We start from the raw sequence: 243,601 nt of genomic DNA, 5'->3' as shown, positions 1-243,601 counted from the left end.
CCTTTTTTAATTGGGTTGTCTTTTTGTTGTTGAGTTGTAGGAGTTTTTTTTTTTTTAATTGAGGTAAAATTGACATACATTATATTAGTTTCAGGAGTACTACATAAAGTTTCAATATTTGTATTCATTGCAAATTGATCACCATGATAAATCTTAACATCCGTCACCATACCCACTTACAGATTTTTTTTCTTGTGATGAGAACTTTTAAGATTTACGCTCTTAGCAAGTTCAAATATGCAATACAGTATTATTAACTATAACCACCATACTGTACATTACATCCCCATGACTTATTTATTTTATAACTGGATGTTTGTACATTTAAAAACATCTAGAATGAATTTTTATTTTTTTCTTCCAACTTTATTGAGATATAATTGACATACAGCACTGTGTAAGTTTAAGGTGTACATCGTAATGATCTGACTTACACACATCATGGAATGGTTGTCACAGTAATGTTAGTGAACATCCATCATCTCATATAGATACAAAATTAAAGAAATAGAAAACATTTTTTCCTTGTAATGAGAACTCTTAGGATTTACTCTCTTATCAACTTTCATATATAACATGCAACAGTGTTAATCCTATTTATTATGTTGTACATTCCACCCCAGTACTTATTCATCCTATAATTGGAAGTTTGTACCTTTTGACTGCCTTCATCCAATTCCCCTCCCCTCCCCCCACCTCTTGTAACCACAAATCTGATGTTTTTTTCTATGAGTTTGTTTGAAGTGTAATTGACCTACAACACTATGTTAATTCCTGGTTCACAACGTATAGATCCTATATTTCCATACATTTAAAAATGATCACCTCGGGGCTTCCCTGGTGGCACAGTGGTTGGAGGTCCGCCTGCTGATGCTTTTTTTTTTTTTTTTTTGCGGTACGCGGGCCTCTCTCACTGTCGTGGCCTCTCCTGTTGCGGAGCACAGGCTCCGGACACGCAGGCTCAGCGGCCATGGCTCACGGGCACAGCCGCTCCGCGGCATGTGGGATCTTCCCAGACCGGGGCACAAACCCGTGTCCCCTGCATCGGCAGGCGGACTCTCAACCACTGCGCCACCAGGGAAGCCCGCAACTGATTTTTGTGTGTCGATTTTATATCCTGTAACTTTATTCAATTCGTTTATTAGTTCTAACAGTATTTTGTATAATCTTTAGGGTCTTGACATACAAAATCATGTCGTGTGCAAACATAGGTAATTTTACCTTCCTTTTCAATTCAGATGACTTTTATTTCTTTTTCTTGCCTAATTTCTCTGGCTAGAACTTCTAATAATATGTTGAGTAGAAGTGTTGAAAGCACACATCTTGGTATTGTTCTTGATTTTAGAGACAGAGCTCTTCTTTTTCAATGTAGACATTTACAGCTATAAATTTCCCTCTGAGCACTGTTTTCACTGAACACCTTAAATGTTGGTATATTGTGTTTTCATTTTCATTCATCTCAAGGTATTGTCTTACTCCCTTTGTGATTTATTCTTTGACCCATTGGTTGCTTAAGAGTATATGTTGTTGAATTTTCACATATTTGTGAGTTCTTCAGCTTTCCTTCTGTTATCCATTTCTAGTTTCAATCCATCATGATTGAAAAGAATATTCTGAATGATTTCAACCTTTTAAAATTTATTAAGACTTGTTTGGCAGCCTAACGTATGATCTGTGCAGGAGAATGTTCCATGAGCACTTGAGAATAATGTGTATTCTGCTGCTGTTGTGTGGTGTTCTGTTTATGTCAGGTCTAACTGGTTTATAATGTTGTTCAAGTTCTCTATTTCCTTATTGTTCTTCAGTCTGGTTGTCCTATCCATTACTGAATGTGGGTATTGAAGTATCCAGCTATTATTGTAGTATTGTCCATTTCTCCCTTCAGTTCTGTCCATCTTGATTTATTTAATCTTTTGTCAATATATAATGACCTTCTTTGTCTCTTGTAATCTTTTTTTAAAATTTATTTTTATTTATTTATTATTTTTGGCAGCGTTGGGTCTTCGTTGCAGTGTGCGGGCTTTCTCTAGTTGCAGTGAGCAGGGGCTACCCTTCATTGTGGTGTGTGGGCTTCTCATTGCGGTAGCTTCTCTTGTTGCGGAGCACGGGCTCTAGGCATGCGGGCTTCAGTAGTTGTGGCTTGCAGGCTCTAGAGTGCAGGCTCAGTAGTTGTGGCACACGGGCTTAGTTGCTCCATGGCATGTGGGATCTTCCCGGACCAGGGCTCAAACCCATGTCCTCTGCATTGGCAGGCGGATTCATAACCACTGCGCCACCAGGGAAGCCCTCGTGTAATCTTTTTTAATTGAAATTCTGTTTGTCTGACAATAATATAGTGACCTCAGCTCTTTTGTTTATTATTTGCAAAGAATACCTTTTTCCATTCTTTTATCAATACTGTCAAGCTCTTTGTGTTTTTATACCTAATGTGAACCTCTGGTAGACCTCATAAAGATAAGGTCCTGTATTTTTATCCATTCTGCCAGTCTCTGTCTTTTAATACGAGAGTTTAGTCCATTTATTTTATTATTTTTTTTTTTTTTGGCCATGTCACACTGCTTAGTTCCCCACCCAGGGATTGAACCTGGGCCCTCAGCAGTGAAATCTCTGAGTCCTATCCAGTGGACCACCAGGGAATTCCCTAATGTAATTAGTAGTAAAGAAGGATTTATTTTATTTATCAATTTTAGACAATATTTATTTCTTATTCTGGCAGTGAGGAATTAGCTCTTCTGTGATACTGTAACCCCCACTTTTCTCCTTTCATCCTCACAATATATTTTTCCACTGTGTATAGTTAAATCAATAGTTAGTGTTTACATTATTGACCAAGTAAGTAAACTTTGTTCACTCAAGCTGTAAATTATTATTACATTTTCTTTTTCTTACAAGTTTATTTTATCTGGAGTTAATAATTATTTCTTTCTTCAATTTTTTTAGTTTTCTAAGTACCTAGAGCTGTTCTCTTCCAAAGGTTCCAAACACATAGCAATAATTTTTCCAAATATTCAACCCATAACTGATCAATTCCATCTTTTTCTTGGAGACGTAATCCCACAGACCTCTGTCTTTCTGCTCCACTTTGGACTGGTTGCTCACTAAACCTGGTACACAAATGTTGTCCTGGAACTTCCTTTTGCCAGTCAAGAAAGATTATTTTTGTCATTTAGCTATTTGTTTTCTGTGTGTCTTTTGTGTTTTTTGTTCTTCAATCTCCCCATTACTGCCTCTTTTTTAAAAAATTTAGTTGATTTTTTTGGTAGCATACCACTTTAACTCCCTTCCCCTTTCCTTTTCTGTATATTTTTATTTTCTTAGTAATTACCTTGGGAATCACAATTAACATCTTAAATTTATAACAATTATAAAATAAATATAACACATAAACAATTTCAATTAAGTAACAATTTTAAAAAATTATTGGACTTCCCTGGTGGCCCAGTGGTCAAGACTCTGTGCTTCCACTGCAGGGGGAATGGGTTCATGCCCTGATTGGGGAACTTCCACATACCGTGCAGCACGGCCAAAAAGAAAGAAAAAAATATTTTAAAATTATAATATAAAATACTGTGAATTATACTAACTTATTTTCAATATTAAATTATATTACATCTCCATCCTTCCTCTTCTGGCCTCCATGATTTATGAGGAGAAATCAGCTATTCATCTTATCGAGAATCTCTTGTACATACTGAGTCACTTCTCTCTGGCTGATTAAAACAATTTTTTTTGTCTTTGGGTTTCCACAATTTGAACATAATGGATCTCCTCTGGATAATGATTAGACGGGGTGGGCATGTGACCCAGTCTGCCATGAGGCAGGAAGGGAGGCTGCTGTGTGTCTGGTTGTCTCCTCACTCCTAAGAAGGGGACTCACCAGGGGAGACCATCCTTTCTGCCTTTGAATAGTGTGGCGCCATGTATAGTCTGGAACTGCTGCAGCCACCTCCCTACCTGCCTGAGCATGATGCCAATGCACAGAATAGGCTACAAGGGCAGAGAAGGGGAGCAGAAGCTGTACTTGTGGGATTCTTGTCAGGTGAGAAAGAGTCCATACTGTTTATACCAGTTTGGTTTGGCAGGACCACCACTTCGTGCCTAGGATGTAGCAATTAAGGAGGCGCTTGCTGTCAGATGCTGATGCTGCACTGTGTGACCCCGAGAGTGAGTGTTTCCTTAAATGTTTCATCCTAAGTGCCTCACTCATCTCTTCCTGGTCCTGACCCTATGTGATTCAAAGTTTTCTGAACCTACAGCTGAAAGGTTCTAACTGACAAGCAGAGGACACTGAAATGTAAGGAATGGACAGGTAAGAGGAACCCAGAAAAGGAGATGAATAACAGCTGCTCTGTTTGGGCCAGCGTGCTGTTATATCATAATGGTGCCAGCGGCCAGCCCAGCCTTCAGCCTAATACTAAAATTGCCCTCCAAATTTTCAGTCATAGCCATCTTATTGTCATGATTTTCTACAGTATGTTACTGCATCTGACCTGAACAATATATGCTTCTTTGAATTTATTAAAATGTTTTATGGTCCAGTGTAGGATACTTTTTATATTTTATGTAGGTGTAGAACTCAGTATGTGTTTTTATGCCTTATTATTCTGCTGTTCAACTCATCTTTATTCTTATTTTTGTTTATTTTATACATCACAGTCTGATAGTGGTGTGTAATATATTTTACTATAACTGTGTTTCTATTAGTTGTATTGTATTTCTAAAGACCGTTTCCTGGTTTGTGTTGCTGTATAATTTGGTGCTTGGTTTCACAATGACTTTTTATTCTGTGTATTTTTTGCACATCTTTTCTAATAACATTACATATTCAGAGTTTGTCCTTTGATCTGATCTGAGATTTTCATATTTTTATATAGGAATTTTAGCTATTTATGTGTTTCTTATTTATTTACATTTCCCTTATTTGCTACACTTAGTTTCACTTTCCATCGTCTAATTTTCTTGTATTTTGATGTTGTTTTTTAATGATTCCTTGCCATTTCTTTTTTATTTACAACGTGAAGAAAGTGTCTAGCATACTTCTGGTTACATACTCTTGATTTTTGCTGTATGAATTACCTTCTTCCTTTTATCTCTTGTAATAATTTATAAGGTAGACATACAGCATTTTACACTGAAAAAATATCTGAAATTATATATATATTTTTTGATGTGGACCATTTTTAAAGTCTTTATTGAATTTGTTACAGTATTGCTTCTGTTTTATGTTTTGGTTTTTTGGCCGTGAGGCATATGGGATCTTAGCTCCTCGACCAGGGATCGAACCCGCACCCCCTGCCTTGGAAGGTGAAGTCTTAACCACTGGACCGGCAGGGAAGTTCTATAATTTTTTAAAATAACCTTTTTCCTCATTTTATGTAAAACAAAGACTTAGTACCTTGCTCTTTCTACCCTCTTTCTTCCTATCTGATTGCATTAATCTGAGGTTAAAACCCCCTATTTTATTTTATTTTAATTTTTATTTTATTTATTTTTTTTCTTTTGCGGTACGCGGGCCTCTCACTGCTGTGGCCTCTCCCGTTGCGGAGCACAGGGTCTGGACGCACAGGCTCAGCGGCCATGGCTCACGGGCCCAGCCGCTCCGCGGCATGTGGGATCTTCCCGGACCGGGGCACGAACCCGCGCCCCCTGCATCGGCAGGCGGACTCTCAACAACTGTGCCACCAGGGAAGCCCAAACCCCCTATTTTAAAAAATCGCTCTTTCTCAATTTTTTTCCTTTTGCATTTTGTTTGTTACTATAGCAACAACAATTATTTCAACTTATCAGCATCGGTCTCTACTGAGTGTTTTTATTCAGTTATCTCTCTATCTTTAGCTAGTTTCAAGGCTCATTGCCAGTTCTTTTCTCTTGTTTCATCATTCATGAGTTTCTGATTCATGTCCCGGTGATTTATGGTATGACTCTGAGCAATTTTTGCAAAATAGGGAGTTAGTTGGGTCGTGTATTAGTCACAAACTCTTGTGGTTTCAAGTGACAGAATCCAAATTCAAATTGATTTCAGTTAAAAAAAAAGAGAATACATTGTCTCATGAACCTGTAAAGTCCAGGCTCAACTGAATACAGCCTCGAACTCTGTCATCAGGAAACTGTCTCCATCTCTGGACCCTGCTTTCCCCATCTCAGCTTCATTCTCCGAGGGCAGTTCTCACATGGTGGCATGTCTGGCCCCAGACTCGTACTCCCTGCCCTGGCACCCAGGCAGAAGGAGAGCACTCCTTTCCCAATTGTTTCTGCAGAAGTCTGGGCTGAGGGATTTCCCTGGCGGTCCAGTGGGTAAGACTCCACGCTCCCAATGCAGGGGGCCCGGGTTTGATCCCTAATCAGGGAACTAGATCCCGCATGCCGCAACTAAGAGCCTGCATGCTGCAACTAAGAGTCAGCATGCCACAACTAAAGTTCCCGCACATGGCAGCAAAGATCCCGCCTGCCACAACTAAGACCCGGCGCAGTCAAATAAATAAATATATATTTTTAAAAGTCTGGGCTTCCCTGGTGGCGCAGTGGTTAAGAATCCGCCTGCCAGTGCAGGGGACATGGGTTCGAGTCCTGATCCGGGAAGATCCCACATGCCGCGGAACAACTAAGCCCGTGCGCCACAACTACTGAGCCTGTGCTCTAGAGCCCGTGAGCCACAACTACTGAGCCCGCATGTTGCAACTACTGAAGCCCATGAGCCCGTGCTCCGCAACAAGAGGAGCCACCACAATGAGAAGCCTGTGCACCGCAATGCAGAGCACCCCCAGCTTGCTGCAACTAGAGAAAGCCTGCGTGCAGCAACAGAGACCCAACACAGCCATAAATAAATAAATAAATAAATAAATAAAAGTCTGGGCTGAGTGTCAATGGCCTGGATCAGGTCTCATACCTATCCTTTAAACCAACGTCTACGACTCTGATTGTGGAGCCCTGGATCACATTCTTACTCTTGACTTGGGGGTGGGGCCAGCCCTGCAAACCACATAAGGGTGTAAAAGGGACAGTTCACCAAAAAAAAACCCGGATTGTTGCTACCAGAAGGAGAAGGGGTCAATGCTGGGTAGGCAAAAAATAACAGATATCCATTGTTTTCTAAGATTCTAGATCTGTGAACTGTCACCACTCTAGAGAGACAATAAGGAAGACATCCAGGTGGCCAGCTGGCCATCTAAGCAGGGTCTTAGGCTTAGATAGTGGTTTAGCATGGTCTCACAGTGTTCCAGTGCCTCGTTCTCAGGTTCTCAGGTCTGTGCTTCTGGAAATCTGTCGTTGTCAGTCTAGCTAGATGATTGTCCCCTATGGGCCTGTCTCACGCCAGCCTGACTCAGCAGAGACAGATGTATATCTAAATCCCATCTTAGAGGGAACAGTAATTGCCAAAGGACCTAAACAGGGCTGTCTCCTGGTCAGTGCATTTTCCCTGTCAAAAACCACAAATGAAGCCAAACTCTAATCATAAGGTAGCTTAGTGACCACAGAACCAATCAAGAGAAGTTCTCTGGAGAAAGGTTATTGGCCAGATGCATCATGCCATGATAATATGGTGACTTTAAATGTCCATAAACACTGGAAGAATGAAGAGAGGACATATTACAAGGCTGAAAGGTAGGAAAGAACTGAGAGCTGCCTGGTCCGGCTGGAGCACAGGGGAGGGCAGGTGAGGACGGCAGGTAATGTTGTGTGTCAATTATACCTCAACTTAAAAAAAGCGAATAAAACAGTGCTTTTCAAAGTTTAATATCCATATGAACCACTGGGGAATCTTATTAAAATACAGACCCTGAATCAGTGGTCTGGGGTGGGGCCTGAGATGCTGCCTTCCAAACAAACCCCCACATGATGCTGATGCTGCTGGTCTGGAGACCACACTTTGAGCAGCAACAATTTCCAAAATATTAAGAAATAGAATTTATAGGTGTTTGTGAGGGTTGGATGGGAAGAGGGGTTGGGAGCAAGGAAAAATGCATTGTTAAGGACCATCCCCAAACTTCCAGCTTGAGTATCTGGGTGGTGATGCAATCCACGAGTACAAGACGAGGAACAGGTTTGCGTGGGGTCGATAATAATGAGATAACATTTATTGGGTATATATTATGTGCCAGGTTCTTTACATATGCTGTCTTATTTATTCTGTACAATAGGGAGGTAGGTGCTATTATGATTTTCTTTTTTTTTTTTTGCTGTACGCGGGCCTCTCACTGTTGTGGCCTCTCCCGTTGCGGAGCACAGGCTCCAGATGCGCAGGCTCAGTGGCCATGGCTCACGGGCCCAGCCGCTCCATGGCATGTGGGATCTTCCCGGACCGGGGCACCAACCCATGTCCCCTGCATCGGCAGGCGGGCTCTCAACCACTGCGCCACCAGGGAAGCCCCCCTATTGTGATCTTTAAGAGTGAGGAAACTGAGGCCAAGGTCATACAGGTAGTAAGTGGAAGAGCCAAGATTCAAACTCTTTCTGGTAGTCTGAGGGCAGAACTCCTGCAGTTAACCATTGGCAGTTTGGAAATGTGAAGTTGAAGCCCCTGTAGGATGTCACAAGATGTCCGGGTGGACAAGCTGACCACATATTCTGACAGTTAAAGACCTGGGAGGAAGTGAGGCATCAGTGGGAATTAAACCATGTGAGAACGGCGACAACCAACCCTCTCAGAGTGCTGCCAATCTTGTTCCATTTTCCTTTGGCATTTAATTATTACAGAGGAGGACTCTGAAGAAAACCACCTTTTAGCTTCTTAAATAAATAATCTTTCTTTTTTTTTTTTCTGATTGGATACTGTGTTCTTTATCCCTGAAATTTAAGAACTTTTCCAGGTTATGTCTTGAAGTTGGTTTCTGCTTATTAATTTTTCTGGATTCAGAGAACTCACTCAATTTTCCACTTCTACCTCAGATCTTTTTAGACCTAAGGCAAGTTTTCTTTTACTATAATTTAAGTTATTGTCTCTAATTGATTTGCTCTGTCTTCTTTGGGGGGTGCCTATAGTTTGACTCTCCGTGGTATTCTCCTGTACATTTTTTTCTCTCTTAAAGAATTTCATCACTGACTTTTTCTTCTATACTGCTGATTTGCTCTTCTACATTGTTAAGTCTGCTTTTTAGTGCTCCAACCATTGCTTTTACTTTGGCTATCATGGTTTTAATTTCATGGAACTCTCCATTTATCTTGGCCTGTTCTTTAAAAGATGCAATGTCCTCTTTTAGTTGAGAGTAAGAATTAGGTGTTTTCTGGAACTGGGCTCTGCTTCATGGACTAAATATATTGCAAAGGAGTAATTTTTGGCTCTAGCACTTTATTTTTCTCATATGCCACATATTTCTCTCCCCAGAGGGTTAAATTTTTTTTTTTTCCTTATTCACCTTTGATATTGTCTAGTTGATCTTTGTTGTTGATGCCTGGACGTCCAGGCTTACAAGATCACAATGTTGGACAATCAGGATGCAGGGTTCCCCACCCAGAGATGGCCCGGGTGTCGGTTCAGAAGCAGTGGTTAGATCATCTTCTGTCTCATTGTTAGCTATTCTTGGCATTCACTTGCTTCAAGATTCCGACTTTTATTTTTCAACCTCTGGTGTCTGTGACTATTTCTGAGGCTCAGGGTGTTTGTCTCATATTCTCTAGATCTTGATGCTTTGGACTTCAGTGTTTCTATCTTTGCGTTTCTATTTCAGTATGTCCTATGTCTGAGACGCTGTCCATCTGTACCAATCTGAGTCTCAGTCTCTGAATCTCAATGTTTTTTTCACTGTCTCAGCCCCGTACTCCCGAACCCCTTACTGATCTTTATATTTCATCATAGCACTTGTCACAACTCGAGTCTCCCTCCCTCCCTTCCTCGCGACCCATCCATCCATCGATCCACATCTCCTTCTGCTGGAATGTAACTCGTGGCAGAGTGGACGCACAGGATCAGGGTAACTTGTTGAACGAGCCTCTGTCTGATCAGCGGGTCCCGTCCTGGCCTCTCGTCTCGGCCTCCACCTCTAGGTTTCACACTTTCTCAGGATGCAAATGTCTTTCTCGGTCTCGGTCACCCTTCCAGTTTCTGTCCGTGTGGGCCGCGGACTCGCACAGGCATGGCCAGGGCGCGCGGCAAGGTATGGTGGAGGTTCCTTTCCTAGGCCTCGCAGGCCCACTGGCTCAGCCTCCGCGTCCCCCGCGCCTAGGGGTCCGCCTCCCGCGAGTGCACGTGACCGCGTCCCGCAGAGCCGCCGCAGTGCCCCGCCCCGAGCGCGCGGCTTCCGCCGGCTGCGCAGCCCCGCCCCCGTGCGCGGGGAGCCAATCCGCGCGCACGTCTCCCGGCCCCGCCCGACGCCCTCATCGGCGCGCGCCCCTCCCTTCGCCTGCCGGCCCGCCCGTTAGTCAGTCAGGCAGGCAGTCGGTCCGAGCGGCTGGCTGCTCCTCGGCTCTCCCGAGCGGCGGCCTCCCTCTTTCCTCCCGGCCAGCGGCGGCGGCGGCTGCAGCGGCGGCGGCGCGGTCCCCCGGGAGGCGCGGCGTGGGCCAAGCGGCGGCCGCGGAGCGTCGAGCCCAGCGCGGCGGCTGCGGCGGCCCGGCAGCCAACATGGCGGCGGCGGCGGCGGGCGCGGGCCCCGAGATGGTCCGCGGGCAGGTGTTCGACGTGGGGCCGCGCTACACGAATCTCTCTTACATCGGCGAGGGCGCCTACGGCATGGTGTGGTGAGTGTCCGCGCCCCGCAGCTCGGCCGCCCCTGTCTGGGCCTGGCGGACGCAGCCGCGGTCTCGCCCGGGCTTTGGCCCGGCCCCGGCCCCCGACCTCGGCCTCCACCTGGGCTGCGCCGTCGTCCGCGAGCTGGGGGCCTCGGGCCGGGCCGGGCCGTCGGGCCTGGGCGTTGCTCCTCGCTGGGCCCGAGGGGCGGAGGCTGGGGCCGGGACCCCGGGACCGGCAGCGAGGCGCCCCCGCCCCCAGTGTGCGCACAGCGCGGCCTCGAATTCCTTCGGATGCTCGTCGCGGCGTGTGTGCACAGCTCCGAAATAATCATATGATTTTCCTCCCCTCGCTTGCGTTTTCCGCGAACGGCTTTCGTTAAGTGCCTTCCGTGGTGCCAGGCGGGCTCTCCTGCGCAGGCTTTCTAAAAGGCGTTAGTGGCACCAGTGTTCGTTGTGGAATATTTCAATCTTGAAGTCTTCAAAGGGTTTTTAATACCGTACTGCTAGCGTTTCAGGAAGGATAAGCCAGTATTGCTCTTTTGGTTTATTAAGGAGTCATTTGGAGTTGGGCCTAATTTGACTTGTTTTTCTCTTGCTCCGCGTGGGCTCTCTTACCAGCATAAAGGCATCCAGACGTTTTAGCACAATTACTGTGAACTTTCTCTGTTAATGCTTTAGTGGTCAGTATGTGTGTAGCTCTAATGGAGTTCTTGCAGAATCACATTCAGGCTCTCTCGTCTCGATCCAGCTCACCGAAGCGTTTGTGGAATCGGGGTGACAGTCTTGTTTTTCATTAGAACCACCTAGCTGTGGTGTTTTGTGCTGGTGAAGACCTGTGCAAGTGTAGACTCCCTTACACCGAAATTTTCTCGTGAGTGTGTCTTTTCTGTTGAACGAAGGAAGCGAACTAATATTTATTGAACACTTCGTGGCAGGTACTGTGCTAGGTCCATTATCTCATTTGAACAAACAGCTGCAGGGAGGGGAACGCGGTGATGTCTTTCAGATGAGAAAGTATTTCGAGGTGAAACCAGTTCCTAAGGTCATACAACTAAAGAGGCATACTTGAGATTGTGGACTGAGATCCTGTTTCAGTTGCTGCAGTTCTTTTCATTACACCCCACTTTCCTTAAATAGTGTTATTAATCATATTAGAATTTTAGGATGTTTTACTCTTAGCATTTCTATTTCAGAAATGTATTCAAATTTGAATGATCATAATTTTAGAAATACCATAGAGGGCATGTTTTGCCAAGTGTTAGTTAAAATTATTTTTTAAAAAAAGATTTTAATTGAATCTTGAATATTTTCATACTCTTTAGGAGCAAAATGTTTCACAGTGCACAACTGTGAAAATTAACATGAACTCAGAGGCTTAGGAGCCAAAAGAGAAATTAAATTAGGTCAGGCCTAAAAGAAATAAGGTCCTAGAATGTAACGGAGAGAAAGAACTGCCCGCAGCATCACTTCTGTTGCACCTGCTGGTAAGTATCCCAGTAAACATGTCTCTTTATGAGAGGTTCAGAATTGCCCATCACGTCCTTCAGTCCTTTAAAATATGTACTAAAAAAAACTAGTTTTATGACATTTCAGTTGCAAGTTTTTTTTAATTTCTTTTTAATCTGAAGCTGATTTAGATAATTTTCTGGTAATTTTCTGTCACTGCTGTAGGCTTATTTGACCTTCTCAGTCTCTGTCAGGTGAAATATCAAGTCCTCTTACTATGATGTTCTTTTCTTAAGTAAGATCCAAGTACAAATATTATTGGAATTAGAATCTGGGTCCAAATTATAGCTTTTTATCTTCAGGTTGATGATATTTATTTAATATAAGAATTTAATCTACGTCGTATGCTATTAGCATTTAGTAAATGTTGGTTAACAATGTTGAGTTTATGGAGGATTTCTTGATTGAAATGTTAATATTTGAATAGTGACATTTTTAAAAAATTAATGCTTCCAGAAGGATTTAAGGATTTTCAGGAAAAGAGGTTTTTCTTTTTTAATTTCCTGAATCAATTCATTAGGAATTTGCCTTTTTCTTGCAGAGTCCTTTCCTAATCATCAAGTGGAGGATATAAAGATGAAAAGTGGGGTTTGAATTGGGTCTTTAGGAGTGAGTGTGATTTTGATAGAAAGATAATAGGTGAAAGTGACAGTTTGAGCTGTGGAATCTAATCCTGGAAAAGTATTTAGGTGACAAACTTGTAGAGGACTCTAAAGGCAAAACTGAATTTGTTTGTATATTTGTGCAGTGGAGATGCATGAATGTTTTTGAAAAGAGGCAGGCACATGGTCAGTTTTGGAATTTGGTGGGACGATAGACCAACACTGGTGGAAATGACAGGAAAAAAAACAGGTGGGGAATCACCTAGGCTGTTGTAACCTTCTAGAGGTGAAGTAATATAGTGGGCATGGAAAATAGCAGATGGAGATGAGAGCCCTTATAAAGATAGAATCAGTAACAGGGGCTCTTGTCAGAAGAGTGATGGACTTCTAATCATGGCAAGTGTGGGATGAAGCAGAGGATGATGAGTGAGGTCTTAATGGGTAAGAGGTGAGAGAGGTGGGATTTGGATTTGAGAGGGATTTCCAGGCTTGATGATATGGCATGGACATGGCTGTTAATTCCAAGGCTTCTAGCGTGGGAGCCTGGGAGGATGGTGGTGCTGTTATAAGAGAAGGAATACCATATAGGCAGAGGAGGTTTGCTGAGGAGAAATAGTGAGTTCTGGTTTGGACTTGTTAAGTTTGTGATGCCTTTAGGCCATTTAAACTATATCCAGAAGGCATCTTGAAAATAAGAGGGAAGTAAAATCTGGAGATGAAAATTTGTGTAAGTGATAGTCTTGGGTGGAGGAGCACAGATTCTTTTTTTTTAATTAATTAATTTTTGGCTGTGTTGGGTCTTCGTTGCTGCGTGCAGGCTTTCTGTAGTTGCAGCGAGCTGGGGCTACTGTTCGTTGCGGGGCACGGACTTCTCATTGCAGTGGCTTCTCTTGTTGCGGAGCACGGGCTCTAGGCACACTGGCTTGAGTAGTTGCGGTGCATGGGCTTAGTTGCTCTGTGGCATGTGGGATCTTCCCAGACCAGGGTTCAAACCCGTGTCCCCTGCATTGGCAGGCGGATTCTTAACCACTGTGCCACTAGGGAAGTCCAGAGGACAGATTCGTACTTGAGGTCATTGGTTAGGTGAAATTGCATGCATATGTTCTGTATGTTTACCTTTTTAGTGACACAATCCACAGCATTCATTAGATTTTCAAAGGGTCCATTATCCCAGAAAGGTTAAGAACCAGTGAGACAGAAGAGAAAGACCAAAGAGGTAGCTCTGGCAAACAAGTGCTTTTAATAGATGAGCAGAGGAAGAGGAAGCTCTGGACTGGTGAGATGTATAAGAATCAGGAAAAAAAAATAGTATGAAAGAGGAGAAATTGAAGCTCTTTGCTTGGTCATCTAATTAAGATAAGTATTTTGGATAAGTTCAGTTTGAAACACTTTCTAAAATGTGACTGAGAGGTCTTGGGGTCATCTCCATAGAGACACTAATTAAAGCCTTGAGAGTGGACAAGATGAGAAAAATGTGAGAGCTGAGCCAAAGGAATGCCTGACTTCAGGTGTCAATAGAGGGCAAGTTACAGAAGAGGACGGAGGAAATGTGGTTGGAGACCAGTGAACCAGAGTTCACACTATCAAAGGAGCCAAGGGAGGTCGTGGTCATTAGGGATTGGTTTAAATACTGTAGAGAGCACCGTGCAGCTGGAAGAGCAGCTGTTAGATTTGTTAACTTTCAACTCTTCTAACAGATGGGCTCTCTTCTCTTCTCTGCCATCCTGTGTGTGGTTGAGTTTGCTCCTCACCATGCCTTCTCAGAAGACTTCAGGATCAAGCGATTCTTGGCCAAGAAACAAAAGCAGAATCATCCCATTCACCAATGGATTCCAGTGAAAACTGGTAACAAAATCAGATACAACTCCAAGAGAAGACATTGGAGAAGAACCAAGCTGGGTCTATAAGGAGCCTTGCATATGAGGTGGCACACATATTTATGCTGCATCTTACCATGTCACTCTGAGAACATCACTACTGTCTGAACAGCTGGATGTGTTTTATTGCGAAAATGATTTTTCTCTTTGTGTGTTTGTGCACTAGTGCTTTGGCTCAGTAATAAATATGTGAGACCTTAAAAAAACCCAAAAAACCAGATGGTTCCTACTAAAATTTCATTGTGATCACATTCCTGATGGTATAATATCCTGTCCTGTGAAGTTTTTTTGTCGTTATGGCAGACTAATAGAACTTTTGTTACGTTTTGTTTTTTAAACATACATACATTAATTAATTAACATACATTAATTAATCCTCACACTGTCAAGGTGGTTACTTTAAGTAAGTGGGAATTTGAGACACAGAAGGGTTAACTTGCCCATGGACACCCAGCTTGCAAGTGATAGAGTATCCTAATCTGGTTCCTGAGTGATACTCAACCAAAGACCCAAGTTGAGAAAATACATGTTTTCAGTAACAGAAAATATCTGTTGTCTGCTTTTTGCTTGTGTCATGTTTTATTTTTTTTTTAATTAAAAAATTTTTTTATATTTATTTTTTGGCTGCCTTGGGTCTTCGTTGCTGCACGCAGGGGCTACTCTTTGTTGCAGTGTGCGGGCTTCTCATTACAGTGGCTTCTCTTGTTGCGGAGCACGGGCCCTAGGCGTGTGGGCTTCAGTAGTTGTGGCTCACGGGCTCTCTAGAGTGCATACTTAGTAGTTGTGGAGCACGGGCTTAGTTGCTCTGCAGCATGTGGGATCTTCCTGGACTAGGGCTCGAATCCATGTCCACTGCATTGACAGGCGGATTCTTAACCACTGTGCCACCAGGGAAGCCCTGTGTCACGTTTTAGCTTTTTTTTTTTGTTTTTTTTTTTACATTTTAGCCTTTTAAAGAACCTTTCAGGGCTTCCCTGGTGGCACAGTGGTTGAGAGTCCGCCTGCCGATGCAGGGGACACGGGTTCGTGCCCCGGTCCGGGAGGATCCCACATGCCACGGAGCGGCTGGGCCCGTGAGCCATGGCCGATGGGCCTGCGCGTCTGGAGCCTGTGCTCCGCAATGGGAGAGGCCACAGCAGTGAGAGACCCACGTACCGCCAAAAAACCAAAAACCTTTCATACGAGGTTATTCACTCAGAAAACTTTAACTGAGCACTTGTTATATGCTAGGATGCACATCGTCTCAGCCTTTTAGTACCCCTTAGTCCAGATAGTGGGATGGAGTTGGGCAGTAATGCAAAGAATGTACCAGTGTCATACAGAAGGGACGTGTGCAGTATTGTGAGGAAAAAAGAAGGCCTGAATGACGGGGCTGTCTTTGTATGGCTTCACAAATTTTTGAGCTGGATGTTGATATGTGACTGGAAGTTTGCCTTGAGAAGTGCATTCTAGGTAGAGGAAGACGTACATGCAAAGGCACAGAAGTATGAAAACAGCACATCAGGTCAGGAAAACCAGGAGTTGTTTGGGAAGCTAGGGGTATGGGTTGAGTGCCTTCGGAAGAAAGCTGGAGTTGAGACAGTTGGGATGGGCCTGGCCAGATTCTGAAGGACATTGTTTACTGAGTTTAGACTTGATTTTTTAGGTGAAAGTCATTAGAGGATGCCCTTTTTCTGCCAGTTCCTCATCACATTTTGTGTTCCCTTCCTTGTCTCTCTTATGCTCTCTACCTGCTTGTGCTTATTTTCTCTTCTTTCTTCTTATCTAGGGGTATTCAGTGGGTGTGATTTTTACCCCCTCTCCAGTGGCATTTTGAAATGTATGTGGGTTAGGTTTTGTTTTTTGGTTGTTAAATTGATTGGGGAGTGTTATTGGCCTTCGGTGTGTGTATGGTCAAGGCAGATGTGCTGAACAACCTGCAGCTCACGGTGTAGTCCTGCACTGGAGGACCATCCTGCTAAGAGGCCAGCAGTATTTCCCTCCAACCCATCCCCAAGAAACACTGGGCCCTGTTCAAGTCCAGTTTTCCTCTAAGGTTCGTCTCCTCTGTAAACTTGTGCTTATTACTCTCTGCTGTAGTGCTCCCTCCTGCCCTCCCTGGAGCTCTGCTGGGGGTATTTGTACCACCTGTTTGAAAGGCAGGGCCAGCAGTAGTATATATCATCTATAAAGGCTCGAGACCTGGAAATGCATCTGGATTCAGATTCATAGTTTTGCTTGTTAACTGTTAATTTAACTTTTAATAAAAATGTCTCTTCTATGCTTTTTGGAGCTCAAAGATGTGAGGAGACCAGCTTAGATGAGCAGCAGAATATCCAGAGTTTCTGAACGGTTTTGAGTGCAGGTAAAACTCAAACAAAATTAAATTTATATTAATAACAGCCTGGTGGTTAGCTCTAAATGATAGGCCATTCCCATGAATTTAATGGGAATGCTCTCAATTCTCAAGTATTTATAAAAAGAGTCTCATGAAAAGCATCCAAGTTGAGTTTTCCCAGGAATCATCTATAATTTATTCCTCATCTCACATTAACATATCTACTAAATAAAAAACAACTGATTCCCCAACAAACATCTAGAGCTACCTCACCATTATGCATCCAGCCTGTTCCACCTGCCCACCTGCCTAACCCTGAAATGCTTTTTCTCCCCGTTTGCTTCTCTTGGGGCTCCCATACATTGGAAAGTCAACAGGATAGACATTCTCCAAGATTTCTCTCAGATGCTGAGTCTTAGGGCAGGCTCTGGGTTCTGAACCCATCCACAGCTAGTAGGAGCTGGGAAGTGGAGTGTATGTATGGGTGGGGTCTGCATGGGATATGCCATGACCAACTGACTAACATTAGTTGATCTTGAGCAACTTCCTCTCCCTTTTTTAAAATTAATTAATTTATGGCTTCGTTGGGTCTTTGTTGCCGTGCACGCAAGCTTTCTCTAGTTGTGGTGAGCGGGAGCTACTCTTCGTTGTGGTGTGTGGGCTTCTCATTCTGGTGGCTTCTCTTGTTGCGGAGCACGGGCTCTAGGAGCACAGTCTTCAGTAGTTGTGGCGCGCAGGCTCAGTAGTTGTGGCTCGTGGTCTCTAGAGCGCAGGCATAGTAGTTATGACGCAAAGGCTTAGTTGCTCCGCGATATGTGGGATCTTCCTGGACCAGGGATCCAACCTGTGTCCCTTGCATTGGCAGGTGGATTCTTTTTTTTTTTTTTTTTTTTTTTTTTGCGGTATGCAGGCCTCTCACTGCTGTGGCCTCTCCCGTTGCAGAGAACAGGCTCCGGACGCACAGGCTCAGTGGCCATGGCTCACGGGCCCAGCCGCTCCACGGCATGTAGGATCTTCCCGGACCGGGGCACAAACCCGTGTCCTCTGCATCGGCAGGCGGACTCTCAACCACTGCGCCACCAGGGAAGCCCCTGGCAGGTGGATTCTTAACCACTACACCACCAGGGAAGTCTCCTCTCCCATTCTTTGATTTAACAGAGCATCTCCTGTGCCTACCCTGGTCCATGTTCCTGCCCTCCCTCAGGAATGTTGCAGTGCATTGTTGGAGACAGACTGATAAGGAAATAAATTACTGTGTCGTGTGGTAAAAACACTGTTCTGAGATCATTCTGGACAGAGCAACTAACTCCACTTGGGCTTCCCAGTTACTAATTAAATCAACAAATAGTGTATGTGTACACCAGGCACGCACTAGTTGTTTCACTACATTGGTAAACGAAACATCTAGCCCTCATGGTCTATGGGTGCCTAGCTGAATGGGAGTGGCTTGAAGAGAGGATTAGAAAGGTTTGGTCAGGCCTTGGCTTTAGGTTCCTTCTAAGGAGTTTCCTTTTGGGAATTCCCTGGCAGTCCAGTGGTTAGGACTCCACGCTTCCATTATAGGGGACATGGGTTCAATCCCTGGTCAGGGAACTAAGATCCCACAACCCGCATGGTGTGGCCTAAATAGATAAATAAATAGTTTCCTTTTACTTCTTTTTTTTTATAGTACTTATCATAGACATGTCTAAGATACTTTTTTCAGTTTATTGATAAATCATTTAGGCCCAGAATTAAAGCCTTGAGGAAAATTATTTTCTGTACTATAAAGTTAAAGAACTTTCTAATACTGTTGTTCCAGAGTAATAGTTTACCTCGAGTGATTAGGTTATTCACGTGTGTTTGGCTAAGAGAGAGTTTTTAACTGAGTGGCTGGAAGGAATGTTCTTTGTTTTTCTTTTTTTAAAAATAAATTTATTTATTTTTGGCTGCATTGGGTCTTCATTGCTCCACGTGGGCTTACTCTAGTTGTGGTGAACTGGGGCTACTCTTTGTTGTGGTGCGTTGGCTTTTCGTTGCGGTGGCTTCTCTTGTTGCGGAGCACGGGCTCTAGGCACGCGGGCTTCAGTAGTTGTGGCACGTGGGCTCAGTAGTTGTTGCTCGCGGGCTCTAGGGCACAGGCTCAGTAGCTGTGGCGCATGGGCTTAGTTGCTCTGTGGCATGTGGGATCTTACTGGACCAGGTCTCGAACCCGTGTCCCCTGCATTGGCAGGCGGATTCTTAACCACTGCGCCACCAGCGAAGTCCTTAGACCAAATGTTAATGTTGCCACATTGTCATTGGGAATATTGGGAACACTGTCATTGGGGAATGTATAGTGAAAAATGTAGAGTTTCAGAGATAGGGAAATTCTTAAATAGAACTGATTAAAAGTAATTCTGGGGAAAAAGTAAGTACAGTCTTATTTATAGAACAAATAGTTTTAGCTGCATAGCTAAGGAAAATAAGCAAAACCATTACATTTCTCCAATTAATACCTAAATTGCCACTGATCACAGGTCAGGCTTGCTAAGTAGAGAGTAAAACCTATAGAATGTACCTTGGTCACAAGGATTTATCTTGAGTCAGTAGCTAAGTTCAGGGTACTGTTACTTATTGCTTCAGTAGATATGTAAAAATGTTTAGTTTGGGGCTTATTTGAGATTTCCTTCCATTTTCAGTGTATCAGTGCTGAACCCATCCTCAAACTTGTATTTCCCTCATTACATCATCTTTCTGTTTCATGGTTGAAACAGATACTTTTTTTTTTTTTTAAAGGATCAATATAATCCTTTCCCATGAGTTAATTTTTACCTCAGGACTATATAGACATATAAAAATATTTGATGTTATGTTTCAGACCAGTGAGAAACCATTTGATAGTAATCCATTATCTATTACCATTTCCAGGTATGTTCATTGAGCCATTCTACCTGTTGTGTGTTTTGCTGTTTTCAAGCATCCTTTCATGACAACTCTTATCCCTTAATTCAAGTGATGGTAAAAGTGGTATTCCCTTAAGAGTGTTGTAAATTATTTCTTTAGTCCAAAGAGCTGGAAAGAAAAGACTTTTTTTTTTTTTTTTTTTTGCGGTATGCGGGCCTCTCACTGTTGTGGCCTCTCCTGTTGCAGAGCTCCGGACATGCAGGCTCAGCAGCCATGGCTCACGGGCCTAGCCGCTCCACGGCATGTGGGATCTTCCTAGACCAGGGCACGAACCCGTGTCCCCTGCATTGGCAGGCGGACTCTCAACCACTGCGCCACCAGGGAAGCCCGAAAAGACATTTTTGATTCTTTGTCCACTCTGACATAACTGTTGGAAAGAGCCATTTGTTTCCTGCCACAGAGAAAGTATAAGACAGAAATTAGTCATAAGAGGGCTAAAGTTTTATAGAAACTTTAGGAATGCTTCTGGATACCCCAGCAGGCAGAATGTAGCATTCAAGAACTGGTAGATGTTTATCTAGCATCCTAGAATGTAGTGCTTAACTATAAAAATGTAAATTGGAAAATATTTTGGCCTTATGTGGTTTTTGGCTTTAGCAGGAAAGCCTCTAGTGTTTCTCTATTAAGATGCTGGCATTAGGCTGAGGTATATTTTATTTATTATATTTACAGAAATATCCATCACTTCTATTTTGGTTTTTTTTAACATAAATAAGTGAATTTTCTCAAATGTTTTTTCTGCCTTAATGGAGGTGATCATATGGTTTTTCTCTCTTTAGCATTGAGGATCATACTAATGGATTTCCTTATATTGAATCTTCCTTGCGTTCTTAGAGTAAATCCTAGTTGGTTATGTTGTATTTTTCTTTTCAATTTTATTTTATTTATATTTTATACAGCAGGTTCTTATTAGTTGTGTATTTTATACATATCAGTGTATATATGTCAATTCCAGTCTCCCAATTCATCCCACAACCACCACCACCCCCTCACCACTTTCCCCCTTGGTGTCTATATGTTTGCTCTCTACATCTGTGTCTCTGTTTCTGCCCTGCAAACTGGTTCATCTGTACCATTTTTCTAGGTTCCACATGTATGCGTTAATATACGATATGTGTTTTTCTCTTTCTGACTTACTTAACTCTGTATGACAGTCTCTAGATCCATCCACATCACTACAAATGACCCAATTTCGTCCCTTTTTATGGCTGAGTAATATTCCATTGTATATATATGCCACATCTTCTTTATCCATTCATCTGTCGATGGGCATTTAAGTTGTTTCCATCACATGGCTCTTGTAAATAGTGCTGCAATGAACATTGGGGTGCATGTTTTTGAACTAAGGTTTTTTTGAATTATGGTTTTCTCTGGGTATATGCCCAATAGTGGGATTGCTGGGTCATATGGTAATTCTATTTTTAGTTTTTTAAGGAACCTCTGTACTGTTCTCCATAGTGGCTGTATCAATTTACATTCCCACCAGCAGTGCTAGAGGGTTCCCTTTTTTCCATACCCTCTCCAGCATTTGTTGTTTGTAGATTTTCTGATGATGCCTATTCTAACTGGTGTGAGGTGATAACACCTCATTGTAGTTTTGATTTGCATTTCACTAATCAGTGATGTTGAGCAGCTTTTCATGTGCTTCTTGGCCATCTGTATGTCTTCTTTGGAGAAATGTCTATTTAGGTCTTCTGCCTTTTTTTTTTTTTTTTTTTTTTTTTTTGCGGTACGCGGGCCTCTCACTGTTGTGGCCTCTCTGGTTGCGGAGCACAGGCTCCGGACACGCAGGCTCAGCGGCCATGGCTCACGGGCCCAGCCGCTCCACGGCATGTGGGATCCTCCCAGACCGGGGCACAAACCCGTGTCCCCTGCATCGGCAGGCGGACTATCAACCACTGCACCACCAGGGAAGCCCCCTTCTGCCTATTTTGTGATTGGGTTGTTTGTTTTTTTAATATTGAGCTCCATGAACTGTTTATATATTTTGTAGATTAATCCTTTGTCCATTGATTGCTTGCAAATATTACCTCCCATTCTGAGCGTTGTCTTTTCGTCTTGTTTGTAGTTTCCTTTGCTTTGCAAAAGCTTTTAAGTTTCATTAGGTCCCATTTGTTTATTTTGGGTTTTATTTCCATCACTGTAGGAGGTGGATCCAAAACGATCTTGCTGCTGTGATTTATGTGAAAGAGTGTTCTTCCTATGTTTTCCCCTAAGAGTTTCATAGTGTCCGGTCTTAAATTTAGGTCTCTAATCCATTTTGAGTTTATTTTTGTGTATGGTGTTAGGGAGTGTTCTAATTTCATTCTTTTACATGTAGCTCTCCAGTTTTCCCTGCACCACTTATTGAAGAGACTACTTTTCTCCATTGCATATCCTTGCCTCCTTTGTCATAGATTAGTTGACCAGAGGTGTGTGGGTTTATCTCTGGGCTTTCTATCCTGTTCCATTGATCCATATTTCTGTTTTTGTCCAGTACCATACTGTCTTGATTACTGTAGCTTTGTAATATAGTCTGAAGTCAGGGTCCTCCAGGTCCGTTTTTTCCCCTCAAGACTGCTTTGGCTATTTGGGGTCTTTTGTGTTTGCCATACAAATTTTAAAGGCTTTCAGTTCTGTAAAAAATGCCACTGGTAATTTGATCAGGATTGCACTGAATCTGTAGATTGCTTTGAGTAGTATAGTCATCTTCACAATATTGATTCTTCCAATCCAAGAACATGGTATATCTCTCCATCTGTTTGTCATCTTTGATTTCTTTCAACAGTGTTTTATAGTTTTCTGAGTACAGGTCTTTTATTTCCGTGGGTAGGTTTATTCCTAGGTATTTTATTTGGTTTGTTGCAATGGTGAATGCAATTGTTTCCTTAATTTCTCTTTCTGATCTTTTGTTGTTAGTGTATAGGAATGCAAGAGATTTGTGTGCATTAGTTTTGTATTCGCCAACTTTACCAAATTCATTGATTAGCTCTAGTAGTTTTCTGGTGGCATCTTTAGGATCTTATGATGCTTTGTATTTGTGCAGTATCCGTTATAACTTCTCCTTTTTCATTTCTGATTTTATTGATTTGAGTCCTCTCTCTCTCTTTCCTGATGAGTCTGGCTAATGGTTTATTAATTTTATCTTCTCAAAGAACCAGCTTTTAGTTTTATTGATCTTTGCTATTGTTTTCTTCGTTTCTGTTCCATTTATTTCTGCTCTGATCGTTAAGATTTCTTTCCTTCTACTAATTTTGGGTTTTGTTTGTTCTCCTTTCTCTAATTCCTTTAGGTGTAAGGTTAGATTATTTTTTTGAGATTTTTCTTGTTTCTTGAGGTAGGCTTGTATTGCTGTAAATCTCCCTCTTAGAACTGCTTTTTCTGCATCCCATAGGTTTTGGATCGTTGTGTTTTCATTGTCATTTGTCTCTAGGTATTTTTTGATTTCCTCTTTGATTTCTTCAGTGATCTCTTGGGTATTTAGTAACGTATTGTTTAGCCTCCATGTGTTTGAGTTTTTTACCTTTTTCACCCTGTAATTGATTTCTAACCTTCCAGCATTGTGGTCGGAAAAGATGCTTGTTATGATTTCAGTTTTCTTAAATTTACCGAGGCCTGATTTGTGATCCAAGATATGATCTATCCTGGAGAATGTTCTGTGTGCACTTGAGAAGAAAATGTAATCTGTTTTTGGATGGAATGTCCTATAAATATCAATTAAATCTATCTGGTCTGTTGTGTCATTTGAAGCTTGTGTTTCCGTATTAATTTTCTGTCTGGATGATTTGTCCATTGGCGTAAGTGAGGTGTTAAAGTCCTGCATTATTACTGTGTTACTGTCAATTTTCTGTTTTATAGCTCTTAGCAGTTGCCTTATGTATTGAGGTGTTTCTGTGTTGGGTGCATATATATTTATAATTGTTATGTCTTCTTGGATTGACCCCTTGATCATTATGTCGTGTCCCTCCTTGTGTCTTGTAACATTCTTTATTTTAAAGTGTATTTTATCTGATATGAGTATTGCTACTCCAGCTTTCTTTTGATTTCCATTTGCATGGAATATCTTTTTCCATCCCCTCACTTTCAGTCTGTATGTGTCCCTAGGTCTGAAGTGGGTCTCTTGTAGACAGCATATATATGGGTCTTGTTTTTGTATCCATTCAGCAAGCCTGTGTCTTTTGGCTAGAACATTTAATCCATTCACGTTTAAGTTAATTATTGATTTGTATGTTCCTAATACCATTTTCTTAATTGTTATGGGTTTGTTTTTGTAGGGCCTTTTCTTCTCTTGTGTTTCCCACTTAGAGAAGTTCCTTTAGCTTTCGTTGTAGAGCTGGTTTGGTGGTGCTGAATTCTCTTAGCTTTTGCTTGACTGTAAAGCTTTTGATTTCTCCATCGAATGTGAATGAGATCCTTGCTGGATAGAGTAATCTTGGTTGTAGGTTCTTCCCTTTCATCACTTTATCATGCCACTCCCTTCTGGCTTGTAGAGTTTCTGCTGAGAAATCAGCTGTTAACCTATGGAAGTTCCCTTGTATGTTATTTGTCATTTTTCCCTTGTTGTTTTCAATGATTTTTCTTTGTCTTTAATTTTTGTCAGTTTGACTACTATGTGTCTCAGCATGATTCACCTTGGGTTTATCCCGCCTGGGACTCTCTGCGCTTCTTGGACTTGGGTGGCTATTTCCTTTCCCATGTTAGGGAAGTTTTCGACTGTAATCTCTTCAGATATTTTCTTGGGTCCTTTCTCTCTCTCTTCTCCTTCTGGGACCCCTATATTGCGAATGTTGTTCTGTTTACTGTTGTCCCAGAGGTCTCTTAAGGTGTCTTCATTTCTTTTCATTCGTTTTTTTCTTTATTCTGTTATTCTGTCTTCCAGGGCACTTATCTGTTCTTCTGCCTCAGTTATTCTGCTGTTGATTTCTTCTAGTGGTATTTTTCACTTCAGTTATTGTATTGTTCATCTCTGTTTGTTCTTTAATTTTTCTAGGTGTTTGTTCTTTAATTCTTCTAGGTCTTTGTTAAAAGTGTCTTGCAACTTCTTGATCTTTGCTTGCATTCTTTTTCCAAGGTACTGGATCATCTTCACTATCATTATTCTGAATTCTTTTTCTGGAAGGTTGCCTGTCTCCACTTCATTAAGTTGTTTTTCTGAGGTTTTATCTTGTTCCTTCATATGGTACAAAGTCCTCTGCCTTTTCATTTTGTCTGTCTTTCTGTGAATGTGGTTTTCCTTCCACAGGCTGCAGGATTGTAGTTCTTCTTGCTTCTGGGGTCTGCCCTCTGGTGGATGAGGCTATCTAAGAGGCTTGTGCAAGCTTCCTGATGGGAGGGACTGGTGGTGGGTAGAGCTGGGTGTTGCTCTGGTGGGCAGAGCTCAGTAAAACTTTAATCCACTTGTCTGCTGATGGGTGGGGCTGGGTTCCCTCCCTGTTGGTTGTTTGGCCTGAGGCGACCCAGCACTGGAGCCTAATGGCTCTTTGGTGGGGCTAATGGCGACTCTGGGAGGGCTCACACCAAGGAGCACTTCCCAGAACTTCTGCTGCCAGTGTCCTTGTCCCCACAGTGAGCCACAGCCATCCCCCGCCTCTGCAGGAGACCCTCCAACACTAGCAGGTAGGTCTGGTTCAGTCTCGTATGGTGTCACTGCTTCCCCTGGGTCCCGAAGCACACACTACTTTGTGTGTGCACTCCAAGAGTGGAGTCTCTGTTTCCCCCAGTCCTGTCAAAGTCCTGCAATCAAATCCCACTAGCCTTCAAAGTCTGATTCTCTAGGAATTCCGCCTCCCATTGACGGACCCGCAGGTTGGGAAGCCTGGACATGTGGCTCAGAACCTTCACTCCACTGGGTGGACTTCTGTGGTATAAGTGTTCTCCAGTTTGTGAGTCACCCACCCAGCAGTTACAGGATTTGATTTTATTGTGATTGCGCACCTCTTACTGTCTCATTGCGGCTTCTCCTTTGTCTCTGGATATGGGGTATCTTTTTTGGTGAATTCCAATGTCTTCCTGTCAGTGACTGTCCCGCAGCTAGTTGTGATTCTGGTGCTCGCAAGAGAGAGTGAGTGCACAGCCTTCTACTCCAACATTTTGAACCAATCCTGTATTCTTTTTTATATGTGCTGTTTAAAGAATAAGTTAAATATACGTAATCATTGTGCAAATTTGAAAATAGAACACTGTCAGGACCTTAGAAATGTCTTATCAAATCCGCTTCTAGAGTTGACCACTATCCTCAATTTTGGTGATAATTGTTCTTTTCTGCCTCTCCCCCTTTTTATTTTTTACTTATTAAGAATTTTTTTTTAATTTTTTACTTTTATTGAAGTATAATATACATACAGAAATGTGCACATATCATAAGATTACAGGTTGATAAATTTTCACAAACTAAGCACACCCATATAACTAACCAGTGTTCAGATAAACAGAACCCCAGCGCCTCAGAAGCTCCGCTTGGACTCCTTCCAGTTGCCATTCTCCAGGGGGAAGCTCTATCCTGATGTGTAACAGCATGGATTCATTTTGTTTTGTACTTCCCATGAATGGAGTCGTATAATATGTTTGTTCTCATTGGTAGCTGGCTTCTTTTATTCAGCATCATGTTTGTGTGGTTGTGGATTATTCATTCTCATTGCAGTATTGGTATTCCATGGTGTGACTATACCATAATTTATTTATCTGTCCTACTGTGAATATGCATTTGGGTTGTTTCCAGTTTTGGGGCATTATTATTAGCGCTACTATGACCATTTTAGTGCATGTGTTTTAGTGAACATGTGTGCAAATTTCTGTTGGGTGTATACCTAGGAGCAGAGTGGCTGCATCACAGGGTATGCATACATTCTACGTTAGTGGATGTTGCCAAGACATTTTCTGAAGTGGTTAAATTGTATTCATGCCCACTATCTGTGTATTAGAGTTCAGACTGCTCCGTATTCTGATCAACACATCATATTTTCTATCTTAGTTTTAGCCATTCTGGGGGGGCATGAAGTGGTATTTGTTGTGGGTTGGGTGTTGTTTGCATTTTCCTGATTATTTTAGCTCTGTTTTATATTAGCCTTTTGGCTATCTTGTGAAGTGTTTAGGTTGTTTGCATTTCTTTTCTATTGAGATTTTGGCCTTTTATTAAATAATAGGAGTTCTTTCTAGATACTGGACATGAGTCTTTTTTTAGGTTTATGTATTGCAAATACCTTCTCCACTTTGGGAGTTACCTTTTCATGCTCTTAAGGGAGTCTCTTTGATTCTGTGTCACAGATTTCAGTTCTCTGGTGAACGTCATCATTTTCTCAACTGCTTTCTGCTGGCTGGACTGGCAGGGTTCAGAAGGGCTGTTGGTGGGAGGAAGCTCCAGGGAAGCAGTAAGGAGCAGGCCTCTGGCCTGTATTGTGCCTGCATTGTGTCTGGTGCAGTTGTGCATGTTGTGAGATCACAGTTGGGAAGGTTAGAGGAGGTCTTTTCCCTTAGCTCAAGGGAAGGAAAGTAAGGGCACTAGAAGAACAGACATGACTGGAGAAACCATGGCAGACTGAGGGTATGTGACAGGTTTTTTTGCCAGGTGGCCTTAGCTTCTGAGTCAAGTAGGAGGTTAGGTCGGACATCTGCCAAGAGTGCATTGCCTGGAGGATCGAAGGCTTGGAAAGCATGGCGAAAGTTTGGGACAGCTCTCGTGTGCTTGAAAGTCAACCAGAGATGAAGCAAAGGACTGACCCAACTCCTTGAGAGTGAGGACTCTGTTCACTGCTGTCACCACAGTACCTAGTACACACATTGCACATAGTAGGTGCTCAGAAAATATTTGTCAAATCAGCCAGGTGGAATAGTACCAGTGATGGTATACTGAGGCTGAGCTAGCTAGCTGAGGCTGCTAGCTCTGTGCTGTCCTCACATTTCCATTTACTTCCCTATATTATTTGAATACCTGAATGAAAGAAGAAATAAAGTTCCTCGTGCCCCTTAGGCCTCTTTAAGAGCAGCAGGAACATATCTCTTTTATCAATTAGAAACTGCATTTAAAAATCTCATCTCTGGCACTAATAGCTGGGTGATTGACAGCATGTCATTTAACTTCTCAGAGTCTCATTTCACTCTTTGGTGAAACGGGGATCATGCCTTTTGAGTGCTGAAATGACTACATCAACTAAACCACTGTAATCCTGATCCATCTCAATATGGGTTTAGAAGATAAAGCATTGAAATGAATGATTGGGTGCAGGCTGAACACTGATGTAAGTAGGTAACTTGTGGAGCTTGTTTTGGGGTTTTAAAATTATTTTTTAATTGCAGTAAAATGCATACGACAGAATTTACCATCTTAACCATTTTTGAGTGTACAGTTCAGTAAAGTACATTCACTTTGCTGTATAACAGATCTGTAGAACTTTTTTATCTTGCAAAACTGAAACTACCCATTAACAGCTGTTCATTCTCCCCTCTCCTCAGCCCCTTTCAACAACCATTCTGCTTTCTCTGTGAATTTGACTACTCTAAGTACCTCATATAAGTGAGCATTAATGTCCTCAAGGTTCATTCATATTGTTGCAAATGGCAGGATTTTCTTTGTTATCCATTCATCCATTAATGAACAATTGAGTGGCTTTCACCTCTTGGCTGTTGTGAATAATGCTGCTATGAACGTAGATGTACAAATATCTCTAACACTCTGCTTTCAATTCTTTGGCTATATACCCAGAAGTGGAATGGTAATTCTGTATTTAATTTTTGGGAGAACTACCGTACTTTTTTTTTTTTAATTATTTATTTTTTGGCTGCACCAGGTTTTAGTTGTGGCATGTGGACTTCTTAGTTGTGGTGTGTAAACTCTTAATTGTAGCATGCATGCAAGATCTAGTTCCCCGAACAGGGATCAAACCTGGGTCCCCTGCATTGGGAGCATGGAGTCTTACCTACTGGACCACCAGGGAAGTGTCCCCTACCATACTGTTGTTTTTTTTTTGGAGGGGGGCTGCATTGGGTCTTTGTTGCTGCATGTGGGCTTCCTCTAGTTGTGGCGAGCGGGGGCTACTCTTCGTTGTGGTGCGCGTGCTTATTGAGGTGGCTTCCATTGTTGTGGAGCATGGGCTCTAGGTGCACAGGCTTCAGTAGTTGTGGTGCACAGGCTTAGTTGCTCCATGGCATGTGGAATCTTCCCGGGCCAGGGCTCGAACCTGTGTCCCCTGCATTGGCAGGTGGATTCTTAACCACTGAGCCACCAGGGAAGCCCTACCATTACTGTTTTTTAAAGCAGCTGTACCATTTTACATTCCCACCAACAGTGCACAGGGGTTCCAGTTTCTCCACATCCTCACCAGTACTGCTTTTCTGTTTTTTGATAGTTACCATCCTAATGTGTGTGAGGTGGAGAGTTTGTTTTGATGGGTCCTGTGCTCTGTGTGTTTGGTGTGCTGTCTGTCAGCACTAAATATGTGGAAGCTAAAGTGGGAGTGACTCTCAGCAAATATTGTGTTAAGCACTTGCTGGGATAAAAATATGAATAAAACACAACCCTTACCTCAGAGGAGCCTTTAGTAAATACAGTAGGGCGCTTACAACTTAGAAGTCTGTGTGTATATACACGTGTGTATGTATTTTCTCTTTGTTCCTAGACAATTATAAAAGTACTTCTTAAATCACATGGTCGTCTAGTATCACCATTGTTAATGAATTAATGATGCCAAACATTGAAAGTTAAAGAACATTTATTTATTTATAAATTTTGTTTATTTATTTATTTATGGCTATGCTTGGTCTTCATTGCTGCACACGGGCTTTCTCTAGTTGCAGCGAGCAGGGACTAGTCTTCGTTGCAGTGTGCGGGCTTCTCCTTGCACTGGCTTCTCTTGTGGAGCACGGGCTCTAGGCGCATGGGCTCAGTAGTTGTGGCTCTCGGGCTTAGTTGCTCCGTGGCACGTGGGATCTTCCTGGACCAGGGCTTGAACCCATGTTCCCTGCATTGGCTGGCAGATTCTTAACCATTGGACCACCAGGGAAGTCCCTTATTTTATTTTGTTGCCACACTGCGCAGCTTCTGGGATCTTAGTTCCCCAACCAGGGATTGAACCCAGGCCCTCTGCAGTGAAAGTACAGAGTCCCAACTACTGGACCACCAGGGAATTCCCTATTTATTTATTTTTTAAATTGAAGTTTAGTTGATTTACAATGTTTGTTAGTTTCAGGTGTAGACGAACATTTTATTTTTATTTCGTAGGTTTTCAGTGGAATTTTATAAGTCTTCAAGATGAGTTTTCCAATTAGACTAGACTTCATAAGTACTCTGATACCCATAATCCTGCAGGTGACTTTAGGAGACTCCTCCGTTTTCCTCAGCCCTGGGATGGGGCCTCCAGCGTCTGTCTGTTAGTTGTACTTATCTCAGGTGGCCTCCAAGATGAGGCTTACGGCCTCCCTGAGGGGAGAAGCTGGGCATTGCCCTCAAGTTCTCCATTATCCCTTAATGGAGCCAAGTGAGAGTCCCCAAAGGATAGTGTGTGCCGAGAAGGTGGGGAGAGCCCAGCCTGCTTCACCTGTGGGGAGTGGCCGGGGGGGGCGGCAGGGATGAGAGGTACTTTCTCTGTTAAGTGGTCTCAGAATTGTCTGCATAGAAAGCATTCTTCTTTGTTCCTGGAGTTAGTATGAATTGTATTTTTTTTAAATGGTTTTAATGCATATGATGAAACTACCTAATTGCTTTTATGGTGGTCGAGTTTTTTATGAGAGGCCTTAGTTGAAGAAAAGCACTAATTATGGGTTATTATTCCTAATAGCAGTAATAAATAGTACTTTATCTTTAAAAATATTTCATTGAAATATACATTTAGCCAGGTACACAAATCTTTAATTGTTCAGCCCAGTGAGTTTTCACAGACTGAACACACCTGGGTAATTAGTACCCAGATCAAGAAGCAGAAGTGATAGGCATTCCAGAAGCCTGCTGTGTTCTTCCTTTTAGTCACTACCCACCCCTTACCCACCAGAATAGCCATTATCCTGACTTCTAACATGTTTGCCTGGCTTTGTATTTTATATAAATGGAATCATAAAGTATGTATTCTTTTGTGTGTGGTTTGTTTCACTCAACAGTTGTGAGAATCATATTGTGTGTATTTGTGGTTTAAAATTACTTTTTAAAGTATCCTACTTAACAACCTAGGAAAGGACTTTACCCATGGCTTTGCCATGCTCTTGATGCTCCAGTTCTGGAAGGAAGATGTTTTTAGGTGGTCTTCACATTCTCTTCATTCCTTTTCTAGACCAAATGACACCTACAGAGTTTTCTGTAATCTTGTTTTTCCTCATTTCATTTGTTGTAGTACTAATCTATTGCTGTGTAATAAATGCCCTACAACTTCGTGACTTAAAACATCAATAAACATTTGTTTTCTCACACTTTCTGTGAGTTAGGAATTGAGTGGGCCTAGCTGGGCAGTTCTGGCTCAGGGCCTCATGAGGTTGCAGCCAAGATTTCAGCTGGGTCTGGGGTATCTATCTGCTTCCTAGCTCACCCAGCTGACACACTGGCGCTGGTTGGTTGTGGTGGGGAGATGGGGGGTTAGGGCTCAAGTTTCTCTCAGTGGAGCCCTCTGCATAGGCTGCTTGAGTATCCTCACTACATCGTGGCTGGCTGTGCTCTTCCCAGAGAGCACCTTTTTATGACCTAGCCTCAGAAGACATACAGCATCACTTCCACCCCATTTTACTTGTAAAGCAAGTCACTAAGTCTGGCCTATATTCCAGGGGGAGGAGAATTAGGCTTTTGGAGGTTAGGGAAGTCATCTGCTATATAGACTCATCTAGTGGAACTGTAGCTAACACAGCTATATTTGGCTTTTAAACTCTCTAAAATAGAATAGAGGTTTTAATGAGATAGTTGGAAACTTAATGTCCCCTACCTTGAGTGGATACCACGTAAGCTGATCGCTATAGTGTAAGGTGGAGCTCAATGTTAAGTGTTGCTATCTTCTGTAACCATTTTACTGCAGTGTCCATTTCACATAAATATCACCTGTTCTTAAAAATGTGCTAATAATTCTTAGGGTTTTGACTCTTTACTGTATGAATTTATACAACTAAGATTTAAAACTATAATACTTTTTTGTATAAAATACATAACATTTTAATACATTCTGACTAGATCTCCAAGGCTCAGCAGAGGTATAAAATGACACAGTTCAAGTAAATTATCAGGTATATCAGAAGTACAAATTTAAGGGGCTTAGTTGAAATATAGTGATCCTCAGAGGGCTGCTTGGTGACCCCTGTGCTCTGCCTCTGACAGGAGAGCTCTGCCTTGCCCTTTGCTGCAGCAAGTTCTCTGCAACTTCTGCCTCTCTTGTCTCATCTCCAAATAACGGTCTGTACCCCCTCACACTGGCAACCCCTGAGTTCTTACTTCAGCAGAGCCAAGAAGGGAGGGGCCACGACCACTGGAATTGGTTCTAAGGGTTGGAACTCATCCCTCGGTCAGATATGTACAGGTCCACAGTCCACTTATGAGTGGGATTAGTGCTGTTTATAAAAGAGACCCCACAGAGCTTCCTGGTCCCATCTACCATGTGAGGGTACAGTGGGAACTCTGCAAACCAGGAAGAGGACCCTCACCCAACCATGCTGGCACTCTGTTCTCAGACTTACAGCCTCCAGAACTGTGAGAAATAAATTTCTGTAGTTTATAAGCTACCCAGTCTGTGTCTTTTTGGTTTTTTTAGCAGCCCAAATGTAAGACAATCCCTGTGTTTTCTTTAAAGAATTTTGTAGTTTTAGCTCTCACATTTAGGTCTTTGATCCATTTAGAGTTACTTTTTGTATATGGTATGGGGTAAGGGTCCAACTTCATACTTTTGCATGTGGCTATCCAGTTGTCCCAGTGTCATTTGTTTTTTTTGTTTGTTTTTCGCGGTACGCGGGCCTCTCACCGCTGTGGCCTCTCCCGTTGCGGAGCACAGGCTCCGGACGCGCAGGCCCAGCGGCCATGGCTCATGGGCCCAGCCGCTCCACGGCATGTGGGATCCTCCCACACCGGGGCATGAACCCATGTCCCCTGCATCGGGAGGCGGACTCTCAACCACTGCGCCACCAGGGAAGCCCCAGTGTCATTTGTTGAAAAGACTGTCCTTTCCCCACTAAGTGGTCTTGGCACCCTTGTGGAGTATCAGTTTACCATAGACAAATAAGTTTATTTCCAGACTCTCCTCCATTCTGTTTGTTTATCCTTGTGCCAGTACCACACTGTCTTGATTACTTTCTTGATTACTTGCTTTGCAATAAGTTTTTTTTTTTTTTTTCTTTGTGGTACGCTGGCCTCTCACTGTTGTGCCCTCTCCCGTTGTGGAGCACAGGCTCCGGACGCGCAGGCTCGGCGGCCATGGCTCACAGGCCCAGCCGCTCCGCGGCATGTGGGATCCTCCCGGACCAGGGCACGAACCCGTGTTCCCTGTATCGGCAGGAGGACTCTCAACCATTGCGCCGCCAGGGAAGCCTTGCAATAAGTTTTTAAATTGGGCAGTGTGAGTCCTGTCACTTTGTCCTTCTTTTACAAGATTATTTTGGTTATTCTGGTTCCCTTGAGTTTCCGTATGAATTTTAGGATCAGCTTGTCAACTTCTACAAAGAAAAGGCTGGTATTGTGATAGAGATAGTGTTGAATCTTTAGATCAACTTTGGGTATACTGCCATCTTAACAATATTTTGTCTCCTGATCCATGAACATGGGATGTTTTTCCATCTATTTAATTCTTTCAGCAAAGTTTTATAATTTTAAGAGCATAAGTTTTACCTCTCTTTTGTTAGGTTTATTCCTAAGTATTTTGTTTTGATGGTATTGTGAATGGAAGTGTTTTCTTGATTTCATTTTTGTTTTTTTAAAAATAGATTTATTTATGTATTTATTTTTGGCTGCATTGGGTCTTCGTTGCTGTGTGCAGGATTTCTCTAGTTGCAGTGAGCGGGGGCTACTCTTCGTTGCAGTGCGCGGGCTTCTCATTGCGGTGGCCTCTCTTGTTGCGGAACACGGGCTCTAGGCGCGAGGGCTTCAGTAGTTGTGGTGCTCGGTCTCACTAGTCGTGGCTCGCGGGCTCTAGAGTGCAGGCTAACTGGTTGTGGCGTATGGGCTTAGTTGCTCCACGGCATGTGGGATATTCCCGGACCAGGGCTCGAACCCATGTCCCCTGCATTGGCAGGCGGATTCTTAACCACTGTGCCACCAGGGAAGTCCTTTTCACTATTTTTAAATGATGCAGCTGTAAACATTTTAGCACAAACAAGACCCCACCCCCACCCCCTCTGAGTAACTTTCTTAGAACCTATTCCCCGAAAATGATTGACCAGGTCAAAGATAGGACTTCTGCAGATTGCTCTCCAGAAATAGCATTTGAATTTGTGCTGTCCCTGTTAATCTTTTTTTCCCACCCACATCCCCCCCCACCCAGGCACCTGTCCCTGTTAATCTTTAAAAGTCCCTCTTTGCTCTGTGTCCCCCACCCCAGCCCCGGTTCCCTCTTGCTGTGACAACATGGTATTATTCTTTTATTTATATGTAATTGAATAGAAATGAGATAAACCTTTTAGGTGCCTTGTTTTTGGTTATTTGTGAGGCCAAACTTTTTTCTAAGTTTTACTCACTTATCTGATGTTTGAACTGTATTCAAGTTATGGAACCGTTTATGCACTAGAAGCTAAGCATTAATGTTCTGAAAGCCTTTAATTTTTTTTCTGAAAGCTTTAAAAATATTTGTATAATCAAATTCATCAACTAATTGTTTGCTGTGTTCTTTTATTGCTTCAGAATTGGTGAAATACATGAAGGCCTTTAACCTTTAATTTAGTCTTTTAAGCTGTGTGGAAATGATTGCAGAGAAGAATGCTGCATTTATATGCTTTATGTATTTTATTCCATATTAAGAGTATAATTTTAGCAGTATTAGACACCTTGTCTAATTTCACATGAGTTTTCATATTAAACTTAGAGGTATTTACCTGTGTCTTTCTGGAATCTGTTTGTTCCATTGGTCTAGTTTATTATTTTTAACTATAACCTGGTATTGTAAGGCTTTTTACTCTTGTTTTGCCCAGATGTCTGCTCTTTAACTTCTTAGCAGGGCTTCTACCTTGAATCCTTGTCAGTTTTCATACTCTGGTGGAGTGGGTTGGCCAAGATAAAAAGTATATATCATCAGGATGCCTTTTCTCTCCCTCTTCCCTACTCCCAGAACTCAGAGCCAGTTTTTCTCCTTGCTCTTGTGCCTGGTCTTGGTTGCTGGTAGCTCTCCAGAGTGAAGAGATTTTTCAGGTTGAACTCTGGGCCACGCTGTGCGGCTCTCGGGATAGGGATTGAACCCAGGCCCTAGTCAGTGAAAGCGCCAGTCCTAACCCCTGGACCGCCAGGGAATTCGTTGAACTCTTTAAGTGTTAGCCCCTGATATACCGATCTGAAAAAAGAATTTTTTTTTTTTTTTTAATGAGACCATGCTTTTTTTGAGGGGCGGTGATATCTAATTCAGAACGTTTTTATCACCCCAAAAGGAAACCCTGCACCTAGCAGTCACTCCCCATATTTTCCCCAGTAATCAGCCCCTGTGCAGAAAGCCTCCTGCCAACGTGGAGCTGGGGGAAGGGGTGCCCTTTTACATTCCGGCTTCTTTTCACATGCATTTTACATTTTACTATTTTGTTAAGTTGTCAAGATTTACTTTTCAGAGTCATTAGTTGCTATTTGGCATTGGCTCTGTAAAATGAACTTGGCGAATAACCATCTTCACTTATTTTACTTCTCATAGTTGGGCCCGGGTGTGCATCATTTTCTCATCTCTTTCTGCATTCTGAGATCTTCGTTTTTCCTCCTTTTGCCACTGGTTATTCTTCCTTTTTGAGCCTCTTCCTCTTGGATTTAACCCTGATTGGTAGGCACACTATTCTTTTATTCTTGCCAATGATATCTTTTTTGTTTTTAATTCAAAAAATATTATTTGATTATTTTCTCTCTGATTTTTATTTATTTATTTTCTAATTTTACTGTCTCTCTGATCTTAAACAGTTAATCTTAACTCTTTTTGTGGGCCTCTGTTATTGTAGCTTAATTCTTTTATTTTTATTTTTTGACCGTGGTGTGCGGCTTGCAGGGTCTTAGTTCCCTGATCAGGGATCAAATCTGTGCCCCCTGCAGTGGAAGCACAGAGTCCTAACCCCTGGACCGCCAGGAAAGTCCCTAATTCTTTTTTAATCTGTTTTCCAGCTCTGATGGTATCATCTGCACTCTCTTCCGTCTATTTAACTGATTTCTGTTATTGTTACCTTATAAATTATTATTTTTTAATTTACATTCTGCTTGACTTATTCTTTTTTTTTTAAATCCTGATTCTGCTATTTGCAGAATTCTATTTTTATTTTAAATTCTTTTGTAATATGTCACGGTTCTGCAGAATATATTCTGGTCTGTTTTTATTTAGCATTCCCCTTGTGTGTAACACTTTAAATGTGTTTATGAGTCCCATTCTGTCTTTATCTCCATTCTTAGAGTTGACTCTGCTAAGCCTGCTCCTTTTCTCCTGGACCTGTATTGTTTGTGCTTAGTGGCCACTCCCGCTCCTGGTTGCCCTTTAAAATTTGCTTGCTGTGTTCCTTCAGTTGAGTCTTATCTTTGTTCTTTGTTTATAACATGTTTATTTTGTTGAGTTTTGAAGGAGGCGGCATTCTGTACCACTTCTCACTTAGTGCTTCCCAAAGTTCTGTTGTGTAAGACTTTCTGGGCACATTTTTACATAATGGAAAGAACACAGAATTCAGAGGAAGGACCAAGTGTTAATCCTAGCCCTCGCATTGGGTAGCTTTGGCTAAGATATTTAGACTATATGGTAGGACTTAATTCTTTTAAAGTTTTATATAGTTGTTGTGTTCTTAAAAATTAGCATAATTTTTATATCTAATGGGAATATAAGGAAAATTAAAATAATACAGTGTACAGTGATGAACTGAAAATTGATATAATTATTAACTGATTTATTTTAAAATGATAATGAAATAATTAAAACATGAGATTGTTGGGCTTCCCTGGTGGTGCAGTGGTTAAGAGTCTGCCTGCCGATGCAGAGGACACGGGTTCGTGCCCCGGTCTGGGAGGATCCCACATGCCGCGGAGCGGCTGGGCCGGTGAGCCATGGCCGCTGAGCCTGTGCATCCGGAGCCTGTGCTCTGCAACGGGAGAGGCCACAACAGTGAGAGGCCCGCATACCGCCAAAAAAAAAAAAAAAGAGAGATTGTTGGGCTGGAACTCTGATAAAATTGTTGTCACGTAGGTGGCAGTGGTATTGTTTGCATTTGTATTGAATTTATGAAGTGAGTTCGCAGATACTTATTCTTCCAAATAAGCCTATATATGAAAGATAAGTATTCTTTCCATTTTATGGGGGAGATATTGAGGTTCAGCAAGGTTAAGAGAATTGCCCATGGTTACAAGCACAGAGTTGTGACAGTGCAAGAACTTGAATTCAGATTCAGGACTTCCAAGACCAGGGCTTTTGTAACTTGACCCAAAATAAAACTTGATTAGTTTTAAGGTTGTTTCTTCAGATACTTGACAGTCTGTCACATGGGTAGATTTTTCGGAGTACAGGCCCTAGTTTGAGCAGTTGTCCTGGAGATCAGCTGTCACTCTGAGTGTGCGGAGGATCAGTGTTGGGAGTTACCTGGGGGCAGCCACTGTCTCTGGCAGTGTTCCTCTCTGTCTGGATCTTTGATTGTGTCTGGCAACAGATATATTTATTGGTCGAGGGCAAAAGTGAAGAGATAATATGGGGAGAAAAGAAAAGAAACTGATTTCAGAAATAAGATTTCCACAGTAACTTGAGCAATGAAACATTTGAGAAATTCTTGGTTGTGCTGACCAGGATCCTATGGAATTCTTGTCGGTCTCTGTTGTAGTTTCTTAGGACAGGGCCGAAACTAAGCTCATCACACGAGATGAATTGTGCCAAAGCACAGCAGTAGAGGGCTGCCGCTCGCTCAGGCAAAACAGCGCCGTCTGTCTTGCTGTGGTAACTTTTATTAAAGCATTATCTAGATTTACACTTTAAGACTTGTTTTCTTAACATTTCAGAAGTGCCAAAGCAGCATCCTATGTTTTTATTAATTATACGAGCAATAATTGGCTTTCGTGAGCACCTGCTGTGCTTCCTCCTTGAGCGCAAAAACAGCACAAAGTTCCCACCATTATTTTGATTATACTGAAGTAGCACAAGGACATTTCCTTGCGTTCCCACCACTCTGATTATACTGAGGACATCTCATGGATCAGTGCCCAAAGCACTCAGTGCTTCTTTTGCAGGCCCCCGGTTTGCCGGGGCGGGGGGGGGGCGCTCGAAGCATTCAGAACTGTTCACAACTCTGGCTTATTCGCATGCCCCCCGGTTTGCTGGGGGTGGGCTTATGGGTCACATCTCCTTTCCATGTCCTCAGTTATCCCACTACAGTCTCTGAAGTCTTTGGGGATCCTTTGTGTACACTCTCAGATTATTGAAACACAGGGACTCAGGCCAGGACCTAAGGGAAGGAGGACTCAATTGAGGAATTGGGAAATTATCAAGAATCATGGCAGTGGCTCCATCATTCTCTCTTTTCACATTCTTCTCATTCTCTGTTCTCTTTTTAAAATCTTTGTTACACACATGCACACACAAATATACATATATGCATATAATTTTAACAAAAGGATGTAATTTTTTATTTTGAGATAATTTTAGACTTAGAAAAAAGGTGCAAAAATAGTCTAGAGAGTTCCCATGTAACCACCTTTTCCTAATGTGAACATGGTGTATGTCTGTAGGAATGTCATCAAAACCAAGAAATTAAAACTGGTACAATACTAGATGCAGACCTTATTCACAGTTCCCATTTTCCCCCAATGTCATTTTTTCCTCCAGGTTCTCATTTTGCATTTAATTGTTGTGTCTCCTTAGTCTCTTCCAACTGTGACATTTCTTCAGCCTTCCTCTGTCTTTCATAACCGTGACACTTTTAATGAGTATTGGATTGTTGTTTTTGTAAGTTTATTTATTGTATTTATTTATTTTTGGCTGTGTTGGGTCTTTGTTGCTGTGCGCGGGCTTTCTCTAGTTGTGGTGAGCGGGAGCTACTCTTGGTCGCGGTGTGCGGGCTTCTCATTGCGGTGGCTTCTCTTGTTGCAGAGTATGGGCTCTAGGCCTGTGGGCTTCAGTAGTTATGGCACGCAGACTTCAGTAGTTGTGGCGCTCAGGCTTAGTTGCTCCACGGCATGTAGGATCTTCCCGGACCAAGGCTTGAACCTGTGTCCCCTGCATTGGCAGGTGGATTCTTAACCACTGCATCACCAGGGAAGCCCTGGACTGTTATTTTTGTAGGCTGTCCCTCAGTTTGTGTTTATCTGATGGTTTTTCATGAATGGAATGAGATTATGCAGTTTTAACAGAAGTGATGTGCCTTTCTTGATACATCACATCAGAGAGTTGGTGTTGTGGAGATATTTTATCCTTAGGGATGTTAACTTTAATCACCTGGTTAAGATGGGGTCCATCTATTTACCCCTTTGTAATTAATAAATATCTTAGAGGATGTACTTTGAGACTAAGCAGATGCCCTGTTTCTTCTCAGATTTCTACTCACTAGATTAAGCATCCATCCATGGACCTTTTTCTGAAAAAATTATTGTGGTATTTACCTAATGACAGTTTTTCTATTTTCCTCATTCCATCTGATTGGAGTGCCTCTGTGAGAAAGAGCTGTTCCTTCTCCCCACTGATTTATTCACTTACTTATTTGTGTCAGTATGAACTCATGGGTATTTGTTATATTCTGTAGGTTTGTAATCCAGTATTGTCATTTTTTATTTCAAATTGTTGCAACTTCGACCTTTGTTTGCTCCTTCAGAGTGACTGCTTTCAACAAACCCCACCCTTGTTTACCTTTTTAAGGGCAAAGTGTGCTCGTTGCTACTGGGGTGTAGTTGCTTCTAAGTCTTCTTAGTGAACAGAGCTGGGAAAATAGATGTGTGTACACCAACCCACACATACACACATCTGTATTTCTCTGTCTGTGTATATGTTAAAAACTATGAGTTCATACTGATGTCCCTGATTCCAATCCAACACCATGTGGTTTATTTTAGCCTTTCCTCTTGCTTGTATTCTTTCCCCAGCCTGGCTCTCATTATCTTCCATTTTGTTTGCTTATTTGTTCAGTCCCATTCTGTTTATACATAAAGTAGATGCAGAATTGCTAACCCATATCCTTGTGAGAAACATGTTCACTAATTAGATTACAGGATTTGTGTTCAGCCCTTTCCTGCTTTAGCTTTACAGCAAGCAGTTAAAATACTGTTTTCTAAAGTTGCTTAGACTGGTTTCTAGTTCCTCATGCCCTTCAGTGTGGTTATGTCATTGATTTGTAATACAGTTAGGTTCATTTGTTACTGTTGGTGTTCCATTTGGGGTTCTTCCCGTATCCTCATTCTTGTTTCTTTAGTTTTTTGAATATGTGATATGACTGTGACTCTCGGAGTAAGAGCTACACACAAGGTATACTCAAGGAACAGTCCCTCCCTTCTCATCCCTACCACCCTGTTCCCATCCTCCCCTTCACCACTTTCCCACTCATCCCCTGTATACAGTCGATCTCTTTAGTTCTGGGTTTATCCTTTCTATATTTCTGCTATACAGATAAGCAGATACATTTATGTTTTTTTATAACTCTTCTTTCTTATATGAAGGGTAGCATAGTATAAATCTTTTATACTTTGCTTTTTTACTTAACATTGTATCTTGGAACCACTCCGTGTTAGTTTGTAGATCTTTTTCATTCCTTTTTTACAGCTGCATAGTACTCCACCATGTGAGTGTATCATAGTTCATTCAGCCTTTCTCCAGTGTATGAGTATTTAGGTTGCTGCTAGTATTTTGCGGTTACAAATAATGTTGCGGTGAATTACCTTGTGCTTATGTATTTTCATATCACTGGAGATGTATGTTTAGGGTAGAATCCTAGGAGCGGGATTGCTGAATCAAAAGATAGGTGCAGATGTTTGATTTTGGTAAGGACTGTCCTACCAACCTGTCCAGAAGGGTTTATAACCTGTCTTCCCACCAGCAGTGTTTGAGAGTTAATTGCGTATATTTTATGATGCATACATATGAATGATTATCAGATTTTGTTCAGGGTCTTCCTTTCCTTATCTACTTCCTCTTCTATCATGATGGGTTGGGGAAAGAAAAAAACAACTCCAACTGTAGAAGGTTTTTTATTGGAAAGAAGTAAAATTAGTTTTCCAGCTCTGACTGGAGATTTTTTTACTGGTATTTTAGAGTTATAATTGTATGTTACAGTTTTCTACTTTACCTAGTTTAGCATCTGTTGTGTAACATCTCACTGTCTGCTTAGTTGTGCGGGCAGTTCTTTTCAGTTTAGATAATAATGCTGTTTGCTTCCAGTTTAAACACTTTTCCGTCTTCCATAGGTCTGGGTGGGTGTTAATATTTCTGACATTGGGGCAGTTCGTGAGAAACTTGCATTTCTTGACTGACCTAAAGTTTCCATGATGGGGATGATCATCCGAGCCTTTCTTTCTCTGACTTGACTCATTGGGGTACAGTTTACAAAGGTGAGCAAGGGTGGCCTTACGAAGTAGGTCATCCTCTTTCGGACTGTAGCTCCCTTTCCTCCTGCTCCTCCCCTGTACCCCCACTTGAGATCCTCACCTTTATGGTTTCCTAATCTCCTAGTCCTGTCTGGCCTGGGTCTGGATCTGTCTGCTGACCTCTCCTCTCTTTTGACGACTCCACTCCCATTTTACGAGAACCCAACTGTTTATTTTGTCTGATCTTACAGGCTGATGGTATATGCTAAAGAAAATTACTGGATTGTCACGATCGACACTACTAAAAATCTCTGGATTCTCATTCCTGCTGGTCTCCAGCATATCTTGTTACTTGTCCCCATTCAGACCCTGATCTCACCTCCCTCCCCTCATGTTTGGTTTGCCTTTTCATCTCCTGCCTTCAGGTCTGCTCTCCCACACCTCATTTACAGGACATATTTGCCTCTTGTTTCAGAGGAGACAGGTTTTAGGTTTTGGCTTATCCTGATGAAGAAGATCTAAATAGCCAGAACCTTCAAAATGGATCGGCTCCCTTGGGAAGCAGAATGCTTTCTGTATCGTGGTCAGTACTATGATTTTTGTTTTTGTCCTCATTGTCTGCTGTCCTCAGCTTCTTTACAGTTGCCCCGTCAGAATCATGAGCCAAACCTTGGTTCATCACCAGCAAAAGGGCATAGCCAGTGGAGGACTACTGACCCTCGCATGGTGTAGTGGCTGAGAAACAGGGGTTTTGGAGGTCAGCACGCCTGGGATTAAATCCCAGTTCTGTTGGCTGCTGGTTGTGTAATCAGAGACAAGTTACTTGACTCCTCCCTTCTGCCATAGTTTCTTCACCTGTAAAGTAGGGGCTGTGCTTTACCGCCATAGGGTTGTGGTGAAGACAGCAAGTAAAGGTTTTTCTGAAGCTCTCAGCACTGTGCTGAGGGCTCAGTAAGTGGTGGTCATTATGGTTACTGAGGTCCTCTCTCAGTGTCTCACTCAACTTCAGGGCCAGAGGTGCGCAGAGCTGCCTGGGCGGCTACCCGGAATGCATAGCACTGGAGGAGACTCGATGCTCTTAGTCTTGGTTCAATACGTCTGGCTGTTCTAAGAGCTCACCGCGAGCCAGCCCGACCTGGACCGTCCTAGAATTCTTGGCCAGTGAAGGCAGAAGAGAATATCTGAGGAGGAAGGAAATGTAGGGGGATGATCCACAAGTGAGTAGTAGCCCATCTGCTTCATCAGGGTCTCTCTCATGACAAGTTCAGAGCATAGGTGAACTCCAAAGTTCATTTCTAAAGAGGAGTGCTTGGATTAGAGTACTGATTGGATCTGTTGCAGAGTACTAACTCTGACTTTGTGCTGCTCTAGTGTGCTTCAAATAACAGAGTTTATGGTTGTGGGGTTTTAGGATGATGATAGTCACGGTACTAAATTCTGATGGGGTATCTTAGATCTAGTAATAGAGACGCATTTTTCCTATTAATCGGAGAGAAATGTTTTTCATACTTTTTCCTTTAATAATTTGTGTACTTGAGCCCACCAAAAATTTGTAGAACCTTTACTGAGTATAAGGCACTACAAGTCTTCATCTTTCTATGGCTATATCTATGCATATATATGTATGTATGTACATTCAGTCATATAATTGGGTGTGGGTTTTTTTCCAGTCTCTTGTGTACATATAAAAAATTTTTAAAGAAGTTTTGCACTTATGTTTGGAAGAAGCCTGAACACAGAATAATGGTATCTTCTTTTTGTAACTTGGCCAACACTATCAGGGCAGACATACAGGGCATAGCCAAGCTAGGACTAAAACTCAGACCTCCTGATTTGAAGTCTAGTTTTTTTTTCTGATGTTACTTTCTTTTTATGGTTTCATTGGATAAATTAATAAAAAATAATAAAGTAATTAAAAATGACTTCCACTTTTTTGGGGATGGTCTAATATCTTTCAGGCTTTTCATCTGCTGTTTTTGCAATCTTCATAACCCCATAGGCTTTCTTCATTTTTGAGTCAAGCAAATGGTTGCTCAGAGGTGTTGGGTAGTTCAGTGATGTCTCAGCTAGTAAGGGAATGGGCCAGAATTGGAACTCACCTGACTCTTTGGCCCCTATTACTGAAGAGATTTAAAAATGCATATGTAGACAACCAAATTTGTTCAAGCTCTGGGCTGTATGGAGCACCTTTCCTAGAGAGGGTGCACATGTGTTCATGACATCAGATTTTAAGTTGCAATATCTGAAGTATTATTGGAGCACTCAGTCTTAAAATAATGTAAAATTATGATGGTTTTACAGCTAAAATGACTTTAGCTTTTATTTGCTCACTGAATGGTTCACACACTCTAAAGAAACCTTTGCACTGGCTTTCTTGGTTAGTAAATTATGAGAGAATCAGGCTAAAGGAACGAATACGTTTTCTTTTAAAGCAGTCATTTGTATTATCTACCTACTTACTTTTGGAACATTAATTTGGATCAGTCTAACTTACTTAGCATCTGAAGACAAGTTAATTTTTGTCTGTGAAACAAAGTACTGTGGTTTTGTGTTCAGATAATTAAAGTGCACCGAAATGGGTAGCTTAGAGAACAGCTTAATAGCTTTCTCTAAAAATAACCCATTAACAGTTGATAGCATTTTAGTTGCTTAACAACGTGTACAGTATGTGGTGCTAATGCATGAGGAGATAACTCCTTCATTAGACAAACTTTATTATCCACAAATATTATTGAGCCTCTGCTATGAAATGACTGTAATGACAGGGGGCTGGGGAGGATGGGGAGAAAGCCTGAATGTACCAGAAATGTTATATTTACGCCAAAGCCTCAGAAATGACTGTGGAAGCCTGGGCATTTATTCTAATGATGTTGCCATTGCTCAAAACCTGTTTGTAACACTTCCTATGAAATTGTCCTCAGTATGAGCATGTGAACCATGAGAGAAAATCAGCCCCACAGTTTTGTAGCATAGCTCAGTTTTTAAAAATCACCTTTTGAGGTATAATTTTTTTCTTTTTCTTTGCGCTACGCGGGCCTCTCGCTATTGTGGCCTCTCCCTTTGTGGAGCACAGGCTCCGGACGCGCAGGCTCAGCGGCCATGGCTCACGGGCCCAGCCGCTCCGCGGCATGTGGGATCTTCCCGGATCAGGGCACGAACCTGCGTCCCCTGCATCGGCAGGCAGACTCTCAACCACTGCGCCACCAGGGAAGCCCTGAGGTATAATTTATCTATAACAAAATGGACCTTTTCTTTGTGCAAAGTTCAGTTGAGTCTTGGCAAATATATACCCTGTGTAACCGCCACCACAGTGGAGATATGGAACATTACATAACCCCAGGAAGAAGTACCCTTGTGCCCTTTGCTGTCAGTCTTCAGCTCAGGCAACCATGGATCAGTTTTCTATCACTGTAGATCAGCCTCAGCTTACCTAGCGTTTCAGATAAATGGAATTTAGAAGTCTTTGCTCTTTTTTGCCTGGCTTTTTCACTTAGCATAGGGTTTTCCAGGTTCATCCTTGTTGTCGCGTGTAGTCATTTCCCTTTTGTTGCTCAGTGCTCTTCCATTGCACGGTGACACACAGTTTGTTTACTCTTTCCTTGTTGATGACTATTTGGGTTGTTCCAAGTTCGTGACTGTTATGAATAAAGCTCCTACAAACATTTGTATACAAGTCTCTATGGATGTATATTTTCTTTATTTTTTAATTGAAGTAATTTGACATACAATATTTTATTAGTTTCATGTGTACCACATAGTGGTTTGACATTTGTATACATTGTGAAATGATCACCACAATAAGCACAGTTACCATCTGTCACCATACAAAGTCAATACAGTATCATTGACTGTATTCCCTATGTTGTACTTTGCATCCCCGTGACTTAATTATTTTATACCTGTAAGTTTGTACCTCTTGACCCCCTTTACCTGTTTCCCCCCCATCCCTACCCCCTACCCCTCTGGCAACCACCTGGGTTTTGTTTTGTTTGTTTTGTTTTTTAGATTCCATGTATAAGTGACATCATGTGGTATTTGTCTTTCTCTGTCTGACTTATTTCACTTAGTGTAATGCCCTCAAAGTCCGTCCATGTTGTGGCAGATTTCTTTCATTTTTACAGCTGACTGGTATTCCATTGTACACGTATACTACGTCTTCCTTATCCATTCATCCATTAGTGGACACCTAGGTTGTGTACGTATCTTGGCTATTGTCATAGACATATATTTTCATTTCTCTTGAGTAAATAATTAGGAGTGGAACTGCTGGGTTGTATGGTGAGTGTGCATTTAATTTTTCAGAAACCACCAAGCCTTTTCATAGTGATTGTACCATTTTGTAGTTCCACCTGCAGGGTATGAGAATTCTAGCTTTTCTACAACCTCATCAGCACTTGGTATGGTCATTCTTTTTCATTTTAGCTATTCTAATGGGTATGTTATGTGGTTTTAATTTACATTTCCCTTATGACATCATTCATCTTTGTGTGTGTGTATTGTCACACAAAAAGTGTCTGTTCTTTTGCCTATTTAAAATTTTGGGTTGTTTGTCTTATTTTGAAGTTGTAAGAGTTCTTTATATACTCTAAATACAAGTCCTACATGTTGCAAATTTTTTCTCCCATATGCACAGCTCATTTTTGACCTTGACAGTATTATCTGGCCTGTTCACCCACCTTGCTCACTAGATCCCAGTCAGCACCTTTCCTTTTCAATCTCAGTAACTCCTCCTGTCTCCACTGTCGTCATCTTGTACATTCCAGAGGCTTTACCACTGCCCTTAGAGGTGTGCTGCTTTTTCTTTTTGTGAGTATTTTACTGATTTGAGAGTGCTGCTGGTTCACAGTGCCCTCGAGTCTGGGACGCCGAATGTTCTGCAGTGGGCGGCATGATTTCGTACAATGAACTGACTGGCTTAAAATGCCAGTTATGTGCTTGTTGCTTAGTCCAAGCCACTACCATCTCTTACTGGTGCTATTGCAGTGTTTCAAATGGTTTCTTTATTCACTCTTTCCTTTTTACAATTTATTCTTCATATCACAGCTGGAGAGAGCATTTACAAATATAAATTGGGTACTTTTAGTCCTTCCTTAAAGTGGAAGTGCACTTAAGATGAGTCTTAAACCCTTAGCACAACTTCCAGGTCACAGCCTCATCCTGAGCCATGTGCTCTTGGCTTGGTATGTGCCCGCCACCAGTAGCCTTCTTTGGGGTCCACAGATTCACCTGCCTAACCTCTCTCTGTTCAGTAGAACACTTGCCTTCTCAGCTACCCGTCACCTGGCTAATTCCAGCCTGTCCTTCAGGTCTCTGTTTTAAATGCCACTTCCTTAGAGAGGAAGAGCCTTCCCTGAGCCCCTAATTTAAACCAAGTTCTCTAGTTATCCATGATGATGTTAATTATAGCATTTGCATTTTTTCTTAGTATCTATCATAATTTATCTATTTTTAATATATGTCTCCTTACCCCACCCCCCCTTTTCTTCCTTTGGCCTTGCCACGCATCTTGTGGGATCTTAGTTCCCTGACGAGGAATTGAACCTGTGCCCCCTGCTGCACTAGACCACCAGGGAAGTCCCCTAATACATGTCTCTTTATATTTCCCCCATGTTGTATAAAGTTTATGAGAGTAAGGAATTTTCTGTTTTCGCTGTAGTATCCATAGCGCTTAACAATGTAGACGATTAATGAATACCTGATAAAATTGATTTTAACATTTGAATGGTTTTAAGTTTATTCATCGTGCCTCCTTCAAGATCCCAACTGACATTTTTTCTCTTGAGTACAAACTTCTATGTACTAGTTTTCTGTCTCTGCCATTTGCACTGAATCTGTAAATTGCCCTGATAATAAGAGTTCTTAATCTTTTTTGTGTCATGGATCTTTTAGGTAGTCAGTGAAACCTGTGGCTCCTTCTCGGATTAGTGGGTTGTTTTTTGGTTTGGTTTGTTTTTTTTAATCCAAAATAATGTTTATTGGGATCGTTTCCCATTCATCTTGATTCAGGGTGCTTTTAGTGCTGCTTCCAACTGAAGGAGCATCCTTCTGTAAGCCTTGCTTTTTCCTCCTGTAGGCTGGCAGAGGACATTAGAGCAGCCAACACACAAAACTACTGTTTGTGCCTGGCTAGAGATGGTGGTGGTTTTATAGCATCCTGGGCATTTCACATCCATGAAGTAGGAGGTGGGGCTCTGCAGCAGGTGCTTCTTGTTGTGTGTCCTATTCTGGCGAGGGATGCAGGAGATCCTTTATGAGAGGCATGTTCTACTGAGGAGGTCCTCACTGCCAGATCAGATTAGTGGTCTGAAATGAATAGAATAAATTATGTAAGGTTACCAAGGAAATCGGTTATGTTGAAGTACTGGTTTTTTTTAATATTAAGAAAATACATCTTTAATGTGTGTGCTTCTTTATTAATGCCTTAAATAGCAAGGTCAAGCAGCAGATGTGACAACTACTGTAATTTCAAAGTAGTGAGACATATAAATATTTTGAGAATTACAACTGTAGGCTTTTTACTGGTCTTAATATTTCTCTGTTTAGCCTCCTTCAGTCTCTGGAAATACCTGTATTTCTGATAGTGTCACTCTCGTGGCTGGAGAATTCTTTCTGTTATCAGAATAAAGTACAGATTTGGGAATTGTCTTTACTAAAGGAATTTAGAGCCTGAACCAAGATGGCGGAGTAGAAGGACGTGCTCTCACTCCCTCTTGTCAGAACACCAGAATCACAACTAGCTGCGGGACAGTCATCGACAGGAAGACACTGGAACTCACCAAAAAAGATACCCCGCATCGAAAGACAAAGAAGAAGCCACAGTGAGACGGTAGGAGGGGCACAATCACAGTAAAATCAAATCCCATAACTGCTGGGTGGATGACTCACAGACCAGAGAACACTTATACCACAGAAGTCCACCCACTGGAGTGAGGGTTCTGAGCCCCACGTCAGGCTTCCCAACCTGGGGATCTGGCAACGGGAGGAGGAATTCCTAGAGAATCAGACTTTGAAGGCTAGTGGGATTTGATTGCAGGACTTCGACAGGACTGGGGGAAACAGAGACTCCACTCTTGGAGGGCACACACAAAGTAGTGTGTGCATTGGGACCCAGGGGAAGGAGTGACCCAAGGGAAGACTGAACCAGACCTACCTGCTAGTGTTGGAGGGTCTCCTGCAGAGGTGGGGGGTGGCTGTGGCTCACTGTGGGGACAAGGACACTGACAGCAGAAGTTCTGGGAAGTACTTCTTGGCGTGAGCCCTCTCAGAGTCAGCCATTAGCCCCACCAACGAGGCCAGGTAGGCTCCAGTGTTGGGTTCCCTCAGGCCAAACAACCAACAGGGAGGGAACCCAGCCCCAACCAACCAATCAGCCAAGCAGATTAAAGTTTTACTGAGCTCTGCCTACCAGAGCAACAGTCAGCTCTACCCACCACCAGTCCCTCCCATCAGGAAACTTGCACAAGCCTCTTAGATAGCCTCATCCACCAGAAGGCAGACAGCAGAAGCAAGAAGAACTACAATCCTGCAGCCTGTAGAACAAAAACCACATTCACAGAAAGATAGACAAGATGAAAAGGCAGAAGACTATGTACTAGATGAAGGAACAAGATAAAACCCCAGAAAAACAACTAAATAAAGTGGAGACAGGCAACCTTTCAGAAAAAGAATTCAGAATAACGATAGTGAAGATGATCCAGGACCTGGGAAAAAGAATGGAGGCAAAGATTGAGAAGATGCAAGAAATGTTTAACAAAGACCTAGAAGAATTAAAGAACAAACAAACAGAGATGAACAATACAATAACTGAAATGAAAACTACACTAGAAGGAATCAATAGCAGAACAACTGAGGCGGAAGAACAGATAAGTGACCTGGAAGACAGAATGGTGGAATTCACTGCTGCGGAACAGGATAGAGAAAAAAGAATGAAAAGAAATGAAGACACAGCCTAAGAGACCTCTGGGACAACATTAAACACAACAACATTCGCATTATAGGGATCCCAGAAAGAGAAGAGCGAGAGAAAGGACCAGAGAAAATATTTGAGGAGATTATAGTCGAAAACTTCCCTAACATGGGAAAGGAAGTAGCCACCCAAGTCCAAGAAGCGCAGAGAGTCCCATACAGGATAAACCCAAGGAGAAACACGCCGAGACACATGGTAATCAAATTGGCAAAAATTAAAGACAAAGAAAAATTATTGAAAGCAGCAAGGGAAAAATGACAAATAACATACAAGGGAACGCCCATAAGATTAACAGCTGATTTCTCAGCAGAAACTCTACAAGCCAGAAGGGAGTGGCATGATATACTTAAAGTGATGAAAGGGAAGAACCTACAACCAAGATTACTCTACCCAGCAAGGATCTCATTCACATTCGATGGAGAAATCAAAAGCTTTAGAGACAAGCAAAAGCTAAGAGAACTCAGCACCACCAAACCAGCTCTACAACGAAAGCTAAAGGAACTTCTCTAAGTGGAAACCCCAGAGAAGAAAAGGCCCTACAAAAACAAACCCAAAACAACTTAGAAAATGGTCATAGGAACATACATATCGATAATTACCTTAAACATGAATGGATTAAATGCTCCAACCAAAAGACACAGGCTTGCTGAATGGATACAAAAACAAGACCCATCTATATGCTGTCTACAAGAGACCCACTTCAGACCTAGGGACACATACAGACTGAAAGTGAGGGGGTGGAAAAAGATATTCAATGCAAATGGAAATCAAAAGAAAGCTGTAGTAGCAATACTCAATATCAGATAAAATACACTTTAAAATAAAGAATGTTACAAGAGACAAGGAGGGACACTACATAATGATCAAGGGGTCAATCCAAGAAGATATAACAATTACAAATATATGTTTACCCAACATAGGAGGACCTCAATACATAAAGCAACTACTAACAGCTATAAAAGGAAATCGACAGTAACACAATTAATAGTGGGGGACTTTAACACCTCACTTACACCAATGGACAGATCATCCAGACACAAAAGAAATAAGGAAACACAAGCTTTAATTTAAATGACACAAGAGACCAGATAGATTTAATTGATAATTATAAGACATTCCATCCCAAAACAGCAGATTACACTTTCTTCTCAAGTGTGCACAGAACATTCTCCGGGATAGATCACATCTTGGTCACAAATCAAGCCTCAGTAAATTTAAGAAAATTGAAATCGTATCAAGCATCTTTTCTGACCACAACACTATGAGATTAGAAATGAATTACAGGGGAAAAAACATAAAAAACACAAACACATGGAGGCTAAACAATACGTTACTAAATAACCAAGAGATCACTGAAGAAATCAAAGAGGAAATCAAAAAATACCTAGAAGTCTTCCCTGGTGGCACAGTGGTTGAGAGTCCGCCTGACGATGCAGGGGACGCGGGTTCGTGCCCTGGTCTGGGAGGATCCCACGTGCCGCGGAGCGGCTGGACACGTGGGCCATGGCCGCTGAGCCTGCGCATCCAGAGTCTGTGCTCCGCAACAGGAGGGGCCACAGCGGTGAGAGGCCTGCGTACCGCAAAAAAAAACAACGAAAAACAAAAAAACCTAGAGACAAATGACAATGAAAACACAATGATCCAAAACGTATGGGATGCGGCAAAAGCAATCATAAGAGGGAAGTTTATAGCTATACAAGCCTACCTCAATAAACAAGAAAAATCTCAAATAAACAATCTAACCTTACACCTAAAGGAACTAGAGAAAGAAGAACAAACAAAACCCAAAGTTAGCAGAAGGAAAGAAATCATAAAGATCAGAGAAGAAATAAATGAAATAGAAACAAAGAAAACAATAGCAAAGATCAATAAAACTAAAAGCTGGTCCTTTGAGAAGATAAACAAAATTGATAAACCATTAGCCAGACTCATCAAGAAAAAGAGGGAGAGGACTCAAATCAATAAAATTAGAAATGAAAAAGGAGAAGTTACAACGGACACCGCAGAAATACAAAGCATCCTAAGAGACTACTACCAGCAACTCTATGCCAATAAAATGGACAACCTGGAAGAAATGGACAAATTCTTAGAAAGGTATAACCTTCCAAGACTGAACCAGGAAGAAATAGAAAATATGAACAGACCAATCACAAGTAATGAAATTGAAACCGTGATTAAAAATCTTCCAACAAATGAAAGTCCAGGACCAGATGGCTCCACAGGTGAATTCTATCAAATGTTTAGAGACGAGCTAACCCATCCTTCTCAAACTCTTCCAAAAAACTGCAGAGGAAGGAACACTCCCAAACTCATTCTGTGAAACCACCATCATCACCCTGATAACCAAAACCAGACAAAGATACTACAAAAAAAGAAAATTACAGACCAATATCACTGATGAATATAGATGCAAAAATCCTCAACAAAATACTAGCAAACAGAATCCAACAGCACATTAAAAGGATCATACACCATGATCAAGTGGGATTTATCCCAGGGATGCAAGGATTCTTCAGTATATGCAAATCAATCAATGTGATACACTACATGAACAAATTGAAGAAGAAAAACCATATAATCATCTCAATAGATGGAGAAAAAACTTCTGACAAAATTCAACACCAATTTATGCTAAAAAACCCTCCAGAAAGTGGGCATAGAGGGAACCTACCTCAACATAATAAAGGCCATATATGACAAACCCACAGCAAACATCATTCTCAGTGGTGAAAAACTGAAAGTATTTCCTCTAAGATCAGGAATGAGACAAGGATATCCACTCTCATCACTATTATTCAACATAGTTTTGGAAGTCCTAGCCATGGCAATCAGAGAAGAAAAATAAAAGGAATACAAATTGGAAAAGAAAAGTAAAACTGTCACTGTTTGCAGATGACATGATACTACGCATAGAGAATCCTAAAGATGCCACCAGAAAACTACTAGAGCTAATCAATGAATTTGGTAAAGTTGCAGGATACAAAATTAATGCACAGAAATCTCTTGTATTCCTATACACTAATGATGAAATATCTGAAAGAGAAATTAAGGAGACACTCCCAGTTACCATTGCAAAAAAAAGAATAAAATACTTAGGAATAAACCTACCTAGGGAGACAAAAGACCTGTGTGCAGAAAACTATAAGACACTGATGAAAGAAATTAAAGATGATACCAACAGATGGAGAGATATACCATGTTCTTGGGTTGGAAGAATCAATATTGTGAAGATGACTATACTACCCAAAGCTATCTACAGTCAATGCAATCCCTGTCAAATTACCCATGGCATTTTTTACGGAACTAGAACAAAAAATCTTAAAATTTGTATGGCGACACAAAAGACCTCGAATAGCCAAAACAGTCTTGAGGGAAAAAAACGGAGCTGGAGGAATCAGAGTCCCTGACTTCAGACTATACTACAAAGCTGCAGTCATCAAGACAATATGGTACTGGTACAAAAACAGAAACACAGATCAATGGAACAAGATAGAAAGCCTAGAAATAAACCCATGCACTTCTGGTCAACTAATCTATGACAAAGGAGGCAAGGATATACAATGGAGAAAAGACAGTCTCTTCAATAAGTGGTGCTGGCAAAACATGTATAAAAATGAAATCAGAACACTTCCTAACACCATACACAAAAATAAACTCAAAATGGATTCGAGACCTAAATGTAAGACGGGACACTGTAAAACTCTTGGAGGAAAACATAGAAAGAACACTCTTTGACATAAATCACAGCAAGATCTTTTTTGATCCACCTCCTAGAGTAATGGAAATAAAAACAAAAATAAACAAATGGGACCTAATGAAACTTCAGAGTTTTTTGCACGGCAAAGGAAACCATAAACAAGATGAAAAGACAACCCTCAGAATGGGAGAAAATATTTGCAAATGAATCAACGGACAGAGGATTAATCTCCAAAATATATAAACAGCTCATGCAGCTCAATATTAAGAAAACAAACAGCCCAATCCAAAAATGGGCAGAAGACCTAAATAGACATTTCTCCAAAATGTGGCCAAGAAGCACATGAAAAGCTGCTCAGCGTCACTAATTATCAGAGAAATGCAAATCAAAACTACAATGAGGGATCACCTCACACCAGTTAGAATGGGCATCATCAGAAAATCTACAAACAACAAATGCTGGAGAGGATGTGGAGAAAAGGGAACCCTCCTGCACTGTTGGTGAGAATGTAAATTGATACAGCCACTATGGAGAACAGTATGGAGGTTCCTTAAAAAACTAAAAATAGAATTACCATATGACCCAGCAATCCCACTACTGGGCATATACTCAGAGAAAACCATAATTCAAAAAGACACATGCACCCCAATGTTCATTGCAGCACTATTTACAATAGCCAGGTCATGGAAGCAACCTAAATGCCCATCGACAGACGAATGGATAAAGAAGATGTGGTACATATATACAGTGGAATATTACTCAGCTATAAAAAGGAACGAAGTTGGGTCATTTGTGGAGACGTGGATGGATCTAGAGACTGTCATACAGAGTGAAGTAAGTCAGAAGGAGAAAAACAAATATCGTATATTAACGCGTATATGTGGAACCTAGAAAAATGGTACAGGTGAACCGGTTTGCAGAGCAGAAATTGAGACACAGATGTAGAGAACAAACGTATGGACACCAAGGGGGGAAAGCTGCGGGGGTGGGGGTGGTGAGATGAATTGGGCGATTGGGATTGACATGTATACACTGATGTGTTGTATAAAATTGATGACTAATAACCTGCTGTATAAAAAAATAAATAAAATTTTAAAATTAAAAAAAAAAAAAGAATAAAGTACAGCTTTCTCAGCTTTCTTTGTGTGATGTTACCTTTTGCTTTTCGCCCAGATGAGCTCTAAACTCCAGCGGTACTGGACAACTTCGCACTTGTACCCAGCCTTCCATGCTTTAGTTCCTGTGGCTACTTCCTTCTGCAAGCCTTTCCTCATAGACTGCCTATTAAACCCTGCTGTGCTTTTTAACCCACCTTAAATAAATACCACCTTCTGAAAGAGGTTCACAGATATTAACATAGAGCAATGTCTGACACATAGTAAACACTCAGTAAGTTGTAGATATTATTAAATAAGAATTGTTCATAAGATTTCTTTTTATTATCACCACCCAACTATAAGTATCTTGAGTGATGTCCATATAAGAAACAAGACAGCACAATATATCAATAATTGTGAGTAAACATGATGTAAAGTGAAAATATGCCTCATATGTAATATACATCAAAAATAAAAGTCTTGACCTGGGGGAAACAAGACTTGAAAGTGCTGCATCAATCCTGTTAACTGTTGTTGCTGTTTGCACTGTAGTAAGTATGACTTTGAGAGGAGGAGGTGTGATCAGGAGTCGAGGGTGTGAAGAATTGGCAGTACAAGCCAGCCCTGTGGGCGGCTCCTCACACCCCACAGCCTTGGAGTGTGTGTGAGAATGCAGTAGCCGAATTGGAAGTGGGGCTGGTATGGGCACCACCAGCACTGGAGAGTAGTGACCATGCTGAGCACCCTGCCATCAGGGCCATGGACAGACCCAGATATACCTAGAAAAAAAGCAGGAAAGTTCAGGATGGCGGGGGAAGGTCAATTTTATGAGACACGATCAGAGAACTTCTAACAGTGAAAGGAACTATACCACAAAAGTAAAGCTATTCAGATGAATAAAGTCTTAGGAATAAAGGTTCTTTCCTAAACTCTAATAACTAAATAACTAGAAATCCTGAAATTTTGGAATAATGCTTTTTTAAAGAATAAAGGGTACAGCTTTCATGGAGCAATTTGGAGCAGGCCTTTTTTTTCCTTCACATGCAAGACTGCTGTCATTCCAGCTGGCAAACGTAGTAGATTTGAAATGGCTCCTCTGTTTCTCAGAGTCCATAATATATCAAATTATTTCTGTATGTCCAAGTGGGAATCCGAAAATAATTCTTTTATAATCTCAGCTTAATACCATAGGTATCTGAATGCAGCTTCTCTCAGCTAATACTTGGGCATCAGCATAAGTTTTCACTCTCTGTTGTAATGACAGTCTCAGCTACTAAGTGGTGCCTGTTGCTAAGTTGGAAACCAGTGTAGAGAGAGCACTTGTATGTTTCTTTTTTCCTTGAAATTTAGCACTTTTCTAGAAATATTTACTTTCCCTCGGATTTTGTACATGTGAAGTTGTTAGACTCCAATTAAATGTATGTTAATCTCCTTGACCTTGTCCCACAGCTCGCTGGTGCTCTGTTTCCCCCGATGTCTCCATTGCATTACATTTTGGCTAGATTCTACTGCTGTGTCTTCTAGGTCACCAGGTTTTTCTTCAGTGTATAATCTCTTGCTAATTTCAACCATTGTATTTTTTTCATCTCTAGAAGTTCATTTTGAGTCTTTCTTATACCTTCCACTTCTCTCTTTATATTGTGCTGTACGTTCACGAACATATGGAGTATATTTATACCAGTACACATGATTGTCTACTAATTCTATCATCTCTACTTCCTAGGTATGTTTTTTTATTGGCTTTTCTCTTCATTATAGATTGTATTTTCCTGCTTTTTTGTTTTATGGCTGTTGTTTTTACTGATTTACAGTATTTCAGATGTACAGCAAAGTGATTCATTATATTCAGTATTTATGTTTTTTTCAGATTCTTTTCCATTATAGGTTATTGCAAGGTATTGAATATAGTTCCTGGGGATTTTTTATTTTGGGGGGGGGTTTGGATGTTGATTGGATGCAAGACACTGGATTTTACATTGAGTGCTAGGGCTTTTTTTGGTATTTCTTTAAATACTTTGGGACTTTTTTTTCTGGGATGCAGTTAAGTTACTTGGAACACTTTGATCCCTTGAAAACTCTCTCTTAAGCATTTTAGCTCTCTTTTAAGCATTTAGTCCAGAATAGCCTTTAGTCACAGGCTAATTTAGCCCCAGTACTGAGTCAACACCTTTCTGAGGACTCAGTTTTTTGTCCTGGTGTGAGGAGGTCTTTACTGGAAAAGTGGTAGAAGAGGAACTGTTCCCAGCCTTGTTCCACATGGATTAGTCCATCTGCTCCTCTCTGGTGGCTCCTTCCCCAGCCTTGGAATTTGATCATGCACAAGCTCTGATCATTATCAGCTGGACACTCAGAGGGAACCCTCTGTGGATCTCCCCAACCTTCTCTGAAGTTCTCCTCTCCTGTACTCAGCCGCAGAAATTCTGAGTTGGACTCTCCAGATCTTGAATTCTGTCTCAACTCAGGGAGACTACCAGGCTCCATTTGGGTTTCCCTTCTGTTTACTGAAACCTGGAAACTCCAGGCAGTAAGCTGGGGCAGTCACAGGACTCAGCTTGCTGGCCTGTGTTGCCTGTTGCTGGGTGTCAGAAAACTGTTATTTCATAAATACTGTCTGGTTTTTTAAGTTAAGAAGCAAAAGCCTGTGAAGGTATTTAGAACTTTAGGAACTCATTTAAAAACTCAAGTTATTTCCTTCAAGCTGCCTTATCTTATATTACCCACCCCTCACTGGTTATTTTTTTCTCCCAACAGAATAGACAGAAATAGTAAGACAAAATACAATTTAAATTACGTTTTAAATCACTCATGGTCCCATCATCCTAGCTTGTTCTGTATATTGCCTCTTCTAGATAAATATTTTTAAGCTGCAGTCCGTTGGTTTATTTTGAATCTCACCTTTAGTTAATACGATCTTCATACTTAGTTTAATGGCTGCATAGTGACCTGTTATATAAATATTCCATAATGTATTAATCCTTATGTTTGGCAATACAGGTTTTGTTCTTTTAGGTAGTTTTGCAGTAAATACCTTCAAATATCATACCTATTCTTAAGGATGCTCAAAGGGAGAAAGGCAGGTGGGATGATGTTCTATTTATTTCAATCTGCAGTGAGATTTAGCCTATATTGGGTATTTAGTAAATGTTTGTCAAATGATTGAGGTGGAACATAACTTAAAGTTCAATTAGGTAAAGTTTTCAGTTACCTTTTTAGGAATATTTTTGTTCCATTGGGCATTCATTTTTATTTTTATGGGGGGTTAAAATAGATAATTATGAAATGTTTATGTTTCCTTCTACTTATTAAATTAAGCCCATATTTTCTACATGTTAATTATAATTATGTCATGAATTTTGGAGGTATAATTTAGTGGAAGACCTTCAGATAAACTTTTATGTTGGAATAATTTTAGGTTTACAGAAAAGTTGCCAGGATAGTGCAGAGGGTTCCCGTAAGCCCCCACCCAGTTTCTGTTTCCCTTGATATTAACATCTTACATTACTGTATGCGCTTATCAAAACTGAGAAACCAGCATTGGTATAAAGAAATTTCAGACTTTATTTGGAATTTGCTTTTCCACTGATTTCCTTTTTCTGTTCCAGGATCCAATCCAGGATACTACATGCATTTAGTTGTTATGTCTGCCTGTCTCTCTGTGACTGTTTTCTCACTTTTCTTTTCATGACTTAAAGAGTACTCGTCAAGTATTTTGTAGAATATCCCTCAACTTGGGTTTGTCTGATGTTCTTCTCACTATTAGCCTGGGGTTACAGGTTTGGGAAAAGAATATCACAGAGATGAGCTGCCTTTCTCGCCTCATCCTATCAGGGAGTCACAGTGTCCACATGACGTCACTGGTAGTGGTAACTGATCGCCTGGTGGAGGTGGTATCTGCCAGGCTTCTTCACTGTAAAGTTACTGTCCTTCCCTCTTCACATTCTGTTCTTTTGTTTTTGTTTTTGTTTCTTGCGGTACGCAGGCCTCTCACTGTTGTGGCCTCTCCCGTTGTGGAGCACAGGCTCCAGACGCGCAGGCTCAGCGGCCATGGCTTACGGGCCCAGCCACTCCGCGGCATGTGGGATCTTCCTGGACCGGGGCACGAACCCGTGTCCCCTGCATCGGCAGGCGGACTCTCAACCACTGCACCACCAGGGAAGCCCACATTCTGTTCTTTTGAAGCAAGTCTCTTAAGTTCAGCCTGCCCGCAAGGTGTGGGGACTGGGAGAGATTGAGTCCCACCTCCTGGAGGGGAGAGGATCTATACATATTACTCCAAGTTCTTCTGTTAGGAGGATTTGTCTCTTCTCCACTGTTTGTGTCTCCCCTGTGAATTTGGTTACAGCTGCTAGAAAGAAGACATAAGTGATTTAAAACGTATAGTTCTGCCATTGAGGAATATAGTCTAATTGAATGGAGAGCATTTGAACAGGACCAAGCTAGGAAACATGAGGTTTATGAAGTAGGCACTACTTCTTGAGTTGCCTGTGGCCACTTTCTCCAAAGCTGTGGCTCCACCATCGTTCCAAGTTGGCTAAGACAGCTCCTGCCTGGTGCACTCCCCTCCCCATTCCATTCCTTCAATAAACTACTACCTGAGGGAACTTCATAAAAATACCGCCATGCTTAAAATCCCTGCCTAACATCTTTTGGTGCCTCCCCAGGGTAAAATTGTAGATATTTAAGCATGGCCTGGTTCCTGCTTATGCCTCCGGCTTCAACCCCATCCGTGTCCCCTTGGGTCCTACTCTCTTGCCACAGGTTCCCGCAGGCCTCTGTAGCTTTGCATGCACCTCTGCTTTGCCTGAAGTGTGTGCTGCCTTCTCACACCTGCCTAGTTTTGGGGAGTCTTCTTTTCACCCCACCTGGTCCGCCAGCCTTCGACCCACCCACTGCTTTCATAACAGCGTGTGCCTTTTGGTTGTTCCCTTGGATTTGCCAGTCATTCTCCTCCTCGCCTTCTTTAAAAGTAGTCACCTGTGCTGCTTCCACTCCTGTCCCCACTCCCCTCCACTTACTGCCACCCAGGGTACCACACATCAGCTGATTGCAGATTCATTGAATGCTTTCCAATTGTTGTGAAGCATTCCTGTTTGGAACTCTTTATAATCTTGGCTTCTGAAACACCACTCTCTCCTGGTGCTCATAGGTGCTTCCTCACTCTCTAGGTGGTTCCTCCTCCTCTGTCTGCTCCTGAGTTCTGTCATCAGACCTGTTTTCTCCACTTACCTCTCCTCAGTAGTTCAACCCTCTGTGGCTTCCATTAAAAATTCCCATATCTTACGCCTAACCTTGTTCTCTCTCTTTAATGCTGCTAGAAGCGCAGAGCCATCCGAATCACCTGCAAGCCTCCTCAGATCTTTAAATCAGGAAGTACAAGACTGTCATTGTCTTCCCCTACCCCCATCTTCATTTTGTGCCTCCCAAACCCAGGCCTGCCCCTCATGTTTTCTTTGCAAGGCCTGGGTCAGGAATACAAATGGAGCATCACATACCATATAAATCAAACTAAGAAACAAGAAATGTATTCTCCCCCCCACACCCCCGAGACATAAACTTTCTTAAAGACCTGGAAGATCAGGTTCAAATTGAAAAATCTTGGGCTTTTTAGAGTTGGGTGTCAGCAGTTCGAGGAGAGCAGGCCTCCAGCATAGCCCTCTTCTCTTCCCAGCCAGTGCTGTGCCCCCCCAACCCCCATGAGCTGGAGCTTGTGGACCCCCAGCCCAACAGTTCACGCACCGTGTATACCCTGCAGATAGCTCCCGTTGGCCACCGCTTGTGGTACACACCCTGGAGGAGCATTCTGCTCGCTGCCTTGGGATTCTGGGGCTCCTGATGGCACATTCCCCGGACCCAATAATCACCACTGGGTGAGGAGGTGCCTGGTTGGGTGAGGACCAGCTGTCCCCAGTAGATGGCCTGATTGTTTTCCTCTCCACATGTTGCCTCTCGCCTTCTCTGTGCCCTTGCTCCTCTTTCGAAAGCCTGCTCATCTTTCAGGGTATGGTTTCTACAGGCCTCATCTTCTTTTAATCCTCTCTTTGTTGCCCTTATTTGGACTTAATCTACCCAGCTTCTCCTTGGGTTTCAGAAGTGCTTTACCGTGATAAAAGCAGTGCATGCTGTCTGTTCCTGTCTCCTTCCCTCGCTGAATTGCCAGTTTTTTAAGAGCAGGATCGCTGATTGGCTTTGCCCCCAGTACTAACACGAAGTCTCAGAAGTGGGAAGTGCTTGACAAGTGTGGCTTGAATCCACCACAGCTCTGGCGTCACCCTCCTGTTGTTGTTGTAACCCTGTCAAAACAGGAAATGAGGTTAGTTTAGCATGACTTGTTCATAATTGACTCATGCTGGTTCCCTTTTCTTCCCTAAGTGATCACAAAACATCTGTTAAATAATCTACTCCAGAATTTTGTGGGCTTCTACTTCCACATTAACTGGTCAAATATAGTTCTGGAATCTCTGTTCCCACCCACCCTGGCCCTGGAATTCACCATGCATTTGGAGAGCCCTGGCTCCTTTTTTTAATTGCTCTCTTAAGAATTGCTTGATGAACAATATACCAGTGTACAGTTTAAGTTTTGACATATTATACACCCATTAAGCTATCAAAACAATTAGATAATGAACATTCATTGCCTCCAAAAGTTATCTAGCTTCCATTTCCATTTGTGTAATCCCTCCCGCCCAGCAGCCCCAGGTAAACCCTTCTGACGTGCTTTGTGTCCTCATAGACTAGTTTGCATTTTATATAAGTAGAGGTACTTTTCTTTTGGTCTGGCTTTACTCATCATAATTATTTTGAGATTCATCTGTGTTGTATATATCAACAGTTTGTTTCCTTTTATTGCTGAATAGTAGGAATCTACCGTTTTAAGAATTGAATGTGCTCACCTATTGGCCTGACCTCCCATTCCCCACCATTTATGTATCTTAGGATAGGATTCATCTGGGACTTGAAGCTGCATTTATGTAAGATGATTGGGTGCTCTCAATAGCTTGAGCTCAAGGGCACAGTAATAGTATAATCTTTGTATCCTGTTAATATAACCAAATGGCTGGATAAAAGTTCCCTCCTTTACTTAGGGGTGTGTGTGTGTGTCTGTGTGTGTGTGTGTGTGTGTCTGTCTGCGCCTCTCTCTCTGTTTTATTTATTTACTTTAAATTTATTTATTATTTATTTTTGGTTGCATTGGGTCTTTGTTGCTGTGCGCAGGCTTTCTCTAGTTTCAGTGAGTGGGGGCTACTCTTCGTTGCGGTGCGTGGGCTTCTTATTGCAGTGGCTTCACTTGTTGTGGAGCACGGGCTCTAGGTGCGCGGGCTTCAGTAGTTGTGGCACGCAGGCTCAGTAGTTGTGACTTGTGGGCTCTAGAGCGCAGGCTCAGTAGTTGTGGTGCACGGGCTTAGTTGCTCCGCAGCATGTGAGATCTTCCAGGACCAGGGCTCAAACCTGTGTCCCCTGCATTGGCAGGCAGGTTCTTAACCACTGCGCCACCAGGGACACCCTCTCTCTGTTTTAAATAACATACCCAGTTCCAATTTCATCACTGAGTGTCAGTCGGTACTGTTGGAGGGGCACATTGACCATAAGCCCCTCTCCCCAAGCAGTCTTATTCTCAAAGGCAAGTTTATGCCCGTGTTTGTTTGACTACCATGCTTCAGTAAAACTGGATATTTATTTATTTATTTTTAATTTTTAAATATTTATTTATTTATTTTTGGCTGCGTTGGGTCTTCGTTGCTGCGTGCGGGCCTTCTCTAGTTGCGGCAAGCGGGGGCTAGTCTTCCGTTGCAGCGTGCCGGCTTCTCATTGCGGTGGCTTCTCTTGTTGTGGAGCATGGGCTCTAGGCGTGTGGGCTTCAGGAGTTATGGCATGAGGGCTTAGTAGCTGTGGCTCATGGGCTCTAGAGCGCAGGCTCAGTAGTTGTGGCGCATGGGGTTAGTTGCTCCACGGCATGTGGGATCTTCCCGGACCAGGGCTTGAACCCGTTTCCCCTGCATTGGCAGGCGGATTCTTAACCACTGCGCCACCAGGGAAGCCCTGGTTATTTATAATGTTGAGTGTAAACCAGTATTTTATAACTATTTTAACCTGTGTTCTCTTTTGTTGAACTCAGGCTCTAAAATCTGAATTACCAAAAAAGTTTTGATTTCTAATAGTGTTTACTCCCAGTGTTGAATAAGCTTGCTTGAACGACATATCCCTTTGCCTGTCTACCTAAAAATCAGTGGTTTGGGCCTTCTTGCAGCAAACCAAAGCAAAATAAGATTTGAGTAGCTATTCTTTTATTTAAGGAAATAGACGTCATTTCAAAGTGTTGGGGTACCCGAGTGCAATGTATAAATGGTGTGAGAAAGCTGAAGCTGAGTGAGACAAGGTCCCTCCTACAGCATAGTTTTGTGGTAGAGTCAGACAGATGCATCAGTAATTCTCAGTATAAGTAGACTGATAGATATCATTGTAGAAGCACAAACTTGAGAATAAACTTATTTTACTGTTTCCTGTTTCTAGCACTTACCCAGAGGAGACCAGAAGTAATGTCTTACTGCCCGTCCGTGTTCTTTCATTGCTTCGGTCAGTGGACCAGATGTTGATACTTGTTAATATGAAAAGCTCTTACAGAAAAGATTCAATAGAATATTGTTCATAAAGATAGTAGTAATATTCAAGATTCAAATTCATCATAAAATTGAAGATAAAATTATTATTGCTTCTGCTTGGAATTCTATTAAGTCAGACCTTCAGGACAACTTGGAAAGAACTGGGCCCTATGTTATGGCTGTGAAGGTATTTTTTGAACAATACTTTTTAGGTTTTGTTATAAGACTACCCAAACATCTTGATTAAATTTCTTGTGGGGGGGGGAAGAAATAGTCATGTCATTTTGCACGTAAGACAAAGTTGTTGCAAGCAATCAATGCATCCTCCTGCCCCACCTTTTAATTGAAGTATAGTTGACTTACAATATTAGTTTCAGATATACAGCATAGTGATTTAGTATTTTTACAGATTATGCTCCATTAGGAGTTATTACAAGATAATGGCTATAAGTCCCTGTGCTACGCAGTATATCCTTATTGCTCTCTTGGGTGCATTTTTGTTCGGGTTGAAGATGTGGTTGATGGTCAATTGATTGTTTCTGCTGAGTCAGTGGAATCTAATCCAACAGTAGGAAGTTGTTTTGGAGGCAGAAATGATTGCTCTCACCAGAATGCAGTTGCTGTTAAAAACAGTGGGAAAATGGCTTATGTGTGTCATACGCCCATGTTCCTGGATTTATGAAAATGGACATCTGTACAGTTCCCAGGGCCAGGCCCTCTGTTAGTTTTGAGATTCTGTGTGTGCTGCGTTTTGCCAGCCGCATCCTCCCTAGTTTAAGGCCTCTGTGGATTATACACATGCTGCCTTCACGTGTATGAAACAAGTATTTGCTCAGAGTGCTAAACATTTAATACTTTACCGCCTTGTTCTGAGAACTGTTTTTAATGCCATCTCCCCTCCTCCCCTCCTTTTTTATTTATTTTTTTAGCTCTGCTTATGATAATGTCAACAAAGTTCGAGTAGCTATCAAGAAAATCAGCCCTTTTGAGCACCAGACCTACTGCCAGAGAACCCTGAGGGAGATAAAAATCTTACTGCGCTTCAGACATGAGAACATCATTGGAATCAATGATATTATTCGAGCACCAACCATCGAGCAGATGAAAGATGTGTATCCTTTTCAGGCAGCTGCTCCACTGCTCCGTCACCTGGTTGAGTAATGTAACTGGACGTGTCTGCACTTATAGGGGTGGAGGAAAAGTAATAAAGCACATTTAAGGGGAAACTGTACTTTGCTTGTCATTTACTGTAATACTTGCATCATTTACATTTTTTCTCTGATTCATTTTTTCATTTGTCAGTAACTGATTTTAGTATCTTTTTGGCAAATCCAATATTTTCTGTCAGTTTCAGTAAAGATTTCCTTTAAGTGTATAGTGGAAAATTTTGGAGAACACCTTTTCCAGTCACGTGTTTGCCACTCAAGGTATGGTTTGTTATGATGGTGAAAAGGAAAGAGCAGTCGACTGTGGAAGAGGGTGCCCTGTACAGCACCTGGTCAGGTCCAGACTGTCCTGATCTTAGCGCCATTTCACATCTGGGTCCAGTTTTCTTGTTTTTAAAACTGGCGTGCTCGCCCTCATGATCTACAAGGCTGGCTCAGCTCTGAAGTTGTGTGATTAACTATGACAAACATTTAGAAATCTGGACTAAGCAGGTAAAGGCTTGGGTAAAGGAGGCTGCCTGGGTAAAGACTGTGTTTGAAAGGTACAAGTGTGAAGTGTGCTGAGGAGGACCTGATGGGAGAAGGTTCCGGTTCTGGCCGCAGCAATGTTCCCACCAGTTTGCCCACTTTGCATTCTGCCCCTCCAGGGAGAGGCAGCTCACTATCTCCAGGCAGCCTTTCCATTTTTATTTTATTTATTTTTATTTTTATTATTATTTTTTAGCCTTTCCATTTTTAGACAGCTCTGTCACTAAGTTCTGATGATATTTTAAGTGAAATGCCTCCTCCTGCCATCTGTTGTCCTGCTTTACCTTTTGCCTTGGAAATCACATCTCTGTCAGATGACAAGTTTTCCAGTCATGTTTCCTTCAAATTCTGTACCATGTCTCATCTAGCATGAATCTGTAGATGTGTAATATTTACACAGAAATGAATAAAAGAAATGCAAAAACACTAATGAAATAATATCGTGGTGAAGTTAAAACCTAGCCGCTTTTATAATTTATTTTCTGTGGGAATGAATGAAGTTAGCCATAACTAAAATTTTATATGCTGAGATACACGGATAGGCAGGAAAACAAGAGGAGCTCAACCAGGACAGGCCCCTTCCTAGCACAACTTCCTACAGTCTTACACACTTATTTATACTCTTAACCTTAATTGAAGAGTGAAGCAAATAGACTGAGGGTTGAGTTTAGTAGCAAATGTGTTCTAGGCCTGTGTTTCCAAAAGTTTTATGGTTGATTTTTGTCGAGAAGGAGGGGGACAAGAAGGGAGGTAAAAGAACAGTGACGTTTTGAGTTGTTGCTAGGCCAGAGAGGAGGGAGTGCCTGGTGCTGGCCCCCACCCTCCCCCAGCCCTTTCCAACAACCCCAGAGGGCGTCTGTTGATGGTGGACAGCTTGGAGACCAGGACTCATCCACACCACCTGCGTCAGGTCTCCGCTAGCGCATCACTGCGCATATCAGGCAGGCGTGGTGCCTGCTGTCTCACAGGACCTAAGAAGGAGTTCACGACTTTCCGATTCCTTCTGTTGAGGTGTACCAAGTTTTCATCAGGTCCTCATTTCCCTCCCGAGCCTCATGATGTAATAATGGACCCTTTGGCTTCGTTTTGTTTTCAGTGCTTTGCTAAGTGTGACCAGCTATTTTGGTGTGTTACCTTAACCTTTCCAAACAGATATATAGTACAAGACCTCATGGAAACAGATCTCTACAAGCTCTTGAAGACGCAACACCTCAGCAACGACCATATCTGCTATTTTCTTTACCAGATCCTCAGAGGGTTAAAATATATCCATTCAGCTAACGTGCTGCACCGTGACCTCAAACCTTCCAACCTGCTGCTCAACACCACCTGCGATCTCAAGGTCAGCTTGGTTATTTACTCTTAGGGTGATATCTGTTGAAAAACTCATGTTACTGGGGCATGTTTATATTTATTGTTATTCAGATTTTAAATTACACCAGAAATACATGAAAACATTTATGGCAAAAAAAAATGCAAGTAAAGGGTGCTAGTTCTATTTTTCTTCTCCATCCCATTGCTCCTCCTTCTCCAGAGGTAACCACTGTAACAAATTGGTGTATTTTCATCCAGAGTTTTTTCTATGCTCTTACATACACATGTACTTTTTAACTTATATATGTAAATAGGATTATGTGTACATTAAAAGATCTATTTCATTGGTCACCTTTTTCTTCGATAAATTTTATACAGTAAACAGAAAACAGCAGAAAAGTTGACCTTAATGATTTCGATTCCTAAATAATGCATTCCCAATAAATAGGAAAACCCTAGATCCTTTATAGTCCTTAGAGTTCTCTTAAAAATGGACAGCATTGAGCTTCCCTGGTGGCGCAGTGGTTGAGAGTCCACCTGCCAATACAGGGGACACGGATTCGTGCCCCAGTCCGGGAAGATCCCACATGCCGCAGAGTGGCTAGGCCCGTGAGCCATGGCCGCTGAGCCTGCACGTCCGGAGCCTGTGCTCCGCAATGGGAGAGGCCACAACAGTGGGAGGCCCTCGTACTGCAAAAAAAAAAAAAAAAAAAAGGCAGCATTTATATATATTTCTATTTTAATACGTGGCAGAGCTAAATAAGGAGGGAGGTCTACAGCTGTCTCCGGTATGATGAAGGGAATGTGGATTCAGTCTAGTAAAAATGCATGTGAATTTAAGACCTAGATGAATGAAATGACATCCCATGTTCATGGATTGGAAGGCTTAATATTGTTAAGATGGCAGTACTTCCCAGTTTGATCTACAGGTTTAATGCAGTCCGTATCAGAGTCCCAGGTGGCTTTTTTTGCAGAAATGGGCAGGCTGATCCTGAAATGCATATAGAAATTCAAGAGACCCAGAATAGCCAAAACAATCTTATGAAAGAGCAAAGTTAGAGGACTCACACTTCCTGATTTTAAAACTTATTACAAAACTATAGTAATCAAGACATTGTGATACTGGCTAGGAGTAGGCATATAGCTCACTGGAGTAGAATTGAGTCAATAAATAAACCCATATGTTTTTGTTTTTTCATTCATTCATTCATTTATTTTCGGCTGCATTTGGTCTTTTTTTTTTTCCCCGATATGCGGGCCTCTCACCATTGTGGCCTCTCCTGTTGCGGAGCACAGGCTCCGGGCACGCAGGCTCAGCGGCCATGGCTCACGGGCCCAGCCGCTCCACAGCATGTGGGATCTTCCCGGACCGGGGCACGAACCCATGTCCCCTGCATCGGCAGGCGGACTCTCAACCACTGTGCCACGAGAGAAGCCCTGCGTTTGGTCTTTGTTGCTGCGTACAGGCTTTCTGTAGTTGTGGCAAGTGGGAGCTACTCTTCATTGCGGTGCACAGGCTTCTCATTGCAGTGGCTTGTCTTGTTGCAGAGCACAGGCTCTAGGTGCACGGGCTTCAGTAGTTGTGGCATGCGTGCTCCGTAGTTGTGGCTTGCGGGCTCTAGAGCACAGGCTGAGTAGTTGTAGCACACAGGCTTAGTTGCTTTGCAGCATGTGGGATCTTCCCAGACCAGGGCTCAAACTCGTGTCCCCTGCATTGGCAGGCGGATTCTTAACCACTGCGCCACCAGGGAAGCCGCAACCCATATGTTTATGATCAACTGATTTTTGACAAGAGTGCCAGGATCATTCACTGGGGAAAGAATAGTCTTCACCAAATGGTGCTGGGACAATTGGATAACCACATGCAAAACAAAATGAGTTTGGGCCCCTCCCTGCCTGTACTATGTACAAAAATTAACTCAAAATGGATTAGAGATCTAAGTTTAAAGGCTGAAACTAGAATGCACTTAAAAAACACAGGAGTAGGGGCTTCCCTGGTAGCGCAGTGGTTGGGGGTCCGCCTGCCGATGCAGGGAATGTGGGTTCGTTCCCCACGGCGGGAGAGGCCACAGCGGTGAGAGGCCTGCGTACCGCAAAAAAAACCACAAAAAACACAGGAGTAAATTCTTGCAAACTTCTGTTAGGCAGACTTCTTAGACATGACACCAAAAACACAAGCAACAACATTTTTTTTTTATAATGGATTTCAGGGAGTTCCCTGGTTGCCTAGTGGTTAGGACTCAGTGCTTTCACTGCTGTGGCCTGAGTTCAATCCCTGGTCGGGAACTGAGATCCTGTAAGCTGCGTGGCGTGGCGTGGCGTGGCATAGCCAAAAAAAAATATTTCATCAAGATGAGAAGCATGTACTACAAAGTAAATCATCAAGAGAGTGAAAAGACAACCCCCAGAATGAGAGAAAATATTTGTAAATCATATATGTGATAAGAGATTTATATCTAGAATATATGAAAAACTCTTACAGCTTAACAACTAAAAGATAAATGGCACAATTTAAAAGTGGGCAAAGAATCTGAAAAGACCAAGGATCTAACAAAGGTATACAAACAACCAATAAGTACATGAAAAGATGCTTGACATCATTAGTCAGTGGGGAAATGCAAATCAAAACCACAGTGAAATACCACTTCACACACACTACGATGATATAATCAGATGATAAGTGTCAGCAAGAATTCGGCCCCAGGTGTATACCTGAGTGGAATGAAAACATGCATCTGCACACAGACAGATACAGAAATATTCATAGTGGCGTAATAGCCCAAAGGAGGAAATAATTCAGATGTCCAAATGACAATGGATAAATAGAATGTGGTGGATCCATACAGTGTAATAAAAAGGAATGAAGTACTGATATGTGCTACAATATGGATGCATCTTTTTTTTTAATGGATTTTAATGAGTTATTTATGTTTTATTTTTGGCTGCATTGGGTCTTCATTGCTGCATGTGGGCTTTCTCTAGTTGCGGCTAGTGGGGGCTACTCTTTGTTGCAGTGCGCGGGCTTCTCATTGTGGTGGCTTCTCTTGTTGTGGAGCACGCATGGGCTCTAGGCACACAGGCTTCAGTAGTTGTGGCACATGGGCTTAGTCGTTGTGGCTCGTGGGCTCTAGAGCGCAGGCTCAGTAGTTGTGGCACACGGGCTTAGTAGCTCCACGGCATGTGGGATCTTCCCGGACCAAGGCTCGAACCCATTTCCCCTGCATTGGCAGGTGGATTCTTAACAACTGTGCCAACAGGGAAGCCCAATGTGGATGCATCTTGCAGACATTATTAAGTATGTGAGGGAAAGAAACCAGTCATAAAAAATCACGTATTGTAGAATAGATGTGTCTGTAGAGATGGAAGGTAGATGAGCAGTTGCTGTGGACTGGTGGGATTGGAGAGGCATTGGGAGAGACTGCTGATGGGCACAAGGTTTCTTTTTGAGGTTATAAAAATGTTCTAAACTTGGATAGTGGTAATGGTCATATAGCTCTGTGATATAATATCAAAAACCATTGAACTGCACACTTTAAACGGGAGAATTGTGTAGTATGTGAATTATATCTCAATAAATTTGTTTGAAAAGTACATATAGATGAATAGCAGTGATCATTTTGTGGACCTCACTTCCACAGACGTTCCTGTGGGAAGCTGTGTAAGGTATACCTGGCAAGGGAGGTGAGTGTCTGTCCCTGCAGTCTGAAAACTGATAGGTCAGGGGTCTGATAAGCAATAGATGATTGCAGTACTGTCTGCTGTAACGCACAGAAAGGAGAGAGGTGAGTTGGTTCTGGCCAAGCTGTGAGGCATCAGGAAGGAGGATTGTCGTGCTGTCCCTCTCAGCATGTCAGGCTTGCAGTGGGCGAGTGGCTGTGTTGGGCGCAGGCAGAAGGAACAACAGAAATATAGTAAGAATAAGAAGTAAGGGACGAGTGTACCAACACTGAGGCCTGCGCTGTGTGGCTGCAGCTTTGGTGATCACTGAAGTTTTGATCATGAAGAGCCTTCTGGAACTATCTAAAAAGGCAGTGGGGGGCTTCCCTGGTGGCGCAGTGGTTGAGACTCTGCCTGCCAATGCAGGCGACATGGGTTCGTGCCCTGGTCCGGGAAGATCCCACATGCCGCGGAGCAGCTGGGCCCGTGAGCCATGGCCACTGAGCCTGCGCGTCCGGAGCCTGTGCTTCGCAACAGGAGAGGCCACAACAGTGAGAGGCCCGAATACCGCAAAAAAATAAAATAAAATAAAATAAAAAGCCAGTGGGTCCTGTCATCAGGCAGTCATCTTATCCGCTGTCGTCGGGTGTTTAAAGCAGGATGGCAGATGTCCTGTGAGACGTTGTGGAGGACAGCTTCCTGCATCAGATATGACTCGGTTGGACTCTGTCACCTCTTAGGATCCTTCTGAGTTAAATTCATGTACTTCCTACATAGGGTGTAGCCAGATCCCTGTGCGTGGATCTGTGCAAATGAGAGCCAGGTTGGCACACAAGGAATGGCCGTACTTTGTCGGCTCTTAGTGATTTTTTTGAAAAATTACAGTGAAGAGCGGCCAGGCAGCCCAGCTTCGTGAAGGCTCTCGGCGCGCCGCGGCCCCCAGGCACCCGGCACGCGCCCGCCCCACCACCACTATGCCCAAGAGGAAGGTCACCTCCGCTGAGGGGGCGGCGAAGGAGGAGCCCAAGAGAAGATCGGCGAGGTTGTCGGCTAAACCGGCTCCTGCAAAAGTGGAAACGAAGCCAGAAAAGGCGGCAGGAAAGGATAAATCTTCTGACAAAAAAGTGCAAACTAAAGGGAAAAGGGGAGTGAAGGGAAAACAGCCTGAAGTGGCTAACCAAGAGACTAAAGAAGACTTACCTGCAGAAAATGGAGAAACTAAAAATGAGGAGAGCCCAGCTTCTGATGAAGCAGGAGAGAAAGAAGCCAAGTCTGATTAATATCACATACCTTGTCCTATCAGTGGTCCGTTTCCCTTCTTGTACAATCCAGAGGAATATTTTTATCAACTATTTTGTAAATGCAAGTTTTTTAGTAGCTCTAGAAACATTTTTAAAAAGGAAGGAATCCCACCTCATCCCATTTTTTAAGTGTAAATGCTTTTTTTTCAGAGGTGAAATCATTTGCTGATTGTTTATTTTTTGGTACAACCAGAAAATAGTGGGATATTAAATATGGGAGGCTTTGATTGTCTTGGGTGTCAGCTTAACATTCCACAGATGGAGGGTAACTTTTATATCCTATAATACAAAGCATACTAAATGGCAGTTTGGAGTCAGTTGTCCATTTAATGTCTTTAAATTACTTCTCTTCCCACATTGTTTTTGGTAGAATTGTTTCCTAAAGCAAACCGCTCACCCCTTGATCGTGGCTCTCCTGGGCAGAATTTTGTGCACTCTGTAACATCTTTGGTCATGGTAGTCCAGTTCTTCTAGTAACTGTTAATGTGCTGTGACGATTGACAATTTGAGTATGTAGTGTATATGACATTAAATTGTGAATTAGTGGGGCTTACGATGTAACAGCATATCAATATTTGAAGATATTGGTACTTGATATCCTTTGAAGGAAAATTTGCCCCCAAATTTTAAGCTGGAAAGTCACTGGAATAACTGTTCAGAAAAGAATCACAACTACATGATTTTTTAGGTTTTTGGTACATATGTTGAGAATTGTGTACAAATTGAAATGTCTGTGTACTGATCCTCAAAACAGCCAATAAAATCTCAATTATGAAAGAATTTCTTGAAGCACATGAAAAAAAAATTACAGTGAATATTTTTATGTCTCCTAGTGCTTTTTTTTTCTTTCTGTTTCTTATCACAGTCCTTTTATGGCAGATTGCTTTTGTTTGTTTTTGGAGAGCCATTGTTAATATTTTAAGTCTGTAATATTTCTGGGAAAAGATGACTTTTACTTTGACTTGAAAATGCTCGTCCTTAAGAAGAAGCACAGAACTAGACTACTTTGTCTGTTGTCTCTTCACTGTTTGTGGACTTGTCTTTACCTCGGGCCATTTTATTCACTGCTCACCAAAATGGACACCCACACTGATATATATGTCTTGTTGGCCGTCTGCACAATCCAGGCATTGTTTTCAAAACGCAATTTTAACACACACTCAGAAACACAATAGGATGTTTTAGATATTTACAGCAGTGAAATTCACCCACATTTCAAAATGTCCATGTGGGGTATACATCATCCACATGGGCATGAATATTCAGGAGAGACTCTTATTCCAGAGATGAGTGTGGTATGTCACCGAGTCACCAATTTGCCGTGGGAGCGTGTCCAACAGCCAGGGCACGTGCACGTGGGAGGGTGGAGCTCTGGACTCACCGAATGCCCATCACATCCTCAGACCTTGCGGTGACCGTGATGCTGTCCCACGAGCCCTGTACCTAGAAAGTTTGTGACCAGTGGCCTTACTGACTTGTTATTTGGTCCTTTTTGAATTTTCAAGTAGGTAATGATGTCACATTTTCCATTAGCTTCTGTGTTACTAAGTATTTTCTAGTCTTGAGCCCTCAGGATATCAACTCTTCTCAGTGTCTTAGACCTTTAGTTTTTGGCTCTATAAACATGCTTTGTACTTGTTACCTGAAGCCCAGAGACCCAGCAGACACCAGCCTCTCAGGGCCCTCCTGAGACCCTCTCCTTGTAGGCTTCCTCTTTATTTCTGAGGGCCGCAGAAAAGCAAGGGCTGTAGACCCTATTTCGAGATTCTGCTCACATATTTTTAATGAAACTGCCAGGGGAGTGTGGTCTCCAGCAGTCAGTGTCCTCGCCGTTTGCGTACTGAGCCCCCAGCAGCCCCAGGAGGAGTTCCAGGCTGCTAGGCTCACAGCACATGTGGTTCTGGGTGTGCATGGGAAGGAGGACTTTGAAAGATACAAAATGAAACGTCTTTGGGGCTGGCTTTTGTTTTATGAGAATTTGAATTTGCTCAACCCAAAAAGTATCCAAGTAGGAGTGATAGGTCATTTTATATTTCTTGTACTGTATCCTGGTTGTCTACCTTCCTTCTTATGGAATTGTAATGAATTTTATTACTTTTTTATTTTGAAGACTTGACAGTTTTTTGGTTAATGCTGTATTAGCTTTCAGTGTTGTAGTGTTAAAGGAACTTTAAAGAATCCCATGAGCTTTCCATTGATGACCATGAGTGGAGTTGTGAAATCTTTCTTTTTTTTTTTTTAATATTTATTTATTTGGCTGCGCCGGGTCTTAGTTGCAGCACACGAGATCTTTGTCGTGTGCAGGATCTTTAGTTGCAGCATGTGGGATCTAGTTCCTGGACCAGGGATCGAACCCAGGCCCCCTGCATTGGGAGCGTGGAGTCTTAGGCACTGGACCACCAGGGAATTCCCGAGTTGTGCAATCTTGTAGAGGTCTAAACCCTACATCACCCTCTTTATTTTTTAAATTATAATCAAAAATTTTGAGAACCTGCTGGTTCTGTGCCTTATACTAGGAGTGGAGGATACAAGTAATGAAACACGATCCTCCTTATACTAGCTCACTATTCTGAAAATTGGTAACTAAAGGGAAAAAAGGATTAAACATTTTCCCTGTCTTTCCAGTGAGATCTGGGCATCAGGGTAAGAAAATAGCCCCAGTTGATGAATGATGGCTCTTCCTTAAAATAAATGCCAGCTAATAAATGCACAAGGAATAATAAAATTAGAGAAGTCGCCATTTTGCAGCCTCCAGTGACGTAATTGATTTGTGCCATATAATCCCTGGACCCTCTGCTCAGACTCCAGTCCCCTGGGTGGGCTGCCACCGCCTCCCCATGTGAACTCCCTGTTCACCTCACACCTAGACCGTGTCCTGATCTGAAGCCCTCTCTCAAGCCCACCAGGCTGCTGCGGTTCCTCCCAGCCCACAGTGACCCTCAGGCCACAGGACCCCTTCTGATGGCTTCCAGACAGGAGGAGCGACTGCCGCTTTAGTTCTTGTTTAAAGAAGGAGCTGTACTGCAGCGTTCCGCATGGAGAAGGAATGCTGCTAATTCTAAAACTTGGGCTTCCCTGGTGGCACAGTGGTTGAGAGTCCGCCTGCTGATGCAGGGGACATGAGTTTGTGCCCCGGTCTGGGAAGATCCCACATGCCGCGGAGCGGCTGGGCCCGTGAGCCGTGGCCACTGAGCCTGCGCATCTGGAGCCTGTGCTCCGCAACGGGAGAGGCTACCACAGTGAGAGGCCCGTGTACTGCAAAAAATAAAATAACTCTAAAACTTTTTCTTCTTCATCTTGCCACTCTGAACAATGCAGTTTTTTTTAACATTATTAAGTATTAATGTAAGATTTTACATTAATGGTAATGCTGTACTCTGGTTTTTACTTTTAAGAGATAATCAGTAGTTCAGATACTGTGAGAAGTGGTTAGTACTAGAGTCTCTTGCCAGTTAATCCACCTGAGTTGCTATGCTTCCTATAAACATTTGAAATAAGGCATTTATTCACCTGATGTTGAGAGCCCACTCCACTTAGGGATAAAAAGTTAGTTGAGTATTACCTTTTTCTAGGGACTTATATTCCAGCTGTGGGGATGGGCATATATCCAGCTGTCATGGATTGTGGGTATGTGCTTACCTATAATACATGTCAAACAAAGTATTACCAGAGTTCAGAAAAGTGAGCTGTTCGTGGGATTGGTGTTGGTTCCTGGGAAACCTCTCACAAGAGGTCACTTTCATGCTGGTATTTAGGGTCAGGCAATGGTGAGCATCAGGTCCTCAACTGAGAGGGCGTCACGGAGTCAGGAAGGGCATGGAACTGTTGGTAGGAGCAGATGTGGCACAGAGAGAGATGGTGGTGGGAGACACCCGAGCAGACAGTGTGTGGAGGGTCTTTGCTTAAAGAATTTGGACTTTATTTACTAGGCAGAGGGGATTGGTTAAAAGATTTTTGAGCCAGAAAGGTGATTTATGTTTCAGAAATAACACTCAGGCAGGAATTTCAAGGAGGAATCAGATTGCAGTCAGGTAAAGTGAGTCTCCCTAATTCCAGACAGACTAAGGCCCTTTCAGTTGAGATGTTGGAGGGGCAGCCAGTTGAAGAGCCACTTGGGGAGGTTTCAGCTGTGGGGCCACCCTTCCCTCACACACCCCCAGGCAGTTGCTCTGGTTTCCCAAGGTCTTCCTGTGGCTGGCATCTGTTCAGTGTTCCAGTGTCACTGCACGTGGGTCTTCCTCAGAGAGGGCTGCTCCGTCTTAATACGCACGCTGTCCGGCACCACTATGTTAGCTGTGTCTTGCTCTATAACAATCACCTCAAAATGTAGTGGCCTTCCAAAGAAGAAGAAATTGAGGATAAAAAGACCAAGTGAAGGCAGAACACAGAGGGTTTTTTGGGCGGTGAAACTATTTCTGTATGACAGTGTACTGGTGGATACATGTCATTACACACTTGTCAAAACTCATAGAATGTACAACACCACGAGTGAACCTGAAGGTAAACTGTGGACTTCAGGTGATAATGATGTGTCAGTGTAGGTTCCTCGACTGTAACAGATGTCCCGCTCTGGTGCAGGATGTTGATAGTAGGGGAGGCTCTGCCTGGCGGGGGAGGCAGGTGTACATGGGGAACTCTTTGTACTTTCTGCTGAATTCTGCTGTGAACCCAAAATGGCCCTAGAAAAAGAAAATCTGTTATTAAAAAAAAAAATGTAGTGGGCTTAAACAACAAGAATCATGTTTGAGTTCATAGTTTCTGCAGGTGAGGAGTTCAGTCAGGGTGCAGTGGTGGGCAGTGACTGGTCTCTGCTCCAACCTCTGGGCCTCAGCTAGAAGATATGTGGGTGGAGCCTCAAGTCATCTCCCACAGGGCCTGGCAGTTGATGCCAAGGAACGGCCACGTGTAGCCCACGTGGCCTGGTGTCCTCACAACGTGGGCAGAGGGTTCCAAGTACCCCAGTGGAGAGAGCCAGGTAGAAGCCACATTGCATTTTATGATTTTGCCTCGGAAGTCTCACAGCATCACTTCCACTATATTCTGTTGGTTTAGGCAGTTACAAAGGTTTGGTCAGATTCAAGAGAAGGGAAGATAGATCCTGCCCTCTTTTTTTTTTTTTTTTTTTGCGGTATGCAGGCCTCTCACTGTTGTGGCCTCTCCCGTTGCGGAGCACAGGCTTCGGATACGCAGGCTCAGCGGCCATGGCTCCCAGGCCCAGCCGCTCAGCGGCATGTGGGATCTTCCCGGACTGGGGCACGAACCCATGTCCCCTGCATCAGCAGGCGGACTCTCAACCACTGTGCCACCAGGGAAACCCGATCCTGCCCTCTTGATAAAAATTCAGCCAAAGATCTTGAAACAGGAGCGTGGGTAAGGGTTGTATTGATGATCCTCTTTAGAAAAATCCAGTCTGCCACAGCTGTGTTTAAAGTTGCTCACACCACTTATCCTGTCTTTGTGTTTAAGAATCTCATAAAGCCTCCCAAAGTGCGGCTTCTGTTACTTTGTCCACGCTCCCAGAGGTGTGTGGAGACGTCAGCCTCGGTACTTGGCCTCACTGAGCTGGGAATTTCCTATATGCTGTTTTTCTTTTAATCTGGGATTTGTTTTGTGGTTCCACTGACCCACAAAAAGCTGTGGATGAAGTCTGGACCCATCCACGCTGTGTGGGGCTGAGTGTAGTAGAGGGCAGTGAAAGATCTGGGAATCCTGGTCAGGGACTTGCGGTGCATTTACTCTGCTGCTGAGATGCAGTATTTCTTCTCTGAGCACATGACTCAGAATATGGCTTCAAGTGTCCATTTACATGCAGAAGGCAGACCAAGTGCTGAGCTTTGATTGAACTTGAATCAGAGGATGAGGTGTTAGCCCTGAAAAAAGAGAAACTGTGGGCTGTATTGAAAGTTGAAGCCACACGGAATTGACGTGAATTGGTTGTAGTCCAGCGTGGCAAATGGTGACTTCTGGATGGCTTAGAGGACCCACCTTTGCATGTAAGGAGAAATCGCTCCTCTCTTGCTTCCTGAGCTGGAATCACGCCTGCAGGGATTGTACTGCTAGTGAACTGAGTATTCCTGCAGTTTGTTTCATGGGACTTGGTAGAATAGGCTCTAAGGAAACAAATAGGGTGCAGGTATGTCGAAAGCCTCAAGATCAGTCAAGCTGAGGTTAGAGCTTACCACGGTCCCCCTGTAAAACTTATGGCCCTCCATCAGCCCGATCCTCTGACAGGCCCGGGACTGTCGAGGGTGCGACGGCATCAGCAGGCTGGCCGGCTCGAGAGGTGAGGCTGGTGCTGGGGGGCACGGGGTGGTGATGAAGGCCAAGAGGGGACTGTCAGCTGCAAGAGGGTCCAGACAGCCTCACCATGCAGCTCTGTTAGGGTGCGCTTAGAGCGTAGCCTGTGGAAGAGCAACTGGGGAAGCAAATGTGGCATTGGCTCCTTTTGAAGATGCAGTGACAGTATGTCAAAAGACAGAAATTGGGCAACACAGATACGTCACTTCTCTTGAATGCTGCGGTCGAAGCAAGCAGCAGGGCCTGTGGGGTCAGAGGTGCCACATGGGGATGCCAGTGTCCAAGGCTAGAGAGAGAGACTGGTGAAGTGGATGGGAGCATTCAGAATCTTTCTGAATTGTCGAGAACTTCAACTATGGGATATCTGAGCAGAGGTTGATGTCCATTTACGTCTCATGAGTATCTCTGAGGTGTGTCCCTTCCTCCTTATCCTATTTTTATGGCCTGAGCTCAGACCCTTTTCACTTCTTAGGTGAATTAAAGCAATAAGCCTCCAAAGTGATCTCTGTCTTCCAGGCTGCCTTCTGCTAGACTCTGGCCTGTCTTTGTTAACATCTCTCTCTCTTTCTCGGGTTAGTTCCCCAGGAGCTAGGAATTAAAATATCCTGCAATTGTACGAGATTAAATATGTTATAGTTACTTTCCTTATACATTGGAGCTGGAGTAGCACCAAAGCATTGAATGGTGAAAGGCCAGCAAGTACTTTTGTGAGTCAGGAGAAATTAGAAGCTGGGTGTTTGTTTTTTTAAAAAAGATTCATCTTCAATATGTGAAATATCTTTTAAAGGTTTGGGAGTGGGTTTGGCTACGTGGAGGGGGAAGGAGGTAGGAAGGAGGTAGGAAGAGCAAGTGGAGGACCAGCAGGAGGTCAGGTCTGCGGGGAGAGGAACTGATCCCATGGTGATCACCCCCAAGCGTCAGCAGCAGAGGTCTGGTCTCCTAGTCTCTAGTGGGTAGCCTTATTTTCTGAGCAGAACAGTTTTTGTCAAGAGGCCTAAGCAAGGTTGCTGTGGGATAAGCAGATAATGAGAGGTGAGGATACTGTCCTCTGAAGATGTGTTCTGTTCAAGGCTCCTCCAGCCTGTTCCTGTCTGATGCGCGGCAGCTGCCTTTCAGATTGTGGTGAGGATTAGGTAAGAGTGAGTGTGTAGAATTCCAAGAAGCATCTGCCACATAGGAATGGTAGCAGTTACTTGTCATCATTACTGCTGTTGTCTTTTTTGTGTTTATGATGTTTTGATGTTAAATTGGTTAGAATCTCTAAGAACGTGTCCTGTTATTTTCTCTCTTAGATCTGTGACTTTGGCTTGGCCCGTGTTGCAGATCCGGACCATGATCACACAGGGTTCCTGACGGAGTACGTTGCCACACGTTGGTACAGGGCTCCGGAAATTATGTTGAATTCCAAGGTAAGGACCAAGTTTGCATAAAAAGAAAACCAAGAGGCAAAAGAACTTTGGACGTGAGTTGCAGTAAGCCTCCCACTCAGTAAGTTTCTTTCAGCCTGGGTTGAGGCCTAGCCTGTCTGGTCAGAACCAAGGTATGTCTTTGTCTCCCATTCAACACTGAACTTCTGGGCCCTCGGCTAGGGTAGTGCTGATGTGTTACAGAGTTGGAGGGCCCGCCTCCCTAGTCACTGGTACAATGAATGTTCTGTGTCCCACCCCCTGGTCAGCTCTCCTGCAGTCCTACCTGGGGCAGCTTTCACTCCTGTGGCTGCCACTGCCAGGGTCAGGCTGGCTCTGTGTCAGAGATGAGCTCTGTATACGGTGTGTGTTTCTGTGAATGCGGACCAGAGCTTTTCTGTAAAGGTCAGACATACCTGATAATGAAGAATGCCTCTTTAGCAAAATTATAGTATAATTGGAAGAAAACATTGGTGTGGAAAAAATTGGAGCTGCTATAATTCTTTCAAAATTATGTGATGGTCCTGCTTCCAAATGGTAGTCCCTGCATCTGGATCAAAAGCACACTTCTAACAAGGTCTTTGTCTGGGTCATAAGGAATGATTGAAAAACTTACAAAAGCAAGAGAAAGTGAAGTACAACATCCTTGTTAGGTATATGAGCAACAGTGGCAAACAGTGAGGGCTGCTGTGGGGATTCAGTTTTGTTTTTTATTTGTTTTATCTTTTGGGCATGCCACACGGCATATGGAATGTTAGTTCCCTGACCAGGGGTCAAACCCGTGCCCCCTGCATTGACAGCACAGAGTCTTAACCACTGGACCACCAGGGAGGTCCTGGAGTTTCAGTATTTTTAATATATCATTTGAAAATAGTATTTGAATAAGGTGTCACATTTGAGAAGTTAAGTGCACCTGACATCTAATATCTAATCCTGTATCTCATATCTCAAGACAGATTCTTGATCTCAGTTCCATCTTCCATAATGTAACATTAATATACATGAAGAAAAGCTATAAAAATAGGGACTTCCCTGGTGGCTCAGTGGTTAAGACTCCACACTCCCAATGCAGGGGGCCTGGGTTTGATCCCTGGTCCAGGAACTAGATCCCTCATGCATGCCGCAACTAAGAGTTTGCATGCCACAACTAAGGAGCAGGCAAGCCACAACTAAGGAGCAGGCAAGTCCCAACTAAGGAGCCCGCCTGCCTCAACTAAGACCCAGTGCAACCAAAAAAAAAAAAGAAAGAAAAAAGCTATAAAAACAAACTTTGGACCCCGTGTTCAGGTGTAGGAACCAGAAATCATCCTGAGAGGCTTCTTGGGAATGAAAAGAACAGGTGTAATTAGCCCATAGGCTGCATTCTCTTCCTCCATCCTTTACGAGTCAAAGGGCTTGGGATGTAGGTTGCTTTTGTGAGGAAACGGAATTTGTTTAAAGCAGTTGGTTATTCTTGATATCATACCTGTGTTTAGTTTAGCTATGGAAATAAAATTTCATTAAAATAAATTCCGTTGTAAAGAAGGATTTGGTGTAACAGATGTTTCAAAGGAGAAAATGTTGTGTTGATTCTCTCATAATTCTGTACGACAATCCCACACAACGGGTTCTTGCTGTGGATAGATGGGCCACGTGACAGCCTATCCACGCCAGAGGCGCCCATGTGTGCAGCAGTGCCTGCCACCTGGAAGGAAAGCTGTCCTTTGCGTCCTGGGGCCTTGTGGTCTTACAGCATCCGTCCCCATTTGAGCCGCTCCCCTGTCTTCACTTCTTGGCCACCCTCCAGGGGGAAGTAGCCAGGAGGGTGGCCTCTGTTTTTGCAGTTAACTATAGTCAAAACTGAGTTTGAATCCTTTTTTTATTTATAGCACCTCTAGCCTGAGAATGTTACTTCTAGCAATGTATTCAGGATTTTCTTTTTTATTGATTTAGAACATTTTCACACCCACAGAAGAGAGTCCAGTGAACACCCATATTCCCCTTACAGCACCAGCTGTTGACATCCTCTGCCTCCCTCTTTCTCCCGTCTCTTCTCTCTCTTCCCTTGTGTCAAACCCTCTGACACTTCACCAACATAAACCAGCACTGCACACCTCGACTGATGCTAGGAGTTCACTAATACTCCCGAAAAGGTGGTGTGCTTTCCCACAGCCGCGGTACCATGCGAGTGCCTGTGACGGCCGGCGCTCATTCAGTGCCATCCCAGTTGTGTGTGTCCCCCCCCATCTGGGACAGTCCTCCCGCCTTCCTGGCTTCTCCATGACACAGAATACTTGGCAGAGCACAGAGGTGGTGTTGTGCCCAGCGGGTCTCTTTCTGAATTCTTGGGACTGGCTCCTCCTGATTAGGTTTAGGTAACACGTTTCGGGCACAAACCCCACAGAGTCTTGGAAGCCATGTGTGTGGCCCCTCTGTTTCCTGGCAGCCTCTCCCCCAGGGGTGCGCCCTTGAGGACCATTGTCTCCATTGCAAAACGTGATTTTCTAAATTGATTGTTTCTTTTACATCGATGAGCTGGCATTCATCTGTGAAGAAGAGGTTTCCCCGTTTTCTCTTTCTCTTCCTCTGACCCCTGTCTTTGTTTTGAAAACATGATTGTGGACTCATGGTGGCTGTGGGGGTTTTTTGTTTGTTTGCTGTCCATTATCTTTTTTTTTTCATATACTCATTTTCCCAGCTTTGGCCAGCTAGAGCGCTCTGTGTGTGTGTATTTGTAACATTTCATTTTGATAGAATTTTCAATTCGCAGAAACATTGCAAGAAAAGAAAAGGCAGGGGTTCTCAAACATTCCGTTCTCAAGACTCCTTCAGTGTCTGAATGTCTAAAAATTTATCCAAGACCCCAAGCAGGTTTTGTTTATGTGGGTTTTATTTATCAATATTTACTATATAGAAATTAAAACTGAAACTTTTCTTTTTTTTTGGCTGCGTTGGGTCTGTTGCAGGCTTTCTTTAGTGGCGATCAGGGGCTACTCTTCATTGTGGTGCACGGGATTCTCATTGCAGTGGCTTCTCTTGTTGTGGAGAACAGGCTCTAGGGCACATGGGCTCAGTAGTTGCAGCTTCCCAGACCAGGGCTCGAACCCATGTACCCTGTATTGGCAGGCGGATTCTTAACTGCTGAGCCACCAGTTTGGAGCCCCCAAACTGAAACTTTTTAAAGTATTTATTAATTTTTAAATTTATTTTAAAATAAATGTTAAAAAGTTAGATAGTTCTCATTTTAAAAATGTTTATTTTCCACAACAAAAACATTTTAGTGAGAAGAGTGGTGTTCTCATCTTTGCAAATCTCTTCAGCGTCTGGCTTGATTTGAACACTGCTGGATTCTCACCTGGTTCTGCATTCAGTCTGTCAAATATGTTGTTTTGGTGAAGTTAGCAAAGAGTTAGTGAAGAGTCTTCGCACGAAGCTCGGAAAGAGAGAGTTAGTAGTCTTTTCAGCTACTCTTGGCTCATCATTGATACCACACCAAAACCCAGCAGAGGAAAGGCTAATTGCCACGTGAAATCTGAAACCATGGCATCCATTGCTCTTCCTGACACCGACACCCATGCGTAATTCTGTAACACTGAGCGTTAGGGAAGCACGGTTCACTGTTGTCACGTTTCACGTATAATATCCTGTAATGTCATGTAACCTCTAGAAAAATCTCCTGTACACATGTGAGAGAATGAGTGAAGAGGAAAACAGAATCACAGTCGTATTATAGCAGAGGGAAGCCGCCTCATAGAGCTGATGGCTGGAACTGTCCACCCTTCACCTCAGATGCACACTCACCAGCTCTTTATGTTTTGTCCCATTTGCTTTTTCATTCTCTCTCTGTGTGCCTGTTTTTGTGAGTCATTTGAGAATGGATTATAGATGTGCACCTTTAGCACTAAGCATTTCACCGTGTGTGTCCTTAGAACAGTAGTTCGAATGTTCCCTGAGGACATTTGGTTGTGTTTAGAGACATTTTTGGTTCTCACAACTAGTAGGGGTGGTGCTGCTGGCATCGAGCAGTGAGAGGCCAGAGCAGTGGTGAGCACCCTGAGGTGCACAAGCTGGCCCTCCAACAAAGACTTGTCCAGCCCAGAGCGGCAGCAGTGGAGGTGAGAAAGAAGGGTGTTCTCTCCCATGACCATAGTACAGTAATCAAAAGTGGGAAAATTAACAGTGATCCAATAGTAATGCCCCGTTTATATTCAGATTTTGGATATTGTCCCAATAATAACCTTTATAGCTTTTCTCAATATGTGTGCAAGGCTCACACGTTGCATTGTTGCTTTAGTCGCCTTTAATCTGAAATAGTTCCTCAGCCTTTCTTGACCTTGATGTTTTTGAAGGGGGTGCGGGTCAGCTACTTGTAGCACGTGCCTCAGTTTTGTGTCATGCATTTGGGGCGTGAATACCACAGAAAGAGTGTTTTCTTCTCAGCGCATCATCTGTCACATCCGGAGGCACACCTGGTTTGTGTCGGTATCGGTGAAGTTCTTGTTGATCTTTTGGTTAAGATGGCGTCCTCCAGGTCTCCACCATCATTATGGTTATAGTTACTGTTAACTATAGTAATAATAATTACCACGTTGGACTTCCCTGGTGGCGCAGTGGTTAAGAATCCGCCTGCCAATGCAGGGGATACAGCTTCGAGCCCTGGTCTGGGAAGATCCCACATGCCGCGGAGCAACTAAGCCTGTGCGCCACAACCACTGAGCCTGCGCTCTAGAGTCCGTGTGCCTAGAGCCTGTGCTCCGCAACAAGAGAAGCCATTGCAATGAGAAACCCGCGCACGGCAACAAAGAGTAGCCCCCACTCGCTGCAACTAGAGAAAGCCTGCGTGCAGCAACAAACACCCAACGCAGCCATAAATAAATGAATGAATGAAGCAATCTACTAGGAAATTGTGGGAAGATACTTTAAATCTCTGTAATTTATTGATGAGAATTGTTTTGAAATTCAACCCATTTTATCAGAGCTGTAGATCTGATCATTAATTCTTTGATTTTCAAAAAATACTTTGCTATGTTTCCATAAGCTTTAATATTTGGTTAAATTTTTTTCCCTCTAGCTTTTCTCCACATTTCTTCTTCTATTTATCACTATGCCTAAGCATTCTCCATAAAACTCAACTTATATAGTAACATCTTTTTTTTTTTTACTGTTGTATGATAATTCTTCCATGTCTTTTCACTGAACTCCTTTAAAAGAAAAAATATACCTGAAAAATCAATAGAAAAAGGAGATAAGCAATAGGGATCAGTGAGACATGATGGAGCCAGCACGTGCTTCTTTTCGGCAGAGATCATGGGTAATTGTTGTGTTTTGTTTTTAATGATTTTCAAAATGGATAAAGATATTCTGGAAATGTAGCAATGCCCCCCCACCTTTATAATTAATTTATTTGTTTTTTATTTTTATTTTTTGGCTGCTTTGGGCCTTCGTTGCTGCGCGCAGGCTTTCTGTAGTTGCGGCAAGTGGGGGCTACTCTTTGTTGCGGTGCACAGGCTTCTCATTGTGGTGGCTTCTCTTGTTGCGGAGCATGGGCTGTAGGCGCCCGGGCTTCAGTAATCGTGGCTTGCGGGCTCTAGAGTGCAGGCTCAGTAGTTGTAGCACACGGGCTTAGTTGATCTGTGGCATGTGGGATCTTCCCGGACCAGGGCTCAAACACGTGTCCCCTGCATTGGCAGGCGGATTCTTAACCACTGCACCACCAGGGAAGTCCAGGTTTCCAAAATAAGTGGGCCACAAATGTCCTAAAGCAATCAGTGGTTGTTTCTATTTTTTTCTTTTTCCAGCTTCAGCTTACAAGGATTCTGATTCTTTCTCTCAAATCATTTGAAAAAAGAAATGAAGTAGGGCTTCCCTGGTGGCGCAGTGGTTGAGAGTCCGCCTGCCGATGCAGGGGACATGGGTTCATGCCCCGGTCCGGGAAGATCCCACATGCCGCGGAGCGGCTGGGCCCGTGAGCCATGGCCGCTGAGCCTGCACGTCCGGAGCCTGCGCTCCGCAACGAGAGAGGCCACAACAGTGAGAGGCCCGCGTACCGCAAAAAAAAAAGATATAAAGTATACTGCAGAAATTCTAACTTAACAAGTTAATCAACTTTGAAGAGAGAAATAAAATCAAGCAATCTGGGTTGTTTAGTGTCTTATAAGAAAGTCAAATGATATTTGTCTCTCCATGGTCCCTTATTTCTGAATTATAGAGCCAGAGGAGAAGCTGACACTCCAGCAGCCCTGTGCCTGTCATGCAGAAAGGTCTCGTTGTGTCATGGAACAGCAGAGGTCATTCTCCATCTTTTCTCCTTTCCACTGCAGGGCTACACCAAGTCCATTGATATTTGGTCTGTAGGCTGCATCCTGGCAGAGATGCTCTCCAACAGGCCCATCTTCCCGGGGAAGCATTACCTCGACCAGCTGAACCACATTCTGGGTAAGGTTCGTGAGCATTCTGGGGACCCACTGTGTACATCAGAGTACCCTCAGGAAATTAAGAAGAGTTCCAGCAACTCTTCAGCCTGTGATGGACATGAGCTTTTTTTAAATCTTCCTTGATTTAAAACATTAAGGACTTTGTAAAAAGCATTGGGAGGTAGTGAGAAGACATTGAATGTCAGTGCCCATTCTGCCCCACTGCAGATGGTATGCAGTTGGTTTACCTTGGTCTTGATAATTAACAGCTGATTATTTTATCTGATAGGTATTCTTGGATCCCCATCCCAGGAAGACCTGAATTGTATAATAAATTTAAAAGCTAGGAACTATTTGCTTTCTCTTCCGCACAAAAATAAGGTGCCATGGAACAGGCTGTTCCCAAATGCTGACTCCAAAGGTAAATGTGATTTCATTGATTATTTTTCTTAGGCTTAGCTTTTATTTGTTTCTTTGTCTTATTCATTAAAGCAGTAGGTCACTAGTCTGTGGCTGTTGGATAATGCCTTATTTGGTGCTCACTCTTCATTGCTTTCTTCCCTCTTATTTAGGAGCGGTAGCCATAGGGTAAGGGAGTCTGGAGGTGACTGTTTAGTTTTCCACGTTTTAGTTTCTTTGCTACTTTTTAACTTGGATTAAGTTCAATTTTTTTAAGGTCATCTTGTCATTTGATCATTTTGAAAGTCAGGTTTATCACAGAATAATTCACATAAAGTAAAATTCACCCTTTTTAGTTGTGCAAGTCTTTGAATTTTAACAAACGTATGCAGTCCTGTAACTTCACCACAGTCAAGTTTTGGAGCATTCCCATTGTCCCGAAAAGTTGCTTTGTGCCCCTTCGTAGTCAGTTCCCTCGCCTAGTCCCTGGCAATCAGCATCTGATCTGGTTCCTGTCCCTATGGCTTTACCTTTTCCAGAATGTCATAGAATTGCAATTATGTAATATGTAGCCTTTTATGTCTGGATTCTTCCACTCAGCAGAATGCATTTCAGATTTAGATTTATCTGTACTGGTGCCTATGGCAGTCTCCTCAACAAATGATGCTGGAACAATTAGACATTTGTGTGCAAAAAATAAGTAACATGGACCTAAATAGAAGGAGTAAAGCTATTAAGCTTTGAGAAAAAACCAGGATAGAATCTTCATGGCCTTAGGTTGGGTGAAGATATCTTAGATATGTTCCAAGAGCATGTTCCATAACAGAGAAAGGTCATACATTCGATTTTAGTCTTTGATATCTTTTTTGTTTTGTTTTGTTTTTTTGTTTGTTTGTTTTGCGGTACGCGGGCCTCTCACTGCTGTGGCCTCTCCCGTTGCAGAGCACAGGCTCCGGACGTGCAGGCCCAGTGGCCATGGCTCACGGGCCCAGCCGCTCTACGGCATGTGGGATCTTCCCGGACTGGGGCACGAACCCGTGTCCCCTGCATCAGCAGGCGGACTCTCAACCACTGTGCCACCAGGGAAGCCCCTTTTTTTAATTTATTTTATTTTATTTTTTGCAGTATGCGGGCCTCTCACTGTTGTGGCCTCTCCTGTTGCAGAGCGCAGGCCCAGCGGCCATGGCTCACGGGCCCAGCCGCTCCGCGGCATGTGGGATCTTCCCAGACCGGGGCACGAACCTGTGTCCCCTGCATTGGCAGGTGGACCCTCAACCACTGCGCCACCAGGGAAGCCCCAGTCTTTGATATCTTATAAGTTAATTTTGTTTAATAATTATATTATCCTTCATTCCTGCTTAACATGTACCTGTTAAATATATTAGGCAGCTATTTTTTTTACCTTTATGCTGTCATAAAAGTGTGGTAGGCAGAATAATGACCCCATGCCCAAAGATGTCCGTGTCCTAATTCCCGGAAACTGAATCCATGTTAGGTTACATGACAGAGAGGAGTAAGATTACTCATCAGCTAACTTTAAGGTGGGGAAATTAGCATGGGTTGTCCAGGTGAGCCTGTTGTCATCACAGGAGTCCTTAGAGTGGAAGGAAGAGGTCAGAGGAGGGAACCCAAGAACAGCTTGCTGACATGTTGGTGCAGTGATATTACAATATTTACATCCAGTCTGCTGTTGACTGAATTTTAGCTTTTTCTAATATGTGTGTATGCATATGTATGTGTGTGTGTGTACATATGTGTGTATTTTTTAACGTTAACAACGATTTACTTAGATGTTAAATTTGTTTTATGTGTTGACCTGAGCCAAGTTTCAGAAACACTTGGTTTAAAATTGAATTTCTTTTGGATATAAGAGGAACTGTCTTTTAAACTCTCTGATATAAAGGTAGTGTATGATTATGGTAGACAGTTTGGACGTATAGAAAAAATAAGTCAGAGAATAAGAAATAGTCTTAATTATCAGAATCCCAAAATAACCTTTAATGTTTGCTCTACCAAAGTGTGCACAGCTTCTTCCTATTTAGTTATAGTTATATAATGTATTCTAGTTGCAGAATTTTCAAAATTAGAATTTCCCATGCCTTGCACATGTTGCTGATTAGATTGGCTTGTGTGCTGTATCGTCCATCCCAAGCATGTTACCTAGATCTGATTTCCTGAGTTGCCTTTTTTAAGAGGTGTGTACATAACAAAACTGTATAATTAAGACCTTACAAGAAACAGAACTCTTAGGCTTTTCTCCTGTTTGTTTCCTCATTCTTTTCTCTAGTTAGTCATAATTTGCATCAAATTATTTGAGGGTTTTTTAGCTTATTTTCCTTAGGTTAAGGTCATGAACTTTGAGATTGGTTCGTTCAGGTAATAATTAACCCCACTAAAATCCAGTTAAATTTGAATTGTAGGTATTGGGTGAATATAATGAAAAAGCGGGGAAGAACTATACATAGAATCAAGTGGAAAGATGGAGTTTAGTGCTGAAATGGGCATAAAATATCATGTGTCCAGAGCACAGGCTTTACAGCCAGACCTCCCTGGTTCAGTCCACAGCCCAGCCGCTTACCAGCTGAGCATCCTTTGGACGAACTACTTAACCTCTCTGGGCCTCTGTTTTCCCATGTATAAAATATTAGTACCTGCATCACAGGGTTGTGTGAATGTCTATACTACTGGTTTTGGTAGGACTAGGTTCTGAGATCTCAAGACAAAGTTTTTCATTTATATATCTTGGGTCCTTTCTATGTCTCTGTAATAAAGAATGGGTACATAACGTTCCCTTGTGGGTGGCCTGTAGTGTCTTTCACAACCTCATGTTGGACATTGACATTTACATCAGTTATCTGTTGCTGTGCAACAAACCCCTCCACAACCCCGGGCCTTCAGATCACCCCATATGATGCTGCACACCTGAAACTTAGAAACAGTTCAGTCAAACCAAACCAAACCAAAACTAGGTTAATGTGGCACCTTGTGAAATAAGATCTAGAAGAGGATCTTACTAAAATTGACCCTTATTACCAAAAATTTTAAAAACCCGACCAGCACATATTTGTTCCAAAGCCCACGGGGCTTGGTGCAGCTGGGCGGGTCTGCTCGGCTCGCCTCATGCTGCATGGCCTAAGGGTGCCTCACAGCACCTAGCACCCTGTTGGCTCTCGTCCTGCAGTGGACCAGACTGGGTTTCTCATGCTGGCAACAGCATTCCAAAAGAACCAGAGCAGGAGCTGCAAGGTCTCTCCTGGCTGGGTCTCAGAAATGGACATTTCTGCCACAGTCCGTTGGTCAGAGCACATCACAAGGTCAGGCCCGACTCAAGAGGGGGAGAAATGAATCCACCCCTTCATGGGAGCAGCTGCAAAGAAATGGGGGCCATATTTATATGCCACCAGGTTGCTTCTGGTTTCTTAGTACAGCATTGGTAAATGTATTCATTTAATAAATAGATGGGTGTCTGTTCTAAGGCCCTGGACATAGAACAGCAATAAGACAGATTTAAGAACCTGCATGCAGGTAGCTAATAGTCTAGATTTGCATGAAAATAACAGGAAGAAATGAATGGAAGACCTCGGGGATCTCAAGAAATTAAAACTTTCAAGCTGAAACACTGGCGCTTTTAAGTCTGGTCAATAGTATTGGGTTGGCCAAAATGTTTGTTCACATTTTTCCATAAGATCTTGTGGGAAAACCCAAGTGAACTCAAATAGTTCACAGAAAAGGAAATGTAAATGTCTCTTAAATATAGGAAAAGGGACTCATGGTTATTTATTATATGAGATATGAACATTGAAAGGTCAGTAATTCCATTTTTTTCCCCACTCATCACAGTAGCAAGAATCACAGAGTTTGATAACCCACTGTGTGGTCAAGGCAGGGGATCTTCTCAGAGGCAGCTGGTGGAGTGTGAATCTGTGGAGTCTCTCTGAAAGGCAGCTTGGCAATTCTGTCACATGTCTTTTGTTCCAGCAATTCTGGGTATTGCACTTTTGGGTTTGCCAACCAAATGGGGGGGAAGTGACATTTTAATTTGTTTTTCTTTAATTAAGAGTGAGGTTGAATATTTTTTCACATGTTTGTTGGAAATTTCTGACTGCTGAGTCCCTTGAACCAGTAGTATTGTAGATTTTTCTTCAAAGGAATCTAGCTTAGGATTCTCTCCAAAATTACTCCTGTGAGGGGGAAGAAATGATTATTCTTCAGCAGATGGTACTGGGCTAGTTGAATAGCTGTTTGGAAGAAAACCAATTTAAATCACTATTCACACATCAAAGTGAATTCCAAAACAATTGATGAGCAAATACTTTTAAAAAAATCATACTATTAAAAACTAGCGATATTTAGAGCATTCAGTATTTTTCTGATCTCTGCGTGGGGGAAGAATATCTTCCTAAGCTTTAAAAACAAACCAAGGTGGCGCAGTGGATGAGAATCTGCCTGCCAGTGCAGGGGACGCGGGTTCAATCCCTGGTCTGGGAAGATCCCACATGCTGCGGAGCAATTAAGCCTGTGTGCTACAACTACTGAGGCTGCACTCTAGAACCTGCATGCTGCAACTACTGAAGCCCACGCACCTAGAACCCGTGTTCCGCAACAAGAGAAGCCACCGCAAGGAGAAGCCTGCGCACCGCAATGAAGAGTAGCCCCACACTCGCCACAACTAGAGAAAGCCCGTGCGCGGCAACGAAGACCCAACGCAACCAAAAATAAATTAATTAATTAAAAAAAAAAAAGACAAACATAAATGAAAGGTAGTAGATTTAAAAGTTTAAAATTTAAACTAGATTAGACCAGGTGTGGACAAATAGGTATAATTTGTTCTAGATTGAATAACATCTAAAGAATCCCTGTCCTGTTTTGTTGATGGCCACACACATGGTGGTTAGGTCCTGTGCTCTACAATTGGCCTCCTGAGTGCAGACTTGTGACCTCACTTTTTCACATTTTCCTCATCTCAAAATTGGGGCAAGTTTTACCTACCTCATAGGATAATTGGGAAGGTTGAGAGCTAAGAATATTAGGCAGGGTTAAGAGCAGTAGTTCTTAATGTTAGACTTCTCGTTAATGTTATTAGTGTTTAAAGAGCAGAGAGAACTCTAAGACATCAGTGGATAAAATACATGAGCAAAGGACAAGAACACACAACTTCCACGAAGAGGTACTGAGCCGAGGGTCACTGTGGGAGGAGCCAGTCGGGAGTTAGCAGTTGCGAGTTTAGTCTGGGCCGTGTTAAATTGTTAGAAACGGCTTCCCTGGTGGCACAGTGGTTAAGAATCTGCCTGCCAATGCAGGAGACACGAGTTCGAGCCCTGCTCCGGGAAGATCCCACATGCCGCGGAGCAGCTACACCTGTGCGTCAAAACTACTGAGCCTATGCTCTAGAGCCTGCGAGCCACAACTACTGAGCCTGCATGCCACAAGTACTGAAGCCCACAGGCCTAGAGCCTGTGCTCCACAACAAGAGAAGCCACCACAGTGAGAAGCCCATATGGAACGATGAAGACCCAACGCAGCCAAGAATAAATAAATTTTTTAAAAAATTGTTAGAAACAACCTCAGCGCTAACTGTTCATTGTTCATGGATCAGAGTCAACTGATACATCTACTCAAAGGAATATTGTATCAAGTCCCTAAAAGTGATTTTTACAAAGTTTTTGTAGCATGGGAAAATACTAATGAGCAGAGTTGACTGAGGAGATAACACAGCCTTTGTTATGTATAATACGATTTCAACTGTGTGAAAGAAGATGCACAGGGAAATTCTACAAAATGTGTCCAGAGATGAGCAGTGGTTCCCACTGAGCAATGGGGCTGTGGGCGTGGGGTGAGTCATCACAGACTGGAGGGTCGGCTCTTTGAGGCCTTCTCTGTCCACTTCATGAGAACCCACTGGGACTGGCCTTGGCCTGAAGAAGGACTTCACCAGCTCTCGGAACCGACAGGCCCAGCCGGGCTTTGATTCCAGGCGTAGCTCCTTTGACCACAATCTGGACTTTGTCATTCAGCATTGCCTTCCTCTGTTCCATCTTTCTTGTTAACCAGCCTCTTTTCTCATGGTGACACGATGGCCACCAGCATCTCCAGGCTCACGCTAACCTGTTTCCTGATAGTTTTAGCCCAAGTGTGGGGCTGACACTCACTGCCTCTGTGTCCACATCCTTGACAGTCACTGTGGCCAAGAGAACCTGGTGAATGTGGCCGAGCTGGTGTCACCGCTCCCACGGGCAATCCTGAGAGCTCCCCCATGGCAAGTGCAGCTCCGTGTGGTTAGAGGTCAGGTGCGCAAAGCCAGCAGACGGCTGTCAGCGCGTAAAGAAAGATGAGGAATTCTGTTCTCTTGGTCCCACTTTTGTTTTTCGTTTTTTAGTTTTGGGGGGGTTTTTTTGGCCATGCCATGCAGCATGCGGGATTTTAGTTCCCCGACCAGGGGTCAAACTGGTATCTCCTGCAGTGGAAGAGCGGAGTATTAACCACTGGACTGCCAGGGAATTCCCCTATTTTTTGAAATTTTAAAAAATGCCGTTCTTGTGAGAAGTCTGTGTCCATTTCTCAGATAACCTGGTATTTGAAAAGCCTCCAGACTTTATTACTGCTCCTGTAAATGCATATACATATATATATTCTCAATGGGATAAGCTGTATTCTATTTCATTACCTACAGAGAGTCTCTTTATACAGAGAGTGAGAGTCCTGAGCTGACAGTAGATTTAGGAGTTTTTTAACAGATGGCATTTGAAATCCTGGAAGAGGCTGGGGAGGTGAAGAGTGAGATGTGTAAGGAACTGGACAAGAATCTTCCCTGGGCAGTGCAGGAGGGATGGGGATTCTCGCAACCTGTAGAGGAGATGGACACAGATAATGCCTTGTGAGAATGTGGCCGAGTTCAGCACCCCCACATGGCATAGAGGCCTCCAGTTCAGGTCATGGGTGACCACATAAGAGGAATGGGAACATGGAGACAGAAAGGACTGGGCCAGGTGAGGGCAGCAGGGAGGATCGGCTTTGGGTGGGGAGAGGGTCTCCTCTTTGAACAGAAGGATGCATGTGGATCTGGTGGAGGAATGCCCAGGAAGGTCACCCCTGGGGATATTGATTTTCTCAGAAAGTTGTGCTGAGAGGAATGAGGGCCGGTGGGCAGGAAGGGCATGATCCACCCATGTGAGTAGAGAAGGGCTGACCAGGGCTTTCCCCGAGCTCTTGGGGACCATGATAAGATTAAAGATCTTGAGTTTTTGTGGCTCAGCAGTTCTTGGTAGTATGCTCCTTAGACCTCTAAGGTCCCCAAGATCCTTCCAGGGGGTTGGTGAGGTGAAAACTCCTTTCATGATGACACTGAGGCATCCTGCACCCTGTCCCTTGTGCTGCCATCTGTGCTCAGTGCAGGGCGAGGCGGCAGTGCCAGCCTCCCAGCTAAAACCAGGGCAGCTGCGTGTGAGGTGCCTTTGGTTAAGCAGCACAGAGAAGTCGCTTTGTTGTGTCCTGTCCTTTGTGCCAGTCTTTTTAGTGTTCCATGTGACAGCGCGGGTAAGTGCACGCAGAACACATCTGCCACGTACTGAGTGCAGTGGTTTCCTCAAAGGATGGTGCTGTGCAGTTGTTTGAATTGTGAGTTGAATTCGCTGCTTTTTAATAATTGATCCTCAGTTTTCAAGAGTAGGGCTCTGAGATCAGAAAGTTTGAGAAGCACTGTTGCGGTGGCACAGTCTGCACAGGTGGGCTTTTTCTCTGCCTCTGCTCAGAAATTCGAGCTGAGGATGGAAATGACAGATGGCAACCTTAATCTGGGATCAGAGTGTTGCTGGGTAGGTGAGACGGCCCCAGAGCAGTGCTGCCAGCCGGGTGACCCGCCCCAGGACCTGGAAGGAGAAGTGACTGATGAGCCGGAAGGGTGGGGTCATGTTGCTGCACACCCCCCGGAGTTAGAGGGGAGGTGTGGGCTCATGGCCGCCACCAGGGAGAGTCAGGATCGTGATCAGATGTCATCCTGGCCTTGAAGGGGCTTCAGTCTTTTAGGGAAAATAAAATCTGCATCCTATGCACAGCCAGCGTGATTCATACGTTGGAGTGGTGCCAGCGGGATGCTGAGCATGTGGGAGGAGGGAGGCCGGGCTCCCTGACTGTGGGAGAAGCACCTGCCAGCTGCTTCCCATCTCCCCGCCTCCCCTCCTGTAGCTGCAAGCAGTGCAGAAATAGCGCTGCAGTCAAAAGAGGCTGGAGAGCCAGTCAGTTTTCAAGTAGAAAAAAAAAAATTTAAAAAGCTCTTTTCTTTTGAAAGTGTTGCCTAGGATTGAACTTGAAGGAACTGAAAGGTCTGTTTTAGGAGTGTGTCAGCTGCAGAGCATCCAGTTGCCTTGGAGTGCATCCCTCCTTAATATCAACAAGACTTGGAATTTAAAAATAATGCTGTTAGACTCTTGACTGTGGCTGGGCCCTCGGCTTCTCCTGACATGGATGGAGGTTATCTGATCTCAAGGCATTCCTTGGGGAAATGTCTGTGAGCTCTAGGGGAGGGGGGCGGGAGCGGGAATTGAGGTCGGTTTTAGTACCTGTGTTAGGTATGGTAGGGCTCTGAGGCCCAGCAGGTGTGTTCGCCCATCTACCAGTTTGAAAATGTACTATTTGTAGAAATTCATTATGTGGGCTTTAAAAAAAACGTACTGTTTTTCACACTTCACTTTATGGACATGAAAAAAGTCCTTTGCTGTGTGGAATTTCTTATGTCCATCACACAGTGTACCACATCGATGATCTCCTGATTGAAGGTGAGTAGGGGTGGTGTGCAGGGATGTGCACGTGGGGGCCACAACTTCGGGCAGTGGGGCACTCCACCCACTCGCTCTCTCCTGGCGACTTCCTGGCCAGCTGCCAGCTGCTCTCCATCGGGGAGCACATTTCCTAGTGACTACAGTGATATTCCATCACCGTTCTTTATCCTAGAGCTTAGAGTCGGGTGCTCATTTGCAGATGGACGAGGTTGATAACCTAATAAGAAACTATCACCGTGAGTAACAAGGCTTCATTAAGTAGATGCCAGTGCTTTTGTTTTTGTTAGTGTCAATACATTTTCTAAAAATGTGTGTTCTTAATAATTACCTGGTAGGTTTTTTTTTGCGGTACGCGGGCCTCTCACTGTTGCGGCCTCTCACTGTTGCGGCCTCTCCCGTTGCGGAGCACAGGCTCCGGACGCTCAGGCTCAGCGGCCATGGCTCACGGGCCCAGCCGCTCCGCGGCATGTGGGATCTTCCCAGAGCGGGGCACGAACCCGTGTCCCCTGCATCGGCAGGCAGACTCTCAACCACTGCGCCACCATGGAAGCCCTATCTAGTAGTTGTTAGATTTATTTCTTGGAGCCCTTGGATTTCTCAGGGGTGTCTCAGGGCCGTGAGCACCACTGGTCTGAGCATTGTTAAATAAAAGAAGATAGTTTTAAAAGAAGCCCTCTTTGTTACCTCTTTACCAGAACAGTGATGTCTTTTCTAGCATGTATTCTCCCTCATTGAAACCTACTTCTGACACTAAATACAGGAAGTATTTTGTCACATGACCCTTAACCCTGGTCCCAGCCACTGTCAGCCGTGCCCCTTGGCTGTCCTCGCGGCCTGAGGTGGTGCCTAGATACTCTGTAGAGGCCCCAGGGCAGGCTGCTCATTGGCCACCGCCTCCGGCTTGTTCCTGTTGGCCCTGCACTTGCTGCCTTGCTGCATCGTCGACATGAAAAAGGTGGTCAGGGCTGAACTGCCGGCCAGGTCGAGAGAATACTTGTAGTTTGGGGCCTTGGAGAAAGACGCCAGGCTGCAGAGCAGGCCAGGGGGCCTGTGCTTTACACATGCCTCTCAGCCAGGACCTGGAAGGAGGAGGCTGAAACCACATGGGAGGCAGTGACCATTGCAGAACTGACTTTGGAGTTGACTTAAGAACGGTACATACATAAAACCTCTGCTTTTGACCCTGCGAGCAGAGCTGTGATTTAGGACAAGGCCAGGTTTTGGGGGCAGACTTGGGCTTGAATCCTGGCCACTATGTGGAGCCTTTGCTGAGCATATCACCTTCCTGAGTCTGGGTCTCTACTAACAGGTGCTCAGACTCAAGCTCAGAGATGGAACAGGCACCCCTGGGTGGTGGGGGCTCCTTTAGCTCGGTTGTCTTGTGGGTCAGTGGACTTAAACAGGAAGACGAGAGAGTATTTCATTGACTTTTTCTTTGGCTTCTCACCTCTTCAAAACCTTTCTCTTTGTAGCTCTGGATTTACTGGACAAGATGTTGACGTTCAACCCTCATAAGAGGATTGAGGTGGAACAGGCTCTGGCCCACCCGTACCTGGAGCAGTACTACGACCCAAGTGACGAGGTGAGAGCCTGCACCCCCCCGGCTGAGTGGCCCTGCCATCATGTGCCTGAGACTAGTGCTGTCCCCACAGCCTGAAACCCCTTCCTTTAGGTCCCCTGCACCGGGTGGGGCCGGGGAAATGGAAGGGGAGGGGAGCACAGGCAAGAAAGGGATCCCAGGACTGTGGTCATGGCCTGTGGCAGGAAGAGACATGGAACTGCAGGGCCCACCCTGAGGGTGGAGGGGAGGAGGGGACAGGTCAGCCAGGACAGTCCCACCAGAGCTTGGTGGCTTCGTGTCTGCCTCCGTGTGTGCCTCCCTAGAGACACGAGAGCCTGTCGTGATGAGGAATGCTGGTCACAGAGGTGCGTGTGCGAGTCTCCAGTGCACACCGGGCATGCAGGTGAAGGTGCTGCATGTCGGGCATCTTCTGTCCAAAAGTCCCCGTTCCTTGGCTCTTTGATTCCTCTGGGGACTCACTTTTAACTTTGTTCTCTGGAGGATAATGAAGGAAAGTGCAGTAGGAACCAGAAATGTGGATCTTTCTAGTTGAGGTTCAAATGCATAGACAGTAAGCCTTCACACTCCTGTTTTTTAAAAAGGGAGAACCAAGAGGAATGTGTTAAAGGGGAAATGGAAGAGGAAAGGAAGAACTAACTACAAACGTGAAAAGCAGTTACATGAAAAAGAGAAAGAGGAAATCAAACATATATCAGTCAGCTTCCCCTTCCACAGCCTTTCCCGGAAACAGTTGACGCGACCTCCGTGGTACATAACAGAGGAGCAGCTGAAAACATGGGACCTGGGGCTCTTACTGCCCTGTGAGCTGGCGGTTTCCTAAGCCCCACGTCCTACTTTCAGGCTGGGGTGGTACCCCACACCCAAAGGGGGCCAGGCGGATTAGAAGGGTGGCATGTGTAGGGTCCCGTACGTCGAGCCCTCCTTCAGGGAGAGGAGCTGCTTGTTTTTCTCTTTTCCCCCTTTCAAGAGGCCAGGGCCTAGCGCAGAGTTTGGGGTGCACGTTTCCTTTCCCTTAATACATGGTGTGAGGGTGACATGGATAAGGTCTGGGGTGCCTGGTAACAGCTGTATCGTCATCAGGTTCTGTAACATTGCATTCGTTTGGAGGGGGGTGCTTACAAATCAAAATATTAACTGACTACATCTTTTGTCGTTGAGTATGCATGGAGGTTTTTTGATATGAATAGACAGTATTAGATTTCTGGTTATTTATAGAGAAAGTATACTAAAGAAAAGCAAAAACTTGCAGAAAAATACAAGAAAGATCACTTTGTAGTCTTGTTATGCGGTTATCATTATTAAAATTTTGGAGTGTTTCCTTCTCAGTCTTATATTTCTATATCTAAATTTTAAAAATAGAGTTCATTCTGTTTAACACAAATATGGGCATTTTGCCATGATTTTCACCTTCCTTGCGGCTTCACTTTTTAATGGCTCCGTATTACTTCTTCATATAAAGATACCGTAATGTATGTAATCAAATGCATTTATTCAAGTATTGAGGGTCTTGATTGTATACACATACTACCACCAGCAGCAGCCCTCCCATCACAGCAGATTCCTGTGGCTGCCATGTGCATGCAGTGCCTGAAGACATTGGAGAATCATGTGGGGACGCTCCCTCTCACTGGTTCAGGGCTCTCGGGAGGTGCACTTCCGTGACTGGGGTGCAGCACAGGGCTGCTCATCACAGGTGCCAGTCCTGCCGTCTCAGTTCGAAAGCCTGAGCTATGGTCTTTCTGTGGAGCAGTGAATGACTGCCTCAGCCGCAACCACTTTTGTCTAAACGTTCTATTTTCTTTTCAAGCCCATCGCCGAAGCACCATTCAAGTTTGACATGGAATTGGATGACTTGCCCAAGGAAAAGCTCAAAGAACTCATTTTTGAAGAGACCGCTAGATTCCAGCCAGGATACAGATCTTAAATTTCTCAGGTACCTGGAGCTTTAACCATATAGTAAATCCTAGCAGAGGAGACAGGTAAAAAGTGTTCAAAAAGAGGAAACACAGATCTCAATTTTAGAGAATATATGGAACGGGAGAGAGAGTGGGGCTTGTTGTGTTAGAACTCTGTAGAAATGAGCAGTGAGATAAAGAATTATGACCAAGGGTTGAGGCACCTGCTGGGGAAATGCTTTGGACAGACCAGCCCGGGGCAGCTGGATGGCCTGGCAGTGGGGTCTGCAGACAGGTGACCGAGGGGGCTCCAGGCAGGGTTACGAAGTGGGGGATTCTACAGCAGTGGGCATTGGGGATTCTCAGCTGGATCTTAAGTCCATTCTCTCCTGCCTGGGCCTTTTTATTTATTTTCACATACTGGGGTCAGGCTGAGGGTTGGTCTGAGGTTGCCTGTGTTGGGCAGCGTCCAGGCTTGAGATCAGAAGCTGCTTGAGCTATTTCACACAGAGGGTGTGTGATCAGTCAGGAGGCTGTGGAAGGGCTGGAGAGCAAGAGCGGGGCGGTGGGGCTTCCTGCAGGCGGGGGTCTGCAGGGGCTGAGGGGAAGCGATGTGAGCCAGCATCTGTCTGGTCAGCAGGCCCGGAGGGTGCCGGGCCCCTGCCAGAACTGCAGCTGTTAGAGCATCACCATTGCTGAGGAGGGTCAGGAGCCCGACTGCCACTGACCCAGGGACCTCAGGGGCCTGAGTCACCACCACCCTCCAGTACCTCTGAAACCCAGGACCACCCCTCCCGAAGAGCCATGTGTCACTAGAGGCAGAAGAAGGAAGGCTTTTCCTCTCAGTGCCTGCCACTGGCAGTCCCACCAGAAGCAGCTGCCAAGGACAGGCAGCGGTGCTAAGGCAGGGTCCCAGCCCCGGAGCTCAGATCAGGGGATAGGGAAGGGCAGAAGGGGGGCTACAAGCAGATGCGATCAGCTCACCTACTCACAGAGCCACCAGGGCTGGACCAGGGCAGAGGAGAGGGTGGGAGAGGAGCTTCCAGACCTGGGGCTCAGACTGGGGTGTGGTCGGGAGAAGCAGTGACTGCAGGGGAGTGAGGGGAGCAGAGCCTAAAAGACCCCGATTCCCTAACCAAGCAAGGGAGGGGGACTGGCAGGCCCTTGCTGGGACACACTGGAGGCCAGACTCCAAGCCCGAGCACATGTGCCCCTAGCAGCCAACCTTCAGGAAGTGTCTGAGCAGGAAGGGGAGATGCCGCAGGGGACAGGGAGGCCAGTCCAGTGGGGTTGGAAGCGTTCATCCGTCCACACCTCACATCAGGACAATCTCTTGAAGAATTTGTTGCACACAAGGCACTGTGCGGTCATTCACTGACAGAAGGAAAGCGGCCCCTGGGACCCAGCCGTTTTCACCCCTTCCTGGCCTCTCTGCCTGCATTCACAGTGGGGGGATTGTCTCTGCCAGGGGCCTGCTCTTCCGTCCCCGTGTCCGTGCCAGGTCAGCCTGGCTGAGTTGGGTGAATAAGCTTTTGGCTGGCTCTTTACAAATTAGGCCACTGACCCCTGGCCTGGAAGGTCGAGCTGAGCAACTTTCTGTATGGTCCCTTCCATGGGTTGCTTTCCTGTGTGTTCATGGCCCCTGATTTCCCTGCCTTCTGGTTTCAGGGCATACATGCTGTGTGCTCACCCCAGTGAGCAGAACAGACAGGACTGAACGTGGCCCCCGAGGAGCACGTGGCCTGAGAGGGGAGAAAGACACAGACCATCATGCACATCTTTGGTGTAGAACATCTGGGGGTGATGGAGCTATCAGTTTGTCATTGTTCATTTAATCCCTGTCATGTACTTTAGTGCCGGGTAGGAGGGAACGGATGGGTAAGGCCCAGGCTTTGCTTTCTAGCAGCCTGATGGCAGGACCCGGGGAGTCAGGCCCAGCATTGTGGTGCTGCACCAGGGGAGGGTTCGACCCCAAAGATGCAGAGCGCCGGGAGGGGGCGCCCCGCTGGTGGGGAGGGGCCCGCCTCTCCTCACAGGTGGTCTCAGGTCCTGAAGTGTCAGGGCATCTGACACTGGGCAGTCTGGGTGGCGGGACCTCAGCAGGGACTTGTGGGGTGGCTGGTCAGGCAGCAGGCACAGGGGAACGTGACAGTGACTAGGGTCCTGGGCCACAGGACAAGGCTGCTGACTGGATGCCTACTGGAGGCCATTAGCACACGGGGACCAAGCCCACCCGGGGCCCACCCCAGCTCTGAGTATCCAGGGTTGGGGCCTGTCACCAGTGGAGGCGGTGGCAGGGGGGTTGCTCTGTGTTTAGTTCACTTCCTCCAGGCACACAGAAGGCACAGAATGTGCTTGTAGCCTGATTTTTTTCCCAAACGTTTTTTAAATGACAATTTTTACCTATTCTGAGAAGTTGAGGGTTTTACAGTAGACACCCATATTCCCACCACCCCGATCCTATGATTAACGTTTTATTATACTTTCTTTGCCTTTTCACGTATCTGTCCATGCATTCCTCCATCTGCCCATCAATCCATCTTGTTTTTTTCTGTGCATTTCAAAGGAAATTTCCAACATCTAGACTGACTTATAATTTAGTCATCTAGGATAGAAGAGTGAGTGCAGAGGAGGGTGGGTTGGGGGCGTTGTTAAGCTCTGGGCCAGGTTCTTTCACAGACATTGCCTTTTGATGATCACAGCAGCGTTTCCTGAAGTCAGCACACAGCCCAGGTCTACGCTTGACGAAACTGAAGGAGTGTGTTTAAGCATTTTGCTCAAGATTATACATCGGTGGCAAAACTAGGCAGAGAGTCCAGGTCCTTTAGACTCAAATCTTTTTTCACCTAGATTTGCTCCCCAGGGAGGTGGAGGGACCGGGGTGTGAGTTCCCAGTCTGCAGCGAGGGCGGAACTGCACAGAGGAGAGCCTGGAGGTGTTGGTGCTGTGACACACGGGGCCGCCGGGGAAACGTGCTCATACAGCTGTGGGGGCTTTGCTGGAGGGGACAGCAGGGACCGCTCCAGAGGAGACCCTAGGTGTCCCCTGCTCGCTGATGTTCTTAGTGGCGGCTCTGAGTGATTGTAAAGGGTCAAAGTATGTTCATTATATTTTGTTTAAGGGGCTCTATTTTAGAAATGTTTTCACTGGAAAGGTAAAAAGGTATAAGTGGTTAATACATTGTGACAAGTCTCCGATTCCTCCAGCCTTGGGTCTCAGCCTCATCCTTAGAGACCATCTCCTTACCTGCTTCCCTGAGAAGCTGGGGAAGAGGAGGTGGTGCCTGCCTTTCTTCCTCCTTCTCCAGCCCGTCGCTGGACTTTCTTGGGGGGTGGTGGGGGACTGATTACTAGGGGCATTAATCTGTTGTTTCCCTTTGGTTTCATTAAAGATAAAAGCATTTAGGGCAGTTTTAGTTTTCTGCCAGCTGCTAGGTGTGGCTGCAGTTCATGGTGGCACGCCTCTAGGGGGAGGTCACGTCTTGTCCCCCGAGCTTGTCTCCCCGAGCAGCAGACAAGGACTATCCACCTGGCAGTGCCTGTGAGCCAGGTGACACCTGCCGGTGGGCGTTTAACAGGCCACGTCTCCAGGGGAAGGAAGGTCTGCTTTGCTCACATCCTGACACACTCGATTACCCTCATGCTGTCTCCACGCGGCTTCGTCGTGAGACAGAGAACGTGCGCTTCTCCTCCCCAGGATGGTCCTCGGGGTGGAGGGAATTCCCACGTCCACCCACGCCCCACCCCCAGCCGTCTGTGCTCACAGCCAAGAACTGCTAGTCTGGAAACAGGTGGAGTGGATTTAACCCAGAATATAATTTCCTCAAGTAAAATAGAGATGTTAGGAGAGTGATGGGGGACCTCAGGGGCCTCCTGAGGGATCCTCGGACATCTGCAGGGCCAGGGGGGCCTGGTGGGACAGCAGCCATTGGGTCGCCTCCTGCACTTCCAGGGTCCAGGCCCACCAGCTTCACGCTTCCTACCAGCACTTGGTTGTGCTTGTTGTGCTTAGTCACAGAAAACTTGAGCATTAAAAAAAAAAACACTTTCTGCCTCCTGTGTGGTTGATTCTGACCTACCTGCTCATCCAGAGAGAGAGACGTGCTGAGAATAGGAGGCAGAAGCGTTTTCCACTTCACACATGTGTTTACAAAGATTCTCAGACTCTGGTTTGGACCGTTGGTTAATGGCATCTGGGGAACACTGACGCCGGCCTGGCTGTGAGCGAGCGTGCGTGTCTCCCCCTGAGTATTCTGGAAACATCCTCTGTGAAACGTCTGAGAGAAAAGGTGCCCGGGGATGGGGGCGTGGAGGCAAGCCCACCCTTGAGGAGCCTCGGGTGTGACTCGTGCCACGTGGTTCTGAGGGAGATGACCTTTTCTGCAGGAGTGTTTTTCCTTTGCTTTTTCACTCTTCCGTTTTCCTAGCACTGCTGCTGCTGCTTTTCCCACGTGGTTCACCCTTAGCTCACAGTCGGTCTGTCTGTTTCTCAACAGGACACGGGCTCCGAGGACGGGCCACGCGCAGGCATCGCTGTTCTTCCTCCCAGCTCCTGACCCCGGGCCCGTCTCCAGCCTGTCTCGGCGTGTCCACCTGACTCCTTTGAGCCATTCGGAGGGGCAGTTTCTGGTAGTTGTGGCTTTTATGCTTTCAGAGAATTCCTTCAGTCCAGAGAACTGTTCCTGGCACCCCTGTGTGTGTCGCCCTCCGGTGACCTGTGGCAGTACGTACTTCAGGGCACCTACTGCTCACCTTGCTTTAGTCACTAATCGCTTTCTGGTTTGAAAGATGCAGTGGTTCCACCCTCCCTAGTCCTCCCTCCCGATGCCCTGCTGACCCCGCCCTCACCGTCGGTCACTGCGTCTCACCTTCCGGGAGGGTGGCCGCTCCTCGGGCACTTTAAGGCAGTGACTGCCCCTCTTTGCACTCCTCTCCCACCCTGCCGGGGCCCCTGCAGCTCGTGCTCCCGCCCCTGGACCCTGTGGGTGCTCGTCAGCACCTCTCCTTTTGTTATATTAATCTCTAGCAGATGTAAGGTATATGTACTGCTTGCCCAACTTTTAGAAAATTCAGCCCTTTTTCTAAATAAAAGGAAGAAATCCTGCATCGGGCAGTTCCACCTGTACCATTTACAGGGGCACAGCACTTGCCAAAATGTGTTATATACAGTTCTGGGTGTTTGCAAGACTTATGCAAAAAGACGTAAAGTGGCAGCTTCTCTCGGGATTTGGTGAGAGGTGCGCGAGGTCATGCAGGCTGCCCAGGTGGTGTGGGGCTGAGCTCCACGCCCAGTGGGCACAGGTGCCACGGGCGCTGTAGCTACGCTCGATGCCTGAGGGTCTAGCGGAGAGGAACACTGCGTCTTTCAATGAGAAAGTGTACACTTCCTTTTCCTCCTACAGCATGTCAGCATCTCAAGTTCATTTTCAACCTACGATATAACAGTTTGTAATAAAGCCTCCGTGAGCTCACGACTGGAGCACTGTTCTTTCGTCAAGTGCTCGCTCACGTCTCTGATGTCACCAAGCTCAGGCCGTCAGGAGCAGCTAGCACTAGGTCCTGCGTGCAAGGAGCCCTAGCCCCTGCCCTCCTGAGCCCTCTAGTGTTTGTTCCCGCCGCCGCACCCTGTGGTGTGGACTCGGTGTTCTGTCCCCGTGCGGTGCCTCCTCTTGACTCCCCCACTGCTCTGTGTGGTGAGAAATCTGCCTTGTTCAGTAATTACTGTACCCTCGCATGACTGTTACAGCTTTCTGTGCAGAGATGACTGTCCAAGTGCCACATGCCTATGATTGAAACAAAAAATCTATTGTTACCTCTGAGTTGTGTTCCACGGAAAATGCTATCCAGCAGATCACTTAGGAAAAATAATTCTATTTTTAGCTTTTCATTTCTCAGCTGTCCTTTTTTTCTTGTTTGATTTTTGACAGCAATGGAGAATGGGTTATATAAAAACTGCCTGCTAATATGAACAGCAATGCACTTGTAATTCATGGAAATAAATGTACATCTTCTATCTTCATATTCATGTTAAGATTCGGTGTTGATTTCCTCTGGATTAGCGGGTCCAAATGGACAGTCAGGCTCAGTCTGTGCTTTAGAACAGAAAGGCTTGCAGGCCTCCCCTTCCCACCAGGCACTGCCCGAACACTTAGCTTTACGTCAGGTGATTTAGAAAGCATTTCTGGAGGGTTCTTTTTTCCTTCCACACAGCAGAGAATCAATTCTGACATGTTCGTTTCTTCAGATCATAGGTCTACAGTGTTCTGTCAGGCTCTGATGAAGCAGCCCAAATGTCTCAGGTTGGATTCTCTGATTCTTTCTAAAGAGGGCCGGCCTGTGTCCCAGTTGAGTGCTGGAAAGGGCTCCACCCCCCCCACCCCCCACCCCCCAGACCAGCGTGCTGGTGCTCACACCTCACGGGCCAGAGCAGGTGGCTGACTCATCCTCAGAAATCAAAACTACATCTAGGTTTTTGCCCTGAGATACGTGATTTTCACCTCCATGCACAGAGCTGCCTTGTGAAGGTCCACACAGCATTGAAAAGATACAGAGATTTGACTGTTCCTCGATACATTTTTAAAGGAGCATTGATAGTTTTATTGCTCTTGTTTCTTTGTACTTTTTAAATGGAATGTTAGCAGTATTATGAGGTTAACCTGCAGTCCTCTAACTAGAAAGAAAGCCATAGCCTTGGTTACTAATCCCTGGGGACTCTAGGCTCTTCCCCCCCCCCCCCCTCACTGGTACCATGGAGTCAGATGGGCATGAAACCACTAACTGCATCCTAGAGTCCCTGTAGCCACAGGTTGTGTGCTTTTTACTAATCATGCTAAACTTGGTTTAACAGGTCAGGAATTGTCTTAACCAAGGTACCTGTGAAAAGTACTAGCTGTTAGGTGTGAAAGACTCATCATTTGGATATTTCATCTCTAAAAATGTACAGGTTAGGTCATCTAAATTCATGCTGGTGATCCCGAATGCCTCCATTACTGCTCCACGCAGATAAGTTTCAGACTGATGGCTTTTTTGGTGTCTAAAATGTAAGCAAAAAATTCCTGTCGAAACATTCCAGTCCTTTCACTTAGTATGAAACAAAATACCTAGCAAGCCAGCAGGATGGACTTGAGAGAACTCAGGAGGACTGTGCAGACACAGCCTTCAAAGCTGGTAGAGACACGCAGACCGTGGACATGAGGGTAGAAGATCACTGCGTTGGTGTGCGGTGTGTTCACGTGACTCCTGCTACTGCATGCACAGCGACGGGTGTGGCGGGGCCACAGTAGTCGGTGGCTGTCCCTGAGGCAGACAGGTGTGCTGCCTACGACAAGCCGAGTAACAGTCATGCGCAGACCATTCAGAGGAGACTGACCTTTATTTGCTTACGTGTTAATACAGATTTTAAATTGGTAATTTTTCTATAGTATGGTAATAGTATGTTAATACACATACATATGCACACATGCTTTGGGTCCTTCCATAATACTTTTATATTTGTAAATCAATGTTTTGGAGCAATCCCAAGTTTAAGGGAAATATTTTTGTAAATGTAGTGGTTTTGAAAATCTGAGCAGTCCTTTTGCTTATGTTTTAAAGCATTTGTGCTTTAAAATTGTTGTGCTGGTGTTTGAAATATGATCCTCCTAGTACAGATGAGAGGCATGTCCCAGCAGAGGAAGCGCTGTCTTCCTCACTGCAGCCAGCTTGGCATCGTGGGTCAGAGACGGGAAATCCAGAGGGATGCTGTAGGCTTGCACCAGCTTCCCTGAAGCTCGTGGCCTTTTCTGTGCTGTTTATCCGTGTAGAGCACTCAAGATCTGAAACTGCTTTGTTACCTGCTTTGTACTGTTGGTGCCTTCTTGGTATTGTACCCCAAAACTCTGCATAGATTATTTAGTATAATGGTAAGTTAAAAACAAATGTTAAGGGAAGATTTTATTAAGAATCTGAATGTTTATTCATTATATTGTTACAACTTAACATTTATTTGTGGTATTTGTGATTTGGTTAATCTGTATAAAAATTGTAAGTAGAAAGGTTTATATTTCATCTTAATTCTTTTGATGTTGTAAACGTACTTTTTAAAAGATGGATTATTTGACTGTTTATGGCACCTAACTTGTAAAAAAACAAAAACTACAAAAAAATTAGAATCATTAAATTGTGTCCGTGTTACCAAAATAACATAGTACTGTGCATGTCTAGTTTAACTGGAATTTCATACATGAAGATATGGAGTCACCTGGTCCTTTATTACATTTCCCAAGCAAGTGCGTCTTCTGGTTTGACTTTGCTCGTAGAACATGGCGGTAGTACCGTCAGCTGGTGCTCTGGAGGCACTGGAATCCTAGTCTGTCCAGAGTGGTCTTCAGACCTTTGGCCGTAGGGGGAGAAGGCATTGCCACACGCATCTCCTCTCATCTCCCTGAACTTAAGCGACCCCCGCTGCTGGGCAGGTGTCACTGGCCGCCTCTTTTCAGACCAAGAAATCATGACCACGGGAGGGACTGTTGGACATTTGGTTCCTGTCACTGTTGGGCATCGTGCAGTGGCTTATTTACGAGAAAAGATACCAGCAGTGTCCACGGTGAGACAGCAGGAGCTCGGCTCTGGGCCTCGGACCCACAGCTGCACCGTGGAGCTGGCACACTCGCCTTGAGCACGGTGAAGGTTATATACAGATACTTCAAGTGCCTAGCGTAGTACCTCCAAGCAAGCGGTAAATCTTCCTAAATGTTTTTTTATTTCTTTAAGTTTTGTTGTGAGGCAGCATGAGAGTGTCTGCTAAGCAAACTATTTTCTGTTCATCTGAGAGGAAAACTGCCCCAAACGTTCTTCAGGCAAATGAGCGGATCCCACCTGAACTGGGAGTTTCTGAGGGGTGTTTGAAGCACTGATACTGCATTTGCTTTCCCTGGAGAGGTGAACACGCTTTGCTGTTGTCCCAATCCTTTAGACGATTCAAATGATCCTCCTGTTAGTGGACACAGGAGTCTGATAACCCTACGTTCCCCATTTTAATCGTGAGCCCCGGCCTTAGCAGCAGTGCAGCCATTCTGGTTGGCACTGTAGATGGCATCTCGGCTGGCCCAGTTCACTGTGTTCAGTCAGAACCAGAGTGTCCAGGGCTGACCGTGACTGCAGAGCAGGTGGAGATGGGAGGGAGCGGGAGAGGAGCTGGGGTGTCTGCAGAGGAGTAGCCGAGCAAGGCCTGGTGTCATGGGGGCTTGGCCACCTGCAGGGCTGAGGCTGGGGGTGTGGGTCCAGGCAGACCCAGGCCATGGGGGCGCTTTCTTTGAGTCCAGCGCCAAGGATGGCTGAGGACAAAGCTCATCTTCTAGAAGGGGTGGCAGTGCTCACGACATGTCTGTCCAGGTGAAATGGGAACGGTGTCGTGAGGAGGAGGAGGAGATCCGAGGAGGCCTGCAGTGGAGCTGACCTGAGGGGCCACGTCATCAGCGGTGACCCACGGCTGGACGATACGGGGCCTGGGAGAGACGGCTGAGTGACAGCCACGGCCACCAAGGCTGCACAGGCACCTGCCACTGCTGAGCATGCGTGGCGGGAGGTACAGGAAGGTAGGAGGGGATCTGATGCTGTCATACCCGGGTCCTGTGCAAATGAGGCTCCTGGGGCTCGCCAGGTCACCCTTGGGGGGTGACAACAGTGAGGGGAGGGGAGAGACCCATCACCTTGAGCTGTGACCACCCCTGGAAGACTCCGGTCACGCAGACCTTCTGCCGGCCTCAAGGCTGATCTGCTCGCAGTGGACTGGGTGCCAGGCCCTGCCTGCCGGGAAATCCGTGAAGTTGCCGGCCTGTGAGGGAAGGGGGACCTCTCAGCCAGAAGAGGCCCAGAGGACCGGAGTCTACCAGCTGTGCGATAATGACCATGTCTGCGCAGGTCCACAAAGATGTGTGGATTTAAAATCTGAATGATGACAACAGGAATGTGAAAACGAGTCATTTTTATCAGAAAGCAAAGTTTTGTCTTTTTCTGAGCAGATCAGGGAGACCCTGCAGGTCATCCTCACTCCCTTCATGAGGGCCTTGAAAGCCACCCCAGTGCTGTGGACACAGAAAATAGGCAAGAGCCTCCTCATTTCAAAATTAAGGCATCTTTAATCACTGATGTCTGGACAAGTTATTTCCTTTTTTCTCCTTCTCCTTCATCCTGTTTCCTAAATAATTTCTAAAATTGGGAGTCTAAGGAATTCTATATATAACAATGTGCATTCACATGTTGGGTGTCGACATGCTTTCCCCCAGACCAACCAGAAGCAGGTACTGGGGTCCTGACTCGGCCTGTGCTGAGCTGGGTCCGAGGACGGCCTCCAGCTCTTTTCTGCTGTGGCCGCAGGCTTGGGAAAGAGGTGTTGGGGGGTGAAGGTATTAGGTAAGGGGAGCACCGAATTGGGTGGGAGTTGGAGAGGATTACGCTTGAAATTCTTGGCCAGAGGGGCAGGGGAGCCACCGCCCCTTTTTCAGTAAGACCAGAAGGTAACAAGTCTGGTATCAGTCGTGGAAATAGTGGGAGGACCAGAAAGGGTGCAGCGGGGCTGGGGAGTGGAGCTGTGGCCTGGGGCACCGGGGCCAAAGCTTTCAGGTCCGAGCGCTGGCGGGTGGTTGGGGGGTCTGCTCAGCCTGGCGGTGTGGGCACACAAGCCAGCTGTCCGTCCCCAGTGGGTCACCAGGCTGACCCTAAGGCCAGAATTGGGCAGGAACCAGTGGCCACATTGCCACTTCGAGAAATCTTTGCCCACTTTTTACTTCTCTCAAAGCCCAAATGAGTGCTCTTACTCCACACTGAAGTGTTCCCATTCCGTGAGTGTGGGGAGCTGGCCAGCTCTGTAGGCTGGAGCATGTGGGGTTCCTGAGGTTGAATCAAGCACCCAGGGAGCAGGAGAACACGGGTGCATGACCACAGCGATAGACCCGCCATGGGGACCAGTGGGAATAGCACCAGGGAGCCAGAGCTGATTTCTTCTGAAGAACTGGGGTTTCTTAGATTGTTTTTGAAAGTCTTTGCTGCACTTACACATCCGTTTTTCAAATTTTCAAGTATTTTTTATCACCAGTGCCCTTTCATGAAGTGAACTCAAAATTCACCTGCTCTGAATAAGCAGGGGTGGGGCAGCCCAGCACCCCTACCTGTCTCCATCCCACAGAGCATGATGTTTCTTCCCCAGAAGAACCAAAAGATGATCATTTCAGAAGCCATAGAGAGAAGAGCAGATGCCACAAAAAGGCAGCAATTGAAGAAACGAGGCCACAGAGGACACCACGTCCACAGTGGACCAGGGAGGGCCAGCAGTGTGGGGGTTACCTGCGGGAGCGCCTCACGGGTGGATTAGCTGGGGTCAGCCTCCTGATTTAAAAGTGCAGGAAACAAGCTCGGCCTGGTGCTCTGTGATGGCCTAGTTGGGTGGGATGGTGGGGGAGGTCCAAGAGGGAGGGAATGTGTGTATGCGTGTGGCTGATTCACTTTGCTGTGTGGCAGAAACAGCATTGTAAAGCAATCGTATTCTAATAAAAACAAAATATATTTTAAAAAGGGCAGGAAACATTGTTAAGACCACTGAGAAGTACAGATAGGGAGTGGGGGGATAGATGATAAGGAAGAAGAGCTTGTAAGGATGGAGAATGAAGTGTCCAGTGTTGATGCAGCGTCTGGCAAGGGCATGTCTGCAGAGGCAGCTGCGTCGTCTGTGAACATGCTGGTTCAGAAGGAAACGCTGGGCCAAGCAGGTTGCAAGGAGGAGGAGGTGACCGTCAGAGGAGGCCTCCCCTGGCCAGGAGGTACGGGGGGCTCAGGACAGGCGGGGGGTGTGTGCTGCCACCAGGGTACATTCCCTGAAAAGACAAGTAGCAGACAGTGCAGACAGAGCATGTGGGTGAAGTCAGGAGGACGAAAAAGGCAGATGATGGATGTCACGACGGCCAAGCAAACAGGACGCCTAGTCTGCTGTCTCCCAGACGGAGGCTGGGCACGGGGCCCCTCCCTGACCGCCCACCGGGTCGTGGGATGGCCCGGCCGCTCCACAAGGAACAAAGTCTTAGAATAGCCTGGAGCCTAAGAGTTTTGCAGGGATCACAGGCTCGTCTCGCCCTTTTTCAGATGTGGTGGCTTAGACTGGCCTGGCCAGAGACACGTAGCTGGGTGACTGTGGGGTCTGACCCCATCCCCCACGGTGGCCAGCGAGGGCGCCGACCTGGAATGACCTGTAATGTGCATTCTCTAGTTTCCCACACTGGCTGCTGCAGGTGCGGGTATTCAGCCCACCCACCCACCGCTTGATTTAAAATCGTGCGGCCATCAGGGTGGGATGCCCCGCCTGGGTTCAGAGGACGCAGGTCCACGGGCAGCAGGGGCTCCAAAAGGCAGGCAGACTCACCCCTAGTCCCCTGAGCTCCCGCTGTCTGGCCGCTGAGCCGTTGGCCAGGCCCACTTTGGTCCCTGCTGGGGGGAGGGGCGCAGCCCGGTGGGGGAGGGGTGGGAAGAGATGGAAGCCTAAGCCTGACCCTGTAGCTGAGGTACTTCAGGCCCTTGGGGTCTCCACTGGTGAAATTGGGATGGTGGCTCCCAGGACTCAGGAGGGCGGGTGTGTCCTGCATCTGCAGTGGGTTCCACACCGGTGCTTCCCCCCTCCCCCCCACACCTTCCTTGTCATTTGTGTTTTGCTGCTTGCCTTTGCCTTTTGTTTTTCCTTGAAGTAACAGGTGTACATTTCTGGTTCTGGAAGCAGTATCAGGCCCCCAAGGGAGCTTGCCCCCATCCCTCTGGTCCTCGACACCACATCCCCACCTCTATCCACTTGGACAGCAGCCACGAGCCTCGGGGATGAGATCCCCAGGTCATGGTAATCTCCTACTCAAAACCTCTCCCCTCCTGTGGAGGGTCTGCCTTGCTGCCCACCTACTGCTCCAGCCCCATGACCCCACGCCCTTCCTGGTTCTTCCCTCCAAGCCCACCCACTGTCCTGGCTCCAGTGTCAGAACAAACTGGAGGCTGGAGACCACAGGCAGGGAGCAGAGAGCTGAGGCCCCCCCAGGATGGAGGCCAAGCCCCCCTTCGTGACAGCCCTGCCACCGGAACTGAAGAAGAACTAAAGAATTGCACACTTTGACCAGCATCTCCCCATTCCCCCCACCCCCTAGCCCCTGGTAACCATTCTATTCTAGTTCATGACAGCTCATCGTTTTCATCACTGAAGAAGAGTTCACTGTATGGGGCTTCCCTGGTGGCGCAGTGGTTGAGAGTCCGCCTGCCGATGCAGGGGACACGGGTTCATGCCCCGGTCCGGGAAGATCCCACATGCCATGGAGCGGCTGGGCCCGTGAGCCATGGCTGCTGAGCCTGTGTGTCCGGAGCCTGTGCTCTGCAACGGGAGAGGCTACAACAGTGAGAGGCCCGCGTACCGCAAAACAAACAAACAAAGTTCACTGTATGGATGGACCACAGTTTGTTTATCCGTTCACCTACAGAAGGACATCTTGGTTGCTTCCAGTTTGGGGCAATAATAAAGTTGCTATAAACACTTGTGTGCAGGTTTCTGTGTGGACATAGGTTTTCAAATCATTCAGGTAAATACCAAGGACCACAACTGCACCAGGCACAGGTTTAAGGAAGAAATTATATGGATTCTCTAAAGTTTATTCCAGAAAATAGAAGCAGAGGGAACACACCTAACTCATTCTATGAGGCCATCATTACCTTAATACCAAAACCAGATAAAGACATTACAAGAAAGGAAACTACAAACCAGTATCTTTTATGAATGTAGATGCAGAAGTGCTCAACCAAACACTAGAAAATGGAATCCAATAATGTATAAAAAGAATTATATGCCATGACCAAATGGATTTATTCCAGGCATGCAAGGCTGGTTCAATTCTTGGAAATCAGTTGACGTGAGCCATCACATCAACAAGCTAAAGAAAACTCATATGAGCACATCAATAAATGCAGAAAAAACATTTGACAAAATCCAACACCCATTCATCATTAAAATTCAGCAAATTAGGAATAGAGGGGAACTTGCTCAACTTGTTAAAAAGCATCTATAAAAAACCTACAGGTCACATGATAATGAGAAACTGCATGCTTTCCTCCCCAAGATGAGGAACAAGGTGAGGATGTCTCCTTTCACCACTCCTGTTAAACATTGTACTGAAAGAAAAAAAAAAAAGTCCTTGTTTCTTGTACCAGTGAAATTATCCTTCAAAAATGGAGAAATAGGGACTTCCCTGGCAGTCCAGCGGTTAAGACTCCACACTTCCCCTGCAGGGGGCACAGGTTTGATCCCTGGTCAGGGAACTAGAATCCTGCATGCTGTGCGGTGTGGCCAAAAAAAAAAAAGAAAGACTTTCTTAGACAAAAACTAAAGGAGTTTATTGCTGGTAGATCTGCTTTGCAAAAAACGTTTAAGAATTCTTCAGAGAAAAGGAAAATGATACAGATCAGAAATTTAGATCCATATAAGCATTTAAAATATTACAGTCCTCTCCTTGCTTGTGTGACTTCTGACAAGAAGTCTGCTGTGATTCCTATCCTTGTTTCTCTATAGTTAAGAGAGTTTGTTTGTTTGTTGTTTGTTTTATTCTGGCTTCTTTCAAGATACCCTCTTGGTCTTTGGTTTTCTGCAGCTTGGATATGATATACGTGCATGGAGATTTTTGGGTATTTATCCCATTCAGTGTTGTGTGAGATTCCTGGAATCACGATTTGTTTTGTCATTAATTTTGGAATATTCTCAGCCATTATTACTTTAACCATTTCTTCTGCCCACCTTTCCTTCTGGAATTCCCATTGTGTACATGTTATACCTTTTACAGTTGTCCCACAGTTCTTGAACATTCTGGTTTTTTTTTTTTTTTTTTTCATTCTTTTTTCTCTGTGTTTTACTTTGAGAAGTTTCTAGTGGCATATCTTCAAGTTCACTGACGCTTTCCTCAGTGGCATCCAATCTACATATGAGCCCATGAAAGGCGTTCTCCATTTCTGTTAGGTTTTTTTTCCCTAGAATTTTCTTTTGATTCTTTCTTAGCATTTCCATCTCTCTGCTTCCATTACTCATCTGTTTCTGCATGTTGTCCATGTTTTCCATTAGAGCCCTTAGCATATTAATTGTAAGTGTTTTAAATTCCCAGTCCAGTAATTCCAAAATCTCATGTCTAGGTCTGGTTCTGATGCTTCCTTTGCTCTTCAGACTGTGTTTTTCCTTTTCTCTCAGCACATGGGTAACTTTCTGTTGAAAGTCAGACACAATCTATTGGGTAATAGAAATGGGGTAGACCGGCCTTTAGTGTGAGGTTTTTGTTTTTCTGGCTAGAGGTAAGGCTCTGCTTACTGTTTGTTCAGCTGTAGGTGTCAGAGGCTGAAATGTGCTCCAGTATCCCTGCTTTGTTTCCCCTGTTGTCCCTGGGTTTCCCTAGAGACTCCTCCTTCTTAGGTGGAATCTGAGCCTTGCAGTTCTTTCAGCGGTAATTCTCTGCAGTATACAGGAGCCCTGTTGATCAGTCAGAAGAAACGGAGGGAGAGGAAGCATTTTCTGATCATATGATTAGGTCTCAGTCTCCTAGTGGGCCTGTGACCCTCACAAGTGCTTCTCGGGGCTTTTTGGCCCCCTTAAGTAAGACAGAAAGGCTAGGGAGGTGATTTAGGTCTACCCTTCCCCTGTGTTGGATGAAGCTCTGAGAAAGTCCTCTCCCTTCCTTGCTAGCTGACCGACCTTGTGGAGAACAATCTGGGCATGTTTCCCGATGGTAATTTCCCCCATCCCTAGTCATGCACAGGGGATTTTGCTTCAGTCTTCACTGTGAGAACCTGGTGGGGTTCCTTGGAGGTAAAACTTGTGAAAGTGTGGGGCCCTCTTAGACTGGGTCCCTGTGACTTTTTAACTTTCAAGCCAGTCCACTCAGCCTCCAGCATTTCTTCGATGGTAACATCTTTGATGTTACCATTTATGGGGTCATTTGAGTGTTCCTGCCAGTTCCTGGCCCCGTGGCTTTTGTTGCTGGTAAGCTGTGATTCTCTCTTCCAGTTTGTGGGGTTGGGGTTGTCCTGTGACAACCATCTGATGGATCTAGAAGTCACAGTTTATTCAGCTTTTTTCTTGTTGTGAGGGCAGGTGATGACTTCCAAGCTCTTTACATGTTGAAGCTAAAACTGGAAGTTAGTTTTGCACTTGCTGCCCTTCCTAACAAAGGCATCTAGAAGGGCAAGGAGTTGGCGCAGCAGATGTAGCTGTAGAAAACTGTTAAGTCCAGTGTCTTGGACAAACTGGAGGATTGGAGAAAAACATGTCCACATCTGATTTCAACACAGACCCATAAGGACAACAGTGCAGGAGACACCACGGGAGCCAGGGGCACATCTGCCATGGGGACCCAACAAGAAAAGTCTATTTTCCAAAACATAAAAGAAGCTCAAAAATACAAACACCTTGCCTCATTCCCAGCTGATAGGCGATCAAAGAACATTGTCTGCTTACAAGAGGAAAAGTACCCAGTGTCATTAGTAAATAGGGAAATGCAAATGAAAATAAAGACACAGTGCCATTTTGTGCACACCCTACTTTCTGGGGGTTTTGTTGTTGGTGGTTTGTTTTTTTGTTTTTTGTTTTTTTAAGCAAAGGTGAAATTATAAAAGCCGAACATTGTGAGGTTGTAAGGCATTGCTAACAGTGCTGTAAATGAATATGTCCGGCAGAGTGACAGGAACAAATCAGAAGATGTGTTTTGACTCAGTAATTCCTTTACTGGGATTTTTTTCCCAGACAGTAATTCTAGGGAGAACGGCCACGTGTACAGAGGTGTTTGTCCAGCATTGTTTGTAAGAGCAGAAAGAAGGTCAGTAGCCTGCATGCCCAGCATTAGGGAATGATCTAGGGGACTTAGCGAGTGGACACAGTGGTGACAGAGTCCGCGTGTCCTCACTCACCTCCCCTTCCCCGACATGCAAAGCCAAGCCTCACTGGGGAATCAGGTAGCTTTCTGTCCACTCCTCTGGAGTGACTTTGCCTCTTTTCTCATCCACTTGCCAGGAAGTTCCTGGAAAGCATGCTGCGTGGTTTGCTCGTTCGGGTATGGCCGTCGCCTCTCTCAGACTCTGGTACAGAGAAAGTCTCTACTGAAGCCTGATGCTCAAAATAATGGGCTGTGGACCAGCAGCATCACTGTCACCTGGAGCCCATTCAAAAGCAGAATCTCTGCTATAAGGTGGCAAACTTGACCGTATGTTTATTTTCCCACAATTAAACATTAAAATGCAGAATCTCAGGCCCCACCTCAGACATACTGCATTTCGGCAAACGTTTTAACAAATTCCCAGGTGATTTGTTTAAATTTTGAAAGTCTCTGTCCATTGATTATACAGTTATTCTCAAAATATAAATTTCCATCGTTAGTTACAATTTCTCGTTAAAACGCAGCCTTGATTTTTCTCCCTCACTGCGAGAGGCTGGTTTTAACTTCTCTCGGACCCCTTCATTTGGACCAAGAATGGAGAAATCACAGCAGCAGCTGACAGGCTCCAAGGACAGCAGGATGCCATGGCAACAGCTTCCATCGGTAATTTAATTTCATCTCTGCTTTTACATCTTTCTTTCATCAGTCCTGAAGCTGGGAAATTTTTTTAATTTGGAAGGAACGTAAGATGGCTTGTGGTTGCTATGCCGACAGCAGCTACTTCCTGATGGGCTGGAATATCACACAGGAAACCAGCAGCGACGCATAGATTTTAGACCTCAAGGGGCTACAGCGAACCTTCGTCCCCTCTCTTGGCTGAGGGCTCCAGGCCCCATAGCCACACACCAGCCTGCCTTGAATTCCCTACGCAGGCTGCTTGGCCAGGCTACCCAGGGGTCTTAGGCAGACAGGGATGGAAGGCAGGTGGGGGGACCCTGTTGGAGAATTGCTTTTGGTCTTTGTCTACCCCTAAAACCCAGTGTATTTGCTTGCTGGGGCCGCGATAACAAAGCACCACAGACTGGGCAGCTTAAACAGCAGGATTTATATCTCACGGTCTGGAGGCTGGGAGTCTCAGATCAGGGTGTCCGCCAGTTTGGTTTCTCCTGAGGCCTCTCTCCTTGGCTTGTAGACAGTCATCTTCATCCTGTGTTCCTGTATGATCACCCTCTGTGTCTCCATCTTCTTATCTTATAAGGACATCAGTCAGACTAGATTAGGGCCCACCGTAATGGCCTCATTTTAATCTAATCACCTTTAAAGACCCCCATCTCCAAGTATAGTCACATCTGGGGGGACACAGTTCAGCCCGTTGACACCCACCTGACTGGGTCCTCGCGGAGGCTGCCTGCACCCCTGCCTCTGGGACACAGCTGAGAAGGAACCAAGCCCCTGCCCTCCGTGGCTGGTGTCCAGGTGAGGGGAGGGGGCAAGAAACCAAACCAAGAAGACGCTTGCTGGGGGGTGTTAAGGAGGGAAAACAAGTCCAGGGGATGTGAGGGGGTGAGTGGTGGACATGGTTGTCCCCCGAGCTTGGAGGGCATGGGGACACATTTGAGAAGAATCCCGGGAATGAGGGGCCTTCGGGAGAGGGGATGGCAGGTGCGGAGTCCCAGAGATGAGACGGAGCGGAATGGCAGGAGGCGCTGTGTCTGGAGGCGGTGAGCAAGGGGGGGCTTCCTGGGAAAGAACTTACCATCGCCCCTTGCTTCTGGGAGGTGGTCTCTCAGCCCTCACAAGAGCGTCCATTTGCCTGGGGGACTGGAGCCTGAGATCAGTAAGTCATGCCTGTGTGATGGAGCCCCAGGAAGAACTCTGCCCTGACCCTGTGAAGGCCGAGTTTAATCTGGATCCTTTCTCTGCTGTAAACTGAAACCACGAGTGTGTAACACTTTCCACGAGTCCTTCTCTGAGACGGTCAAACCTGAGGGTCATCTTGGAGACCCCAAGCCTGCAGTTGGTGTCGGAAGTCCTCTCCCAACGTCCAGCTGCCTCAAAGCTTGAGGGGACAGAAGCGGGAAGTTAGGGGAGCTGGGGACCAGCCATGCCACGTGGGGCATTGGAGGGACTCTGGCTTTTAGTCTGTGCAAAGCAGAAAGCTCCTGGGAGCTTTCAGAGGTGGCGGATCTGGTTGTTGTTTTAAAAGCATCTGTCCACAGAGAACACAGTTAAGGAGGCAAAGCCTGCAGCTCAGGGCCACGTGGGCTGGGGCAAGGATCTAGACGAGAGGAGTGTGGTGTGGCCCTGGGCGTGGGGGCGGCTGTGGGGTGTGATGGGGAGAGAGGAGGTGAGGGGCTGGGGGTTCTGGCCGGTGCTGGGAGGGGGCAGCACCTTCTGCCGAGGTGAGGAAGAAGGCAGCTTGATGGAGGGTGTGCAGAGCTTGAGGTCTCATGGACCTCTGAGGGGGATGCAGTCGGCAGCTGGACGTGAGCCTGGAGTGCAGGGCTCAAGGGAGTTGTCTGTGCTGGGAGCTGTTGGGGCCCCATCCTCAGGAGGGTGGGAGAGCCGGTGACACGGGGCCAGAGAGGAGGAGAGAGCAGAGCCCGGGACCAGAGTGAGAAAGCGGTTAAAGAAGGTGACCAGCTGAGTGAAATGCTGCTCGGACTGTCCTGTCAGATGTGGCTAGGATCAGACCCGAGGTTTGGTGGGGAGGGTGGGATGGGAATCTCAGAGTGGGAGGAGCCGGGCTGGCTCTGCAGGGTTGCGGGGAAGCATGGTGACAGCGGAGAGGGGTGTGGAGATGACAGCAGGTCCCATAATCTGCTGGGACCACCCAGGGAAGAGGGGACCGAGGATACAGTAGAAAGGGTGTGTGCACTGGTGGACCACATGGACTGGTGGTGGCAGGTGGGCAGGGAGACGGCTGGGAGCAGGACACAGCAGAGGGGGAGGAGCAGAAGGAGGGAGGAGTGCCATCCAGGAAGGGGGCTTAGACGGACACAAGAGGTGTGGCAGGTAGGGTAGCCAGGAGGAGGGCACTGCCCCGGAACCCAGTCTCCCCGAGCCACGCAGAGTCCCATCCACCCGGGACAGGGTCTTCCCAGAAAGTTTGTGGTGTGAGAAGGGGGCTGAGGCAGGAGGTGAGACATGAGGGTGGGTAGGTGGGGGGGGACAGTGAGTGTGGCCCTGAGTGTGGTGACGGCGGCTGTGGTGGGGACGCCAGCAGGAGGGGGCCAGGGAGCAGAGTGGTGTCCCAGAGCGGGCTGCCCGTAACTGAGGGTATGGAGGGTGGTGACCAGGCAGTGGGTGGCAGCCTGCTGGCTGTGGCGGATGGAGGGCTTGTGAAATTGTGTAGGGAGTCATATGCAGGCTGTGGTTAAGTAAAATAAAACAGGAGAGTATAGAAAATATTAGGGCCTTGCACAAGGATGCAGATTAGATCATGAAACTTGTCCTATACATGTGGGTGCTGGATCATAATGTAGAATGTGTTTTGTACTATTTTTTACTATAGTAAAGCACAATAACGTAACATTTGCCATTTTAACCATTCTTAAGTTTGTAATGCAGTGGTGTTAAGTGCATGCACATTCTTAAGTGCAACCATCCCCCCGATTTTTCATCATCCGAAACAGAAATTTTGTACCCATAACATGTAAATTTTACTGTGGTCATAGTTAAAAACATTTGAAAGGCACTGGTCAGTGGCCAGCGAGGGGGTTCCTGTCTGGGGTCGCACAAAGGGCAAGATCCTTGCAGGAGAGGGCCAGTGAGCTGACAGGCCAGGGCACTGTGGCTGCACTCACTTCCATTCTAAGGGAAAGCTGTGTCTCCAAGAAGGAAGCCAGGAAATGCAAAGAACTACAGCGAATCTCGTGCTAAATTTTTCAAAGAATGAAGGGGTTTGAAGAAATAGTGCAAAACTAATCGAAGTGCCCAACTACCACTCATAGCTAGATATTTAGGTTAATATTGAGCAGCCAGGAAAAATGTTAAAAAACCTGCAATAAAAAAAAAAACCTGCAATAACAGAAAAAAAGCAGGATACAAAATTATAAAACTTTGGCTCACATCAAAATTAGGATTTTTTTTTCAGCAGAGGACTGGCTGAGAAAAAATATTTGCAATAGCAAAAACAACCAAAGCTTAATATTTTAGACAATCAAAGGAATCTTGAAAATTCACAAGAAAAAAGAAACGCAGTTGGAGATGGAAGGAGACCTGAAAGGCTCAATAGTTCATGAAAAGGTGCAAGAACCGTCTTCAAGTCACTTAGCAGCGGGCTCTGTGGAAGCCGGGAGCTGGGGACGTGGCCGGGAGAACGGCCGCGCTCCAACAGCAGATGGGACTCACCCAGAGGCACCGAGAGCTGTGCGGATACATTGCATCGCGGGAAGGAAACAAGATCAAGGGCGCTACCATGTATAGAAAGGGTATCTACGCTGTGACCCAAACGGGGGTGGGCTGATGCTGATGCTGGGATTTAAACATCAATCTACGAAGAAAGGCCGGGGGACCCACACAATGAACACAGGGGAGGCCTGCGGGGCGGAGTGCGGACGCGGGGCGGGGCGGGCTGTCCGGGGCTTCCCCACGGGCCACGTGTGCATCCAAGGCGCTCAGGTCCAGCAGCTTGGAGCGGCCGGGATGGGGGCGGGGTGGCGACGCGGAGGACCCGCCCTCGGGACGGGGTCGTCGAGGGGTCCGACCAGGAAGCCCGGCCCGCGCCCCCTCCCCCAGCCCCCGGGGCTGTGAGCCGGCGTGGCCTCGGCCGACCCACGTGTGCCGGGAAGAGCAGGCGACCGCCAGCTTCCCGGACTCGTGATTCCGACCGCCACATAAACCGCTGGCCGAGATCTCAGCCCTGGACAACCCGCGCCTGCGCGCCGCGCTCCTCTTTTTGAGCCCTCCCCGCCCTAGCCCCGCCCCACACCCGACCCTCGCGGCCCCGCCCCCGCTGCCCTCGACTCTCACTGGCGGGCTCCGAGGCCGCGCTCGGCGGGCCGGCCAATGGGAGCGCGACGCTCCCCCCCACCGCGGCACGTGCGCCCTGCCCTGCCCAGCCGAGGGCGAGCCGGCCGAGCTGTGGGCGGGGGCGCGCGGGACGGGGGCGCGCCGTCGGGGCGGGGCGAGGGGCGGGGCGCGCGGCGTGTCCGGGGGTAGGGGCGCGCGCTGATTGGTCGGCGCCGCGCTCCCAGGCCGTTAACGGCGGCGCGGCGGGGCAGCGGCTTCAAAACAAAGGGCAGGCGGCCCGGGGTCGGCGGCGGCGGCGGCGGCGGCGGACATGTCTCGCGCGCAGCTGGAGAGGCAACGGCCGCAGCGCGTCCCGGGCCGCGCCGGGGCCGCCGGAGAGCCGCGCCCGCGCTGAGCGAGGCCGGGCCGATGGGCGCTGCGGGCTGGGGCGCGGACCGGCGGGCGGCGGTGAGTAGGGCGGGCCCGGCGGGCTCACCGGGCGGTGTCGGCCGTGGGGCGGGGTCGCGCTGCGGCGAGACCACCTGCGTTCGGCGCGGACCGCGACTCCGGGTCAGGACCGTTTCCCCGGTTCTCCCTCCTCCCGCCCCTCCCCACCCCGCCCTGGAGAAGGCTCGGGAGGAGCCGCCCGCCTGACGGTAACAGGCTTTTCCCCTAAAAGAAAGGTCGCGCCTGGGGAGGGAAATGAGGACAAAAGGGGCCTCCCAGCGTGTTCACGGAAGGGGGGCGTTTCAAGTTGCCCACGTGAAGGGCGAGGCCGAAATGCCTCGCTCCGCATTCGTTCCCCACTTGTGGCACCGACTGAGTTTCACGGGCGCAGAGCCTGCAGGAGCCTGACTCCTCTCCCGGGCGGGGCCGGTCTCCAACGGGCATCGCCGGGAGTCCAGGTTACGTGTCAAGTTCTGCGTGGGTAAGGGCTGCAGTTCCGTCTTAGATGGACCACGGTGTGGACGACGTTGGCGTCCCCACCCCAAGCTTCTTCTGTGCAGTTGCATTTTTCTTCTGTATGAAATATACATACCTCAACCTGTTGTTTCCTTGCTAAGAATGTTATTCTTTCCACCCATAACCCTCAATCTCTTGAACTCCTACCCAGGCCTCCTTCCTCCGGGGATGGCCTTCAGGTGCGTGCCTGAGCAAGCTGCTGCTCTCCCTGCACCTGTGCCTGCTGCGGCCTCCGCTCTGCTCCAAGAGATGGAACACACGTTGGTTGAGCCCCTGCTCCTCCGCGACAGCTGTGCTTAATCCCGGTGTTGAGTGTTGCGATCCTGCCCGGGTCCCCCCGACCCTCGCCGTGGGACCTGGTCTGAGGGGAGCTAACTCAGGCTCTGGGAGCCCCTCCCGCTGCCTCCCCTTGCATCTCAGGGGCTAGAGTGTCTTCTGCGTGTGGGAGCCCCTCAGCCAGGACCAGGGGGACCCCATCTTAGCACAGCTGTAGCACAAGTCTTGGCCTGTAGTGGGCACTTTAAAAAAGTAACTGAATGATCTTAATCACCAATCTGATTAATCGTTTTTCTGATTTTATTTTTTTTTAATTTTATTTATTTTAGGCTGCACTGGGTCTTTGTTGCTGCGCGCGGGCTTTCTCTAGCTGTGGCGAGTGGGGGCTACTCTTCGTTGTGGTGCGCGGGCTTCTCGCAGTGGCTTGTTGCGGAGCCCGGTCTAGGTGTTCAGGCTTCAGTAGTTGTGGCACACGGGCTCAGTAGTTGTGGCTCTTGGGCTCTAGAGCGCAGGCTCAGTAGTTGTGGCGCACGGGCTTAGTTGCTCCATGGCATGTGGGATCTTCCCGGACCAGGGCCCAAACCCGTGTCCCCTGCATTGGCAGGCGGATTCTTAACCACTGCAGTCTCAGGGAAGTCCCCGTCTTTCTGATTTTAAATCAACTTCTTTATTTTGGAAACTTAGATTTACACAAAAGTTGCAAGGATAGTACAGACAGTCCCAACATGCCCCGCACTCCGTGTCCCCGGTGTTACCACCCCATGTTGCCATGGTATGTTTGCCAAAATTAAAAACTGTTAGAGGTATATGCCTTTGACTAAACTCCAGACATTACTTTTTCCATTTTTGAAGCACTAAAATTTATAAAGCTCTTTATGTTGAGAGCCTTTGACCCCTACCTGCCTTCACCAGGTTCCGCCAGGATCTTCTCAAGGGGCGGGGGTGGCCGGTACAGAGGGCAAGGACTTTCCATGCAGTGTCTTTTTCTCCCTGGTAGGCTGATGAGTGGAACATAGTTTCAAATATGAAGAAGCAGTAGAAGTTCCCTGCTTAAAACCTTCTCATCTCTGACACTTTATTTGCAAGTCACTTGCTTTTAACTTCTTAGAAAGTAGTTAGATCTGCTAATCAGCAAAACCTGCAGGGAGTGGGAATTGTGAGCAGAGAGTTGAGTGAGGGGAGGATGGAGAAAGTTCTGAACCACCAGGTCACTGGAGGCTGAGGGTTCCGGGGAGGGCAGTGTGAGTTGAATTCAGGAAAGAAGTCGAGAGAATGAGGTCCAGTCAGCTGCCGGCGACATCACTCCCGTGATAGTGGCACCGGCACTGCTGAAAGCCTGTCGCCGGTGATGGAGCCAAGCCACGTAGTAGTCCATACCTGGGAAGCCTGAGAACCAGGACCAGGGTTCCCCATGGGGTTTGTGAGGCGTTGAGACAGCTTGCCAACCCTCGGCTACTGCAACAGCAACCTGACACCTGGTGTGATTCTTGGGTCCTCCGTGGGACTCACGATTCACCCCCATTTTACAGACTGGGTACCAGCTCAGCTTGAGGCCCCACAGGCTCTGCGTGTGTGGCTTGGTTGGGTCGAGCCCCCTCAGCAGCCTGACTCCCGCAGCCACACGGGTCCCAAACCCCCAGCACCGGCCCTATTCTGGCTTCTCTCTGCCACTGTTTTTTCCCTTCCCTTCCCCAGCACAGGGATGCTTAATTATGTTTCAATTAGCATGTGCTTAATAAAATGGCGTAAGATTCCCAGGCTCTTTCCTCCCACTTCCAGCTGAAGACAGGGCAGCCCTCCCTCTGTCATGCCTGCATCTTCCCTTCTTAGCGAGGAAAAAGGCAACCTCTGCTAGGAGGCATCCCAGGGCCACGGCTGGGAAACTTAGTTAGTGGGAGAAATTAAAAAGAATGTATCACAGGTTCTTAGAAAAGAAAGGCTCAGTGCCAGCGCCCTCCTCAGCAGTCTGGTGGGAGGAGGTGGAGGCAGGCCACGCTGGGGGAATGAGGAGGCTGGTTACGGGGGGACGTGGGGGCAGCTGGTGGGGCATGAGGGCAGAGGGGGCTTCATCTGAGGGCGCAGGAGGCGGCCGGGAGAACTGAAGGAGTCTTCTCGCCCCTCCCAGCGGGTCCAGGAGTCCAGGAAGGCTGCGGTTCCAGGGACGTGGAAAAAAGCTTTTCACCCTGTAATTTAAGTAGGAAGTCCATGTGTGCGAAGGGAAGCTGGTACTGCCCGAAGCAAATTGTACACGTGCTGTTGCTCTTTGATGCACACCTTCCATGCCCCCCCCCCAACGCCTGTGGGCCCATGTGCTGTGTGTGTGTGTTTGTGATCAGTACCTACAGTTGGTATCAAAATCAAAAGTTACAAAAAAGTAGATGGTGAGAAGGAAGTGGCTGAGGCCCCACCTTAGAAACAGTTCCGATAAGTCCATCAGTGCGTTTGGCCAGTCTCTCTTGGTGAGACGGGAGATGGTTTCTAATCTCTCGTTATTACAGGCAATGTTGTAACAGCCTTTTCCGGGTTACTTTGCGGAATGCCGGCGATGGACCCTGGGCCTGGGGCCTGCGCCTGGGAGCGCCAGTGGGTGCTGCCAGATGGAAGTGATGTCCCAGGTGCCTTCGCCAGTGGGGTTGTCAACTTTTTAAAATTTTTGCCAACCTGCTAGGTTGTAAGACAGGTACAGTGTGCCTTTGGTTTGCATCCGTTTGTGATGTTCACACCTGCTCACGTGTCTACAGACACGTGTTTACAGGGGTCCAGGGTGTAGATTCTCAGCTTTGAATCCAGCTGCACAGCTTGCTTACTAGCTCTCGGGGTGTCCGTTTCCCTGTCTGAACGGTGGGACTAATCAGACCACTCGTGTCTTAGGGCTGCTGTTAATTCATGGGATTCTCATAGACCAGCAGCAGCCTGGGCCACAAGGCTCTTGGGCACCTCGTGATGGTGCTGGACGGGCTGCTCTCTCCTTGCTGGATGGGACAGGCGCGTGGGCAGCACCTTGGCCTTCTGAGCTGTGTTCTTCCCCACTGTTGCCAGCGCTGGAGCTTGTGCACCAGCCCCAGGGAGACCCGCTTCCCTGCCCGCCTGTGCCTCCGTCCCTCCCCGCAGCCAGATGGGCGAGGCAGGGCTGGGAGGACAAGTGAACCCGTATGGGGACGAGAAGGGCCGGGAGCCCACGCCCTCCCGGGAGTGTCAGCTGCTTGCTTGGGTGCTGGTTCTCAGGGTTTGTCTTTGGAAGCGTGGTAACAGCACCATATGGACATGGGCCTGATTTACGCTGTCTTAAAATAAATATCCATGCTTATTTTAGGAGAGAAACTTCTGGAATCCAGAATGTTGTTTTTGGCCTAAGAACTTACCCCACACTAACATCTTTGTGGGGTGGTGGCTGCTCCCCAAACCCCGGGGACACAGCGGCTGCAGTAGAAGTGAGGCACGTGATGCATTGCACCTCAGGTACAAAGGTGGGTCCTGACTTGTCAGCAGGTGTGGTTGGAAGAGCCCATCTGTGTACTGGTGGCTGGAGAACTTGGCCAGGATTTCCCTGCCTCGGGGACATCCAGCCTGAAAGCCTAGTTAAATCACGACATGCTTCTCTGTGACTGAGATCCAGCCAGGTTGAGCCGTTGCTCCGCTAGGACCCCTGGGAGGGCGGTGACAGGGGCGGAGGGCAGGACACAGAGGGCGGGACGCCAGGGTGGGCGTCACGCCAGGGAGGCACACCCAGCCTTTGAAGGGTGACTGTGGGTGCTGAGGATGGACCAGGCTCCACAAAGGTGACAGGGGCCCGAGAGTGGGGCTGCTCCGAGGGAAGGGGCGTTCAGGTAGGCCCCCGGCATGTGGGGGGCATTCACGGCATGGAGAAATTCAAAGAAACAGAAACACTTGGCAAGTTGCCACTTTATTTTATTTGCGGGATCTTAGTTCCCCAACCAGGGACTAAACCCAGGCCGCCTGCATTGGGGGACGGAGTCCTAACTTCTGGACTGCCGGGGACGTCCTAAGTTGCCCCTTTAAATAAGAGTCGCCCCATCAGAGGCCACTCTGATTTAGAAATGAGGGGTGTCCTGCTTTCTAATTATGAGTCAGAGTGGTGTCATTTGTCTAAAGGATGGGCTAAGTGAAGGCCGTTTCTTTAGTCTCTGTTCAGGTCACTGGGAGCCGTGCTTCTGCCACTAACGGGGCCCAGGACTCTGAAGGCCTGAACCACCAGGGATAAGAGAGGAGTTTATTCATTTAAGGGTCCTTTAAATACAAAGAGAAAAACTCAGGTGAAGATACTGAAACAGACAACATGTGTTCAGTCAGCACTGCAGTCAGAACAAGCGCTTTCCGTCCTTGCTAAGGCTGGTTTTTCTGTCCTGAGCCAGGATACCCCAGCCTTGGTGAGTCTGAATGACCCTGAAATGACCGCTCCCAGGCCGGCTCCGGCGCAGCACGAGCTTCCCTCTGGCTGCTTCTGGCCTCTGACGTGATGGAGTTCAGGACACGCCACCCCAACGTGTGGCACCTAGGCTTCCTGAGTATCTTAAGCTTGAAGGAGTTTGAGAAAACAGCAGAAGCGGGGTGGTCAGAGTGACCTTCTTCCCTGAACCCGGCCATGAAACTCCCCTTTGAGAGGGCCCCCTCCCTGCACCAGGAAGAGGGAAGGCAGGGAATTGGGGCCGAGAAATCTGTATAAACAAACCTTGTCTTGTCTTCCTAGTTACTCCTTCACCATGGACCACCCCAGCCCAAACCCCTCCAGCCTCATCAGTTCTTCACAAACTTATTGATTCCTTGTCTAAAAGGTATAAAAGCTTCCTGCTCCTGTTACTGTTAGTTTCATTTTCAGACCCAGCCAGGGACCCTAAGAGGGTCAAGGAAAACTTTCCCTCCCCTGCAGACACTTGTAAGATAAGTTCTAGACTCAAAGCTCTCTCTGCCTCGCTGACTCCCTGGCTCATTTGTACACACACATACACCCTCCTGGATTGTGATTTAAATTGCATTTAACAATTACTTTGGGGACGGTTCATATATTTACAGTATCTTCCAGTCCTGGTCATGATTTAGCTCTCCATTGCTTTAGGTTTTTATTATACCCCTCAGAGTTTTCTAATGTCCTCTGTAAAGGTGTTTCCGGTCTTTGAATGTGCTCTTAGATACTTTATTGTTACCCTGTTGTATGAGAGTATGTTTTCCCTTATAAGCCTTTTCTTGATTTACCAGCTGGCTGGGACTTCTGGTACCGTTGAATGGAAGTGGCAGTGTAGAGAGCATCCTGGTTTATTCCTGATGTCAAAGATAATGTTTTCTAAGTTTTACCATTAAGCATGAGGTTTGCTGTGAGTGGTTTTGGGATTTTTTTATTTGTTTGGTAGATGCCTCGTAAAAGGTAAGGAAGTTCTCTTACAATCTTAGTTTGTGTGGAATGTTTTTTAAATTGTGAATGGATGTTAAATTTTTGTTGAATGCTTTTTTTTTTTGCATCTATTGAGATAAACAGAACAATTGGTGGTAAATTTTTCTGATATTAAATGATCTTGCATTCCTGTGATAAAATCACCTTAATTATATTGTACCATCCTTTAAAATACTGCTAGACCCTGTTTGGTCATATTAGGATGTTTGCATCTTGGTTTCTTTGAAGAAACTTACAGTGAATTCCCTTTTTTTTTTTTTCCTGCACCGCGGGTCTTTCAGGATCTGTTCCCTGACCAGGGGTTGAACCGGGGCCACAGCAGTGAAAGCCCAGAATCCTAACCACTAGGTCACCAGGGAACTCCCCTGAATTCCATTCTTGTACTGCCCTGACCCAGGTTTGGTGTCAGTTTATGAATTCCATTCTTGTACTGCCCTGACCCAGGTTTAGTGTCAGTTTAAGCTACATCAGGTGGTTGGAGAGTGCTTCCCCTTTCTCTTTCCTGAAAGAGTTTGTGTTGGATTGGAATGAATTCTTCTTTGAAGTATGGTGGAACTCTTCAGGGAAGCTCCTTGCCTGTAGGTGTGTTTGATTTGCATTGATATGTGTGCATATTGGGGGAGGAGACTTTTTACCAGTGATTTGATTTCCTTGATGTTTATAGGATTATTCAGGTTTTCTATTTCTTCTTGAATCATATATATTTTTTTATTTTTTATTTTTATTTTTATTTTTATTTTTTTGCGGTATGCGGGCCTCTCACTGTTGTGGCCTCGCCTGTTGCAGAGCAAAGCCTCCGGAAGCGCAGGCTCAGCAGCCATGGCTCACAGGCCCAGCCGCTCCGCGACATGTGGGATCTTCCTGGGGCGCGAACCCGTGTCCCCTGCATCGGCAGGCAGATTCTCAACCACTGCGCCACCAGGGAAGCCCTTGAATCATATTTTTAACTTAATGTTTTCCAGTAATTTATCTGTGTGGTTTACATTTTCCAATATATTGACTTAAAGTGACCGCAGCACCTCTTCCCCATGAGACTTGCCCCCAGAAGGCATTTCTGATGGCTGGCTCTGCTGTCAGAGGTCATTAGTCTTTTCCGAGAATGCACATTTGCCTTGGCGATCCCCCCTAGTGGATCCAAGTTTTCCTTTTCTGTTTCAATATTTTTTTCCTATTTCTTTCCCTCCTTACATTTTTTGGGGGTTGTTTTCCTGTTACTTCTCAAACTTCTTAAAGATGGGTGTTTAGCTCATTAATTCCACCTGCTTATTTTCTAATAAGAGTCTACATTCCCCTTTAAGTTCTGGTAAGTACCTATTTTGTTATTGTTTAGTTCAAAATATTTTCTAATTTCCATTATTCTTAGACGCATGGGTATATAGAAGTACATTTCCTAAATTATAAACATATGAGGATTTTCTTTTTTTTTTCTTTTTTTTTTTTTTTGCGGTACACGGGCCTCTCACTGTTGTAGCCTCTCCTGTTGCAGAGCACAGGCTCCGGACGCGCAGGCTCAGCAGCCATGGCTCACGGGCCCAGCCGCTCCGCGACATGTGGGATCTTCCTGGGGCGCGAACCCGTGTCCCCTGCATCGGCAGGTGGACTCTCAACCACTGTGCCACCAGGGAAGCCCGAGGGTTTTTCTAGTTATACTTTATTATTGATTTCTAATTTAATTGTATTGTGGTCATCAGAGAATATACTGTGGTTTCAGTCATTGAATTTGTTGAGATGTGCTGTGTGGTCAACTTTTGTAAATGTGTGCAGTAAATGAGTCTGTGGTTCTTAGATACAGTTTTCTACATGTATTTTAATTCCAGTTTCTTCATCACAATGTGCAAATCCTGTATATCTGCCCTCGTTTGTGTTGTTCTACCAGTTAGTGAAAGATGCAGTAAAATATATACTATATTTTATACAAATATATACTATGTATTTATATATACTAAATATACTATAAATATATAAATTACTATGTAAACTATTTATATACTACAATTACTAGTCCTATTTTGATTATAAATTTATCTCAAGGTTTTTTCAATTTTTGACTTACGTATTTTGAGACTGTGTTATTAGGTAACAAGATTTATGCTTGCTGTTTATCTCCCTGCTGTTTTATCTCATAAAGTTTTTCGATTAAATATTACTGTGTAGGGACTTCCCTGGTGGCACAGTGGTTAAGAATCCACCTGCCAATGCAGGGGACATGGGTTCGATCCCTGGTCCAGGAAGATCCCACATACCCCAGAGCAATTAAGCCCATATGCCACAACTACTGAAGCCTGTGTGCCACAACTACTGAAGCCTGTACACCTAGAGCCCGTGCTCTGCAACAAGAGAAGCCACTGCAGTGAGAAGCCCGCACACCACAACGAAGAGTAGCCGCTGCTTGTGGCAACTAGAGAAAGCCTGCGCGCAGCAACAGAGACCCAATACAGCCAAAAATAATTTTAAAAAATTTTAAAATGTTACTATATAAGCAAAATATGAATATATTTAATATAGTTTTTACTTTATTATTATTTTTCAATATTTGTTTTTAGTTTGGCTGCGCTGGGTCTTTGTTGTGGCATGCGGGCTTCTTAGTTGCGGCATGCAGGATCTAGTTCCCTGACCAGGAATCGAACCCGGGCCCCCTGCATTGGGAGTGCGGAGTCTTACCCACTGTACCACCAGGGAAGTCCCTTTACTTTATTATTTAAATATCTTTTTCTATCCTTTTGCTACTTTAACTTCTTTTTTTTGTTAATTTTTATTGAAATATAGTTGATCTACAATGTTGTGTTAGTTTCAAGTATACAGCAGAATGATTCAGTTATACATATATACATATACTCATTCTTTTTCAGATATTTTTCCCTATATGGGAAAGATTACAGAATATTTAGTAGAGTTCTCTGTGCTATACAGCAGGTTCTTGTTGGTTATCTATTTATATATAGTAGATGTGTGTAAATTAATCCCAAGCTCCTAATTTATCCCTCCCCCCCACAACCCCCTGCCCTACCTTTCCCCTTTGGGAACCATAAGTTTGTTTTCTAAGTCTGTGAGTCTGCTTCTGTTTTGTAAATTAGTTCATTTGTATCAGTTTTTAGATTGTACCTGTAAGTCGTACCATATAATAGTTATCTTTCTCTGTCTGACTTAACTTCACTTAGTATGATCATCTCTAAGTCAGTCCATGTTGCTGCAAGTGGCATTATTTCATTCTTTTTTATGGCTGAGTAATATTCCATTGTAGAAATATACCACATCTTCTTTATCCATTTATCTGTCGATGGACACTTAGGTTGCTTCTGTATCTTGTCTATTGTAAATAGTGCTGCAATGAACATTGGGGTGCATGTATCTCTTCAAAGTATGATTTTCTTCGGATATTTGCCCAGGAGTGGGATTGTTGGATCATATGGTAGCTCTGTTTTTAGTTTTTAAGAAACCTTCATACCGTTCGCAATAGTGGCTGCACCAATTTACATTCCCACCAACAGTGTAGGAGGGCTCCCTTTTCTCCACATCCTCACCAACATTTGTTATTTGTGTTCTTTTTGATGATAGCCATTCTGACAGGTGTGAGGTGATATCTCATTGTGGTTTTGATTTGCATTTTTCTATTTTAACTTCTTTGTGTGAATCACATACATACAAGATATCCATAAAACAAATATACTGTTAGCAAATAATTATGATTCATAGGTCTGTGTTGCCACCACCCAGGTTCTAGCCATATCTTTTTATCCTTTCTGCATCCTTGTTTAAGGTGTGTGTCTCATAAGTAGCATCTAGATAAAGTTTGTTTTCTGTCTAGTTGAAACCTTCAACTCTAACATTTAGTTCATTTATATTTAATATATGCATTGAAATATTTGGGTTTAAATCTTCCTTCTGTCGTTGTGCTTCCTGTTCTTCCCATGGTGTTTTTCCTCCCTTCCTCACCTCCCTTTACAGGTTTGGAAGTTATACACCTGCTCTTTGTTCTTGCAGACGTTTCATCAGAAATTACAACATTTATCCTTAATGTACCAGAATCTACATTTAATCCATATGTGGGTCTTCTTTTTTGGACAGTACCCAGACTCTGGGAGTCATTGGTCTGCGCCTTCACCCTGGCTTCTCCTGCTCACATATCATGAGCGGATCTCTTCAAAGTTCTGTGAGACGCTGCTGCTCTGCCCACCTGCACATTGACCATTTTCTTTACTCACCATTCTGCCTTCTTTTAGAGTCTGAAGTTTAGACTTTAGTGGGGGTTTTTTGTTTTGTTTTTCTGTCTGAATCATATCCTTGGATTTCCTTTAGAGATATTTTGCAGAAGTCAAACTTTTTAGTTGTCTGCAAATGTCATTTCCTGAATTCTTTTTATTTATTTATCTATCTATCTATCTATTTATTTATTTATGGCTGTGTTGGGTCTTCGTTGCTGCGCGCAGGCTTTCTCTAGTTGCGTCAAGCAGGGGCTGCTCTTCATTCCAGTGTGTGGGCTTCTCACTGAGGTGGCTTCTCTTGTTGTGGAGCACGGACTCTAGGTGCATGGGCTTCAGTAGTTGTGGCTCGCGGGCTCTAGACCGCAGGCTCAGTAGTTGTGGCGCACAGGCCTAGTTGCTCTGCGGCATGTGGGATCTTCCCGGACCAGGGCTTGAACCCGTGTCCCCTGCATTGGCAGGCGGATTCTTAACCACTGCGCCACCAGGGAAGCCCCCATTTCCTGAATTCTTGAAAGATATTTTCACTGCATGTAGAATTCTGGGAAAGCAGTTATTATCTTTCAGGACTTTACAGGTACCTTCCCCTACTGCCTTCTGGGTTCCACTGTTTTACTTGGGAAGTTGCTGTTGAAAAGTAATTTTCCCTTCCTTTCTGGATGCTTCTAAGACTTTTTTTCTTTTTTCTTTGGTGTTCTGCAGTTTCACTATTAGGTGATCAGGTGTGGCTTTTTTATTTATCTTGCTTGGGATTGTTGGACTTGTCTGTGGATTGGTGTCTTTCTTCAGTTCTGGAATCACCTCCTCATCTCCTCACATAGTGCCTCTGCCCCATTTTCCTCTCACTTTACCTTCTGTAAATCCACACACATCTGTGCTTTTGCTGTCAGATCCAAGAAGTCACTGCCAAATCCAACATCATGAAGATTATTCCCTACATTTTCTTCTAAGGGTCTTACAGTTTTTACATTTAGTTCCTTGATCCATTTTGAGTGCATTTTTGTATATGGTGTGAGGCAGGGGTCCAACTTCATTCTTTCACATGTCAATATCTTGTTTTCCCACACCGTTTGTTGAAAAGACTGTTCTTTCCACATTGAATGGTTGTGACACCCTTGTTGAAAAATCACTTGACTTTATATGTGAGGGTTTACTTCTGGACTGACACATAATTTCTCAGAGATTAATACTGGATCCATCACACACGTATTCATAAATGTCATGGTGCTTTGAGTCGCCAGTTCCATTGTTTGGGACAAGATGTATGCAGTGCTGCTGGCCTCACTCAGATGGGAGTCATGTTGGCTGCTGTTTCACATTTTCTGAAGCCACACAATATAAGATGTATTTGGGCAAAAGTTTTCTCAAATTATTTATGTGTAAAACTAGTTCACCTGCCACTTCCAACTAAATTTAGAATGGCTAAGCCATGATTAGCTATTAGTGTTTTATGTACTCATATTACTATTGAAGTATTAGATCTTTAACGTCTAGGCCTGCACTTCCCTTCTTCACAACAGGCTTCCTAAACACACTTTTTGTGTTTCATTCTCTCTGTGACCCTCTGCTCTGTGTTGACTTGTTGACAGGTTGTGGCGTTTTTCTCTCACCCCAGCTGTGTGGACAGAGCCACACGCCCTCTGAACAACAACGGCTCTTGCGTGCATGTTCCAGTGTTTCTTCTGTCAGAGAGCCCAGCAGAGCTGCAGCTCTTCCCGTGCCAGCCCTGAGCTGAGCCAGGAGTGCCCAGCGGAGATGGTGAAAATGACAAGGTCCAAAACTTTCCAAGCGTATCTGCCAAACTGCCACCGAACGTACAGTTGTGTCCACTGCAGGGCCCACCTGGCCAATCACGATGAGCTGATCTCCAAGGCAAGTGTCTGGTCAAGAACTCGGTAGGCTGTCCTCAGCCATGATCACTGAGCCTAAGTGTAGACAAATACTGAACCACCCCATGGCCTCCTGGGTTTGCTGGGCCCAGAATGTCTGGAGCCCTGTGGATGGCACTGAGGGAAATTGTGTGTGGGAGTGAGGGCAGCTACATCGTGGTCTTGGCCGAGTGGTGGGTTTTGGGGGCCAGGCCACGGGCCTCTGAAGATCCCACAGTAAGATGAGTCAGTGACTTGTAAGAGCAGTTAAATTCATGTAAAGCCAGGGGACGTGGACAGTACAAAGGAAGCCTGGAAAATCTGTGGAAATAGTTTCATAATAAGGGAATTAAGAAAATTTTAAAACTCAGAATAGTTAAGAAGAGAAGAGGCTGCCTTGGGGGCAATTGGATCTTTCAGGAAAGAGCCTGGGAGGGAAGCTCTGCCAGGGCCACGGCGCTGTGGGGGCCACGAGCAGCCCCCTGGGGGTGAAGAGGGCAGGACCTGCCTCATTGCCTTGAACTCTTGACTAGCAGTTTGTCCTGTTTATAACCAACCACTTGGGAACATTTAAAACAATCCCTCGGGAGACAGTGATTGTCCTCCCTCCCCGTGCTTGTGGGTCACGACCCCCACCCGTCCTCTAAGTCTGCCTCCCTGGGCAGGAGCCTTCTGCTCCTTTGAAAACAAAGTCATCAAGAAGTTTCTGGAATCCATGCTTAGGCCTCTTGTTTCAGGCAGTTAGAACATCATCTCTGTACTTGTGATAAGGAAGTGACAGGGTCCTTTTTTCGGGGGCAGACACACGTGCGGCTTGCAGGATCTTAGTTCCCTGACCAGGGATGGAACCCGTGCCCCGTGTAGTGGAAGTGCAGAGTCCTAACCACTGGACCACCAGGGAAGTCCTGGGTCCATCATCTTAAGGGAAAGCCATCAGATAAGGTGGTGTCTGTGCCATCACTGCTTCTGTGGCCCCTCTGTGCATTCAGAAGTTTCAGTGGAAGGGCAGCCCCTCAGCACCAGCTTCGGAGGAAGAGCTGCTCCGGGGCCTCCAGATCGGCCGTGTAGCTCAGGCACTGCTCTGGCCACACGGTGGGGGGAGTGGGTTGTTAGTGTCGAAAAGGAATTTGAGGTGCTTCTTTCAAAGGACCCCAAAGCCAGTAGTAAGCTGTTCTTTAAAATAATCAAGCACAGAGGCCCTCTGGGTGGAGCCGCCCCGACGTGGCCTCGCGTTCCAGCTGGTGATGAATGGCGTCACTTCCATCTGACCACGACAAAGCCTTTAACCCCTCTTTCTTCTTTGCAGTCCTTTCAGGGAAGTCAGGGACGAGCCTACCTCTTCAACTCAGTGTGAGTATCGCTGCCTTGGCCTCGCCAGTGCTGTGTCTGCCACCAGGCCCCGCGTGCTGCTTCTGAGAGCCTGCCAGTGCTCGCTGCCATCGAGGGCTCAGAAAAGCAGATGCTTTTTTCCCAGGCTGGGTGTGGTTTGTTTCCCACTGGGGTAGATCTTGATTTCCACCGAGACAGCAGGACTGTGGGCCCCTCCCCACAGCCTGTCCCATCCTGGATTCTCGGGGGAGGCAAGAAGTTGTTCAAAGGTGGGGGGAGTCAGGAAGGACACCCTGTATCCTGGGAACAGGTGGTGGGGGTGGAACTGTGGGCCCGGGGCCCCATGAGGGTCCCAGCGCCTCCTCCCCACAGGGTGAACGTGGGCTGCGGCCCTGCGGAGGAGCGGGTCCTTCTCACCGGCCTGCATGCCGTGGCGGACATCTACTGTGAGAACTGCAAGACCACACTTGGGTGGAAATACGTGAGTGACCGCGGGTCCGCTGTAATAAAGAACACATTCCCTGTGGAAACAAAACATGCCAGGAAGCGGGATGGGTGCTGCCAGTCAAGGAACATGTTTAAAAACCACACCTTTTAGAGTCCATGGACTGGGGGAGGGAGGGATGGTCACCAGCCAGGTGGGAGGTGGGGGACTGGACACGACCCTGCAGTTGTGCTCACAGCAGACCCCTCGGGGCCCACCCCCAGGACCCGCCTGGGCCCTGGGCCCTGGTCCTGTCCCACACACCACCCACCCCCAGACTCCAGCACGGGGTGGGGGCTGTGTCTGAGCCACTGCATCCCTCGCCCCCGAGAAGGGCCTTCCCCTGTCCACCATCTGTGACCCTGAGGACTTCACTCCCCTGTATCTGGAGTCCCGGGAAGGAGGCCTTTGCTTGGCTTCCCTTCCCAAACTGTCCTGCACATGGTCGGTACTCAGTAACAAACTTGAATCAGTAGTTCCCGACAAGTTTCACCATCATTCTGCGAGTCCAGGCCAGACCTGCCCTGCTCCTGAGGGCTGGTCACCCAGATAGCCACCCCTCCCCAGCCCTGGACCACACGGCGCAAGGGGCGTCTGGGGAGACGTGATACTGCAGTTATTTTCTTTGCAAAGTGTAAAATGAAGTTGAAAAACAAAACCGATTCTGTCCTGAAACCTTGTCTCTCTCTTTTCAAGGAACACGCCTTTGAGAGCAGTCAGAAATATAAGGAAGGAAAATTTATCATTGAGCTTGCTCACATGATCAAAGACAATGGTTGGGAGTAAAGTGAAAACTTCCTGTTCTCTTTTGAATACGATTTTGTGAAAAAGACGGTATAAGTAATGGAAACATAGGCACATCTGATGGCAGTGTTTCTTGAACTCGAGCCTCACAGGCGGCCTCTCCAGGCCAATCCCCTGGGTAAGGCGTCCCTCTGATCTGTGTCTTCTTCAATAACACGGTTATTTCTGAAAAGTTTCAATGCCCTTTTTCTAATTTCTCAAGATGTAGAGAAAAGACCTAACCAACTGGTGACTTATCCATCCAGCTAACACCTTCTTTAACCAATGCCTTTAAGATAGTATGGCTGTGCTCTTTCGTGTTTGATAGAAAACCAGACCGAAGCCCCAAAGCCCACAGGGAGGTCTCTTCGGAGAGCCAGGTTCCCCTCTTGTTTGGAGAGAAGGTATGGTAACTTCTCCCCGATTCGCGGAACAACAACGTTGGTTATTCTTCTTGCAGATGAGCTGTGAGGGCAGTGCTTACTTAGGAATCTCTCAGAAATCTATGAATCTATGCACCAAGGGTGTTTTTAGCCTTGTTCAAAAACAGAGGCCACCAGTAATAACATTTTAGATAAGCTATAGAGAAATGCGTCTAATGTAACATGTTTATTTAAGCCAGTAGCTTCCTTATCTCACAGGCGAGTGAACGAGTCGTTAGCAGAGACGGTCTTGGGCCAGTGTGCAGGCCCAGGCCCAGGCCCATGGGGGCTCCAGGTCAGGCACTGGGCGGCTGGTCCATGGAGTTAAGAGTGGAACGCGCTGGACCAAGGGAAATCAGGTTTCCTTTTCTACTCTGATGTACTTGAAAAAAAAGAATTATTTTTTGCATATTTGAAAGAGGCCAGAGCAGGCTAAGCTTCCAAATTTAACATTTGCCAGATAGTTTTAAAATTTTGGAAAAGGTTACAGTTGGAAGACAGATTTAAACTTTGCAGTGAAGATGTTTGGTTTGCTCAACAGGTCCCCGTGCCTCCCTGGTTCTGTCCTGTGGGCCGACACAGGCAAGGCCCAGCAGCCGGCCTCCCGAGTCCTGCGTTTCTGCCACAGGTTCAAGTTCCGACTTACTGTGCCTATGCACGGAGTGGGCACCACCCACGGGTTTTGGCCGCTTTGCAGAGAATGGAGGCCAAAAGGCATTCCCACAACAGTTTTCGTTTTCAGTGTTCTACCTGGCTCTGGCCAGTGGGCCCAGCCTGCCACTGGGCGTCTGGGGGCCATCAGTGTGGTCACCGGGTCATGAGACTCCCGGGACCCCAGTGCTGAGGGTCAGAGAGAGGGCTGAGGGCGGGGGGAAGAGAGGAGGGTACAGGCCGGCTCCCAAACTCCTTCAGACGAGGTTAGTCCTATGGCCACAAGCGTGAGCTGGCTGGGGACAGAGAGGGACTGGCTGCCAGTTGGTGGGTGGCCCTCCCCTGACCCCCAGCCACTCACCTGGGCTTCCCTTTGACACCATCTCTGCCTGGACCTGCAGCCTGGATCGTGGGGAGTGCGCTGCCTGCCGGGTCGTCCACGAGGGTGACCAGCGGGCCTGAATGCATCTCAAGTTGCCAAGGGAAGTGCTTGGCACAGCGCAGACCTCCACTGCAGGCACTCTGCCGCCTCCCAAGCTGGGCCCTGGGCCTGGTCCTCAGTGCCCCGTGAAGGCCCAGCCAGCACCTTCCCTGAGACGTGAGTACAAATCCCTGAGACCCCACCTGAGCCAGCGGCTCCTCAGCCGGGCCTCCTCCCCAAGCTTCAGCCTGTGGCCCAGCTGCTTCTCCAAAAGATGCTTCCTGACGCTGAGGAACCTCCTAAAATTCCTTTGTATACACTCAACTTATATTTAGAGGTTTTGTATGTTCTGGGCACAGTTACTGCTCCTCTGCTCTGAGCACTTTGGTTTTGTGCCGTCTCTGTGGTGGCATCGAAGTGTTTTTACCAGTGGTCCATGATGACTTTTGTATTTTTGTAGCTGACACCAACAAAGACTCTTAACACTTTTCTTGTTAGTCTTCTGCAAAATCCGAGCTCCTTTTGAAACCAAATGAACTGACCGTGAGCAGCTTCGAGGACGGACACTCACGAGACCTGGTCAAGTGCTGGGATGCGCCACCCTTTTAAATTCCTAAACAGTAAATATCACCCTGTGACTTTTATTTATTTAAGATATTTTTTTTCCTTGCGAAGAGTGGGAGGTGATGCCAGGATTATAAATGCATTTAAGTTAAACTATGTAATGTCTTCTGCACAGTACATATACAGTATTTTTATACCTTAATACTTATTCTTGATGGCATCTGTCAGATATTAGGAGGGATCAGAAATGGGAGTTGTTTAAAAAGTCGTTTAATTTACCTGATAACCTCACCAGGGAATTAACAAAATCTGAATGTTTTTAATGTCTAGAAAACTACAATTTAAGCTCAAAAATTTAAACCCTCATTTGTCAAAAGACTCTGGGCAGGCCTGTCCTTCACTGTGGGTGGCACCGCGGGGCTGCAGCCCAGGGTGGCTGGCCTTCCCTCAGGGCAGTTGGGCATGGCTGCCAGACAGACGGATGGACAGAAGCCCAGGCCAGCCCGAAGGTTTGCCCCTCAAGCAGGACTGCCAAGCTCACATGCACAGGCTTCCTCTGGCCCCACGTCCGGCTCTCCGTCCTCTGTCTGTGAGGTTTAAAAATAAAGCTTCCAACATCCAATGTCTCCTAGTTAGCGGCATCACGGGTCTCGTGACCTGACGGGGTAGCCAAGGAGCTGCTGAGGGTGGAGCCCCCAATCTGGGGGTCCAGGCGCCCTAGGCAAGCGTCCCTGTGTGGCCCACAAGGGCACTTAGGCTGGCCGTCACCAGGCCCGGCCACCTCCTCCCCGTGACCCCAGCTCCCGGAGACAGCACGGGCGTGTAAGCCCCTCAATGGAGAGGGTTGGGAAGACGTGAGGGACGGCAGCCTGGCCCAAGGCATCGGGGGAATGGAAAGGTCACCGTCGAGCCCAGGTCCCAGCTGATGGTCATGGGCAGGGGCCTCGGAGGACGGGCTGCACGGTGGGTCCGTGTGCAGGGAAGGCACCACCATCCGTGGGGACCTGCACATGAGGCTCAGAGGAGGCAAGTGAGACAGGCCCAGGGCTCAGAAGCAGAGACGCGGAAAGAGCCACAGTACCTTCTAGAAGTAAGAGCTGTTGGCACTCACTGACGTGAGGTTTCGGGTGAGGCAGGAAAGGAGAGAAACGGGACCAGAGCCCAAGGGGGTGGTGGCCTTGCTGACCCGAGGACACAAGTGCTGAGTAGGGGAGGGCAGTGATGACCCTGTTGGCCTTGCAGAGGGAGTAGACGGGTCCTGGGAGGAGGCAGCTGTCCCTCAGCTTCCATGGGAGCTTCTGGAAGCCAAGGGAGCAGCGTCACAGTCAGGAGGACTGTGGGATGGAGGGCGCGGAAAGGGCAGGCTTTGAAGATCTTCAGTAGAAAGAGACACCACCGAGCAGGTCCCCAGGTCGTGTGTGAGCACAAGGCCAGGCCCTGAGGCTGGAGAGGAGTTGGCAGGGGCTGGGGGGACGACAGACACCAGCTCCCAGGACCTCTGCTCGCCCTTTGCCAGGAACAGCGGGAGCCAGCTGGCTTCACCCTCCTGACTGAGGCAGAGGAGCAGACGTGGAGACAGGGCCAGGCCGTCCTACCCAGGGAGAGAAGAGGTGGCCCGTGGACTCCCAAGGCCAGGAAAGAGGACCCAGGCCAATAGACCAGAGCTTTATTGAGTTGCAGCTCAAAGGGCAGACAACTCGGGACACAGTCCAAGTCCCTACCAGAATCCAGAGCAGCCAGCCTGCTACCACGAGCTGAAGTCCCCAAAACCTCGGCTGGGCTTTTTCTTGGCCACGGGGACAGCTGCACTGGTGGAGGGCTCTTCCTCTGCTACCCGTTTCCTGGGGAGAGAAGCAGCAGACGAGAGCTGCCATGTGGGTACCAGGCCCCGACCCCCCTTCCTTCACCCTGCACCAAGGCGCCCCCAGCAGCCAGCTCATGCTGGTGCCCCCGGCTGCCCACCCCCCGGCGGTAAGTGCAGGGAGAGCACCGTGGAGACTCACGTGACCACCGGGCTGATGTACTTGCCCACTCCCTGGCGGTACGTCTGGGGGCCCTGGCTCCCCTGCTGGGGCTGGCTGGTCTTGGCTGTGCTCTCCAGGGCCGCTGCCTCCAGCCGCGTCTTCTTCCGCTCCTCAGCGATCTGTGGCAGGCAGGGGAGTGTCTGGCCTGGAGCCCTTGGGCCGGGTGGGGCTCCTGGGGACGGAACGGGCCCCGAGTGCCCCCCTCACCTTGGCGTCGGCTTCCTCGTAGGGGTCCACAAACACTGTGGTGGAGTCCATGCGAATCTCCTCCTGGTGGGGGCGGGAGGGGGTGAGCAGAGCCGGCGCATGCCCCCAGCCCGCCTAGGGCCTGCCCAGTGCCAAGCCTGAGGAGCAGCCCCCATGCTCCCGGGCACATACCTTAGGGCGGTCAGTTTTGGGGTCACTCTCCACATTCTCCATGGCCGTCAGTGTGTCAAAGCCTCCAACAACCCTGCAGCAGAGCGATGGGGCACCTGAGAATGTGCCCAGGGCAGGGCACCCCCAAAGGCCATGTTCCTGTGCAGGCCAGGGGCACAGAGTGGCTCCAGAAGGAGCCAGTAGGACCCAGAGATGAGGGGCGGGGTCCCCGGGCCTGGCTGGTGGCCAAGTCCAGCTGCCTGCCAGCTCTGTCAACAAGATTGATCGGGACCCGTCCACGCTCATAATGCCTGTAGCTGATTTTGTGCTACGACCAGAGACGGGGTGTGACAGAGACCATGAAGCCACAGAGCTGGAAATACCATCTGGGCCTTCACAGGATGGGTACCGAGCTCCAGACAGGAGATGGGGAGAGAGACAGGATGTGGCCCAGCTTTAAGATTCGGGACCATTCAAGGGAGAGCCTGAGGGTGCAGGCAGGACGCTGGGTAGGCCACTGGGACGGGTCTCAGGTCCAGAGGGCCCAACTCCCTGCCCACCCCCATCCCCCGCCAGAGAAGCCCCAAGCCCCCGCTTGTGCAGAGACACAGACGGGGCAAGTGGGAGCAGGCCCAGCCCAGGGGAAGGTAGCCGCCCACCCCCGACACACACAGACCTCATGTGCAGCTCCTTACCGCCCGAAGATGGTGTGCTTCCTGTCCAGGTAAGCGCAGGAGCGGAAGGTGATGAAGCTGGGGAAAGAGGGATGGTCAGGGAGAGCCTGCGCCTCCCCACCTGCCTGCCTCGGCCCCCTACCAGGCCGTGCAGGAAGGGGCAGGGGCTCTGCCTCCAGGCCTGACCGCCGCCAACCTCCTACTGGGCCGACGCTGTGCCCACAGCCCGTCCCATCAAGAGACTGACTACAGGACCACAGACTGTAGCCCGGAAGAAAGGAGGCAACAAGCAAGAAGGGGTCCAGACACAGACACACGTGGGAAAGGGACACAAGGGCCAACCTCAAAAATCTTCATGTTTAATTTGGTATAAAAAGGGGCAAATTAGGGGGCTTCCCTGGTGATGCAGTGGTTGAGAATCCATCTGCCAATGCAGGGGACACGGGTTCAAGCCCTGGTCCGGGAGGATCCCACGTGCCATGGAGCAACTAAGCCCATGCGCCACAACTACTGAGCCTGCGCTCTAGAGCCCAGAAGCCACAGCTACTGAAGTCCACGTGCCACAACTACTGAAGCCCGCGCGCCTAGAGCCCGTGCTCCGCAACAAGAGAAGCCACCGCACCACAACAGAGTAGCCCCTGCTCGCCGCAACTAGAGAGAAAGCCCGCATGCAGCAACGAAGACCCAACACAGCCAAAAATAAATAAATTAATTTTTTAAAAAAGGCAAATTAAACTCCCCGAGGACACGGATGTGAGAGCCGGCGGGTTGACTGGGGGGGGGGGGGGGCGCTAACCAGTAACTTCAGACATTAGACGGATGTACTTCGTGGCCACAAGGAAAACGTCTAAGTTCCAAACCAGGAGAGAGCGAAAAGAAGGAAACAAAAAGAAATAGAAGAAAAGACTAAGTAGAAAACAAATTAAGATCACCAGAAGCAGCACAGTGACTAGAAAGTTAAATACACTTAGGACTGTCAGGCTGAATTAAAATAAACCAAGATCTAGGTGTGTGCTGTGTAAGATACTGCTTTAAGACTTCAAGAATCTACAAGGCTAAAAGCAGAAGGATGGAAGCAGACAGAAGGGATACAGGCAGGAAGTGTGGCGATGGTCGCAACATGGAGCAGTCCCCAGAGAAGTGCAGCAATGCCCCCACATCCCCACAGCCCGTGCGGGACCGAGCTCCATCAACGCGTCAGCAGCTGCCCAGGGAGCGCACGCCTTCCAAGCCCATCGGGCTGCCAGACGTCAAAAATCGCGGAATTGTGCATCCCCGACCTCCGGCCGCCAGGCAGGTCTCCTATTCTCACTTCTAACACAGTTAAAGAAACTCAAGAGAGAATGGAATAAACCTAAAGTAACAGGAGGAAAACAGAAAAACAACAAAAGGGAGACCAAGACATAACAGAAAGGAAATAAAGTCTAAAATTAGCTCTTTGAAAAGACAAAACACCCGATAATATTAGAAATAAAAAGAGAAAACCGCCACCAATCCAGCAGCGGTTTTACTGGCTATTTAAGCAGAGTTGGAAATAATAATAAAAGGTGACACCACCGGCCCTGCCAACAGCACGCAGAGCACCCACCCAGCCCCATGGGGCTAAGAAACCTGCCACATAGCCCTGCCAGGATGAGAGAGACGGAACCACCAGCCACCAGCAAGCAGTGGGCGGGGGACGCACAGGCCGATAAGAAAGGAGAGAACAGAAACCAGGAAGAAGCAATTCGAAGTAGAAACTGAAAATAACTACAGAGAAAGTGAGAGCAGACAACCCTTGTAAGCCCTGAGGAAGAACGGACACAGATGTGGTCAGGGATGGGGAGAGAGGGGGACGCATGGACACAGGCTGAGAATCCAGAGATGGGTGAGTCCCATTCCAGCAAAATGTGAATCAGTGCTTGGCCGGAGCAGCAAAGCCCACCTAAGGGTCAGCAGGACGCTCTGCGGCCGTCCCTGCCCAGCGAGGTCACAACAGCTGCCTCACCTCCAAAGCTGGTCAGCTGTCCCCCCAGAAGGTGCCGGCCACCTCGCCCCATGGGCAGCTCCCACGGTACTCGGATCCCCATCAAACCTGCACAGATGACCCAGGCCGGCCCCCATGTGGAGGGAGCAGCAGTCTACAATCTTGGCCAGGACAGACACACGGACACAGCAGAAAGGCTGGCCCACAGCCTCCGGGAGAAAAACAGCATATGTTACAGTGACAGACACTACAGGAAAGCATCTGCAAACTCAGCAACCTCGCTTGAAAAAGTAGGCCCAACAGCAAACCTGATCGGGTGACGCAACAGAGCCCATGTCCTCCCACACACAGCCTGATGGTGAGGGGACCATGTTTGCACCAGGAAGGAGAGGACATCCCCTCAAGCTGATAACGTGAATGTCTACGAAGCCTAAGACAGTTTCAGTAAACTACTGGAAATATAAGAGAATTTGATAAAGTGCCTAAATAATAGTTTTTCTCTACATGAAAAATAACCACCCAGAATTAGGGAAAAAAAAATCTGTTTACAAAAATATCACAAACTACAAAATCCTTAAGGAATTGCTTTATCCAGGAAGGCAAAGGACCCATGTGAAGAAACTGTAAAATCGCATTAGAAGATAGAAGACATCCAAGGAGAAGTCAAGGCACATCCTTAGATGGAAACTACCCCACGCACGTCCGTTGTTCCAAAGCACACGTCACAAAAAAATTTTTTTAATTAAATAAATAAATAAAACACACGTCACATCGCTCCAGTTAAAATAAAATCCAGATTAGAGAATAAGCAATCAAAGCCAAAGCAACGTGCAAACAAATAGTGAGGGTGGACCTCCTGGAACTCACTGCAGAGCCCAGTGCGGAGCTGGTGTGAGCAGGTTAAGTGTAACGTTGGCGGAAGGAACAACAAACAGAGTGAGAGCCAATTCCCACAGGAAGGTGCCGAGTGCCGGGGCACGAGGAGGACGACCCGAGGCCCTCATGGCTGGCGGGAAGTGCCTTCTCTGTGGGAAGCTCTCTCAGGGGCTCCGCTGGAGGATGAGCAGGGAAATCACTGGGAACAAGTCACCTAAGACAGGGGACCACCCATCAGGCAGGAGGGCGTGTTCCGCCCTTCGGGGGCCCCTCCCCACTCCACCAGTGCCCGCAATGGCCGAGGGGCCAACTAGCTACCTGACAGACTGTGACGGGCATCCTGACTGTTCAGTTGCCAGCAAGGCTGCCATCCACCTGGGGAGGGGACTGCTCTGAGTGACACCAGCACAACTGGGAGGAAACAAACGCTGTGTCCACGTCACACACAATCACCACGGACAAGTGAGATCCCAAAACCAAAGCCTTCCACAACTTCCCCGAGACACACGCACGATGGCACTGGGGACTCCTGAAGCACAAGTGGAAATGCCACAGGAGAGATGTAAAAACATGTGCCACCTTTCCCCGAAATTTTTAAAGTCTGGGAAAATATCTGGAACACAGATAAAAAATTAAGGATTTTTAAGAATCATGAATCAAGAAACGTAGATGAACTCATAAAGCTCCTAGAGAAGGCTGAGCGGGAGAGAAACACTCCACCTGGGGCCCCATTCCACCAAGCCAGGCGGCTCTGCAGGTGAAGCCAGCAAAGGTGCATGCGAGCCGCCACCCAAACCGTCCTCGACGCGCCATCAGTGGCCATGTGGCCCAAACCAACCTCCGCAGGCAGCGTGCGGCTCCTGGGAAAACACTCTCCTCTGAGGCCCTGCAGCTCCCCTGCGCCGCCCCCCACCTTCCACTGACACTTGGACACAGGCCCCCACCCCCCAGACACTTGGACACAGGCCGCCCAAGCCTGTACATCTAGCCTGTTCTCACCCTCTCAGCACCAAAACTTAGACCTACTAGGACCAAGGTGGGTGACCCGGGCATCTAACGCCAAAACACTCACAGCAGAATTCCCGAACCCTCACTGGGTCTCTGCCCCCCGGCCAGGCATCCACATCCACACCCACATCTGGTGCCGCCCTGGCCTGTCGCAGGCACCACCACGAGGCGTGGGGTTGCCGGCTGACTCGTTTTACGTGCAGGTGCACAGGCCCAGCGCTCAGGCAGGTCTGCGCGTGTCCCCACACTTTCTGGATTGGATTCGGGGTCGGGGGCACAATATGTAGGGCGAGGCTGACGGAGAACGTGCAGGAGCCACCCCCTCCCCGGGCCCCTCCCATGACCGCCCATTGACTCACAACTGAGACTTGTTGGTGTTGGGCCCCGAGTTGGCCATGCTGAGGACACCGCGGCCCGTGTGCGAGAGGTTGGGCCGGAACTCGTCTCGGAAGGGCTTTCCCCAGTACGACTCCCCCCCTGGAGGAGGAGGGGGCACGTGGCAGCAAGAATGACCAGGTCCCAGCTGAGCGCAGCTCTTGGGATGCGGCCCAGCTCAAAAACCCGTGCGCAATCCCTGGGGTCCTCATCACCAACCCCCCCCCCCCGGCAGGACACCCCCGCAGCCCCAGGGCCCTCAGAGCCCCTGGTTAGGGCCCGGTCCACAGAACAGGGAGTAAAGTGCCAAGGAGACGGGTGGTTCCTGCTCACACCACACAGGGTGAGGGATGAGCTGGCCCAAGCAGCTGGCAGGCTAAGGGGGGCTTTGGAGGGGCAGCGTGCAGGGTGGGGCCCAACCTCCACCCACTGTAGGCCCCCTTGGTCTGTGGACAGAGGGGGTGCCCCTGGAGGCCCAGTGGGAGGTAACGTGCCCCCAACCCTTCATCTGTGGCTGAGGCCTCACAACCACCTTGGAATGAGGAAACAGCACGTGGGGCTATCAGAGTCCCCACGCCCCTGCCCTCAGAGACTGTGGCGCAGCCAGAGTTCCCAGGGGCCCAGCACGAGCACCTACCTGTGCCTGTGCCCGTGGGGTCACCCCCCTGTATCTGCAGGAAGAACCAGCCAGTGAGAAGCCGTGCCCATGAGCCTCAGCCCCCCTGCCCCCCGTCCCCCAGCTGCTCCTGGTGAGAATGGGGCCCTCCTGGTTCACCCCCGGGAGGCCTGGTGTGGCCAGCTGGCCCCCGGGCACACGTGGGTCACTGCAGGACTCCGCACGTGGGCACTGGGAGGCTGGCGCACAGCACTCACCACGAAGTTTCGGATGGACCTGTGGAAGAGGGTGCCATCGTAGTACTGCTTCTTACAAAGCTTGATGAAGTTCTCACAGGTTTTTGGCGTCTACAAAAAAGGCAAGGTGCTCCGCTGAGGCACATGGCGGCCAGGGAAGGGTACCGAGGACCCCAGGGCCCTTGGGCAGTGGAAGGCGGCCCCGACAGTGAGGAAGGACTTGCAAGGCCCAGCAGCCAGGCACTCGCAGGCGGCCACCTCACCCACCAGGTCGCAGTGCAGCTCCAGGTTGAGGTCACCCAAGTTGGTGTGCAGCCGCACGTAGCCTTTCTTCTTCACGAACTGGTAGCGCAGCACGTCCTCATCAATGGCAGCTGCAAGCAAAGGCCTGAGCTGCCTGCCTGCCTGCCTGCCCGCGGCCCGGAGCCCCCAGGGGCATCGGGGAGGGTGGGGCAGCGGGGCCTGACGGCTCCTCGATGTAGGGAGGGGAGGGCTGGGGGGAGGGGGGCCCGACCAGCCAAGAACAGGAGAGGAAGGGGGCTTGGGGGCAACGCCAAGGTGGGACTTGGGCTGGAGCCTGAGGTGGGGTGGCCCCAGCATGGGGAGGGCCTCCCATCACCAGGGAGCCCCCTGGACAGCCGCCCCTATCCCAAGCACAAGCCCACTTTCAAAAGGGGCCGTGCCTGGCCACTCCTGAGTTGCCCACGAGCCCACAAAGCCCAGGCGCGACAGAGCAGCGCTGAGAAGGGCATGGACGAGGGCACCCCACCCTTGGCCGCTGTTAACGCTGGTGGTGGAGACAAAGGCCACTACCTGCTTCATGCGTGGTCTCGGGAACCATGGCAGTGGAGGTGAAGGAGGCGCTGACCTTCCCGGTGGAATAGTGGGCCTGCCAAGAAACCACGGTGGCTCCTCAGCCCGAGGCCACCCCGCTGCTCAGGCCCTGCTTGGTGCCTCTCCTCCAGGAAGGTGTCCCTGACCACCACCCACAGGCACCTGCAGGGGTCTACCAAGGGGGACAGGACAGCCCAGCCCACACTGGCCTCTCCCCAAGGGCCCAGGGAGCAGGGGCACAGTGAGCCAGCAGCCCATGGGTCTCAACTGGGCTGAAGGCCTGGCTGCCAAAGCTCTCACGTTAAGTGAAACCCAGAAAAACACACCAGGCAGAGCCTGGGCATCTCTGGGGTTCAGAGCACCAAGAACTGGAGCTTCTTTTTAAATGTGTTAAGTCCCTACAGGAAAAAATAAGCCTCAATAAACAATTTTTTTCCTTCTAAACAGAAGGACAAAAAAGTTTCTTCCCATGAGAAAGAAATACACCAAAATTCTAAGAACCATCGTGTTAGACCTGGGATTAGATCATAAACAACAAACCTTCTTCTTTTAGCACCCTTAGTTTTCTGGACAGTTCTTTAGGGGGGCACCTCAGAGGTCCCCCCTCCCAGGGTCCCCCAGCCCCAGCTCACCAGGTCCTGCCTGAATAGAGGAAGGGGGGCTTGACAAGCCAGGGTGCAAATCCTGGTGCCCTCACTGCCAACTGGGGGTCCCAGGACCAACCCTGGGCTGTGTCGGACGAGAAGGTAAGGACGGGTGCCAGGTACCCCCAGTACCACTGGCTCCCTCCCCCCAGCAGCTTGGCACCCCTGAGGTTGCTCTGGGCACCGAGTAACCAGCTTCGCAGGGCAGTGACTCTGCCCATACCCCAGGCAGCTGTGGGGCAAGGAACCACTGAAGCTACCGGGCAGCTGTCCACCTAGCACATCTGCTCCGGGCCGGCCACACCTGTCCGTGGCCCCAGGTTTGCCGGGCCAGCCTCAGTGCAGCCCCATCCCCAGGAGTGCCCCAAGGGGCAAAGAGGGCAGCGGCAAGGCCTGCTGCCTACTCACAGCGTTCAACCTGTCCACCTTTGTCTTCTCGGGGACCTTCATGGTGGCCGCCAGCATCTCGTCCCCTTTGAACTCCTTGTAGAGCTCCTGCAGCGTCTCTCGGGTCTCCGTGTTCGTGTTTTTCAAATAATAAGATGGGTCCTGCTTGGCCTTTTCTTCATCTACAAAACAGCACAGTCGCCCTGAGCAGCCGAGACCCAGCAGCATCCCCAGATGTTGTGACGGGGACAGGAGGCCAGAGCCACTGAGCCCCGGCTGGGAAACGAGTCTGAAGTGACCAGAGCTTCTGTCACAGTCACAGCCTCCTGGTCACAACAACCCAGGGAGGACCCAGTGCGGGAAGAAAGAGCGAGGCCACTGCCCTGTCCCAGACCGGCCCCAGCCCCAGGGGTCACAACCTCGCATCACAGGACCCCTGGCCACGAGAAGTCACCACCCTTCATGGGACCTCCATACCCACCCAGCGGCCGGCACGAATGGCCCATCCCTGTGGTGGGACACAATCTCTGAGGAGAAGGCCCATCCAGGCCCCCGAACACATGGGAAAGAAAGCAGCTCTGAGAGACCTAGAGCCAAGTCCTGACGGTGCGGGGGTGGCAGGGAGATGGCCAGGCCGGGCACCATGGTGATGGCCCGGCTGGCACCGACATGTCTGGCCCCCGATGGCAGGCATGGGCCAGGGTGGTCTGCCAACCCCAGCACAGAACAATGGAGCGTGGGCTCAGGAAATGCAAGATCTGTGAAAACCTGGGTGAGACTCCCAGACACTCAAGCCCCAGGGAGGTAGGGGCTTCACCCAGGAGCACAGGCTCTTCTACCTAAGTCCCTGGCACCCGGGCCAGCCCTGGCCATACATACCTGGGTCTATTATTTTCATGTTATTCTTAACATGAAAGAAGTTGGAGACATTGAATTTGTCCAAACTGGTGGGGTCCTATGGCAAAAAGAACACATGTGGCAGTGAGCCTGGCACCACAGCCAGACCCATCCTGGGCCGTGTGGCTGCTGGGCAGCAAAGGACGGGTGGACCGGCAGAGGGACCAGGCTGGAGGGGAGAGGCTGGGGGCTGCATGGGCATTGCAGGTCAGCAGGGACTGTGCCCTGTGCAGGGTGACGAGCAGGGGTGGGGCAGGGACAGTGGCACAGATGGCGGCTCAGCCAGCTGCGTACCCTTCTCCCCGCACACAGCCGAGCACCCTTGGCTGTTAGCGCGGGACGTGGGGTGCCCACCTCCAGGCCTCCTGCAGGCCGCCCCCCTTCAGCCCGGCTGCCAGACTGACCCCACGGTCTGCCCTGGGGACAGCGAGCCCATCACTGGGGAGAGCCATGCACCGGCCTCTGATTAGAACGGGATGAGCCACACAGGAGGATCTAGACACCCTGATTTTCTAGGGCCGGGTTCTCATGAACTCACTCGGGGCTCTGACACCTACAGGCACACCCTACACTCGCCCCTGGGTCCTGAGCACACCAGCCCCAGCCCTCAGGCCTGCAACGGGGCTGCTGGGACATGGAGGTGGCTCTGGGGGCAGAGACGAGGGCCCTGACATGGCAGGGGCGGCCTCAGAGGGGAGCAGTGAGCCCCGGACTGAGCAGGCTGCCTGTGTGGAGGCCCAGGGTGACTGAGGGCAGGGAGGGTGGGAGGGGCTCTGCCAACGGCCGGGACAGCTGGGAGCTACACAGGCAGGGGGCTGCGAGACCACTGAGGCAGGAGGAGCCAAGGTCCTGGGCGGGTGGTCCCTGGGCAGGCAGGGAAGGGGACACCCACCTGTAGGGTGATGATGTCCTGCCGGGAGAAGGGCTCGTCGGTCAGCAGGTCTCGGAAGTTCTTGGCCTTGATGTTTAGCTGCTCCACCGCCTAAAGCCAGGAGAAAGTCCGCTGTCACGTTGCCTGCCCCCCGACCTGGCAGCCCAGAGCCTACCCAGAGGTAGGGAAAGGACCAAGTGGGGGGGGACAAGTATGTGCCACCAAGGGGCGGGGCTTCCTGCGCCCCAGACAGGTTGCTGTTGTCACACATCTGTCTCCCAATGAGCCACCCGAATCCATGACCCCAGAGCCCCGCGGGGCCAACCTCCATGGATGGGCATGAAAAAGGCTTAGGGAGGGTTTCCCGCATCATGGGGCCACAGCCCTGCCATCTGCACCCAGCCCAAAGCAGGCCCAGAGCAGGACGGGTGTGGAAATCGGGACCCCCCCCCCACAACATGTGATCCCCTGGGGCGGCACTAGGAACTGAGGTCCCTCCAAGGTCTTTGCCGATGCCTGTGGGGGGCACCAGGGAACAAGGACCTGCTCAGTGGGCAGAACTGCCCCGGTCCAGTCTGGAGGACACGAGCAGGCCCTGCCATCTCCTGGATGCGCCGGTGGCTCTCACCCCATGAGCCGGCCTGGGGCTCCCCAAGGACCCACCTCGTGGGCGTAGACGTTGCCAGTGGTCCTGATGGCCACGATGTGGCTGTTGTTGGTGAAGACGGTGAACAGCACAGGGCAGTGGTACTTCCCTGGAGAGGAGGCACACACCCAAGGTCAGAGAGCCAAGGTCAGAGAGCGGGAGAGGCGGAATCCTGCGTCAGCACAACTAGGGCGACCCGAGGGACAGCCCACAGCTCAAGCTCCTCCTCCAAGAGCATGAATTCCCATTCATCCCGCAAGACCCAACCCCTGCAGGGTCTTCCTCAGCAAAGTCGGCCTTGTCAGCCCCCAGCCTACCTGGCCTCCCTCTCCACCTCGGGCATCCGTCACCCTTGCCCACCCACCAGTAGCCCATCCTTCAGACCCTGCCTCGTCCCCGTACCTCCTGCGTCCCTCGCCTGGGTTACTGCAACCAGCCCCGGCTGCCCTCCGTGCCCTGCCCCACCCCACCAACACCCGCCCACAGCCAGGGAGCCTGTTCAAGTCCCAGCAAGAACACTGCAGAAAGGGGAACACTTAGAGATGAAAGACCTTGAGTTGTATGGACTCTAAAAATCCTGATTTCAAAACTACAAAAAATAATTATGAGCGCATTCTGGAAACTTGACCACTGGCTGGACAGTCAATGATACTACGGCATTCCTACTAACTTTTTAGATGTGACAACGGTATTGTGGTTATTATTTCTTAAATCTTTAGCTTTTAGAGATGCACACTGAAGTACTTAAGCACAAGATAGTATGATGTCAAGGATCTGCTTAAAATCACCTGAGTAGGTGCAGAATGCGAGCGTAAGTAAGATCAGACACGTTGACAATGGATGGGAGCTGAAGCTGGGGATGGATATGGGGGAGTCACACAGCAATTCTACTTTCTTTCTTTTTGGCCACACCACGGGATCCTAGTTCCCAGACCAGAGATCAAACCTGGGCCCCCCACAGTGGAAGTGCAGAGTCCCAACCACTGGACTGCCAGGGAAGTCCTGAATTCTCTCTACTTTCACATCCCTGAAAATGTCAACTTGGGACTTCCCTGGTGGCACAGTGGTTAAGAATCCGCCTGCCAATGCAGGGGACACAGGTTCGAGCTCTGGTCCAGGAAGATCCCACATGCCGTGAAGCAACTAAGCCCGTGTGCCACAACTAGTGAGCCTGTGCTCTAGAGCCTGTGAGCCACAACTACTGAGCCCACATGCCGCAACTACTGAAGCCCACACACCTAGAGCCCATGCTCTGCAACAGGAGAAGCCACCGCAATGAGAAGCACGCCCACCGCAATGAAGAGTAGCCCCTGCTTGCTGCAACTAGAGAAAGCCCACATGCAGCAATGAAGACCCAATGCAGCCAAAAATAAATTAATTAACAAAAAAAAATAGAAAGAAAATAAATGATGCTGTCTTTAAAAAAAAAAAAAGAGGACTTCCCTGGTGGCACAGTGGTTAAGAATCCGCCTGCCAATGCAGGGGACATGGGTTCAATCCCTGGTCTAGGAAGATCCCACATGCCACGGAGCAACTAAGCCCGTGTGCCACAACTGCTGAGCCTGCGCTCTAGAGCCCGCAAGCCACAACTACTAATCCTGCATGCCACAACTACTGAAGCCCACGCGCCTAGAGCCCATGTTCTGCAACAAGAAAAGCCTGAACACTGCAACGAAGAGCGGCCCCTGCTCGCCGCAACTAGAGAAAGCCCACGCGCAGCAACGAAGACCCAACGCAGCCAAAAATAAATTAATTTAAAAAAAAAATTTTAATTAAAAGACAAAACAAAGCCAAAAAAAGGCAATCTCTAGATCAAAGTTAGTAAATTTTTTTTTTTAGTAAAAATTTTAAAAAAGGCAAAGTTAGGTCAGATCTTTCTTGCTGTAATCTCTGAGTTCTCCCGTGGCCACCCGAGCCCCACATGACTGCTCTGCACCCCATCCCACCTGACTCTGGACCACAGACCCTGCTTCCCGCTCCGCTCACCCTGATGCAGCAACACTGGACTCCTGGCTGTGCCTCGGGGCCTTTGCACAGGCTGAGCCCGTTGCCTGGAATGGTCTCTCCACATCCCCACAGGGCTCCCCTCCCCTGCCCTTCCTCCCCCTCCCCCCAGATTTATACTCAAACCCTGTCAGCGAGTCGTCCTGTGACCCTCTCTCACCCTGCTTTACCTCTGACCTGTTACATGCAGCACCTGACGCACTACAGTGATCTCATTTCCAATTTCCTCCCTCCCTTTTGTTCCGGGAGAGACCCGGCCTGTCTTGGTCTTCACACACAGCAGGCGCTCAGTAAACACTTGTGAAGGAGACACACCGAGGGCCTCCCCGAATCACCCGCTCTCAGAGCAGGGAGCCACATGGCACCCAGGGACCATCCATGGGGTGCTGTGCTCCTGGTCACCAAGGCCCGCTTGCTCGTTCACTGCCATCTGGCACCTGCTGGGAGCCAGGCCAGCCTCAGCTGCTCCAGCATCTCCCGGAACACACCCGCCCAGTGAGCCCCGACACCGATCTCAACCACAGCACCCGCACGCGCCCAGGGCACGGCGCCAGGCCCACAGAGAACCGAGAACAAGGTGGGTGTCCACGGAGGTCGCCTTGGCGCAGGCGTCTGGCCAATGAGAACAATGGAGGGTGTGGAGGAGTGCAGAGCAGGACCCCAGGCCTGGACTGGGGCTTTATGACCAGTGCCAAGTGGAAACCAGCCCAAGAGCCACCTGGCAAATCCGTCAGACCCCCCACACCCACTGCCCGGCCGCCTGCCCTGGGCCGCAGCCTGAGCAGCTTGTCTCCAGCGATGACTGGACCAGAGCCGCAGCCAGGCAGGGCCTGTCTCCTGTGGGGCCCAGCTGGACCCATAAAGGCCACCGGAGGCCCACACGGCCCAAGTGCCCTTGTGGGAAGAAGTGCCCCAAGATGGAGGTTTCACCCCCACCCCAGCTTTAAACTATCTGGACCTGGGCTTCCCTGGTGGCGCAGTGGTTGAGAGTCCGCCTGCCGATGCAGGGGACACGGGTTCATGCCCCGGTCCGGGAAGATCCCACGTGCCGCGGAGCAGCTGGGCCCGTGAGCCATGGCCGCTGAGCCTACGCGTCCGGAGCCTACGCGTCGGGAGCCTACGCGTTGGGAGCCTACGCGTCGGGAGCCTGTGCTCCACAACGGGAGAGGCCACAACAGTGAGAGGCCCGCATACCGCAAAAAAAAAACAACTATCTGGACCTTTAAGAAAAAATTATTAGCCTTTGAGAAATCAAAAGCAAGCCTCCAGCCTGATCAGAAAGGAACAAAAACTTGGTGAGAGGCGGGGGCCTCGGGTCCTGCGGGCCAATCCTAAAACTGACTGTAAAGAATTACTCACCTTCACTGTTCTTTGCAAAGTTCAGCTTGATCAGGGACCTCCCGTCCAGTTTCTGAAAAAAGCGTAATTAATAATAACAAGTAACTCACATGAAAAAGGGCAGAGGCATCTGAACAAACTTTTTGGCCAAATCAATATCTCCTCAGCTGGGCAGTGGGGACCCAGGCATTTGCCCTGCTGTTCTGCTGTGTGACGACCCAAGAAACACCAGGCACTACAACATGGGGGAAGAGGAGTCAATACACGCAAATGCCAAGAGGGGATGGGACGGGATCCTTTCTCAAAACTTCTGGACTTCGTCTGCGGCTCACCTCTTCTCCAGGAACCTGGACAATAAAGCAAAGTCCAGCAGCTGGAGGAAAGCTGCCCAGTGGGGAGGCCTCTGTCAGAGGAAGCGAGGGGGCAGCAGGGAGACCCTGGATGGGGAGGCACAGGCCCTGCAGCAACCAAGGGCCAGCTCCAAGGGCCACGCGGAAGAGACGCCGGGCATCCTTCCGCCAGGGCCAAACCCAGTTCTGCCCCACATCCTCCCTCCCCTGGCACAGTCCCTGCACCCAGCCCAGTGCCCACTCCCTGAGTCACCTCGGCCCTGCCTTCGTTAGCCAACCACCCCCACACACACACCTATGGACAGATGGTGGGTGCCCGCCCCAGGCACAGCCAACCCAGGGAGACCCACACGCAGCACCCTCCTCCCGGGGTCCCAGGAGGCGACAGGAGCTCACAGCAGCTGACACCACAGGGACGGTCCTCAGGGCCGCGGCAACTCTGGGCACAGGCCAGGAGGGGCACGGGCCCCACTTGAGGACGCACCACAGACTCCCTGACAGGACACCTGCAGCAGAGGTGATGGCTGGGGGCAGGCGATTGGCATGCTGTGGGGCTGGGGAGCACCCGGGGAGCGGCTGGCCACAGTAACCGAGGAGACCGAGGACAGGGGGGCCAGAGGTGGATCAGGAAACACGGGGGGCTGGGGGGCGATGGCAAAGCGCAGCCCCCACCGACAGAGGAGCGAGCCCCAGCCTCGACACAGCCGCAGCCTGATCCCAGGGGAGGCGGTGCATCCCGAAAACAAGGCTACCGCCCAGGGCCCCAGAGTACACATCCACCTCCAGAACACAGGTAACAAGCGCACAGCTGAGCAAAGACTGAACCCACGACACTTCACACGTCCGAGGCTGGTGACCAGGACCCTGCTCACACCCCTCTTCCACCTCCCTCCCTCCCCCTAGCCTCACCGCACCCGGGTCCTCTTGGGCCTCCCCAAAGACGATGACAATGACAGCCTCCACTCTCCACAGGGCCCCCAGGGTCTGTCACAGAGCTGACCAGGCCTCATCCCGGCAGACAGGGCTCTGACTACCACCCAGCCCAGCTCCCAGCTCCGCAGTGCCAGTCACCACACTGCCCGCCACTCCCCCAACGCAGGCTGGACTTCTATCAGGCTGACACCCTGGGGGAGCCAACCTGGCTTCCAGGGTCTGCAGAAGGCCCTGCCCTCCCTGCTCGCCCACCTCTAGCCCCTGCACTGCACCTCCTCAGCCTGCACCCTAGCCCAGGCTCACCCAGCACCTCTTGCCCAGAAAGTACATGGCCCCTGCTGCCTCCCTGCTTCCACCCTCACTTCCCGGAGGTCTGGTCCCGACACAGCAGCCAGAGCCAGGCTTCCAAACAGGCCAGATCACAGCTCGCTACGGCTTAACCCATCTGGCCTCCAGCCCATCCAGAACGAAGCCAGGCTCCCTCCAGGGATGGCAAGACCCCCCCGATGTAACTCAGACTATCTGCCACCATCTCCCCTCGTCCCCACGTCACAGCTTCCATAGCACTGCTCCACAGACGTCCCCAGGTCCCCCATCCTCCTCTGGTGAGCATCCCGTCCCACTCTGCTCACAGCGCCAGGCCCCATGCTGCACCCCTTTCTAAGGCTAACCCCTTTCTGTGAGTGAATGGGTGCAACCGAATAAATGTGGCAGAGGGAAGGCAAGCTGAGAAGTGAACAGAGAGCAGCAGGAGGAACGGAAAGTGGGCGCCCTGGGGCTTTACAACAAGGCATGCGGAGGGGCGGGGGGTGTCCAGCAGGGAAGTATGCTGGAACTCGACTCCAGATTCTCTCCTGCACCTGTACGTGTGACACATCAACAGCTGCTTAACCTAACTCTCCACAGAGTACACGTCACAGAACGCTGGTGCCCACAAGTTACATCACCCAAAGAGACAGGTGACTCCTAGAGCTGCCGAGGGTCTAGGACACGCATCTCCCCTGACACGCCGCTGATGAGAGTTTGGAACAGTGCGACTCCTCCAGGGGGCAATTTGCCAGGAGCTACCAAGCCGAAAACGCAGCCCCCAGCGTCCAGCAGTCCCAGGGGTACACTGCATGTGTGACCACCATCTGCAACAGCAGAACTCCAAATGCCCCCCCGAACTGTGCCACCACAGGAGGGCGCACGGACGCACTGACACCTCGGGGGTGGAAGCAAGGGGCAGTGGGGTCACCAATCAACTGCGTCCATGACCGAGGTAAGACAGATGCCTGCACATGTGCACACAAGTGGGGAACACTCCAGAAAGGACCGGTGTGGGTCCTCCACCACGTTCCTGTACCTGACACCTGGTGTTCACCGGCATCACCAAAGCTCCTGCACAGCCACCTACCTCTCCGTTGCTGGGGTTGGTCCCATACTTCTTAAGCCAAGGGACAATGTTCCTGAAGGGAAGAGGACAGTGCGCGTCAGCGGGAGGGCGGGTGCAGCCTGGCGACAGGGCCACAGTGCAGGGCGTCTGCCTCCAGGGGGAGCTGGGAAGGGGCTACACTCCACTTCACTTTTTGCCTCATCAGAGGAAACGGGGGAATATTTCTGGCTACATGGGCTTCAAAGTATGTTCAGGGTTTTTACTCTAGTTATGCATAAACATGGATAAATGACATTAACAGAAAAAGACGTACATACAATGAGATACTGGGCCAGAATCAAAAATCACATTTCCAGAGAATTCTGAATGACATAGGGGAAAAAAGCTCTCATCTGAGTGAAAAATGGATCCTGAACTATCTTCTACAGTATGATCTCAAACAGGTTACCACAAATACACTCCCAGAAGAAGAGCACTACAGATATTGACAGTGCTTTCCCTGGACAATGCAATTATGGCCAATTTTCCCTTTTCCTTTGCAGTATTTTGCAAATCTTCTAAACTGAATCTGAACTATGAGACAATTACAGAAGCTGGCTTACATTGGGACATAAAACTGAGCATAAAGCTTCAAAGGGAAGGACTAGGAAATTATGCGCCTCAACTATGGCTCTGCCTTCATGAAGTGAAAGCTACTCCGCTCATTAACACTCTAACAGGTACAGGGTGCGAATTAGAGCACTAGGGACCCCCACACGGGGAGAGGCCAACGCCCCTCCAGGCAGAGGTCACAGCAGCACTGCCACCCCATGCCTGAGGCCCATCCAGGGCTCCCAAGGCTGCTGGGACCTCGGTGTGTCCAGGCTCAGCACTGCCTGGAGCCCAAACACTCCAGCTGGCCCCACAGCCCCTTCCTGAGTGGGTGTCAACAATCTCACCACATCTGTTAGTCAGAAGTCAAGGGAAGACTCACAGCAAGTCAAAGACGACGCCTTCGGGGGTGCAGACCGGGTAGACAAAGGGCTGTAGAGAGAGACTGAGGAAGGACAGGGTCACTGCTGAGCACTGCCCCCTCCCATCGCAGGAGACTCTGGGGGCGCGGGGTTACCATGGTCTGGAGGAGCCCTGCCTGCTCCTGGCTGCACAGCAGGCTCCGTTCCCGCCATGTTTCCAAGGAGTGGGTAAGTGACTCAGACAAGACCTGACGCCCGGGAGCCCTGGGTAAGTTCCAGCGCAGGGATATGGGTGTCGAAGGCCACTTCCTGCCTCGTGGAGGGTCTGCTTAGGAAAAGCAGAGCCCACAGGTGGAGGAGGATGGTATCCAGTGGACTTCCTTGAGCCAATAACCTTTTCTTCTGGCATGGGGTCTCCATCACTAGTCATCAAGAGCCCTGGCTGACCTGGCTTGTTTGTGTATCAGTCACCTATGAGTTCGGTCAGCACAGGTCAGGCACCAGGACCTGGACAGCCTGGCAGCATTGGGGTCACCTCCCCGAAAGCTGCCCCAGGGAGCCCTTGTGGAGAGTCCTCACCACCGCCCCCTCTGGCCCAACCTTCTACTCTAACCCAGTAGTACTGCTGGGGACTGACCAGAGCAGGACCCAACAACAAGGCAAGCTCCAAACAGCAAGACAGTGAACATGCATCTTCTCCTAACAGGGCCTGAAGGGCACATTCTCAAAGCACGTATTACCCAGAACCCAAGGCAGTTACAAAATGGGCGAGACACAGAGCAGAGACCTCTTGGAAGAACTGGGAACCAAAGATTTCCATCGAACCAATTTACAAGACTACATTTCCAGGAGGCTGATGACAAAACTGGTGGCGGTGGTGAGAAATGCAGCTGATGATGTCTGGGCCTCACTTGTTCTTACTTCCTGAGCCAAGCGAAACAGGTGAAGCCCTCACTCACCATGTGGGGAGCCTCCTGGAAGCCCTGGGCAGATTCAGCGGCTGCACCCCCAGCCTCCCCTGCCCCCTCACTGCCCTGTGGTATCGGCTGACCTGCCTCACCACAGTTGTGGGATCACCAGGAGAGCTTGGTCAGCTCTCAAGGCTCACCCTGACCTATGGTATCAGAACTTTGGTCGGAGGGAGAGGAGGGCAAGATGGGGAGAATGCTGTGTAGACACGTGTGTCCAGGACAGAGCTGACCACTGCTCAAACCTGGGGAAACTCAAGCCCATGGGGACCACCAGACCTGCCCACTCCCCCAAGCCCCAATGTGTTGGGGTTCATTAGTCTAACAAGGGTGGGAAGAGACATCCAAGTGGCTGTGCAGCTGGGTCCCTCCCCGCCCCCACAGTGACCTGCATTCTCAGGGAAGGGGGAGGGGCCACAGTATCAGGACTCTCTGGGCTGCTGTTACTACTCAGACTCTGGACCAAAAGGAAAGCATGAAAGCCCTGGGCTCAGAGTCAGACCACTTCCTTGATGGGATACCTGGGAGAGGGAGCTCACTCTTCGAAGCACTGATTCTCTCAACTATAAGGCAGGCTTGATGACAGAGCCTACCTGCCTCTGTAGGTAAGAACAAGGTTAAAAGACAATGCACATAAATGGAGACACAGAACAAGCAGAAAACCATCATCACTTCTTTCCATTGCTGGGTCCCTTCTTCCAGTCCACAGAAGATCTGGGTGGGAGAACGCAGACAGAAGCTACACCTGCATCTCCAGGGATCAGATTCACTGTCAAACAGTTGAGTACCCGAGAACAGTCACGAGGGAAAGGTTAAACTCTCCAAACTCTTACCTGCAGTGGTCAAAAGGTAGACGACGAAAATCTGTTTGTGCGATATCTGTGTAAAATGAAAATAAAGGACAGAAAACTTACTCTGTAAAAAATTTCACGTATGTGCTCTATCAACAAGTCAACTACGTTTTAAGAAAAAGTGCATGTAAGTCACGGGGATGAAACGCACGGCATGGGGGCTGTAGTCAATGATATCTTAAAAATTGTGTGGGGGGCTTCCCTGGTGGCTCAGTGGTTAAGAATCTACCTACCAACGCAGGGGAAACGGTTTGAGGCCTTGTCCAGGAAGATCCCACATGCCGCGGAGCAATGAAGCCAGTGCATCACAACGACTGAGCCTGCGCTCTACAGCCCGCGAGCCACAATTACTGAGCCCATGTGCCACAACTACTGAAGCCCGTGCGCCTAGAGTCCATGCTCCTCAACAACAGAAGCCACTGCAATGAGAAGCCCACGCACTGAAACAAAGAATAGCCCCTGCTCGCCGCAACTAGAAAAAGCCCACGTGCAGCAACGAAGACCCAACACAGTCAAAAATAAATAAAATAAATAAATTTTAATAAATAAATAATAATAATAATTGTGTGTAGTGACAGACGGTAACTAGACCTATTTTGGGTTTTGTTTTGCAATGCACAGAAATATCAGACCACTGCACTGTGCACCTGGAAGTCACTCAGTGTTACAGGTCAACAATACATCGATAAAAAAATAAAAATCTGTTAAGATTTAAAAAAAAAAAAGAAAAAAACAAAATAAAATGCTGATATAAATTACCCAGTGCAAAAATTGCTGTGTACTAATACCTTTCTCTAGACAGAACCAAAACGTGGGGTACATCAAGAAAGAGCTTAGAGGAAAAAGTACATACCCCAAGTGGGTTTCTGCCACAACCCTAACTAACACCCCTGCTGTGGGGCTCCCTCTTGGCTTTGCTTTCCAAGAGGCTGGGCCAGTTTTGCTTCCACCAGTGACCATGACAGTGCTCTTTTGACTGCAGCCTTGATAGCTTTAGGTATTATTGCTCTTTGCATTCTTTTTTTTTTAAATTTATTTATTTTTGGCTGCATTGGGTCTTTGTTGCTGCACGCGGGCTTTCTCTAGTTGCAGTGAGCAGGGGCTACTCTTTGTTGCAGTAAGCAGGCTTCTCATAGCGGTGGCTTGTCTTTGTTGCAGAGCACAGGCTCTAGGCACGTGGGCTTCAACAGTTGTGACATGTGGGGGCTCAGCAGTTGCGGCTCGTGGGCTCTAGAGCACAGGCTCAGTAGTTGTGGCACACAGGCTTAGTTGCTCCACGGCATGTGGGATCTTCCTGGACCAGGGCTCGAACCCATGTCCCTTGCATTGGCAGGCGGATTCTTAACCACTGCGCCACCAAGGAAGTCCCCGTTCTTTGTATTCTTTATTAACTTGACAGAGAAAATATTATTGTAACATATGTTAAAAAAAATCACCAATATTAAACATTTTCTCCTATGTTTAGTGTATTTCCTCTTTTGTGAACTGTGTCCTCAACCCATTTGTCTACTATAGTTTCCATGTTCTTATTAACTGTTCATTTTTACACTTCCTGCATTGTGAAGACATCATTCCTTAATTATACCCACACACACACACCAAAAGGAACAGAAGGATTTCATGCCTTACCTGGTTTCTTGCCACCATAGAAGTGAGTGTATTCAGCACAGGTAATGTACCTGGAGAGAGAGATAATCTTACTACCACCTCTTTATAAAAAGAATAGTCTCTGGAAGTAAGAAGTTGATAACCGAAATCATTTCACTCATTTGGAAAATGCTTTTTTAACACGTACTATGTGTCAGGCACATAGTGAAAAAACAAGAGAACAAGGGGATACACAAACTAGTAAGCAAACCCAAACGGTCCTGCTCCAAAGGGCAGGGTTAACAATGAGAAGCAGCTGGCCACACGAAGACCTGGGGAGAGAGCTTTCCGGGGCAGAGGGACCAAGCCGACTAATCACGTATAAAAGCCCTGAGGCAAGGGCTTCCCTGGTGGCGCAGTGGTTGAGAGTCCGCCTGCCGATGCAGGGGACACGGGTTCGTGCCCCGGTCCGGGGGGATCCCACATGCCGCGGAGCGGCTGGGCTCGTGGGCCACGGCCGCTGAGCCTGCGCGTCCGGAGCCTGTGCTCCGCAACGGGAGGGGCCGCAGCAGTGAGAGGCCCGCGTACCGCAAAAAAAAAAAAAAACCCCTGAGGCAAGAAAAGCTAGTGTGTTCCCAAAGAAGGGCAAAGCCACTGAAAAAGAGTGCACATGGGGGCACGGGGCCACTGATCATGGAAACGCAGGTGGTGGTCGTATCACAAAGGGCCTCAGGGGCCGTGGGAGGACTCTGGATTTGCTTCAGGCGGGATGAAAGGACCCTGATCCAGCATAAGTCCTCAAAGCATGACTCTGGCTACTGTGTGCAGAGAGTCAAGCAATAGGCAGCAGAAAACCAATCTGAGGGCGACTACAAAGGTTCAAGAAGGAGCTGGCATCAACTTCACCTGTGGGAGGACTGGTGGACGAGTGAGAAGCGGTCAATTCCTGGAAGAGCCAGCAGGACGTACTGATGGACAGGAGGCAGAGGGAGCTAAGGGAAACTCCCAGGCTTCTGACCCCCAGCGAGGAGAGAGCGGTGTGACCACTGAGATGGGAAAATAAGGGAGGAACAGGCTCAAGTGCTGAAAATCAAGAGTTGCTTCCCCGTGGGGCACACTGAATTCGAGAAGCCCATCGGATCTCCAAGTGGAGGTGTCCTAAGCAAGACTGGAGAGATCCCACCGGGCAGGATGTAAATGGAGAGGAAGCCTGGGGGAGGAGACGTAGGAGGTCCGGAACGGGGGGAGGAGGATCCAGCAGAAGAGACCAACAAAGAAAGACCCCTGAGGTAGCCTGAAAACAAAGAGTGTGGTGTCCCAGGCACCGTACAAGGGCTTCAGAGGGAGAGAGGCGGTCAGCCGCGTCCTACGCTGCTGAGAAGCCCAACAAAACGAGGACTGAGAACTGACTGACCCCCGGATGGAGTCGCACGTAAGTTACAGGATCACGACAAGAGCAGTGCAGCGGGCAGAGCCCGACTGGAGTGGTTTCAAAGGGAAAGCAGAAAACAGCCGATCGACACAGATGTTCCTCTTCTTGTCATAAAAAAAATCAAAGAAACTCGGTGGCAGCTGGTGGTGCCAGGTGGGTTTGTTTTAATTGGAAGGTGCTGTAGCCCGTGAGCAGGCTGGGGAGCGAGAACCGCGCCCGGGGAAAGCCGGCGGGGTCAGAGCTGGCGAGCGGAGGGGCCGAGGGGACAGGACCCCGAGAGACCCGCGCCTGAGGGAGCCGCCCCGCCGGGGGACGGCAGAGGCTCCCGGGGAAGTGACGTCGAGAGGGACTCGGCACGGCGCAGAGTGCGGACAGGCCCGCTCCCGGCGGCGGCTCAACTTACATCTTGTCCTTCTGGTGCTGTCGCTTCCCCATGATGGCGGCGGCGGCGGCGGCGGCAGCAGGACCAGCGAGCGAGGGAAAACAACGGCACACAACTCACACCGCGCCCTCTCGGCCGAGCTCCGTAACTACTTCCGGGTATCTCGGACCCGCCCCGGAAGTGGGCGGTAGGCACGCCGGGAATTGTGGTTCCTGGTGCCCAGGCGCATGGCCGGCCGGCGCAGGCGGCTCCCTGGGTCCCTGGGCTGAGCTCGCGGTTGGCTCGGCCACGTCGGGGCTGAGCTGCTTCCGCCTCGAAACCCCGTCTTCCCGGGGGCCTCTAGCTGGACCGCCTCACCCAACCGGCCCCGGCTCAACGCCATCCCCGCCCAAACCCGCCCTGGATTCTCAGGTCTTAGGCCTGGAGCCCCAAGAACCCCCAGCCTCGGCCCCATCACCGCTCCCCGCCAGGCCGAAACCTCCAAAGCGACGTACACATTCCCTGCCTGCCCACTTACCGCCCATTTGGTCCCCACCGCCTGCAGGCCTCTCTCCTGGGCGGCCCAGGGGCCGGTGGCCATGAAGCCTGAAGGTCTAAAGCCCTGATGATCCCTTCGGTCTCTTCTGACTGACCCTTCCTTCGGCTGGACCACCACGTTTGTATGCCCCGGCCGAGCCCTGGACCTCCCTCTACACTCAAGCACTGGGTGACCTTGCCCAGGCTCATGGCTTTAAACACCTGTATCCCTTGTCTCCGAACACGAAATGGCCAGCACTTCTGCCTTCTGACCTCTACCTGGGCACCGACTGAACTCAAATTTAACACGTCTGGTAAAAGCATAATTCTCCACCCCCATCTACCCCTAGTGTCCACTCTCCTCAAGGTACCACTGTCCACCCAGTCACCCCATACACCTCGATCTCAGCTCCCACAAGGGCTTATCACAATTTGTAATCCTGTACTAATTTATCTATGTACTGGCTTACCACACACACATGGATGGGACATAAGCTCCTTAAGGGCCAGGACCCCAACTGCTTGGTCTATTATCTCCAGTAGCAAGTAAGGTGCAGGGCATCCACAGGGCTCAACCGACATCTACTAATGGCCAGCATCATTGGGCACTTTGTGAGGACTCATGTCTCACATGCAGGTTTGATTCTAAAGTCAGCGTGGGAGGTAATCAGAGTCACGTGTCTTTGAAACTCTTTAGGGAGGTGCCAAATTGGAAACTGACACGCCAGCTCATTTTCCTCCCAGGAGGGAACAGACCACTGTTTCTAAACTTGCACCCAGATAAGCCTTGTGTTTAGGAGCCAGGTGTAGCAAAAACTGGTAGTCTTGCAACTCAGTGGGGTCAAGTGAGGCACAACGGGGCCACAGAGTTACTGCAGGGAGGGGCAACACACTCCCCGCACTCAACACTCTTTCAAAGTGCACAGGACTGAGTTCCCAGGTTAGGTGCAAGTGAGGGGACTTCACTGACCTGACCACCTACTGTGTGCAGTCTCAGGCCAAAGAGCCTCAGGCTTGCGCTACGCTGACCACCTCTTGGGGTTGCAGAGAGCCCGTGGGACTGCACGGCCCCTGGGTAGCGTGGCACGAGGAAGGAACCACCAGGGGAACTTTATTCATTCTCCTGCCGTGGTCTGTACAGAAGAGGTTATGGGTCCCTCTGGTGGGGCTTGGACTCTGCGCTGCCAGGGTCATTCTCTGATTCATCTTTGGGTCTGGGCACAGGCTGGAACTTGAGCAGGACAGGCGGGGTGAAGATGGAGGCCTTCACAGATGGGGATAGCATCTCCTCGGTGCTGGCAGAACCACTACAGGCTGAGGGCCTGTTCAGGAAACACGGAAGACATGGGTCCATGAGGGGGACACGGCACACAGGGCCATCAGAGGAACACACGACAAAACCCAGGCTGTGGGATGGCTCTCGATACATTACTGCTGCTGGAAATCCCTCCCATGGATGTTTGCTCAAGGCTGTTCATTGCAGCAATGTTTGTGATTGTGTAAACCTGGAGACAATCCAAACGTCCATCAGGGAACAGCTAAAAAAACCATGGTACAGGCATGCAGTGGACTATTCCACAGCTGCTTAAGGAACAAAGTTGGTCTGTACATCCCAGCAAGTAAAGACACCCCAATGGTACAGTAATGGAAAGAACAAGTAGCTGAGAAGTACGTGCAGTATGATCCTGATTTGATTTAAAAAATTAACCAATGTATTGGGACTCATATTTCATGTATTCATTTCTATATTGTGACCTTTTTTCCATAGAGTATGTTATGCTTTTGTAAACTTTTAGAAAACAATTTAAAATAACCCATTTTGGGGGATAGTGCCAAGACAGCACAGCTCACTCAGAAAGCAATACATAACAGGAGGCTAAACATTGTCCCCATTAATGAAATATTTCAACAAGCAAGGGTAGTTGAATAAATGATGCTCCGTCCACACAATGGGGTGGGTATTCTGCATCTATGATTACTGGTGAATTTCTAGGTATTTTTAATGACAGGGAAGCAACATGTTCCAGAACTGGCTGCAAAACTGCTCACAGGATGCTCCTGATTACGTGACAAACTACTACCTGTGCACGTACACTCGTGTCCATGGGGAACACCTACAGTGAAACAGGGATATGTGCCAACAATGGTTATTTCTGACCTTGGGAGTGAGAGTGATTGGTGTCTTTTTTGGGTAGTTTTCAAACTGTCTACAGTAACTAGATCCTGTTTCAGAATCTGAAAAATGGTAGTGCTTTTGAAAACTGTTCCTACCCTTTCCCTTGTAATTTCACTTCTGGAAATTCATCTTGAGATTCAGGGACAGCTTAGCACATAAAGATAGTGATGCCAGGGAATTCCCTGGCGGTCCAGTGGTTAGGACCCCACATCTCACTGCCAAGGGCCCAGGCTCAATCCCTGGTCAGGGAACTAAGACCCCACAAGCCGCGCAGCAGGTGCAAGAAGGGCATGTTGACCTTCACCCGTTTTCTCTGGAAGTGGGAGATAACATATTTATGCCCACCCACCACACGCATAGACACACACGCATGCACACACACACGCTGAGTGAGGGTACCGCACATGCTGGACGTCTGTCACACGGCCAAGGAAGCTGACCAATTTATGGTATGGTTTCATTTATATAAAATGTCCAGAACTGACAAACCTATAGCGACAGAAAGTAGGTTAGTGGCTGTCTAGGGCTGAGGGAGAGGGAGGGCCAAATAGGCAGAGGACTTTCAGGGCAGGGAAACTATTCCATACAACACTGTAATAGTGGACACATGTCATTATACATTTGTCCAAAACCATAAGATGTACGTCACCAGGAGTGACCCTAATGTGAACCACGGACTTTACATAATGACACGTCAATGTAGGTCATAGTTTGTATTAAAGGTCCCACTCTCTGGCAGATGTTGATCGCGGGGGAGGCTGTGTGGGGAGGGCAGAGGGATATGGAACTCTCTGTACTTTCAGCTCAGTTTTACTGTAAACCCTAAACTACTCTAAAAAATGAAATCTATTTGAAAATTTTAAAAAGAATGAGTACTGCTACAACATGGATGAACTGCAAAAACATTAACCAACTGAAAGGAGCCAGATACAAAGACCACATATCTTACAATACCATTTATAGCAAACGTCCAGAACAAGCAAATCTATAGACAGAAAGTGCTGAAGAGGGGCGAGTGGAAGAGTGAGGGCTATGGGTTTCTGGGGTGAGGAAAGTGTGCTAAGATTAATTGTGGTGATGCATTCATAACTGTGAATATACCAAAGACCATAGAATTGTGTGTTTATTTATTTAATCATTTTTGGCCACACCGTGCAGCTTGCGGGATCTTAGTTCCCCAACCAGGGATGGAACCTCAGCCCCCTGCAGTGGAAGCACGGAGTCCTAACCACTGGACTGCCAAGGAAATCCCAGGAATTGTATATGTTAAATGGGTGAATTATACCATGTGAATAATACCTCAATAAAGCTGTTTTTAAAAAAAGTCATCTGATGCAATGAAGCAGCCAATCCAAACACTCAATGATGTGGGAAATACTTGACAAAAACGGTAATAAAAAACCCATATTCAGGGGCTTCCCTGGTGGCGCAGTGGTTGAGAGTCCACCTGCTGATACAGGGGACGCGGGTTCGTGCCCCGGTCCGGGAAGATCCCACATGCCGCGGAGCGGCTGGGCCCGTGAGCCATGGCTGCTGAGCCTGTGCATCCGGAGACTGTGCTCCGCAACGGGAGAGGCCACAACAGTGAGAGGCCCGCGGACCGCAATAAAAAAAACAAACTAAAAAACCCCCATATTCAGTAAATCCCTGCTTTGCAAAACACACATGTAGATAAAGCACGGGGCTGCCCACAGCTGATTGAATCGTTCCCTTCTGTTGGCCTCTGGGCTGTTTGTTTCTGGTTTCCCACCAGCACAAACACTAGGAAGGGGAAGCAACTTTCCAGCACGCCTGACGACATTAGGGTCCATCCTGGAAGTGGGAGCGACCATCACACTGAATATCCTTCCAGCCCTCATGCACGCTGCTCAGAGGCCAGACGGTTCGGGGGCACACTTACCAGGGGAAGCCAGGGCAGTGGAGCTTGTGCGCATTGTTCCTGGCCAAGTACGAGAAGTGAAAGCCTCCAGGATTGAGGACCAAGGGGGTCAGATCGACTACGCGGCTGCAAGACAGGGCGGGGCAGGGGACACACTCAGCTCTGGGCTTCTCCAGGGCAGGGGGTGCCTCCCCAGCCTCGGGGGGTACGGGGGCTCTGTACACAGGCAGATCTCTGAGCCCCAACTCCTCCCCAGGACCAAGAGGGGAAGGACCACTCAGGATTGTGGGATGGATCCACGAGAGGGGAGGGAATCACAGCCCAGCTGGCACACAGCAGGCTCCCCCAAACCCTCCCGTCTCATTTGCCTCGGGCCCAGGATAAATCCTCCCACCTCTTCGGGTTCGATGACAGGCCAGTCCAGTTCAATTTTGCTTCAGACCTCGAAACTTCCAATTACTCCATCTTCAGCAAACAAAAGAAACTTTAGGACAAGGGTGGGATCCTCATCGTGAAGAGAAACACCTTCTCCAAGAACTATGAGAACGATGTGCCTTCCAGTCAATCAGCAAACACATCAGGCTCATCCTCGGTGCCACCTGGAGCTTGGTGTTAGGGGGATGGGGCCCGGCGTGCGGGCTGGGAGCCAACAGAGGAGATCCCAGCCCCGCCTGGGGGACAGGTGACGGATAAGCGGGAGTTAGGAAGGGTAGGCGAGTCGGAAGAGCACTGCAGAGGCACTTAGAGGGTGGCCTGGAGAATGACACCCACGGGGAGAGGCAGGCTTCAGGCGTCCCCTGGAAGCCCCGGGATTGCACTGAGTGCACTGAGGCCAGGCAGGCGGAGCCCTGTGCCTCCCCCAGCCCAACTCTTCGAGCAGAGCAGCCCCCTTTCATCTATCTACTGCTGCCTGCAGAGGAAGTTCTGGGAACCACTGCTGTGGGCCCGGGCATCGCTGGGGTGCTTCTGAGCAGGGGGTTAGAGGCTGCCCCTCCCAGGGCCACTGACCGATGTGCTGGGCAGCGGAGGGAAGGGGCCAAAGACCCTGGGCAGAGTGTAGACAGAGGTTGATGGGGCCACCATGGAGGCCATGGTGGTGGCAGGCAGTGGCAGCAGGGTTGGTGGCAGGCACGGGGAGGTCGACCGGTCCCACAAGAGGATGGGTTCTGGTTTCTTCGGTTTTCGCTTGCTTCTCTTCTTGGCATCTGGGACAGAAGGTGTCGGTGATCACCTATCCCAAGGCCCGAACAGGTTGGGGGGGCGCCAAACACAGGCCCTCCAACAAGGAGGGAGGCAGGCCCACAAAGGGCACCACTACTGACAGGCACGAACACACGCCACCTCACTGGCCCCAAAACCGCCCCACAGGGAAACGGTACTTTTGTCTCTATCTTACGAGTGAAGTGGGAAGCTCGAACTATACAAGGCCCATGCAGGGGCCACGCCAGGCTGTCTGCCTTCCAGGACAGAATTTCACAGGAAGTGATGGAGTGTCACCGCCAAGGAGGGCTGGGCTTGGCCCGAGCAGGTTGGCCTGCCACCCACTCTCCCAGGCATGGCACAAAGCCCTGGAGCCTGCCAGCACCCCAGTGGGTTGTCCAGTCCCCAGACAGTGAGCCCACCGAATACACGCAGCCCCGGGTCATCCTGGGGGTGCGCAAAGGGTGCATGGGGAGGAAGTCTTGCAGAGGTGGGCTTGGGGAGGAACCTAAGGCCTGCACGTCCTCTCTCCTGTTCTGATGAGTCTGGGTCTTTCTACTGTTCAAAGCTGGGTCCCACCAGCAAAGTAGGAGGTAACAAGCCCCTCCTGCAGCCTCTCAGACGGCTCATCTAGAGTGAGATAAGCACTGCCAGGGAGCACTGGCTGGAGGCTGAGCACCAGCCCTGAGTCTCAGTCCAGCTCCACCACACCTGTGTGGCCTACACAGGCCGGACAACCTCCCCGGGCCTCCATTTCCTCTTCTGTAAAACAGGGATAAATAACACCACACCAGCATCTTGGGAGACCGCGGTAAGAGCTACACGTGCTGTGGGTCCAGCTGTTGGATGAAACGGTGCTGTGGGACCCCCCCCCAGATGAGCTGGGCCCCCCGATGTGAGGCGAGACAAAGAAGCCCAACACCACCATCCATCCCTGAACACGGACACTCCCAAGGACCAAATCCAAACCTCATCAAGGCTTTAGAACGACTATCCAAGAAATAACAGGCAGAGGGGGAAGAGCAAACACACCAGTGGACCCAGACAACAGATACAAACCCATCGAGTGGGTCCCCCAAAGGACAACACAGTTCTTTAGTCCATAGTATCGGGGAAAAGTGAGGGCATCCCGCGTCAAAAGGAACTTCAAAAGACGAGGCCAGAATCCCCACCTGCCACCCTGTGTGGCCACTAATGAGGTCACCTCTCATTTCACTCTCCCAGGGCTCGGGGTGTACACGAATTTGCCTCCCACCCAAACAGTATGCGGGCCTTGCCGAGTCCTGATTGACAGACCAAGCGTAGATAGCCTTCTGTGGACCACCGGGGAGATGTGAGTCAGGTCAACCAGGCCGCTCGAGCCCAGCGCGGATGGAGCCTCACCCTGGGAGTATAAGTGCACGCGGTGGATGCGCCTCTTGAGCTGCTCCAGGCGCTGGTGCATCTCCAGGGCGCCCATGCTGTTGCAACAGTTCAGCTCCCCCTGGACGGCACACGAGACCTTGGCCTGCGACGACAGCGGGAGAGGAAGGGAGGAGGAAGCTGGACGGGTGAGCCGCCTAGCCGGGGCTGCCTCCTTAAAGTCCCCTACCAGCAGCTCAAGCAGGGCGGACACCGGCGCCCCGCCCCCACCTCGGAACCCCGGAGCCCCGCCCTCCCGGGCCCGCACCCAGAGGAAGGACAGGAGCCCACGCCGCTCGCACTCCGCCTGCTTGCCCTTGCGCACCACCCTCTCATCCAGCGCCGGGTTGCGGTCGAGGCTAAGGAAGAGGAGGCGCAGCGCGCTCTCAGTGTAGGTCGCCGCTTGCCTCTCGAAGTCCTCCTCGGGGATGAGCTGGCAGAAGGTCACACTCAGCGGGAACTCGCTGTCGAACTCGTCCAGAACCTCCATTCTCGAGGGCTTCGGCTGCCCGGCTGCCTGGGGGCGGAGCGGCCGTCGGGGCGGGGCCCCGGACGCGCCCACTCCACCAGCCCCAGGAGGGGAGGAGGGAGACCCCCCCCCCGAGGGCCAGAGCTCGGGTCACTATCCAGGCGGGGCCACCGGGGTCCGGGCGCGCCCATCCTCCCGCCCAGGTCAGGGAGAGGAGGGGTCGGCCCCAGAGGGCCAGGCCCGGGGACGCACCGTGGTCCCCTTTCCGCCGCGCCGCGCCTACGCAGGATCCCTACGCGCGCGCCGCCGCACGGACAGCTCGGGCCAGTCTCGGGAGACCAGGGGCCAATCCGCGCGAGAGAGCCGCACGTGACAATGCCCGCCGCTCTGCGCATGCGCCTTCACGCTTCGACGGGACGGACGGCGGGACGCAGCTACCCCTGGCGGAGGCCCATACCCCGGGGTCCCGCCCGTGGCCAAGCCAATTCTCACAACTTCTTTGAGGCGCTCGGCCCCCGGCCGGACTCCAGTACCTCCCATCTTGGCTGCTCCCCTCCTCACCGTCTGTAGACAAGGCCCCAAGAGTTCTTTCTGCCCCCAACTCCTCTAGCCCCGGACTTTTCACGCTCTTCTGACTTCCTCTCCCGCTTCTATCCTGTCTCCTCTCCTCATGAGGGTCCTGTCTTTACCATACCTTCTTGGACATCTTACCCACTTCTTAGTCCCAACCCAGAACTGACTTTAACCCCAAGTCCCTTGAGTTACAGACCCACAAATAAGTGTCCCCAGGGGACGTTTCCTGGGCATCTCACGCTCAGCACATCCGAATTGGCATGCAGCTTCTTCCCTTCCACCCAAAAATCTGCTTCTCTTTTCCCTCTCCTACTTGGTCAGTGGCCGACCCCACCATCCACCCCTGCTGCTGATGAGGGGGTGTGCCCTGGACTGCTTAGTTCAGGTCCCCTCCTAACCCAGCCCCCTCTCCATCAGCCCTGTGATCCATGGAGTGCACCTGAGATTTTTTCACTTCCTACCACCAAACGGCCAGCCCCAGCTCTCCCCAACACAAGAGGTGGCATTCACTTCCTCTTGCTTTGATGTCACAGATCAAGATGGACACAACCAAAAAAAAAAAAAAAAAGATGGACACAACCAAGGAGGGAGAAGGTATGGCCTGTGCATCTCGCCTACAGGTGCAGGCAGACTCAGATACACCTGCATCCAAATCTCTGCCACCATTCTGCCACCTGCCCCGGGCAGGTGGCCCCGGATGTGAGGCGGGGCCCATATGACTTACAAAATCAGATTTGACTTTAAAATACATAGTAGGTGCCTTTTTAAAAACAGGACAAGCATCCTCTGAGAGGTCGGGCAGACCCCTGATTAACACCCCCATCATGTTATGCTTATAATACTTTACACTTTTTCTGTTTATTTGGATTTTTAAAGTGTATTGTGCCAGGTACTGCCAAACTACATGCTCCCTGCCTTCAGGGGCTCCCCGTTTAAAGAGGGCTTCAGCCACAGGGAGAAAAATGTGATCTAACATGCTCTGGTGGAGGAACATTGGATGTCTTGGAGTCCAGGGAAGTCTTCCCATAGGAGGGGACATTTGAGCAGTGCCCTGAGTTCACAAGCCTCTCCCAGCAAGGGCAGGAGACAGCTGCATGGGGGTCTTTGGCCAATGGGTACATAATCTGCACGAGAGCAAGAGGTGGCCACCTCCAGCCATGGGCCTAAGTCAGGTGACCTTGGGATGGAGGAACCCCAAGGGGTCAGGCCTAGGAGACAGAGGAGCATGTGTCATTTCCCCTCATCCTTCCCGGATGCCAGGGCTTCTACACCCAGGGTGGGGGTGAAGCCAGGGTCCCTCTGTGCTCAACCATTGGTGAGGGGTACTCCCAAATGCCCATCCGGAGACCTGGGCCTCCTCTCAAGGAGACAGGCTTGAGTGGCTGTCACTGGGCACATCAAAATCTTTTGTGTCTGGTCCTGATGCTGAAGGTGACCCTGCAAGCACGCCTGGGGCCAGGCTTCTTGGCAGTTGGGCTCCACTCCCCCCGATTCCAGCTGTGAGGGTGGGCATGCCAGGCACCTCACAGTCTCTCCTGCAGGCTCAGGGCAGCACATGTCCCTGTAAGAGAACAAGTGGGCATGGTTGGAGGACGTGAGCTGCAGGCTTTGTATCCCGAGTCCACTGTCCGCCCAGCTAGTACTGCTCCTGCTGAGAACCCAGGAGAACATTCTCTCCAGAGCTTGGCCCTCCCCAGGCCTTCCAGGAAGGCTGGGCCCAGGGCACCTCCACGGAGTCAAGGTTGTTGAGCTGGCTCTGAGCCAGGCCCGGGCAAACCCTCCGTGCAAAGCAATGGGCCTCTTTCTCCACAGGGCCCTGACCAAACCTCAAGCCCACAGGCTTACCTGGGAGCTGGTTGTAAAGATCCTCTTCAAACCATAGCTTTTCTGAGTCGGAGGCCTCTGCCCCTTCCCCCTGTCCAGCCATGACCCAGATGGACAGGTTGGCGGAGGACCCCCCAGCTCTGCCCTCACCTGATCCTCCGATGGAGAGTCCAGACGAGCTCCGCACCTGCGCCTTACTGCTGGTTAGTGGAGTGAGGCAGCAAGACTCCCCCCCACCTCCCAGGCACTGTGGGTGGTGGGCTGGGCCTGACCGATGCCCTTTCATCATTGCACTGCTTCCCAGTGGCCCACAGTAGTGCAACAGGGAAAGAGTGTCAGGCAGGCCTGCCAGTGCCTCTCCCAGTGGTACGTGGGGATCTGAGACCTGGAATGCAGGCCCACTGGGGCCTGGGGCGGGGCCTCTGCCTGGGGAAAGGGTGCCCTCTGACCCCAGAGGCCCAGGCCTGGCCAGGATCTCAAGTTTCCATGGAGAAGGGATAGGAGCTGGGCAAGGGGGAGGGGAGGGCCTGCAGGTCCAGGGGCCAGGCCTGGGGAGGGAAAGTAGCAGTATGGGGGAAGGGGTCCCCAAGGCTGGTCCCCGATGCTTTGACAATATCATTGCACTGCTCCTCAAAGCACAGTAGTGCAACCTCGTCAGAGCACCTGCGGCCAGCAGGGGGGAGCCCCATCACCCCCAATACACGCAGAGCGGGAAGCCCAACCGTAGGTGGGTGGGGCTAGGGCCCCGTTCCTAGACAGCAGGGCGGGGAGGGGATTTCAGCGGGGCTGCGATCCTCGGAGTCCTCAGGACCCCAGAGGGGCCGGACCCTCCCCAGCACCCTCCAGATTGCCGTGGGGTTGCGACCCTAGACTGAGGGGGGCAGCTCCACACCCTGAGCGGGAGCGCGCCCGGGAAAGGGCGCACACACAAAGGAGAGGGGACCGCGCTTCAACGCGGTCCGAAACCCACTCGCGCCTGGGGCGGGAGTGGATATAGCCCGACGACCCTGCGCCCTCCCACGGCCTGAGGCTCCGGGAGAAGAAGGGTGGTCCCACTCCGGGCCGACGCGCCCCTGCCGGCCCCCATCCTTGGCCTCTGGCTCTTGGCCCCCAAGTTGGGCTCCGCATTCTGTCCCAACAGATTCCCTGCCCGGCGGCCCAGAGCGGAGAAGAGGAATGGGGGCTTCCCGCCCCTCTGAGGTCCCCTGCCCGGAGGGGGCGCCCGGGGTCTGGGCTGCGCCCCTCCACACCGCCCGCCGGGTAGGGCCGCCCTGCCCGCGCCCCCACCTCGGACCCAGCTACTCACGCGGCGGGACGCCCTTTCCGTCCCGGGCCGGGGCAGGACTCGGGAGGTTGCGGGGACAGGTCCCGGCGGCCGTCAGCCCGCGCTGCCCCCCAGGACCACCCCGCACCTCGTGGCGCCCTCCCGCCGCCGGCTCCATCTTTAACTCGCTGACAGGCGGCGGCCCAGCCCCCGGCTCCTTAGCATAGCGCCGCGCTCATTGGCCGGCGCCGGCGGGGGCTTCGCCTTCTGCACGCCCATTGGCTGAGGCCGGAGGGATTTCAAAATAGCCTGCGGGCCCGGATTGGCCCGGCGCGGGCAGAGGCTGAGGCTCCGCGGTTTTAACAATGAGTTCTACAAACACTTTCTCCCCATTCATAACTTATCAAAGGGAACTTTGCCCGCCTTTTCGCAGCTCTAGTCTCGGTGAGTTTTCTCGCCGCGCGGGCGAGCGCTCTTGGTAGCCCAGTCGGGGGCTCCGGCCGCGCGGCCAAGCCCGCTGGGGAGGGGGCTACGACTGGAGGAAAATGTCCGGACCCGCGGTCAAGCCTGCACCAACCGGGCCGCAGGTTGCCCCGTTTTGCAAACTGAAATTGCTCCCTGTGCCTCTCGGATGGCATGTTCGGCTGCGGTGGGCTTCCTGGCTGGGATAGCCACCTCCCCACCCAAACCCCACCGCATCGCCCGACTTGACCCAAATGAGATTTGTCTGAAGCCCAAGGGTGGGCCTGGGCTGCGGGACCTGGTCTTGGAGCCCCTGGAGGCTTGTGGATCTGTGGGAGGCACGGGGAAGGGGGCGTCGCTTGGGTCCCTGCGTGACTGCGGATAAGCATTCATTAAGTGCTTTCGCAGAGCTGATGACCCGGAAGGATGTACGCGGCCCGCCTGGCCCTCATAGAGCTGCAGTGTGTGTTGGAGCGGGTGGTGCTTAGGCTACTGTGCATCTGTGCCCCCTCCTCTTTTATTCTCTCAGTCCAGTGGCTGAGAGCAAATGTTTTGGAGGCAGGCAGAGCTGGGTTTGAATCTTTAGCAACCTCGGTTGCCTCCTCTGCAAAATTAAGATAACAGTTGAACGTGCTATGCTTCGTAGGGTTGTTGCCAGGAGCAAATGAGATGGTCTGTAAATCGTTGGCCCAGTGCCTGGCACTTAGTTTTCAATAAATGAGAGCTCGGCTGCTGCTGCGGTTTTAATTTTTGGTCTTGTACTGCATTCTGCCTGCAGCCCTCTCACCTGCTCCCACAGCTTTGGCCTTGATTTCCCAAGGATTTTTACATGCTGTGTACTGTTGGAGTCTGCTCTTAATTAACACTCCTCACTTTTTTATGTGTGGTGGTAGGGAGGTAACAGAGGCAGAAGTGGGTTCTTACAGCCCAGAGGGGCCAGGGGTGGATCAGAGGAATGCCCCTTAGATTTGCAGTGTGCGCCACACTTTTGGTGCCCCGCCTACACCCCCTTGGCACTCACCTCTACCAAAAGGATGTTCCCTGCTGGCACCTGCGGCTCTGCCTAAGGTCTTCATTCTGGCTGTAGAATACAGGGCAAGTGGGAAGTGCTGCAGAGTAATCCTCCCACCTGCCCAGCAGCCCTCAGCCAATGAGAGAAGATATGCTGGTTGGATAAGTACCCCCACTTTCTTGCCCCTTGGTTGGGACAACTTTTTTTTTTTTTTTTTTTTTTTGCGGTACGCGGGCCTCACACTGTTGTGGCCTCTCCTGTTGTGGAGCACAGGCTCCAGACGCGCAGGCTCAGCGGCCATGGCTCACGGGCCCAGCCGCTCCGCGGCATGTGGGATCTTCCCGGACCGGGGCACGAACCCATGTCCCCTGCATTGGCAGGCGGACTCTCAACCACTGCGCCACCAGGGAAGCCCGGTTGGGACAACTTTGATGCATGTTCTACATGGAGACCCAGTGCTCCCCGGTGGGATGAAGCCCTAGTTGCCCACAGGGGTGACTTGCTCAGTAATGCAACCTTCACCAGCTGCCTTGCCTGCTCCTCTGAGCCCCACTCCTCTGCCCCAGTGTTTTCTGGGATCACTTCCCAATCATCTGCTTGCACTCCTGTCTCAGGTCAGGTGAGTGATGGGAGAGAAGTGGAGACTTGTAGACGATGCTCAAGAGGTTTGAGCAGAGCAGGACCTCATGGGGGAGGGGGCAGGGGCGTAAAGGGCCTAATTATGACCCTCCTCCCCTCAGGTCTCACAATTGGCTAGAGCTTTTCTCCCACCCCCTAAGGTCAATTGATTTCTCAGAAGTAAGGTGCTCTGCTCACCCTCCTCTAAGACCCTTCCAACCAGTTGCCACCCCCAGCCTCTCCTTCAGCTCTTTCATTTTCCTGCAGGAAAGTGGCAGCTGCCCAAGCCTCTCTGACTGTAATCTCCGCCATAACCTCTAGAGGTCACCCACACACCAGCAAAATAGCTATTACCTTCCTTTATCAGGGCCCGCCTATTTATTGCTCCTTTCTTTAAATTGTAATGCTTTGCCGGCTCAAATTGTGCCTCTTCTTCCAGGAAGCCTTCTCAGATGTCTGCAGCTGGCAGTTCTCTGTGGTTATCTTCCTTTGCAATATCTTTTGAAGTTTTGTTAGGGCCTCCGGACTTTGAAAGGTTATAGTGGGGCGTGAGATGCCACACGTCTGGGCTGGCTGGGTGTGTGGGGTGCCATCTGCACCGAGAGGGATCCTGCGATGCAAATTTCCAGCAGATGAGCAGAGTCCTGACCCAGTGCTTGGTCAAAGGCAAGTGTCCAGACTGTCACAACTGCCAGTGGAGGGGTGCCAGGAGGAGGGGGTGCACCTCAAGGGATGAGGGGCTGGAGAGCTTGTGCCCATCCCAGCTGGTAGAGAGTGGGGCCCCTGCTACCTCGCTGAGGCCCCAGCCCTCATCAGGAAGGTTCATGAAGCTCAGGGGCTGGGGAACTGGAGTCACTGGGGCCATTGGACCATCTGAGGGTGGAGAGGGAGCTGTGATGGCCCTGGGCAGTGTTGGGAGTGCACGGAAGAGCATCAGAGAGGTTTGGATGGGTTAAGCTGCCATCTGTGGGACAGAGGATTTGCACTGAGGAAGAGATGCTGACCTGGGCCAGCTGGCAGCTCCTGGTCGCCCCCAGGCTCACAGCAAAATGCAACCACAGGCCAATATTCTTTAATCATAAAGGCACTTGAGAACCCCTACAAACTCAAAGTCTCCCCCAAGAGTGGCCCTGCAGATGACCCACCCTGCTGCCCTCCACCCGCAGGTCCACGGCACTCAGAGTTCATCGTGGCCTGCAGAGGCCTCCACGCTGGGCTTGATGAAGATGCCTTCCATGGCCTTCCACCTATTGTGGGTGTTGGCGCTGGGCATGCCATGCACCTCGAGCTGCCCCCGGATGGGGCTCCCGTACTGCTCGCCGGTGACCGACAGGAACACAGAAGTGCCCACGTGCTGGAAGCGCACGGCGGCCTCCCGCTCCCAGTGCTGCCCCGAGCAGCGTACCGTCCACAGGTCCAGGTCATCACCCTCGCCGTCCTCCCCAAAGGCGCTCACCTCCTGTGGGGGCGGTGGTGGTGTGGGAGGACAGTGGTCACGCATGACAAAGGGCACACTGAGTCCCCCATGGGCAATTGCCTGGCAGCTGCACTCACACCCAGGTCCTTCCCTGCACCTCTCTGAGCCTCAGCTTCCACAGCTGCAAACTGGGACACCCCCATCCCCATCCCCAGCATCCAGAAGGGCCTCCCCAACACCAGCTCTTCAAACACATGCACACCCCACCTCAGCTGCCTGGACGGTGACCAGTGGCCCCCACAGAACCAAGTCATCCCCCTCCTTCCTCCGCTGGGTTTCTCCTGTCCTAACCCCTCTGACCCTCACTCAGCATCAAGTCTACCCTTCAGGCTGACAGCCAAGGTTCTATTATCTCATCCTTTCCTTCTGATAACCTCCCCAAAGCACCCTCTGTTCCAGTACCACCTCCCACCCAGTTCCAATGAACTCCGCTCACAGGCTCTTCCCCAGGCTTGGAAAGATGCCCTTCTCCTCTCTGCGGCCTGGCGGACTCCTACTCATCCTTCCAGGCCCAGCCCCAGTTCCTCCTCCCCGCGGGGTTCCCATTCCCCACCCCAACGGCCATGCGGATCCCCCTCCTGTGTCCAACTCGCCCCCAGGAGTGGAGCTATCCAGACGGACAGCTCTTCCTGTTTGTGTCCCCGCTGGGCTAAGGGCTCCAGGGGACAGGACCCTGGAGTAGTCACCTCTGCATTCCCCGAGGGGGCGCTCGGCAAACACTTCTGACTTGTAATTCCCGTTTCACCCAGGAAGCTGGGGCTCCGAGCAGATGCCGGGCCCCTCGCACACACGCCAGGGGCTCACCTGGTTGTGGGACAGCGGCGACGGGAAGTGGTGCGTGTGCAGGTTCTTGCCGGTGAGCACGTGCGTCAGCCGCACAGCCTGCCCGCAGCGCACCGGGGACCCGCGCGGACACCCGCCCTCGGAGCCGCCGCGGATCCGCCAGTAGCTGTTGGCGTCGTCAGACGCCTCCACGCCGGTCACCGACTGCTGGCCGCTGCCTGGGGGGCGACACCCCACCCCCGGGGTCGCTGTCAACGCGGGAACTCCGACCCTCGACCCGGACACCATCAGCTTTCCCGGACAACCTCAACCCTGGGATCCAACGGCTCCCCCAGCCCCCGCCCGCCTCCGGCCGCACTCCAAGTCCCTTGGCCCACAGCTCCGAACGGCATCCCGAAGACCCCCTCGAACCGCCGGCCTGTGGCCCTCGGCCCCCAACTACTCCAGACCCTGATGACCCCCAGCCCCCTGGTCCGCAGAACCCCGACGTCAGACCCCCGCCCCGGCCCGCGCACCGGATCCGTATTTGATGTCGTGCGAGTGCAGCCGCACCCGGTGCTGCGTGTTGAGCAGCTTCAGCACCGACCCGCAGGTCACGACCCCCGCGCCGGTCTTGACGGCACAGCTGCCCGGGACCGAGATCGCCAGCAGCACCCCCAGCAGCGCCGGGCCGGCAGCTCGGCCGCGGCCCGCGCTCCTCATCGCCCCGGCCGGGCTCCGGCAACTCGGGCCCTGGTCGCTTCCGTCTCCGCCGCCGGCCAATCCGGCTCTGACAGTGTCCGCAACGGCAGCCAATCGCCAGCCCGCACGGCGCTCCGCCTGCACTTCCATTGGGTCCGCGTGGAAAGGACCCGCCCATAGCCTTCCAGAGCAGCGGCTGGGAGGGGACTGGAGACACGAGGAGTGTTTTGATTGGTCCACGCTTCCGAGGACTCAGTAATGAGTAAGCCGGGGCAGCGTCGAGCGGAGGGAGTGTGGACAGAGGCGAGGGCGACCGTCCAGCGACCGCCAGGTCCCGGGACACTCGGTTCGCCAGTTCACGAAGCCCCTTGATCCTAGACCCCCGAGCCCTCAATCATGGTCTCTCCCTCGGACCCTGGGCCCGCAGCTGCAGGGTCTTGAGGTTGCTCGACCACTAGATTATGTGGTCACAAGTGGGGGCATCTCAGGTACTCAGTCACCTGGTCCTTCAGTCCCTGGACCCCGGGATTAACTAATCCCCCAGTTGCTCGGTCATTGCCCACTCTCTGACATTGAGTCACCTCAGTCCCTGGACCCTGGGGTTTCTGAATTCCCTGAGCCACTCATTGACCCCTTCCAGGGCTTCTCATGGTCCCTAGGCCACTGGGCAGCAGAGGGCAGCAGGGAGCTGTGATGTAGAGGGTAGTGGCAGGTGGTCACCAGAAAGCCCCAGAGCTGTCTTGGGAACCTGGAGCCCTGGGAGACCAAGCGACTGGGAAGCAAGCCTGGGTGACTGTGTGTCCCAGGCTTGGGACTCACTGCCTTCTCAGAGGGCTGTCAGCTCAGTCGGTATAAGGGGGGAAACTTAAACCACTGTTTATTTATTCATTCGTGGAACATTCTTACATTGAATTCACTCCAGACCCATCAATTCAGCCCAGCCCAGGAACCGGCTCTGGGATATGTTACTCAATAGGCTGACCACCCGCGCACTTGGTGCACCAGCAAAGCAGGGAGAAAAATTCGTGTTTAATTAAATCATCCAGAATTTTGCATTCAGAAAATCCAGCGTAGAGCCATTTTAATTACAGCAATGGGTTATTTTTTGGTTTTCATGTCTCCCTACCCCCACCCCTGGGGCCATGGGGCTTGTGGGATCTTAGTTCCCTGACCAGGGATAGAAGCCAGGCCCCCTGCAGTGGAAGCACAGAGTCTTAACCACCTGACAGTCAGGGAAGTCCTGGTTTTCATGTTTAACATTGTCTTTATTTTGAATTCTATATGGGTCAAGGTGTCTTGATCTTTTCAGTGTTTAGAGTGTCTAATAGGCTTACGGTAACTTCCCTGGTGGAGCAGTGGTTAAGAATCCGCCTGCCAATGCAGGGAACACGGGTTCAAGCCCTGGTCTGGGAAGATCCCACATGCTGAGGAGCAACTAAGTAAGTCCAGTGCACCACAACTGCTGAGCCTGCGCTCTAGAGCCCATGAGCCACAATTACTGAGCCCACATGCCACAACTACTGAAGGCCGTGCACCTAGAGCCCATGCTCTGCAACAAGAGAAGCCACCGCAATGAGAAGCCCGCGCAACGCAACGAAGAGTAGCTCCCGCTCGACGCAACTAGAGAAAGCCCACGTGCAGCAATGAAGACCTAATGCAGCCAAAAATAAATAAATAACTGTGTGTCTGTTAAAAAAATGCTTACAGTCTGCCCTGGATTTGGCAGACCCTGCCCTTGAGGGCTAGAGTACAATCTGGGTGTGTCTTCTCGGACACACCAACAAGCATCTCAAACCTAATATGCCCCAAGAAGGACTCCCCGGTCTCCCTCACACTGCTCCTCCCCCAGGCTTCCAAGTCTCAGGAACAGCACCTCATTTACAAGTTGTTCAAGCCCCAAACCTGGGATTCATCTTTGATTCCTCTCTTTACCACACTCCTCACATCTACCCCAGCATGTCTTGATGGCTCTGACTCCAAAACAGATTGGAAGGCATCTCTCCTGCGTCCCCCGTCACCACCCTAATCCAAGCCACTCCATCTCCCCTTCAGATATCGACCACCCCTCCTAGAAGATTTCCCTGCTACTCGGGCCCCTCCAAGACATTCTCCACCCAGGAAAGTGATTTCTGTCTTAAAAAGCATAAATCAAGGCACTTCCCTCGTGGTCCAGTGATTAAGACTTTGCCTTCCAATGCAGGGCGTGCAGGTTTGATCCCTGGTCAGGGAGCTAAGATCCCACATGCCTTGGGGCCAAAAAACCAAAACATAAAACAGAAGCGATATTGTAACAAATTCAATAAAAACTTTAAAAAAAAAAGTATAAATCAGATCATGCCAGGTGCCTGCTGAAAGCTGCCAACAGCTTCCCATTGCACTGGGAGCAGACAATGGTAAGGACACAGCGAGTAATCTCCCTGACAGGCAAAGAAAGGGTTCCAAGAGCAGCAGAGACCCCAGGGCTGAAGTCGGGAAGCCAACACGGCTCTCCCTGAGTCTCTGGAGCCTCATGGCTTCTCCTAGCTGTTCCTTTTTCCTGCTCACCTCATGGGCAGATGCTCGGGGCCCTCCACCTGGATACCACAGTTTGTCTCCAGGTTCAGATTCTCAAGAGGGGACGTGATTGACTCAACTCAGTTCCAGGCACTGCTCAAGGTGCAGTCAGCCAAGGAGGATGGAGAGGTGTTAGTCTCCAAATACATCTGCTAACAATGCCTCCCACCCCTGTGAGCACAACCTGCTCCTCTCCCCAGTCGTGGAGTCCCTTCCCCCTCCGCTTGGATCTGGGCACGCATCATAATTGGCTTTGACCACAAGAATGCTACAGAAGTGCTGTTTGGGGACTTCTGAGCACAGGCTGCCAGAGCACTCACTGGTGGTTCTTGCTTCCTCCCTCTAGGAAGCCAGCCCCTGCCCAGACAGACCCTTGAATGGCCAGGGGCAACGGGGAGAGAGATGATGTAAGGGGAGGGTCCACGAGGGATGTCCTAGCCTCAGCCCAGTCCCCAGCCGAAAGCAGCACTCCCACCCCAGCTGCTCTGGCTACACCACTGCCAGCTGAGCCCGTAGAACCCCCTCAGAATCATTACAGATGATGATTTTGTTTGAAGCCACTTAAATCTTGGTTTGTTACATGGCAACAGATGCCTGAAACAGGAGCTAAGGGGACCAGTCTCTAGCATCATGTACCAGTGGTGCCCAAAGGGGCTGCTCCCACCCCAGGGCCTAGATGTGTGCCTCTGAGGCTGGGGTGGGGACATACACTCTTCTCCCTTGAAGACTGGGCAGCAGGACCTGGAAGCCAGAGGGTATTGGATGCACCAGTAGGGCCAATCAACTGTGGCCAAGTGATATGGCAGTAATGTACAAAGCAGCTGTTGTGGCCTCACATGGTGGCGGTGGTGGCAGTGGTGGCCTCGGAGGATAGGCATCAGCACCAAGCATGTGCTTTGAAGGATCCTTGTCACAACAGCTCTGTGGGAAAATGGGTCCCTGACTCCCCACCTAGGACCCTGGCCCCTCTGCCAGTCAGAGGAGCAGGTCCTCCTCCCCGAATCGCGGGGTCCTCCCTGCCTGGTTCCAGAGGAAGCTCCATAGTTGCTGTGTCCTCACCTGTGGGCCACTGAGCACGGTCAGGCCGAGCCAAGCAGGTCTGGCCTCTGCGCACCTGGCGGGCTCCAGGGGAGGCATGAGAGATCCACCAGCCTCCCCGAAATGGCGGCCTGCTCAGCGAGGCTAAGCATCTTCTCTCCACCATAGGGGCAGGGTGGGGGTAGGGGTGGAGCTGCTCCCTGGGTGAAGATGCCTGAAGGGGAACAAACAGGCTGCCTGAGGAAGGCAGAGGGGAGGAGCTGGGGGCACCGGATGGCCAGAAGCTCCAGGAGAACCTTGGACGTGAGATCCTCTGAGCACAGCACCAGCCGAGCCCACAGACCCTTCAAGAAAGAGAGCTGCCTTGCCCAGGGCCTCTGCGGAAGGGATAGTCACACAGCCAGCTGGGTCAGCCAATCCATGGCTTGACCTACCAGCAGCCCCTGCGTGACCTCAGGAGCACGAGCTGAGAAATACAAATTAGGAAGACAGGGGCTTCCCTGGTGGCGCAGTGGCTGAGAGTCCGCCTGCCAATGCAGGGGACACGGGTTCGTGCCCCAGTCCGGGAGGATCCCACATGCCGCGGAGTGGCTGGGCCCGTGAGCCATGGCCGCTGAGCCTGTGCATCCGGAGCCTGTGCTCCGCAACGGGAGAGGCCACAACAGTGAGAAGCATGCGTACAACAACAACAAAAATTAGGAAGACAGGTAGTGGTGGGAGCATCAGGAGAGGGAGGATACGCCCTGGCAGAGGAGGAGCCCTAGGGAAGTGGGAGTGTGATGCACAGGGGCTGTGAGGGTGGGGACCATGAGTCCTAAGAGGCTTGAAGAGGCAGGAAGGTGCAGACTGGAGTGCAGAAGAGCCAGCAGCAGAGCCCAGGAGGTCACGGGGCTCAGGGCACCGGCAGCTGCCGTGGAGGCCTGGCCCAGCTCTCCAGAGATGCTCCCCGGGGGCAGGTGGTCAGAAGGATGGCTGAGATCTCTGACAGGAAAACCGTGTTTCATCAACACAAGCTTTATTTCTCCCGTTGGCTCCCCTGAGAGGCTCAGCAGAGCTCCTCGTGGGCACCAGCTGCTCTGACCTCTGCTCAGGGTGGGATGGCTGTGAGGGCAGTGGCCGCTGGGGTGGAAGGAGTGGGGCATGGAGCACTCAGTGCACTTCAGGGGCCCCATGGGCAGTCACCATGGCCCACACCTGAGCCTGCCGCCGTGGCACTGACCACAGCCTCCTCTTGAGGCTCCAGGGAGCTCTGGGGTTCGCCCTCATCTCCAAAGTCATCCTCGTCCTCTTCCTCCTCCTCTCCATCCTCCTCCTTGTCCTCCTCCTCCTCCTCGATGCTCTGGTGGCCCTCCACGTCCATTGTCTGGTCGGACTGATGGGACGCCACGCCAGTGTTGGCGGGGGACAGGAACAGCTTGGGCTCTGGCGGTCTGGCGGGCTCCTGCTCCGCGGCTGCCGGGAGCTCCTGTGAGGCAAGTAGCCGGGGTCCCGGGGACCTCATGTTGAGGGAGGACCCTGTGGGCTTGTCCTGGACCCTGTGGGTCCTGGCGGACAGCGCGGTGGGTGTCTGCATGCTGCGCTGGGGGGTGCTGTGCTGGGAGGTGTGCTGGGAAGGGGGCCGGGATGCCCGCTGGGGTGACCGCTGGCTAAACTCGGCCTCCTCCAGCCTGCGCAGCAGGCAGCTCCAGTCGATTGTGGAGGACAGACGGATGCGCGAGCCCTTCACCTTCCTGAAGCCCAGGAAGAGGTCCAGGAGTGCCTCAGTGATGGGGAAGGAGATGAAGCCCAGCTGCCCAGTGAGGTTCTTCTCAAACCTGTACTTGCAGGCAAGCAAGGACACAGCCTGGCCCTTCAGGTAGTCAACGAGCTCCTCGTGCCGGGGGTTGGAGAGGCGGGACATGGTGGTGGACTTGGACAGGATGGAGGGCAGCGTCTTCTTCTTGGTGAATTTGTAATTGGGGCTCTGTGTGGCAGCAGGGAGGGAAAGGGAGACACGTCATCCACTTCTGCCTGCCACCCTGGGTGCCCTCCCCCCCAGAGCATCCTCCGCGTCACCCACGCGGCGCCACGCTCAGTCCACTCAGGGTGCGGCCTCACCACATCTGCTCTGCTGGCCCGATGGAAAGCTGAGCTGGGGTCCTGCGTGCTGGCCCACCGCCTACTTACCACCCTGTTATCATGCCAGCCACACCAGTCAGGCCTGGGACAAGGCCAGTGACATCAGTCACTGTATCAGCCAAAAGGGAGCCTGCACAACCCTCGCCTAGGCCAGGGTTCAGAGGAGGGAAGCATGCCTAGGCCTTGATGGGTGAAAGGAGGGTCAGGGGCCACACTGGGGAGCCACCAGGGTTAAGCCACCAAGTCCTCTCCGCACCCTTCCCAAGCAACTCCCTCTTGGCGGGGCAGACACACTGGAGAGTCCTGTCCTGGGCAGCAGGACCAGAGGGGGCTAGACCGCAGACACAGGGCCCTACTCTGGGCTCAGACCACTGTCCACAAGGGACAGGACCCTCCTCACATGGGAGGGCCTCTGAGATTCACATGCAAACGTTAAAAGAATACCCAGAATAAAAAATAGTCTTTATTCATCTTTGACAACATATGGTAGTAGCTAGGCCAGGATTCCTGGTCCCCTCATCAGCTCATCCCCTACTCAGGTGGTTTTCACAAGGGCAGGGCAAGAGACCTGGACCCTGGGCACCTGCTAGTGACAGTGGCCGCTAGGAGCGGTGGCGGTAGGAGCCCTTCCAGTGCAAACCCGCCCCTAAGAACCCTGGACCCAACCTTGAGGAGGTCACCTCCGGATACGGCACAACAGGAGATGGCAAGAAGCCCCTTACCACGGAGGTGTGGGGTGAGAACCTGGGGAGGTGGTGGGAGGAGGATGGGAGGGAGGAGGCCAGCGGAGCTGAGACCGGGGTGGTGACATGGGTCTGTCGTGAGGGCACTTTCACCACAATCCCGGTGGCGGGCAGGGTAAGGTGCAGGTTCCACCAGGGCTGGGCCCTCTGCCTGGAGCTCAGGGGCCCAGAAGTGGGCATGGGTAGTCTCTGTACTTTGGGGTCCTGGTCAAGCCCCTCCTGCCTGGGGTGGGGTGAAGGGACCTTGGGCTCTTCTGTGGGTGTCACCTCAAGGCAGAACCTGGTGGCCACTTGGGTGCTAGACACCGGGGAGCCACCTTCCTTGGACTTGCCGCGTCCCCTGTACTTGATGCTCTTTCTGTGCTCCATCCTGGGGCTGGAGGTTGTGGTGGGCAGCAAATCGTAGGGCTCCTCCCCATCAGTGGGTGTGGCCAGCTTGGAGCTGGACTCTGGGGAGGGCTCCCCTTCTGACGGGAAGAGAGGGCAACTGTCTCTGTGGCAGGCACCATTGAGCTTGTCCACAGCCTGGCTGACCACGTCCTGCAGGGCGGGGAACAGGTGGTGCTCAGCCAGGAAGTCCAGGGTCCGATGGGGCTCTCGGAGCGCACAGTAGCCGGGCAGGTCAAAGGACCCTGGCTGGCTCAGCAAGGACTTCATCTTCTTGTTCAGCTCTCGCTTGAGGAAGATCAGCTCCCGCTTGAGGAAGATCAGCTCCCGCTCTGCTGGTCCCAGCTCCCACGCTTTGGGCGTGCCTGAGCTCGAGCCCAGCAGGCCTGAGAACCAGGACAGGGGCTGCTCTAGGGTCCACTGGCTGCTGGTCTGGCTGCCCGGTGAGTCCCATGGCAGGGAGTCCCCGTGGGGGCAGGACTGCCCCTGGCCTTTCTGCAGAGAGAGGAGGACTCTCAGAGGCGTCCAGGGGCAGCCAAGCCAGGCCTGGCCCTGAGCTCTGGGCTGGGGTCCACCCCCGCCCCACCTGGGCCGCAGCCCCAGACCTCACCCCTCTGTTCTCCAGCTGCAGTAGCCGTTTGAGGTTCTTCTCCAGCAGGAGTTTGTCCTTCATGGGTGGCAGTGCACCTAAGCTGCGGGCACTCAGGTCGCTGTCCCAGCTATGGGAGCCCGGCCAGTTGGCCGTGAAGCTGCTGTGGGAGTCGGACATGGAGCTGGAGCAGGACGGGTAATTGTTGGGGCGCCCCATGCAGAGGGTCGGCCGGGTGCAGTGCTGGTGCACGGTACTGACGATGGGCCGGGCCCGCGCCTGACGCCCACCCCTTGGCACCTCCATCGGGTCCTCCACCTCCACCAGCGGCACCCCAGCCTCTGTCATTACGGTGGCCATGAGCTCAGTTGCCTCCTCCACCACCGTCTGCAGGCTGTCCAGCACCTGACCCTCGACAAGGAAATCCAGGAAGCTCCTAAAGGGTCGAGGGCCCTTGGGGTTTCGGCGGTGGCTGCGGAGCCCTGAACTGCCTGAGGGGCCGTGCGTCGAAGTGGGGTGTGGTGTGTGGCCCAGCTTGGAGGCTTGCCCCATTTCCGGGAACAGTGACTTCTTAGATGGCTGGACCTGAGCAGACAGGCATATCACAGTGGGCAGTGATGCCCCATGGGGGGAGGGGTCCCCTGGGGTCCTCCTAAGGCACCAGGAACTGGGTAGGAAGTGGGCAGTGGAAGAAACTGTTTTTCCTTTTTTTTTGGCCGTGCCACGCAGCATGCAGGATCTTAGTTCCCCAACCAGGGATTGAACCCGTGCCCCCTGCAGTGGAAGCGTGGAGTCTTAACAACTGGACTAGGGAAGTCCCAGGAACTAGGTTTTGGAGCCAGGCAGCCCTGGATTTGGACCCTGGCTCTGCCAGCTTCAGGCCATGTGACTGTGGGCACGAAGGCCCCTCTTGAGGTCCAACTTCCTCTCTTGTAAAGTGGGGATCTGTTCAGGGTTGCCCTGAAGCCTCCCTGACACGTACAGTTCACATACCCAAGACCTGGCTGGGGAGTCTGAAAGCCCACTTCTGCCCTCACCCAGGACATGAATCACAAAACCCCTTGAGCCCCGTCCCCACTGCTGGTCTGTACAGACTACCTGTGGTCCTGAGCCCTGTGCGCCCCATGGCTGCTTCTGCCCCTCGAGCCGTAGGCCCCAAGTAGACTCTATGCTCCCACTCTGGGGTTCTAGTCCACCATGCCCCTCCCAATCCGAGATCAGGGGACACAGGGAATGAGACGGAGACCGAGGTGACTAGGTAGGGCCCAGCAGGGGTAACTAGGAGTGGTCAAGGCAACAGGTCACTAACAGGTCCAGAGAGGACATCAGTAGGAAGTGAGAAAGGGGGCTGTGATCTGGGGCACCAGAACTGGTGAGGAACATGTTGAAGGCTCAGAGTTGGGCCCTGCTGGGCACACTTACCCGGGCCACGCAGGTGGTGTGGCCAGCCTCGTCGTCCGCCAAGTATCCCGAATGGTGGCGACAGCTGGTCATGGTGCAGGTGGCCGGGTCCACTGCCCTCTTCCTCTCTCGTTGGTTCCGCGATGCAGCCGCAGATTCCTCTCTGAACCGGTCGGGGAGATGGTGTGAGGGTGCCCCCAGCCCTCCGTGGGTCTGCGTCTCCCTCCGTCCGTGGGCCGCTGGTCCCTGGCTCCCCGCACCCCACGTCCTTCACATGTCCGGCCGGTCTTCTGCTCGGAGCCCCGTGGGCGTCTCAGCACCGTCCGTGTCCAGAGTCGTCGGGGCTGGGGCCCCCGAGGGAGTGCGCATCCAGTCTCCGTCCATCTCTGGGCCCAGTGGGTCCGCCCTCCGTCCACCTGGCCCTGGTGCCCTGGCCCCGGGAGACCCGCTCACCAAGTCCGCACCCGCTGGGCACACGCTCCAGTGCGATCCGCGATGGGATCTTGGCGTCAGCGCCGCTCTGGGCCGCTGGCGGGCCTGCTTATTTGCATGCCGCGTCCTGATTGGCTCGCGCCGCGCCGTTCACCGCCCGCTCCCACGGCACAATAGTTGGGGCGGGGCCCACGCGGCTCCTCCCCCACTTTGCCGCTTTTGCCCCGCCCACATTCGCAGAGGGAGTGGGCGGCCGTCGCTGCTGCTGACCGGCTCGGTCCGGCCTGGAGGGGAACCTAAGGGACAAAGCCACGGCCTGTCCCGGTGACACAAGCACCTTCCTCGGCTCCCCTCTTGGTCGCTGTATTGTCCTTGGCTCCTGCTCGCGGACTGCTCCTTTCCAGGGTCCTCCCCTCGCCCAGTGTGGACACCCCAGGGTCTGTCCCCAGCGCAGTGGGAGGCGTCCCGGCTCTAAGTCATAGACGAGCTTTGCTCTTTCCTGCCGGTGTGACTCAACTTCTTTAATCACCTGCTCCTTCTCTGTAAGTGGAGCTGAGCGTCCTTCCACATGGGTTTGGAGAGTACATCAAATCTTCCTACAACACACCCGCACCCTGATAAGACCCTGTAAATCTTTACCTCCTCTCCCTCCTTTCCCTCTCTGTCCCGGAGGCCTTCCTAATGCAACCCCCCCCCCAGGTGTCACCTCCTCGGAGAAGCCTTCCCAGAGGGCCTGTCCCCCCAACAGAATTACAGCACACGCCATCCCAGACTCTGCCACACCGTGTTGTTACTTGACTGTCAGATCGCGCTCCTTGGAGATAGGAACTGCGGTGCTCACCCCTAACCCCTAATCTAATACCAGTAGGTGCTCAATAAATGTGAATTTCCTCCTACCAGCAGCGGACCCTCAGGGCCTCTGGCCTTTCCAGGACCAGCTTCCCAGTGGCTGAGATCCCACACTTTAATCACCACTATTGAACACAATAGTCCTTATGCCAAAAACTTGGTGAAGGGCTCTTTGAGGCCTCCAATTCTTACGTCCCCACGGAGGTGGGTATTATCTGTTATTTTCCAGTTCGGCTCTGTCCTCTTGGCCCCTGACCAGGGGGCCATCAGGGCATAGAGGAGCAGAGCAGACCAGAGGCAGGCCAGAGCTCCGGAGGTCAGTCCCAGCTCCACTGCTCCCCACAGAGTCACACAGGGCAAGACACTACCCCTTCCAACCTCAGTTTCCTCATCTGTAAAACAGGAATGACATGAACAACCTCATAGGCTGGATACAAATACTGTACTTTCCACTGGGAAAATCAAGACAGCCACATCACAATGAAAACCCTGGCTGTCAACCATGGTGATTATTTGTAAAGTCATTGGTAAGGAAAGCTTTTCTAGATCACAGAGGAAAAAAAGAGGTCATGAGTGTAAAAGTTGTAGCCTGGCACAGAGCTCAAGAGATGGAAGCTGGGACTCATGCTTTCTGAAACAAAGCCATTGGTGTACATACTTTCTTTCATGTTCTTATTGTTCAGAGCTTTTACAAATCAAGAAGAAGCCTCAACTTCGAAAATCAGCAAGACAAGTAGGCAATTTGAAAAAGAAGAAATACAAATAGCTAATAACATGAAAAAGTTCAGTCACTATCAAAAAAATGAAACACTACAAGAATGAGATAACACTGATGTGATCATTGTCTTCTCAAAACAACACAAAAAAGTTTGTGGTGAAGGAGCAGAAAACTTGGGTGTATTTATTTGCTTAGAGAAAATACCGGGAGACAGTACCCGGAAAGTGAACGGTGGTGATCTTGGGGGAGGGTAAGAGATTTTTTTTTCTTCAGGTTTATTTTTCCGTTTTTCATATTGAACATTTCTGCAGTCACTGCAAGTTTCGCGTTGCCATAAACCGGGCAGCGGTCCGGGTGGGGCGGGGCACTTTGGGTGGCTGGCGGTTGCAGGGATCCCCGGAACCAGCAGGTGGCGAGAACAAAGGCTAAAGCGCGGGCGCGCCGGGCGCGTGCGTCGGGGCGGGGCCTCGGGCCGCGTCTGGGGCGGGGCCTGGACTGTCCGGCCCTAGTCCCACGGGCCCGAACAGCTGGTGGAGGGACCATGGCCCGGCCCCGTGTGCGGCTGGTGGTCACGGCAGATGACTTTGGTTACTGCCCGCGGCGCGACGAGGGCATTGTAGAAGCCTTCCTGGCGGGAGCTGTGACCAGCGTGTCCCTGCTGGTCAACGGCGCGGCCGCCGAGAGCGCGGCTGAGCTGGCCCGCAGGTGAGCAGCGGCCCCCTGCAGGGTCCGGGCGGGTTTGGGGGCCGCCGCCCCGCACCTCCGGTGCTCCCGCTCGCGCTCCGCCCGCAGGCACCGAATCCCCACGGGCCTGCACGCCAACCTATCCGAGGGCCGCCCCGTGGGCCCGGCCCGCCACGGCGCCTCGTCGCTGCTCGGCCCCGAAGGCTTCTTCCTCGGCAAGATGGGATTCCGGGAGGCGGTGGCCGCCGGAGAGGTGGTCTTGCCCCAGGTGCGGAGGTGCGGCTTCAGGAAGATGCTCGTGGTGACTCCCCCAAAGCTCCGCCCCGAGGGTACCGTGCGCAGAATTGGGCTCTGGATGCCTAACTGGTTCAAACACAGGGGCGATCACAGGGGACCACATGGACGGGGTCCTTCTGGGTAGCTGCTTCCGGACGTTCTGTGTGCCGATCACCTTCTTACTTCAGGTTCGAGGAGAGCTGGAGGCCCAGCTGAGCCGTTTCCGGGAATTACTGGGCAGGGACCCTACTCACGTGGACGGGCACCAGCACGTGCACGTGCTCCCAGGTGCGTGGGTTGGTGCTCCCAGGCCGGGGTGGGGGGCTGCTGCACGTGCCTCTCCCTGACTCTGCCCCGCCCGCAGGAGTGTGCCAGGTGTTCGCCGAGGCGCTGCAGGCCTGCGGGGTGCGCTTCACTAGGCTGCCGATGGAGCGCGGGGTGGGCGGCTGCGCTTGGCTCGAGGCCCCAGCGCGCGCCTTCGCCTGCGCAGTGGAGCAAGACGCCCGCGCCGCCATGGGCCCCTTTGCCCGCCACGGCCTGCGGTAAGGCCCCCTGCCCCCTGCCGGGCCCAGGTCCCAGTGTGTCCAGCTGGCCGTTCACCTTGGCCAGCTGTGTCCGTTTCTCATCCTCGACTGGTGGTGTCCCCACCCCAGATCCGTCCCGCCCACGGCCTACCCCTGCCCATTGCGGCCTGCAGCCGTGCCACTGATGCCCCGGCATCTACAGGTGGACCGATGTCTTCGTGGGCCTGAGCACCTGCGGCCGGCACATGTCCGCTCACCACGTGTCAGGGGCACTGGCTAGGGCCCTGGAGGGTATACCCACTGGACGCGCAGTGACAGCCGAGCTGATGGCACACCCCGGCTATCCGAGTGTGCCTCCGGCTGGGGGCAGCAGTGAGGGTCCTGATGCCTTTTCCTGCTCCTGGGAGCGCCTACACGAGCTGCGTGTCCTCACAGCACCGGTGCTGTGGGCTCAGCTTGCCCAGGACGGCGTGCAGCTCTGCACCCTCCACGAGCTAGACTCCAAGAGGCCCGGAGAGGGGACCCCCAGCGAAGCCACTCTGGAAACCTTTCTGGAGCCCTCCCCACTGTGACCCTCCCCGGCAGACAGCCAAGCATTAACGTCCCTTGGTGCCCAGGAAGGGAACTGGGTCCCAGAGCAGGCTGTGACTTCCCGGGCTGGATGCTGCCACCTCTGTGCCCAGGTCCTCATGGTTCAGAGTGGCGGCAGAGCTTCTGCAAGCCCTCTGGCTGCAGGAGGCAGCCGTGATCTCTGGGCCTGGGGCCTGCCAAGCATGGGGGGGGGGGTCACAGTGCTGTGTAAGCATCTTCCTTGTTTGGGTGCACAGGGCAGAGATGGCTGTATTAATAAAGTAACATGTCCTGTAAACTTGGGTGTTTATAGACTGTGCCCGGGAAACCTTCCCAGACACAAGAAGGACACGAAACTCCTTTGGGGCCCACTGAGGTCACTGTTCCAGAAAAGATCTGCAGTGCCTCCACCTTTGGCGCTGCTTATGCTTAGGCTCTCTTTATTCTTTTCTTTTGGTGGGGGTGGGTAGGAGGAGGGGAGTGAGGGGTTGGAAGAATGTCTCACTAGGCTACTTTTTGGGAGGCATATTATAATCTCAATTTTGACTTTAAAGACATCACCTGTTCGAAGTAAGCAGCCCTTTGCCATCCTAGGGGATGGGTCTGAGGAGGTCCTGCAAACTTGCAGGAGTGTGTTTACGTTTTTCCAGGAGGGATGGTCTTCTACGGAAATGGCACCCCTGGTGATGTGTAGATGCCCTGTGACCGGGGCTCCTGTGGCCTGGATCAAGGCGATGCCAGGAGCAGATGGAAACCCATGTGGTCCTTCTTGTCTCATGTAATCTCACATCATAGTGCCTGTGTGCAGGCACCGGTGCCCCCATTTTGAAGATCTAGAGATAGTAGGGGAGCAGAGCTGTGAAGCTGCCTGTTCATTTACTCAACATGCCCTGGGCCTGAGTCTGTACCAAGCATGGAACCAGGGCCAAAAGAGTTCTGCACTTTCTAAAGGGGTGAGGGTAGGGCCCCATCCCCTTGACTGGTGGCTTCAGCCCGCTCTTTCTGGCTCCATCCTCTACCCCTACCCTTTCTCTGACTTTGACTTCTCCAGCCGCAGGCCCTTTCCTCCCCCATTTCATCCAGGGCTGTGAACTGGAATGGCTGTGAATGTGGCCCTGGCCTCCCCACCCCGGCCCGCTGGGGTCTGGCCGTGCTCCCACAGGCTGCTGGCTGGAGCTGGGCAGCAAGCACAGAGGCACCTCCCTCGAGGCGGGTCTGTTGTTCTGAGAGGAGGGGCTGGCTGTATGGCTCCAGGGCCCAGGAGAGATGTGGGTGACAAGGGAGAGACTGGGGGGTCTGCACAGATGCTGGAGGAAGCTGTGGGAGTGGCCACTGTCACTCAGGGAGCCAGAGAGGGAGCAGCAGAGATAAGGGCCCAGATCAGCCCTAGGCCATGGGCACTGAAGAACAGAGAAAGGGACAAGAAGGCAGAGGGCCCATTTCGAGGCTGGCCACTGGCATCCCACCAGGGAGATGGGGTATTTTTCACATAAAACCTGCTGTGCCCCAGGACGGCCCAGGCTAGGGGTTTACTGTTAGCCACCAGTTCATCAGGCACGGAGGATCTGCTCCATGCCAGGCCAGGCCTCGGAGCTGGGACACAGCCTGCAAGGAGCTCACGGTCTGGTACACACATGGGGGCAGTCCTGTGACCGGGCTGCAGTCGGGGGTGGGAATACACAGCAAAGCATGGGGACAAAGCCTCTGCGATGTTGAGGAGACTTCCACTCTGGTGACAGCCCACACGGCACCCCCAGGAGACCAGGCTGCCAGCACCCAGGAAACAGCCATCTACCAAGTGCAGCCTGGGCCAGGCACTGTGCTGTGCAAGATCAGACCTTCAGCTCTGCTCCTGGGGCAGGTGTGCCGTTCCCCCTCGTGCATGAGGGAAGCAGGTGAGGAGGAGCCAGTGCAGATGGGCAGGAGGACTGAGGTTCAGGTGCAGCTCTGCAGGGTGCGGCACGGACATGCTGCCAAGGGAAGACAGCGAGAGCAGGGCTGAGGCCACCCCCTGTGGGGTGGGCCCTGGCCAGAGGAGCCCCAGGGGGCAGGAGGGCGCCAGAAGCCAGGCCGAGGTGATGCAGTCATTGCGTATCTCGAGCTGAACAACGAACAGAATGAGGAAGGTGAGAGGACGGTGGCCACCGAGTGGAGGGAGTTGAGAGGGTCTCACAGGCTTTGGGGAGGGTCTGTGGCTGTGTTTGGGCTCAAAGGGAGCCAGTCGTGGGAGGCGAGGGCACTGGAGCCAGGCTGTAACAGCACAGGCCCCTGACCGAGTCACTTTCCTCCTCTGTGAAAGCAGAGTAATGGTGCCCGTGGGTCTGTCCTGAGAGTTAGGACAGCGCTAGGACGAGCAGAGTCCCTACTGATGATCAAGGCAGGCCCCCAGCCTCCTTACTTTCTGGTGCCCCAGAAACTTGCCCCAGGAAGTTCCCTCTTGGACTGCAGACCTAGCTGTCAGGGTCTCAGCTGGTGTCAGACTCCAAGCAGGGGACTCAGCTGACAATAAGTGTCAGGGCCTTGGCTGGCCTGGTGCTGAGTCAGCACTAGGGCTGCAGTCGCAGTCAGGAGACTCGGAGGTGGGTTTGGGCTGGAGCTATTCAAGGAAGTGGCCCAGCCCCTCCCTTGGGCATACCCTCACCAGCTCCCTGAACTTCTTCCAGACAGCACCCTCCTCAGGGCCCCAGTCTGCTCCTCCGTTAAATGTGGCTGAGGTGACACGTATACAGAGGTCACTCTCCCCTCCCCAGACACCCAAGGGTGTCTCTGCAGCCCTTTCTGCTTCCCTCAGCATGGCCAGAACACCTCTGTGCACCTCTCCTGGAGGCCAGGTATGGGGAGAAAGCCAGAAGAACCTGCCCAAGACCCCAGGCCACTAGCACTGCCCACCCCCAGTAAGGAAGAGACCCACACGACCAGACGAGTGTCCGAGAGCATTTTATTAAGGGCAGCAGAGTAGATCGCAGCATCTTAGAAAGCCTAGTCCCCGCCATAGGGGGAAGGGCGGGGGGACCGGGCAGGAGCGTGTATTCCCATGGGGCCCATCGGAGGTGTGGTGATCACAGCCCTCCCGTGCTCTGGGGGATCCAGCTGTCTGGCCCCGGAGCAGCAAGGCGCCTGCTGGCACGCTTCATGCCTGCCCAAGGGCTCGGGGAGTGCCCGCTGGTAGAGCAGGAGCTCAGCCGGAGGGAGGGACCGTCCACCACCCAGCTCTCGGAGGCCAGGCCCCTGCTGATGGGCGAACCCCGGCTGTGATGCCAGGGGATGCAAGTCCCTGAGGGGCCGCCGGCTTCAACCATGGTGGACGTCCTCCTGGTGGTGAGCAGAGAAGGGAGGGGGCGATGGGTGGGCAGAGCTACGCTGGTAGAAATACGAAGCAATGGGACAGTTTCCAGGAATGGCAATATTTCTGGATTCAGAGAAGCGACGAGAACAAATGGTGGCTTATCTGGATAGCTTCTGACAGAATTTGGCATTTTATTACAAATCTGCGTGTGAGTGAAATAAAGTCCATCATCACCTTTCTGCTAATGAAGAGACAGACGTGGATGTGCTGGCCGGCGCCCTCACCAGCCCGGGCGCACGGGAGGCTCCAGAACGTGCCTCTTGCGTACCTGGGACTAAAGAAGTTGCGTTCATGAGACCCGCTGCAGGCTGCACGTATACGGCCTCACCCACCATCACCCCACCTCTGCACACAAGCCACCTCAGGTCTGCAAGCCTGGAAAGACCTCAAGTTATAGAACTAAAATTAAAACAGAAAGCCAAGTTTAAGTCATCTTCTCCACAGGATCTAGCCCCTGGAGCGCCCAGAAGGGAAGCCACCAGTGGCAGAAGTGGAGGTGGTGACACACAGTGCTTGGACCACTAGCTTCCCCTGGGTGTCAGTGACAAGGACTCTACTTCAGGGACAGTCCCACTTCCTTTGAAAAGACATTAACATTCAAATCCTTACAAGTTCATCTGATGATAAATTCTAAGGTCAATTTTTATTTCTACAAAAAAAGGCAGTCAAAACAATATAAAACACGTAAAGGATATTACTGAGTGAGCTTCACGTGGAGCCTGACTCCGCGAAGGCCATGAGTCCAGTGGGAGGGGGAGGCCGTCCTGTTCCTGGGCTGGGCCGTCTGGATGCTCCAGAGGAAGGGCCAGTGGGGCGCCGGCGACCCCAGGCTGGTGCCGGTGACAGAGGAGTCTGCCAGAGGGTCAAACGTGCTGAGGAAGGGCCGCGGTGGGGCTGCTGCACTGAGGACGCAGAGGGTGAGCTCTGAGCTACGTCGGGTGGACACGTTGGTGACAGGTGAGCGTGGAATTTCAAGTAGACACTCTGGCTTTAGCACTGTCCGCAGGGACCTGGACATCTTCTAGAACAGCTGCAGGGAGGAATGGCAACCTGTGGCCTCGGGAGCCTCTCTGGTGAAAAATTCCTCCCACAAGTGCACCGTGCTCTGGCTGGCACACCCCTGGGGGCTGCCTCAGACTTGGTGCTGGGGGTCTCCCTAAGCAGGTCGGCCCAGGTGGAGTTCATCATGACGCGGACGGCAGGGTCTGCCAATCTGGTCAGCATTACTGGGGTAACATTAGCCAGAGTTTTACAGCAGAGCTAGGCCTCCCTTTCCACAGCTTTGTTTTTGGGAGGGGGTGGGAGTGGAGATGGTTGTTTGCTTGTTTTTTAATTTTTTTAAAAGGATATTATAAATCAGAGTCAAGAGAAACTTAACCGACTCCCACACCAGGCCGCGTGCCAAGGAGGGGAGCAGAGGAGCCGCAGAGGCCTCCACTGCCCCTCCCGGCGGGAGGTGGGGCCTGGGTTTGGGGAAGTGAGTGAAAAACAAACTAAATGCAAAAAGTGGGAGTTGCAAGGGCAGGGGAAGAGGGGAACCACAACTTTTTTTTAACCTTATGGGCTAAATGTAAACTGAAGATTTTGGATAAATTTGGACAGCAAAAGAAACACCATTCTTTTAAAGTAGACTGAAGCAGTGATTTTTAAAACAAAGAAAGCAGAACTAGAACATCTTAAATTTTTAATCCTTTCTTTACAGGTCACCTAGACCACTTTTGATTAAGAAAACTGTAGAAAGTTAGTAACTGCCACAAGCAGACGCCAGGCGGTGGCACATGTCAATTTTCCATAGAGTCCTGCTTTGTGGGGTGTCTGAATGTACTGCTCAGCATCTCTGCTCACACTTGCTGGAATCAATCGCGGCAGATTTTAGTCCACAGGTCGCTTTTCCCCATATTTCTTTGTAAACTCTTCAGCGTTCTTACAGAATTTTTTACGGTCCTTAGAGTATTCTTCAGCTAGGTCAGCCCGGAGCGGGTGCTCGGGCTGGGGGTCGTTCACCAGTGCTATGAGGGACTGGATGACTGCCAAGAAAAGGACAAGGCACCGCTGGTTAGAAGGCCCTTGGAAGGGGCATGGCAAGAAACACAGCTCTGATTAAATGTCTATATGCTTCTCAGACAGAGCGGCCTCCCATTCATGCAAAATTCTAACCACCAGCACTCAACCCATCATTCCCATGATGAGAAGAAAGTGATGGAGGACAAAGAGCCAGCACTACAGTAGATAACTAACCGTACAGAGTGATGCCACGTTCTCTTCCTCCTCCTCCAGGAACCCTTCCTGTACTGACACACTGGGGATGTCCCAGTCCCCAGTCATTCTCACCCCTCTCCTGAACTTTGGAGACCCAGGCCCACCACTGACACCCCCACTCTCATGCAGGTGAAGCTTCTCCAGGGCAGGGACTGGGCAATGTGCCCAGCACTACACTAGGTTCAGGGTGTGTGACAGGCCTGCACTGTGTAAATGGATAATGAGCCCACCCTGAAAGACCCCTAGCAGCTTCTGAACGGCCGAGAAAGGTTCACTCGACCACCCTGCATTAACCACTGGGAGGCTGTAGCCCTCATCAGCACTGCACAGTCCATTCCAGAGGTGGAAGTCACACGGATGGCTCAGGGTGGATTCCACAATGCTCCCCCAAAGGGCAGTCAGGCTCAGATGTGCGGGACGGCAAGCCCTGGACAGGAGGGCCAGGAGGGAGTGGAGGGTGGGGGAGGGGGAAGTATGGAAGGTCCAGGAACCCCTGGACTCCTCAGAAGTGGGGTGCATGCAGCCACCAGGCTTCCCACACACGTCCCCTGACTCCCCCCAACCCCCACCAGGACCAGCACCCCCACTGTCCCAGCAAAAAGGCCCCTCTCCTCTGGACTGCCGATGCCAGGTGCCTTTATTGGGAGCCCACGCTCTTCACCCCAGTATTACAAGGAATGGGTTAAAAAAGCTTTTTGTTTCAGTTTCTCTTTGTCTGTCACAAATCCACATGGAGCTTAAGTGATTATTTACTTAATATATTTCTTTAAATCACATCAAAAATATTTTTTAAAGGAAAGTTAACTATTAGTAACTCTTATGGAAAATCACTTTCACTTGCCATAAACTGAAGGCACGCATCCATAAACATGAAATAAGCACCTATGCTGCCTCCTTCCCGGCAAGAGGAAGCAACCACCGGAACAAACACTCTTCCGAGTGGTTCTTTCTCAGCATCTCTGAGGCACCCCAGCCCACTGCACTCCAAGACTCTCCACACCACGCTCAGCCGTGAGACTGCTGTTCTTAACTTTTGGGAAACCTGAACCACATTTGCCCTATAGCACATTTATAAGGTGGTTTCCCATCTTTTTCCAGGACTAGAAATGGTTCTGTAGCAGAGTTGACACTGATGAGTTTTCAAGTTTTCCTCCATTATGGAGACTCAGGCTGTCTGCTTCTCACTATGATCATCTTAATACCTAATGTATTAGCATCAAATACATTCATCGTTAAGACGTGCTTTTCAAAAGATAATTCACTTTGCAAGTTTGCAGTTTGTCTAATTCTTTTCAGAGAACTTGCTTTAAATATTTTCAAGTTAACTAAGTAGTTCTGATGAGTGCTTCATTCTTTCTCTACCCCTGTAAACTGTAAGAAAACCCAGCTGAGCTCGTTTGTTTCCACAGTGAGAACACCGACAGCTACAACGCTTTCCAAACCACAACCACAGCCCCATCCATCACTTTCACATACGGGGGGGCACACTCATTACGTTTTACAAATGATCGAGCCCTGGCTTCTTGATCTCTTCCTTGACCCAAATGCTACTCAGAAGGATCTTTCCCCCTCCAAAATGTAGGGGCTTAAAAACATTATCAAAACTTACCTCCTTTCTCACTGTATATGATCAGAGACTAAAGTCTATAAAATTTCCTTGTTTTTGTTCTTTCTGACAGTTTGTGATGGAGGATGTAAACCGTATCTGTAACTCGCCCCTTTTCATGGGGACCCAGTGGGCTCCATTCTCAGAGTAAAATGTGACCCATACCTTCCCCCATACATGAAGGCGTACAATGCAGTGGTCTTCCATGGATTGTGCTATGAAGGGTAAGTTTATTAATCTTATCCTGTTTATTGTATTTGAGTCCTCTTTCTAAAGTTTATCTACTTGATTTGTTATAAGACAGCAAATGGGTATGGGGGGACTAAAACATTTGATTTATGAATCTGACTTTTCTGTTTATATAATTTTGTTGCTGTGTTGTTTGGTTCGTATAGAGGTCAGTATTATACAGGCTTCCTCACTGACTATATTTCATATGGTGAATCTCTTTCACCACCAAACAAAGCCCTTGCTCTGTTGATAGATATGTACCAGAACCAGACACACTGCTGAGGAAAACTCTGTTTTCACATCCCTTCTTCTGGTTATTGTTATTATCGCCAACTCCTACCACCTTTCTGTATGATACAGGTTTGCCTTGTTTCTTGACTTTTCTCCTATTTTTGCTCAATTTTTAATGCTTTACTTTAAAAATTGAGATATAATTCACATACCAAAAAATAAACTCTCTGAGAAGTATGCAATTCAGTTGTTTTTTAGTGTATTCACAAAATCGTGTGACACCACCACTATCTAACTCCAGAACGTTTTCATCATCCCTAAAAGAATACCCACTCTCCTTAGTAATCACTTCCTAGACCCCTCCCCCAGCCCCAGGCAAACACTAACCTCCTTTCTGACTATAGATCTGCCTATTCTGGACATTCCATATACTGTTGCTTCTCATTATTTGCAGTAGTTATCCACTAAAAAGTTGCTGTGAATGCTGAATTATAGTGAACCATGAGTGACCCGAGGAATGACCAGCTATAGAATCACCCAGCTGAGCCCAGTCAACCTACAGAAATAGAAATAATAAACTGTTGTTAATTTAAGCCACTAAGTTTTGAGATGGTTTGTAATACAGTAACAGGTAACTGAAACACGGGGGACACGGTGTCAAGTGCCAGGGACGACATTCCTGAAGTGTGTGAGGATAAGCTCAAGGCCATGCCGGACGAATCTACAGAATGATCTAGAGAGAAACCCTGTCTCCGATCACAAAACAGCAATTCTGCCCGGTGCTGCATGTAGAACAGCACCGTGTTTAAGATAAAAGTTTTAACTTCAAAACCTAAGTCAGCAAGTACAAAAGAATGAAAAACCTCTCTTAGGTTTATCTGACTATTTGAAAAAAGCACCCACAACCTGGAAAAGCAGTGCATGTTGGCTGCTCACTGAGACCTGAAGCTGAAAACAGGACCGGTGCTGCCACAGCCCTCTTGGGCAGCCTGCCCTGTGGGCAGAGAGAGGGGCAGAGCACAGGTACCTGCGCCCAATTCTCAGGTGAGGGAGGAGACCCGTAACTCTCTGTGGTCTGGCCGCCTGAGCAAATGCAGCAACTGCAGGCTTACACACAGAGCTAGGAGTTTGTGTGCTTAAGAACAACTCTGTCAATCTTTTACAGACATCAGCTTGTGCACGACCAAGCACCAAGCCCCCTGGAGACCCCTTCACTGTGACTCCACGCTTGGTACCCACTGCTTTCTGCTGCTCAGCTGTGGGAGCCTGGTGGATGCCTTTCATGGTGGATGTTTCAGTGACTCTTTCAGGGGTTCCACTGGAAAATGACTGTGTATATCAGTCACCAAAAAAAAAAAACAACACCTGCAGCCTCTCAAATTCCAGCCTCATCCATTCTCCTTAATCTAAAAAGGCTGTAAGTGGTTCAGGGAGTTACTTACAGGAAAGCCACCAAAAATATCAGGTTAGGATTGCAAAAGAAAATTCTAGAATTAAGAATAAAAACTAGGCTTCCCTGATGGCGCAGTGGTTGAGAGTCCGCCTGCCGATGCAGGGGACACGGGTTCGTGCCCCGGTCTGGGAGGGTCCCGCATGCCGCGGAGCGGCTGGGCCCGTGAGCCATGGCCGCTGAGCCTGCGTGTCCGGAGCCTGTGCTCCGCAACGGGAGAGACCACAACAGTGAGAGGCCCGCGTACCGCAAAAAAAAAAAAAAAGAATAAAAACTAGACACAGTCTATAACAAAGTTTAGTCACCTGCCGGGGAAAAGAGGGGGGCGACCACAGTAGTGAATCAAGTACTTTTCCCAGAAAAATGAGGGCACCCAGACCCAGGGACACACAGGGAGTTCCAGGCCCGCTAAGGCTGACTGTGTGCTTTCACGTGGGCACACTGCCCTCAAGTCTGGCCGTGCCCTCCCAAGACACCCCAGCATCCTGTGGCCTGCCACATGGCTCCGGCTCAAGCCCGCAGGCCCTCAACACCCTCCCTTCCCCCTTCCAGTCTGAGTCCATGTGCTAACTGCTGTGTGAGGCCACTTCCCCCCGCCCCAGGCAGCCCACAATCCTCACGAACACTCCCAGGGACAGGGTCACACCCCTCCCTGCATTGGGAGTGAGCGCTGGTCTGGTCTGTCTGCGCGGGTCCCCCTTGGGCTGCGAGCACAAGAACACCTGCGTGGGCTGAAGCTTAGCTGAGATGCGCCAAGCCCATGGAACAGTGGGACCACAGCAGCCTTCTGTGGACACGGTGGTCAGTGCTATAGGATTTCTCTGGACTCCGTGCGACGTGGTGTCAGAAGGGACCTAGAAGGCCCTGCCCGCAGCAGTGTCCCCAGAAGACACGAGGAGACGCCTTACCTTGGTCAGTTTTGGTTGCTGGCTTCCAGTTTTCAGCACTAATTACTGGCAGACAGACCTGCCCCTTTTCATCAATGTTCGGGTGATAGATCTTCGTTTTAAATGTGATCTTCGGTGGTTTGAATGGGTACTCTGCTGGAAAGTTGATTTCAATTCTGAAGGCCCCTTTATCATATGGAGGGTTGTCCTGGAGGGAAAGGAAAGAGGGCGGAGTGAACCTGTAGCTGAGACAGGAATGTTCTAATTGTTCACTGGAAAAATTACTTTGTTTCAAGAGGTTGTATCAACTGAAGCCTTGTCACCTTCAGGGGAACAACAATCAATCTGTATTTCTAGAGCAACATGTCTGCTAAACTGTGAAAGGGTCTGAGATGGACGCCCTGGCCTCTTTACCTTTTTTTTTTTAATAGACTTCATTTTTTTTTTTGAGTAGTTTTAGGTTTACAGCAAAACTGAGAGGAAAGTACAGAACTCCTACACACACACAGCCTCCCCCACCAGAGTGGTACACGCATTACAGGTGATGGACTGACACCAACACATCATCACCCACAGTCCACAGTCTACAGCAGGGCTCACTCTCGGTGCTGGACACTGAATGGGTTGTATGAAGTATTATACCCTATGGTTGGAATCATGCAGTATTCAGCCCTTTCAGACTGGCTCCTTTCACTTAGTAATATGCATTTAAGGTTCCTTTGTGGCTTGTTAGATCACTTCTTTTTGTCACTGAATATTAATCCATTGTCTCGATGTAGTTTATCCATTCACTTCCTGAAGGTCAGCTTGGTTGCCTTTGGCAATTATGCATAAAGCTGCTATCCACAACCGTGTGCAGGTTTCTGTGTGGACATGTTATTTTCATCTCCTTTGGGTAAATACTAAGGAGCACAATTGTAGGTTAAGGGTATGCTTAGTTTTGTAAAAAATCACCAATCTATCTTCCAAAGTGGCTGCACCATTCTGCATTCCCACCAGGACTGATGAGAGTTCCTGTTGCTCCACATCCTCGCCAGCATTTGGTGTTGTCAGCATTCTGGATTTCCACCAATCTGACAGGTGTGTAGTTGCATCCTGTAGTTTTAATTTGTAATTCCCTAATGATATTGTGTTGACTACCTTTTCATATGCTTATTTGCTATCTGTATGTCTTCTGTGGTAAGAAGTCTTTTCAGGTTTTTGGTCCATTTTATTATTATTATTATTTATAAATTTATTTATTTATGGCTGCGTTGGGTCTTCGTTGCTGCACGCGGGCTTTCTCTAGTTGTGGTGAGCGGGGGCTGTTCTTTGCGGTGCACGGGCTTCTCATTGTGGTGGCTTCTCTTGTTGCGGAGCACGTGCTCTAGGTGCATGGACCTCAGTAGTTGCGGCACACGGGCTTAGTTGCTCCGTGGCATGGGGGATCTTCCCAGACCAGGGCTCGAACCCGTGTCCCCTGCACTGGCAGGAGTATTCTTAACCACTGCGCCACCAGGGAAGTCCCTGGCCCATTTTAAAATCAGGTTCTTTGTTTTCTTGTTATTGAGTTTTAAGAGTTCTTTGTACATTTGGGGTTAACAGCCCTTTTTCAGATAATGTCTTTTGCAAATATCTCTTTATCTTTTTTGAAGGTATGAAGAGTTACACCAGGGGTAAATAACAACCCAACCCAGACCATACCAAGTGCTGAAAGGCCAAAGAGGTGGCCACAATTCCAGAATAAAGCCAGCACTCAGCTGTACGGCTGGCCCCTGAGGAGCTGAGCTGGCCCCTAGCTGGTCGCCAGGTAGGGCCAGAACCATGCCCCACCCCTGTGTCCTTAGGACCACTCAGAGAACTATCCCTCAGGGCCTGCACACTGATGGCCCAGGAGCCTCTGAGAGATGCCCCAAGAGAAAAAGGCCAGCCTCTCTCCAGCTCTGCCTCCACGTCCAGAGCTGAGCCAGCCCTCCAGTCTGTGGCCTCCCAGCCCCGGACTCTAGCTCTCCAGGGTCCCAGCCCACTCAAAGAAGGCCCAGCTTCACTGAGTGCCCAGGAATGCACAGCGCTGCCTCCTCAAGCCCCAGCGTGATGAGATATTCTCCAGCAAATAGGATTCCTCTGCTGGGGAGTGAGGCCAGCACACGTCAGGTCCCCACACTATCCCCACCCAAGAAGGGTAAAATTAGGGAAGGCTGAGGGGTGGGAGAGGCCTTCCCAGCAGAGAGGACTAAAAACTAGGACGGCAGGGGCTTGGAGGGGACAGCATGGAGCAAGACAGGAGGCTGGGGCTGAGTTTAGGGGTCTGAACCACCCAATCGAGCAGCTGGATCCATGGTCGGAAGATGAACCTACAGGATGCACGGCAGGAAGGTGGTGCCTCAGGAGCGGGTGAGGGAGGAGATGTCAACACCTCGGGCGCTGCACCTGGGTGAGGAGACAGACCCATGCACACCCGGAGGGGGTGGGCCATGGCTGGACTGGGAAATCATTTTCACCCCAACAAAACCTTCCCTAATCCCTTCTTTAGGGAACACAGAATTGTCTAGAACACTGTCCAGAAGTTAAAGTGGCAGCGGACTCCTCCCAGGCCTTGTCCTGACTGCTCACTACCTAGGAGAGCTAGACTCACCATTACCAACGAGCCCACAGGGACACAGAGATTTTGCTTCGGGGTTTTAAGAAGGGACCGGCTTCAGCCACGGAAAGAGCCTTCCTGGATGACCCTGGCTGCTGAAACCCACCAGATATGTTCAACCATCAACCAGGACTGACCAACCACCTGGGGCCCGCCGCGTGCTGGGCCATGTGCCAGGAGCTGGAGACAAGGACGAGTCAGGCCAGCCAGGCAAGCCCGGGACATTCCCCAACATCTGTCATGTGGGGGTGACCCTGAGGTAGAAGCCACCCACATTGCATGCTGCACATGGGCAAAAAGTCAGGAGAAGCAGCTCTCTCGCTACAGGACACAGGACAGGCCGAACCTCTCGCCGCCCAGGGAGCATGTCTTAACTCCTTGGAGACTCTATCCCTGTCCAGGCCTCGGGGTGACCAAAGGAGTGGCTCCAAAACCCCAGGGATTTGTGTGGAAGGGGGTGTGCAAAAATTCAACACAGTACCTACCCTGTGGATAAAGGCCTAAGTGCCACACGTGAGTTTTCCACACATTAGAGTTAAACTTATTCTGTGGGAAGGCAGCTCAGAAACTAGAAGGGGCCTCAATGAGAAAACACGGCTTTGTGGTAGAAAAATAGTATTCAAAATTTCAGGAATTTGCCTCAGATGGTCCTCTCCACAAGCCATGGAGAGCTACCCGCAAGGACAGTGCAAACCTTGGCTCCCCCCACCCCTCCCGGCTCTCACCCCACCCTCCCCAGGCACAAAGCCACTTTGGAGCAACTAAGGCCAAGAGGAGGCTCCTCCAAACCCCTTGGGCCTTTCCCCCACGGGTCCACTCCTGGCCTGCAGGCAAGCCGGCTCTTTCCTCCCCAGGGCAACCTTGAGGAACCCTGAGACCCCACCGCACCCCACACATCTCTTAATCCACTGAAGACCCAGAGTCCTTCCACCATTGTACATCAGTCACAGTTTTGTGTCACCGTTGTGGCAGCTCTCCCTGGGGCTCAGGGAGGACACCACACAGCTCTCTGGCAGCCACTCCCTGACCTGGCCAGCAGCCACACCAAGTCCCCATGGCGCATGCCCAGCTGGCGATCTGACACCACACGGGACTCGTGGCTGGACTGATGTGGACAGGCAGCTCCTAGATGGATCCACTGATGATCGACCACGTGTGTTGGCCGGTGGAGAACCCTCAGCGGTGTCCTTTCCGCGGGGTAACCCTTCACCCACAAGGAACACAGCCCGGCCTGGCTGCCCCGAGGACGTCTACCCAGGCCTGGCCCAGACCCACCCTCAGGCTGCTTGCCCCGGGGTCCAGTTACAGAGGGATGGGAAGGCGGGCTTCCTTGCGCTCTAACCTTCACAGTCCACTAGAGGGCCTGGTCGAAAGGCAGGAAAAGCTCCTGGCCTCTGAGCACAGACTGTCTTCTCATGCCCTGTAACTGTTAAGTGTTCATTCTCTCTTATCTCTTCGTGGTTGCCTGAATTACCAAGTCTGCACAGTGAGCAGAGTCATCATCTGCTAACTTTGCTTTCTGAAGATGACCTCTTTGTACTGTTTCCAACAATTGGGTTCCTAGCACTTTTCACAGTACAGCTCTTTGTCAATGAATACTCTGACATTTAAAAATTCCATCATTTTCTCTTTGAAAATAAACATTTGTGGAAGTATTTTTAGAACAGATTTTCCAATCTTTCATGACCAAACTACCCTATGAATTACACCTAAATTTAAAATCACAATCTCTAAACCATAATGGAAAAGAATATGAAAAAGAATACATACCTGTATATAACTGAATCACTTTACTGTACACCAGAAACACAACATTGCAAATCAACTACACTTCCGTAAAATAAATTTCAAAGAAAAAAACTAAAGAAATTAGGTTGGTCACTAAGTTTCAAAATGCTTTCTTAAAAACCCAATAAAGCACACTGAATATTGCAAAAAAAAAAAAAAATCGCTGTCTCCAATAAAACGGAATTCCACAGGAACTTTCCCTCCTCTGAACTCATAGGTACCTTTCACGGCATGATTCACCTTCCCTTCAAGAAAAGAAGTAGCTTTATTGTTATTTCTCATAGAAATATAACATTCACACCAAAAAAGTAGTACTAGACATTCCACCCCAGGATAAGGGCTGAGCGTGTCCACAACACAGCCTGCGGCGCACAGCAGTCAGCACACTCCTTGGTCAAGGGACCCGGATTCTGGGAGCGCGGTGCTCTTGGCCGCACAGCCTGTGCCCGCCCACGCGTGGGGCAGATCACTTCGCTTTCTAAGACCCAGCCACAGAACTACTAACGTCGGAGAATTCCTTGTCTGTTGTAGAAAACGTGTGGTGTGGGCCAGCGCCCTGGCATGCGGCACTCCTGCACACACACGCATGCGGTTTGCTGCTGGCAGCACCCACTCGCCCGCCCTCGGCGCACCCATGCCTTCACTAGGGCTGCAGCGTATTCCACCATCAGACGCGACACAATTTCCTTACCCCCTCCCCGTTGCCAGGCGAGAACTTGCTGCACTCGTGAAGAGTGTCTGGACCCAAACGCTTCCTTACCAAAAACATAAAGTGACCACAGGACCCACAACCCCACTCCTAAATATCCTAAAGAAATGAAAACGCTTGTCGACATAAAATCCTGTTCACCAATGTTCATAGCAACATCATTCATAATAGCCAAACAGAGGAAACAACCCAAATACCTATCAACTGGTGAATGGATAAGCAAACTATGATATATCCATTACAACAGAATATTATTTGGCAATAAAAAGGAATGAAGTACGAATATATGCTACAACATGGATAAACCTTGAAAATATTATGCTAAGGAAGGAAGCCAGACACAAAACGTCACGTATTATATGATTCCATTTATATGAAATATACAGGATAGCTAAATCTACAAAGTAGATCTGTGGTTGCCTACACCTGGGGGACTGGGGGTGATGCTAACAAGGGGAGGTTTCTTTGAGGAGTAATAAAAAATGTTCTAAAATTGTGGTGATGGAGAAACAACTCTGCAAATATACTAACAGCCATTGAATAACTGTACACTTTAAATGCATGAAATGCAGGGTTTGTGACTCTCAATGAAACTGTTAAAAAGGAAATCAAAGCTAACTCAGAAACAGGGTTTTCGACTGAGGACAGTGTTGTCCCTCCTGGAGAGGTTTAGAAATGCCTGAGGTTGTCCCAATGACAAAGGTGGCTACTGGCATCTAATGAACAAGAAACAGAGACAACCCTGCACAAATAATCCACCTGCACACAGCAAAATGTAGTTTCCAAGGCTCTCTGAGAACTACAAATTCAATAACTTACAGAATGTTTGTGGGGCGCCTACTCTGTGTAATGCACAGTGCTAGGGACAGGAAGTGGGAGGGAAACAGATAAAGGTCTCTGCCTGAACCAGAACTCGCTGAGACGACACCCACACCACCAGTTATAAAGCAGAATTAGCCCTCTGAGGAGCCCCAAAGAGAGGGGGGCTGGACCACAGCTGACCCCAACGGACTGTCCAGCCAACGGCTGCTCCCGCTGTCTCCTTGCTGGCAAAATCCCAGTTTTGTTTCCGTCCATGCTGCCCCCTCATTGTGAACCGGGGTAAATCCTGACTGGTCTACACCTGTCCCATCCAATATGGTGGCCACCAGCCCAAGCGCCTATTGTGTACTTGCAACAGGACTCTTCCGAATTTAGATGTGCTATAAGCGTAAAATACCACCTGGATTTGAGACTTTGTGCAAAAAAAAAAGAATAAACTATTTAGTTAATAATTATTTATATTGATTACATGTAGAAAATATTTTTGATATACTGTATTAAGTAAAATACTTACCAAAGTGAATTCCACTTGTTTAATTCCCTTCCTTCCTTCCTTCCTCCCTCCCTCCCTTCTTCCCTCCTTCCTTCCCTCCCTCCCTCCCTTCCTTCCTTCCTTTCTTCCTTCCTTCCATGTTAGTTCCCTGACCAGGGATCCAACCCACACCCTCCTCGGGTCTTCAGCAGTGAAAGCGCGGAGTCCCAACCACTGGACCGCCGGGGAATTCCCTAATTTTCATTTTTAATGGGAGTTCTGGAAAATTTAAAAGCACGGCTGTGGCTTGCAGTATACTCCTTTTGGACAGCACAGTCCATCATGGTACTGCCCACACCTCGGCCAGTGACAGACCAGGGGTGGCCACGTGTCCTGGTTCTGGATAATGAGGAGTGAGGGGTCTGTGGTGGGCCCCTGGGATGGGCGTCTTTGTTTTTGGTCACACCAAACTACACACACACACACGTGTCACAGATGGAGAAGTCTGAATGGGGTTGGTGGACTGATCAGCGTCTACTTCCTGGTTACAGCACTGCACTACAGTTGCACAACAGGTGAAGGCTACTGGGGAATCTCTGTTATTTCCTACAATTGCATGAAAATCTACAGTTATCTCAAAATAAAAAGTTCAAGGAGAGAGAGAGAAAAGAAGAGACCTCTTCTCTTCCTTCCGGGAAACTGTGAAGCCCATGCAGGTCTGTGCTCTCCCCTCGCCGAGCCGCTGGATTGCCAGTCCAGAGCCCCTGCCCCAGGACTCTGTCAGGGGCAGCAACTTTCCCTTTTCAAAGCCACGCTAAGTGGGGGGTTTCCTTACTTGCAGTCAAAAGCGACCTCACTACTATGAATTGTGAGTGGAGGGAACAGAGAGGAGGGAGTGATTCACTGAGACCAGGGAATAGAGAGCGTCAGGAAGACGCAGGTGCAGGAGGATGACCAGTTGGAAGGGGTACACACGGCTTCACGAACAGAAGAGGAGGCCTCTCTCTCTGAAAGTTAACAAGCAGGTATTTACCTCAACAATTGTCAGCTTTGAGCAGCCCAGCCCCAGGACAGGGGAGCAAAAGCTCCTCGAAAGAGGCTGGGGCCTGAGCCCAGGTGGGGGAGCCAGGGCCTGTGAGGTGCTCAAAGAACCTGTGAGACGGAATGGCCTGCACGGAGGCAAAGGCAGTTACAGCTTCTGCAATGGGATGTGATCGGTGTACCTGAGGCTCATTCCCAAAAACACTCTGCTCAGCAGAACCTGGTGCGCGAGCCTCGGGGCTAGTGCAGAGGCCAGAGACACTGTGATGGCAGAGAGACTGCGTCCTCTCCCAACAGGCTGGTGGAGTGACCACCAGGGCGGTACGAGGCCTCTCCACAAAACTCAATTTCATTTTAAAAACAATTATTGACACAGCTTTGAAGATGCAAGGCCTCAGGAATACAAAGCTGACTCCCAAGTCTGTGCTTCTGAAGCCCAAAGGCAGAGAAATCCAGGGCAGTCTGACTACACACTGACAAGAGGCAGGCATTTACCAGCTCCTTTTACAAATGAGGGACAGAGGCACAGACAGAAGAAAGACACTGTCGTTGTTGAAACGTTGTCACGTGTGCATGTCTTACCTTCTCAATAAAAGGTAAAACCAGCAGCAGCACCCCTGTAAGTCCAGGGTGACAATGACATGGGTAGGGAGCAGCCCAGGCAAGAAAGGAACTCAACTGGGGATGAACACCCCCCACCAAAGAACTAAGCACTCAAATCATCAAGTTAGAAAAGAACAAAGAGGGACTTCCCTGGTGGCGCAGTGGTTAAGAATCTGCCTGCCAGTGCAGGGGACACGGGTTCGAGCCCAGATCCGGTAAGATGACACCTGCCACGGAGCAACTAAGCCCATGTGCCACAACTACTGAGCCTGTGCTCTAGAGACCGTGAGCCACAACTACTGAGCCCACGCACCACAACTACTGAACCTGCGTGCCTACAGCCCGTACTCCTCAACGAGAAGCCACCACAATAAGAAGCCTGCGTACTGCAACAAAGAGCAGCCCCCCACTCACCGCAACTAGAGAAAGCCCACATGCAGCAACGAAGACCCAATGCAGCCAAAAACAAATAAAATAAATAAATTTTAAAAAAGCAAAGAGCAAACAAATACCAAGGAAAACAAAAGACAAAACATAAAAGCAGAAATTACCATAAAAGCAAAAATTAGCAAATCAGAACACAGAAAAAAGAATGAAATTTCTACTTCTTGATACATGAAGTCAGTATAACCATCTATCAAAATCCACTAAACAGAGCTTCCCTAGTGGCACAGTGGTTGAGAGTCCGCCTGCCAATGCAGGGGACACGGGTTCGTGCCTTGGTCCGGGAAGATCCCACATGCCGTGGAGCAGCTGGGCCCGTGAGCCACGGCTGCTGAGCCTGCGCGTCCGGAGACTGTGCTCCGCAACGGGAGAGGCCACAGCAGTGAGAGGCCCGCGTACCGCAAAAAAAAAAAAAAAAAAAAAAAAAATCCACTAAACACAGAAAACACAATCCAATCTCACATATGACCACAGATGCAAGCACACTAAAGACTAGGAAATTTAATACACTGGAACATTTAAAAACAGTCCATTGTAATGAAGGGGGAATTAATCCAGAAAGCAATGAGGGGCTTAATTAACAGGCCACTTTGAAAACCCACACCACAAAACCTAATTGACAGTAATATGGCCTTTAATGAAATCCACTCATTCCTGATTAAAAGAGAAAAATTTAGGGTGTAACATCAGCAAAATGGCAAAGCAGGCAGCTCCAAACTCCCATCCTTCCATAGAAACAAACAAACAAAATACTGCAGAAACCGTCAGAACCAACTTTGTCAGAACTCTGGAAAACAGTCAAAGGTTTACAGCAACCTTTGGCTGTGAATGCAGAATCAAGAAAAAGGCAACTAAAACACAGTAGGAAAGCTTTGTGTCGACTTTACTTGCCCTTAGCCTGGCCGCTCCCTGGCTGGGAGACAGGCATCTTGAAGATGGGTGAATGATGGCCACCTCTGACTACCACGTGGGACCCAGGCCCTCCATTCCAGAGAAGCAGAGCAGACCTTAGTCACAAATTACTGTCTGTCTGTTCTAACCAGTCCAGGGCTACCCGGAGGGCTGACACAGGTGCTCTGTTTTGCCTCGCTCAGAACCCACAGAGCATGGGAAAAGCACAGGAACTGCTCAAGAAGACTGTAGGGGACTTCCCTGATGGTCCAGTGGTTAAGACTCAGCACTCCAAATGCAGGGGGCCCAGGTTCGATCCCTGGTCAGGGAACTAGATCCCGCACGCTGCAACTAAAGATCCTGTATGCTGCAACAAAGATCCCATGTGCTACAACCAAGACCCGGAGCAGCCAAATAAATAAATAAATAAAAGACTGTAAGGCCATGAAAAACTCACAGCTGCCTACAGCAAAGGATGGCAGGTGAGACACACAGATTGCATAAAGCCAAGGAGGTAAAGCCACAGAGAAACCCAGGGATATCAGGGCATTCAGAAGCACCCAGGTACACTGCGGAGCTGAGAAAGTCACACATATGCCTAGGACAGGATACACGCTAAGAAAAGAACTGAGAAGATCTGAAGCTTTCACCACCAGCTAACCATAGGCTCAAGGAAAGCAGGAAGTGAAGAAGGCAGAAATGTAACTGGCCTGGCTACATGTTCAAGAAGTACCCTAGCACAGAACCAATCTGCAAAGACTGAGAGACTTTTTTTAAGCTCCTGGCATTCAAGGAAATTTCAGTCAAAACACTGGTGGAACACAAGAGAAGCCTTTAACACTCAAGAACAGCAAATCCTGCAGGGAGGGGGAAAATCTGATTTACGCATTATAATATTCAAATGTCCAATTTTCAACAGCAACAACAAAATCACAAAGCATACAAAGAAACAGAAAAGTATGGCCCGTTTAAAGGATAAAAAAAAAACTGACAAAAACTATTTCTGAATAAGCCCAGACATTAGACTTACCAGACAAAGAATTAAAATCAACTGTCTTAAAAATGCTCAAAGAGGGAATTCCCTGGCAGTCCAGTGATTGGAACTCGGCACTTTCACTGCCATGGGCCCGGATTTGATCCCTGGTTGGGGAACTAAGATCCTGCAAGCTGTGTGGCCAAAAAAACCAAAAAAACCCCCAAAAAACAGTGCTCAAAGAGGTAAAAAAAATCATAGGCAAAAAACTAAACAAAACCAGGGACTTCCTTGGTGGTCCAGTGATAAAGAATCTGCCTTCCAATGCAGGGGATGTGGGTTCGATCCCTGGTTGGGGAACTAAGATCCCACATGCTGTGGGGCAACTAAGCCTGCACACAACTCCTGAGCCCACAAGCCTCAACTAGAGAGCCTGAGTGCTGCAAACTACAGAGCCCATGCACTACAACTAGAGAAGAGAAAACCCACACACCACAACTAGAGAGAAGCCCACTTACCACAACGAAGAGCCAGCACGCCACAACTAAGACCCGACACAGCCAAAAAAAAAAAAAACAAAAAAACTGAACAAAGCCAGGAAAATAATGTCTAAACAAAATGAGAACACCAATAAAGACACAGAAATTATAGAAAGGGACTCAACAAAAATTCTGGAGAATAATACAATAACTGAAATGAAAAACTCACTAGAGCAATTCAGTAGTAGACTTGAGCAAGCAAAAGGAGTCAGCAAACTTGAAGTTAGGATAATTGAAATTATCCCATCTAAGGAGCAGAAAAATGAAGAAAAGTGAACAGAGCATAGGGACATATGGGACATCACCTAGCACACCAACACACATATTATGGGGGCCCACAAACGGATAAGGAGTAAAGGGGCAGAAAGAATATTTAAAAAAATAATGACCCCAAACATTCAAAATTCCATAAAAGATATGAATCTACACATCCAAGAAGCTCAATGAACTGCAAGCAGGATCAACTCAGAGAGATCATACCAAGATAGTCAAATCATCAAAGGACAAAGAGATAATCTTGAAAGCAGCAAGAGAAGTAACTTGAAAGCAGCAACAACTGATTTCTAACCAGAATGGAGGCCAGAAGGCAGTGGGAGGACACATTCAAGGTGCTAAAAGGAAAAGACTGTCAGCAAAAACTATCCTTCAAAAATGAAGGCGAGGGCTTCCCTGGTGGCGCAGTGGTTGAGAGTCCGCCTGCTGATGCAGGGGACACAGGTTCATGCCCCAGTCCTGGAAGATCCCACATGCCGCGGAGCGGCTAGGCCCGTGAGCCATGGCCACTGAGCCTGCGCGTCTGGAGTCTGTGCTCCGCAACGGGAAAGGCCACAATAGTGAGAGGCCCGCGTACCACAAAAAAAAAAAAAAAAAAAATGAACGCGAGGGACTTCCCTGGCAGTGCAGTGGTAGAATCCGCCTGTCAATGCAGGGGACACATGTTTGAGCCCTGGTCTGGGAATATCCCACATGCCTCAGAGCAACTAAGCCTGTATGCCACAACTACTGAGCCTGTGCTCTAGAGTCTGCGAGCCACAACTACTGAGCCCATGTGCCACAACTACTAAAGCCTGTGCACCTAGAGCCCTGCTCCACAAGAGAAGCCACCACAATGAGGAGCCCTAGCACCAGAACGAGGAGTAGCCCCCACTCAATGCAACTAGAGAAAGCCCATGTGGAGCATCGAAGACCCAATGCAGCCAAAAATAAGTAAATAAATAAATAATTTTAAAAAAGAAAGAAGAAGAAGAAGGTGAGGGAGTTCCCTGGTGGTATAGTGGTTAAGACTCCACACTCCCACTGCAGGGGGAGCAGGTTCGAGCCCTGGTCAAGGAACTAAGATCCCAAATGCTGTGTGGCATGGTCAGAAAAAATTTAAAAATAATAAAAAAATTTTAAAAAATGAAGGCAAAATTAAGATATTCCCAGATAAAAAAATCTAAAAGAGAAAGAGGGAATGAATTCATCACTAGTAGATGTTCTGTAAAGGAAATACAAAAGGGAGTCTTCAGGCTAAACAAAAAGATACTAGACAGTAACTTGAAGCCATAAAAAGAAATAAAGAAAAATGGTTAAGAAACTATACAAGATAATATAAAACCCAACATTATTGGTTATTATACTTTGGGTTTGTAACTTCTCTTTGCGACAGTAACAATATGAGGGGTTGGGTAATGGAAATATATGGGACCAGAGTGTTTGTAACTACTGAAATTAAGTTGGTATTATTCAAACTAGGTTGTTAAAAGATTAAGATGTTAATTGTAATCCCCAAGGTAACCTCTAAGAAAATAACTAACAGGCATACAGAAAAGAAAAGAAGAATGGAATCAAAATAATATGCTACAAAAAAATCAACTAAATACCCAAAAAAGGCAATAATGGAAGAATTTAGGAACAAAATGCATACATGACATCCAGAAAACAAATAGATAACAGAAGCAAATACTTTCTTGTCAGCAATTACTTGAAATGTGAATGGAATAAACTCTCCACTTAAAAGATGGAAATTGCCAGAATGGATAAGAAAACACAATCCACCCATATGCTGCCTATAAGAGATTCACTTTACATACAAAGACACAAAGAGGTTAGAAGTAAATGACGGAAAAAGTACAAGACACAAAGGACATTATATATTGGTAAAAGGTTCAATCCATCAAGAAGATATGACAATTATACACCTATATGCAACTAACAAATTATGAACCAAAACATATGAAGCAAAAATTGATGGCACTGAAGGGAGAAATATGTTATAAAATAATAGTTGGAGATTTCAATACCCCACTTTCAATAACAGAACAAGACAGAAGATCAACAAATATCTTTCTGACCACTATGGAATACAACTAGAAATCAATAATGGAAGGAAAGCTGGAAAACTCACAAGTATGAGGAAATTAAACACAAACAACCAATTGGTCAAAAAGGAAATCACATGGGAAATTAGAAAATACCTTGAGATGATAAACACAAGACATCAAAACTTAAGGATGCAGCAAAAGTAGTGCCCAGAGAAAAATTTACAGCTGTAAATGCCTACAACAAAAAAAGAAGGATCTCAAATCAATAATCTAACTGAATACCTTAAAAAATGAGAAGAGAACAAACTGAACCCAAAACCAGAAGAAAGAAGTAAGTAATAACAATTACAGAGGAGATAAACAGTGCAGGAAAAAAATAGAGAAAAAAAAATCAATGAAAACAAGTTGGTTCTTTGAAGAGATCAACTGAAGTGACAAACTTTTAGCTAGACTAAGGAAAAAAGAGAGGAAATCCATATTACTAAAATCAGAAATGAAAGTGGGAACATTACATTTATTATAGAAATAGAAAGGGATTACAAGAGAATACTATGAACAGTTGTACACCAAAAAATTGGATAACCTAGATGAAATGGACAAATTCACAGAAACACACAACCTACCAAAACTGAATTGAGAAAAAATCTAAATAGACCTATAAGTAGTAAAGAAACTGAATCAGTAATCCAGTAATCAAAATCCTCTCAACAAAGTAAAGTTCTGAACTGGATGGCTTTTCTTGGTGAATGCTACCAAACATTAAAAAAATTAACACCAATCATTCTTGAACTCTTCCAAAAAACTGAAGAGGTGGGAACACTTTCTAACTCATTCTACAAGTCTAGCATAACCCTGATATCAGAGTCAAAGACACTATTAGAAAAGTATATGAATTTTGATGCAAAAATCCTCAACAAAATACTAACAAACTGAAATTCAGCAGCATATTAAAAGGATCGTACACCATGACCAAGTAGGATTTATCCCAGGTATGCAAGGATAGTTCAACATACAAAAATCAATCAATCAACACACCATGTGTGTGCAGAATAGAAAAGAATAGAATGAAGGAGGAAAAAAGATCATCTCAATTGATGCAGAAAAGTATCTGACAAAACCTAATACACTTTTGTGATGAAACACTCAATAAACTAGGAATAGAAAGAAATTTCAACATGAAAAAAGCCTACAGCCAACATGAAAAACCTACAGCCAACGTCACACTGAATGGTGAAAGTCTGAAAGCTTTTCTCCTAAAATTAGTAACAAGACAAGGATGCCAACATTTTTTATTTTTTGGCTGCACTACACAGCTTGCGGGATCTTAGCTCCCCAACCAAGGATCAAACTTGGACCCCGGTAGTGAAAGCCCCGAGTCCTAATCACTGGACTGCCACCAGGGAATTCCCAAGGATGCCCACTTTTTTTTTTTGGCTGCATCAGGTCTTAGTTCTGGCACGCGGGATCTTTTGTTGCAGCGCGTGGGCTCTTTAGTTTGTAGCACGCAGGCTCTCTAGTCGAGGTGCATGTGCTCAGTAGTTGTGGCACGCAGGCTTAGCTGCCCCGCAGCATGTGGGATCTTAGCTCCCCGACCAGGGATGGAACCTGCGTCCCCTGCATTGGAAGACAGATTCTTTACCACTGGACCACCAGGGAAGTCCCAAGGATGCCTACTTTTGCCACTTATAGTCAATACAATATTTGGTAGTTCTAGCCAGGGCAATCAGGCAAGAAAAAGAAATAAAAGGCATCTAAATTGGAAAGGGAGAAACAAAACTACCTCTATTCAGAGATGAACTGATCTCATACATAGAAAACTAAAGATTATTCATACACAAACTGTTAGAAAAAATGAATTTAGCAACGTTCCTGGATACAAAATCAACACGCCAATATCAGTTACATTTCTGTACACTAACAGTGAACAACAATGAATCCGAAAAGGAAATAAAGGAAACAATTCCACTTACAGTAACACTGAAAAGAGTAAAATATCTAGGAATAAATTTAACCGAGGTGGCTGTTACAGACTGAATGTCTGTGTCCCCTCCGAATTCTTATATTGAAGCCCTAACCCCAGTGTGGCTAGAGAGTAAGGAAGTAATTAAGGTTAAATGATGTCACAGGGTAGAGTCCTGATCTGACAGCATTAGTATCCTAAAAAGAAGAGAGCTCCCAGGACTCCCCTGGTGGTCCAGTGGTTAAGACTCCATGCTTTCACTGCTGAGGGGACAGGTTCAATCCCCGGTCGGGGGACTAAGATCTTGCAGGCTGCGTGGTGCAGCCAAAATAAAAAAAAGAGAGCACTCTTGCTCTCTCTCCCCGTGCACTGAGAAAAGGCCACATGAGGACACAACAAGAAGGCTATGGAAGAGTCCTCATCAGAAACCAACCGAATTTTTTAAATGTTTGGTAGAATTCACCAAGAAAAGTCATCCAATTCAGAACTTTACTTTGTTGGGAGGTTTTTGATCATTGATTACTGCCAGACCTTGATCTGGGACTTCTGGCCTCCAGAACTGTGAGAAAACTGAATTCTGTTGTTTCAAGTGACCCAGGCTATGATTTTGTTTCGGTTTTGTTTTTTCATCCTGAGCTGAAAAATACAGAGGTGTAAAAGTTGTACACCAAAAATTACAAAACACTGCTGAAAGAAGTTAAAGAAAACCTAAATAAATGGAAAGACATCTTGGGTTCCTGGACTGCAAGTCTTGCTTTTGTAAAGATGACAATACTACCCAAAGTGATCTAAAGATTCAATATAATCTCTTTCAAAACCTCAATAATTTTTTTTTTCAAATGGAAAAACCCATCCTAAGATTCATATGGGATCTCAAGGTGTTACTGAACCAAACTTAGGTCTGTTTGACCATACTCAGTAAAACCAATCTACTGACACTGAGTTGTGGTGAAGGAAAGTGCAGGGTGCCAAGCAAGGAGTCCAGGGCAGCTAGTGCTCAAAATACCCGAACTCCCCAATGGGTTTCAGGAAAGCATTTTTAAAGGTCAGGTGAGGGAGGGAAGTCCCAGGGTATGTAATCAGCTTGTGCACAATTCTGATTGGTTGATGGTGAGGTAACAGGGTAGTGTCACAGGGGTTAACATTATCAATCCTTAGGCACCAGTAGGTCTGGGAGCTACCTACTCATGGTCATCAAGTAGTTAATTTCTTCCATTTGGTGGTGGTTTTAGCAACTGTAAAACAACTCAAGAAATGTGCATCAGATACTTTTATCTACGTACTTCAGGGAGGAGCTAAAGGAGAGGATATGGGGGAGGGGTCTGCTCCGGGAAGGCCCCATAGGGTCCTGCCCAGTTACACAGGGGCCCTGAATAGTCAAAACAATCTTGAAAAAGATCACAGTTGGAGAACTCACATTTCCTGATTTCAAACACTTACTACAAAGCTACAGTAATCAAAACAGTGTGGTACTGGCATAAGGACAGACATTCAGACCAACAGAACAGAACTGAGGGACATCCCTGGTGGCGCAGTGGATAAGACTCCATGTTCCCAATGCAGGGGACCCGGGTTTGACCCCTGGTCAGGGAACTAGATACCACATGCATGCCGCAACTAAAGAGCCCGTGAGCCACAACTAAGGAGCCCTGGAGCCGCAACTAAGGAGCCCACCTGCCTCAACTAAAGGAGCCCTTGTGCCGCAACTAAGGAGCCTGCGAGCTGCAACTAAGAAGCCCACCTGCCTCAACTAAGACCCAGTGCAACCAAATAAATAATATAAAAAGGAACAGAATTGAGAGTCCAGAATTAAACCCTCACATATATGTTCTATTATTTTTTTTATTTTTACTGGCATATAGTTGACTTACAATGTGGTGTTAGTTTCTGCTGTACAGCAAAGTGAATCAGTTATATGTATATCCACTCTTTTTTAGATTCTTTCCCCATACAGGCCATTACAGAGTACTGAGTAGAGTTCCCTGTGCTACACTGTAGGTCCTTATTAGTTTTCTAGCTCTATTAATTTTTGACAAGGATGCCAGAATCACTCAATGGGAAAAAGCAGTCTTTTCGACAAATGGTCCTGGGAAAATTGTACATCTACGTGCAACAGAATGAAGTTGGGCCCTTACCCTATACCATTTAAAAAAACTCAAAATGGAACAAAGAGCTAAGTTCAAGAGTTAACACTAAAAATTCTCAGAAGAAAACATAGGGCAAAACCTGCATGACCTTGGATTTGGCAATGGTTTCTCAAATATGACACTGAAAGCACAGGCAACAATAGAAAAAATAGGTAAAATGGACTTCATGAATATTAAAAACTTTGTGCATCAAAGGACACAGTCAAGAGAGTAAAAAGACAACCGAGTGGGAGAAAATATCTGCAAATTATATATCTAGTAAGGATTTAATATGTAGAATATATAACGAACTCCTTTAACTCAAAGACAAAGAGACAAAAAACCCAACTCAGAATGTGTATAGCAGCTTTATTCAGAACTGCCAAAATCTGGAAGCAATCAAAATGTCCTTCAGGAGGTGAATGGATAAACAAACTGTGTACATTGAGACAACAGAATATTATTTGGTGCTAAAAAGAAATGAGCTATCAAAACACAACGAAATCTTAATTGCACATTACTAAACGAAAGAAGCCAATCTGAAAAGCTGCTGTATGATTCCAACCATACGACAGTCTTGAACGTCCAAACTATGAAGACAGTTAAAAAAAAAACATCAGTACTTGCCAGGAGTGGGGAAGGATTGAACAGACAGAGCACATAGGATCTGAGGCAGTGAAACTACTCTCTATGATACTCTAATGGTGGATACATGTCATTATACATTGTTCAAACTCACAGGATGTACAACACCAAGAGTGACTCCGATGTAAACTGTGCCCTTTAGGTGATTATGGTGTGCCAACATAGGTTCATCAGTTATAACAAATGCCTGGCTCTGGTGGGGGATGTTGATAATGGGGGAGACTATGTGGGGGAGGGGGGAAGGGGTATACCTGAAATATCTGTCCTTCCTCTTAGTTTTGCTGCAAACCTAACACTGCTCTTAAAAAAAAAAGTCTTTAATGCAGGGTACACGGGTTCGAGCCCTCCAGGAAGATCCCACATGCCGCAGAGCAACTAAGCCCATGCGCCACAACTACTGAGCCTGTGCTCTAGAGCCTGCGAGCCACAACTACTGAGGCTGTGTGCCACAACCACTGAAGCCCACGCGCCTAGAGCCTATGCTCCACAACAAAGAGAAGCCACCACAATGAGAAGCTCACGCACTGCAATGAAGAGTAGCCCCCACTCTCCATAACTAGAGAAAGCCCGCGAGCAGCAATGAAGACCCAATGCAGCCAAAAATAAATACATAAATAAAATGTTTTTAAAAGGAGGGGGGGTTAAAGAACTTTAGACATTCCCCCAAAGATATACAAATGGCCAATAAAAACGTGAAACAATGCTCAACATCCTTAATCATGAGGAAAATGCAAATCGAAACCACCATTGAGATTCCAATTCACATCTACTAGAATGGTTATAACTTTAAAAAAAAAAAAAAGGAAAATAATTGTTGGTGAGGATGTGGAAAAACTGGAATCCTTGTGCACTGCTGGTGGGAATGTAAGATGGTGCAGCCACTGCGGAAATCAGTCTGGCAGTTCCTCAAGGAGTTAAACACAGAGTTACCATGTGATTCAGCCAATTCCACTTCTACATATTACCCCGAAAAACTGAAGATGGGACTCAGGCAGATACCTGCATATCAGGGGTTAAGACTTCACACTCCCACTGCAGGGTGCATGGGTTCGATCCCTGAACAGGAAACTAAGATCCTGCATGCTGCAAGGCGAGGCCAAAAAAAAAAAAAAAAAAAAGGTGGTGTAGACATATAAAAGAAAATATTTATCCATAAAAACGATGTTCTGATACATGGTATGATGTACATGAACCTTGAAAAAAATTATGCTGAGTGAAATAAGCCAGATAAAAAAGGACAATTTTTTTTTTTTTTTTTTGTGGTACGCGGGCCTCTCACTGTTGTGGCCACCCCGTTGCGGCTCCAGACGTACAGGCTCAGCGGCCATGGCTCATGGGCCTAGCCGCTCCGCGGCACGTGGGATCTTCCCGGACCAGGGCACGAACCCATGTCCCCTGCATCGGCAGGCGGACTCTCAACCACTGCGCCACCAGGGAAGCCCAGGACAAACTTTATATGATTCATTTATGTGAAATATCTACAATAAGCAAATTCATTGACATACAGAGTAGATTAGGGAGTACTAGGGGTTGGGGGGTAGGAGAGCAGAGTGTTATTACTTCATGGCTACAGAATTTCTGTTTGAGTGATAAGTTTTGGAAATACAGTGATGATGGCTGCAAAACATTTTGACTGTAATTAATGTCACTGAATTGTACACTTAAAAAGTTCTGTAATGGCAAATTTTATGTCACATACATTTTACCACAATAAAAAAAATTGATGAAGCAAAATTTTTAAATTTTTTAAAAGAGAAACTTTAAAATTAATTTTGAATAAACAAAATTTAAAAGAAAACACTAAGCTGAAAATTATTTGTCCCAGACACAAAGGATTAATACACAGAATTCCTGCAATTTGACAAACATACTAAAACCTTATTAGATAATAGACTGTAGAGACATAAACAGTCAATAAATAAGTAAAAAAACCTTCAACTGCAAAAACAAAATTTTAAATACAAATTACTATGGTCCGAATGTTTGTGTCCCTCCAAATTCCTATGTCAAAACCTACCGCCCTGGACTTCCCTGGTGGCACAGTGGCTAAGAGTCCGCCTGCTAATGCAGGGGACACGGGTTCAAGCCCTGGTCAGGGAAGATCCCACATGCCACAAAGCAGCTAAGCCCGTGAGCCACAAATACTGAAGCCAGCACACCTAGGGCCCGTGCTCCACAAGAGAAGGCACCACAACGAGAAGCCCACGCACCACAACAAAGAGTAGCCCCCACTCACCACAAACAGAGAAAGCCTGCGTGCAGCAACGAAGACCCAACACAGCCAGAAAAACAAAAACAAAAACCTACCCCCCCCAAGGTGATGGTGTGGGGAGGTGGGGCCTCTGGGAGGGGATTAGACCACCAGGGCAGAGCCCTCACGAATGGGACTGGTGCCCCTTCTGCCATGCGAGCAACAGCCTGTGACTCGTGAGAAGAAGGTCCTCACCCAACTAGCACTGATCTCAGACCTACAGCTCCCAGGACTGTGAGAAATAAATTTCTGTTGCTTATAAGCTCAGCTATCTAGTATTTTGTTATACAACAGCCCAAATGGGACAAAGACACATATCAAGCTGAGAACTTTTGCACCTATCAAACTGACAAGAATTTCTTCCTGCGTGTTGTTTCATGGACCCTCTGTTAGGGCAAACAGCGTTCCAGAGAGCCCCCGAGTGAGACTAAGCATTTAACATGTGCACTTACTGAACTTTTACAACAGCCAGAAGGGAAGCGCTCCTTTTAGAGGTGAGGACGCTGGGACTAACTGTGTAGCTGGCCCAAGATCACCACCCCTCCCGTCAGGGGCAGGGCTGGGGCTCTCCCCTTGGGCAGCGGGACCGCACAGCCTGGGTGCTGAAGCACGTGACACTCAGAACCCCCTTTAAAAATGCTCAGCAACCTCCACAACAGCCAAGGACACGTGTGGGCACTTGTGGGCACTTGTGCAGACAGTACCTGTAGGAGTATAAACTAGCACAACCTTTCTGGAAAGTAATTTGACAACATATATAGCCCTAAAGATGGTTTTTCCTTAAATATAGTACAACCCTGATCCTAATGGAATATATAATACAGAATACTGTATCTTAAGATCAGAATCTAAAATAAAAATGACTATATTGTACACCTATAACTTATAAAACATGGGCTATAGGATAGTTACTAAAACTTATGTTCATGAAGAGTTTCAAGGCAATGACCAAATAATGATAAAATTATGACATCAGCAACTGGCCCATTAAAGGGGGTGTGAGCACCCGGTTAGGGGTGGACACGCCCACTGGGAGAGAAGCCTCAAGAAGGTTCACCACTAGGCCCCTGTTCCTGAAGGGCATGTGCCAAAAACTCACTAAACTGAATTTCTTCATAATGGGATTATGGGATTCTTTTCTTCCTTAGACCTTACATCTGAATTTTAAATGGAGAAATCTTATATAAAAACAAGTGTTTAGGGCTTCCCTGGTGGCGCAGTGGTTGAGAGTCCGCCTGCCGATGCAGGGGACACGGGTTCGTGTCCCGGTCTCGGAAGATCCCACATGCCGCAGAGCGGCTAGGCCCGTGAGCCATGGCCGCTGAGCCTGCACGTCCAGAGCCTGCGCTCCGTAACAGGAGAGGCCACAACAGTGACAGGCCCGCGTACCGCAAAAAAAACACAAAAAAACCAAGTGTTTAAAGGGAATCAACCTGAACTGCCATGGTAACGATGAAGTGCCCCCGCCATCGCCCCCTGAGGTCTGGGCCTGCCCTCTCTCTGAACTGCAACCAGGGTGGATTTGCCAGGTGGCTTCCCCAGGACCAGCAAGTACCCTGCTGTAAAGGCCCACTTCCCGGGGGGCCACATCTTTATCAGCCTGGCCCTGCTTTTCACTCCAGCTGGATGGATCCCAGGTGAGTTTGGGGAGAAGACCCCTTGCTGACCCAGCGCCTACAGAGCAGGAAGACCCGAGGCCCAGGTGTGGGGTACTAGTGGGGACCTTGGACAGAGCAGTTGCCAACTGCTTCCTTGAAACTCTCCTCACGCCAACCCAGGGGCCAGAGAAGTAGGAAGAGGCAGCGTGAGCAGGGCGAGAGGAGCCCTGGCCACAGCCCTGTCTCCAGGCACAGCTTCCCCAGATGCTCCAGACACTGCCTGGAGCCTTGGCCCAGGCCACTGGGACTCTACCAGCCATCTCCACCCGGGGCTCAATGAGAAGTTGCCCGTTCCACAGGCTCTGCCGATGCGACACCAGGGAGACGCCTGCCAGACAGCCACCTACCCTTGGAGCCGGCTACTGAGCTCCCACGGTAGGCTGCCCAGCCTGACCGCTTAAAACTGTCCCGGTCATTCTTATTATTTTTCAAAAGATCCACATCTTAACTATTCACCTATTTTATCAGTAGGAAACAAAATCTCAATTAGGAGAGTGCCAGGGGTCATATGGTCTTGGCCATCCTTCCACTCAACATCTAATATGTCCCCACAGTGGGCAAGGGCTGGGGGCAAAACCAGGCTGGACGCTGCCAGGTTTATAATTTTTGGTGTGCACTGAAACACTATAAAGCATATCTTTCCTTAGTTATCCAAATGATTATAAAAATAAACTACAAATCCAATATTTGCTGTTCAAGTTCCAGGGACTGTTAAAAAAGCATGACCTACAACCAGTGTCAAGAAGGAAGCATCTCTGGTCAGCGTGCTCTCTGCTCGGCTCTGGCAAAGTGACCCATCTCTTCGTAAGGAGAGATTTTACACTGGGCGGCGGGGTGGGGGGGTGCGGGGGGAGGGGGGAGGCACAGGGCAGGGGGGATGAAAGGAGGTGGCGGGGGGTGGGAAGAACAGGAAGGAACGGGGGTCACTGGCACAGAGGGTCTCTGTCACAAGCCGGGGACATGGAAGGCACATGACGTCCAAGTAAGGCTGCCTCCGGCAAGCGGGCAGGAGCAGAGGCCAAGATGGGCAGGAACAGAGGCCAAGACGCACCCCTCCACGTCCAGCAAGAACCCAATGACCTGACACTGGAAGAAGCAAGGTCCCCAAGAGACAAAACAGAGCAAGAGAAAGGCAAGAGGCTGGACAAGAGCCATGGCTAAGAGTTGAGAGGAAGTGGCAGGACAGGAGTGAGGACCTCAGGGCCAGGGCTGGACCTGCCGAGCCGGGGCTGAGGACGTGGGCCAGGTGCTGCCAGAAGCAGTTCTGGGAGGGCAGGGAAACCGGGGTCACAGCTGGAGTCAGCATGGGACAAGCCTCTGGACGGGGAGATGAAGGGCTGCAGAAAGAGTAGATGCGGAATCCAGAGGGCGGGGAGGCCACAGGAAGCCGCGGTGAGGAGAGGGCCCGAGCACCCAAAGGAAGTCTGGGCGACAGGGAGTGGGGCGTGGGGGCAGATGCCCCAGAGAAACACTGGGGGGCCACTAGGCAAAGGGACTTGAGACCAATGGGAGGCACAGACTGGAGGGTCCCAAGAATAAAACCTGGAACACAGGTGTCCAGAGAGTTAGAAACACAGACGCAAACCCAGGCAGGAGAGCAAAGAGAAGACATGGATGAAAACATCCGCTATCTCCCAAGAGAGGTCGGAGAAAGCGGCCCGTCTGGACAAACGCGGCCAGGCAGAGAGAAGCCAAGGAAGAGCAGGAGCACAGACGCACGTCCTTTCCGGGCCGACCCTCACAGGCCTGGAAGGCTCGGACCTCAGAATGTCAGGAGACCAGAGCCCAGATGGGCTCCCCTTCACGGCCCTGCCCTGTGAGCCTCCGCGACAGCCGCCTCGGGCACCTGCTGGCCGCCTAGAGTCAGAGCCGCCTTGGGAGCAGAGGGAGAAGCCCGTAGCACACACATCAGCGTAAAGAATAATCTGGTAAGAAGTGGAGGTGTTCAATACTCACAGGAACAATAAGCCCTTGCCAAGTCAATAAATTAGCTTCATCAACCTGGATGTTACGGAAGTTTTTCATCCCACATTTGCGGATTTCTTCAAGCTCCTGTTGATTGACAAAGCATAAAGGGGTGTCAAATAGGGGAAAGCACCACACGTTAGATCCCTCCTGACTCCCTCAAATTAAACCAAGTGCCGACACCGCCACCAAGGCCATCTCAGAGCATGGCTGGATGCCCTGGCCTGGTTAAGAGGCCTGGAGCCGCAGTGGCCCCCTTGACCCGTACCCCAGGCCAAGACAAGCACCCACCTCGGTGAACCCACAGCCCCAGTGGACGATCCCCTCCCCTATGGGCTGTCCCCACGCAGCAGGGGCACAGGCCAGGTGCTGAAGACCTGACTCTTTCCAACCCAGATCTATGAAGCGCTGCCTCCGTGTAAAGGTGAATGGAACTGGGGAAGAGAAGCAAACAAACCCACAGTTTTCCACCCAACGCTGGAGTGCAGTTTCAGAAGGGCTCTCCCTCCACAGGGCACATGGCTGGGGCCCGACGACCCAGTCTGGGGCTGGAGGGGGGGTGGGGGAGGATGGAAACCTTCACTAAGCCTCGGTTTCCTCTGCTGCAAAAGGGCATTGAGACCCAAAGATGTAGACAAGGAGGGGGAACCATGCTATGTGCAAGAAAACGCCTTGCAAATATATGAGGGGTTGTTATCATACAAACGCCACTTCATCCAGAAAGCACGGCCGGCCAGGCGACATCAGGGCCCTTCCCGTCTCTAGCCTAGAATTGTCTGTCACTTGTTTTTCAACCCTGCACTAGCCTGACATTTCCCACCGCTTCCCCAACAACTCGAGTGACCGTCCAACAGGCGTTATGGCCCAAGCCACCCACTGCACAGCCACCCGCCCACCTGGGTCCCCCATGCTCCTCCATCCTCAGAGCCTAGAGTGAGGCGCTCCCCCACCACACCCCAACCCGGCTCTCGTCCACGACACAACAGCGTCCTCCACATCTCCTGGATGCCTCTCTCTCCAACGCCACAGCACCACCCAGCCCAGACCTGCCTCCTCCGCAGGGCCCACAGGATGGCGTCCCACAGCCCAGGCTTCCTCCTCGCTGGTCTGGCCCCCGCAGCCCTCTAGAACCAGGAAGCCCCTTCATGTTTGGTGCCGTGGCGCAGGATGGCACGGAGGCTCTGAACCAGCCGCCCTATCCTCTGCGTGCCACATTCCCATCAAACGGCCAGTGTACAAGGCACCCTGGGGGATACGAGATAAGGAAGGAGAAGAGTCCCGAGAAAGGGGGCTGAGCCGATGTTACAGGTGTGCCTGGCACGGGGCAGGATAAGGAGGACAGCACGTCAAGTGACTGCACAGAGGAGACAGGTGGGACACGCTGCTGCTTGGTGGCAGGGGCCAGGCTGAGTCTCTTCCCACAGGGAAGACTGCTGCTTGCCAGCCCTAGCTGCCCACCACACTCGTCGGCCTGGGCCCCAGGCCCAGAAACTCTGGTCTAGCAGGTGTGGGGTGGAGAGAAATGGGGATTTTTAGCAAGCTGCACAGTGAGAGGATGAGTTCCATTTCTAAGCAATGCTCAGCTTCCACGAGGAAGATGCTAGTGGCCATGGCCCCAGCAGTGGGGGAAGGGGTGGCCTGGCCCCTCTTCCTGAGCCCGCAGGAGGGGAAGCATGGAACCTGAGAGACCACCCGACCTGCCAGCTGTCAGCTGGTCCTCCTACTAATGCCCAGGGCTCATCGGAAAGGCTCCCCTGGGGATTATGAAGCCTGGGCACATTCAGGAAGGGGAAGAAACAAATCTCACACCGACACTCCCACTCTGGTCCACTCCCCAAACAGAACGTAAGCTCCAAAAGAGGAGGCGCACGGCAGGGGTCAGGAAGCCCAGGAGCCCACCGTCACACACAAATACAATATCTGCTTAGTGATCCGGTGACTGATCAGATGGGAAGCAGGGGATTGGAGAGGGGCGAGGCCCTGGGGTAAACAGGGCTCTCTATGTGCTGGGACCTTCCGGCCCTCGGCTCAAGGCACTAGAGTAAGATTCTTGTCTAGAAACAGAAGAGACCATGTCCCGTAGCGCTGAGTCCTACCAAGCTAAAAAATGTTTAAACCAAATACAGATGGGAAAAAATTCCAGATAGAATTGTGAAATTAGACAGTCAAACAGGGACTTCCCTGGTGGTCCAGTGGTTAAGACTCCATGCTACCACTGCAGGGGGCACGGGTTCAATCCCTGCTCAAGAAAATCCTGCATCCCGCATGCCGCACAGCAAGGCCAAAAAATTAAAAAAAAAAGAGCAAGAAAGAAGAAACAACAGAGAATAGATTCAATATTCATAGGACAAAATAAATTTTAAAATAATCTATAAATATACTTTACAGCTTCAGAAATCCACACACTAACAACACGAGGTATGGGTAATAAACACAAGGAGGTACATTTCAAAGGAAATTACAAAAACGTGGCAGGTAGGACTGTCCACCGTAACTTGGCAGTGAGAAACTGAACCTTACTCAAGAAACGGAGGAGTGGCGTGTTGGCAGGGGTGCAGGGCGGGCAACTATCATGCTCTGATATCAAGAGACACTGGAACAAAGACGGGAGCTGCTCGGTGCGAGGAGGACAGCAACCCTGCCCCCCGCCCTGCCCCCCACCACCCGCAGGAGAAGATGGTGATGCTGTGACAGCAGAGCTGGGAGGCTTGGGAAACCCGGAGCACGGTTACCGGGTAAGCTCAAGTCACCTCGCTGTCAAGTGACGCTCAGCAAAGATGACGAGGCAGGTGCCTTTGCATAGTTCTAAACAAGAAGTGGGTATAAGGCAGAAGTAAGAGAAACCAAGACAAACAAGCCGGCCATCCAGTCCTGTCATCTTCAGGGAATGCCAGGCAGCCCCTGGGAGTTTCTCAACAGGGCAGCGCTGAGCCCTGCCCACTAGATGCCAGGCCTGTGACACAGCTCCACCCAGCTTCCCAACACCCTCCAGAGCCACAGCTGCTGAGAACCACTGACACTCTTGGGGGCCGGGACGCTGAAAGTCCTGAGATGCACAAGACAGTCCCGCAGACATGAACTGATCAGCCCGAAATGCCAATCACGCCTCCACCGAGAACAAGCTGAAGACTGACTCAAGTCATTCAGAGAAGAGATGGGGGTTCCCCTGGTGGCACAGTGGTTAAAAGTCCGCCTGCCAATGCAGGGGGCACGGGTTCGAACCCTAGTCTGGGAAGATCCCACATGCTGTGGAGCAACTAAGCCCGTGCGCCACAACTACTGTGCCTGTGCTCTAGAGCCCGTGTGAGCCACAACTACTGAAGCCCGCGCGCCTAGAGCCTATGCTCTGCGACAAGAGAAGCCACCACAATGAGAAGCCCGCGGACCACAACCAAGAGAAAGCCCACGTGCAGCAACAAAGACCTAATGCAGCCAAAACTAAATAAATTAAACAAATAAATTTATAGGAAAAAAAAAAGAGAGACGGGTTCATCTGAAGGCCTAACAAACCCTCCAGCGTGACTGCAGCCTGTAACTGAAGATGAAGAACGGGGGGAGGGATGGCAAGGAGACCACATCGATTCAGAGTTGGAACGTCCGACGGATGGTGGGAGAAAGAGGGGTCCAGCTCCAGAACGGAGTTGGGAAGACCAAAGCCAAGAACCACAGGGACTGACAAAACACGCCCCACAAAGGTCTGCGTCAGTTCTGCGAGAGCAGTTGGTCGGCTGCTTCAGGCAGATGGGACGATGCTGACAGGCCGAGAGAGACACCGGGGAAGGAGAACCAGACACTCACACGTCCCCCTCCTGGTGGGGAGCGGGCTTCCTGGGCAGGGTGAGTGGCGAGGGAGAGAGAGAGGGCTGCACTCCTCGAAGCCCAGAGGGAGAACTTGGCGTGTCGGCAACACTCTAGGCCAAAGCGTGGCATCGGGCACAAGCGACCACTGCCCGACAGCCCCACGGGCACCAGCAGGGGACACGGTCCAGCCCCAGCAGGAGACTTGCTGGTCCCCGAGCAGAGACAGGGAGCAGGACACATTATACACAGCACGCCCTCGTCTCACAATGCAGTGTACACATCTGAGCTGGGGAAGAATTAACCAAGTCTCTGTTTCTTTCCTTCTTTGATATTCGACTGTTTACAGTCTCCCTGGGTAATCCTCACACACTGAGAAGCCCTCAGGAGCCAGTGGTTCCTAATCAGTGTGAGGCCATGGTCCTCTTTAAGAAATCCAGACATACTATGTGTAAAACAAATAACCAACAAGGACCTATTGTATAACACAGGGAACTATACTCAGTATTTTATAAAAACATATAAGAGAGGGCTTCCCTGGTGGCGCAGTGGTTGAGAGTCCACCTGCCAATGCAGGGGACATGGGTTCGTGCCCCAGTCCGGGAAGATCCCACGTGCTGCGGAGCGGCTAGGCCCATGAGCCATGGCTGCTGAGCCTGCACGTCCAGAGCCTGTGCTCCGCAACGGGAGAGGCCACAACAGTGAGAGGCCCGCGTACCGCAAAAAAAAAAAAAAAAAAAAAGAGAGAAAAGAAGTTGGAAAAGAACATATATATGTGTATATATATAACTGCATCACTGTGCTGTACACCTGAAACACAACACGGTAAATCAACCATACTTCAACAACAAAAAAGAAAAATGAAATCCAGACAGATGTACAAAGGAAAAATCAGCGGTCTGAGTCATGGCTGCTTCAGATGTTAAATCAATGCTATGGACGGCAAGTGTCAAGGTAGGGGGCGCTGGTACAGTTTTTAAAAAAGGCATATTTAAAAAAAAAAAGGCATATTTAATATCATGGTGTAATTTCCTATTTGCTAAATGGAAAAAAGCACAATGCGCCCCTAAAGAACTACAGAAAGTAAAGCTGAAGGTCTTCCTGGCTGTTGAAGCTGGGTTAAGAGAGCGGAGCTGCTCTGGGGACCTGCGGGGGTGTGGGGGGCGCCTACAGCAGAGGCCAACAGCTTCATGGGAGAGGCTGACACCAGCCCTGAGGGAGGGGGAGGATGGACCCTGGGGTGAAGAGAATAGGTGTCCCCGTGGGAGACGCAGGCAGAGCCGTAGAAGGAAGGAACCCCCAGGTGGTTCGGGAAGCAACAGGAACAGAGCTTGGCTGGAAAGGCTACTAATTCTGGGGACTCGGCCAGGGTGTGGGTCCCAGGCGCAGGGGGGAGTGAGGGGTGCCTGACTCCCGTGGACCCACAGACTGAGAACCTCCAGAGAGCACCAGGCACCTGGGCCAGGGGTCCCAGGCCACAGTGAGGGGCACCCCTCCTTGAGAACAACCCAGCCTTCCAGCAAAGAAGAGACCAGTTCCCTGACTCAGTGTCACTTCCACATCTGCAAACAAGCTCCTACCAGAGCAAAGGCCTCCCACCGGGCCAGCACACAGAAGCAAGGCGAGGAGTCCCTCTGACAGCAACAAGTCTGCGCCGACAGAAACCCGGAAACCGGTCTGAACTTTTCTTAGAAGGTGCATACTGTGACTTATATTGCTTATTCTACTGTTGAACCTTCTCTGCTGAACCTTCCTATGGGCGATAAAAGCAGAATATTTCAATCCCCAACCATTCTCTTCAACATTTATTTTATATATAATACACAGAAACAATATTTTGATTTGGTAGGTGGTTGCTTCAACAAATCATCAGTGGACCAGGAAGAGCAGAAGACTCTGGAGTCAGACAGGCCCGGGCTCAACCCAGCCCCACCTTTCACACCACCTGAAGCTCGAGTCTAGGAGTCTAGTCTTACGGTAGGAAGCTTACTCCATAGGGCCCTGCTGAGAATTACAAGAAACGCTGGATGTTGCTGAAGCTGGCAGGAGGTACTCAATTAGGGTTCGGTTCATTCCCCTCCACAACTGTGTCACCACACTTCTTAAAATCTAAGAGTGTCAGGGCACCAACGTACATATTCTATCTGTTCTATATAACAGGACATACACATGATATGACATTGGTGTTGACAGCCTACGACCAGAGCTCACGGGGGCCTTAAATGAGAAATGAAGATGTTTACGGTTAGCACAAAGCTTTCAGAAATGACCTGATCCAATTAAAAAGAAAAAGACAAAGAAGCATAAGACAGGGGCCTGCCAATGGCGCATCACACTCCCCTCCACAGGGCACTGTCACCTTCAAAATCCCAACAAAGCAGAACAGGAGGAGGCATGGTAGGGAAGATGCTGGCCTTTGTGCAAGAGTCGCACACCCCACCCAGCCACGTGAACAGCAGGAGCCAGACCCCAAGTGAGAAGCAGAGACCAGAGCCTCACGATGCCCCTGAGGGGGGCCAGGCCAACCCGTCAGCTTTATTTGACAGGAGGGAAGGCTGGAGAGAGGCTGAGACGGGCCCAGTCACAGACAGACCTTGGACAGGGCAGAGCCAGGACTAGAGCCCAAGCCAGAGACTTTGTTCCATGGATGTCCAGCCACAGAGTGGTGGGGAAGGGGGGCGGGGGCTCCCATTCCCTGGTCAGGATCCTGGGGGGCCTGGCGGCCCTGGAACTGCACTTTCCCAGACTCTCGACGACAAAAGGACAAACATACACAGCCTTCACCTGAGCCCTCCATTTATGGCGAGTCACCCCGCAACTGTTTCTTCTGTGCCCGGAACACTTCTAGGCTCTCCCATCCAGGCAAAATGAAACCCGGCAGGTAGAGCCCGACGTTCAAGGGAAAGTACAAGATCCCTGTCAAATACCAGCCATGCAACTGGTGGGACATTAATAATTTGAAAGAGCTACTTCTTGCTTGTGGGACTGTATCAAAGTGACTAATTTTGACAGAAATGCACACTCCAAGCTTGCACAAAGGAACCAGTGGCAATGACACTCAATTATGACCTTAATGTAATTCAATACACTGTAAATCTAAAACATAAGGCTTCAAAGCTCCAGGACATGAGTCTCTTATTTCAGTGACTGCTCAGCCAAGGGGGCCCCACCACCACGTCTCCACAGCGAGCCAGTGGTGTGCCAGCTATGTCACACTCAGTTACTGCCATGATGGACACACTCAGCGATGGTCCTCACTCTATGAGGGAGTGTCACTGTCCCTTTGGAGAAATCAGGACACTGAGGCTCAGGGCGAGGACACAGATGAGCCTGCGGCAGAGATGAGGATCTGAACCAGGTCTTGGAGAACTCAACCACAGCACGCTGCTCCAGGAAGCAGGCCGCCTGCGCATGGTCGTGCCAACAGGACACGGCTGCAGGGGACACTCAGCGCTGCCCACACGCTCTGGCCCACTCTGCACGGTGGCCTCACTCCGGGATGCGTGTGTGCCTCCAACTGAACGGGGGTGGGCCTGGCACTCTGACCTGCATCACACACTCTGGAGTTCAGCATCCCGGGATGGAGACAGGGACAGTCATGTGGACCACGCAGCGGATCTACCTGTAAAGTGGCTTTCCTGTGCTGAGTTTCCCAATGACTGGCACAGGGGGCGGGTGCACACATTTACAGACCATCTCAGGAAGGGCTCAAGGGCCATCTGACTTTGGAGCTACAGCCACTGCCCAGCCCGCTCAGACAGGGAGCACCAGCAGAAGCACTGGACCTGATGCCAGTCCCTGCTTTGGCTGCACATGTGTCCACTGGGCCAGGGGCTGTCCGGCACACTTCACCCCTTTGCCGAACTTGCTAGTGAGAAGCAGAAACAAAATCTGGCAAGATAAGGAGTACGGAAAACTCCAACTGATACAGGCCTGGAACTATTCAAAACAGCACAAACCCCACCACCACCTAACCTGAGACGAACTTTACTCTCCATCCCGTCCCTTCTTACGGGAAGCCATGTGAAAAGCAGGAGAGAAACCCTGAGAGCAGGGAGCACCTGGCGGCCCCACCCGTGGGTGGTGGCCGGGCCTCAGCCTCCCGCCTGTCAGGGCCCTGCAGCTCTGGACACTAGAGACTGCGGCCAAGGCCTGGAGGACCTGGAGCAGGAGACCAAAGGCACAGCGTCCTTGATGGGACCACCAGCCCAGCTCAGCAGCCTCATTGGCCCACACACTCAGCACAGGAAGAAAAAACACATGGGTGAGATTCTGAGACACTGACTTTGAATTCAAGAGCTGTGTAATTTTGCTGGAAAAAGTAAACATCTTTAAACAAAGACACGTTCGCACAGCTGTCTCAGGAAACCTCTCACTAACCCTAAGGAACAGGTGACTTCAAGAGTCGGGAGGGCATGTGGAGAGGGGGACTTCCTGTCCTCCCTGCCCCAACCCACGACCCCCGAGGGCAGCACCATTTCCTCCAAACCCTCCCTCCCTCCCACCAGGCCACTCTCCTGGCTCCCGTGCTGACACCCACACTTAGTACATGCCAGGCGCTCTTCTGAGCGCTTGATATGTAGTAACTCAATCTTCACACTCAATCTTCACACAGATGACATGACTAATGCACAGAGAGGTTAAGCAACTTGCCTGGGTTCAGTCAGCTAAGACGCGGCGGGTCAGGACACACGCTCCAGCACCTGAGCTCTTAATCGCTCTGCAGTATTCCACTCTCAATAGCTCTGCCCTGAATGGAAGACCCTTCCCTCCCCCTTTCTCCCGGGCGAGGGTGAGGCTCGCCCAAGCCCTCGAGAACACACAGAATGAGTCTGGACAGGAGACACATGCCAGCAGAGCCCTCATCAGCGAGCAGCCACTTCTGGACGCCGCACCTGGGGCTCCATTGGATCCTCAACTGAAAGGCACAGCGTCTCTCTGCCACCTGTCCTGAAATCCACCCGCGCTGGCTTCGTGAGACCCCTCATGGAGAGGCAGCTCTGCCAGCGGCCGAGCCGAGGGAGGGAAGGCTTGTCCTAGAGGGCCAGGCGCGCTGGGCACGCTGAAGAGGGTAAAACCAGGTCAGTCCCCAGTGCTTCTGGAAAGCGCCACAGGGGTGGCCTCCCTAAAATTCAAGGAGGGGACCGAGCAAGGTAAGAAGCACATGGCCAGGGGTTACTACATCTGTTCTGAAGGATGAAAGCTCCTCACCCTCACCAGCTGCCCAGTAAGCTACCAAAGCCCTGCTCAGAGTGAAGGGCCAGACCAAGTTCGGCCTCCTCCCGCCAGAGGGGCTTATCCGCCCCCCCTCACTCCTCAGCTGGCAGGCGTCCAGCACACACGGGCAGCCCAGGACCTTTGTTCTAGGCTGGGCCGTTCTTCTCCCTCCTTCAGCTCCTTGAGGGCACAGTGCAGAGGAGACCCCCCAGGAGCTGAGTCAAGGAGTCGCCCTGGTGCAGAGAGACGAGCCGGGGAGTGCAGAGCTTGCGGGTCCAGGGGATCCCAGGGCAAGCGGGGGAGATGAGACTGACAAGCCCAACCCCGGACAGGACACGCTGAGGAGCGCGGGTCCTGCCCTACTGAACCCGGATCCGGTTTCTGGGGGCAAGGCCTGGGCGTGAGCACTTCTCTCAAACGCACTGCCGCTTAGGGATGACGTGGGAGTGAGGAGCTGACTGGGGACGAGCACAAAGAACCCACTGAGCGATCCCAGGCAGGTGTCCACCACAACAGGGACGGCCTGCATGAAGGGCATGGCAGTGGAGATGCAGAAAAGACAGAAAGAGAAGGGAGATAAAGGCCTAGTTCAGCAGAATCTGGCAAGTGGCTCAATGTGGAAGGAAGGGATGAGGCAGGTTCCCCCAGGTTCTTCCTTGGTGATGGAGTAGACAAGTGGCCCATTAACTAAGGGAGGCAAGACAGACGTGGGGGCACAGGCGGGGCTCAGACCCGGAGGCCTGCAGGTCCGGCGCCATTCAAAGGAAACTCCTGAGGAGGGGCGGGGGTGTGGGGTGTGGGGGACCACCAGAGTCCAGGCCCAGGAGGGAGGGCTTTGTGGTTCTGTAAGCTTTAATTCCCAACTTACTGTTGCATCAAAGAAAAGAGAAGTTATCTCTTGAACATTTAGTGATACTTTCCAAGAGTGAGAATACTTTCAAGTGACCTGATGTAATAAAACACTAAATCAACAGCCTCTTAACTTAGAGTTGTAGCAAAATCAGAATAGGTCTAAGTACCCTGGAACAAGTGTTTTTGTGCTCGTGTACACCTCAAGAAAAGGTTCCAAGATTGCAATAATGAGAATACTCTCTTTCCCAGGGCCTGTCCCAATTGTCTCTTAAGAGAGAAACATTTACAAAGAATATCATTAAGGGAGGCTAAAATAGTCCCAACTCACTGCGATGCATGAATTTAGGGTAAAAAATGCTGTGCTTTCCTCGAGTCCCAAAAACCCAGTGGATTCAGAACACTGACACCATCTGTAAAACTCCCCTCACGCACAACACACCCACCAGACACACTCACTGCTCCTTGTGTTCATTACCCAACCTCAGGGAGTACTATACCTGCACTCAAGAGCAAACTAGTTCACTGCTTAGTACAATGAATTCCAAGGAATGAACTATTATTTAGCAACTCCTCCTACTCATTCACATGTGATTATGGGCTGAAAGTACACCAATATGGAGCTCTGAGTGAGCAGTATTTAAATAGCATTAACAGGCTGCTACAAATCTCAATTCCTTATCTCAAGAGTTATGCCATAATAACTAATAAAATGTCACTCCTCTTTTAAATCTACAAACTTCCCCACTGAGAAAAGCCCTTCTGGGAAGATACCCAGCTGGAGGGTCCTTCCAGGAGATGTGTGCAATTGAGAGGCTAAAAAGAAATGAACAGACTGCAATCAATTTCCCTCAGCCACACCTACAGGTTTCACTTTTGTAGCTATTTCCCCTCCTGACTGAAGCAATGGTTACAATCTGGTGGTTGCCATCAATGCTGAATTAGCTGCTTGCAAATTAAAATGTATTTAATGTTTTATTAACATTGTAATTCCTAAAAAGTGTTCTGAAAAAGGCTAATCCTTTTGGCAATTGCTTTTTAAATTAAAGACTTTATCATATTCACTTTGCCTAAAATAACTTCTCAGCCTGATATATGCAAATCACTCTACTTTTAATAATGTATTTTACACTATCTGCAGATAGTCCATTGTTACAAAGAAATCTTTGACTCCAAGTGTCTCAGAAAATGGTTTTTGAGGAAATTTCCAGTTCTTTAAGATGTAATCCATTTGATTATTCAACATGTTTACTTTTCACCACTGAAAATCCCTTTTATTATCCAGCCCAAGTACTGATCAACCTGATTCAATAATTTTTTTTCTAAATTAACCAGGCCTAAACACTGACTCTCAGAGCCAATGATTACCATCTTGTAACGAGCATCCCCTACTAAATTGAAAGAATCTCCAGGCAAGAGTCAGGAATCAACATACTCCTCTGTGCATCCTTGGAATAAGAAAGGAGGCCATGTGATAAGGGGCGTGGAACTTGGGATATGGAGACAGGGAGATGTAGCATCTCATCTCTCCCCAGGATGGTCCGCTAAGCCTCACAACCTTCTCGTTGGTAAAATAAAGATGACAACACACTACCTTTAAGAGTTATTGAAAACATTAAAAAAAACTTACCTAAATGATCTAGCACTTAACAAGTACTCAGTTAATGTTACATATTTTTTCCTAAGCTCTAATTTTTTTGAAACACAAAAATAATTGAAAAACCATAGTAACTCCCCTCTCAGACCTCTGGGAGCCTGGGAGCCCCAAACTAGGTCAACTGGCCTAGACTAAGGGATACCAGGATGAATTAGGTCAAGATCCCTGCCCTTGAGGACCTCAGACCCTGGTAGGAAAGGCAAGTCTAACACAAATCCGATTGTGACAAGTGTTCAAAGAGAAACATAAAGAAAGTGCTGTGGTCACACAAAGGCGGAAACAACTCATTCTAATGGGGGAGGCGAGGCCTCAGAGTAGCTGGCCTCGGAGTTGAACCCAGGACTTCCCTGGAAGGGGATGAAAGGCGAGGGGAAGGCAGCTTTTCTCAGGGAGAGCAAACAGCGTGTGCAAAGGCCACCTAAGGGCCGGGGGCTCTCGGGTCAGACAGAACTAGTCACATCACAGCTCACTCTCTCCCTAGCTAGAAAACTGGGGCAAGCCAGCGATTCTCCCTGCATTCCATTTTCTCACCTACAAAATGGGAATAATAGAGTCTACTTCACAGGGAGGATTACACACCATCATGAACATGAAGTACGGAGCTGCACAAAGTCAAGGCTAAGGAAAATGGCAGCTACAGTGATTAGGTGCAAGAGTGATGGCAAATCAAGGAGCAGGGGGTGTGGCTGAACAGATTACTTTCCAGCAGTCTAAGGGTCTTGCTGCCAGGAAGTTAGGATTAACTTCCGAGGACAATAAAATCACGGAGGTTAGGACAGGAGCATGAAAGGATTAATATCTGCTTTAGAAAAAGAACTGTGGTGGCCAAGAAGGCGAGTCAGAGAAGGAGAGAACTCAGAAAGGCACCTGAGAGGTGAGGGTATGGATTCAAGTAATCTCAGTAAGATTAGAGAAGTCAGGAACTCAAGAAACCTTTAAAGTAAAATCCGAAAGGCATCAAGGATGACTGCCTCTGGGAAGTAGAGAGGAAAATAAATGAATAACAGTCTTCCCATCCGGACGACTGTGTGGACGGTGGTGTCACTGACAGAGAAGAGAGAAATCTGGACTCTGCTGACTCTTCTTTTGTGCCCACTTCCAATCCAGTCTTATGAAGTTCAATGTCGTGTCTAGTCCTTAGGGAACAAAAGAAAGGAAACGTTCCCAGGGAGGGAGGGCCCGGAGGCTGGGACTCCAAACTCAGCGTCTGGCTCTCCGGAGCACTGCTCTGCCCAGGAGGAACCCCAGCCCTTTATCTCCCCCCAGGAAATCAGCTCCTGGGCCCTTTTGATTTTCGGCCCGGTGCAGCCCGGCAGCACCACCGGCAGGGCGGCCGACTTGCAAACCTAGGCGAGATCGGCTCTGGGGGACGCCGGCAAACACACTCGAGAAAGGACTGGGCCCGGGTGACATCTGTGCTCCTCACTCGGGGAGCCAGCGAGCAAGAATGCACCCCGCCGCGTTCAAGATACAAAGTAGCAAGTTATTTTTATAAACTTTGGTTGGTTTTAACTCCCACTCCCACCCCTAAAATGGCACTTTGCTCCAGCAGGGCCCGGAGCGCGGATGACGAGGACGGGGCAGGAGGCCCGCGCCGCGGCCGGCCGCCCCCCGCCCTCCCGCTCTCCTGCACCCCGGGGCCGAACTTGCCGCTGTGTGACTCTGCAGTTGCAGCGACAGTCTGCCGGCAGTCGCAGCGACAGTCTGCCGGCCCCCGCACACCCAGATCGCCCACGGCAGCCCGGCCTAACTTTCGCCCGCCGGCCCCCGCCCCGAGCCCCCCGCCCGCCCGGCCCGGCGGCTTCCAGCCCGGTGCGCTATGGCCCAGGGCGGGGCAGCTCCGCGGCGCGGGCTCGGCGCTCGGGCCTCCCGCGGGCGTCCGGTGGGCCTCCTGCTGCCTCCGCCGCCTCGCGGAGGGAGCCCGCGGGCCGGGCGGGGCAGCCGGACGGCCGGCGAAGGGCCGGGGCGGCGCGGCCTGGCGCTCCCTCCTGGGCTGCGGCCTAGCGGCCGCCTTAGCTCCCTCATCACACGGCCCTGGGCGGCGGCGCCACGCGAGGCGGGGGGCGGCGGCGGCCCCCCGAGGGGTCCGGGCGGCCGCGCGGCCCCGGCCGACGCCACTCCCCGTCCGCCCGCCGGCGCCGGAGAATGGTCTTTACCTTCATCAGCCTCCTGCTGGCCGCCATCTTGGCTCTGGTGCTGCTGCTGGCCCAGAATGCATCGCGGCGGCCGGCGCCGGAGCCCCCGCACTTCCTGGAGCGGGGGAGGGGCGGCGGCGCGGGCGAACGAGGCGCCTACTGTGTGCGGGCGCGGTGCGGGCACAGCGCCGGCGGCCTGGGAGCGCCGGGGCGCAGGGACCGGCGGGGACCCTGCCTTTGCGGGGCGCCCAGTGCGGTGGCACTGGGAAACAGAGCCCGACACACAGTAGGTGCACAGTGATACTGGCTGCGGGAGATGGGGTAAGGGGCAGGATTATTTCAGGCACCAATCAGCGCCGAGGTGATGGGAATGTGACTGTGGGAACCTGCTTCTCATGGGCGGGGGTGGGGGGGTCGGGGGGGGGGGGAGTCAGGGAGTCTCACTGAGGAAATAGTGTAATTATAGCCAACACTCACCACGAACAGCCCCATTTCACAGGAAACAGAAGCATAGTGGAGGCCGAGGGTTTGCCCAAGGTCATGCAACCCGCAAGGAGCAGAGCCCAATTCTGTTCCAGACGGGGCTGCTGGCTCCACAGCCACCACTGGGACCTGTGAAGGGTGGGGAGGAGCAGCTCTGAGGACAGAAGGGCAAGCCCATGGTCAGATGCATGTGTATGAGGAGAAGACTCTGGTTGGAGAATGGAGGATGAGGTAGGTAGGGGGTAAGAAGGGGAGCAGGGCCACGTACAAGCTGTTTGTGGCCATCCAGGCAAAGAGGGAGGTGATGGTGGTTTGGACCTCGGTGGCAGTGCAGGCAAAGTGGAGGGTGCAGCTTCAGATCATTCAGGCCTTGTGAAGGAATTTTTCTCCATTCTGAGAGCAGTTGGTTTCCCACTAGAAGACAGAGGAAAAGAGCACTGGAGATGGATAGCCTGGAATAGAGCCGGCCTCCCACCCAGAGACCTGAGAGCCCAGGCTTAACACGGGGAGAGAGTGGGGAAGAAACTAGATGATAAGCCTCATGCAATGAGGACCCTGCCTGTCCTTTATCTCTCCCCAGGGCTGGCACACAGTGGGTGCTCCTAAACATTTGGCAAATGTGGGACTTCCCTGGCGGTCCAGTGGTTAAGACTTCCCCTTTCCACTGCAGGGGGCACGGGTTCGATCCCTGGTTGGGGAACTAAGATCCCGCATGCTGCACAGCGTGGCCAAAAACAAAAAACAAGGGACTTCCCTGGTGGCACAGTGGTTAGGACTCCACGCTCCCAATGCAGGGGACCTGGGTTCGATCCATGGTGAGGGAACTAGATCCCACATGCATGCCACAACTAAGGGTTCACATGCCACAACTAAGGAGCCCGCATGCTGCAACTAAGACCTGGCGCAACCAAATAAATAAAAAAAAACAACAAGACACATTTGGCAAATGTATGAGGGACTCCATCAGTTACTCCTTAGAGCTGCAGGGGACCTGGGAGCCTGGCCTGGGAAATGACTTTATGGTCCTCCTGTGCACTGGGCCTGGTGCTTAGTGGGCCCAGGTCAATGAAAGAACACAGTTCTATTGGGAACTGCTTCCTCAGAGGGAAGGGGACCCTGCCCTGAAGAAATCCCAAGCCAGCTGAGGAAGTGCAGTGCATACCCTTCACCTTGACGTGCTAAACCAGGAATAGAGGGGTGGGATTGGAAGAGGCCGAGTGCCAAGAACTAACCTTTGCTGCAGCATCTCCTGTATCCTCACCCCCATGGCAAGATGGCTCCCTGGCACCCACTTTGCAAGTGAGCACAGGCCCTGGAAAGCAGAAGGCCATAAACAAGCACACAGTCCCGGTGGGAAAGCTGCCTGGACTTTGGGACCCTTCTCTGGGTCTTAAACCTTCATTGTTCCGCATAGCAGTCCTGGCTTCTGGTCACACCAGCTCCCCTTCACTCAGCCATCCTGTTCATCCAGACCTGACCTTTCTGTGCTACCTCTCCGAGCCTCCCATCAAGAGTGACCTCTTCAGGACTTCCCTGGTGGCGCAGTGGTTAAGAATCCGCCTGTCAGTGCAGGGGACACGGGTTTGAGACCTGATCCAGGAAGATTCCACATGCCGCAGAGCAACTAAGCCCATGTGCCACAACTACTGAAGCCCGGGCGCCTAGAAGCTGTGCTCCTCAACAAGAGAAGCCACCACAATGAGAAGCCCATGCACTGTAACGAAGAGTAGCCCCTGCTCACCACAGCTAGAGAAAGCCCACACGCAACAATGAAGATCCAATGCAGCCAAAATTATAATTAATTAGTTAATTAATTAAAAAAAAAAAAAGAGTGACCTCTTCCTCCTCTCCCTCCTCCTTCTGGGTTCCAGGCCCTTCTGCTCAAACTCACCACCTGCTGCTCCTTTCTCCAGTCAGCACATGTCCTGGGTGCTCACCTCTAGGTTCAGGGAGGAGATACAGGTCCCTGCCCTCAAGGGGCTTGTTACACCCTGGGGAGGCACCAAGGAAAATGACAGAGGTGTGAGGGTTTGTTGAGGCACTCAGGCTCAGACAGGGGCCCTTCAGAGGACAGGGGAAGGGCCAGGAATGGGAGGAGGCATTGCAGCAAGAAGGAAGTGCCTCTGGCAAGGCAGGGACTTGGCAACGGTATTCACACTCCATAGGGCCGAAGGGGTGTCCGGCCCTGGGCCGGACATTTACACCCTCCACTGAGCTCATCGGCACCACAGGGCCATGCGCTTAGATGTTCTGTCTCACAGGAGAGGAAGCTGAGACTCTGAGAGAAGTAGCTTGCCCTACCTCACCCAGCTGGGAAGAGGGCTCCAGGAGTAGACCCGAATGTGGTCCATGTGGTGAGGCTCTGCCTTGACCTCCCTCTGCTGGCCCAAACCCCCGAGTCCCGCATCCCTACCTACCCACAGCCTGTGCCCTGGCCTCTGCCCACGCTGCCCCCACTGCCCAAGATGCCTTTGTCCTTCCCTCCCTCACTTGTCCCTCTGCAAGTGCCAGTCAGGCCTCAGCACATGACTTGCCACCCTGCTTGGGGAACTTGATGGCCTGCAGTGTGCTGGGTCCTGCCGGTGCCGACTCACAAGCCTTTCTTTGACGCTCCCGACCATCCTCTGTGGTCAGAACTGTTACCAGCCCCATTGAGAGGAAGAAACTGAGGCTCAAGGGGTCAATCAAGCTTTTCTCAGCCCCCTGGCCATCTAAGGGTCTAGTCCAAGTCCGCTCCTGGACTGTGTGGGGTAAAGTAAGGGCTGGGAGACTCAGCCAACCCAAAGGGCTCCCTCTTTCCCTCCTTCCCTGCTATGCCCCCCTACTCTCCCTCCTTCCTTCCATCCTTCCATCCTTCCTTCCTCCCTTCCTTCACAAACCCCATTGGAGGATTTCTGTTTAGTGAATGAAGAAATTAACATAGCACCTGCCCCCCACCCTCTGCCCAGACCAGACTGGGTGCTCAGCCAGACTGGGTGCCCTTTGATGAAGGAAAGACCGTCCCCTGACCTAGAGCAATGGCCAAATAACTGGACAAAAAGTCTTGCCACTAGTGTCAGTGGGAGATGGACAAGGCCTCGAGCTTCAGGCTATGGAGAGAGAAGGGTGGTCGGAATAGGCCCAGAGCGGAGAGGAATGCAGATGAAGAAGACGGAGGATGGCTCTGTCCTGGCAACAGCGGGCAGCTGCAAGTCAAAACGCTGCTGGCAGCCCCGCGGGGTCCTCAGGAGGCAGCAGCTTGGGGATTACGATGGCACCCGGGTGGCCAGAGCCCATGGACAGGCTCTGACGGCACCAGTTCAGAGCTCAGACTTGGGTCGCACGGGCCAAGGCAGTTTCCTCCTCTGAACAGGACAGTGCCAGCCTCCCCAGCTGTGGTGGGACCTCAGGCGTCAGGCCTGTCATGTGCGGGGGGGGGGGGGGCTGGCCACCCACGGGGGCACATGTGTGGGGAGGCTGAGGCTGCCAGGTGAGAGGCCAGCCCAGCAGGCCAGGGAGCCCCAGCCGGAGAGCTGGAAGCCGGCACACGCTGTCCCTGCCTGCCCGGGAGGGCGTGGACTGGCCAGAGCAGGCAGCAGGGCCCAGGAGTGGAGGCAGAGAATATATCCATCCAGGAAGGGCTGGTGCTGGGGGTGCCAGGCCTCCCACAACCTGGAGCAGGAAGCTCTGGGTGGGCTGCGGCTGAGTGACCCTTCCCTTCTGAGCCCCAGTCCCTCCTCAGGCACACAAGGACCATGACAGACTGAGAGGGGCCGGGAGCTTGGCAGGTCTCTCTGCCCGACATCCAGTCTCAGCTCTGGGCAGCCCTTGCTCTCCTGCCTCAGCTCAGCTGGGGTCTTCTCCCCGTTAGCACCACCCTCAGCCCCCAGCACTGGTCCACACTCCGAGTTCACTACGTCCCTTTGCCATATTTGTGTTTAATGCCTGTGTCTGCCCTTGGACTGTAAACTCCACGAGGACGGAGGCCACACCTGGTCAGCCTGCCTCCGTATTTAGTCGCGTATTCACTGAGCGTGGACCATGTACTGGCCACTGTTCTAGACGCTGAGGAGGTATCAGAGAACAGACAGAAAACACATTGATGACTCACACATAAGAGAAGTGGGCTGGAAAGCTGGGGCTATTGTGGCCACAGAGGCTGGGGGCTTAAAACTCTCCAGGGGGCTCTCAGGATGGAGCCCAGGGCCCTCACCAAGGCCTCAAGCTCTGCAAAACGCGGGGCGTGGGTGGCAAAGGAGGGATGCGGATCAGCATCCCAGGACCCCACACGACCCAGAGATCACACATGGAGCACAGGGCTGGTGATGTGGGGCGAAGCCAGACGTGAGGGGCACGTGCCCCCTCTCAGGATCAGTGGAATCATGGGGTGTTGGGGCAGTGGTGTCTGTGCCCATAATAGACAGGAGTGTCTCTAACCCAGAGGTTCTCAAACTTGTTGCCAGCAGCACACCTTCTTTTTTTTTTTTTTTTGGCTGCGCCATGAGGCTTGTGGGATCTTAGTTCTCCGACCAGGGCTGGAATGCGTGCCCCCTGCAGTGGCAGCACTGCTGAGTCCTAACCACTGGAACGCCAGGGAATTCCCAGCATACCTCTTTAAACGCTATTAAAAAACACTATTCAACCAAAGTCCTCCTTAGAACCTGACAAATGACACGAATTAGTGGCCATGTCCTGTAGGGGCAGTGTCTCCCCTTCAGCTCTGGCATATCCTTCCCACCCCTACAGTATCTTCCAGGAGCCCCGGACTCTAAAGGAGCCCAGTTTGAAAACTACCCATATAATCTATCCCATTCATGTTTTAGGGAAGAAAGCTGAGACCAGAGAAAGCAGTCAAGTTCCCCAAGCTCAGAGTCCATGGGGGTGGCAGGCAGGTCACTGGACAATCAGTGCACAACGTGACAAGTGTGGGATGGCAGGAGCCGGGTACCAGGGCAGCACAGTTTGCTCATGCACTCAACCACATTCCAGATGCCTCTGATGGGCCTTTGATGGCACTGTGGGGCTCCCAGGGACTCAGGCTGGGGTCCGCCTCCTCAGTTGCAGCCTGCCCTCCTGCCCTGACTGTTGGCAGCCCTGCTTGGGGC

General features: G+C 49.3%; 8 protein-coding genes, 2 long non-coding RNA genes, 1 other non-coding gene and 1 pseudogene across 26 annotated transcripts; 6 read left to right on the top strand and 6 right to left on the bottom strand.

Annotated features, from left to right (window-relative positions):
• Positions 1-10,357: 10,357 nt before the first annotated feature.
• On the top strand, positions 10,358-105,714 carry MAPK1 (mitogen-activated protein kinase 1). Of its 5 annotated transcripts, none has more exons than XM_067700018.1 (10): positions 10,358-10,671; positions 62,735-62,797; positions 63,753-63,935; positions 65,670-65,859; positions 78,379-78,495; positions 84,792-84,906; positions 85,174-85,305; positions 95,530-95,639; positions 97,447-97,572; positions 99,203-101,602. In XM_067700018.1, the coding sequence occupies exons 1-9, from the start codon at positions 10,556-10,558 to the stop codon at positions 97,561-97,563; spliced, it is 1,143 nt and encodes a 380-aa protein (XP_067556119.1). In that variant the 5' UTR covers positions 10,358-10,555; the 3' UTR covers positions 97,564-97,572; positions 99,203-101,602. The 5 variants fall into 5 exon arrangements, with proteins under 5 accessions (XP_067556119.1, XP_067556118.1, XP_067556120.1 ...); XM_067700017.1 differs by lacking the exon at positions 99,203-101,602 and adding an exon at positions 102,030-105,714 and having other exon boundaries at positions 10,359-10,671; XM_067700020.1 differs by lacking the exons at positions 10,358-10,671; positions 99,203-101,602 and adding exons at positions 14,675-14,694; positions 102,030-105,714.
• LOC137203582 (small ribosomal subunit protein eS27-like) lies at positions 47,480-47,727 on the bottom strand (annotated as a pseudogene).
• On the top strand, positions 67,205-73,851 carry LOC137203581 (non-histone chromosomal protein HMG-14). The gene has a single exon (XM_067700015.1). The coding sequence runs from the start codon at positions 70,463-70,465 to the stop codon at positions 70,766-70,768; it is 306 nt and encodes a 101-aa protein (XP_067556116.1). The 5' UTR covers positions 67,205-70,462; the 3' UTR covers positions 70,769-73,851.
• Positions 78,502-84,539, top strand: LOC137203584 (uncharacterized). Its single transcript, XR_010933180.1, has 2 exons — positions 78,502-83,059; positions 84,189-84,539. It is a non-coding gene; the product is annotated as an uncharacterized lncRNA (long non-coding RNA).
• Positions 105,715-119,637: 13,923 nt separating the features above from the next.
• YPEL1 (yippee like 1) lies at positions 119,638-137,379 on the top strand. 5 transcript variants are annotated; one of them, XR_010933179.1, is made up of 7 exons: positions 119,657-119,858; positions 131,825-132,107; positions 133,410-133,453; positions 133,805-133,913; positions 134,613-134,838; positions 135,663-135,749; positions 136,174-137,379. XR_010933179.1 is itself a non-coding variant. In XM_067700014.1 (5 exons), exons 2-5 carry the CDS (start codon positions 131,901-131,903, stop codon positions 134,700-134,702), a joined length of 450 nt encoding a protein of 149 aa, XP_067556115.1. In that variant the 5' UTR covers positions 119,658-119,858; positions 131,825-131,900; the 3' UTR covers positions 134,703-137,379. The 5 variants fall into 5 exon arrangements, 3 of the variants coding, with proteins under 3 accessions (XP_067556113.1, XP_067556115.1, XP_067556114.1); XR_010933178.1 differs by having other exon boundaries at positions 119,658-119,858; positions 134,613-135,749; XM_067700014.1 differs by having other exon boundaries at positions 119,658-119,858; positions 134,613-137,379.
• Positions 137,380-138,209: 830 nt separating this feature from the next.
• Positions 138,210-161,513, bottom strand: PPIL2 (peptidylprolyl isomerase like 2). Of its 6 annotated transcripts, none has more exons than XM_067700008.1 (22): positions 161,363-161,512; positions 159,570-159,619; positions 157,923-157,968; positions 156,142-156,204; positions 155,190-155,241; positions 152,532-152,583; positions 149,186-149,277; positions 148,544-148,633; positions 147,634-147,709; positions 146,776-146,936; positions 145,703-145,778; positions 145,157-145,263; positions 144,911-145,000; positions 144,675-144,708; positions 144,022-144,139; positions 142,973-143,041; positions 139,834-139,890; positions 139,160-139,232; positions 138,989-139,051; positions 138,761-138,900; positions 138,479-138,598; positions 138,210-138,348 (listed from the first exon to the last, which is right to left on the bottom strand). In XM_067700008.1, exons 1-21 carry the CDS (start codon positions 161,392-161,394, stop codon positions 138,502-138,504), a joined length of 1,638 nt encoding a protein of 545 aa, XP_067556109.1. In that variant the 5' UTR covers positions 161,395-161,512; the 3' UTR covers positions 138,210-138,348; positions 138,479-138,501. The 6 variants fall into 6 exon arrangements, 5 of the variants coding, with proteins under 5 accessions (XP_067556109.1, XP_067556112.1, XP_067556108.1 ...); XR_010933176.1 differs by having other exon boundaries at positions 138,331-138,348; positions 138,786-138,900; positions 161,363-161,513; XM_067700011.1 differs by lacking the exon at positions 138,210-138,348 and having other exon boundaries at positions 138,409-138,598; positions 138,786-138,900; positions 161,363-161,513.
• A 14,278-nt stretch (positions 161,514-175,791) lies between these two features.
• SDF2L1 (stromal cell derived factor 2 like 1) lies at positions 175,792-177,749 on the bottom strand. Its single transcript, XM_067700006.1, has 3 exons — positions 177,511-177,749; positions 177,017-177,213; positions 175,792-176,194 (listed from the first exon to the last, which is right to left on the bottom strand). The coding sequence occupies exons 1-3, from the start codon at positions 177,695-177,697 to the stop codon at positions 175,913-175,915; spliced, it is 666 nt and encodes a 221-aa protein (XP_067556107.1). The 5' UTR covers positions 177,698-177,749; the 3' UTR covers positions 175,792-175,912.
• A 4,525-nt stretch (positions 177,750-182,274) lies between these two features.
• CCDC116 (coiled-coil domain containing 116) lies at positions 182,275-187,114 on the bottom strand. 2 transcript variants are annotated; one of them, XM_067701429.1, is made up of 3 exons: positions 186,527-187,114; positions 185,126-185,689; positions 183,815-185,010 (listed from the first exon to the last, which is right to left on the bottom strand). In XM_067701429.1, exons 1-3 carry the CDS (start codon positions 186,596-186,598, stop codon positions 183,988-183,990), a joined length of 1,659 nt encoding a protein of 552 aa, XP_067557530.1. In that variant the 5' UTR covers positions 186,599-187,114; the 3' UTR covers positions 183,815-183,987. The 2 variants fall into 2 exon arrangements, with proteins under 2 accessions (XP_067557529.1, XP_067557530.1); XM_067701428.1 differs by lacking the exons at positions 183,815-185,010; positions 185,126-185,689 and adding an exon at positions 182,275-183,230 and having other exon boundaries at positions 186,527-187,108.
• Positions 187,115-188,948: 1,834 nt separating this feature from the next.
• Positions 188,949-190,856, top strand: YDJC (YdjC chitooligosaccharide deacetylase homolog). 2 transcript variants are annotated; one of them, XM_067700005.1, is made up of 5 exons: positions 188,949-189,209; positions 189,297-189,456; positions 189,653-189,752; positions 189,829-190,006; positions 190,118-190,411. In XM_067700005.1, exons 1-5 carry the CDS (start codon positions 189,046-189,048, stop codon positions 190,266-190,268), a joined length of 753 nt encoding a protein of 250 aa, XP_067556106.1. In that variant the 5' UTR covers positions 188,949-189,045; the 3' UTR covers positions 190,269-190,411. The 2 variants fall into 2 exon arrangements, with proteins under 2 accessions (XP_067556106.1, XP_067556104.1); XM_067700003.1 differs by having other exon boundaries at positions 188,952-189,209; positions 190,191-190,856.
• A 4,715-nt stretch (positions 190,857-195,571) lies between these two features.
• UBE2L3 (ubiquitin conjugating enzyme E2 L3) lies at positions 195,572-238,147 on the bottom strand. Its single transcript, XM_067700002.1, has 4 exons — positions 238,056-238,147; positions 224,370-224,465; positions 200,590-200,776; positions 195,572-195,931 (listed from the first exon to the last, which is right to left on the bottom strand). Exons 1-4 carry the CDS (start codon positions 238,080-238,082, stop codon positions 195,777-195,779), a joined length of 465 nt encoding a protein of 154 aa, XP_067556103.1. The 5' UTR covers positions 238,083-238,147; the 3' UTR covers positions 195,572-195,776.
• Positions 210,217-210,289, top strand: TRNAW-CCA (transfer RNA tryptophan (anticodon CCA)). Its single transcript has one exon. It is a non-coding gene; the product is annotated as a tRNA-Trp (tRNA).
• Positions 238,148-238,509: 362 nt separating the features above from the next.
• LOC137204149 (uncharacterized) lies at positions 238,510-240,291 on the bottom strand. The gene is made up of 3 exons (XR_010933440.1): positions 239,750-240,291; positions 238,786-238,931; positions 238,510-238,646 (listed from the first exon to the last, which is right to left on the bottom strand). It is a non-coding gene; the product is annotated as an uncharacterized lncRNA (long non-coding RNA).
• Positions 240,292-243,601: the final 3,310 nt, after the last annotated feature.

Source organism: Pseudorca crassidens, chromosome 12 (assembly GCF_039906515.1).
Source record: "Pseudorca crassidens isolate mPseCra1 chromosome 12, mPseCra1.hap1, whole genome shotgun sequence".
Lineage (NCBI taxonomy): Eukaryota > Metazoa > Chordata > Mammalia > Artiodactyla > Delphinidae > Pseudorca > Pseudorca crassidens.
The sequence above is the reverse complement of the archived record's forward strand: the minus strand, read 5'-3'. Positions and strand labels throughout refer to the sequence as shown.

What these genes read in the sequence shown, in the direction of transcription:
- MAPK1 (XM_067700017.1), top strand. Translation starts at nt 10,556, where the DNA reads ATGGCGGCGGCGGCGGCGGGCGCGGGCCCCGAGATGGTCCGCGGGCAG. An exon ending in ATCGAGCAGATGAAAGATGT is followed by an intron (nt 63,936 to 65,669) that starts GTATCCTTTTCA and finishes CTTTCCAAACAG; the next exon opens with ATATATAGTACAAGACCTCA. An exon ending in CCCAAATGCTGACTCCAAAG is followed by an intron (nt 85,306 to 95,529) that starts GTAAATGTGATT and finishes TTCTCTTTGTAG; the next exon opens with CTCTGGATTTACTGGACAAG.
- LOC137203581 (XM_067700015.1), top strand. Translation starts at nt 70,463, where the DNA reads ATGCCCAAGAGGAAGGTCACCTCCGCTGAGGGGGCGGCGAAGGAGGAG.
- YPEL1 (XM_067700012.1), top strand. Translation starts at nt 131,901, where the DNA reads ATGTTCCAGTGTTTCTTCTGTCAGAGAGCCCAGCAGAGCTGCAGCTCT. An exon ending in ACGATGAGCTGATCTCCAAG is followed by an intron (nt 132,108 to 133,409) that starts GCAAGTGTCTGG and finishes TCTTCTTTGCAG; the next exon opens with TCCTTTCAGGGAAGTCAGGG. An exon ending in GCCTACCTCTTCAACTCAGT is followed by an intron (nt 133,454 to 133,804) that starts GTGAGTATCGCT and finishes TCCTCCCCACAG; the next exon opens with GGTGAACGTGGGCTGCGGCC.
- PPIL2 (XM_067700008.1), bottom strand. Translation starts at nt 161,394, where the DNA reads ATGGGGAAGCGACAGCACCAGAAGGACAAGAT. An exon ending in CTATGGTGGCAAGAAACCAG is followed by an intron (nt 157,969 to 159,569) that starts GTAAGGCATGAA and finishes CATTTTACACAG; the next exon opens with ATATCGCACAAACAGATTTT. An exon ending in AGGTGGACAGGTTGAACGCT is followed by an intron (nt 145,779 to 146,775) that starts GTGAGTAGGCAG and finishes GTTTCTTGGCAG; the next exon opens with GCCCACTATTCCACCGGGAA.
- SDF2L1 (XM_067700006.1), bottom strand. Translation starts at nt 177,697, where the DNA reads ATGAGGAGCGCGGGCCGCGGCCGAGCTGCCGGCCCGGCGCTGCTGGGG. An exon ending in CGACATCAAATACGGATCCG is followed by an intron (nt 177,214 to 177,510) that starts GTGCGCGGGCCG and finishes GTCGCCCCCCAG; the next exon opens with GCAGCGGCCAGCAGTCGGTG. An exon ending in CGCCGCTGTCCCACAACCAG is followed by an intron (nt 176,195 to 177,016) that starts GTGAGCCCCTGG and finishes CCGCCCCCACAG; the next exon opens with GAGGTGAGCGCCTTTGGGGA.
- CCDC116 (XM_067701429.1), bottom strand. Translation starts at nt 186,598, where the DNA reads ATGACCAGCTGTCGCCACCATTCGGGATACTTGGCGGACGACGAGGCT. An exon ending in ACACCACCTGCGTGGCCCGG is followed by an intron (nt 185,690 to 186,526) that starts GTAAGTGTGCCC and finishes CTGTCTGCTCAG; the next exon opens with GTCCAGCCATCTAAGAAGTC. An exon ending in TGCAGCTGGAGAACAGAGGG is followed by an intron (nt 185,011 to 185,125) that starts GTGAGGTCTGGG and finishes CTCTCTCTGCAG; the next exon opens with AAAGGCCAGGGGCAGTCCTG.
- YDJC (XM_067700003.1), top strand. Translation starts at nt 189,046, where the DNA reads ATGGCCCGGCCCCGTGTGCGGCTGGTGGTCACGGCAGATGACTTTGGT. An exon ending in GAGAGGTGGTCTTGCCCCAG is followed by an intron (nt 189,457 to 189,652) that starts GTGCGGAGGTGC and finishes TTCTTACTTCAG; the next exon opens with GTTCGAGGAGAGCTGGAGGC. An exon ending in TTTGCCCGCCACGGCCTGCG is followed by an intron (nt 190,007 to 190,190) that starts GTAAGGCCCCCT and finishes CGGCATCTACAG; the next exon opens with GTGGACCGATGTCTTCGTGG.
- UBE2L3 (XM_067700002.1), bottom strand. Translation starts at nt 238,082, where the DNA reads ATGGCGGCCAGCAGGAGGCTGATGAAG. An exon ending in CCAGCAGGAGGCTGATGAAG is followed by an intron (nt 224,466 to 238,055) that starts GTAAAGACCATT and finishes GTCAATCAACAG; the next exon opens with GAGCTTGAAGAAATCCGCAA. An exon ending in GGCAAGGGCTTATTGTTCCT is followed by an intron (nt 200,777 to 224,369) that starts GTGAGTATTGAA and finishes CTTTCCCTCCAG; the next exon opens with GACAACCCTCCATATGATAA.